Raw genomic sequence first — 288,358 nt, forward strand, 5'->3', positions numbered from 1 at the left:
GAGCTATGGAAAACCCTGCGTGATTTAGGGTGTCAATCATATGATTGCAGCAAGCATAACTTCATCTGGGTGCGGGCCAGCAAGCAGGATATCATCCATATAATGGACGATGTAAAGATCCGGCCATTGTTCCCTGACCGGGGCCAGAACACTCGCAACAAACTTCTGACACAAAGTGGGGCTGTTGGCCATTCCCTGAGGTAGCACCTTCCACTGAAACCGCTTCATCGGGCCTCTGAAATTTGTGACGGGAACACTGAAGGAAAATCGGGGGTGATCAGCAGGGTGGAGGGGGATGGAGAAAAAACAGTCCTTTAGGTCAATAACAATCTTGTGCCATAGGGCGGGGATGACTACGGGCAATGGTAAGCCAGGTTGTAATGCTCCAAAGACCACCATGGTCTTGTTTATTGCCCTCAGATCCTGGAGCAGATGCCACTTCCCCGATTTCTTCTTGATCACAAAAATGGGTGTATTCCAGGGGGAATTGGTCAGTTCTATGTGTCCAACAGCGAGCTGCTCCTGCACTAGCGCCTCCGCTGCGGCCAGTTTTTCTGAGGACAGGGTCCATTGATCTACCCACACAGCGTCATCTGATTGCCAGATAATCTTATCAGTGTGGGGTACAGGCAAGTCAACGGCCATTATGGTAAATTTCCCAGTACTTGTCGTCCTACAGAGGGGGAAGGCATCATGGGTTCAGTGAGGCCCTGGGAGTGCCTTCCCAGACCTTGACTAGGAAGATAGCCCTGCTGAAGTAAAAGATCTAGGCCTTTGGTATCTACTAGGATCGGGTCCATTTGGGACAAGACATCCCTCCCCCACAGATTAACAGGCAGGTCGGGGAGGACATAGGGGCGGACGTGGCCTTCCTCTCCTTTGGGGGTCCGCCACTTGAGTTCAGCTGAACTTAATATTGGGTTTTTTGAATGGCCAATCCCCTGCAGGTGTGTTAAAGAGGGGGAGAGTGGCCATTCGGGCGGCCAGTCCCTGGTAGTAATGATAGTATCAGCTCCAGTATCTATAAGGCCGGTAAAGGGCCTGCCTAAGATGGTGAGGGTCAGGAGTGGCTTACACTCCTTTATAGCCTGAGCCAAATGCACCCCCAGTGGCACGGGGCCGGTGGCACCAGGAGCAAGGCCAGGCGGGATGAGGAGCAATTTATCAATGTGGGTACCCAGATCTATACTTAGGAAGGAAGACATAGTCATGGCCATAATGCTAAGCTGGACAGTGAGAGTATTATCTATAGTGCCGGGAAGGACCTGGAATTCTTCCAGTATAAGATCCCCCCTCCCGATAATGAGGTCAACCATTCCGGCAGACAGAGGCCCCTGGAAATTAACTGGGATGGGCTGAGGTCCCTGTGCCTGGGTTAAGATTGTGGGGGAGGTGGTACGGAGGTCCAATTTGGAGCTTCCTGGGATGGCACACAGGAGGGAATCGAAGCCAGATGGGGAACAAGGGCCAGAGGTGGAAGAGTTTGGGGAGGAAGAAAGGGGGTGCCCCAGCTGCCTGCTGCATTACGGGGCCCTGGGGCCGGCCCTGCAACAAGTTTCCCGGGCGAGAGGTAACTCCAACCTGGCAGTCTGATGCCCAATGCTACCCGTCCTTACACTTGGGGCATAATGTATGGGGCATGCGCGCCCTCTCCCGCTCCGGGCAGTGGCGCCAGAAATGACCAGGCTTGTTGAAGCCAAAGGAGAATCTAGGGTCAATTGGAGCGGTCATGGGAGTATGGGTTAGAACTTTAAAGGACGCCCCAATGTCCAGTCCAATTTTGTGAGAGACGGGGTCTACATCGGCACACAGGCGGAGGTAGTCAGAGAGGGTCTTGCCTCCTTTATGAGGACAAAGGACGTCCTGGCAGACAGAATTAGCATTTTCATAGGCTAGGTGGCAAATAAAGTCATTATCAGTGTCTCCTCCCCCCAGGATGCTCTCAGCAGCCTCCAGCAGGTGGCCAACAAAGTCATTGTAGGGCTCGTTAGGGCCCTGGTGGACTTTGGAAAGAGAGGTGACAACGGAACTGTTGGTTGGGAGACCCTTCCAAGCCTTCAAGGCTGCCGCCTGAATCTGTGTGAGAAGGCCAGGAGGGAACTGAGCCTGAACCTCGTTAGAGGAGAAGGAATCATTACCCAGGAATTTGCTCAGTACCCAGGGGGAGGAGGACCCTCCCGCAGCGAGATTCCGCCGGGCCATATCCTGACAGCGATCATGATAATCCACCTTCCAGAGCAGATAGTCTCCTAGGCTTAAAACGGCACGGGTCAGGGAAAACCAATCATTAGGGGTGAGCCAGCTCTCGCTAAGGGATTCTAAAAGGCTCAGGGTAAAGGGGGCAGTTGGACCTCCTTTGGACCAAAGGAGGCAACAGCATCCTTAATGTCTTTAATATCACTAAACTTCAGTCTTTCATAGCGCTGTCGTCCATGGGCTCCCACGTGGGTCTCCCCTGGCTCTGAGTCCCTTGCATCCCTGCCTGGATTAGGAGCCTCCTCGATGCCCTCATGGTCATCTGGGAAGTCTGCCTCTTGGGATGCTCCCTCCCTTTCCTCCTCTGAGGGGGCTTGAGGTGAGAGGCATCTACCAGACCGGAGAGCAGGAAAGATCTGAGGGGCTTGCAGCCGAGCTTTAAGCGGCGGGCTTAGTGAGTCAGGTGGGGTATTTGGAGATAGATCAAGCTGCCTCATCTGCCCCAGGAGGTCCAGGAATTCCTGCTTTTGTTGTATAAAGGAGCGGAGCATTTGAGTATCCTGCGCCAAGCGGTGGGTAACAAGGCGAAGATCAGGACCCACAAGGGGTGGAGAAAGACAATCGCTCGCCCCGAAAGAGACCTCGGGATTGTACGGAGGGGGGCAGCGAGGGTGGGCGAGGGGGCCATTGGGGACCTCTCAGGTGCACGAAAGCATGTGGCTGCATCCCCAAGGTCAGCAACGTTCTCAGGGGAATGAGCATCAGAGTCCACAGAATGCGGAGGGGAGTGCTTTGGGGAGGGGATCCCTGATGACTGGATATAAGCGTGGCATCGAACATTCAGGGGGATCGTACTGAGAGCCTGCAGGAGGTTTCTCAGGTGGCTCCTCAGTGGGCATAGGGATTGACACAGAGGGACACGGGGACCGACAAGGTTCCTCTGTCTCTGCGGTGGGGGTGGGGAGAACAGAAGGCGGACAGGAAGGCGTGAGGGAGTGAGGGTTAGAAGGGCCATAATCTTTAAGGTCTCAGAGTCTTGAATTATCTGGTGGGCATCTGACTGATCATGTCGGACTCGAAGGACCTCATTAATGAGATTCCAATAAGAGAAAGTCGGAACGGGGATTCTCTTGGGGCCAAACGTCCTGTAATAGTCTTTAAGACAGTCTCCTACACAGCCCCAACATTTCTCATCGATGGTCCCTCCTTGAGGAACCAGGGACAGATCTTCTCAATAAGAAGAAAGAAATCTACGAGATCCTTTTTCTTGACCCGGATACCCCGGTGCTTAAGGGATGTCTTTAAACCATGAATAAACAATTCCTTCTTGCTTAAACTCTGACCCATTGTCAGAGGTCAGGAGAAACAGCGTTCAAAGATACAGATACACACGAATATACAGATTACGAAACAGAAAATGAGAAATATAGGAAGAAGAGAGGGAGTAAGACAGATGAAAGGAATAGAAGGCAGACAATATATAAAGATTGACGAGACAGGAGATGGGTCACTGGAAGGCTGTACCCCCGCGTGAATACCTGGGAAAAACAGACGCGAGACACGGGGGAGGCCCAACAAAGGGGCCCACTCAGGTGCTTGTCTGGCTGGTGGGAAACTTAGCCGTAGTGGATCAGCCAAAGGTGACTTGCGGTCAACGTCTAAGTCAGCACCACCATAGACCATATGTTTCCTGTGGAACCGCAGGCAGCCCAACCGGATTCCGTAGCCTTTTCGGTGATCTTAGGGGTGCCCAGCCGTGGAACAACAGACTCGAATCAGAGGCGAGGATGCCCCTGACTGCTCATTCACTCACGCACACATTCCACAAAGGACACGACAAAGGGGCATGGGGGGGCCTTATCCAACCCAGTGACCGTCTCATATACCTCATATGAGACTGAATACTTAATTCTCCCCTGTTGAGGCCCCGTCGACCTCTATAATGAGGCATGGGCTAGTACCCACTCAGCCTCAAACGAGATGGGGATCTACCCACTCGGCCTTGAACGAGACGGGGATTTTTGATTAGGCGTGCACTTACCTTTCCGTGCGTCTCGGTGGCCACCGCTTCCTGAAGGGGAGTTCGGCAGTCGTCTCCCAGACACCACCCCGTGTGGGCGCCAGTTGCGGGGGGCCCCGCTAGACCACTCTCCGGCCCACAGAGGTGGCCCTAGGATCCATAGGTGCAAGGAAAGACTGACCGAATGAACACAAGACACGAGAGAAAAAATGGAGCTTAGAAACAAAGAGAAAAAGGGACAGGCTTTATTGAGGGTGATGGGGGTATATATTAATGAGGCAGCTACACAAAGGGTCGTGCTCAAAATGTGATTAGGAAAGTTACAGAGTCTATAAGTTTAACCTACCATGCATTACAAAGCTTATACTAAGTTAATCATTGTCAGTTACAGCCATGACAATTGTTTTCTTGGGATAATCATGCATAGGACAGGCTTTAACTGCCAAAGGTCACATAGGTGAGGATTACCAAACCACAGGCTTCACCTGCTGAGGGTAACGTAGGTCAGGATTACCATACCACAGGCTTTACCTGCTGAGGGTCACGTAGGTCAGGATAGCCGTACCTAGCACAGGCACGTAGGCTCTTGGTCAGTTAAAGGGCCAGCTTCCCACAACATAGCTGTGTAAAAATTTTCCAACTGAAAAGAACAGACACTGTAAGTGGAAATAACACCCTCTGCAGAAAAGTGAAGCCTCAGTTTAAAGTGAAAATTAAAAGGGGGCTGAGATTGGGTTTGGTTCTAGCTGAGTTTGGAGCCCGGGCTTCACATGTGAAGGCAATGATGTATCCCTACACAGCCGAGATGGACCTTTGCAAACATCTCACCTGAAGCAGATTCTTCTGCAGGATCATTGAGTTTTTTTGTTATCTTGTTATATTTACTTAGGTGGGGAGAGAGTCACACCAAGCATTGCTCAAGGATTCCTGCTGCTGGGGCACTGGGGGCCATGTGGTGTGCTGGAATGGAACCATAGTTTTCTTCCTGGTGCCAAGCAAGTGTCCTTCCTAATGCAAAACCACTAGTGCTGAACCATTGAGTTCTTTTCAACACACTTGTCCTTGCTGTCTATCAAATGTAAAGTCACAGTATTTCCCCTGTAATAAAAATAATTTTGGGGGAGTCGGTGCCATAGTACAGGGGTAGGCATTTGCCTTGCACACAGTCAGCCCAGCTACAATCCCAGGCATCCCATATGCTCCCCCAAGTACCCCTAGGAATAATTCCTAAGCGGAAATCTAGGAGTAACCCCTGAGCATCAATGGATGTAACTCAAAAAGCAAAAATTTAATAATTTTTTTAGGTTTTATAATTTTAGTATATGTGCTGCCAAACGGTTGGAAGATACCATGTTGAGTGAAGTTAGCCATAAAAAGAAACAAAAACAGGATGATGTCACTCATCTGTGGAATACACAACACTGGATGTAGAAATTTACTCTAAAGGGGCTACTTAAATCATCCCTGACTCCAGTGTTTAGAGAGAAGCCGGTCAAAGAAGGAAAGAAATCTGGGGGCAGAAGAGAACCAGAATTTTACAGGGATCAGGGATTCATTTATGCCAGTGACATGAGTGAGGGGTGTAGCCATTTACCCAAAAATACAGATGCAACAGAACTGAAAACAAGAGATCTAAGCCGCAATCACTGAAACTTAGTCATGTGGTTGTCCAGAACAGGCGGGAGTGGAGTTGGGACTGGGGTGGGTATGGAATATGGGAACACGGGTGGAGGGAAGCTGACGTGGGTGCAGGGATTGGTGTTGAATTATTTTATGCCTAAGTACAACTACGAATAACTTTGAAAATCCTGGCACTTAAAAAAAAGCAATACAATAAAATAAATTTCCAGATTTCAGCACCCGCTGAAGTTAAAGACACTCTAGTCCCAGCATTAGGCTCTGAATTTTTTTTTTTTTTTTGCTTTTTGGGTCACACCCGGCAATACACAGGGATTACTCCTGGCTCATGCAATCAGGAATTACCCCGGAGGTGCCTGGGGGACCATATGTGATGCTGGGAATCGAACCCAAGTCGGCCGCGTGCAAGGAAAATGCCCTACCTGCTGTGCTATCACTCCAGCCCCAGGTTCTGATATTTTTCCTGTGGTGCTGAGACCATAGATGTGGTTGGGGGATGTAGCTGGACCACCTTTCAAGTCACATGCTTGGTTCACAAAGTATCCCCAATGGCATAATATTTAGTTTCAACAAGAGAATCTTACCAGCACACGTGTATGCAATATCCATGTTCCCAAATCAAATTGCTGCAATGCCACATCCAGAACCTGTGATTTGAATTCTCAAATCAAAAACAATACACAAGAATTAGTCCCATGTTGAATGCAACACCCCTGAATGGCTGAGCAGGTGAAAGACATCTCCATGATTCTCACAGTTCAAACAAGTGTATAGAAAGGAAAACTCTGCTGGAAGTGTCTCTGGGAGGAGCACGGCAATCCCATAAAAAACGTTTTGGGTTTTGTTTTTGATCAGACCCAGTGATCCTCAGGATACCATCGGGGATGCCAAACATCGAAGGGAGGCGGTGTCTGTAAGGCAAACCCCCTCTCTGATGCACTGCCATTCTGGTTCCAATTAGCTTCACTATAGGCTCACACTCACAGTTTCACATGCACGCAATAAAACATTTTTGGTTGGTCAAGAGTACAGCAGGTAGCCTTGCATGAGGCTGACAGGGGTTGATCCCTGAACACCACCGAAAGCAACTTCTGAGAACTACCAGGAATAACTGCTGGGAATCCCCAGGCCATGAAACCAAAGAAAACTACATTTCTTTCTATACTCAAAGCACCATGGCATGATCCAAAGGCAAAGATAAGCATGGTGTCTGATTAAAAGAGCGGGGTCCAGTGCTCCAGAAAGGGCACCCAACCCTGTATGTGTACAGTCAGGCTGGTTATACAGCCAGGGGAACAAGGACCTTGAAACTGATAAACTATTCCACATACCTGACAGATGAGGAAGAATAACAACAAAGTCAAGAAATCAAAGTGTAGGATTGCTCGGTAACAGACAGCTCAGGGGAGTGAAGGGCAGCATGAGCACAGCACAGACACCTGATCCTGGAGCCCAAGGATCTCGGGGTCAGCAGCATGTTTCACATGCTCTCAAGGCACCCACACAGTGCCCAGGGCCTCAGCCAGTGTCCTCAGACACTCAGTGGGACACACACCTCTCCTCCCTGGCTTTAGGGCTCCTTTTCCAACCAGGAGACTAACACTGGCTTCAGCCCAAAAAGCCCTGTCCCCACAGATATGGAAGCATGGATTAGTCACAAGGAAAAGACGACAAGTAATCCTCATGTGCCCCTGGTCTAACCGGCCATATTACTGAAAAGGCATGATCATAATATCCACTTTCAATATGCCAGAGATTGGTGGGGAGTGAGACATAAGATAAGGTTTCAATTTAATAGTTAAATAATGGGGCCACAGATAATACCACTAACACTCTAGGCTTGGCCAGGCATATGGCTGACTTAAGTGTCATCCCAGCACTGTATGTAGTTTTGTTTTGGGGTCACACTTGGCGATGCTCAAGGGTTAATCCTGTATCCACACTCAGGAATCACTTCTGATAGTATTGGCTCCATGGAAGGTCAGTGAGTGAACCCGGTTTTCTTCGAGTAAGGAAGAGCCCTCCGCACTTACACTCTCTCACCCCGGAACCAAATGGAGTTTCTGAGCCCCTCCCAGAGTGATCACTGAGTGCACAGTCAGGAGGAAATCCAAGCACCCAAGTGAGGACAAGGATGGCAAGACCTACAACTTTATTTTAAGCTAAAAACAAAGGGAAATAGAAGGCGGTGTAGGCAGATAGTACAGTAGGTGGGGCAAAGTACTTGCGCATATTCAAACCAAGTTTGTGCCCTACCAGCCAGCCATGATCCCTGAGTGCAGAGGCCAGGAGCAAACCCTGAGTCCGACTGGTTTGGTCCCAAACAAATTTTAAAATCCGTAGAAGAGTCCAATGGAGGCAGGGTGACAATGCACAGGATTGGGGAATATGCTTTGCATGTGGGACCCTCTGACTTGATTCCAGGCACCATCTGGTCTCCTGGGAACACTGGAAGTGACCCTAAGCACTGAACAGAACATCAGCTGAGGGGGTTAGGCACTAAGATATAAATGATCTTAGCGGACAGAGAGATGGCACAGCAGGGAGGGTGTGTGCCTTGCACACAGTCCAACTGGGTTTGATCCCATGTATCCCTTAAGGTCCCTGAGCACTGCCAAGAGTAATTCCTGAAGGCAGAGCCAGAGTAACCCCTAAACATCACTGATTGTGACCCAAAAGCCAAAAAGTAAATGAACGAAAATTTAAAAATTACAAGTAAAAGAACTAAACAAACTTAAGTCACACTTTTACAAATTATTATTCAAGTTAGAATCTTTGGGATTAGTGAGAAGATAATGAGCAGAGGGCGCTTACCTTGCCCTGGGCCGACACAGGAGGGAGCCCTGAGCAGAGATGGGTGTGGCCCACACTTCCCCTCTCAAATAAATAAAATGACATTTCAGATAATAAAATAGGGGCTGGAGAGACAGTACAGTGGGGACAGTGCTGCCTTGCTGTGGCTGATCTAGGTTCGAGTCCCCACGTCCCATATAGTCTCCAGAGCTCTTCCAGAAGTGATCCTTGAGTGCAGAAGCAGGAGTCACCCATGCGCATCACCAGGTGGGTCCCCAAACAAAGCAAACAAAGCAAAAAAATTAAGTTGGACTCATAGCAAATAAAGCAAGTGCTAAGGAGATACTCCAGAAGGTCGGGGCTCGCCTGTGCCCTACACACTCTTAGTGCTCTGAACCTGCATCCCATATGATTCCCTGAGCATCACCAGAAGGAACTCATGAGTGTACTATCAGCAGGAACCTCTGAACATCGCCAGGTGTGGCCCCAAAGAAAAACAAAGAAAAAATAAATGAAGTTGAAGGCCTGTCTAGGCGTGCACTCTGCAAACTCCTGACCAGATTGCAATCCACAGTACCCGAATTGTCCCCTGATCACTGCCAGGAGTGATCTTTTGGCACAGAACCCGAGAAAATGCTGGGTGTGGTCCCGGAACAATACCCAAAACAAAATAAAACATGAAAGTTAAGTGTGGTAATAGAAGTAAATTTACTTCGTATATTTTGGGGGTTGCACCCAGCAATGCACAAGATTTAATCCTGGATCTGGGCAGAGGAAATACTCTTGGCTGTGTCTTGGGATCGTATTGGATGCCGTGGATTGAACCTGGACTAGCAACAAAGAAAAAATGCCAGACTGATTATACTATTGTTCTGGCTGATAGTAATTCCATTTAGTAAAGGAAGAAAAAGCTCATAGGGTGCTTGAATACATTTAGCTGACCCGGGTTTGATACTGGGCATCCAATATGATTCTCCATGCCTACCAACAATGATTTCTGAGTATAGAATCAGTAAGAACCCCTCAAAATCAATAGTGTGCCCCAGAAAGAAAGTAAGAAAGAAAATATGACAGAAAGAAAGAAAGAAAGAAAGAAGGAAGGAAGGAAGGAAAAAATGAAAGGAAGTAGAGAAACAGCTATCTGCATGGCTGTCACACCTACCAGTCAATCAGAATCACAGTCTGGCGCAGCCCCTAGGAGCCCACATGGGTTTCTCTGGGCATTGAAAGCAGGCCCAGCAGCTCTCATCGACAGCCCACAGGTGCTGGTGGGGTCTCCAGCATCACATCCCTGTAGAGCTTCCTCTGAGAGGCATCCAGGCACGGCCACTCTTCCATGGTGAATTTCATGGCCAAATTGGGGATGATCACCATGTCCTAAGCTGGTACACACAGGGGGTGTGAGTGAGGCCATCACACATCACACCCTATACTATGGGGCCTGAGGATGAGACACCCTAGTGCCCTAGAGGAGTACAGGGCCTCCTCCTCTCTTCACTCCCATAGGGAGGAACCAGCCTCCACTGCATTTCAGGATGATGGGTGACAGGTCCTGGAAATCACTTGAGAGAAGCCAGATCTGCTACAATGACACTATACTACAAGGTTCCTGCAGGTACTAGACTAACACAGGGCCACCCCAGGGACAAAGCCAATGAATACTGCTCTGGTGAGCACTGCAGAATGTAACGCCCAAGTACATAACCAGCAGCACCAAACATAGAAGATACATTGAGTTGGACCAAACACCAGACAACCCTCCATGTCACACTTCCACACGCCCTTTTCTAGGGATGAGAAGGGGACAGTCAATGTACAGTGGCAAACTCAAAGCTCTGTGTGGACATATGTGCCTGTAGGACCCTGAAGTCACGGTTCAGGGCTGCCTCTAATCCCTGTTCAAGAGGCAAAAATGTCTTGATCTTTAACACCTCTACCAGATACAACATACTTTGCTTGTCTCCCAGGTACGGGTGCAAGCTCAGAACTGCATGCACAGCAGCATGTGAACGTGACACTGTGACTGAGCAGGCGAAGCCCTCCAGAGCTGGAAGGACAAGGCAGGGGAAACACATATTCTGGGGCCCGAGTCACTGTAGCTGCCAGGATACATATGGGGCCAACACACCAGGGGCCCCTAATGCCCCTCAGGTGTGAACCTAGAGCACAGAGCCAAGAGGAAGCCCTGAGCACTTCCACTGTGGCACAAAAATAAATATAAAAGAAAACAAAGCATCAAGCAGCATTGTAGGGGTAGGGCTGGCGATTCTTCAGTCACACCCAGTCCTTCATGCACTCTGAGGTGCTATCCTGCAGTGCAGAGTCAGGAGTAATTGTGAACATCACAAGGTCTGGTCCCACATCACATCCCAATATAAAATAACCAAAAATCCCAAAGTTAGCCTTGGACCCCGAGTACCCTGTAAGATCCCCAAGTTCTCAAAGAAATGACACTTGAGCACTGAGTTGGGAGTACTTCTGGAGCAACTCTGGGTGAGGACTCAATCCATATACAACAAAAGAAACAGGGACAAAATTTACCTCATACAGCATAGTTGGAAACCCTTTCCAGGAATCTCAGTCCAGGGCTCCTTCCTAAACCAACTGGAGACAGATGGGCCAGGAAGACAGCAAGTTCCTGGCACTGCACCATGTCATCTTGACACGTACCTCATTCCTGGCAACAGTGTGTCAGATGATGTGTCATCATCATCTCCAGCATCTGTTATTCCTGAAGATCGGCAGGAGGCCATGTGCAAAGACCTGGAGAAGTCAGAGCCATGAGCACCAAAGAGGAGCACACCCCACCCCTAAATCCGTACCAGAAGCCCCAGCTTTGGAGGCAGAAATACTCTCAATGGGGAAAATATTATCACCAGAACTCTGACCCACTCCAGGAAGACACTGCTAGAAGTTTCTTCCTCTCATGAGGATGTTAAAGTGGGTTGGAATCTGGGCTACATGTCCAAACAGAAGCTCTGGGTCCCAGATACAGGAGAGGAAACTGCAGCCCTGCCTGAGTCCCTGGACTCCACCCTAAAAACTACAGGAAGGTCCCACAGGTCCAGCAAGGGGCTGAATCTGAGCCCAGGTGCCCAAGCACATCAGCACCCCCTGCAGGCCGGCATCAATGCTGGCCCCAGTGACACTCAGCCTGAAAGTGGCACTGCCATGGGCTCAGCTAAAGGGCCTCAGCATGGGCAAACTATCAGGTGCCTTCTGGAACCTGGGCAGGAACATGCATTTGGGAGCTCTCTGCAGGGACCAGGATCACTTCTGGGCCCATATGAGCCCAAAGCACAGTCCTAGTTCCGTCCTGCTGAACCGGGCTCCTCTGGGTCCTGATCTACTCTACTCCCGAATCAGCATATCCACGTGAGCCTCTTCCAGTACTCGTTCCTGTCTTGCAGGAACAGATTGGAATACAACGCAAATGTGTGTTGTAGAGCATAATTATCCTATTATCCAGAGTGTTTACTAAAGATCATGATAGGAACTGTGTCTGACAGTCAGAACTTCTTGTGTAAGTCTACTTTCTAACTAGACATTTTCTATCTCATGTGCCACATCAATATTACCGCATACATTATCAGCTTGCAGTTGTCTGTCCCAAGGAAATACCCAAGCATACCTTATGGTGCCCTGACCCTGGCAGCAGTGAGCTCTGAGTTCAGTCAGGAGTTAGACCGACAAACTGTAGGATGTGGCCCAGAAGGTCAGCAACTTGGTAACTCTAACCAAGCAGGAGAGAAAAGAAAAGAGAAAACAATGTCATGTGCAATGACAAATTCTAGCCTGCTATAGTTAAAGAGTCAAACAGTGGGTGTTTATTTATTTATTTACTTATTTATTTTTTGCTTTTTGGGTCACACCTGGCAATGCTCAGGGGTTACTCCTGGCTCTGAACTCAGGAATTACTCCTGGTGGTACTTAGGGGACCTTATGAGATGCTGGGAATTGAACAGGGTTGGTTGCGTGCAAGGCGAACGCCCTCCCCGCTGTGTTCTCTATCTAGCCCCAAACAGTGGGTGTTTAAAGCCTCATTATATGCCTTTTACTCGGATGCAGGGGCTCAAACCTTGGTTGGCTTTGTGCAAGGCAAGTGCCCTTAGCACTGTACTTTGGTTCTGGCCATTTATCAGTTAATTGCTTCCCAGCACACGAGGAGTGATTCCTGAGCAAAGCTTCTTGTCTCCAAAAAAACCTGTTTCTTCAAAAAAGAAAAAAATACACGAAAAAACAAAATACAAAGATATGTCTATCCACTGTACTCACCCAATAACCAGTTACCAGGGTTCACTTGGTCAGGGAGAGATGAGGGTGAGAGGTGGTTTGCTGCTTGACTTAAGAGACTAGAAAATCCTGATCTGGAAATAAAACTATGTAGGGATAAGACAGACAATAAAACAGGTTGGATGCTTACCTTGTTGACTCCGATCAATCTTCTGCATCCCGTACAGCCCCCAGAGCACCGTCAGGAATAATTCCTGAGTACAGTGACAGAAATAAAACCTGAGCATCTACGGGTGGACCACCCACTCCAGAAAAAAAAGACCAAATAAAAATAGCTACAAAATAATTTTAATTGGCAAACCCAGCCACCTGCAAGCACCACGCCCCCGGTGGCCTCGCCCCATCGCAGCAGCCAATGACAAACAAGGATGAAAACCGGTTCCTTTGCCAGAAAGAGGCTGAAGTGATGCCCCTCATGTGAGTCTGGAGGTTCTAGGTTGACTCCTATGTCTGGCCCAAAGGTTCAAGGACAGGGCCCAGTGCAGTCTGTGCTGGGAGGCTCGGGACGGTGAAGCCCCCATCCTACGCAGATCCCGCTCCTCAGTGCCCAATCCCCTGCACCCAGCCTGCACCCACCCACTGCTACACCATCACAGAGCTGGAGGCAATTGCGCCTCAGGAACTACCTGGATATAGGGGAATAAGCGAAAAACAAGCACGAAAGAATCCCCCAAGCTGACGTGGTTCCACCGCTCACAGTGGAGAGATGGATGGTGTGGGGTGCTCATGGGAGGCCGCTCCCTTCCTGCCACAAAATCGGCCTTCAGAGTCCCTGTGCCATCCCAGAACGCCACTTCCTCCTTCCCCCCGGGTTCTCATGGGCAGCGTGACTGAAGCATCTGTGTCAGAAACAAAATGTGTACCCAGTAGCTTCTGCGCTGTGTCACTTCAGGCTCCGCAGGCAGCATATACAGGGCCAGGCTCCAGGTGTGGAGAGGTTGTTTTGGAAAAACCAGGTGAATCTGTGCTGTAACGCAGATGGGCTTATACGTAAGAGTAGAGAGGAAGCTCCTGGAGTGGTTGGTCACACAGTGTGGGGCTGGGAGTAAGGAGAAGTGCCCTGATGCTGTAATAGGGTGAACCAATGCTCTCACACTCAAGTCCATGGGGGGGAATGAAGCAGATTGTTTCAGTAACTGGCAGGTAGGCAGAATAACCATATTTCAATTTAAGATCGAAATGAGCCATGCTGAAGTGTCCCAAGAACCACTGGAAGTAATCCCAATAAACAATCCTGTGTCTGATGGGGTGGGACCCTAGAAAAAATGAACCTGTGGCTGGAGGGAAGGTCCAGGGGGAGGACACATGCCTGACACAGTTTTGATCTCTGACCTCCAGATGGCACCAGAGCACTGCCAGGAGAAATTACTGAATGTATTCCCAGGAGAAATCCAGAGCATTGCTGTGTGTAGCCCCCGAACAAAATCAAAACCAAAAAATAATGAAGTTGCAGGCCTGGTGCAGAGTGGATAAGACACCAGCCTCATAAGTTGTTTGACTGGGTTAATCCACATCATCTCCGTGGGTCCTGGAGCACTGCCAGGAATGATCCTTCATCACAGAGCCAGGAGGAATGGGCACTGTGGCCCAGAAACAAATCCCAAAATAACATACTGAAGACCCAGAGACTACAAAACCCAGATCCCAGAAGCCAATGCGGCTGAGCGACATTATTATTTCATGCTTACTTTGGACAAACTTGCAGGCTATCGAATGTAGCCTGCCCACAGGGCAGAGTCTGGCAAAATCCCCGTGGCGTACCAAATATGCCAAATACCAGTAACAATGATGGGTCTCATTCTCCTAAGTAGCCTTGTATATAATCTCAGGGCTAGGATGAAAGAGACGTTACTGGGGCCTGCTCAAGGCAATCGACGAATAACAGGATGATGAAAAAATGAAATGAAAACATACTGAATTGAAGTATAGCAAAATTAACTTATCAATGGAAGGAACTATTTATGCAGGAACCCGAGCAGGGCGTGTGCAGTCACCCCTACGTGTAGTCCTATACCTCAAACCCCTTCATTGCTCTGTAAGTATGCTAACAGCTTTGCATTCAATGGGTCATTCTGATCATCAGTCAGTGGTCCCCCATCTCTTTGTTTCTCTTTTGACTCCAGCAACACGTCCTTGTAGAGATTCCTCTGAGACACAACCAGGCATGTTCATCCTCTCAGGTAAAACTCTCTGCCATGTTGACATAGGTAACTGCATCTTGAACCAGCACACACAAGGGGAGGAGGAGGCCATCCCACTCCACACAATAGGGCCAAAGGATGATATACTGCAACACCATAGAGGAGCTCAGGGCCTCTCCCGTCTCCCCACTTCAGAAGGGAGAAACCGGCCTCCACCAATACTTTAGGGTGATGGGCCCCAGTAATCACAGTATGGAAGCCAGATCTCTTACAATGGAACTATACTGAAAGTTGATGGACTTGCACACAGCCACCCCAGGGACAAAGCCAATGAACACTGCTCCTGTGAGTACCAGACAGAGTAATACCTAAGTACAGACCCAGTAGGACCAAAAGAAAGCAACACTGGGTTGGACCGAACCACTAGACATTCCTCCCTCATGCCACACTCCCACATCACCTGTTCTAGGGATGAGAAGGAGACACTCAATTTCCAGTGAGCAACTCAAAGATGCTGTGGACTGGAGTACCCTTGGGTTGACCACATGCAAGGCAAGCACTGTACTCGCTGTACTATGGCTCTGGCCAATTCTAAAATGAATTTCTTCTCAGCACACTAGGAGTGACCCCTGAGCAAAGTTCCCCTTCCCCGATCATGATTACGACCATCCTTTTGTTCATCGATTACCTCGAGCAGGCCCCAGTGACATTTTCTTCATCCTAGCCCTGAGATTCAAGGCTATTTCAGGGTTAGTAGAATGAGACCCATCATTGTTACTGGTATTTGGCATATTGGGTATGCCACGGGGAGCTTGCCAGACTCTGCCATGCGGGCAAGTTACATTTGGTAGCCTGCCAGTTTGTCCAAAGTAAGCATGAAATAATAATATCGCTCAGCCGCATTCGCTTCTGGGATCTGGGTTTTGTAGTCTCTGGGTCTTGGCCGTTGATGGGATTACATGGCGCCAGGGGGCCAGTTGGTGGGTGTGACCCCTGCCTACTGGAATATGGAGGATCTGGGTGGAGGATGCTAAGCCCCGATCTGAGCAGGCTTGGAGATCTCAGCCCTGGAACCCACATGCCTTTGTTCCTCTGCCGGTGCCTTCAGGTGTGTGGAGAGTGGTCTCACCATGGTGGTGGCTGGTTCTGGAGGTCTTCGGCCGCCAGAGCCCTGGTCGGGGGGGGGGGAAGGGAAACTCAACCCACTCCACTACAAGGGTCCCCGGCGAGGACAGCCAGGCACGGGGCCAGGAGACTCTGCGCTGTTCTCTTCCGGGATCTGGGTTTTATAATCTCTGGGTCTTGGCCGTTGATGGGATTACACATTACACGGCACCAGGGGGCCAGTTGGTGGGTGTGACCCCTGCCTACTGGAATATGGAGGATCTGGGTGGAGGATGCTTCCCCATACTCACATATCTTCCTTTCAGAAAAACATAAAACAACAAGTTTACCGATGTAGCCACCCCAAGAACCAGTATCCCTGATATCCTTGTTAGGGAGTGATGAAGAGAAAGGGATTCTTTGCAACTGGCCATGTGGAAGTAGAAATTCTTTTTTTTCCCCTAGGAGTATTGCTGTTTATTCAGCCATTAAGTAGGCTGATTGAAATGGGCATGAACTACACCTTACTTTTTTCCCCTTTTTTCATAACTTTATTTATTGAATCACCGTGAGAGCAGTTACAAAACTTTTGGGATTAAATCTCGGTCATACAATGAAACACCCATCCCTTCACTGAGCCCATTTTTTACCACCAAAAACCCCAGTATACCCCCATTCCACATCCTCCACCTACCTGTGGGGCAGATGATTTCCACATTACTCTCTCTCTCTACTTTGATCACATTCAATATTTGACACTAGACCCACCATTACTATTTGGGATTTTACCCAAGCACTCAGATCTGCCGAAAAGGCAACAATAGACAATTTATTTTCTATTGCAGGTTATAAATAACGTATGATTTTTTAATTTTGAAAATTTAACAATATGGAGGGATTTCTGCCAAAATCTGCTGGGTTCTGATAGTTGTTCCTGAGTCTATGGAATCAAGGCCATTAAGCAGCTTTATCAGAAGAGAGGCGGTTTGTGGGTGCAACTTAGGGTCTCGGGGCAGGAGGAAAGGGCCACCTCCACACCCATACTGTGAGGCCCATTGTATCTTGTCACTATGGGCCCAAACCTGACTGTCCAATGGCCTCTGGAGGATGGTGGCCATGGATCCGCCAAGGGGAGCAGGCGGAGGCACAGAATCCTTTCCCCCTGTGTGACCTGGCGACAGTAACCTACTGCGTGGTCCCAACGCATTTCGGCCAAAAGCTGCTGGGTTTCTAGGTTTGTTTCTGAATCTCTGGTATCATGGCCATTAAGAAGCTTGATCATGAGCCACAGAGGTCATTCATGGGCACCAGGAAACTTGGGGGCTCTTTGGGATGGGGAGAAAAGGACCGGCTCCACCACCATCCCTTAGGTACTGCATGTCTCATCACTGCGGGACCAAACCTAATCGTCCAGAGGCCATTAGAGATGGCGTTCACCGAGCCACCAGGGGTAACAGGCCAAGGCACGAAACCTATTTCCACCTGGGGTGGCCCAGCACCGGTAACCTACTATGGGGAACAGATGCATTTCTGCTAAAAATCGCTGGGCTCTGAAATTTGTTTCTGAGTCTCTGGGATCATGGCCGTTAAGCAGCTTGATCCCAAGCAAGAGAGTCCATTGGTGGGAAGTGACACAGGGTCTCATTGGGGCAGGGAGGAAAGAGCCATGTCACCCCCATCTCATGAGGCCCTGCGTGTTTTGTCACAGCAGGCCCGAACATGACTGTCCAATGGCAAATGTCCAATGTCAGATGGCAGCCGTCAAGTCAAAGGGGGAGCAGGCAGAGGGACACACCCTTTCCCCCTTGCCGTTGTCTGGCACTGGTAGCACATTGCGGGGACTGAGTGCATCTCTGCAAAGGCTGCTGGGTTCCAAGATTTATCTCTGAGTCTATGGGATAATGTCCTTTAAGCAGTTTGATCAGGAACCAGAGAAGCCTTACCTCCATATATGTAGCTGAGCAAGAAATGGTTTCTTGGTGTGTCTCACACATTCCTAACTTTTGGCTGTTTACTTTCCTGGTAAACTTTGCCCCAGGTTTTTGGAGTCTGGCCAAAGGCACAGCAGCAATTTTGGGGTATCTGGAAGTCTGAGGGCGCCATCAGTCTGCTGATACACTCGCCTCACAGCCACAGATTGACCTGCTGGTGGCACCACACCGCCAGGAAGTAGAAATTCTTGATATGGAAAAAAACAATATTGGGGTTAGACTCACCGTAAATTGAGTAGGATGTTTGCCTTGCTGATCCAGGTCAAACCTTCCCATCCCATAGAAGCCCGGCAGCACCCCAGAATAATTACTGAGCTGCAGAGCCAGAAGTAAGCCTTGAACATCGAAGAATGTCTTTTCTTCCCTTCCAACTCCACTGAATATAAAGAGCTGCTAAAATTAATCCAAAGAGGGGCTGGAGTGACAGCAGAGAGGACAGGACATTTTCCTTCCACGCGACCAATACGGGTTTGATTTCCAACAACAATATGTCCCCTGAGCACTTCCAGGAGTAATTCCTGAGTGTATAAGCCAGGGGCAACCCCTGTGCATCGCTGGGTGTGACCCAAAAAAGCAATATATAATCCAAAGAGCAAATTTAAGAGGCAAATACCTCTCACTTGTAAAGACACACCCAGAAGGCCCCATCCCAGCATGGGAGCCAATAAAAATTACAGCGACATATCTAGAATTTTGATTAGTGTTATATCCAGTCCAAAGACTCCAAACAGGGCCACACGCTGTCCTGAGTAGGGAGGTATGAGATGTCTAAGACCTCCACTTTCTGCAGGTCCCTCAAACCAAGGCCCAAAGTCCATGTGCCCACCCTCCAGTACCATCTTGGACCTGGTTGCGATTGTGGCTGCAAGGGCTTTCAGGATAACGCACCCTCACCCAAGATACCTGCGCCACTGAACAGCCCCCAAGCACCCATCAAAAGCACCACATCCCCTAAAGCCTGGTTATCCAGAAAAAGTGAAAAAACTAAGGGTGAAAGTGCCCTACAAGCTGGCGTGATCCACGCTGAATTTCCCAAACCCGAGGCACAGGGTGCTCAAGCATCCCAAATCCTAACACAGAAAGGACTGAAGAATGAAAGTTAGCCTTATTTCCACTTTCAAAGGATTCAAATCAGCATCTTGGGTGATTTCTGCCATAATTACTACTAACCAGCACCTCTTGGCCAAGCCAGAAGCAGAGCAAACAATAACACAGTGGTGAGCCATGACAGCTATGAGCAGGGGGTATTTTTATACCTGTTTATTCAGTCAACTTTCTCCTAATTTTCATCACCAAGACCCATTATTTACAAATTAAATAAAAAAGCAAGCTCAGCACTAGTACACTGACATAGCTGAAGCCTGGGTGAAAATCAGCAGGTACCTTTCACTGACATGAGAAGGCCGTCACAAGCAGGCAGGCTTACTTCCCTCTAACTTCATTTTGTAGCACCCTTGACCATCTTGTCCAAAGGAAACTCGCTTTACTGAGCTGTTCTGTTCTGACCTTAGAGACTATTATTAAGGGATCAAATCATCCAGTATGAATTTTTCTATGTTGACTAAGGTGTGAGGATAATATGAAGCCATTCCCACATTCCTGACATATATGTGGTTTCTCTCCAGTATGAATTCTGATATACTGACTAAGAGAATAGCACCAAGTGATGGCCTTCCCACATGTCTGACGCTGATAAGTTTTCCCTCCACTGAATTTTACTGTGCTGAGCAAGGTATTCAGAATGGCAGGGCTCCCCACATTCATCACGTATATAAGGTTTTTTTCCAGTGTGAATGCTCCTATATAGACTAAGTCTTGAGGCTCCAGCAAAGGCCTTTCCATATTCCTTACATATATAAGGTTGCTCTCCAGTGTGAATTCTCCTATGTACATTAAGTATTGAGGCCACAGGAAAGGCCTTCACACATTTCTTACATATACAGTTTCTCGCCAGTGTGAATTTTCCTATGTACAGTATGTCTTAAGCATCCAGAAAAGGCCTTTCCACATTCCGTACATATATACAGTTTCTATCCTGTGTGAATTCTCCTATGTACACTAAGTTTTGAGGATCTAGTAAAAGCCTTCCCACAGTCCTTACATATATATATATATATATATATATATATATATATATATTCTCTCCGGTATGAATTCTCATGTGTATAGTAAGGGAAGTGAAATGTGTGAATGCCTTCCCACATGTCTGACACTGATGAGGTTTCTCTCTAAGATGAATTTTTTATGTGCATTAAGATAAGAGCACAGAGTAAAGGCTTTCCCACATGTCGGCCACTGATGAGATTTCTCTCCACTGTGAATTCTCCTATGATTCCTAAGGTACTGAGGTTGACAGAAGGCCTTCCCATATTCTTGGCAGATATATGGTTTCTCTCCAGTGTGAATTCTCCTATGTGCACTAAGTCTTGAGGCTCCAGCAAAGGCCTTCCCACATTCCTTACAAATATATGGTTTCTCCCCAGTGTGACTTTTCCTACGTGAAGTAAGTCTCAAGGCTCCAGCAAAAGCCTTTACACATTCCTTACATACATACAGTTTCTCTCCAGTGTGAATTGTCCTATGTACAATAAGACCTGAGGCTCCAGCAAAGGCCTTCCCACATTCTTTACATATATATGGTTTCTCTCCAGTGTGAACTCTCCTATGTACACTAAGTCTTGCAGCCCCAGCAAAGGCCTTTCTACATTCTTTACATCTATACGGTTTCTCTCCAGTGTGTATACTTGCATGTCTACTGAGGCTTGAGGATTGAATAAAGGCCTTGCCACCCTTCTGACATATATAAGGATTCTCTCCACTATGAGTTTGCATATGTCTATTAAGATGTGAGGTCTGAATAAAGGCATTCCCACAAGTCTGACATTTATGTGGTTTCTCTCCTGTATGAATTCTCCTATGCATAAAAAGATATGATGGTTTAGTGAAGGCCTTCCCACATTCTTCACCTGCATAAGGTTTTTCTCCTGCATTTATATTCATATGGTGACGATGGAGTAAACCTTGACTCACACTTTGTCGTTGGTGCCAACTTTTCCGGGGATTCTGTCCACTGTGGTTTTCTAAGGGAACACCACGTTGCTGAGAACATGGGGAGGATCCCCCACATTCCTTACACTTAGATGTGTTCTGCTCATGGTGACTTTGGTTGAGGGTACGTCGCTGTGAGGGTCCCACTGTAAACAGTGCTGCTATCCCTAGACGCTGCCCCACTGGGGGATTTTCTGCCCGTGAACTGAAAACAACACACACCAAGAAACTTTTTCCAGGTGAGGACTTCTTCAGAGTGAGGTCGCTCTCGCCATTCTGATCACTCTCAGATGACATCCCGCCTGTCTCGATGTCCCCAAGGCATGAAGGGCAGGACTGCTCACTCAAAACATTGTCACAGAGCGCAGGATCAGAGACATTCCTCTCAGGCTGGCTGCTTCCCTGTAGAACAGCAGAGAAGGATGCCAATTAACACTTATTCTCCGAGTCTCCTGTCAAAAACTTGAGTCTTTCAGATGTGTTTTCTCACATACGCATAATACAAATGCAATTACCGACATCACTTAATGACTTAACTTCCCGTTAGTTGTAAATTTGCTCGAACAGGCACCAGTAATGTCTCCATTTGTCCCTGTCACGTGCTAGTGTAGCCCAATGGCATCTGTTCGCTCTGGGAACATGAAGAGCCTCAAACCAATCATTCATGATCTTCACGAAGAAGTCTGACCATCTGGTAGGTGGGCGGCCATGCGGTCTTTTGACATCCTGTGGAATCCAGTCAGTAACAGCTCTAGACCAGCGGTCATCTTTAAATCTCATTACGTGGCCAGCCCATCTGATTTTTGACACCTTGGCAAATGAGACAGCGTCCCTGATTCTTGATCGTCGACGGATGTTGGAACTCCTGATTTTATCTCTCATTTGAGTGAAAAGTGATATTCCAATCATAGCTCTTTCTTTTCTTCTATGGGAGACCTGAATAGCGTTCTCATCCTGTTTTCGTAGGGCCCAGGTCTCTGAGGCATATGTTAATGTAGGAAGAACAGTGGAACCAAAGAGATGTGCCCAGAGCCGGAGGTTCTTCGTCCTCTTAGCTATTTCTTCGACGTTCTTGAAGGCGTTCCAAGCTGCTCTCTTCCTCCTGTGCAGCTCGGGTGCCAGGTTATTTGTCATGTTGACTTCTCGACCTAGGTACACATAGCTGTTGCATTCGGAGATGGTCGTTCCATTGAGAGCGAATGGGGCATCAGGAACGAGACTGTTTCTCATGAACATTGTCTTCATAAGATTCAGCTGTAGTCCTACCTTTCCACACTCACGTTCAAAGTCGGCCAGCATTTGTGCCGCTTGGCTGATATTTGGTGTTATTAAAACAATGACATCAGCAAAGCGGAGGTGGTTTAATTGCCGACCATCTATCTTCAGTCCCATTCCTTCCCATTCCAGTCGTCGCATGATGATCTCGAGGGTGGCACTGAAGAGTTTCGGTGAAATGGTATCACCCTGCCGAACCCCTCTCTTGACATCAACAATCACTTCTTTGTAGAATGGTGAGATCCTGGTAGTGAAACCGCAATATAGCTCACGGAGGATCTTGATGTATTGGGCTTGAATGCCCTGATTGGCTAGGGCTTCAATGACCGCTTCGGTCTCAACAGAATCAAAGGCCTTCTTTAAATCAATGAACGTTAAACAGAGTGGCATCTTGAACTCCCGAGAAACCTCAATGAGTTTGGTTATTGTGTGGATATGATCGATGTGTGGATATGGAACCCGGGACTGAGATCTCCAAGCCTGCACAGTTTGGGACTGGACCTGCCAGTAACTAGACAGTTACACCCACCAACTGCCGTGTAACTCCAACAATGGCCAGGATCCAGAGATTATCACACTCAGCTCCCGGGAGAGAACAAGGCAGAGTCTCCTACCCTGTGCCTGACTGTCTCCACCAGGGACCAACAGCTGAAGACCTCCGGGGCCCAGCCAAGGCCATGCTGGGACCACTCTCCACACACTTGGATGAGCCTCATGCATAAAAGAACTGGCAGAGGAACCCAGGTGTGTGGGACCTGGGGCTGAGATCTCCAAGCCTGCACGGTTTGGGACTGGACCTGCCAGTAACTAGACAGTTACACCCACCAACTGCCGTGTAACTCCAACAACGGCCAGGATCCAGAGATTATCACACTGAGATCCCGGAAGCGCACGGCCGCGAATGCGACATCTTATCATCTCATTCCTACTTTGGACAAACTGGCAGGCTACCAAATGTAACCTGCCCACACGGCAGAGTCTGGCAAACTGCCCGTGGTATACCCAATATGCCAAAAACAAGTAACAATGATGGGTCTCATTCTCCTAACCCTGAAAAAGCCTTGAATATGGCACTTTTAAAAAAATCTCAGGGCTAGGACGAAGATGTTACTGGCACCTGCTCGAGGCAATCGAAGTACAACAGGGTGGTCGTGATCGTGATGGTCGATGGTGCTGAATCCTTTGCGGAACCCGGCTTGCTCGCATGGTTGTCCTTCATCTAGTGTTCTGCCAATCCTATTTAGGATGATTCGAGTGAACAACTTGTAGATGACAGACAATAGGCAGATAGGGTTATAGTTGCCAATGTCATGGATGTCTCCCTTCTTGAACAGTAGTACGGTCCTGCTGGTTTTCCATTGGGACGAAACCTTGCATTCAGACAGGTAGTGAGTGAAGAGCCGAGCCAGTGTATTGATGAGTACTGATGGCAGGTTCTTCAGGTGTTCAGGTCTGACCTTGTATGGGACGGGTGCTGTTTGTTTCTTTACCCACAAAATGGTGTGTCGGATTTCGGAAGGGAGAACGTTGGGAATGACATATCCATCCTGTGGAATTTGGTATGTCGGCAAGTGGACATGGCTATCAAAGAGATTTGAGTAGAAGTCATGTATAATATTCTCCATTGCCATTCTGGAGGATGTGATGGATCCATCAGGACGTCGGAGGGCAGTCATCTTGGTCTTGTACTTGGTGAAGGACAGGCGGGCGTAACAAATACTTTTCCCAGCTTCTGCCGCATCTACCAGTACCTCTGCTCTTCTCTCTTTGAGGTCTTCCTTGATCGCATCTCTGCAATGCTTTGCAAACTCGGACGTTAGCTTGCGGTTGCCTGAGGCATGTGCCAAACCATGCTGGCGAATTAGCTCAAGAGTTTTCGAAGACAGGTGTTTTTTTGTGGCTATCTTTCTCTTGGCGTTCCTCGCACATTCATGGAGGTGCTGAACCAGTCGATCGTATTCTTCATCGATGTTGTCAACAATGGCATCTTCCCATGTTGCCGCAATAGTGCCAAAGAGTTCCCAGTTGGTGGTCGTTCTGGAAGTTCTCTTTTTGAACTTTTCAGCCCTTTCTCCCCACTCTGTTAAGTAGAATTTTGCATGAAGGAGATGGTGGTCCGATCCTGTTCGAAATTTTGGGACAATAGTGACATCGTTTAGGCAAAACCTTCGATTGACTATGATGTGCTCTATTTCGTTGTGGAATCGTCCACCGGGGGACTCCCATGTTCAACGTTTAGATTCTGCCTTCTGGAACTGTGAGTTACCATGGATGGTCTTGGTCGACATGATGAACTCAGAAAGTCTCTCACCCTGTTCCTTCCATTCTAGGCCATTGGTCCCGATCTGAAGTTCTTCAGCTGATCTTCTCGGTCCTATCTTGGCATTAAAATCACCCATGATGATCTTGTAGAAGGTGTGGTCTTCTTTATAGAACTTCTCCAGCTCCATGTAGAATTTCTCGATTTCTCTTTCATCAAAATGAGATGTTGGTGCGTAGACCAGAAAGATAGAAACTGCAGGCAGTGAGCCACATCTATTCAAATGTAAACGTCCGATTCGGGTTGTTAGGCATTCGAATGAATCAATGCTCTTGGCCAAGTTTGTGTTTACACGGACACCGACGCCTCCGACACCTCTTTTATCGCATGTTCCGAGGAACAATTCTTCTCCAGTGTCGAAAACAGCATGTGAGATTCATGCCTTCTTGTCTCGGTCAGACCAATGATGTCGTACTTGATTATCCGCGCTTGTACCATCAGGTCCTCGATGGATGTATCTGATGCTAGCGTACGTGCATTGAAAGTACAGACGATCATTTTTGTCTTCCTTCATTGTGGCAGCCTAGTCCGGCCTTGAGATTGTGACATATGGATTACCGACATATAATTCTTATTATAGAATATCTTCACGTTATTGTAAGTTGGACACACAAAATTGATGGACAGAGTCAGTAAATTCTGTGAATTCCCGCCCCCCCCCAACTTAATAAAGGAGTAAACTGGAAATAATTCCTCCTATAGAAAACTGACTCACCCTTTTAAAGACAAAATGAAATACATCACATGTGGGTTTGATTAATGCTCATTGCGGAACCTGTGATGCAGGAGTGACGGCAACGCTGCATCGTCACACAGCTGAGACAGACAAAGCGGCCATAAGTGATGGCTTTCAGGATCAAAGAATTTTTTTGGTTTTTTTTCTGTTTTGTAATTTCTATTTATTGGGGGTTGTGTGGATGGAGGGGCACACCATGCAGTGTCTAGTATCAGTTCTGTGGGTTTATGGAGACCATAAGGACTGCTGGGCATGGAATATCCATCCCTGTGCAAAGCAAGTATATCTTTCACTGCACTATCTCTAGGACCCACAAATTAGCATTGTAAACAACTACCAATGTCAAGCAAATGAAAACTCACAGTATTTTTATACATGGTTGATTTCAGTACCTAGTGAATCTAAGGGTCCTCTACTCCAAGCATCAGGCTTTGGAATTCCTCCCTGCCACGCCCAGCCCTCCACCTTAACAATCACATACTTGGTCCACTGAGCTATCCCGCTGGCATAATAATATTTATTCTGAATTAGCGAATCTTACCAACGCACTCGTACTTGCTGACCTCATTCCCAAATCAAAGTGCTGTAATGCCAAATCCTGAAGCCACGGTTTCAGTTCTGGAACTGAACACAACATGCAATTCAAGAACTTGTCAGAAAAAAAAAGTTGGAAAATGATGCCACGAATTTAGAGTACATCTCTGTAGTTCTCAAAGTCCAAAGAGTCCCACACTAAGGAAAAGATCTGGTTAGTGGATAATTGTGAGGATCTTGGAAAAACTACACTAGATTTTGTTTTTGTTTTTGAGCAGACCTGGTGACGTTCGGGGAACCATATGTGATGCTGGTTATTGAACAGGTCACCTTCAGGCAATGCAAGGCACTCCTCCATGTACTATAGTTCAGATCCAAACTAGCTCTGTTATGTGCTCACTTATTCGGATTTAAACAAAAAGGTCTAAAAATATTTTTACAGGTATAGTGACACCGTGGTTGTGAATCCAATCAGGTTAGTCATAGATAGGGGATGGGGTGGATCAGAAACGGTGAATCTCATTGACTGACAGAGAGCAAAAATAACAACAAAGACATGGGCGCAAATTACAGGATCATTCTGTGACAGAGAGTCCAGGAGAGTGAAGAGCTGCATGACTGTGTCACAGACCCATGGGTCCAGGAGTCCACCGGACTCAGCAGTGTGTTTCATACATGCTCAGGGCACCCATACACTGCACAGGGCCTGAGCTAGCAAAGGTCCTCAAACATTCACGTGCACACACGCCTCTCATCTCCGACCTCAGGGCTCCTCCTTCCAGTCAGGAAATGACCGCAGGCTTCATCCCAGAGTGCCCTGTCTCGACAGAGACAGAGGCATGGATAAGAGACAAGGAAAAGGTGACAGGTAAATCCCCGTGTTTTCCTGATATAACTTGGCAAATATCTGAAAGGCATCAGCAGAATGTCCATTTCCAAAATGCCACATATTTGTAGTTATTCGAGAGGTAAGACCCAGGTTTCAATTTAAGAGTGAAATAGGTGGACCCTGAATATACCACAATACTCTAGACCTGGCCTTGTATATGGCCAACAAGAGGTTGATCAGCACAATATGTTGTTGGTTTTTGTCTTGTTTCGGGCCTCACCTGCCAATGCTCAGGGGTGTCTCCTAACTCTGTATTCAGAAATCACCGCTGGTGGTGCTTGGGGATGACATGGATCAGGGATTGAACTCACGTGCGCTCCTTGCAAGACAATCACTTTCCTCCCTGTATTGTCTCTCTTGGACCAGCGCCACATGGAGTTTCCTGAGCCCCTCATGAACTCATCACGGATTTCAGTAATACTAAGTGCTTAATAAATCTGGAAATGGCCAAAGGTGGCAAGAGACCCTTATTTTAAGCTGAAAAATGTTTCCAGAAAGAGAGCACAGCAGGAGTTTCTCAAAGCCAACCCAGTTGCGATACCTGACATCCCCTAGGATCCCTCATACCATCCAGGAGTGATCTCTGAGTGCAGAGTCCAGGAGTAAACCCTGAGTCCTGCTGAAGTCTCACAAAAACCATTAGAAGTAAATCCAAGCACTGAAATAGGGCAGCAATTATGAGTTGAGAGACGAAATATCAAAGCCCCGATGGCGGGAGAGATAGTACAGCACATAGGACAGAAGCATTGCACACACATGTGGCTTTGATCCCAGGCAGCCCATATGGTCTTGGAGCAATGCCAGGTTTGGATCCTGAATACACAGGCAGGAATAATCCCTATCCATAAGGGAAAAAAAGAAAAAGAAAAAACCCTCTGACTTGAGAGCCTGGTTGAATAGTACTGGGGGTGAGGTACCAATGTTTTAAGTTGCCAAGAGGTTTCAATCCATGGTACCCCAGTTCCTGAGCACTCTTAGGAGTCATCCTTTAGCACAGAGCCAGGAGAACTGTGGACTGTGCTCCCAAATAAAGGCAACAGAAAAATCAATTAAACACAAAAAAGTTCATGTAGTACACAAGGTAAATTGATTCACCAGTGGATGCAACTATTTAAAGGGACCTGAGCGATAACTGGGCAGGTAGGGATTTTCCCATGGACACAGTAGAGACAGGTTGATCTGAATCACCCCACAGGGTCCTGCTACTCCACCAGAGTGATTCCTGAGGACAGAGTTGAGAGTAATCCCTGATTATCCATAGGTGAACCCTAAAAAAAACAGGGAGGGAACAGCTACCACACGGCTGTCCAACATCCCAGCCCATCAAAATGACAGCTACTGTTGTACACACAGCTGCGGCCCAACCCCAGGAAGCCCAAGTGGGTCTGTCCAGACACGGTTGGCCCCACACTGCTCTCACCGACAGCCTGCAGATGCTGGTAGATCTCCAACATCACGTCCCTGTAGAGCTTCTGCTGAGAGGCTGCCAGGCACGACCATTCCTCCGGGGTGAAGTTCACAGCCACGTCATGGAAGGTCACTGCGTCCTGAGTCAGCACACGGGGAGGATGGGAGTCAGAGTCTATCTTAGCCTCATTCCCACTACTATGAGGCCAGGACCCAGGGTCCTATATTGTCGCTGGGCCTCTCCCCTCCGAATGAACCAACCTCCACGCATGACTGACGGGCCCCAGAAATCACATAAGGCAGCTGGATCTGCTAAAGTGGGAGGACGTTATACAGAAGGCTCTTGGATGTATCTGCCTTTCCTGGTAACCCCAGGTCCAATTCGAGCACCACTGGTCCAGTGATCACTGTAGAGAGGATCACCTGAACACAGACTTGTACGATCCCAAAGACCATCCCTGGTTGCAGCAGAAACCACTGCCTGCCCACTGCTGTACCCCCACAGCTCATGACAACTAGGACTGAGAACTCAACAGTCCATATAGACCACTAGTCATAGCTGTGTACGGACATGTGTGCCTGTAGAAACTCACTGCTCAGGGCCGCCCCAAATTCCTCCCAAAAAAGTTAGAAGTTTCTTGACCCCAGCATCTCTACTAGCCTCAGAGATCCTTGGCTCTTTCTCCTTCAGATAAGTGCATGCCCAGAAATCGACATGTCTGGCAATGCCAGAGTGCAGCACATGGAATGATTGTGAGAATCCTTTGCTGTGCCACCCCAAATAAAACAGAAAACCTAAAATGAAACCCTTGGACCTCCAGCATCCTATTGGTCACCTAGACCTGTAAGGGACGATCATTGAGCACTGAGCTTCGAGTACTCCTCATGCACCACTGGGTCGGCCCCAAAGCCAAATAAAACAAAACAAACATACACAATAGCAGCTTTGAAGAGCAGAATGGGACGGTCTGATCGGAAGTCTCATCTTGGAATACGTCCAAAAGAAACTCAGAACAGATGGCCCTGGGGGCTGGAGCAATAGCACAGCAGGTAGGGCGTCTGCCTTGCACGCGACCGACCCGGGTTCGATTCCCATCCCATATGGTCCCCTGAGCACCACCAGGAGTGATTCCTGAGTGCAGAGCCAGGAGTAAGCCCTGTGTATCGCCGGGTGTGACCCAAAAGGCAAAAAAAAAAGAAAAAAAGAAAAGAAAAAAAAAAAGAAACAACCCCAAACAGATGGCCCAGGCAGCCCGGGCACTCCTGGCACTATCTCATGTCATTCTGTCCCTCTACTCCTACCTGGGGACGGTCTATCAGAGACCGTGTCACCATCTTCTCCCACCATTGTTGTTCTGAGGATCAGCAGGAGACTCCGTTTAAAGACCTTGAGAAGTCAGAATAGTGAGCACCAGAGAGGAGCACCTCCTCCCACCCCTGAGCTCGGACCAGCCAAACCCTTGGGTAGAGGCTCACAATCCCACCTCAGGGAGACAGTGGCAGAAGCTCCTGTCTCCGCTGGGGATACAAATTTTGCTGGCATCTGTGCTGAACTTCAGGATAGGAGCTAGGGCCCAGGCTGCAGGGGTGGAAACGGCAGCCTTCTCTGACTCTAAAATTCCTCCCTAGATACCACAGGAAAGTCCCTACAGGCCCAGGTAGGGGCTGACTCTGAGTCCAGCAGCTCCCGAAAACCAGCGCCTCTGCAGGCTCGCAGAAGTGCTGCCCCTTGAGAACTATAGCCTGGAATGTGTCTTTTCCACTGGGAAAGACACAGGGACTTATAGTGGACAAATGTTCAGCCACTCTCCTGCAGGGTGGACAGAACCTGAGCCTGAGCACTCTGTCCCAGGAACCGAGATCACTTCTGGGTACAGTTGGGTCAGAGACACAGCCCTGCTCTTTACCACTGGACCTGAGCCCTTATGGGTCCTGATTTACTCAAACCCTAAAACGGCACATCTGCATGAGCCTCAGCCAACACTTGCTCCTGTCCTGCAAGAATATATTAGAAAACCACGCAAATAGTCGGTTGTACAGCAAAATAATTCAAATAGCCCGGGCATTTACTAAGGACCATAATATGAACTGTCAGGAATTAAGACCTGAGCACTGTAGATTATGAACAAAAATACTGAAACAAAAAGGCAAATTAGAAGCACAAGAAACAAACAGAATTCATGTGCAAAATAAGAGGGAAGAACATTTAAATAGTCAAATAGCAGGACCTTAAAACTTTGTTTTTCTGCTCTTCCTCTTCACCCGCCAAGCTGTCCTGGTCTTCTTCCCCACCCAGTCTTTACTCCCCCCCCCACAACCGGTTCCGGTGGGGGCGTCGCCTCTTCTGAAGTGGGCGTGCCTTTGTTAGAAACGGGCGTGGCCTGATTTTAGGCAGGCGGCCCCTTAAGCAGCTGCAGGTATTTTAGACATACCAAGAAACCTAGTACCCATACCTACACAACAACATGAAGAAACAACGCAAATTCCCACTACATGCGGAGAACGATGAAAAGAGTCCAGAAGCCTCTGAAGGTGCGACACACCGAAGGGAACTCTCTGACAAAGAATTCAGATATGAAGTCATGAAGATGTTCAATGAACTCAATGAAACAGTCAGACATATATCCAGTAAATTAAAGGACATGAAAGAAACACTCGAGAAAATACAGGAAGAAATGAGAGTAGAAATTGGAAAGCTATGCACAGAAATGTAATGAATTAAAGATTCCATAGATTAAATAAAAAACACAGTCTGTTACCTCAATAGTAGAATAACCCACTGATTCTGAGGACAGAATCAGTGAGCTGGAAGATCAGCTGAACCAAGTCAACAGGCAACAACGAACAATGGCAAGGGACCTCAAAATAGCTCTAGAGTGAATCAGAGTCCTAGGAGACGATTCCAAGAGGAACAACATTAGAATTATTGGAGTATCAGAAGCTCAGGGAAACAATCCCAATGAAAAAGCCACGGTTAAACAAATCATTGCTGAAAAATTCCCAGAGCTCAACAATGCAGCCATCAGGTTCAAGGAGCCCGAAGGGTGCCAGCTAAAAGAGACCGTAACAAAAACACTACAAGACATATCATAGCCAGAATGATCAATGCTGCCAATAGAGACACAATACTGCAAGCAGCAAGGTCAAAGAAGGAAATCACATACAAAGGAGCATCCCTTAGATTCATGGCAGACCTATCAGAGGAAACCCTCCAAGCCCAAAGGCAATAAGGGGATATAGTGAAAAAACTCACTGAAATGCGTCACCAGGAATACTCTATCTGGCTAAACTCTCACTCAAAACTGAAGGAACGGTACACTATTTTCTAGATAAATAGCAGCTCCAGAACTTCGTAGACTCAAAACCAGACCTAAAAGAAGGGCTAAACGGTCTACTATAAGACAAGACAAACCCTATAAGCACAACAGACCCTTACAGAAAGATGATACAAAACCCCACAACAATAATATCTCTCAATATCAACAGTCTAAATTCACCAACTAAAAGACACAGAGTGGCAAAATGGATTCAGAGACAAAACCCAACATTCTGCTGCCTACAAGAAACTCATCTCAACAGTCATAGCAAACACAGACTCAAAGTGAAAGGATGGAAAACAATCCTGCAAGCAAACAGCTCCCTCAAAAAGCTGGGGTGATCATACAAGTATCCGACAACATTAATTTCAGGCTGAAAAAGATTAGAAAGGACAGCAAAAGCTATTTTCTCTTCATCAAGGGATATGTACAATAGTAAGAAATCACACTCTTAAATGTATATGCATCTAATGAGGGAACAGCTAAATATTTAAAACAACTGCTAATCGATTTTAAGGAGGACATTGCTAGCAACACAACAGTAGTTGGAGACTTCAACATTGCCTTATCACCTCTGGATGGATCAACAAGAACAAAACTCAGCAAGGAAACATTGGCTTTGAATGAAGAAATAGAAGAGAAAGGGCTTATAGACCTCTACAGGGCTTGACACCCCAAAAAGAAAGAATACACATTCTTCTCCAGTGTGCACGGAGCATTTTCCAAAACAGACCATGTGCTAGGCCACAAAACATACCTCAATAGAATCAGGAAGATAGAATTAGTATTAACAATCTTTTAAGACCACGATGAGCTGAGGATAGAAATGAATCACACACAGACACGGAGAACCAAATCAAACACCTGGAAATTAAACAACTCAATGCTGATCAATGAGTGGGTAAGGAAGGAAGTCAAGGACGAAATCAAAAAATACCTGGGAGTGGCTGGAGAGATAGCACAGCGGGTAGGGTGTTAACCTTGCATATGGTCGACCTGGTTTCGACTCCCAGCATCCCATATGGTCCCCTGAGCACTGACAGGAGAAAATCCTGAGTGCAGAGCCAGGAGTAACCCCTGTGGATCTCCAGGTGTGACCCAAAAAGCAAAAAAAAGGATACTTGGAAACAAATGAGAATGAAGACATGAGCTACCAGAACTCATGGGATACAGCTAAAGCTGTATTAAGATGGAAATTCATAGCTCTGAAAGCATATTTTTTTTAGAACAGAAGAAGGATGCACATAAACAACTTGATTTCACAGTTCAAGATCTTATAAAAGATCAACGGAATGAGCCCAAATCAGGCAGAAGGAAAGAGATCATAAAACTTAGAGCAGAAATCAACGACATGGAAACCAAAGAAACAATCCAAAAGATCAATGAAACCAAGCGCTGATTCTTCGAGAAAATAAACAAGATAGATAAACCACTAGCAACACTCACAAAGAAAGAGAGAGAACACGAATAAATCGAATCAGAAATAAGAATGGGCATATCACAACAGGAACCAAAGAAATTCATAAGATCATCAGAGACAACTTTGAAAGTCTATATGACACGAAACAAGAGAACCTAGAAGAAATGAATAAATTTCTGGATTCCTATAATCTCCCAAAGCAGAATCAAGAATATCTAGAGTACCTGAATAGACCTATGAACATCAAGGAAATTGAAACTGTAATCAAAAGTCTTCCCCAAAACAAAAGCCCAGGTCCAGATGGATTCACTAGCGACTTTTTCCAAACATTTAAAGAGGACCTATTTATTGCCAGTTCTTCTCAAGGTTTTCAGGAAATTGAAGAAAGAGAAACTCTCACAAACAGTTTCTATGAAGCCCATATCTCTCTCATACCAAAAGGAAACAAAGACAGCATAAGAAAACTACAGGCTTATATCACTGATGAACAAGGATGTGAAGATTCTCAACAAAATACTAGCAAATAGAGTTCAACAACTCATCAAAAAGATCATACACCATGACCAAGTGGGATTCATCCTGGGGATGCAAGGATAGTTTAACATTGGAAATCAATCAACATAATCTATCATAACAACAAAAGAAAAGATAAAAATCATATGATCATATCAATAGATCAGAGAAAGCATTTGACAAGATCCAGCAGCCGTTTATGATGAAAACCCTCACCAAAATGGGGATAGAGTGGACTTTCCTCAATATAGTTAAAGCCATCTACCACAAGCCTACAGCAAGCATCATCCTCAATGGGGAAAAACTGAGAGCCTTTCCTCTAAGATCAGGGATGAGACAAGGATGCCCACTCTCTCCACTATTGTTCAATATGTTACTGGAAGTACTTGCAATAGCGATTAGGGAAGAAAAAGATATGAAGGGCATTCAGGTAAGAAAGGAAGAAATCAAGCTCTCAGTATTTGCAGATGATATGATACTATACTTAGAGAACCCTAAAGCCTCTACTAAGAAATTCCTAGAAAAAGAAGACTTCGATAGTAAAGTTGCAGGCTATAAAATCAATACCCAAAAGTCCATGGCTTTCCTATACGCAAATAGTGAGCAAGAAGAAAGTGACATAAAGAAAACAATCCCGATCACAATTGTGCCCCAGAAAATCAAGTACCTAGGAATCAGTTTAACTAAGGAAGTAAAGGACCTGTAAAAAGAAAACTACAAAATGCTACTTCAGGAAATAAAAGAGGACACTAGGAAATGGAAAAATATCCTCTATTCATGGATCAGGAGAATTAATATTGTCAAAATGGCAATACTTCCCAAAGCACTTTACAAATTCAATGTGACCTCTATTACAATACCCATGCCATTCTTCAAAGAAATGGAGCAAACACTCCTAAAATTTATATGGAACGATAAGCCCCCACAGATAGCTAAAACGATTCTTGGGAAAAAGAAAATGGGAGGAATCAATCTCCCTAACTTCCAACTCTACTGCAAAGCAGTAATAATTAAAACAGCATGGTACTGGAACAAAGGCAGAGCTGCAGACCAATGGAAGAGGGTTGAATATACTGACATCTCCCCCCAAGCATATGATCATCTAATCTTTAATAAGGGCCAGGAAAAGTGAAGTGGAGCAAGGAAAGCATCTTTAACAAATTTTGCTGGCAAAACTGGACGCCTACATGCAAAAAAGTGGGCTCAGATCTCTGCCTAACACCATGTACAAAAGTAAGGTCAAGATGGATTAAAGATCTCAACATCAGACCGGAATCCATAAGGTACACTGAAGACAAAGTTGACAAAGCCCTCCATGACATTGAAGCTAATGGTATCTTCAAACGGTATCACAGCACTGGCCAAGAAAGTGAAAACAGAGATAGACAAATGGGACTATCTTAAACTAAGAAGCTTCTGCACCTCAAAGGAAACAGTGACCAAAGTACAAGACAGTCTACAGAATGGGAAAGGATATTTGCCAAATACACATCCCACAAGGGGTTGATATCAAGGATATACAAAGTACTGGTTAAACTCCACAAGAAGAAAACATCCAACCCCATCAAAAAATGGGGCAACAAAATGAACAGAAACTTTCTCAAAGAACAAATCCGAATGGCTAAAAGGCATATGAGAAAATGCTCCACATCATTAATCATCCAGGAGATGCAACAAAACAACAATGAGATTTCATTTCAATCATTTCACACCACAGAGACTGGCCCACATCCAAAACAACAAAGCAACCGGTGTTGGTGCGGACGTGGCGAGAAAGGGACTCTCCTTCACTGCTGGTGGGAATGCTGACTGGTTCAGCCCTTTTTGAAAACGGTATGGACGATTCTCAAAAATTTAGAAACTGAGCTCCCATTTGACACAGCAATACCACTCCTGAGGATATAGCCCAGAGAGGCAAAAAATTATAGTTGAGGGGCTGGAGCAATAGTACAGGTAGGGCGTTTGCCTTGCACGCGACCGACCAGGGTTCAATTCCCAGCATCCCATATGGTCCCCTGAGCACCGCCAGGAGTAATTCCTGAGTGAATGAGCCAGGAGTTGCTCTTGTGCATTGGCAGGTGTGACCCAAAAACCAATATATATATATATATATATATATATATATATATATAGTCGAAGTGACATCTTCACTTGTTTGTTCATTGCAGCATTGTTTACAAGACCTAGAATCTGGAAAACACCTGAGTGTCTGAGAACAGATGACTGGTTAAAGAAACCTTGGTACATCTACACAATGGAGTACTATGTAGCTGTTAGAAAGGAAGTGTCATGGTCCTCCTGTTATTTGTTAATTTGCTCGAGTGGGCCCAGTAACGTCTCCATTGTGAAACTTGTTGTTACTGTGTTTCGCATATCAAATACATCACGGGTAGTTTGCCAGGCTTTGCTGTGCGGGCAAGATACTCTCGGTAGTTTTCCAGGCTCTCCAAGAGGGGTGGAGAAATCGAACCTGAGTTGGCTGGGGTGGCTGCATGCAAGGCAAACGCCCTACTGTGGTGCTATCTCTCCAGCCCGTTAGAAAGGATGAAGTCATGAAATTTACATACAAGTGGTACTACATGGAAAGTATCATGCTAAGCAAAATTAGTCAGAAAGAGAGGGACAGACATAGAAAGATTGCATTCATTTGGGGAAAATAAAGTAACAAAATAGGAGACTAACACCCAAGAATAGCCAAGATAAATACCAGAAAGTTTACTCCATTGCGTGGAGGCCAGCCGCACACACTAGGTATAAAGGTAGCTCAGATAGAGATGGGAGCACCAAACAAAGGGTGTTGGGAAGATCCGCCAAGGATGGGAGATGCATGCTGAAAGTAGACTATAGGCTGAACATGATTGCCACTCAATGCCTATTTTGCAAACCACAGCACCCAAAAAGAGAGAGAACAAAAGGGAATGACCTGCTACAGAGGCAGGGTGGGATGGGGGGATGGGGGCATGAAAGGGATACTGGGATTAGTTGTGGTGGAGAATGGGCACTGGTGGAGGGATGGATACTCAATCACTGTATAACTGAAACCCCAAAATTTGTAAGTCTACAACTGTACATCATGGTGTTTCACTAATAAAAATTATAAAAAAATAACTTTGTATTTCTGCCATGGTTTTCCATGAATTATTATTCTCTTTTTCTGCGATCACACATTTTCTTTGTGCATGTGGGTGTGTCTGTCTGGGTGTGTGTGCATGTTTTTCTTCTTTGAGTCAGAACAAGCACTACTCAGGTAATATTCCTAGCTCTGCGCTCAGGTTTCACTCCCGGCAGGTTTGGGGACCAGTGGGATTCAAGATTCAGAACTTGGGTTGGCTGTGTGCAAGGCAAGCACTCTACCTGCCGTACTTTTGCTCCGCCCCTTTCTATGTAAGTTTCTTCCAAAAATACCAAGAGTCATGAACACAGCTCTCCCTCCCCACCCAAAAAAATCTTCTTTCAAAAAATAAACATTTAAAACTCCTTTACCTCAGGGAGAGATGAAGGGTGCTTTGCAGCCTGATGTGAGGGAGCTGAGGTTCCTGATCTGGAAAAAGAAACAACAGTGTTGAGTTTGGATAGGCAGTAATGTGAGTTGGACATTTGACTAGATGGACCGATCAATCCTCTGCATCCCATATGGTCCCCAACAGCGCCAGGGATAATACCTGATATTAGAGGCTAGAGTAAGTCCTGAGCATCTCCGGATGTGGCCCCTCCCCCTCAAAAAAAAAAAGAAGCAAAAATAGTTCCCCAAGTACATTTTCATTGGAAAACCCCCGGCACCTGAAGGTCCCCTCCCCCCATCCCCTTCATGACACTGGCTATCACAGCTGACAATGAAGATGACCAGCAACAAGTCTCCTGCCATTAGGTGGAGGGGCTTCAGATCTTCCCCTCAAATCTGGAGATTCTACGGAAGATTAGCGCCGACGGTTCAAATATGGAACTGCTGAGAGGGTTGGGATGGCCAAGCCCCCAGCTGAGTCCCGCATTCACCCGCTGTTGCTCCATCCCAGAGCTGGAGACGATGGCGACCATAGAGGCTCTCCAGCATCAAGCACTCACAGCTGCGAACCCTGATACAGCCCCCACTGCACCCCAAAAGCTCCATGTCCCCCTAAAGACTCCACCACACCTCAGAACCCGACTGAATACCGTAGAACAGTGAAAAAAACAGTGCAACAGTGCCCCCCAAGCTGGCTCGGCCCCTCCGCTCACAGTGTTGAAATGGGAAGCCGCGGGGTGCTCACAGGAGGCTGCTTGAGTCCTGCCACAAAATCCGCCTTCAGAGTCCCCCTTCCAGGATGGGGCACAATTTTACTTGTCCTTTGCCACGTGAGCAACAGCCCCAGTGCCTGTGTCAGGGACAGATAATGAGCCATGGCATCACTTATGACATCACTTCCGTTTTCATAAGGTGCCTTAAAGAGCCAGAGTCTAGGCACTGAGAACCTTTTTGGCACCCAAGTGAATCTGTGCTGCAAGGGGGATGGACTCAAAAAAAGGCGTGGAGAGGCAAATGCTGGAGTGGTCAGTCACACACTAAGGGGCTTGAGGGTAAGAAGTCCCCTGATCCTGCAGTTGTCACCAAACATTGAACCAATGATATCTAGACACACAATGATCCCTGAGCTCAGAGGCAATAGTGAACTCTGAACACCGTAGGCTGTGGTGAAAAATGTAACACAAAAAAGGCAAATTCTACCAAAGGGGGAAAATGATGTGCAAAGACAAATTCTAGAGTGAAGAGTCAAATTTCCGTTCCTTAAAATCCCCTATTCTTGATATTTCCCTGCTACAGAAACTCAGTTTCTCCTGAATCCCTATTTTTCTTTCTCCATTTTGCATCTTTCTTAACTGTACGTACATATATATGTGTCTTTCTGTGATTTTTGTTTGGAGGCCAAATCTGGCAGACTCAGGGCTTATTCCTAGCTATGTACTCAGGAATCACTCTTGTACGGACCATATGGGATGCAGGGATGCAGGGTACCTAGGTCGATTGCTTGGATGGTTAAGTGCTTACTCGCTGGCTCTGGCCCTAAGTAAATGTGCTCCTAGCACACCCAGGGTGATCCCTGAGAAAATGTCCTTATCCCTGAAAAAACAAAACTATCTTGCTTAAAAGAACACAGCCCTTTCCCTTGTTGGATTAGAGTTATAAACAATTTAGGTTTAACATTGATCCATCATTTCTCCTCTGCTACAAGGAGCTTAGGCTTATTGAGTAACATCCATCCCAATGCTTCTGAATCACTCCCATTTCCTTAGCATTCATTTTTATTTTTTTATTTTTATTTTTTTATAATTTATTTATTTATTGGATCACTATGGGAAAAGTTACAGAGCTTGCGGGTTTAGGTCTCAGTCATGTAAATATCAAACACATTTCCCTTTACCAATACTTATTTTTAACCCCAAACCCCAATAGACCCCCACCTCCCACCCCTCCCAATTCTTGTGAGGCAGATGAGTTCTAGTTAATACTCTATCTACTTTGACTAGATAGATTGTTTCGATAGAAGATGCACAATTATTGTTTAGAGTTTACGACCCATCCCCCACAATCAGATATGCTGAAACAGCGTTGTGAAATGATTTGCTTTCTACAACTTGGTTTAAGAATAAAATGGTTTTGAATTTCTGCTATTTTACTTATTGACCCTGGAAGAATTTCTATTAAAAGTTAGATAGTTAAGAGATTGGTTTCTGTGCCCTGGAGTCGTGGCCGTGCCGGAGAGCCGCTCGTGGGGGGCAGCTGGCAACCTCGGTGGGGCGTGGGGGACGGCCCACAAAGCCCCCCTTCCCATGAGGTCTCTGCCGCTCCCGCCGAGCCCGGCTCAAACCTGCTGTCCACAAGGCTCCCGTGCGGCCGCCATCTTTCTTTCCAGAGAGCAGCATTCATTTTTAATTCCCAGGTGCTTCTGCTTCCTCTATGCATTAATCACCCATTTCCCCTAACCAGAACCTGTGAATTGTAAAGTCAGATTCTTCAGAGAGATTTGGATTTTGTATCCGTAAGTGAAATTTTGACTTTACCTTTCCTTCATTTCCTCTGCAGTTTACTTTAGACAAATATCCTTTTTGCTCCTGGACAAGGACCAGTGCAGAGAAGATTGTGCTGGGAGGATCTTGCATAGACAAAGGAAGGCAATATTATGCTTTTGTGACTTCAGAGTTAATTGACTCCAGATACTATATACTCCTGGGCATTGTCATATTTATGAGACTTAAGCCTCAGCTGGCCTATGTTGCTAGCACATCAAAAGCAAGAGACTGGATGGAACCAGGATAGCTCTGAACTACCCTGGCATTGAAATGGGACAGGTAAGCACCATAACAAATTCTGTCATTGAGGTAGACAGGTAGATAGGGAAAGGCCTTTGACAATGAAACTTGGATTAACAAAATTTCATGGAAGAATTCTAGGACTGATCCACCTTGTGGATACAGAAAACAAAGACCTGATAAGACCATCAGCAGACCCTGAGGATATTGGCCCCCTCCCCATGAAGTTTCTCTTTTCAAAAACCTGGGCCCTCTTCCTTAATCTGATTAACTTTAGTGATTCAGCCCAAAGAAGACCATCACCACTCCCAACCTCCCTGGTAACCTCCTCGGTAACGGGACTTTTACCTAGGAAGAAGCCCCACATGGGGGAAGGTTGGAGAAACCCTATAAAGGCCACCTTGAACAAAGGAAGGGCGCGCATATGTTGCCGAGCCCATGTGCTTCTTCCGCCCACGTGGCCTAGCACATTTGTCACCCGCATATCCCCTCTTCAGATGTGTACTTTCATACTTTCGTGTCTAATGCTAGGATGTGTTTAGGGGCTCTCTCTGCTCTTGGAGAAGCCCGTGTTGTCTCTTGAGTATGTCACTCTCTCCCTCTCTCTCCCTCCACACCTAAAAATCCTCTAAATAAAATCTATTTATTTCACTGCTTGTCTATTACTGAAATTCCTTTCTGAGAGGTGAGATAAGAACCCAGTAACCCTGGGTCCCGGGTACCAGAGGCGGTTGGGGAGAAAGTGACCATCTTTCTCCTCCCCAATTCACATAAGTCACCCGTGGGGCCCACCAACATCATCATGGCCCAAACATAAGCAACTGGATAAGGATCATTCTGGGGTTAGGAAGGACTAAACTGTTCTGGGGAGTGTAGTCTGGGAGCTATAGGAAATATATAGAGACACCCTATAAACTTAATAGATCTTTTACTGTGTCCATTCAAAATGAATAGAAAGAGTAAGTATAAATTTAAGATGACTGTTTCAATGAATATGGACTATGCGAAGAAAAAAATATGTCCTTAAGAGAAAATTCTGCCCTTGAGCTGAACTCTCCTTCCAATTCAGATTTTTATGCTAGAAGTTTTCCCCTTCCTTTGATTGTACAACCACATCTCTGTCTATTTGATAACCCTCACTCTGTGGGATGGGTTGGAGTAAAAAGGCTGAGGGAGACGGGTGAGGAGAGGGAATGAGGAGCAGTGGGAGAGTGGTATAGGTGCACAGGAGAATGGTATAAAGAGCAATTGATCACTGTGAGTCCACAAAGTAAAATGTGGGGGTGTGGTGAGGTGCTGGTGGTCCAGCACTGCCTCCTCACCTCCTTAGCCCCTCTCAACAGAGACAGAGAGACAGGGAGACAGAAAACCACAGCCTGATGGTGAAAATTGCCCTTTCAATGCAGAACAGCTACCATATTTATAGAACTTCTGAGGGGGCATGAGGTATGGACATAGGAGTGACTGATCATTTACGCAGAAAAATATTTGGCAGAAGGAATTCTCAGGGAGAGATTCACTCAAAGAGACACTCTGTCTCCCAGGGACATCTGCATTGCTTTTATCTTTTTCTCTAGTTGTATAAGTTATCAATACTTGCAGTTGTATTGATAAACATAGTAAGAGACAAGGATCCCAACACTTACTTCTCTGGGCTCTGAGAGCAAGCAAGGCTTTTACTGTAAATCCCAGACTAAGTTCTCAGGCCAGTTCAACTTGTCCTTCCCCAAGAGGATCCTGTCTCTAAAGTTGTAACAGTTTGCATCAAGACCATGCATTTATGCTTTCTAGAATATTCATTTCGAAGCCAAGGTAGTTTTGCCACTTGCCCCAGGTCCATACCAGTCCCACGTCTGGTCTTCCCTTTTGGGGCATTAGGAACTACAGCGAATGTAGCCTGAGTCAAGTAATTATGACCAAGCAATTATGGCCAGGAGTAGATATACTTCAGAGTCCATCAACTCCCAAATATTAGGAGTATAGTATTGATGGCCTTTCTCTGTTTAACCAAAGAACATTCTGTATAGTCAAAACATAAAAAGCTATAGAGGAAATTGAAAAGCAGGTACAAATACACAGCACTTCAACTACAAAGCAGTACAAATACGAAGCTGAGAATTAACAGAAAGATATTGCTTATAAGTAATCATGACTGACTTGGGCAACTGCGACAATGTGAGGTAAAATACAAAGAAAAGGTTAAAGATAAACTTTAACTAAATTAGGGAGGTTAGCAAGAACAGCATAAGCTTCTCTGGGAAGAGCAAAAGGGGAAAATCACAGATGAAGCCTAAAACACTGTTAAGTTAATATCCAGCAGATCACCAACAGCCTGGCCCCTGTATCCTTCTTCGATCCTCTGTCTCCCTTCACCCACCAGGGTGGGGAGACCAATCATGGCCACCAAATGCATGCAGCACATGCCCAGACATTATTTGAACACAACTCTCAGTACTCAGTGTAACAGCCACGTTTTGCCCTGATCAGGGAGAGATAAAGAGTCGGGGTGCAATTTTCAACTTGATTTTAGGGTACAGAAATTCTACATGCTAGAAAAAACAACAAAGTGGAGTTAGAGATGGTAAGCTGGGAGGGGCGCTTCCCTCGCAGACACAGATTGATACTCTGCATCTCACGTGACCCCTAAAGATGAAAAAACCAATTGCAGAGTGCTGCTACTGAAGTTAAGCCCGGAGCTGCCACAGATGTCCCCAAAATACAATCAAAAATAGCCCAAAAGTATATTTTCATTTGCAAACCACAACCTCTACTAGTACCACGGCCCCAGGATGGCCCTGGACATCAAGGCTAATAATGACTAGTGACCGAGAGCTACAGTGTCATTTGCCATTAGGGAGCTGCCCCCCCGCCCCCGCCGCTCAAAAATGAACAGTCCTTTTATAGTTTTGGATGCACCACCGGCAATATGGACGAGAAACTTCTGACTCTGTGCTCAGGAACCCGTCCTGGTGGAGCTCGGAGATCGAACTTGGATGGGCCAGATGCAAAGCAAACGCCCTAACCGCTGTGCTATTTCTCTGGTCCGCTATGTGAATCTGCAGGTTTTGCAGCAGTGAGGTCGGGGCCAAAGCGTCCAGGACAGGGCCCAGCGCAGTCCCGTGATGGGAGGGTCAGGACGGCCCAGCCCGACGCTCTGCAGCCCCCGCACTCAGCCCCGTGCCCACCCGCCACTGCCCCACGGCGGAGCCAAAGGCGATTGTGGCTGTAGGGGATCCCGGAACCACGCACTTACACACCCGACCCCTGCGCCCAGGCATAGCACCCACTGCACTCACCAAAGCTCCACGTCCCCCACCAGACAAGCCTGAGCTTGAGAGTAGATGGTCTCCAGATAATATTACCTCCTGGACATCTGCTCTTTTGACTGAAGCCTCAGTTGCCCTTACTTCCTCGATCCCCAAAAGAAGGGTCCAATGAGGGACTAGATGGACCCAGGGCAAGTGGTGAGCTAGCTACCCTGGCATCGAAATGGGCCTGGACAAAGTACCATAATGCTTATTCATATGAGCCTGGTCATGGACAAATTCTGTCATGTATCAAAAAGTAATAACTAGAATTGGACGCTGCTGGGATTAGGAGTGATTGATCCAGCCTGAGCACTGTAATCTAATCTGTGGTGAGAAGTCCCCAGGAGAGTCACCCACAACCCTAAAAGTGTCTATTACTGTGTCCATACAGAATGTTAATCATTAGGAAGTAAAACTAAATATGTCAATTAAGTTCCTGGTCTAAGGAGATGAGTAACACACCTTAAGGGCTGCTTTTCCTTCGTGGGATGCAGGTGATGGGGAAGTCTGGAAAACCATTTTTCATTGCGCTTCCCATGGGGAGGCATGGATTGCGGTTGTGGTGAGAGAAGAAAAAGAGAAGCTTCAGGGAGACAGGGCGAATGAAGGAGACTGAGAAAAGGGATGGTCCTCCTCCACCCAGATCCCCTACTTCCAGTATGTAGGCGTTACAACCACCAACTGTCCCCGGCTCTGTGTATTCCCATCAATGGCAAAGACCCAAAGACTATAAAACCCTGCTCCTGAAAGAGAACAGCACAGTCTCCTGCCTCTGCATCTTGCTGTCTTAGTGGGGCCTCTTGGAGGAGGGTGTGTTGAGTTTCCCACCCCAATATGCAACAGGACATCGACTCACCCACTCCAGCACTGCTAAAAATGATACATGAACTCAGAACCAAAAGTAACCCCTGAGCATTGAATGCTGCTTTGGTCAAAAAAGTACACTAAATTAAATAATAAAGACATTTCTGGGGCCGGAACGATGGTACACCAGGTAGGGAGTTTGCCTTCCATGCGGCCAACCCGGGTCCGATTCTCAAAATCTAATTTCATCCCCCAGCACTGCCAGGAGTGATTCTTGAATGCAAAGCCTGAGTAAACCCTGAGCATCGCTGGGTGTGACCCTAAAAATGCAAAAAAGAGAAATTTCTGTGGAAAGAGATTGGAGACACAGTATAGCAGGTGAGGTGCTTGTCTTGCACTCGGCCAAACCAAGTTTGAATCCTGGAATCCCATACGGTGCCCTGAACCCCGCCAGGAGTGATCCCTGAGTGCAAAGGTAGGAGAAGTAACTGAGTCTTGCAGTTGTACTTCCTACAGACTGAATATTTAATTCATTCAAATGAATAAAGGTATGGTGGCCAATAGTAATCCTAAATTGCATTATTAGAGGGTTTAGGGCACACTCTGGAAGTGCCCAAGCTACTTCCTGCTAAGATTGCATATTTGGTTGCAAGACCCACTGTAGCACCACCCTGATGCACCCCACCAGACCGCAACCTGAGCCGGCTTAAAGCTCCACACCTTGGGGACTTGAGTGACAGAATAGGCAAATGAGCATTTCTTTTGAAGGTGGCCAACCTGGGTTTAATTCTGGGCATCCCTATGGTTCCGAGCACCACTAGGAGTGCTTGCTGAATTTAGAGCTAGGAGTAAGCATAATGCCTCGCTGGGTGTGACTCCAAATGCAAAATAAATAAATAAAAAGGAAAGAGAAGCTCCCCACGTCCCTGAACTCCCAGAACCCACTGAATGCACAAGAACCAGTGAAAATCAAAGGCTCTGCCAAATGCGTTTGAGCCCCAAGCACATAAAGAATATGCTGCGCCCCTCCCCCCATCCAGCCCGGCCACCCCCCAAGAATGACAGGACAGAGGAGAGGGTGTTTTTTCCTTCAGGCTGCTGACCCAGATATGGGGTACCCTGAGCAACCCCAGGTTTGACCCCTAACCACTGCCAGGTGGGGCTCAACACCCCCCACAAGGAAAAAGAATGCGCCCCAAGGTCCCTTTGATGAGGGAAACCCACGCTTTACCTACTCCACAAGCAGCCTAAGGAATGAAAGGGGGCCAGTAACGGGATGTCCTGGGGACACTGCTGGGATGATCCACCCACCCCTGTGACTGACCAGGCGGCGGAAGTCGCCCCAAAACTAAATTAACGCTGAGGATCCCTCACATGCCCCATCAGATCTGGGGGGAGACTGAGGCTCCCTCTAGCTCTGACTCTTTCTGCTTTGTGAGGGGCCCGAGCGATGTGTCAGCAGGGAGGGCGCTGGCCTCGCATCCCGACACCCCAAAGGGTCCTCAGATCCCCAGGGAGCGAGTCCTGAGCGACACCAGGTAGGGGTCTAAAACACATTAAAAAATTAAAACTTTTTTCCCTCTTTTATTTGTTTCGTTATTGTCCTTGTTTCTGGAACTTTCAGAAAGAACTTAGCGCTTCAAATTCATTTTTCTCCTTGACCACGTGCTTCCTCTACCCACCCATATTTTTGGGGGGTCTGGGGGGCTTTGCCCAGGGTTTACTCTGGACTCTGGGCTCACTCCAGGCTGGTACTGGGACGATGCATTGTGCCGGGATTGAACCCGGCCGGCCGCGTTCCCCCATTATGCATCTTCCTAAATAAGTTCTACTTAGGAAAAATGACCCTGTGTCCCTCAAAATCAATTTATAAACAAGATAAAACTTTCAGCAGGAGCGCTCTGTGTGCCCCGGGTGAGGGGCCGCTACCCTGGGCCACTGCCACGGAGCGACCCCGCTGCCCACAAGGTGGAGAAGGCGGAGGTTCAGGCGCTCAGAGCGACCACCCGGGCGGGTGGCGGGGGCACTGACCTTCGGGGACCCCCTGCCTCCCAGGGTGCCCCCTCACCCGTTTCTCACCTTCCATAACCAGGTGACCCGCTGGTACCTCCCCACAGAATGCCAAGCCCTGGCGGATAAAGGTCGTGGATTCTGTGATGTCACCTGCACGTTCGCCCAGAGCCTTAAAGGGCCAGGCTTCAAATATCCCTGACCAGGTACTTGCCTGCTCAGGAAGGTTCATTTTTCCTCATTTCCGGGATAGCATCAGGTGATCCAGATAGCTGGGGGTCGCCAGGTCTGGGATAGATAGAGAGGGATGAGCTGAGCAGATAACATGTCGAGCAGAGAGTCTTTGTATTTACGAAGGAAATAAAATTCACAAAAGTACTTTGCAAACAGCCACCAAGACCATCTCTGTGAGTCCCGATGTTCATTTATATATTCATTTACAACCCTCAGCCACATGCTAAAAATAGGTCCCCAGGAATCTTTATTTTTTAAGTAAATAGATTTCATTTGGAGGATTTTTAAGCTGTGGAGTGGGGGGAAACAAAGAAAGAAAAAGAGAGAGAGAGAGAGTACAGTTAGACATGAAAGCATGAATGTACACATCCCAAGAGGGGAGATGCGGGCAACACATGTGCTCGGGAACCACATGTCCTCGGCCATGTGGGTGTAAGCAGCACATGGGCTCCGGCAGCATATGCGCCCCCCGGGAATCTTTCTGGCAGGTGCCAATAAAAAAGACGGGCTTCAATAAGGTCCCTCACCATTGGGGGCTGAGGAGCTGCCCCTCAAAGTGATCTGGCAGTTTTACACACACATGTTTACACTGAAAGCTGCGGGACAGGGCCCGGTACAACCCCTGCTTGAGAAGGCTGGGATGGTCAAGACTTCTTCCATCAGCAGGTCGGGCATCCTCGAGACCCACAGCCCCCCATGTTCAACTCCGCACACGGGCCATGCTGCCCCATCGCAAACCTGGAGACGAATATGCCCCCAAGCTCACACCCGAAACCCACGTGCCGTGTTAAATCCTACCAATGCAACCAGCAAAGCTCTACATTCTTGTAAAGCCTCTGGAGCAAGGCAGACCCCAGGAACCCACTGGATATGGATGAGGGGGACTGATAAACAACCACAAAATTGTCCTGAAAGCTGGAACGATCCCATTGGTCACATTACAGGCACTGAAGGTGAGAGGTCCTCATGTCCTGCCACTGATTGGCCTTCAGTTCCCCCTTTCACCTGAAGTATCAGTTTGTCCTATAAACGTTTGTCTGTATGAGGCCTGATCCACTTGACATCATTAGGAAGTAAAGGTGCACATGGAAGACTCCCGTCTGTGACATCATCCATTTCACGAAGAGCCTTAAAGTGCTAGGTTCCAAGTGCAGAGAGACCATTATGGCAGCCCAGGTGAACCATTGCAAGGGGGATGAGCTCGAATAAAAAAAGAGGAGAGGCAAGTGCTGAAGGGGCTGTGCCTGATAGTCTTCTCGTCAACAAAATTCTAGACCTGCAGGTTGGTTTCTAACATTTACCCAACTCGGTTGCAATTCTGACATATGGATGGATTTTTCCAGGCAACGACCTAACGTTTCAGCAAGATGGACAAGCAAAATAGACGGACGGCAGGTCACATAGCTGTGTGATTTTTTTCCAACTCAAAGAACAGACACAGTAAGTGGAAATAAGTCCCTCTGCAGAAAATTGAAGCACCAGTTTAGAGTGAAAATAAAAGGGGCCCGAGACTAGGTTTGTTACTAGCTTAGTATGAAGCTTAGTGGGATAGCTTAGTGGGATACACGTGCTAAGGCAATGATGCATCCCCACACAGCCGAGACAGACCTTTGAAAACATCTCACCTGAAGCAGATTCCTCTCGAGGATCAATAAGTTTTCTGTTATCTTGTTCTCTTTACTTAGGTGGGGAGAGGGTCACACCAGCAGTGCTCAGGGATTCCTGCTGCTGGGACTCTCGGGGCCAAGAGAGATAACCATGAAAAACCCGCCTTTCTTCGAACACTCTTGAACTTATTCGCCAACGTGGCTTGGCACATGCCTCAGGAAACAGCAAGCGATCGTTCAAGCTCGCAAAACAATGCAGAGAAGCCATCAAGGATGACCTCAAAGACAGGAGAACAGCGATGCTGGTAGATACGGCAGAAGCCATGAAAAGCCTTCGTAATGCCTGCCTGTCCATCACCAACTACAAGACCAAGATGACTACCCTCCAACATCCTGATGGATCTATCACATCTTCCAGAAGGGCAATGGAGAAGATTATTCATGACTTCTACTCAGATCTCTTTAATAGCCACGTCCACTTAATCACATACCACATTCTGCACGATTGACATATTGTTCCCAATGTTCTCCCTTTCAAATTTCAACACGCCATCTCTTCAGTAAAGAAACAAAGAGCAGCTGGCCCAGACAAGATCAGACCTGAACACCTGAAGAACTTACCATCAGTACTCATCAATACACTGGCTTGGCTCTTCACACGCTACCTGTCTGAATGCAAAGTTCCATCCCAATGGAAAACCAGCAAGACTGTACTACTATACAAGAAGGGAGACATCTATGACATTGGCAACTATCGCCCAAACTGCCTATTGTCTGTCATCTGCAAACTGTTCACTCGAGTCATCTTGAATAGGATTAGCAGAACACTAGATGAAGAACAACCATGTGAACAAGCCACGTCCCGAAAAGGATTCAGTGCCATGTACAATATCCACACGATTACTAAGCTCATTGAGGTTTCTCAGGAGTTCAACATGCCGCTCTGTCTAACGTTCATTGATTTAAAGAAGGCCTTTTTTTCTGTTGAGATGGAAGTCGTCATAGAAGCCCTAGCCAATCAGGGTGTACAAACTCAATACATCAGGATCCTCCGTGAGCTGTATTGCGGATTCACTACCAGGATCTCACCATTCTACAAAGAAGTAATTATCCATGTCAGAGAGGGGTTGGGCAGGGTGATACAATTTCACCAAAACTCTTCAGTGCCACCCTTGAGAACATCATGCGATGACGGGAATGGGAAGGAATGGGAGTGAAGATAGATGGTCGGCAACTACACCACCTCCACTTTGCTGATGACATCGTTCTAATAACAATAAACATCAGCCAAGCGGAACAAATGCTGACTGACTTCGACCGTGAGTGTCGAAAGGTCGGATTACAACTAAATCTCACAAAGACAATGTTCATGAGAAACAGTCTTGTTTCTGATGTTCCATTCACTCTCAACAGAATCACCATCTCTGAATGCAACATTCAGCACCCACTGAGGTTCAGGACCCTCTAGTCCCAGCATTAGGCTCCAATATTTTTCCTGTGATGCTGAGACCATAGATGTGGTTGTGGGGATGTAGCCGGACCCCACCTTTCATGTCGCATGCTCGGTCCACTGAGCACTCCAATGGGATAATAGTTTCAACAAGAGAAGCTTACAGCACACTTGTATGCAATACCCCTGTTCCTAAAGAAATTGCTGTAATGCCACATTCTAAAACTGTGATTTCAGTTCTGAAATCAAACAAAATGCACAATGAGAAGTAGTCCAATGTTGAATGGAATGCAGTTGAATGACCAAGCAGGTGGAGGACAACTCTATATTTCTCACAGTCCAAGCAAGTCTACAGAAAGGGAAAATCTGCGGGAAGTGTTGCTAGGAGGATCTCGGCAATCCCTAAAAAAGCCTTTTGGGTTTTGTTTTTAATCAGACCCAGTGATGCTTGGGATACCATAGGGGATGCTGGACATCGATGGTAGGCGGCATCTGTAAGGCGAGAACCCACCGTGATGCACTGCTGTTCTCGTCCTAATTAACTTCACTATGGACTCACAGTAACAATTTAACACACACAATAGAACAATTTTTGGTGCGTACAAGCATACAGCAGGTAGGCATTTGCCTTGCATGAGGCTGACAGTGGTTGATCCTTGAACACTGTCAAAAGCAACTTACGAGAACCACCAGGAATAACTGCTGAGCATCCCCAGGCCCCAAAACAAAAGAAAACTAAATTTCTTCCTATATTCAAAAAAACATGGCAATAATCCAAAGGCAAAGATATGCATGGTGTCAGATTGACTGAGAGGAGTCCAGAAAGGGCACCCGACCCTTTAGGTGTACAGTCAGGCTAGTTATATAGCCGGGGACACAAGGGCCTTGAAACACATGGACTACTCGACATACCTTAGAGATAAGGAAGTATGACAACAAAGTCAAGAAAGCAAAGCACATGATCTATCCGTAATGAACAGCTCCGGGGAGAAGACACCCCTACCCCACGCCACGCCTCCACATAACATGGTCTAGCAATGAGAAGGGGATACTCAATGTCCAATGAGAAACTCAAAGATGTTGTGGATTGGAGGACTCCTGGGTTGACCACATGCAAGGCAAGCATCCTACTTGCCCTACTATTTCTCTGGCCATTTCTAAATAAATGGGAGAAAACGGGAAAAAAATGGGAGAGCAATTAAAAAGCTTTCAGGTTTAATTCTCGGTCATACAATGAAACACCCGTCCCTTCACCGTCCCCTTTCCCACCACTAAAAACCCAAGTATACCGCCATTCCACAGCCTCCCACTAACTGTGGGGTAGAAAATTTCCACATTCTTCTCTCTACTTTGATTACATTCAATATTTTCTCACGAGACCACCAGTATTATTTGGAATTTTACCCCAGCACTCAGATCTGGCCAAAACACAACAATTGACAATTCTTTCTCGATTGCTGGTTATAAATAACATATGATTTTGGAATTCTGAAATTGTAACAACTAAATCTGGAGGGATTTCTGTCAAAACCTGCTGGGTTCCGAGATTTGTTCCACAGTCTCTGGAGTTATGGCCATTAAACAGCTTTACCACGAGCCAGAGAGGCGGTTCGTGGGAATGACATAGGTTCTTGTTGGGGAGGGGAGGAATTGGCCGGCTCCACCCCATCCTGAGACGCCCCACGTATCTTCCTGAGTGAGGGCCCAAACCTGACTTTCCAAAGGCCTTTGGAGAATGGAGGCCACCGAGCCGCCAAGTGGGAGCAGTTGGGGGGACAGCACCAATTTCCCCTGGGGTGGACCAGGAACAGTAACCTACTGCAGGGTCCAGATGCATTTCTGCTAAAAGGCACTGGGTTTCAAGATTTGTCTCTGAATCTCTGCGATCATGGCCATTAGGTACCTTGATCATGAGCCACAGAGGTCAATCATAGGTGCCAGACAATTCGGGGTTCCGTTGGGGTGGGGAGAAAAGGGCCGGCTCCACCACCATCCAATTAGGCCCTGCATGTCTCCTCACAGCAGTCCCAAACCTAACCGTCCAGAAGTCATTAGAGATGGCGGCCACTGAGCCGCCAGGCACGAAACCTATTGCCACCTGAAATACCCAGCTTTGGTAACATACTGTGGGGACCCGACACATTTCTGCTAAGAGCCGCTGGGTTCCGAAGATTTGTTATTGAGACTCTGGGATCATTGCCAAGTGATCAAGAGCCAGACAGTCCGTACATGGGTAGCAACTTGGGGTCTCATTGAGGGGGGGAGGAAAGGGGAAAGTCCGCCCCAATCCCATGAGGCCCCACATGTCTTGTCACTGCAGGCCCAAACCTGTCTGTCCAATGGCCTCTGGAAGATGGTTGCCACTGAGCCACCAAGTGGGATCAGGCGGAGATACACACCCTTTCCCCCTTGTGGTGGTCTGTAACTAGCAGCTCATTGCGGGTACCGGGCACATCTCTGCAAAATGCCGCTGGGTTCTGAGATTTGTCTCTGAGTCTCTGGGATCATAGCCTTTAAGCAGTTTTATCAGGAACCAGAGAGACCTTGCCTCCAATTATATAGCTGAGCCGGAAATGGTTTGTTGGTGTGTCTTGCACATACCTAACTTTTGGCCGTTTACTTTCTTGAAAGACTTTGCCCAAAGTTTTTGTTGTCTGCCCAAAGGCACAGCATCTATTTCGGAGTATCTGGAAGACTGATGGTGCCATCATTCTGCTAATGCACTTTCCTTACAGGCACAGATTGACCTGCTGGTGGTACTAGACACCCGGGAAATAGAAATTCTATATATGGAAAAAAAACACCAATATTGGGGTTGGACTCACTATAAAGTGAGTAGGATGCTTGCCTTGCTGATCCAGGTCAAACTTCCCCATCCCATAGGAACCCAGCAGCACTGCAGAATAACTCCTGAGCTGCAGAACCAGAAGTAAACTTTTAACATCAAAGAATCCCTTCCAACTCCCCTGAATTAAAAAAAGCTATTAAAATTAATCCAAAGTGGGGCTGAAGTGATAGCAGAACAGGTAGGACGTTTGACTTGCACATGACCAACCCGGTTTTGAATCCCAGCAAAAATATGGTCCCCTGAGCTTTACCAAGAGTAATTCCTGAGTGCATAAGCCAGGAGAAACCCATGTGAAACGCTGGGTGTGACCCAAAAAGCAATAAATAAATAAATAAATAAATAATAATAATCCAAAGAGTAAATTTTCAGAGGCAAATATCTCTCACTTTTCCAAACACGCCCCAAAGTCCCAAACCCAGCACGGTAACCAATGAAAATGACTGACGCCAAAAGTGTCCCTTTCCTTTGGGGGCTGCCCGTGAACATATCTGGAGTTTCGATAAGTGTTATGTCCAGTCCAAAGGCTCCAAACATGGTACTGCGCAGTCTCGATTAGGGAGGAATGAGATGGCCAAGACCCCCGCTCTCTGCAGGCTCCTCACACCAAGGCCTGAAGTCCATGTGCCCACCCTCCAGTGCCATCTGGGACATGGTTGCGATCGTGGCTGCAGGAGCCCTCAGAATAACGCACCCTCACCCAAGGCACTTGATCCAAAGAACAGCCCCCAATGCACCCCTCAAAAGCTCTACATCCTCTAAAGCCTGGACATCCATATCAAGTAAAAAAGCATGAAAGTGCCCTACAAGCTGGTGTGATCTGCCGCTCAAGTTCCCAAACCGGGATTTTCAGGGTGCTCAAGCATTCCAAATTCTAACACAGGAAAGACTGAAGAATGAAGGTTTACCTGTTTTTCCATTTTCAAAGAATTCAGTGCTGCATCTTGGTTGATTTCTGCCATAATTCCCACCAAACAGCCCCTCTGGGCCAAGCCAGAAGCATAGCAAACAATAAGAGAGTAGTGAGCCGTGACAGCTCTAAGCAGGGGGGTGTTTCTATACCTGTTCATTCAGTCACCTTCCTCCTTATTTTCGTCACCAGGACCCATTATTTACAAGATAACACACAAGCAATTCTAAGCCCTAGAGTACTGGCATAGGTGCAGCCCGGGTGAAAATCAGCAGGTACATTTCAATGACAAGAGAAGCCTGTTCCGAGCAGGCAGGCTTACTTCCCTCTTAACTGCACTTTTTTAACACACTTGACCATTGTGTCCAAAGGAAACTTGTTTGTCTGACTTGTCCTGTTCTGTCCTTAGAGACCATTATTAAGGATCAAATCATCCGGTATGAATTTTTATATGTTTATTACGGCGTGAGGGGTACATGAAGCCATTCCCACATTACTGACATATATGCAGTTTGTCTCCAGTATGAATTCTCACATACTGAGTAAGAGAATAGCACCAAATGAAGGTCTTCCCACAAGTCGGACACTAATAAGGTTTCCCTCCACTGTGAATTTTCCCGTGCTTAGCAAGGATTTAGAATGGCAGAAGGCCTTGCCACATTTCTCACATATATAAGGTTTTTCTCTGGCATGCTCGAACACACACACAAAGCAGTGCAGCACGCACTTTGTCCGAGCTCGCAAAGCAGTGCAGAGATGCGATCAAGGAAGACCTCAAAGAGAGAAGAGCATAAGTACTGGTAGATGCGGCAGAAGCCGTGAAAAGTATTCGTAACGCCCGCCTGTCCTTCACCAACTACAAGACTAAGATGACTGCCCTCCAACGTCCTGATGGATCCATCAAATCCTCCAGAATGGCAATGGAGAAGATTATCCATGACTTCTACTCAAATCTCTTCGATAGCCATGTCCACTTGCCAACATACCAAATTCCACAGGATGGATATGTCATTCCTAACGTTCTCCCTTCCAAAATCCGACACGCTATTTCGTCAGTAAAGAAACAAACAGCACCCGGCCCAGACAAGGTCAGACCTGAACACCTGAAGAACCTGCCCTCAGTACTTATCAATACACTGGCTCGCCTCTTCACTCGCTACCTATCTGAATGCAAGATTCTGTCCCAGTGGAAAACCAGCAGGACCGTACTACTGTTCAAGAAGGAAGACATCCATGACATTGGCAACTATCGCCCGATCTGCCTATTGTCTGTCATGTACAAGTTGTACACTCGAGTCATCCTAAATAGGATTGGCAGAACACTAGATGAAGGAAAACCATGCAAGCAAGCTGGGTTCCGCAAAGGATTCAGCACCATCGACCATATCCACATGATAACCAAGCTCATTGAGGTTTCTCGGGAGTTCAAGATGCTGCTCTGTTTAACGTTCATTGATTTAAAGAAGGCCTTTGATTCTGTTGAGATGGAAGCAGTCATTGAAGCCCTAGCCAATCAGGGCATTCAAGCCCAATACATCAGGATCCTCCGTGAGCTGTATTGCGGATTCACTACGAGGATCTCACCATTCTACAAGGAAGTGGTCGTTGATGTAAAGAGAGGGGTGCAGCAGGGTGATGCCATTTCACCGAAACTCTTCAGTGCCAACCTCAAGAACATCATGCGACGACTGGAATGGGAAGGAATGGGAGTGAAGATAGATGGTCGGCAACTACACCACCTCCGCTTTGCTGATGACATTGTTTTAATAACACCAAACATCAGCCAAGCGGCATAAATGCTGGCCGACTTTGACCGTGAGTGTGGAAAGGTAGGACTACAGCTGAATCTTACAAAGACAATGTTCATGAGAAACAGCCTCGTTCCTGACACCCCATTCGCTCTCAACGGAACGACCATCTCCGAATGCAACAGCCATGTGTACCTAGGTCGAGAAGTCAACATGACAAATGACCCGAGCTGCGCAGGAGGAAGAGAGCAGCTTGGAACGCCTTCAAGAACGTCGAAGAAATAGCTAAGAGGACGAAGAACCTCCGGCTCCGGGCACATCTGTTTGATTCCACTGTTCTTACTGCATTAACATATGCCTCAGAGACCTGGGCCCTACGCAAAAAAGATGAGAACGCTATTCAGGTCTCCCAAAGAAGAATAGAAAGAGCTATGCTTGGAATATCACGTTTCACTCAAATGAGAGAAAGAATCCGGAGTTCTGACATGCGTCGATGATCAAGAATCAGGGACTCTGTCTCGTTTGCCAAGGTATCAAAAATCAGATGGGCTGGTCACGTAATGAGATTTAAAGACGACCGCTGGACTAGAGCTGTTACTGACTGGATTCCACGGATGTCAAAAGACCGCGTGGCCGCCCACCAACCAGATGGTCAGACTTCTTCGTGAAGATCATGAACGATCGGTCTGAGGCTCTTCATGTTCCCAGAGCGAACAGATGCCATTGGGCTACACTAGCACGCGACAGGGACAAATGGAGACGTTATTTGCGCCCGCTAGAGCAAATCGACGACTAACAGGAAGTGAAGTTATTCTCTGGCGTGAATGCTACTCTGTACACTAAATCTCAGGCTTCTCAAAATGCCTTTCCACATTTCTTACATGTATATGATTTCTCTCCTATGAGTATTCTCCTATGTACATTAAGTATTGAGGACAAACAAAGGCCTTCCCACATTCCTTACATATAAAGTTTCTCTCCAGTGTGAATTTTCCTATGTACACTAATATTTGAGGTTGTAGCAAATCCTTCCCATATTCCTTACATATATATGGTTTCTCGCCACTATGAATACTCCTATGTACAGTCAATTGTGAGGAAGAAGTAAAGGCCTTTTCACACTCCATACATATCTAAGACTTCTCTCCAGTATGAATTCTCATGTGCAGAGTAAGGGAAGAGAACCGTGTGAATGCCTTTCCAAATGTCAGACACTGATAAGGTTTCTCTCCAGTGTGAACATTCCTATGTTCACTAAGAGTTGAGGCTACAGCAAAGGCCTTCCCACATTCCTTACATATATACGGTTTCTCTCCAGTGTGAATTCTCCTATGTTCAGTAAGTTTTGAGGCTCTAGCAAAGGCCTTTCCACATTCCTTATATATATGTGGTTTCTCTCCAGTGTGAATTCTCCTATGTACACTAAGATATGAGGCTACGGCAAAGATCTTCCCACATTCCTTACATATATACGGTTTCTCTGCAGTGTGAATTCTCCTATGTAAACTAAGTCTTGCGGCCCAAACAAAGGCCTTTCCACATTCTTTACATCTATACAGTTTCTCTCCAGTGTGAATAATTGCATGTCTACTGAGGCTTGACAACTGAGTAAAGGCCTTGCCACACTCCTCACATATATAAGGCTTCTCTCCACTATGAGTTTTCATGTGTCTATTAAGATGTGAGGTCTGAATAAAGGCCTTCCCACAAGTCTGACATTTATATGGTTTCTCTCCTGTATGAATTCTCCTATGCAAAATAAGATTTGCTGATCTACTGAAGGTCTTTCCACATTCTTCACATATATAAGGATTCACTCTTATATTAATATTCATATGGTCATGATGGGGTAACCCTTGACTCACACTTTGCTCTTGGGGCTGACTTTTCTGGGGATTCTGTTCACTGTGGTTTTCTAAGGGAAAAACACAGTGCTGGGAACATGGGGAGGCTCCCCCACCTTCCTTACACCTAGATGGGTTCTGCTCACGGTGATTTGGTTGAGGGTATGTTGCTGTCAGGGACTCACTATAAACAGTGATCCTCTCCCTAGCAGGTGCCCCATTGGGAAATTTTTTGCCTGTGAACTGAGAATAACGCACTCCAAGGAACTTTTTCCACGAGAGGACTTCTTCAGAGTGAGGTAGCTCTCACCATTCTGATCACCCTCAGAAGACATCACGCCTGTCTCGGCGTCCTCATGGGGCTGAGTGTAGGATTGCTCACTAGAGACATTGTCACACAGTGTAGGAGCAGAGACATTCCACTTGGGGTGGCAGTTTTCCTGTACAACAACAGAGGATTCTAATTATTGACTTATTCACTGAGTCTTCCTGACAAAAACTGAGCCCTTCAGCTGTGGTTTCACACATATGCACCACACAAATGCAATTTCCAACATACGAATTGTCTTACAATAGAATAATTTCATGTAACTGTAAGTTGAACACACAAAATTGATGGATGCAGAGTCAGTAAATTCTGAGGCTTTCTCCCCTTTAAATTAATGAAGGAATACAACTGGAAATAATTCCTTCTATAGAAAATGGAAGCATCTATTTCAAGAGAAAATGAAATAGATCCACATGCGGGTTTATTTAAAGTTCCGTGTGGAACCTGTAATGCAGGGGTGAAAACAACGCTGCATTGTCACGCAGCTGAGACAGACCACGTGTCTATTGCAAAGCTCTCACCACAAGTGATGGCTTTCAGGATCAATGAAGTTTTTTGTACTTTCTGTTTTGTAGTTTCTATTTATTGGGGGTGGGGTTGGTGGAGGGGCACACCATGCAGTGTCTAGGATCATTTCTGTGAGTCTATGCTGTCTATAAGGTGTGCTGGGTAAGGAATATCCGTCCATGTGCAAAGCAATTATATTTCTCACTGCACCATCTCTAGGGCGCAGAAATTAGCTTTCTAAACAACTACCACTTTCAAGCAAATAAAAACTCACAGTATTTTTAAACATGGTTGATTTCAGCACCTAGTGAAGCTAAGGGTCCTCTACTTCAAGCATCAGGCTTTGGAATTCCTCCCTGCCATTCCCAGCCTTCCACCTTAACAATCACATACTTGGTCCACTCCTGCTGGCATAATAATATTTATTCTGAATTAGCGAATCTTACCAACACACTTGTACTTGCTGACCCCATTCCCAAATCAAAGTGCGGTAATGCCAAATCCTGAAGTCGCGGTTTCCGTTCTGAAACTGAACAAAACATGCAAGTCAAGCACATGTCAAAAAATGTAGCATAATGATGCCATGTAGTTAACAGTACATCTCTGTGGTTCTCAAAGTCCAAAGAGTCCCACACTAAAGAAAAGATTCGGATAGTGGAAAGCTGTGAGGATCTTGGCAATTCTACACTAGGTTTTGTTTTTGTTTTTGAGTAGACCTGGTAATGTTCAGGGAACCAGGTTATTGAACAAATTATAGAACAGGTCACCTTCAGGCACTGCAAGGCACTCCCTGCTGTACTATCGTTCAGATCCAAACTAGCTCTGTTATGGTCTTACTTATTCAAAAGCCATGGAAGCAAATTACAGGATTATTCTGTGACTGACAGTCCAGGGAAATGAAGAGCAGCATAAGTGCGGCACAGACCCAAGGATCCAGGAGACCAAGGCCCCAGTCTCAGTAGCGTGTTTCCTACATGTTCATTGCACGCATATACTGAAAAGGGTCTGAGCCAGGAAGGGTCCTCAGACACTCACCCGCACATACGCCTCTCCTCCCCGACATCAGGGCTCCTCCTTCCAGCCAGGAGATCACCGCAGGCTTTATCCCGGAGTGCCCTGCCCCAACAGAGACAGAGGCATGGATAAGTGATAGGGAGATGGTTACAGGTAAATCCCCATATTTTCCTGATACAAGTGGGCATATATCTGAAAAGCATGAACAGAATGTCCATTTCCAAAATGCCACATATTTCTAGTTATTCGAGAGATAAGACCCAAGAAAATACCACAAATACTCTAGACCTGACCTTGTGTATGGCCGACAGGGGGTTGATCAGCACAGTATGTTGTTGGTTTTTGTGTTCTTTGGGGTCTCACCTGGCCATGCTGAGGGGTGACTCCTGACTCTGTATTCAGAAATCACTGCTGCTGGTACTTGGGGATGACATGGGATGCCTGGGATTTAACCCACGTGCGCTGCTTGCAAACATCTACCGCCCAACCGCAGGGAGCCCACGCGGGTCTGTTTAGACAAGGTTGGCTCCACACTGCTCTCACCGACAGCCTGCAGATGCTGGTAGGTCTCCAGCATCACGTCACTGTAGAGCTTCCGCTGAGAGGCCTCCAGGCATGACCATTCCTCCTGGGTGATGTTCACAGCCACGTCATGGAAGCTCATTGCATCCTGAGTCAGCACACAAAAAGTGTGGGAGTCAGAGTCTATCTTAACCTCATTCCCACTACTCTGAGGCTAGGTACCAGGGTCCTATATTGTCGCAGGGCCTCTCCATTCCAAATGAACCAGGCTCCATGCACACGCATGACTGACGGGCCCCAAAAATCACATAAGGCAACTGGATCTGCTAAAGTGGGAGGAAGTTTTACAGAAGGTTCTTGGATGTATCTGCCTTTCCTGGTAACGCCCCGGCCAATTCGAGCACCACTGGTCCAGTGAGCACTGTAGAGAGGATCACCTGAACACAGACTTGTACAATCCAAAAGACTATCCCTGGGTGTAGCAAAAAACACTGCACACTCACCGCTGCAACCCCGCAGCACATGACCACTAGGATTGAGATCTCGACAGTCCATATAGAAAATTACTCAGAGCAGTGCATGGCATGTGTGCCTGTAGGAACTAACTGCTCAGGACTGCCCCAAATCCTGCTCAAACAAGGTAGAAGTTTTGTGACCCCAACATCTCTACTGGCCTCAGAGATCCTTGGCTCTTTCTCCTTGGGATCGGAGCATGCCCAGAAATCCATACACAAGATTATGTGAACGCAAGACTGTATGACCGAGCAGGTAGTCTCTCCAAAGTAGGAAGGACATAATAGGAGAAAAGCAAGTCTGGGGGCCCAAGTCACTGTAGTTGCCAGGACGCAAACGAGGCCATCACACCCCAGGGTGCTCTGAGGCCAGTCAGTTGTGAATCCAGAGCAAAGAGTCAAGAGGAAAGCTGATGACAAAAACAATGCAAAAGAAACCAAAGAAGCAGGTTGGCGTAACACGACAGCTATTCCGGGGACAGCATGTAGGACTGGCGATCCCGGACATCCCATATGGTCCCACAAGCACTGCCAGGGGCAATGCCAGAGTGCAGCACAGGGAATGATTGCGAGAATCCTTGCTCTGCCACCCCTAATAAAACAGAAAACCCAAGATGAAACCTTTGGACCTCCAGCATCCCATTGATCACCTAGACCTTTCAGGAAAGAGCATTGAACACAGAGCTTTGAGTACTCCTCATGCACCACTGGGTTGGCCCCAAAGCCAAATAAAACAAAACAAACATACACAAAAGCAGCTTCAAACACCAGAATGGGACAGTCCAATCATAAGTCTCATCTTGGAATCCGTCCAAAAGAAACTCAAAACAGAAGGCCCAGGAAACCTGGGCACTCCTGATACTACCTTATATCATTCTATCCGTCTACTTATACCTGCGGACGGTTTATCAGAAGCCGTGTCACCATCTTCTACTGTCACTATTGTTCTGAGTATCAGCAGGAGGCTCCATGCAAAGACCTGGAGAAATCAGAACAGTGAGCACCAGAGAGGAGCACCTCCTCCCAATTCTGAGCCAGACCAGCCATACCCTCGGGTACAGCCTCACAAATCCACCTCTGGGAGACAATGGAAGAAGCTCCTGTCTCCGCTGGGGATGCAAATTTTGTTGGCATCTGTGCTGTACTTCAAGGAGAGGAGCCTGGGCCCACGCTACAGGGGAGGAAAAGACAGGCTTCTCTGATTCCCGGTTTCTTCTCTGGCTCCCACAGGAAAGTGCCAATAGGCCCTGCCAGGGGCCGACTCTCAGTCCAGGAGCTCCCTAATACTAGCGCCCCCCTTCAGGCTGGCAGCATTGCTGCCCCCAGGGAACTGTAGCCTGCAATGTGGCTCCACCATGTGACTTAGAGTGGACAAATCTTTGACACTCGCTTACAGGGCTAACAAGGACATGAACCTGGGCACTCTGTCCCGGGGACCTCAGTATTTACCACAATGGCCTGTGCCGTCTGCTCAGGGAGAGATAAAGAGTCAGGGGTACTTTGCAGCTTGATGTGAGGGAGCTGAAATTCATGAGCCTAAAAAAGATATACAAGTATTGTGGTTAGATGGCAATAATGTGAATTGGGCCCTTGACTAGATGAACCGATCAATCCTCTGCATCCCATATGGCCAGGGACAATACCTGAGCTTAGAGACTCGAGTAAGTCATGAGCATCTCCGGGTATGTGCCCTCTCTCCCCCCTTAAATATAAAGAACCAATATAGCCCCGCCCAAATACATTTTCATTGGCAAACCTCAGCCACCTGCAGGCCACCTTCCCCCTCACATACCCCGCATGATCGCGGCTCTCATGGCAGACAATGAAAATGACCAGCAACAAGTCTCCTGCCATTAGGTGCAGGGGCTGAAGCTCTGCCCCTCAAATCTGGAGATTCCACAGAAGCGAGCTTAGGGCCGATGGTTCAACCATGGGACTGCTGGGACGGTTGGAACAGCCAAGCCCTCGGATGATTCCCGCATTCAGCCACCGTTGCCCAATCCCAGAGCTGGAGACGATCGTGGCCAAAGAGGCACCCTAGAATCACGAACTCAAAACTGTCACTCCTGAACCCAAAGACAGCCCCCCCTGCACTCCCAAAGCTCTGCGTCCCCCTAAATCCTCCACCACACCTCACGATCCACCTGGATGTTGGCGAACAAGTGCAAAACCAGTGAAAAAGTATCCCCCAAGTTGGCTCGGCCCCTTGTCTCAGACTTTGGAAACGGGAAGTCACGGGGTGCACACAGGAGGTTGCTTGAGTCCTGCAACTAAATCCTTCTTCAGACTCCCCCTTCCAGGATGGGGCACAAATTTACTTGTCCCTTGCCAAGTGAGCAACAGTCCCAGTGTCTGATTCAGGGATGGAAAATGAACCATGACATTTATGACATCACTTATGACAGCACTTCCGTTTCCATTAGGTACCTTAAAGAGCCAGAGTCTAGGCACGGAGAACCTTTTTGCCACCCAGGTGAATCTGTGCTGCAAGGGGGATGGACTCGAATAAAGGAGTGGAGAGGCAAATGCTGGACAGGTCAGTCACACAATGGGGGCCTGGGGGTAAGGAGAAGTCCCCTGATCCTGCATTGTCACCTAACATTGAAACAATGATATCTAAACACAGAATGTTACCCTGACTTTTGTCAAATGATCCCTGAGCTCATAGACAACAGTAAACACTGAGCACTGTAGGCTGTGGTGAAAAATTTAACAAGAAAAAAGGCAAATTCTACCGAAGGGGGGGGGGATGATGTACAAAGACAAATTTGAGAGTGAAACATTAAAAGAGTCAAATTTCTGGTCCTTAAAAATCCCCTATTCTTGGGGATGGAGAGATAGAACAGTGGGTAGGGCGTTTGCCTTGCACGCGGCCAACCCGGATTTGATTCCCAGCATCCCATATGGTACCCTTAGCATTGCCAGGAGTAACTCCTGAGTGCAAAGCCAGGAGTAATCCCTGTGCATCGCCAAGTGTGAGCTAAAAAAGAAAAATAATCCCATATTTTTGATCTGTCCGTGCTACAGAAAGTCACAGTTTCTCCTGAATCCCTGTTGTTCTTTCACCATTGTGCATATATATGTGTATATATAAGTGTGACTTTGTGTGATTTTTGTTTCGAGGCCACAACCGGAAGATTCAGGGCTTACTCCTAGCTCTTCACGCAGGAATCACTCTGGTACAGACCATATGGGATGCAGGGGATAGAACCTGGGTCGATTGCTTGGATGGTTAAGTCCTTACCCACTGTACTATGGCTCCGGGCCTAAGTAAACGTGCTCCTAGCACACCCAGTGGGATTCCTGAGCAAATGTCCTTACTCCTGGAAAACCAAAACTTTCTTGCTTAAAAAAAACAAAATCCTTTACCCTGGTTGGATTCTAGTTCTAAACAATTTAGGTTTAACATTGGTTCATCATTTCTCCTCTGCTACAAGGAGCTGAGGCTTACTGAGTAACACCCATCCCAATCACACCCATTTCCATACTATTCATCTTTAATTCCCTGTGCTCTGCTTCCCCTATACATTATTCACCCATTTTCCCTAATCACAACCTGTGAATTGTAAAGTCAGATTCTCCAGAGATCTCTGGCTTTTGTATTTGTAAATAAAATGTTGACTTCCTCTTTCCTTTATATCCTCTACAGTTTACTATAGAAAAATATCCTTTTTTGCTCCTGAACAAGAACCAGTGCAGTCCCAAGTTGGGAAGATTTTACTGGGAGGATTGGGATGGCCATGCCCCCAGCCCTCAGCTTTGTCTAGACAAAGGAAGGCAATATTATGCTTCTGTAACTTCAGAGTTAATTAACTGCAGATACTATATACTCCTGGGCATTGTCATGTATATGAGACTTAAGCCTCATCTGTCCTTTATTCTTAGCACCCCAAAAGCAAGAGACTGGATGGACCCAGGAGAGCTGTGAGCTACCCTGGCATCAAAAAGGGACAGGTAAGCACCATACCAGAGGGGTGACTGATCATTTATGCATATAAACATTTGGCAGAGTAAATTCTCATGGGGAGATTTACCCAAGGAGACACTCTGTCTCCCAGGGACATCTACGTTGCTTTTATCTTTTCCTCTAGTTGTATAAGTTATCAATATTTGTAGTTGTTTGGATAAACACAGTAAGAGACAAATATCCCAACACTTAGTTCTCTGGGCTTTGACAGCAAATAAGGCTTTTTTTTCCTTTTTGCTTTTTTGGGTCACACCCGGTGATACAAGGGGATACTCCTGGCTCTGCGCTCAGGAGTTACTCCTGACATTGCTCAAGGGACCATATGGGATGCTGGGAATCGAATCCAGGTTGGCCGTGTGCAAGCCAAACACCCTACCTGCTATGCTATATCTCCAGCCCCCAGTGCAAATAAGGCTTTTAACACTTACTTCTCTGGGTTCTGAGAACAAGCAAGGCATTTACTGTAAATCCCAGACTAAGTCTTGAGGCCAGTTCACCTTGTCCTTCCCCATGGGGATCCTGTGTCTAATGTTGTAACTGTTTGCATCAAGACCATGCACATGTGCTTTCTAGAATGTTCCATTTCGAAGCTGGGGTAGTTTTCCCACTTGCCCCTGGTCCATACAAGTTCCACGGCATAACCTCCCTTTTGGGGTGTTAGGAACTACAGTAACTGAAGCCCGAGTCAAGTAATTATGTCCAAGCAATTATGCCCAGGAGTAGGTATACTTGAGTCCATCTACTCCGAAATACTAGGAGTATAAGCATTGATGGTCTCTCTGTGTTTAACCAAAGAACAGTGCTGTAGAGTGAAAAAATAAAAATGCTATAGGGGAAACAGGAAAGCAGGTACAAATACACAGCCACTTCAACTACAAAGCAGTACAAATACAAAGTTGAGAATAACCAGAAAGTTATGGCATATAAGTAATCAAGACTGGCCTGGGGAACTGAGACAACGCGAAGAAAAATACAAAGTAAATGTTAAAGATAAACTTTAACTAAATCAGGGATGTTAGCAAGGACATGATAAGCTTCTCTGGGAGGAGCAAAATGGGCAATTCACAGATGAAGCCTAAGACACTTTGGGTTAATATCCAGCAGATCACCAACAGTCTGGCCCCTGTTTCCTTCTTTGATCCTCTGTTACCCTTCACTGGCCAGGGAGGGGAGACCAATCACAGCCACCAAAGGCATGCGGCGCATGTCTAGACATTATTTGAACACAACTCTCAGTGTAATAGTCGGGTTTTGCCTAATCAGGGAGAGATGAAGAGTCGGGGTGCAATTTTCAAATTGATTTTAGGATACAGAAATTCTACGTTAGAAAAAACAACAATGTGGTGTCAGAGATATTAAGCTGGGAGGGGCGCTTCCCATGCTGACCCTGATTGATAATCAGCATCTCACATGAAACCTAAAGAACTTAAAATAAAAAGAATTCCAGAGTGCTGCTCCTTAAGGAAGCCCCGAGATTACATATTTGTGCCCAAATACAACTAAAAGTAGCCCCAAAGTAAATTTTCAGTTGCAAACTGCAACCACCCCTAGAACCCCACCCAAGGGATGGTCTGGAAATCAAGGCTACTAATGAATAGTGACTGAGGGCTACAGTGTCATTTGTCATTAGGGAGCTGCCCCTCAAAAATGAACAGTCCTTTTATACTTTTGGAGGCACCACCGGCGATATGGACGAGAAACTTCTAACTGCGCTCAGGCACCCGTCCTGATCGAGCTTGGAGATGGATCTTTGGTGGGCCAGATGCAAAGCAAACGCCCTAACCGCTGTACTATCTCTCAGGTCCTCTAAGTGAACCTGCAGTTTCTACAGCAGTGAGGTTGGGGCCAAAGCGTCCAAGACAGGGCCCAGTGCAGTCCCAAGCTGGGAGCGTAGGGACGGCCCAGCGCCCGCCCCACCCACTCGGCCCCGCGCCCACCTGCCACCATCCCACAGCAGAGCTGCAGGGGATCCCCAGAATCACACACTCACACCCGCGACCGCTGCGCCCCAGCACAGCCCTCCCTGCACTCACCAAAGCTCCGAGTTCCCCACAAAACCCCACCGGGCGGCAGGAACCACGTGGATATCAGTTGAAATAGCTTAAAAGTGTCCTTAGAACTGGCTTGGCTCCACCCGTCAGTGCAGAAACTGGGAGGCGCGGTGCGGGGTGCTCACGGGAGGCCGCTAGTGTCCTGCTACGAAACCGGCCTTCACAGACCCCTTCTACGACGGACAGACAGCCTCTTCTCCCTTCACCTGCTTAACAAATGGAGACCTGATCCAGCATCTTGCATGCAAACATATAAATGCCCTGCTGTGACGTCACTTCCACTTCTGCAAGCAGCCTTAAAGGGCCAGACACCAGCTGCGTAGAGAACAACTAGGAAAATGTAGGTAAATGTGTAAGGCTGGTTGGCTGGAGCGAAAGCACAGTGGATAGGGTGTTTGCCTTGTACGCAGCTGACTCAGGTTCAATCATCTGGATTCTAAATGGTCCCATTTTGGTGTATAAGAGATTGTTAGGATTTTACTGCTTACAAAGTGTAAGTCTCAAAATATTTACCCTCAATGTTTGTTTAAATCAAATGGAAAACTGAATACAATGAGTGCAGATATGCTACAGCGAATGAAGTGCTTCCTTGCATGTGGCTCTACCTGGACACAAATTATGGACAGCACTGCTGGATGTGACTCCCAGAACATAACACAAAAGGGCCTGAAGAATAGAGGTTTGGCTGTCTATACAAAGTCAAAAAAGGCGAACCACAGCATCCTGATTGATCTCTGCCATGATCTATGCAAAGCAGGGCCTCTGAGCCAAGTCAGAGTCACAGCCAAGAATGAAAACATGGTGAGTCATGACAGTACCCAGCAAAATGCAATGTTTGTACCTATTTACTTCTTATTTAATTCCTTCCACCTTGCCTTATCACTAAGATCCATTATTTACCAGTTAACATACTGGGAAGTCCACATGCCAGGACATTGTCATAACCATGGTGCAGGGGATAATCAGCAAGTACCTTTCACTTACGGTACTAGTATCACAGGAAGCTTTTACATATAAGAGGATTATTTCCTTCCTTACTGTACTTTTGTATCTATCCCCCACCTACTTGTTGAAACTAAAATTGTTTTACTTAAGGGACCTGTTCTGACGCCGGCCATTGTTATCATGGAAGTGATTGAACCGACATAACTTTTATATTTACTAAAGCTTGAGGGAACATGCAAGCTTTCCTATATTCCTTATGTACAGGATTTTCTCCAGGATTGTCTTTAAAGTTGCAGGTGAGAATGATTCCCTTTCCACGTTCTTACATAAATATATATATTCTTACATATATAAATATGTATATTTATATATAGCTTCTCTCCAGTGTGAATTCTCCTATGCATAAGGCCCGAGGATCCAGGAAAGTCCTCCCCACAGTCCTGACAGATGTAGTTTTTCACTGCAAAATGACTTTTCACATGTGCAGTAAGGGCTGGAGACAAACTGAACCCCTTTCCACATTCCTTACACTTATGAGATTTCTCTCCACTGTGAATTTTCCTGTTCAGAAAGCTATGCCAATTGCATCAAAATCTTCCTGCATTCATTTCATATATAAGGCCTCAATCCAGGAAAAATTTTTCTCACACAGCAAAGCTTGAGGATTGAGTAAAGATCTTCCCACATCCCTACATATGTCTTCTTCGAGAATAAATTTTCCTATGTTTAATAAGGAGTTAGGGGAAACTGAAGGCTTTGCAAAAGTCATAACAAACATAAGGTTTGTCTCCTATATGAAAATTTCAGTGTCACAAAAGGATTATGAAATAAGCAAAGGCCTTGCCACACTCCTTACATATATACATGGATTCACTGCAATGTGCGTTTTCTTATGGACAAAAAAGTTTGAATAGTAAGTGAAGACCCTGGCACAGTAGTGACACGAATAGTGTTTCATTCACCTGTATGAACATTCCTATGCTCAGAAAGACCTGAGATGAAAGGACTTTCCACCAACCTCACATATATAAGTGTTTTCTACAAAACAGAATTTATGAAAACTAAGACTTCAGGAAGAAGCAAAGGCCTTCCTACATTGCTCCCAAATATAAGTTATCTCTCCAGTGTTCCAGTGTAAGTTTTTCTGTGTACTAAGGCTTGTGGAATAAGCAAAGACTTTCACTCTGTATATGCATATGGTTTCTTTCCAGTGTGACGTTTTCCGTGCATACTAAGATGTATGAGTCAGAGAAAGGTCACAGCACATTCCTTACATGCATACGGACGCTCCAGTAGGAAATCTCCCATGTGTAAGGTATGAGGATCCATCAAAGTCCTTCCCACAGTCCTTAAACAGTTTCTCTCCTGTGTGGATGTTCAAATAGTCCCACACGGGTGATGCTGGACTGAAAACTTTGTCCTCAGTGCTTACATTTCTGGGGATTCTGTCCAATATGGGCTTCTATGGGAAAGTGATGGTGCTGAGGACATGGGAAGAGTGATCTTCTGATCACCCACAGAACACATCCCACCTGTCTCAGCATCCCTGTGGGGATGAGGGCCAAATTGCTCACTTGAGCCTTTATCACAGTGTACAGGAAGAGACATTCCACCAGGGCTGGCTACTGCCATGTAGAAGAACAGAGGATTGCACTCATTAGTCTATGCCATGAGAGTTTTCCTGTCAAAAGAAATTAAGCTCTGTAGGTAGGTAGCTGGTAGGGTACGGGACAATGAGTTTCTTGGGGAAATAATAAATGCAGATGGGGATGAAAGCAGTGACTCCGAAGCCAACCCTGGGGATTCAGAGAGGAACTGGCTTAGTAGAAACCCAGAGAGCTGGAGACATGGAAGAGGAACAAAGGCTGGTAAGAACATCAGAGAGCAAGGTCTGGCCAACGCTCTACCCCTTGACGACACGCGAGCAGTGGACTCTCAGCTTCAAAGAAAACCCCAGGAGGCAGTTTCAGAAACATGATTTCAAACTGAGAGTATCATGCTAGTAGAGCGCGCTGCATGCAGTCAATCTAGGTACAATGTCCAGAATTCCAAAGGGTCCTCTGAGCACGATCTGACAAATAGATGGATGGAATTTTCCTTTATCCAATCGTAAATGTTTCCTTTTTTACCTCTATTATTAGTAAAATAACATGGGTGGGATCCAGGAATGTGACCATCCTTGTGAGAAATCACAGGTAAACGGAATGGTCTCCTGGGATGTGGAGAGCTTGGGACCTGACCCATATTCCCACTTATAAAAGATTTCATCAAGGCGCCCCTTCTATCCTTTCAAACAACATTCTGTGCACAGTTACATGTATCTAAACTCTCCAACTGAGACCAGAGCAACTGTAGATTTGGGTAGGGCGTTGTTTGCACATGGCCAACCTAGATTCAATCCCCAGGATCCTGTAGTTTCCAGGAACACCATCAGAAATAATACCTGGGTGCAGAGCCAAGGGAAACCATTGAGGATCACCAGGTATTGTAGTATAATAGTGGTCTGCCCTTGCTCCCTGGCAGGTGAGATCTTATGTTTCTTGATTGCCCATAACCTTTCAATTACCTTTGTCAACTGATCAGACTTTGACTTGTAAATATTGTCTTTCTCTACTCCTTAATGTCTTTTGCATGGGTAGCTATTTCAGAGCAATTGCTTTTTGTATGGATACAGGAAGACAGTTACAAAGAAAAGCCTGAGCTTGAGAGTTGGTCTCCAGATAATATTACCTCCTGGACATCTGCTCTCTAGACTGAAGCCTCAGCTGCCCTTACTTCCTCAATCTCATAAAGAAGGGTCTGATGCGGGCAAGTGGTGAGCTAGCTACGCTGGCATCGAAATGGGCCTGGCCAAAGTACCATAATGCTTATCTATAAGAGCCTGGTCATGGAAAAATTTTGTCACGAATCAAAAAGTAATAACTAGACTTGGATGCTACTGGGATTGGGAGTGATTGATGCGGCCTGAGTCTGAATCTGTGGTGAGAAGTCCCCAGGAGAGTCACCAACAAGTCTAAAAGTTTCTATTACTATGTCCATACAGAATAGGAATCATTAGGAAGTAAAACTAAATATGTCAATTAAGTTGCTGGTCGAAGTGGAGGAGTAATACACCTTTAGGGCTGCTTTTTCTTCATGGGCTGCAGGTAATGGGGAAGTCTAGAAAATCATTTTTCATTGTGGGGAGGCGAGGATTGTGGTCGTGGTGAGAGAAGAAAAAAAGCAGCTTCAGGGAGACAGGGGGAATGAAGGAGACTGAGAAAAGGGATGGTCCTCCTCCACATAGATCCCCTATCTTCCAGTATATAGGCGTTACACCCACCAACTGCCCCCGGTGCTGTGTAATCCCATCAATGGCCAAGACCCAGAGACTATAAAACCCTGCTCCTGAAAGAAAACACGCAGTCTCCTGCCTCCGTGTCTGGCTTTCTCACTGGTGCTTTTTGGAGGAGGGTGTGTTGAGTTTCCCTCCCAACCCCGAGTAGAGCCCCAGCATCTCAAGACCTCTGGTTCGAGCCACAGCCTTGCTTAAGACCACTCTCCACAAATTCGGACAAGCCTCACGCATGAAGGAACCAGCAGAGGAACACCAAGTGTGCAGGACCTGGGGCTGAGATCTCCAAGTTGCATTGGGATTGGGCCTCCTACACCCAGATCTCCCATCTTCCAGTATGTAGGCGTGACACCCACCAACTGTCCCTGGTGCCGTGTAATCCCATCAATGGCCAAGACCCAAAGACTATAAAACTGTGCTCTGGGAAGTGTACGGCCACACGAAATTTTTTTTTATCTAGTCTTAATCTGGAAAAACTGGCAGGCTACCAGAAGTATCCTGCCCACTCCGCAGAGTCTGGCAAACTCCCCATGGTGTATTCAATATGCCAAAAACCAGTAACAATCATGGTGATCTTTCTCCTGACCCTGAAAGAGCCTCAAATGTGGCACTTCTTAAAATCTCAGGGATAGGAAGAAGGAGACATTACTGGGGCCTGCTTGAGTCAATCCATGAACAACAGGATGACGAGAGAGTGAGAGAAGAAGAGACACAGAGTTAGAGGACACGGTTGCGACATAAAGAGAAGGCTGAGAGCTGAGAGTAAGAGTGGCTGGGGAGATTGGAGAGGAGTCACAAAGAGCATTGGAGAGTGAGTTAGAGAGAGGGTTGGATAGAGCTGGGAGACAAGAGACTGAATAAACTGCAAGTAATCAGCAACCAGCCTGGTCCTCATTCTACTTTCATCGGTCCAAAGCAACAACCGTCCAGGGTGGAGAAGTGGCTTAAGAGCACCAAATGTGGACAGTGAGAGAGAGCTACCAGGAGAGACCTGTTAACGTGTAAATCCTGCTCAAACTCCCACTTCTCATAGGTTCCCCCAAGCCCCCCTGGAGTGACTCCTGAGTGCAGAGTCAGGAGTAAGCCCAGAGCACTTCTGGCTGTGATCCGAAAACAAAAACACAAAAAAGTGTTCTGGGGGGGGGGGGGCGGGAGCGATAGCACAGTGGGGAGGGTGTTTACCTTGGACACGACTAACCCAGCTTTGATTCCCAGCATCCCCAATGGTCCCCCAAGAACCGCCAGGAGTAATTCCTGAATGAATAGCCAAGAATGACCCTTGTGCATCACTGGGGGTGATCCAAAAAGAAAAAAAAAATGAAAGTGAATTGTGTAGTTAATCAGAAAAAAGAACACAACTATCTCGACTTAGCAAAGAAGCATTTTTATGATGGCTACAGAGAAAGCACAGACCACGAGTTGCTTGTCTGGCACATAGCTGACCGAGGTTCAATCTCTACCACCTCACAGGGTCCCCAAACCTACCATTATCAATGAGAACAGAGCCGAGGTAAACTCTAATCTCCATTGGGTGTAGTCAACCAAAAAGAAATCAATAAATTTAGGTGCCACAGCTATAGTCTGGTAGGGTACTGGCCTTGTACACGGCTGACCTGTATACCCCGGCACAACACTGAGTACCATTTGTTACCTTTTAGCAGCAACCACAGTGTATGACCATATATATATATATATATATATATATATATATATATGTATATATATATACATATATATATATATACACGCAGCCAACATGGCCGACCCGAGTTCGATTCCTCCACCCCTCTCGGAGAGCTCGACAAGCTACCGAGAGTATTCGATATGCCAGACACAGTAACAACAAAGTCTCCAATGGAGACATTACTGGGCCCGCTCGAGCAAATCGATGATCAACGGGAGGGCTTTTACTTTACCTTTACACATATATATGTATACATATACACATATATATGTATATATACACATATATGTGTGTGTTTGTGTATGTGCGTATATCTATATCTACATATGTATATATATATATATATATATATATATATATATGTAATTTGTTCACTAGTCAACCTCCACCAACCAGTTTTGTAGAATGCAGGTTTGGATTTTGCTAAAGGTGGCAGAACTTTGAGCTTACCTGAGAGGTGCTTGGAAGAATCCTGCTTTGTACAGGAGACTGTATTATGGTAGACTCCTTGCAAGGACAGGTCTTGCATTCCTGGCCTATCTCTGACTGCAGGAATTCAAATTCTATATAAATAATGTGAACCTTGTGAGAAAGTTACAGCAGGGTGCAGGGCTGAGGCCCAGCTGGCAGATAGAGGTCAGGACAGGGTTGCTGGCACCTGGGGCCTCCTGGTGCAAACTTGAAGCAGAAGTACAGGCTGCAATTTCAAAGGCTATCAGCGGCACGAAAGAGCTGACAGTGAGTGGCAGGGCATTTGTCATGAACGCAAAAGACTTAACTTTACAACCTGAATTGCCAAGGAGTGATCCCGGAGAGTTGCTGGGTTTGGCAAAATCCCACATAGCCAATCCTCCTGCCCAAATAAAGGCAATGAGGAGTTAACTGCCAACAGAAGAGGTGCAAAATCTAGTAGTATGTTCTGAATGGTCAGTCCTCTGGGTTTGCTGTTTCAGTTTTGAGACCACATCCAGAAATGCTCAGAGCTTACAGGCCCGGTTTTCAGGCTATGATTTACCTATGGGTACATGATTTTATAAAAGAAAAAGAGGATGAAAAATTATACTTGGAGCCAGAGTGATAATACAGTTGGCAGGGCATATGTTCGGTCCCCGGCATCACATACAGTCCCCCAAGCACTCACAGGAGTGACACTGATATTTGTGATTGAGGGGTGGTTTTTGTACCGTTTTACTTAGTTCCTATTTAATCAGATTTCCCCTGGATTCCATCATCAAGACGCATTATTTACAGGGACTAGAGCAATAGCACAGAGGGTAGGGCGTTTTCCTTGCATGTGGCTGACCCAGGTTCGATTCCCAGCATCCCATATGGTCCCCCGAGCACAGCCAGGAGTGATTCCTGAGTGCAAAGCCAGGAGTATACCCTGAGCATCTCTGGGTGTGACCAAAAAAAAGGACCAATTTTTTACAGGTTAACATACAAATCAAGTCCAAGTGCTGGGACACTGGCATAGGAAATAGTAAGTAAGTAAAGTAAGTAAAGGCCCTCCCGTTGATCATCGATTTGCTCGAGCGGGCCCAGTAACATCTCCATTGGAGACTTTGTTGTTACTGGGTCTGGCATATCGAATACTCTCAGTAGCTTGCCGGGCTCTCCGAGAGGGGCGGAGGAATTGAACTCGGGTCGGCCATGTTGGCCGCTTGTAAGGCGAATGCCCTACCGCTGTGCTATCGCTCCAGCCCAGGAAATAGTAATCATTACTATTATTATTATGGTTTTCTATATATAAGGAAACTCAGGAGGTCAATTCAGGTTCACCAGGAGCTCAGACCTTAGTAGGCGTATGAAAATACACAGTGGCAAGAACTCTTAAGAGTTTACAGAATGGGAAGATCTTTGTGTTTCCTTGAATTGCAATCATCAGCAATTCCCTTTCCCTCATAGTACTGAAGACACCAGTTTAATTTGAACTTGAGAACTGTAACGTAAAGAATGAACTAGGAGTGTATATTTAAGACATCAAAAGGTTGAAGCAGAGTGTTTGCCACAAGATCCCCCAAGCACCAAACTTCAAGAGTAATTCCTGAGTGCATATTCAGGAGAAACCCCAGAGCATCACCCAGGTGGGACACAAAAATGAAAAAAATGGTCAAAGGGCAAGCCATGAGGAACCCAGAGATAATGGAGGCATTGTGTATCCCACCCAAAGGCTGGGGGAGATTGAATGATGCATTCAAGGTAAATTGAAATTCAGATTTTAGGGACTGCTGGGAGTTTGTCTTGCAGGGGATGACAGGATATAATCCCTTTCCCTCCCAGGCCCACCTGGAGTTATCCTGCCTGGGGAGCCAGAAGTAACTCCATTTCTGGTTGTGCCTTATCCCCACCCCTACAAAAAAGTACTTGTTTTGTGTATTGAAAAAAAGCGCTATGTCAGGGGGATCAGGTTTATAAATTTCAGATGTGAGCGATTTCAGTGATCCCTGTGATCACGGCTTTCTCTGCCTGTAGATGGTTTTTCTGGTCTCACCTCCAGTATCACATGGTCCCCTGGTACCAGATGGAGTAATCAGCTACCTGGGAAGCACCAGGAACCTTAGGATTCGCATCTTTGGGGAGGGAGACATAGTCAACAGTGCTCAGGAATTATTTATTCCTGCCTCTGCACTCAGGAGTCACTCCTCTGGGGCCAGGGTTGAGGGCTCCTAACGTCCTGAGGTCCAGCAACTCCTAATGGTTTGGAGGGAATTGATGTAGGCATGCAGGCAGATAGGGATGGCTCCCCCTCCCAAGGTAAAGGCAGTGAATTTCCCGGGAATAGCTCTGAAGTTGTGAAGGCCAACTTTGAAGAAAACAGAAACTTAGGCCTGATCACACCCTCTCCTATGGCCAGTAACAGACCCAGAGAAGCTCCTGCAGAAACAAAAGGCCAGGAAAGGAATTTCAAAGAAGATCATCACCACTCTCAACCTGCCTAGGCAACCTCCTTAGCAATGGGACTTTGACCTAGGTAAAAGCCTAGATTGGATTCCCTTCTGTTCCAGGGAGACTTCTCATTGGCTTTCCCAGACATTTGCGGTAGCAGGGCAAGTGGAGGTTCCCTGAGTGTGGGAACCAAAGTCGAACTCCAGAAGGATGTGGGGCCCCCCAACACTGCTTCCGACCCCCTCACTCAAATAATAGTCATATCAGGAGGTGTGGACCAGGTGGGGTGAGGTGGGGGTTGGGGGATGACCCCAGACCTCAATGGTGCTGCTTCATTCTCGTGGGGTCCGTGTGCCAATAGCCACCTCTGATGGATTCAACTCTCTTACACCCGCAAAGTAAGAGAGGGGGTGAGAGAGTCCAGCATCTTCCGGCCCTGGCCACGTCTGACTGGGCCTAGGGTCAGGGAATAAACTGGGGATGTGTCCGGGTGTCCCTGCTGCCTGGGGCTTGCCCCACTCACTCTATGTGTGGAAGGATACCCAGTTAGCAGTGCTCCAGAGCCAGCTACCCTAGAGCGAACAGGGTGACACAGGAGAGGCTTGCCTTCCTGCAGTACGATGTGTCCAACCAACTCAGTTCTAAAGGTCTCCAGACCCCACTTCCACATATCACAGCACCCCACATTGCTGAGAGTGCCATCTTCTGTCCTGAGTTTTGAGGTTCTTATACACATGAGAAGTCCCATTTCTTTTGTTCTCCATGGAGGAGAAGCCAGATTCAACTCCAGCATCTCCAGATGTCGGGGGTGAAGGTAACAGCAATCAGAGAAAGTAGGGTGTGTTAAGGAGAATTTTAATTAACATACGTGGGGAGAGGGTCACACCAGCATTGCTCAGATATTCCTGCTGCTGGGACTCTCGGGGCCGAGAGAAATAACCACAAAAAAACTGCCTTTCTTCGAACACTCTTGAACTTATTTGCCAACGTGGCTTGGCACATGCCTCAGGCAACCGCAAGCGAACGTCCAAGCTGGCAAAACAATGCAGAGAAGCCATAAAGGATGACCTCAAAGACAGGAGAACAGCGATGCTGGTAGATGCGGCAGAAGCCGGGAAAAGGTTTCGTAATGCCCGTCTGTCCTTCACCAACTACAAGACCAAGATGACTCCCCTTCGACATCCTGATGGATCTATCACATCATCCAGAAGGGAATGGAGAAGATTATTCATGACTTCTACTCAGATCTCTTTAATAGCCACGTCCACTTGCCCACATACCACATTCTGCACCATGGATATACCATTCTGAATGTTCTCCCTTCAAAATTCAACATGCTATCTCGTCGGTAAAGAAACAAAGAGCACCTGGCCCAGACAACATCAGACCTGAACACTTGAAGAACTTACCATCAGTACTCATCAATACACTGGCTCGGCTCTTCACACGCTGTCTGAATGCAAGGTTCCATCCCAATGGAAAACCAGCAAGACCATACTACTATACAAGAAGGAAGGCATCCACGCATTGGCAACTATCACCCAATCTACCTATTGTCTCTCATCTACAATCTGTACACTCGATTCATCCTGAATAGGATTAGCAGAATACTAGTTGAAGAACAACCATGGGAACAAGGTGGGTTCCGAAAAGGATTCAGTACCATCTACAATATCCACATGATTACTAAGCTCATTGAGGTTTCTCAGGAGTTCAAGATGCCGCTCTGTCTAACGTTCATTGATTTAAAGAAGGCCTTTGCTTCTATGGAGACGGAAGCGGTCATAGAAGCCCTAGCCAATCAGGGTGTACAAACTCAATACATCAGGATCCTCCGTGAGGTCTACTATGGATTCACTACAAGGATCTGAACACTCTACAAAGAAGTAATTATCCATGTCAAGAGAGGGGTTCGGCAGGGTGATACCATTTCACCAAAACTCTTCAGTGCCACCCTTGAGAACATCATGCGACGACTGGAATGGGAAGGAATGGGAGTAAAGATAGATGGTCAGCAACTATACCACCTCTGCTTTGCTGATGACATCGTTCTAATAACACCCAACATCAGTCAAGAGGCAGAAATGATGACCGACTTCGACCGTGATTGTGGAAAGGTCGGACTACAGCTGAATTACGAAGCATCACAAATACGAAGACAATGTTTATGAGAAACAACCTCGTTTCTGATCCTCCATTCGCTTTCAATGGAACCACCATCTCCGAATGCAAGTTATATATACCTAGTTCGAGAAAGAAACATGATGAATGACCTGGCACCTGAGTTGCGCAGGAGGATGAGAGCATCTTGGAATGCCTTCAAGAGCGTTGAAGAAATAACTAAGAGGACAAAGAACCTCCAGCTTTGAGCACATGTCTTCAATTCCACTGTTCTTCCTGCATTGACATATGCCTTAAAGACCTGGGCCCTATGAAAACAGGATGAGAACGCTACTTGAGTCTCTCAAAGAGGAATCGAAAGAGCTATGCTTGGAATATCACGCATCATTCAAATGAGAGATAGAATCCGGAGTTCTGATCTCCATCAACGGTCAAGAATCAGGTACACTGTCTGATCTTCTAAGGTATCAAAAATCAGATGGGCTGGACACGAAATGAGGTTTACAGACAACCACTGGCCTAGACCCATTACTGACTGAATTCCACGGGACGTCAAAAGACTGCATGGACGCCCACCTACAAGATGTTCAGATTTCTTCCTCAAGACCCTGAAAAATCGTTTTGAGGCTCTCCATGTTCCTAGAACAAACAGATGCCATTGGGCTACACTAGCACACAACAGGCATGCATGGAGACGTTACTGACACCCACTCGAATAAATTGATGAATAAAGGGAGATAAATTGATATATTTCTTAGGTTTTAGAATTACTGCTTTTATGCACCAACATGGTTGGAACTGGAAGATACTGTCTTGAGTGAAGTTAGCCAGAAAAAGAAACAAAAACAGGATGCTGTTCACTCATCTGTGGCATACCGAACACTGGATGTGGAAATGTAATGTAAAGGGGCTGCTTAAATCATCCCTGATTCCAGTGTTTAGAGAGAAGCCGGAAAAAGAAGGAAAGAAATTTGGGGCGGAAGAGACACGGAAGTTTACAGGGATCAGGGATTCATTTATGCCAGTGACATGAGTGAGGGGTGTAGCCATTTACCCAAAACACAGATGCAACAGAACTGAAAACAAGAGATCTAAGCTGTAACCACTGAAACCTAGTCATGTGCTTGTCCAGATGACAGGTGGGGGCAGAGTGGGCACCTGGTTGGGGAGGGAATACGGGAACACGGGTGGAGGGAAGTTGATGCAGGAATTGGTGGTCAATGATTGTACGCCTAAATACAACTATCAATAACATTAAAAATACTGGCATTTTAATGAAGACTTTAAAAAACAATACAATAAAATAAATTTCCAGATTTCAGCACCCACTGAGGTTAAAGACCCTCTAGTCCAGTCATTAGGCTCCGATACTTTTCCTGTGATGCTGAGACCATAGATGTGGTTGTGGGGACGGTGCCGGACCCCACCTTTGAAGTCGCATGCTCGGTCCACTGAGCACTCCAATGGCATAATAGTTTCAACAAGAGAATCTTACAGCACACTTGTATGCAATACCCCTGTTCCCTAAAGAAATTGCTGTATTGTCACATCCTAAACCTGTGATTTGAGTTCTGAAATCAAACAAAATGCACAATGAGAATTAGTCCAATGTTGAATGGAATGCAGTTGAATAACCAAGCAGGTGGAGGACAACTCTATATTTCTCACAATCCAAGCAAGCCTACAGAAAGGGAAAATCTGCGGGAAGTGTTGCTGGGAGGAGCTCAGCAATCCCCCAAAAAATCCTTTTGGGTTTTGTTTTTAATCAGACCCAGTGATGCTTGGGATACCATAGGGGATGCTGGACATCGAAGGTAGGCGGCATCTGTAAGGCGAGAACCCACCGTGATGCACTGCTGTTCTCGTCCTAATTAACTTCACTATGGGCTCACAGTCACAATTTAACATACACACAATAAAACAGTTTTTGGTGCATACAAGCATACAGTAGGTAGGCATTTGCCTAGCATGAGGCTGACAGGGTTTGGTCCTTACACACTGCTAAAAGCAACTTACGAGAACCACCAGAAATAACTGCTGAGCATCCCCAGGCCCCATAACAAAAGAAAACTCAATTTCTTCCCATATTCAAAAAACCATGGCAATGATCAAAAGGCAAAGATATGCATGGTGTCACATTGACTGAGAGGAATCCAGAAAGGGCACCCGACCCTTTAGGTGTACAGTCTGACCAGTTATACAACTGGGAAAACAAGACCCTTGAAACACATGGACTACTTGACATACCTGACAGATAGGGAAGAATCACAACAAAGTCAAGAAAGGAAAGCACTGGATCTGTCCGTAATGAACAGCTCCAGGGAGAAGACACCCCTATCCATGCCACACCCCCACATTACATGTTCTAGGGATGAGAAGGGGACACCCAATGTCCAATGAGCAATGAAAAGATGTTGTGGACTGGAGGACTCCTGGGTTGGCCACATGCAAATTAAGCATCCTACTTGCTCTACTATTACTCTGGCCATTTCTAAATAAATGGGAGAAAACGGGGGAAAATGGGAGAGCACTTAGAAAGCTTTCAGGTTAAATTCTCGGTCATACAATGAAACACCCGTCCCTTCACCCTGCCCATTTTCCATCACTAAAAACCCAAGTATAACGCCATTCCACAGCCTTCCTCTACCTGTGGGGCAGATAATTTCCAATTATTCTCTCTACTTTGATTACATTCAATATTTTGACACAAGACCCACCATTATTATTAGGGATTTTATTCTGGCACTTAGATCTGGTGAAAACGCAACAGTAGACAATTTTTTTCGATTGCTGGTTATAAATAACATATGATTTTGGGATTATGAAATTTTAACAACTAAATCTGGAGGAATTTCTGCAAAAACCTGCTGGGTTGGGAGATTTGTTCCTGAGTCTCTGGGATTATGGCCATTAAACAGCTTTATCACGAGCCAGAGAGGTGGTTCGTGGGAATGACTTAGGCGCTTGTTGGGGTGGGGAGGAATTGGCTAGCTCCACACCCATCCTGCGAGGCCCCACATATCTTCGTGAGTGTGGGCCCAAACCTGACTTTCCAAAGGCCTTTGGCGGATGGAGGCCACTGAGCCACCAAGGAGGAGCAGTTGGGGGGACAGCACCAATTCCCCTTGGGGTGGATCTGGGACAGTAACCTACTACAGGGTCCAGATGCTTTTCTGCTAAAAGGCACTGGGTTTCGAGATTTGTCTCTGAATCTCTGGGATCATGGCCATTACTAACCTTGATCACGAGCCACACAGGTCAATCGTAGACGCCAAACAACTCGGGGTTTCGTTGGGGCAGGGGGAAAAGGGCCGGCTCCACCACCATCCCATTAGGCCCTGCTTGTCTCCTCACTGCAGTCCCAAACCTAACCGTCCAGAAGACCTAAGAGATGGCGGCCACTGAACCGCCAGGCACAAAACCTATTTCCACCTGAAATACCCAGCTTTGGTAACCTACTGTGGGGACAGAACACATTTCTTCTGAAAGCCACTGGGTTCTGAAATTAGTTTCTGAGACTCTGGGATCATGGCCATTAAACAGAGTGATCAAGAGCCAGAGAGTCTGTACATGGGCAGCGACTCGGGGTCTCATTGAAGTGGGGAGGAAAGTGCAGAGTCCAGCCCAATCCCATGAGGCCTTGCATGTCTTGTCACTGCAGGCCCAAACCTGTCTGTCCAATGGTCTCTGGAAGATGGTGGCCACCGAGCCACCAAGTGGGATCAGGCAGAGACACACACCCTTCCCCCTTGTGGTGGTCTGTCGCCGGTAGCTCATTGCGGGTATCGGGCACATCTCTGCAAAAAGCCGCTGGGTTCTGAGATTTATCTCTGAGTCTCTGGGATCATAGCCTTTAAGAGGTTTGATCAGGAACCAGAGAGACCTTGCCTCCAATTATATAGCTGAGCAGGAAATGCTTTGTTGTTGTGTCTTGCACATACCTAACTTTGGCTGTTTAATTTCTTGGAAAACTTTGCCCAAATTTTTTGTTGTCTGGCCAAAGGCACAACATCTATTTCGGAGTATCTGGAAGTCTGATGGTGCCATCAGGCTGCTGATGCAGTCGCCATACAGGCACAGATTGACCTGCTGGCGGTACCATAATCCCGTGTTGTAGAAATTCTATATATGGGAAAAAACACCAATAGTGGGGTTGGAATCACCTTGAAGCGACTAGGATGGTAGCCTCCCCATCCGCTAGGTACCCAGCAGCACCACAGAATAATTCCTGAGATGCAAAACCAGAAGTAAACCTTGTGCATCAAAGAATCCCTTCTAACACCCCTGAATAAAAGCAGCTATTAAAATTAATCCAAAGAGGGGCTGAAGTGATAGCAGAGCGGGTAAGAGGTTTGACTTGCATGTGACCAACCCGGGTTTGAATCCCAGAAACAATATGGTCACCTGAGCTTTACCAGGAGTAATTCCTGAGTGCATAAGTCAGGAGAAACCCATGCGAAACACTGAGTGTGACACAAAAAGCAAAAAAAAAAAAAATTATAATCCAAAGAGTAAATTTTCAAGGCATATACCTCTCACTTGTCTAAACACACCCCAAAGTGCCAAACCCAGCACTGAAGCCAATGAAAATGACTGACGGCAAAAGTGTCCCTTTCCTTTGGGGGCTGCCCGTGAACATATCTGGAGTTTTGATAAGTGTTATTTCCAGTGTAAAGGCTCCAAACAGGGTCCTTCACAGTCTCCAGTAGGGAGGTACAAGATGATCAAGACCCCCACTCTTTGCAGGCTCCTCACACCAAGGCCTGAAGTCCATGTGCCCAACCTCCAGTGCCGTCTTGGACCTGGATCGATGGTGGCTGCAGGGGCCCTCAGGATAACTCACCTTCACCCATGACGCCTGAGCGACATAACAGCACCCAATGCACCCCTCAAAAGCTCCACATCCACTAAAGCCTGGATATCCAGAACAAGTAAGAAACAAGCTTGAAGGCACCATACAAGCTGGCTAGACCTGGCGCTCAAGTTGCCAAACCAGGGCGCTCAAGCATCCCAAATCCTAACACAGGAAATACTGAAGAATGAAGGATTACCTATTTTTCCATTTTCAAAGTATTCAATGCTGCATCTTGGTTGATTTCTGCCATAATTCCTGCTAACCAGCCCCACTGGGCCAAGCCAGAAGCATAGCAAACAATAATAGAGTAGTGAGCCATGACAGCTCTGAGCAGGAGGATGTTTCTGTACCTGTTTATTCAGACAACTTCCTCCTTATTTTCATCACCATGACCCATTAATTACAAGTTAACACACAAGCAATTCCAAGCACAAGAATAATGGAATAGGTGCAGCCTGGGTGAAAATCAGCAGGCTTCAGCAAAGTACTTCCCACATTCCTTACATATATACGGTTTCTCTCCACTGTGAATTCTCCTATGTATAGTCAATTGCGAGGATGAAGTAAAGGCCTTTCCGCATTCCTGACATATATATGGTTTCTCTCCAGTGTGAATTCTCCTATGTACACAAAGGTTTGAGGCTTCAGCAAAGGACTTCCCACATTCCTTACATATATTATGGTTTATCTCCAGTGTGAATTCTCCTATGTACACTAAGTCTTGAGGCTCCAGCAAAGGCCTTTCCACATTCCTTACATGTATACAGTTTCTCTCCAGTGTGAATTCTCCTATGTATAGTAAGGCTTGAGGATTGAGCAAAGGCCTTTCCACATTCCTTACATATATATGGTTTCTCTCCAGTGTGAATTCTCCTATGTACACTAAGTCTTGAGGCCAAAGCAAAGGCCTTTCCACATTCATTACATATATACGGTTTCTCTCCAGTGTGAATTCTCCTATGTACATTAAGGCTTGAGGCTGTAGCAAAGGCCTTTCCACATTCCTTACATATATACGGTTTCTCTCCAGTGTGAATTCTCCTATGTACATTAAGGCTTGAGGCTGTAGCAAAGGCATTCCCACATTCCTTACATATATACGGTTTCTCTCCAGTGTGAATTCTCCTATGTACACTAAGGTTCGAGGCTTCAGTAAAGGACTTCCCACATTCCTTACATATATACGGTTTCTCCCCAGTGTGAATTCTCCTATGGGACACGAAGGCTTGAGGCTTCAGCAAAGGACTTCCCACATTCCTTACATATATACGGTTTCTCTCCAGTGTGAATTCTCCTATGTACACTAAGTTTTGAGGCCTTTCCACATTCCTGACAAACATAGAGTCTCTCTCCAGTGTGAATTTTCCAATGTTCACTAAGTCTTGAGGCCAAAGCAAAGGTATTTCCATATTCCTTACATATATACAGTTTCACTCCAGTGTGAATTCTCCTATGTTCACTAAGTTTTGAGGATTGAGCAAAGGCCTTTCCACATTCCTTATATATATACGGTTTCTCTCAAGTGTGAATTCTCCTATGTACACTAAGGCTTGAGGATTGAGCAAAGGCCTTCCCACATTTCTTATATATATATGGTTTCTCTCCTGTGTGAATTCTCCTATGTACACTAAGATTTGAGGCTTTTGCAAAGGCCTTCCCACATTCCTTACATATATACGGTTTCTCTCCAGTGTGAACACTTCTATGCATACTGAGGCCTGAGGATCGAGTAAAGGCATTAGCACACTCCTGACATATATAAGGCTTCTCTCCACTATGCGTTTTCATAGGTCTATTAAGACTAGAGGTCTGAATAAAGGCCTTCCCACATGTCTGACATTCATGAGGTTTCTCTCCTGTATGAATTCTCCTATGCATAATAAGATGTGATGACTGATCGAAGGCCTTCCCACATGCTTCACATGAAAAAGGTTTCGCTCCTGAATTTATATTCATATGGTCATGATGGAGAAATGCTTGACTCACACTTTGTTCTTGGGGCTGACATTTCTGGGGATTCTGTCTACTGTGGTTTTCTAAGGGAACACCACAGTGCTGAGAACATGGGGATGCTCCACCACATTCCTTACACCTATATGGGTTCTGCTCACGGTGACTGTGGTTGAGGTATGTTGCTGTGAGGGACTCACTATAAACAGTGCTTCTCTCCATAGCAGGTGCCCAATTGGGGAATTTTGTGTCTATGAACTGAGAATAACACACTCCAAGGAACTTTTTCCAGGAGAGGGCTTCTTCAGAGTGAGGTAGCTCTCACCATTCTGATCACCCTCTGACGACATCCCGCCTGTCTCGGCGTCCCACGGGGCTGAGGGCAGGATTGATCACTAGAGACATTATCATACAGTGCAGGATCAGAGACATTCCACTCAGGGTGGCAGCTTTCCTGTAGAACAACAGATGATTCTAATTATTGACTTATTCACTGAGTCTTCCTGTCAAAAAAATAGAGCCCTTCAGATGTAGTTTCACACATATGCACCGCAAAATGCAATTACTGACATATGAATTGTCTTACTATTGAATAACTTCATGTTACCGTAAGTTGGACGCACAACATTGATGGATAGAGAGTAAATTCTGTGACTTTCCCCCTTTTAAATTAATGAAGGAATACAACTAGAAATAATTCCTTCTATAGAAAACGGACACATCCATTTCAGGAGAAAATGAATAGATCCACATGTCGGTTTGGTTAAAGTTCCGTGTGGAACCTGTGATGCAGTGGTGAAGACTATGCTGCATCGTAACACAGCTGAAGCAGACCACGTGGCCATTGCAATGCTCTCACCACAAGTGATGCCTTTCAGGATCAATGAAGTTTTTTTTTTCTTTCTGTTTTGTTGTTTCTATTTACTTGTGGTTGTGTGGGTGGAGGGGCACACCATGCAGTGCCTAGGATCAGTTCTGTGTGTCTATGCTGTCTATAAGGCGTGCTGGGTAAGGACCATCCATCCCTATGCAAAACAAGTATATTTATCACTGCACCATCTCTAGGGCGCACAAATTAGCTTTCTAAACAACTACCACTGTCAAGCCAATCAAAACTCACAGTATTTTTTATACATGGTTGATTTCAGCACCTAGCAAAGCTAAGAGTCCTCTACTCCAAGCATCAGGTTTTGGAATTTCTCCCTGACAATCCCAGTCTTCCACCTTTACAATCACATACTTGGTCCACTCCTGCTGGCATAATAATATTTATTCTGTATTCCTGAATCTTACCAACTCACTCGTACTTGCTGACCCCATTCCCAAATCAAAGTGCTGTACTGCCAAATCCTGAAGTCGCGGTTTCAGTTCTGAAACTGAAGAGAACATGCAATTCACACATGTCACACATGCCACAATATGTAGCAAAATGATGCCATGTAGTTAAGAGTACATCTCTGTGGTTCTCAAAGTCCAAATATTCCCACACTAAACAAAAGATTCGGATAGTGGAAAACTGTGAGGATCTTGGCAATTCTATACTAGGTTATGTTTTTTTTTTTTGAGCAGACCTGGTGATGTTCGGGGAACCAGGTTACTGAGCAGATTATTGAACAGGTCACATTCAGGCACTGCAAGGCGCTCCCAGCTGTACTATCGTTTAGATCCAAACAATCTCTGTTATGGTCTTACTTATTCGAAAGACATGGAAGCAAATTACAGGATCATTCTGTGACTGACAGTCCAGGGAAATGAAGAGCAGCTTGAGTGCGGCACAGACCCAAGGATCCAGGACACCAAGGCCCCGGCCTCAGCAGCATGTTTCACACATGCTCAGGGCACCCATACACTGCACAGGGCCTGAGCCAGGAAGGGTCCTCAGACACTCACCCGCACACACGCCTCTCCAACCCGACCTCAGAGCTCCTCCTTCCAGCCAGGAGATCACTGCAGGCTTCATTCCAGTGTGCCCTGCCCCAACAGAGACAGAGGCATGGATATGTCACAGGGAAAAGGTGACAGGTAAATGCCCATGTTTTCCTGATATAAGTGGGCATATATCTGAAAAGCATGAACAGAATGTCCATTTCCAAAATTCCACATATTTCTAGTTATTCGAGAGTTAAGACCCAAGAAAATATCACAAATACTCTAGACCTGGCCTTGTGTATGGCCGACAGGGGGTTGATTAGCACAGTATGTTTTTGTTTTTTGTCTTGTTTTGGGTCTCACCTGGAAATGATCAGGGGAGACTCCTGACTCTGTATTCAGAAATCACTTCTGCTGGTGCTCGGGGATGACATGGGTTGCCGGGAATTTAACCCACGTGCGCCGCTTGCAAGAAAATCACTTTCCTCCCTGTACTGTCTCTCTAGGCCCAGCAGCACATGGGGTTTCCTGGGCCCCTCATGAACTTTTCACGGATTTCAGTAAAACTAAGTGCATAATAAATCTGGAAATGGCCAAGGGTGACAAGAGACCCTTATTTTTTAAGCTAAAAATGTATCCAGAAAGAGAGCACAGCAGGAGTTTCTCACGGACAATCCAGTTGCGATACCCGATATCTCCTAGGGTCCCTCATGCCAGCCAGGAGCGATCCCTGAGTGCAGAGTCCAGAAGCAAAACCTAAGTCTTGCTGAAGTCTCACAAGAACCATTAGAAGTAAATAAAAGCACTGAAATAGGGCAGCGTCTAATGAGTTGAGAGACCAGATATCAAATACTCTATAATGGGAAAGAGATAGTACAGCAGATAAGACAGAAGCGCTGCACACACATGTGGGTTTGATCCCAGGCAGCCCATATGGTCTTGGAGCAAGGCCAGGTGTGGATCCTGAATACAAAGGCAGGAATAATCCCTAATCCCTAAGGAAAAAAGAAAATGCAAAAACCGTCTGACTTGAGTGACTGGTGCAAAAATACGGGGGGTGAGGCACCGACAGTTTAACTTGCCAAGAGGTTTCAATATACGGTTCCATATGGCCCCTGAACACTCTTAGGAGTCATCCTTTAGCACAGAGCTAAGAGAACTGTGGACTGTACCCCCAAAGAAGGCAACAGCAAAACCAATTAAACACACAAAATTTCGTGTAGTACACAAAGTAAATTGTTGCACCAATGGATGGAAGTATTTAAAGGGACCTGAGTGATAACTGGGCAGATAGGGATCTTCCCATGGACACAGTCGAAAACGGTTGATCTGAATCACCCCATACAGTCCGGCTACTCCACAAGAGTAATTCCTGAAGACAAAGCTGAGAGTAAGCCCTGAGTATCCACAGGTGAACCCTAAAAAAACGAGGGAGGGAAGAGCTACTGCACGCCCGTCACAGAGCTACTGTTGGACACACAGCTGCCGCCCAACCCCAGGGAGCCAACGCAGGTCTGTTCAGACACGGTTGGCTCCACACTGCTCTCACCGACAGCCTGCAGATTCTGGTAGGTCTCCAGCATCACGTCCCTGTAGAGCTTCCGCTGAGAGGCCTCCAGGCATGACCATTCCTCTGGGGTGAAGTTCACAGCCACATCATGGAAGGTCACTGCGTCCTGAGTCAGCACACGAAGAGGGTGGGAGTCAGAGTCTATCTTAGCCTCATTCCCACTACTCTGAGGCCAGGTCCCAGGGTCCTATATTGTCGCTGGGCCTCTCCACTTCGAATGAACCAGCCTCCATGCTCACGCATGACTGATGGGCCCCAAAAATCACATAAGGCAACTGGATCTGCTAAAGTGGGAGGACGTTATACAGAAGGTTCTTGGATGTATCTGCCTTTCCTGGTAACCACCCGGCCAATTCGAGCACCACTGGTCCAGTGAGCACTGTAGAGAGGATCACCTGAACACAGACTTGTACGATCCAAAAGACTATCCCTGGGTGTAGCAAAAAACACTGCACGCTCACCGCTGCACGCCCACAGCTCATGACCTCTAGGATTTAGAACTCGACAGTCCGTATAGACAACTACTCAGAGCAGTGCATGGCATGTGTGCCTGTAGGAACTCACTGCACTGTACCGCCCCAAATCCCGCTCAAATAAGGTAGAAGTTTCTTGACCCCAACATCTCTACTGGCCGCAGAGATCCTTGGCTCTTTCTCCTTGGAATCAGCGCATGCCCAGAAATCCACACACAAGATTATGTGAACGTAAGACTATATGACCGAGCAGGTAGTCTCTCTAAAGTAGGAAGGACAAAACAGGAGAAAAGCAAGTCTGGGGGCCCAAGTCACTGTAGTTGCCAGGGTGCAAACGGGGCCAGCACACCCCAGGGTGCTTTGAGGCCAGTCAGTTGTGAATCCAGAGCACAGATTCCAGAGGAAAGCTGATGACAAAAACAATGCAAAAGAAGCCGAAGCAGTAGGTTGGCGTAACAGGATAGCAGTTCCAGGGACAGCATGTAGGACTGGCGGTCCCCAACATCCCATATGGTCCACAATCACTGCCAGGGGCAATGCCAGATTGTAGCACAAGAAATGATTGCAAGAATCCTTGCTCTGCCACCCCAAAGAAAACAGAAAACCCAAGATGAAACCTTTGGACCTCCAGCATCCCATTCGTCACCTAGACCTTTTAGGAATGAGCATTGAGCACTGAGATTTGAGTACTCCTCATGCACCACTGGGTCGGCCCCAAGGCTAAATAAAACAAAATAAACATACACAAAAGCAGCTTCAAACAGCAGAATGGTACGGTCTGATCGGAAGTCTCATCTTGGAATCCGTCCAAAAGAAACTCAAAACAGATGGTCCAGGAAGCCTGGGCACTCCTGGTACTACCTCATGTCATTCTATCCCTCTACTCCTACCTGAGGACAGTTTATCAGAAGCCGCATCACCATCTTCTCCTGTCACTGTTGTTCTGAGGATCAGCAGGAGGCTCCATGCAAAAACCTGGAGAAGTAGGAACATTGAGCACCAGACAGGAGCACCTTCTCCCACTCCTGAGCTCAGACCAGCCACACCCTCGGGCACAGCCTCACAATTCTGCCTCTGGGAGACAATGGCAGAAGCTCCTGTCTCCGCTGGGGATGCAAATTTTCCTGGCATCTGTGCTGCACTTTCAGGAGAGGAGCCTGGGCCTAGGATACAGGGGAAGAAAAAAGAGCCTTCTCTGATCCCCAGATTCCTCTCTGGGTCCCACAGGAAAGTCCCTGTAGGCCTTTTCAGGGGCCGACTCTCAGCACAGGAGCTCCCGAATACTAGCGCCCCCCTGCAGCTGGCAGTAGTGCTGCCCCGTGGCAACCGTAGCCTGGAATGTGGCTACACCATGTGACTTAGAGTGAACAAATCTTCGACACTCTCTTGCAGGGTAGACAAGGACATGCACGTGGGCACTCTGTTCTGGGGACCTCAGTATTTACCACAATGGCAGGTGTCGTCTGCTCAGGGTGATATGAAGAGTCAGGGGTGTTTTGCAGCTTGATGTGAGGGACCTGAAATTCATGAACCAGAAAAAGATACACTGGTATTGCGGTTAGAAGGCAATAATGTGAACTGGGTGCTTGACTAGATGAACCAACCAATCCTCTGTTTCCGATATGACCCCCAGCAGCACCAGGGATAATACCTGAGCTTAGAGACTCGAGTAACTCATGAGCATCTCCGCATATGTGCTCTCTCTCCCCTTAAAATATAAAGAACCAAAAATAGCCCCTGAAATACATTTTCATTGGCAAACCTCTGCCACCTGCAGGCCCCCTTCCCCGCCATATACCCTGCATGATCGCGGCTATCACAGCAGAAAATGAAGATGACGAGCAAGAGGTCTCCTGCCATTAGGTGGAGGTGCTGAAGCTCTGCACCTTAAATCTGGGGATTCTACAGAAGCGAGCTTAGGGCCGATGGTTCAAACATGGGACTGCTGGGACGATTGGAATAGTCAAGCCCTCGGATGATTCCCGCATTCTCCCACTGTTGCCCCATTCCGGAGCTGGAGACGATCGTGGGAAAAGAGTCACACCAGAATCACGAACTCACAACTGTCACACCTGAACCCGGAGACAGCCCCCACTGCACCCCAAAGGTCTGCGTCGCCCTAAAACCTCCATCACACCTCACGATCCACCTGGATGTTGGCAAACAAGTGAAAAACCATCGCAAAAGTGCCCCCCAAGTTGGCTCGGCCGCTCGGCTCAGAGTGTGGAAACGGGAAGGCGCAGGGTGCTTACAGGAGGTTGCTCGAATCCTGCAAATAAATCCTACTTCAGAGTCCCCCTTACAGGTTGGGGAGCAAATTTACTTGTCCTTTGCCAAGTGAGCAACAGCCCCAGTGTCTGAGTGAGGGATGGAAAATGAACCATGACATTTATGACATCACTTATGACATCACTTCCTTTTCCATTAGGTACCGTAAAGAGCCAGAGTCTAGGCACAGAGGACCTTTTTGCCACCCAGGTGAATATGTGCTGCAAGGGGGATGGACTCGAATAAAGGAGTGGAGAGGCAAATGCTGGACAGGTCGGTCACACACTAGGGGACTGGGGGTAAGGAGAAGTCCTCTGATCCTGCATTGTCACCTAACATAGGAACAATGATATCTAAACACAGAATGTTACCCTGACTCTTTTCAAATGATCTTTGAGCTCAGAGACAAGAGTAAACACTGAGCACTGTAGGCTGTGGTGAAAAATATAACAAGAAAAAAGGCAAATTCTACGGAAGGGGGGAAAATGATGTACAAAGACAAATTTGAGAGTGAAGCATTAAAAGAGTCAAATTTCTGGTCCTTAAAAATCCCCTATTCTTGGGGCTGGAGAGACAGCACAGCGGGTAGGGCGTATGCCTTGCACACGGCTGACCTGGGTTCGATTCCCAGCATCCCATATTGTCTCCTGAGTATTTCCAGGAGTAACTCCTGAGTGCAAAGCCAGGAGTAATCCCTGTGCATCGCCAAGTGTGACCCAAAAAAGAAAAAATAATCCCATATTTTTGATCTATCCGTGCTACAGAAAGTCACAGTTTCTCCTGAATCCCTGTTGTTCTTTCACCATTGTGCATATATATGTGTATATATAAGTGTGACTTTGTGTGATTTTTGTTTCGAGGCCACAACCGGAAGATTCAGGGCTTACTCCTAGCTCTACACGCAGGAATCACTCTGGTACAGACCATATCGGATGCAGGGCATAGAACCTGGGTCGATTGCTTGGATGGTTCCTTACCCACTGTACTATGGCTCCGGGTCTGAGTAAACGTGTTCCTAGCACACCCAGTGGGATTCCTGAGCAAATGTCCTTACTACTGGAAAACCAAAACTTTCTTGCTTAAAAAAAACAAAATCCTTTACCCTGGTTGGATTCTAGTTCTAAACAATTTAGGTTTAACATTGGTTCATCATTTCTCCTCTGCTACAAGGAGCTGAGGCTTACTGAGTAACACCCATCCCAATCACACCCATTTCCATACTATTCATCTTTAATTCCCTGTGCTCTGCTTCCCCTATACATTATTCACCCATTTTCCCTAATCACAACCTGTGAATTGTAAAGTCAGATTCTCCAGAGATCTCTGGATTTTGTATTTGTAAATAAAATGTTGACTTTCTCTTTCCTTTATATCCTCTACAGTTTACTATAGAAAAATATCCTTTTTTGCTCCTGAACAAGGACCAGTACAGTACCAAGTTGGGAAGATTGTGCTGGGAGGATTGGGATGGCCATGCCCCCAGCCCTCAGCTTTGTCTAGACAAAGGAAGGCAATATTATGCTTCTGTAACTTCAGAGTTAATTAACTGCAGATACTATATACTCCTGGGCATTGCCATGTATATGAGACTTAAGCCTCATCTGCCCTTTGTTCTTAGCACCCCAAAAGCAAGAGACTGGATGGACCCAGGAGAGCTGTGAGCTACCCTGGCATCAAAAAGGGACAGGTAAGCACCATACCAGAGGGGTGACTGATCATTTACGCAGATAAACATTTGGCAGAGTAAATTCTCATGGGGAGATTAACCCAAGGAGACACTCTGTCTCCCAGGGACATCTACGTTGCTTTTATCTTTTCCTCTAGTTGTATAAGTTATCAAAACTTGTAGTTGTTTGGATAAACACAGTAAGAGACAAATATCCCAACACTTAGTTCTCTGGGCTTTGACAGCAAATAAGGCTTTTTTTTTCCTTTTTGCTTTTTTGGGTCACACCCGGTGATACAAGGGGATACTCCGGGGCTCTGCGCTCAGGAGTTACTCCTGGCATTGCTCAAGGGACCATATGGGATGCTGGGAATCGAACCCAGGTTGGCCGTGTGCAAGCCAAACACCCTACCTGCTGTGCTATCTCTCCAGCCCCCAGAGCAAATAAGGCTTTTAACACTTACTTCTCTGGGCTCTGAGAGCAAGCAAGGCTTTTACTGTAAATCCCAGACTAAGTCTTCAGGCCAGTTCACCTTCTCCTTCCCCATGGGGATCCTGTGTCTAATGTTGTAACTGTTTGCATTAATACCATGCACACGTGCTTTCTAGAATGTTCCATTTCGAAGCTGGGGTAGTTTTCCCACTTGCCCCTGGTCCATACAAGTTCCATGGCATAACCTCCCTTTTGGGGTGTTAGGAACTACAGTAACTGAAGCCCGAGTCAAGTAATTATGACCAAGCAATTATGCCCAGGAGTAGATATACTTGAGTCCATCTACTCCGAAATACTAGGAGTATAAGCATTGATGGTCTTTCTGTGTTTAACCAAAGAACAGTACTGTAGAATGAAAACATAAAAATGCTATAGGGGAAACAGGAAAGCAGGTACAAATACACAGCCACTTCAACTACAAAGCAGTACAAATACAAAGTTGAGAATAACCAGAAAGTTATGGTATATAAGTAATCAAGACTGGCCTGGGGAACTGAGACAACGCGAAGAAAAATACAAAGGAAATGTTAAAGATAAACTTTAACTAAATCAGGGATGTTAGCAAGGACATGATAAGCTTCTCTGGAAGGAGCAAAAGGGGCAATTCACAGATGAAGACTAAGACACTTTGGGTTAATATCCAGCAGATCACCAACAGCCTGGCCCGTTTCCTTCTTTGATCCTCTGTTACCCTTCACCGGCCAGGGTGGGGAGACCAATCATAGCCACCAAAGGCATGCAGCGCATGTCCAGACATTATTTGAACACAAATCTCAGTGTAATAGTCGGGTTTTGCCTAATCAGGGAGAGATGAAGAGTCGGGGTGCAATTTTCAAATTGATTTTAGGATACAGAAATTCTACGGTAGAAAAAACAACAATGTGGAGTCAGAGATATTAAGCTGGGAGGGGCGCTTCCCTTGCTGACCCTGATTGATAATCAGCATCTCACATGAAACCTAAAGCACTTAAAATAAAAAGAATTCCAGAGTGCTGCTCCTTAAGGAAGCCCCGAGATTACATATTTGTGCCCAAATACAACTAAAAGTAGCCCCAAAGTAAATTTTCAGTTGCAAACTGCAACCACCCCTAGAACCCCACCCAAGGGATGGTCTGGAAATCAAGGCTGCTAATGAATAGTGACTGAGGGCTAAGAGTGTCATTTGCCATTAGGGAGCTGCCCCTCAAAAATGAACAGTCCGTTTATAGTTTTGGAGGCACCACCGGTGATATGGATGAGAAACTTCTAACTGCGCTCAGGCACCCGTCCTGGTCGAGCTTGGAGATTGATCTTGGGTGGGCCATATGCAAAGCAAACGCCCTAACCGCTGTGCTATCTCTCAGGTCCTCTAAGTGAACCTGCAGCTTCTACAGCAGTGAGGTTGGGGCCAAAGTGTCCAAGACAGGGCCCAGCACAGTCCCGAGCTGGGAGGGTAGGGCGGCCCAGCGCCCACCTGCCACCATCCCACGGCAGAGCTGCAGGGGATTCTCAGAATCACACACTCACACCGCGACCCCTGCGCCCCAGCACAGCCCCCACTGCACGCACCAAAGCTCCGAGTCCCCCACAAAACCCCGCCGGGCAGCAGGAACCCGTGGATATCAGTTGAAAAAGCTTAAAAGTGTCCTTAGAGCTGGCTTGGCTCCACCCCTCAGTGCAGAAACTGGGAGGCCCAGTGCGGGGTGCTCACGGGAGGCCGCCAGTGTCCTGCCACAAAACCAGCCTACACAGACCCCTTCCACGACGGACAGACAGCCTCTTCTCCCTTCACCTGCTTAACAAATGGAGACCTGATCCAGCATCTTGCATGCAAACATGTAAATACCCTGCTATGACGTCACTTCCGCTTCTGCAAGCAGCCTTAAAGGGCCAGACACCAGCTGCGCAGAGAACAACTAGGAAAATGCAGGGAAATGTGTAAGGCTGGTTGGCTGGAGCGAAAGCACAGTGGATAGGGTGTTTGCCTTGTACGCAGCTGACTCAGGTTCAATTATCTGGATTCTATATGGTCCCATTTTGGTGTATAAAAGATTGTCAGGACTTTACTGCTTCCAAAGTGTAAGTCTCAAAACATTTACCCTCAATTTTGTGTAAATCAAATGGAAAACTGAATACAATGAGTGCAGATATGCTACAGCGAATGAAGTGCTCCTTGCATGTGGCTCTACCTGGACACAAATTATGGACAGCACTGCGGGATGTGATTCCCAGAACATAATACAGAAGGGCCTGAAGAATAGAGGTTTGGCTGTCTATACAACATCAAAAAAGGCGAACCACAGCATCCTGATTGATCTATGCCATGATCTATGCAAAGCAGGGCCTCTGAGCCAAGTCAGAGTCACAGCCAAGAATGAAACCATGTGAGTCGTGACAGTACCCAGCAAAATGCAATGTTTGTACCTATTTACTTCTTATTTAATTCCTTCCACCTTGCCTTATCACTAAGAACCATTATTTACCAGTTAACATACTGGGAAGTCCACATGCCAGGACATTGTCATAACCATGGTGCAGGGGATAATCAGCAAGTACCTTTCACTTATGGTACTAGTATCACAGGAAGCTTTCGCATATAACAGGATTATTTCCTTCCTTACTGTACTTTTGTATCTATCCCCCACCTACTTGTTGAAACTAAAATTGTATTACCTAAGGACCCTGTTCTGACGCCGGCCATTGTTATCATGGAAGTGATTTATCCAACATAACTTTTATATTCACTAAAGCTTGAGGGAACATGAAAGCTTTCCTATATTCCTTACCTATAGGATTTCCTCCAGGATTGTCTTTAAAGTTGCAGGTGAGAATAATTCACTTTCCACGTTCTTACATAAATATATATATTCTTACATATATAAATATGTATATTTATATACAGCTTCTCTCCAGTGTGAATTCTCCTATGCATATGGCCCGAGGATCCAGGAAAGTCCTTCCCACACTCCTGACAGATGTAATTTTTCACTGCAAAATGACTTTTCACATGTGCAGTCAGGGCTGGAGACAAACTGAACAACTTTCCACATTCCTTACACTTATGAGATTTCTCTCCACTGTGAATTTTCCTGTTCAGAAAGCTGTGCCAATTGCATCAAAATCTTCCTGCAGTCATTTCATATATAAGGCCTCAATCCAGGATATATTTTTCTCACACAGAAAAGCTTGAGGATTGAGTAAAAATCTTCCCACACCCCTACATATGTCCTCTTCGAGAATGCATTTTCCTATGTTTAATAAGGAGTTAGGGGAAAGTGAAGGCTTTGCAAAAGTCATAACAAACATAAGGTTTGTCTCCTATATGAAAATTTCAGTGTCACAAAAGGATTGTGAAATAAGCAAAGGCCTTGCCACACTCCTTACATATATACATGGATTCACTGCAATGTGCGTTTTCTTATGGACAAAAAAGTTTGAATAGTAAGTGAAGACCCTCCCACAGTAGTGACACGAATAGTGTTTCATTCACCTGTATGAACATTCCTATGCTCAGAAAGACCTGAGATGAAAGGACTTTCCACCAACCTCACATATATAAGGGTTTTCTGCAAAACAGAATTTATGAAAACTAAGACTTCAGGAAGAAGCAAAGGCCTTCCTACATTGCTCCCAAATATAAGTTATCTCTCCAGTGTTCCAGTGTGAGTTTTTCTGTGTACTAAGGCTTGTGGAATAAGCAAAGACTTTCACTCTGTATATGCATATGGTTTCTTTCCAGTGTGACTTTTTCTGTGCATACTAAGATCTATGAGTCAGAGAAAGGCCAAAGCACATTCCTTACATGCATACGGACTCTCCAGTAGGAAATCTCCTATGTATAAGGTATGAGGATCCATCAAAGGCCTTCCCACAGTCCTTAAACAGTTTCTCTCCTGTGTGGATGTTCACATAGTCCCACCGGGGTCATGCTGGACTCAAAAGTTTGTCCTCAGTGCTTACATTTCTGGGAATTCTGTCCAATATGGGCTTCTATGGGAAAGTGATGGTGCTGAGGACATGGGAAGAGTGATCTTCTGATCACCCTCAGAACACATCCCACCTGTCTCGGCATCCCTGTGGGGATGAGGGCCAAATTGCTCACTTGAGCCTTTATCACAGTGTGCAGGAAGAGACATTCCACCAGGGCTGGCTACTGCCATGTAGAAGAACAGAGGATTGCACTCATTAGTCTATGCCATGAGAGTTTTCATGTCAAAAGAAATTAAGCTCTGTAGGTAGGTAGCTGGTAGGGTACGGGACAATGAGTTTCTTGGGGAAATAATAAATGCAGATGGGGATGAAAGCAGTGACTCCGAAGCCAACCCTGGGGATTCAGAGAGGAACTGGCTTAGTAGAAACCCAAAGAGCTGGAGACATGGAAGAGGAACAAAGGCTGGTAAGAACATCAGAGAGCAAGGTCTGGCCAACGCTCTACCCCTTGACGACAAGCAAGCAGTGGACTCTCAGCTTCAAACAAAACCCCAGGAGGCAGTTTCAGAAACATGATTTCAAACTGAGAGTATCATGCTAGTAGAGTGCGCTGCATGCAGTCAATCTAGATAAAATGTCCAGAATTCCATAGGGTCCCCTGAGCACCCTCTGACTAATAGATGGATTGAATTTTCCTTTATCCAATCGTAAATGTTTCCTTTTTTTACCTCTATTATTAGTAAAGTAACATGGGTGGGATCCAGGAAGGTGAACATCCTTGTGAGAAATCACAGGTAAACGGAATGGTTCCTGGGATGTGGAGAGCTTGGGACCTGACCCATATTCCCACTTATAAAAGATTTCATCAAGGTGCCCCTTCTTTCCTTTCAAACAACATTCTGTGCACAGTTACATGTATCTAAACTCTCCAACTGAGACCAGAGCAACTGTAGATCTGGGTAGGGTGTTGTTTGCACATGGCCAACCTAGGTTGAATCCCCAGGATCCTGTAGTTTTCAGGAACAACATCAGAAATAATACCTGAGTGCAGAGCCAAGAGAAACCACTGAGGATCACCAGGTATTGTAGTATAATAGTGGTCTACCCTTGCTCCCTGGCAGGTGAGATCTTATGTTTCTTGATTGCCCATAACCTTTCAATTACCTTTGTCTCCTGATCAGATTTTGACTTTTAAATATTGTCTTTCTCTTCTCCTTAATGTCTTTTGCATGGTTAGCTATTTCAGAGCAATTGCTTTTTGTATGGATACAGGAAGACTGTTACAAAGAAAAGCCTGAGCTTGAGAGTTGGTCTCCAGATAATATTACCTCCTGGACATCTGCTCTCTTGACTGAAGCCTCAGCTGCCCTTACTTCCTCAATCTCATAAAGAAGGGTCCGATGAGGGACTAGATGGACCCAGGGCAAGTGGTGAGCTAGCTACGCTGGCATCGAAATGGGCCTGGCCAAAGTACCATAATGCTTATCTATAAGAGCCTGGTCATGGACAAATTTTGTCACGAATCAAAAAGTAATAACTAGACTTGGACGCTGCTGGGATTGGGAGTGATTGATGCGGCCTGAGTCTGAATCTGTGGTGAGAAGTCCCCAAGAGAGTCACCAACAAGTCTAAAAGTGTCTATTACTATGTCCATACAGAATGGTAATCATTAGGAAGTAAAACTAAATATGTCAATTAAGTTGCTGGTCGAAGGAGAGGAGTAACACACCTTTAGGGCTGCGTTATCTTCATGGGCTGCAGGTGATGGGGAAGTCTAGATAATCATTTTTCATTGCGCTTCCCGTGGGGAGGCTGGATTGTGGTCGTGGTGAGAGAAGAAAAAGAGCAGCTTCAGGGAGACAGGGGGAATGAAGGAGACTGAGAAAAGAGATGGTCCTCCGCCACCCAGATCCCCTATCTTCCCACCAACTGCCCCCGGTGCTGTGTAATCCCATCAATGGCCAAGACCCAGGGACTATAAAACCCTGCTCCTGAAAGAAAACACCCAGTCTCCTGCCTCCGTGTCTTGCTTTCTCACTGGTGCCTTTTGGAGGAGGGTGTGTTGGGTTTCCCTCCCAACCCCGAGTAGAGCCCCGGCAGCTCAAGTCCTCTGGTTCGAGCCACAGCCATGTTTAAGACCACTCTCCACAAGTTCGGACAAGCCTCACGCATGAAGGAACCGGCAGAGGAACTCAAGTGTGCAGGACCTGGGGCTGAGATCTCCAACCTGCTCGTATTGGGACTGGGCCTCCTCCACTCAGATCTCCCATCTTCCAGTATGTAGGCGTGACACCCACCAACTGTCCCTGGTGCCGTGTAATCCCATCAATGGCCAAGATACAAAGACTATAAAACCGTGCTCTGGGAAGTGCACGGGCACACAAAATTTTATTATCTAGTCTTAATCTGGAAAAACTGGCAGGCTACCAGAAGTATCCTGCCCACTCCGCAGAGTCTGGCAAACTCCCCATGGTGTATTCAATATGCCAAAAACCAGTAACAATCATGGTGATCTTTCTCCTGACCCTGAAAGAGCCTCAAATGTGGCACTTCTTAAAATCTCAGGGATAGGAAGAAGGAGACATTACTGGGGCCTGCTTGAGTCAATCGATGAAGAACAGGATGACAACGAGATAGTGAGAGAAGAGAGACAGATTTAGAGGACACGGCTGCAACTTAAAGAGAAGGCTGAGAGCTGAGAGTAAGAGTGGCTGGGGAGATTGGAGAGGAGTCACAGAGAGCATTGGGGAGCGAGTTAGAGAGAGGGTTGGATAGAGCTGGGAGACAAGAGACTGAATAAACTGCAAGTAATCAACAAGCAGCCTGGTCCTCATTCTACTTTCATCGGACCAAAGCAACAACTGTCAAGGGTGGAGAAGTGGCCCAAGAGCACCAAATGTGGACAGTGAGAGAGAGCTACCAGGAGAGACCGGGAACAACTGTTAACGTGTAAATCCTGATCAAACTCCCACTTCTCATAAGTTTCCCCAGGCCCCCCTGGAGTGACTCCTGAGTGCAGAGTCAGGAGTAATTTGAGAGCACTTCTGGCTGTGATCCGAAAACAAAAACACAAAAAAGTAAACTGGGGGGGGCTGGAGCGATAACACAGTGGGGAGGGTGTTTACCTTGAACACGATTAACCCAGCTTTGATTCCCAGCATCCCCAATGGTCCCCCAAGAGCCACCAGGAGTAATTTCTGAATGCATGAGCTAAGAATGACCCTTGTGCATCACTGGGGGTGATCCAAAAAGAAAAAAAAAATGAAAGTGAATTGTGTAGTTAATCAGAAAAAAGAACACAACTATCTCGACTTAGCAAAGAAGCATTTTTATGATGGCTACAAAGAAAGCACAGACCACGAGTTGCTTGTCTGGCACATAGCTGACCGAGGTTCAATCTCTACCACCTCACAGGGTCCCCAAACCTACCATTATCAATGAGAACAGAGCCGAGGTAAACTCTAATCTCCATTGGGTGTAGTCAACCAAAAAAGAAATCAATAAATTTAGGTGCCACAGCTATAGTCTGGTAGGGTACTGGCCTTGTACATGGCTGACCTGTATACCCCGGCACAACACTGAGTATCATTTGTTACCTTTAGGCAGCAACCACAGGGTATGACCATATATATATATATGTGTATATATATATATATATATACACACATATATATACACATATATATGTATATATACACATATATGTGTGTGTTTGTGTATGTGTGTATATCTATATCTACATATATATTTATATATATATGTAATTTGTTCACTAGTCAACCTCCACCAACCAGTGTTGTAGAATGCAGGTTTGGATTTTGCTAAAGGTGGCAGAACTTTGAGCTTACCTGAGAGGTGCTTGGAGGAATCCTGCTTTGTACAGGAGACTGTATCATGATAGACTGCTTGCAAGGACAGGTCTTGCATTCCTGGCCTATCTCTGACTGCAGGAATTCAAATTCTATATAAATAATGTGAACCTTGTGAGAAAGTTACAGCAGGGGGCAGGGCTGAGGCCCAGCTGGTAGTTAGAGTTCAGGACAGGGTTGCTGGCATCTGGGGCCTCCTGGTGCAAACTTGAGGCAGAAGTACAGGCTGCAATTTCAAAGGCTATCAGCGGCACGAAAGAGCTGACAGTGAGTGGCAGGGCATTTGTCATGAACGCAAAAGACTTCACAACCTGAATTGCCAAGGAGTGATCCCGGAGAGTTGCTGGGTTTGGCAAAATCCCACATAGCCAATCCTCCTGCCCAAATAAAGGCAATGAGGAGTTAACTGCCAACAGAAGAGGTGCAAAATCTAGTAATATGTTCTGAACGGTCAGTCCTCTGGGTTTGTTGTTTCAGTTTTGGGACCACATCCAGAAATGCTCAGAGTTTACAGGTCAGGTTTTCAGGCTATGATTTACCTATGGGTACGTGAATTTATAAAAGAAAAAGAGGATGAAAAATTAGAGGATGAAAAATTATACTTGGAGCCAGAGTGATAGTACAGTTGGCAGGGCATATGTTCGGTACCCGGCATCACATACAGTCCGCCAAGCACTCCCAGGAGTGACGCTGATATTTGTGATTGAGGGGTGGTTTTTGTACCCTTTTACTTAGTTCATAATTAACCAGATTTCCCCTGGATTTCATCATCAAGACCCATTATTCCCAGGGACTAGAGCAATATCACAGAGGGTAGGGCGTTTTCCTTGCATGTGGCTGACCGAGGTTCGATTCCCAGCATCCCATATGGTCCCCCGAGCACAGCCAGGAGTGATTCCTGAGTGCAAAGCCAGGAGTATCCCCTGAGCATCTCTGGATGTGATAAAAAAGGACAAATTTTTTACAGGTTAACATACAGGTTCGCCTTACAAGCCGCCAAAATGGCCGACCCGAGTTCGATTCCTCCGCCCCTCTCGGAGAGCCCGGCAAGCTACCGAGAGTATTCGCTATGCCAGACACACTAACAACAAAGTCTCCAATGGAGATGTTACTGGGCCCGCTCGAGCAAATCGACGATCAATGGGAGGGCCAACATACAAATCAAGTCCAAGTGCTGGGACACTGGCATAGGAAATAGTAATCATTACTATTATTATTATGGTTTGCTACATAAGGAAACTCAGGAGGTTAATTCAGGTTCACCAGGAGCCCAGACCTTAGTAGGCATATGAAAATATACAGTGGCAAGAAATCTTAAGAGTTTAAAGAATGGGAAGTTCTTTGTGTTTCCTTGCATTGCAATCAGCAATTCCCTTTCCCTCATAGTACTGAAGACACCAGTTTAATTTGAACTTGAGAACTGTAACTTAAAGAATGAACTAGGAGTGCATATTTAAGACATCAAAAGGTTGAAGCAGAGTGTTTGCCACAAGATCCCCCAAGCACCACACTTCAAGAATAATTTCTGAGTGCATATTCAGGAGAAACCCCTGAGCATCACCCAGGTGGGACACAAAAATGAAAAAAAAATGGTCAAAGGGCAAGCCATGAGGAATCCAGGGATAATGGAGGCATTGTGTATCCCACCCAAGGGCTGGGGGAGATTGAATGATGCATTCAAGGAAATTGAAATTCAAATTTTAGGGACTGCTGGGAGTTTGTCTTGCAGGGGATGACAGGATATAATCCCTTTCCCTCCCAGGCCCACCTGGAGTTATCCTGCCTGGGGAGCTAGAAGTAACTCCATTTTTGGTTGTGCCTTATCCCCACCCCTACAAAAAAGTACTTGTTTTGTGTATTGAACAGAAAGCGCTATGTCAGGGGGATAAGGTTTATAAATTACAGATGTGAGCGATTTCAGTGATCCCTGTGATCAAGGCTTTCTCTGCCTGTAAATGGTTTTTCTGGGCTCACCTCCAGTATCACATGGTCCCCTGGTACCACAGGGAGTAATCAGCTACCTGGAAAGCACCGGGAACCTTAGGATTTGCATCTTTGGGGAGGGAGACATAGTCAACAGTGCTCAGGGATTATTTATTCCTGCCTCTGCACTCAGGAGTCACTCCTCTGGGGCCAGGGTTGAGGGCTCCTAACGTCCTAAGGTCCAGTAACTCCTAATGGTTTGGAGGGAATTAATGTAGGCATGCAGGCAGATAGGGAAGGCTCCCCCTCCCAAGGCAAAGGCAGTAAATTTCCCGGGAATAGCTCTGAAGTTGTGAAGGCCAACCTTGAAGAAAACAGAAACTAAGGCCTTATCACACCCTCACCTATGGCCAGTAACAGACCCAGAGAAGCTCCTGCAGAAACAAAAGGCCAGGAAAAGAATTTCAAAGAAGATCATCACCACTCTCAACCTGACTAGGCAACCTCCTTAGCAACGGGACTTTGACCTAGGTAAAAGCCTAGATTGGATTCCCTTCTGTTCGAGGGAGACAGCTCATTGGATTTCCCAGACATTTGTGGGAGCAGGGCAAGTGGAGGTTCCCCGAGTGTGGGAACCAAAGTCGAACTCCAGAATGATGTGGGGCCCCCCAACACTGCTTCCGACCCCCTCAAATAATATAGTCAGATCAGGAGGTGTGGACCAGGTGGGGTGGGGTGAGGGTTGGGGGATGACCCCAGACCTCAATGGTGCTGCTTCATTCTCGAGGGGTCCGTGTACCAAGAGGAGTCACCTCTGATGGATTCAACTCTCTTACACCCGCAAAGTAAGAGAGGGAATGAGAGAGTCCAGCATCTCCCGGCCCTGGCCGCGTCTGACTGGGCCTTGGTCAGGGAGTAAACTGGGGATCTGTGTCCGGGTGTCCCTGCTGACTGGGGCTTGCCCACTCACTCTATGTGTGGAAGGATACCCAGTTAGCAGTGCTCCAGAGCCAGCTACCCGAGAGCGAACAGGGTGACACAGGAGAGGCTTGCCTTCCTGCAGTACGATGTATCCAACCAACTCAGTTCTAAAGGTCTCCAGACCCCACTTCCACATATCACAGCACCCCGCATTGCTGAGGGTGCCATCTTCCATCCTGAGTTTTGAGGTTCTTATACACATGAGAAGTACCATTTCTTCTGTTCTCCGTGGAGGAGGGTGGCAGAAGCCAGATTCAACTCCAGCATCTCCAGATGTCTGGGGTGAAGGCAACAGCAATCGAGAAAGTAGGGTGTGTTAAGGAGAATTTTAATTAACATACGTGGAGAGAGGGTCACACCAGCATTGCTCAGGGATTCCTGCTGCTGGGACTCTTGGGGCCGAGAGATATAACCATGAAAAAACTGCCTTTCTTTGAACACTCTTGAACTTATTCGCCAATGTGGCTTGGCACATGCCTCAGGCAACCGGAAGTGAACGTCCAAGCTGGCAAAACAATGCAGAGAAGCCATCAAGGATGACCTCAGAGACAGGAGAACAGCGATGCTGGTAGATGCGGCAGAAGCCGGGAAAAGGTTTTGTAATGCCCGCCTGTCCTTCACCAACTACAAGACCAAGCTCACTCCCCCCCGACATCCTGATGGATCTATCACATCATCCAGAAGGGAAATGGAGAAGATTATTCATGACTTCTACTCAGATCTCTTTAATAGCCATGTCCACTTGCCCACATACCACATTCTGCACCATGGATATATCATTCCGAATGTTCTCCCTTCAAAATTCAACATGCCATCTCATCGGTAAAGAAACAAAGAACACCTGGCACAGACGAGATCAGAGCTGAACACTTGAAGAACTTACCATCAGTACTCATCAATACACTGGCTCGGCTCTTCACACACTGTCTGAATGCAAGGTTCCATCCCAATGGAAAACCAGCAAGACCGTACTACTATACAAGAAGGAAGGCATCCACGACATTGGCAACTATCGCCCAATCTGCCTATTGTCTCTCATCTACAATCTGTTCACTCGAGTCATCCTGAATAGGATTAGCAGAATACTAGATTAAGAACAACCATGTGAATAAGGTGGTTTCCGAAAAGGATTCAGTACCATCTACAATATCCACACGATTACTAAGCTCATTGAGGTTTCTCAGGAGTTCAAGATGCCGCTCTGTCTAACGTTCATTGATTTAACGAAGGCCTTTGCTTCTATGGAGACGGAAGCGGTCATAGAAGCCCTAGCCAATCAGGGTGTACAAACTCAATACATCAGGATCCTCCGTGAGCTCTATTACAGATTCACTATAAGGATCTGACCACTCTACAAAGAAGTAATTATCCATGTCAAGAGAGGGGTTTGGCAGGGTGACACCGTTTCACCAAAATTCTTCAGTGCCACCGTTAAGAACATCATGCGACGACTGGAATGGGAAGGAATGGGAGAGAAGATAGATGGTCAGCAACTATACCACCTCTGCTTTGCTGATGACATCGTTCTAATAACACCCAACATCAGCCAAGAGGCAGAAATGATGACCGACTTCGACCGTGAGTGTGGAAATGTCGGACTACAGCTGAATTACGAAGCATCACAATTACAAAGACAATGTTTTATTAGAAACAGCCTCGTTTCTGATCCTCCATTCGCTTTCAATGGAACCACCATCTCCGAATGCAAGTTATATATACCTAGTTCGAGAAAGAAACATGATGAATGACCTGGCACCTGAGTTTCGCAGGAGGATGAGAGTGTCTTGTAATGCCTTCAAGAGCATTTAAGAAATAACTAAGAGGACAAAGAACCTCCAGCTTTGAGCACATGTCTTCAATTCCACTGTTCTTCCTGCATTGACATATGCCTTAAAGACCTGGGCCCTATGAAAACAGGATGAGAACGCTACTTGAGTCTCTCAAAGAGGAATCGAAAGAGCTATGCTTGGAATATCACGCATCACTCAAATGAGAGATAGAATCCGGAGTTCTGATCTCCATCAACGGTCAAGAATCAGGGATGCTGTCTGATCTTCCAAGGCATCAAAAATCAGATGGGCTGGACACGAAATGAGGTTTACAGACAACCACTGGCCTAGACCCATTACTGACTGAATTCCGCGGGACGTCAAAAGACTGCGTGGACGCCCGCCTACAAGATGTTCAGACTTCTTCCTCAAGACCCTGAAAAATCAGTTTGAGGCTCTCCATGTTCCTAGAACAAAGAGATGCCATTGGGCTACAATAGCACCCAACAGGCATGCATGGAGACGTTACTGACACCCACTCGAATAAATCGATGAAAAAAGGGAGATCAATTGATCAATTGATATATTTTTTTAGGTTTTAGAATTACTGCTTTTATGCAGCAACATGGTTGGAACTGGAAGATACTGTCTTCAGTGAAGTTAGCCAGAAAAAGAAACAAAAACAGGATGCTGTTCACTCATCTGTGGAGTACTGAACACTGGATGTGGAAATGTAATGTAAAGGGGCTGCTTAAATCATCCCTGATTCCAGTGTTTAGAGAGAAGCCGGACAAAGAAGGAAAGAAATTTGGGGCGGAAGAGACCCAGATGTTTACAGGGATCAGGGATCCATTTATGCCAGTGACTTGAGTGAGGGGTGTAGCCATTTACCCAAAACACAGATGCAACAGAACTGAAAACAAGAGATCTAAGCTGTAACCACTGAAACCTAGTCAAGTGCTTCTCCAGATGACAGGTGGGGGCAGAGTGGGCACCTGGGTGGGGAGGGAATACGGGAACACGGGTGGAGGGAAGCTGATGCAGGAATTGGTGTTCAATGATTGTACGCCTAAACACAACTATCAATAACATTGAAAATACTGGCATTTTAATGAAGACTTTAAAAAACAATACAATAAAATAAATTTCCAGATTTCAGCACCCACTGAGGTTAAAGACCCTCTACTCCCAGCATTAGACTCCGATATTTTTCCTGTGATGCTGAGACCATAGATGTGGTTGTGGGGATGGAGCCGGACCCCACCTTTCAAGTCGCATGCTCGGTCCACTGAGCACTCCAATGGCGTAATAGTTTCAACAAGAGAATCTTACAGCACACTTGTATGCAATACCCCTGTTCCCTAAAGAAATTGCTGTAATGTCACATCCTAAACCTGTGATTTGAGTTCTGAAATCAAACAAAATGTACAATGAGAATTAGTCCAATGTTGAATGGAGCGCAGCTGAATGACCAAACAGGTGGAGGGCATCTCCATAGTTCTCACAGTCCAAGCAAGCCTACAGAAAGGGAAAATCTGCGGGAAGTGTTGCTGGGAGGAGCTCGGCAATCCCCCAAAAAATCCTTTTGGGTTTTGTTTTTAATCAGACCCAGTGATGCTTGGGATACCATAGGGGGTGCTGGACATCGAAGGTAGGCGGCATCTGTAAGGCAAGCACCGTCCGTGATTCACTGCTGTTCTGGTCCTAATTAACTTCACTATGGGCTCACAGTCACATTTTAACATACACACAATAAAATATTTTTTGGTGCGTACAAGCGTACAGTAGGTAGGCATTTGCCAGCATGAGGCTGACAGGGTTTGGTCCTTACACACTGCTAAAAGCAACTTACGGGAAACACCAGAGATAACTGCTGAGCATCCCCAGGCCCCATAACAAAAGAAAACTCAATTTCTTCCCATTTTCAAAAACCCATGATAATGATTCAAAGGCAAATATATGCATGGTGTCAGATTGACCGAGCAGGGCCCAGAGAGGGGACCCGACCCTTTAGTTGTACAGTCTGGCCAGTTATACAACTGGGAAAACAAGAGCCTTGAAACACATGGACTACTTGACATACCTGACAGATAGGGAAGAATCACAACAAAGTCAAGAAAGCAAAGCACTGGATCTCTCCGTAATGAACAGCTCCGGGGAGAAGACACCCCTACCCCATGCCACACCCCCACATTACATATTCTAGGAATGAGAAGGGGACGCTCAATGTTCAATGAGCAATGAAAAGATGTTGTGGACTGGAGGACTCCTGGGTTGGCCACATGCAAGGTAAGCATCCTACTTGCTCTACAATTACTCTGGCCATTTCTAAATAAATGGGAGAAAACGGGGGAAAATGGGAGAGCACTTAGAAAACTTTCAGGTTTAAGTCTCAGTCATACAATGAAACACCCGTCCCTTCACCATGCCCATTTTCCATCACTAAAAACCCAAGTATAACGCTATTCCACAGCCTTCCTCTACCTGTGGGGCAGATAATTTCCAATTCTTCTCTCAACTTTGATTACATTCAATATTTTTACACAAGACCCACCATTATTATTTGGGATTTTATTCCGGCACTTAGATCTGGTGAAAACAACAGTAGACAATTCTTTTTCAATTGCTGGTTATAAATAACATATAATTTTGGGATTCTGAAATTTTAACAACTAAATCTGGAGGAATTTCTGCAAAAACCTACTGGGTTCCGAGATTTGTTCCTGAGTCTCTGGGATTATGGCCATTAAACAGCTTAATCACGAGCCAGAGAGGCGGTTCGTGGGAATGACTTAGGCTCTTGTTGGGGTGGGGAGGAATTGGCCAGCTCCACACTCATCCTGCAAGGTCCCACGTATCTTCCTGAGTGTGGGCCCAAACTTGATGTTCCAAAGGCCTTTGGCGGATGGAGGCCACAAAGCCGCCAAGGAAGAGCAGTTGGTGGGACAGCACCAATTCCCCCTGGGGTGGACCTGGGACAGTAACCTACAACAGGGTCCAGATGCTTTTCTGCTAAAAGGCACTGGGTTTTGAGATTTGTCTCTGAATCTCTGGGATCATGGCCATTACTCACCTTGATCAAGAGCCATAGAGGTCAATCGTAGGCGCCAGACAACTCGGGGTTTCGTTGGGCAGGGGGAAAAGGGCCGGCTCCACCACCATCGCATTAGGCCCTGCATGACTCCTTACTGCAGTCCCAAACCTAACCGTCCAGAAGCCCTAAGAGATGGCGGCCACTGAACCGCCAGGCACGAAACCTATTCCCACCTGAAATACCCAGCTTAGGTAACCTACAGTGAGGACAGAACACATTTCTTCTGAAAGCCACTGGGTTCCGAAATTAGTTTCTGAGACTTTGGGATCATGGCCGTTAAACAGAGTGATCAAGAGCCAGAGAGTTCATACATGGGCAGCGACTCGGGATCTCATTGAGGTGGGGAGGAAAGTGCAGAGTCCAGCCCAATCCCATGAGGCCTTGCATGTCTTGTCACTGCAGGCCCAAACCTGTCTGTCCAATGGCCTCTGGAAGATGGTGGCCACCGAGCCACCAAGTGGGATCAGGCGGAGACACACACCCTTTGCCCCTTGTGGTGGTCTGTCGCCGGTAGCTCATTGCGGGTATCGGGCACATCTCTGCAAAAAGCCGCTGGGTTCTGAGATTTATCTCTGAGTCTCTGGGATCATAGCCTTTAAGAGGTTTGATTAGGAACCAGAGAGACCTTGCCTCCAATTATATAGCTGAGCAGGAAATGGTTTGTTGGTGTGTCTTGCACATACCTAACTTTGGCTGTTTACTTTCTTGGAAGACTTTGCCCAAAGTTTTTGGAGTCTGTCCAAAGGCACAGCATCAATTTTGGAGTATCTGTAAGTCTGATGGTGCCATCAGGCTGCTGATGCAATCGCCTTACAGGCACAGGTTGACCTGCTGGCGGTACCATAATCCCGGGTTGTAGAAATTCTATATATGGGAAAAAACACCAATAGTGGGGTTGGAATCACTGTGAAGCGACTAGGATGCTAGCCTCCCCATCCGATAAGTACCCAGCAGCACCACAGAATAATTCTTGATATGCACAACCAGAAGTAAACCTTGTGTATCAAAGAATCCCTTCCAACTCCGCTGAATAAAAGCAGCTATTAAAATTAATCCAAAGAGGGGCTGAAGTGATAGCAGAGCGGGTAAGAGGTTTGACTTGCACGTGACCAACCCGGGTTCGAATCCCAGAAACAATATGGTCCCCTGAGCTTTACCAGGAGTAATTCCTGAGTGCATAAGTCAGGAGAAACCCATGTGAAACGCTGAATGTGACACAAAAAGTAGGAATGAGATGACATCTTATCATCTCATTCCTACTTTGGACAAACTGGCAGGCTACCGAATGTAACCAGCTCACACGGCAGAGTCTGGCAAACTCCCCGTGCGCATACCCAATATGCCAAATACCAGTAACAATGAAGGGTCTCATTCTCCTAACTCTATAAGAGCCTTTAATATGGAACTTTTAAAAAAAAATCTCAGGGCTAGGATGAAGGAGATGTTACTGGGGCCTGCTTGATGCAATCGACGAATAACAGCATAGTTGTGATTGTGATTATAATATTGATTCCAAACTTGCAAATCTTACCAGCTCACTCATACTCGCCGACTGAGTTCCCAAATCCTGAAGCCATGCTTTGAGTTCTGAAACCAAACACAATATACAATGTAAGAACTCTTCGAATGAAACATCCTTAACCAGGCAGTACAGCTTCAGGATATCTCTATGGTACTCACAGTCCAAAGTATCCCACAGAACAGGGAAGGTCCCAGGGAGGATTGCTGTGAAAAGTTTGGCAATCCCACAAGATGTATTTTTTTTAATTTGTTGAACATATGCAGTGATGCTCAGAGAACTATATGGGCTGCTGGTTATTGAACCAGGTGGACAGTGTGAAGGACAAGCGTATTTCCTGCATTACTATCACTCAGAGCCAAAACAGCTTTATTATGGCCTCACTTATTAACTAAAGAAAAAGGCAAAAATTTTTTTGAAAATACAGCGACATTATAGGCTGTACAGACAGGCTGGTAGGGGAAAGACAGGGGGACTAAGGAGTGAGAATTTCATGGACTGCCAGAAGAGAAAAAAAAATGTCAAAGCCAAGAAATTAAAGCACAAGATTATTCCGTGACAATTTGTGGGAGCGAAGGGCAGCGTGAATGCAGCACAGATGCCTGGATCCAAGAACCCAAGGATATCAGGGTCAGCAGTGATTTTCACATGTTCTCAGGGCACCCACACACTGCCCAGGGCCTGAGCCATGAAGGGTTCTCAGACACTCACCTGCACACATGCCTCTCCTCCCCGGCTTCAGGGTTCCTCCTTCCAGCCAGGAGATCACCGCAGGCTTCACCCCAGAATACCCTGAACCTCACAGAGATGGAGCATGGATTAGGGACAAGGAAAACGTGACAAGAAAAAGCCATGTGTCCCTATAAAAATTGAGTCAATTACTGGAAAGGCATGAACAGAATCTGCACTTCTAAAATGCTCCAGATTTGGAGTTATCCAAGAGCTAAGATTCACGACTTAATTTAAGAGTGATATATAGGGCCCCAGAAAACACGACAAATAGTATAAGCCGGGTCTTAAAGGGCCAACAAGGATTTGTTCACAGCACGATATGTAGTATTTTTTTCTCTAGTTTTTCTCTAGTTCGGGATCCTCAGCTGGGGATGTTCAAGGCCTCTCCCTCATTGTGTACTCAGAAATCACCTTTGATGTTGCTTGAGGATCACATGGGATGGTGAGAATAGAACACATGTCCAGAACTTGCAAGACAAGCAACTGTCACTCTCGGCTTGGCATCACATGCAATGTACTGAGCCTGCGTGAACTGATGCCTCAGTGCAGTAAGCCCCAAAGCTTAACAAATCCAAACATGGCCAAAGATGACGAAAGCCCCAAATTGGTTTTAAAAATAAACATATAAAAGGAAGCAGACAGACGGCACAGCAGGTCAGGAATGGGCCTTCCGCAAGGTCAATTAAAGTTCGATCCTCACATTCAGTAGGGTCTCTCAAGCCATCAAATGTGATCCCTGACTGCATAATCCAGAGGCAAATCCTGACTCCTGATGAACTAAGAACCACCGGAAGTGACCACAAGCACTGAAATAGAGCAACATCAGATGGGGTGAGACCCTAAGAAATAAACGAGCTATGTTGGGAGCAATATTACAGCAGGCAGGAAACAGACAATGCACACACGTTCAGGATTGATCCCCAGCAGCACACAATGTCCCGGACAACAACCAGGATGAATAACTGAATACTCAGCCAGAAATGATCCCTAAGTATTTTTAAGTATAACCCCTAACCAAATCATAACAAAATAAAAGGGAATGCCCTGCCACAGAGGCAGGTTGGGCAGGGGGTGGGGGGTGGGAGGGACACTGGGATTAGGGGTGGTGAAGAAGGGGCACTGGTGGAGGGATGGGTACTCGATCACTGTATAACTGAAAGCTAAGCACAATTTTTTTTTCCCTTTATTTTATTTTATTTTTTTTAAAGTTGTAGATTTACAATTTTTTGTGCTTTGGTTTCAATTATACAATGATCAGATACCCATCCCTCCACCAGTGCCCATTTTCCACCACCATGGATAATATCCCTCCCACCCCCATCCCCCCATCCCCCCTGTCTCTGTGGCAGGGCAATCCCCTGTGTTCTCTCTCTCCTTTTGGGTGTTGTGGTCTGCAAAAGAGGCATTGAGTGGCAAACATGTTCAGTCCATAGTCTACTTTCGACATGCATCTCCCCTCCTGGGAGGATCCTCCAAACATCCTTTATTTGGTGCTCCCTTCTCTATCTGAACTGCCCTTTCCTCTAGGATACCCGGCTGGCCTCTAAGTTATGGAGTAGTCCTCCTGGTTAAGCACAATTTTTTTAAGTCTACAACTGTTCCTCATGGTGCTTCACTAATAAAAATTTTAAAAAAATAAAAAAATAAAAATAAAATAATACAAATAAAAATAAATTAACTGAAATTGTGGGCCTGATGCAATAGTACCGGGATTAAGACAACAACCTTTTAAGCTGCCAATCATGTTCAATCCTCAGAATCCCATGGCCCCTGAGCACCCCGGGAAGTGATCCCTCAGCACAGAGACAAGAGGATTTAGGTTATGCCCCAAATAAAAACAAAACCAAAACAAATACTAGAAATTATATGTAGTACAAGAAGTGATCAGAGAACTCAGCATTAGCAGGAACCAGGAAGTTTTTAGAGAGACCTGAGCGATGGTACAGCATGTGGGGAGCTTGCCATGCACAGGGCTAACCTAGGTTGAACGCCAGCACTGCAGATTCATGCAAACCCACAGAGAGTGATTCATATGGAAGAGCTTAGAGTAAGCTCTGAGCATTGCCAGGTGAGCACCAACAAGAAAACCAGGGAAGGAGCTAGAGAAACAGCTACTGCATGGCTGTCCTCGCCAGGACAGTCACAGCTACTGTTGGACACACAGTCAAGGCCCGGCACAGGGAGCCCACATGGGTTTGTCCAGACAAGGTCGGCCCTGCACTGCTCTCACCAATAGCGCACAGGTGCTGGTAGGTCTCCAGCATCACATCCTTGTAGAGCTTTCTTTGAGAGGCATCCAAGCACGTCCACTCCTCTGGGGTGAAGATCATGGCCACTTCGGGGAAGGTCACCGTGCCCTAAACCGGCATACAAATGGGGAAGGAGTTAGGGTCTGACACCACCCTGTTCCCTGGGCTGTGAGATCAGGACCCCAGGGCCCTAGATGGGCTCAGGGTCTGTCCCATCGGGAGGAACCAGCCTCCACCTGAACTCCTGGCAAACGGGTCCCAACTTCTAAGACAGCTGCATCTATGAAAATGTGAGGATGCTCTACTAGAAGGTTCCTGAAAGTGGCAGACTTGCTCCTGACGCCAGGGAATTTCACCACTGCTCCTTTGAGCACTGCAGCGAGTAAAATCTGAGCACACAATCAGCGGGAACCAAAAGAGTGACCCTGCTTTCAGTTGAAAACTAAACATATACCCCTTGTATCTCACAGTCACTTGAGCTGCAAGGGCAAAAACAGGTGTAGCACACCCAAGGACCCATGATGCACATCAGGCACAGAGCCAAGAGGAAGCCCTGAGCATCTCCCCCGTTGGCACAAAAATAAATATGAAAAGAAACAAAGCAGCATGACTGTGTAACAGGACAGTGGGCTGGGGATAGTTGGTAGGGCTGGTGATACCCGCCATCCCATAGGGTCCCCTAAGCAGCGCCAGGTACAATGCCAGAGTGCAGAGCCAAGAGTATAATCACCAGAATCACTGCGCGTGGCTCCGAAAACAAAACAAAATACCCAAACACCAGCCTTTGATGCCCAGCACCCCATATGGTCCCTGAGACATGTCAGAAGTCATCCTTGAGCACCAGTAATCTTTGAGCTGTTGTGGTCCAAAAGCCAAATACAACAAAACTGACACAAATGTGGCCTCATACTGCAGAGAGCCAGGTGCTCTGACAAGGCGGCAGGATCCTTCCTGAGCAAGTCAGAGACAGACAGCCTGGGAAGCCTGACACTCCTATCACTGCATCACCTCATTGTGTCACTCCTACCTGGCGTCGGTGTGTCCGATGGCACCTCACCATCTTCTCCTGCCTGTTTTTTCCAGAGGATCAGAGACCTGGAGGAGAAGTCAGAATTGTGAGAACTGGACAGGAGCAAAATCCCCAAGTTCTGACCAGCTACACCCTTGGGCACTGGCTCACAGACCCGCCTGGGGGACACTGCCTGATGTTTCTTTCTCCCCAGGTGAAGCAAAATGGGTTGGCATCTGTGCTGCCTTTCGCGACACAAGTTCTGGGCTTGGCTACAAGAGAGAAAAGTCGGCCCTGCCTTGGTCTGGGGACTCCTCCCGGATCCCACAGAAGCATCTCACAGGCCCAGCCAGGGACAGACTCTGCGGCCAGGAAATCCTGTGCATCAGCGCCCCCTTCTGGCCAGCAGAATGGCTGACCCCCTGATAGAGCCACATTCTGCACTATGGTTGCCTGAGCAAGCCCTCTCTTAAAAAAAGGGGGGGATGGAGAAGTAGAACAGTGGGTAGGGCGTTCGCTTTGCAAGTGGCCGACCTGGGTTCGATTCCCAGCATCCCATATGGTCCCCTGAGCACCGCAGGAGTAATTCTTGAGAGCAGAACCAGGAGTAACTCCTTGCATCGCCGGTTGGGACCCAAAAAGCAAATAAATAAATTTTTAAAAAAAAATTTCTACAGACATACATTTTTTACCAGCAGTACACGAACACACAAGCGCACACAGAGACAACCTTTACCACCAATACTCACCTCGATAGCCAGCAGTCTGGGCAGGACTTTGCAACTTGATGTGAGGAAGCAGATATTCCTATTCCAACATACAGTAAACCTGTTAGGAAGCTTGCATTGCTGACACTAATCAATCCTCTGCATCCCCAGGCCCCCAGAGCACTGCCTGGAATAATATCTGAGGACAGAGCCAGAGCAAGCCCTCAGGTTATCTCCGGGAATGCAAAGCCCCCCATTCCCCACACCAAAAGTAACCCCAAAATAAAATTATCATTGGCAAACCCCGGCCACCTGCAGATCCACCGCCCTGGCCTGATCCACGAGGGCAGTCAGTGAAAAAGCTGGACGGCAACAGAGTCTCAAGCCTTTTGGGTGGGGGGGGGGCGAGGCTCTGCGCCTCAAAGTGAATCTGGAGATTCTACAGCAATGAAACTGGTGCAAGATCCCAACATGGGTCAGCTGGGAGGTTCGGTAAGGCTAAAGCCCCACTCTCGGCAGCTCCTGCACTCCAAGGCCCGCAACTCCCATGCTCAGCCCCGCACCCACCCGCGGCTGCCCCAACACGGAGCTGAAGGTGACCTTGGCCACTGCAGCCCCCAGTATAACGCACTCACACCTGCAACCCCTGCCTCCCACTACAGCCCTTACGAACCTCCCAACGCTCCGCGCCCCCAAAAAGACCCCATCATACCTTTGAACCACTGGATATCGGGGAACACAAGAAAAACAAGCGCAAGAAGCACCTAGAGCTGGCGTGGTCCCGCGGCTCAGTGTGGAGATGTGGAAGCATGGGACGCTCACGGGAGGCCACCCCTGACCTGCAGTAAGACAAAATTGGCCTTCAGAGTCTCGCTGGGGCCCTACTTCATCCTTTACCCACGTGAACAATGACTCTCTGACCCCGTTTCCAGGAAGAGAAGCACCAAACAGGCCCCACTCTGATGTCACTTCCGGTCCTGCAAGCAACCTTAAAGGGCCAGACAGCATATGTGCAGAGAAACATTATCCTGTGATGTCACTTTAGGTCCTGCAAGCAGCCTTAAAGGGCCAGACTAAGTCCTCAGGGCAGTTCAGCTTATCCTTCCCCATGGGGGTCCTATCTTTTAAGCTGTAACAGTTTGCATCGAGACCATGCATTTCTGCTTTGTAGAATGTCTCATTTGGATGCCAGGGTAGTTTTGAGACTTGCTCCTGGTCCATCCAAGTCCCACGACAGGACCCCCTCTTGGGGCATTAGGAACTACAGTAACTGAAGCCTAAGTCAAGTAATTATGACAAAGAAATTATGCCCAGCAGTAGATATATTTCAGAGTCAATGAACTCCCAAAACCTTGGACTGATGTCTTTCTGTGTTTAACCGAAGAACACTGATCTATAGTAAAATATAAAAAGGCTACAGGGGAAATAGAAAAGCAGGTACAAATACACAGCACTTCAACTACAAAGCAGTACAAATACAAAGTTGAGAATTACCACAAAGTTATGGCTTATCAGTAATCAAGAGTGACTTTGGGAACTGAGACATTGAGAGGTAAAATATAGAAAAAAGGTAAACTTGAACTAAATTAGGCATGTTAACAAGGAAGGATGTAAGCTTCTCTGGAAGGAGGAAAACCAGCAATTCACAGATGAAGCCTAAAACACTTTGGCTTAAAATTCAACAGATCACAACAGCCTGAACCCCATTTCCTTCTTTGATCCTCTGTCACCCTTCATCGACCAGGGTGGGGAGATGAATGATGGCCATCAAATGCACTCCGCACATGCTGCATTACTTGACTCTCAGTACCTCAGCATAACAGTCAGGGGTTGCCTGATCAGGGAGAGGTAAAGAGTCAGGTTGCATCCCAACTTGATTTTAGGGTACAGAAATTCTAATGTTAGAAAAACAAATGTGGAGTCAGAAAGGCAGTAAACTGGGAGGGGCACTTCCCTTGCTGAACCAAATCAATCCTCGGCATCTCATATCACCCCTAAAGCACTGTATCACTGTAGCACTGTCATCCCATTGTTCATCTATTTGCTCTAGCAGGCGCCAGTAACATCCCCATTCATCCCTTGAGATTTTTGCAGTCTCTCCTTACTCATCCTTCCCAATGGTGCCATATTGGAGGCTCTTTCAGGGTCAGGGGAATGAGACCCATTATTGTTACTGTTTTTGGCATATCGAGTATGCCATGGGAAGCTTGCCAGGCTCTGTCGTGCAGGCAGGATACTCTCTTTAGCTTGCCGAGCTCTCCGAGAGGGATAGAAAATGTATATTTTACTTATATTAAACATTTAAAATATATCATTTTATTTATATCAAATATATGAAATATATTAAATAAACATATGAAATATATTAACCCTAAAGAACCAACCGAAATAATTTCACAGTGCTGTTCCTGGAGTAAGCCTCGCTCTTCCACAGATTTGCCCAAAATACAACCAAAATTAGCCCAAAAGCAAATTTTTATTTGCAAGCCACAACCATTTGCAAGCTGCATCCCCAGGATGGCCTTGGACATCAAGGCTACTACTGAACAGTGACCCAGGGCTACAGGGTCGATTGCCTTTGGGGAGCTGCCACCCTGTCCCTCAAAAATGAACAGGTCTTGTACTTTTTTGGAGCCTCCACCGGGGATACGGAGGAGAAACTTCTGACTCTGCGCTCAGGAATCCGTCCTGGTGGAGCTTGGAGATCGGACTTGGGTGGGCCACATGCAAAGCAAACGCCCCAACCGTGGTGCTATCGCTCCGGTCCTCTAAGTGAATCTGGAAGTTCTACAGCAACGATGTCGAACCAAAGGATCCAGGACAGGGCCCAGCGAAGCCCAGTGTTGGGAGGTTCAAGACCGCCCCCGCTTCCCCTCCTCTGTGACCACTATGCTCATCCCCACGCCCATCTGCTACTGCCCATTTCCGGAGCTTGAGGAGACTGTGGTCACAGTGGATCCCCAGGATCACGCACTCACACCCTCGACCCCTGTGCCCCGGTACAGCTCCTGCTATAACTCATCAAAGCTCCACGTCCCCAAAACGTCACCGCTGCACCACAGGAATGACTGGAAGAAAGCGCGAAAGTGCCCTCAAGCTGGCATTGCCCCTCCTCTCACAGTGAAGAGATCGAGAGGTGCCAGGCGCTAATGGGAGGCCGCTTGTGCTCTGCCACAAAAGCAGCCCTCACAGACCCCCTTCAACGCAGGACAGCCACTGCTCCCTTCACCCATGTGACAAATAGAGACCTGATCCAGTGTCTGAAGCAAGAACCTTAAAACTCTGCTGTGACGTCACTTGCACCTCTGCGAGTGGCCTTAAAGGACCAGACACCAGGTGCACAGGAAACCACTAGAACAATGCAGGTAAATATGTATTGCTGGCTGGGCCAATGCAATAGCACAGTGGACAGGACATTACTCTTGCATGCAGCTGACCCAGGTTCAATCCCCCGCATCCTTTATGGTCCCCCCAACCACTGCCAGTAGTAATTCATAGTGCAGAGCCAGGAATAAACCCTGAGCATCGCTGGGTGTGACCCAAAAAGAAAAGAAAAAAAGTGTACTGAAGGTCAAATGAACTCACATAAAGGAGTGGAGAGGTGGTGGCTAGAGTGATTGGTAACAAAGTGGGGGTCTGGAAGGAGAAGCCCCCCAATCCTGTATTAGCAGTGACTCTGTAGCCAGCCCTGCAGACGCAGAGAGGAGCTGATCTAGTAACAACCCTGAGAGCCAGAGAGACGCTGGAACAGGAGCAAAGGCTTCTACCCCTTAACAACACAAGAGCAGTGGACAGTTGCCTACAAGGAAAAGCCTAGGAGGCCGTTTCAGAAACAAGATTTCAAACCAAGAGTATGTGGCCAGTGGCTGGAGTGAGAGCACAGTAGGTAGCGCGTTTGCCTTGTATGCAGCTGACATGAGTTCAATTCCGAGAATCCTATATGGTCCCCTGAGCACCACCAGAAGTAATTCCTGATTGCAGAGCCAGGAGAAACCCCTATAAATCACAGGTCTGACCCAAAAAAATAAAAAAAGAGTACATGGCCAGAAGGGAAGTGCAGTGTGTTGGGCACCTGCCTTGAACTCGGTAAACCTGAGTTCATTCCCTGACATTCCCCAATGGTGGCATGGGAACCACCAGGAGTAACTCTTAAGAACTGTCAGGTTTTGCCCAAAACAAAAGTATATAAAACAGAGCGTATAGACCAACCCCCAGAAAGGAGGGGCTAACAGGCAGCAAACCACACTGGTCACTCTGCAGCGTGGCTTGGCCTTTTGCACTTATCTACATGGTGTTTACCAATCTGGGGAATATTAGATTGTTAGGATTTTACTGCTTCCAGAGAAAAAATCTCAAAGCATTTATCCACAATGTTTGTGTAAATCGAATGGAAACCTGAATACAAGGAGTGCAGATATGCTACAGCAAGTAAAGTGCTTCCTTGCACGCGGCTGACCGACACCAAATATGGACAGCAAAGCGGGATGTGGCTCCCCAAAATATAACACAGAAGGGCCTGAAGAATGAAGGTTTGGCTGTCTATCTGAGTCGAAAAGTTCGCCGCAGCATCCTGGTTAATCTCTGCCATGATCCCCCGCAAACCAGGACGTCTGAGCCAAGCCAGAGACACAGCGACAAATGAAACTATGGTGTACCTTGACAATACCCAGCAAAATGCAATTTTTGTACCTATTTATTTAATATTTTTATTGCTTTTTGGGTCACACCTGACATTGCACAGGGGTTACTCCTGGCATTGCACTCAGGAATTACCCTTGGTGGTGCTCAGGGCACCATATGGGATGCTGGGAATTGAAACCGGGCCGGCCATGTGCAAGAAAAACACCCTACCACTGTGCTATTACTCCAGCCCCGACCTATTTTTTTTTAATTTTTATTAGTAAAACACCATGCAGTACAGTTGTAGAATTACAAATTTTTGTGCCTGGGTTTCAGTTATACAATGATCGAGTACCCATCCTTCCACAAGTGCCCATTCTCGACCACCACTAATCCCAGTATCCCTCCCACCCCCCCAAGCCCCCATCCCATCCTGCCTCTGTGGCAGGGAATTCCCTTATGTTCTCTCTCTCCTTTTGGGTGCTGTGGTTTGCAACAGAGGCACTGAGTGGCAATCATGTTTGGTCTAGAGTCTACTTTCAGCATGCATCTCCCATCCTATAGACCCCACCTATTTACATTTTATTTAATTCATTCCATCTTGCTTTATCCCTAAGACTCATTATTTACCAGTTAACAGAATGTGAAATCCAAATGCCAGGACACTGTCATAGACATGGTCTAGGTGATAATCAGCAAGTACCTTTCCCTTATGGTACTAATGTCACAGGAATCTTTCACACGCACCAGGATTATTTCCTTCCGGACTGTAGTTTTGTAGCAACCCCCCACCCACTTGTCGAAACTAAAACTGTTTTACCTAAGGGCCATGTTCTGACCCTGGCCATTGTTATTAGGGAATTGACTGATACAACATAACTTTTATATTTAATAAGGCTTGAGGGGAACACGAAAGCCTTCCTATATTCCTTACCCACAGATTATTTTGCAGTATTAATTCTCTTATGCCTTAAAAGGCTGCAGGTGCCTTTAAATGATAGATGATGAACTTCCCATGTTCTTACATAAGTGTGTGTGAATATATATATATATATAGTTTCTATATATATATATATAGAAACTATAAAGGTAAAGGTAAAGGTAAAGGCCCTCCCGTTGATCGTCGATTTGCTCGAGCGGGTCCAGTAACGTCTCCATTGGAGACTTTGTTGTTACTGTGTCTGGCATACCAAATACTCTCGGTAGCTTGCCGGGCTCTCCGAGAGGGGCGGAGGAATCGAACTCGGGTCGGCCATGTTGGCCGCTTGTAAGGCGAACGCCCTACCTGCTGTGCTATCGCTCCAGCCCTATATATATATATATATATATATATATATATATATATATATATATATAGTTTCTCCCCAGTGTGAATTCTCCTATGCATAGTAATGCCTACAGATCCAGTAAAGGCCTTTCCTTTCCGCACCCCTGGCATACATAAGGTTTCACTCTAAAATGACTTTTCATATGCGTAGAAAGGGCTGAGGACAAACTGAAGACCTTCCCGCATTCCTTACACTTATGAGGTTTCTCTCCAATGTGAATTTTCCTGTTCAAAAAGTTATGCTAATTGATTGAAAATTATCCTGCAGACCTTACATATGAAAGGTCTCAATCCTGGATAAATGTCTTTTACACAAAGCAAAGCTTGTGGATTGATTTAAGATCCTCCCACCCTAATATATGCTTTTTCAAGTATGAATTTACCTATGTTCAATAAGGAGTTAAGGGGAAGTGAAGGCATTGCCAAAGTCTTTACAAACATAAGGTTTGTCTCCAGTACGAAATTTTCTGTGGCTCAAAAGGCTTGCAGAATAAGCAAAGGCCTTGCCACATTCCTTATATGTGTATATATATATATATATATATATATATATATATATATGCATTCACTGTAGAGTGGGTTTTCTTGTGGACTAAAAAGTTTGAGTATAAAGTGAAGACCCGGGCTGGAGAGAAAGCACAGTGGGTATGGTGTTTGCCTTGCATGTAGCTGACCCGTGTACGACTCCCAGCATCCCATATGGTCCCCTGAAAACCACCAGGAGTAACTCCTGAGGAGAGAGCCAGGAATAACCCAAAAAGGAAAAAAAAAAGAAAGTGAAGACCCTCCCACAGTTGTGACATGAATAAAGTTTCATTCCTGTATGAACTTCCCTATACTCAGAAAGAAACTGAGAAGAAATGAAAGGTCTTCCCAACTACCTCACATATATAAGGGTTTTCTCCGATATGAATTTAGTGAAAACTAAGACTTTAGGGATAAGCAAAGGCCTTCCCACATTGCTCGCACATATAAGTTATCTCTCCAGTGTAAGTTTTCCTGTACACTCAGGCTTGTTGAACAAGCAAAGACTTCCCACTCCATACAAGCATATGGTTTCTCTCCAGTGTGACTTTTCCTGTGCATACTAAGGTGTATGAGTCAGATAAAGGCCTCGACATATTCCTTACAGGCATACGAACTCCCCAGTATGAAATCTCCTGTGAATAAGGTATGAGACTCCATCGAAGGTCTTCCCACAGTCCTTACACTTAAGTGGTTTCTCTCCTGTGTGGATACTCACATAGCCCTGCCGAGGTGACACTAGACTCAAGAGTTTGTCCTCAGTGCTGAAACATTCCTGGGAATTCTGAGCACTGTGGGTTTCTAAAGGAATGTGATGGTGCTGAGAACACGTGAAGGCTCCCCCACATTCCTTACATGTGGACAGGTTCAGTTCACAATGACTTCCTGTGGACCTGTCAGTGTGAGAGACACATTATAAACAGTATTCCTCTCCCAGAAGCTGCCCCACTATGGAGGGGTTGTGTCCGCTGACTGAGCTGAACATGCAAGGATCTTTTCCTAGGGGAAGACTTTGTCAGAACGAGGATACTCTTGCCATTTTCATCACCCTCAGAAGACAATGGACCTGTCTGAGCATCCCCATGGAGACCAGGGCAAAACTGCTCACTTAAGCCTTTATCACAGTGTGCAGAAAGAGACATCCCACCAGGGCTGGCTGCTTCCACGTAGAACACCAGAGAAGGATTCAAATTATTGTTCTATGCCATGAGAGTTCTCATGTCAAAAGAAATCAAACTGCAGGTAGGTAGCTGGTGGGGTATGAGACAATGAGTATCTTGGGGAAGTAATTAATCAAGTTGGGGCTAAAAGCAACGACTCTGAAGCCAGCCTTGGGGATTCAAAGATGAACTGACCTAGTAGAAACCCAGAGAGCTGGAGACACTGGAACAGGAGCAAATGCTGGTAAGAATATCAGAGAGCACAGTCCGGCCAACGCTCTACCCCTTGACAACACACGAAAAGTGGACTCTCAGCTACAAGGAAAACCCCAGGAGGCAGTTTCAGAAACATGATGTTAAACTGAGAGTATCAGGCTAGTGGTTTGGGTGCTTGCCTTGCACGCCGCAAACATGGCATTTCATACCTCGCACCACTCATACTTCAAGAGTAGAGTACCAAATTTGAAGTGGTTTTAAAGTAGAAGGCAACCAATCTTAGAGGGAAATATATTTTTACAGATGTGTGTGTGTGTGTGTGTGTGTGTATATATATATATATATATATATAGAGAGAGAGAGAGAGAGAGAGAGAAGCACACAAGACTCAAGCCTTAACAACATATTAGTACCAGCTTATAAAAAGGCTTAATGGCCTCTGGGTGAAATACACCAATCTTTACACACTCTCCTCTAACGAAAGTTTTTTTTTGTGCATTTTCAGTGGTTTATTCATAAGAAACAATACAAAATAAATTATTTTGTTTCTGCTTTGGGGCAGGGGTTGTGGTACAGGATGGAAACATCCAAAATATGGTGGTGGGAAGGTGTAATGGTGGTGGGATTGGGGCTGGAATATTAAATGTAATCAAATATTGTGAACTACTTTTTAAAAATAATGTAATTCTTAAAAAAGCAATGATGGGCTTGGACGAAAACACTGAACACAAAAACCCGACCCCCAGGGCCCATAATCACTAGGGATGAGAAGGGGACACTCAATGTCCAGTGAGCAACTCAAGGTTGTGTGTAGACATTCGTGCCTAGAGGACTATGAACTCAAGTTCAGGGCTGCCCCAAATTCCTCTCAAAGCAGGCAAAAGTGACCTGACTCCCAACACTTCTGCCAGACCCAAAGATCCTCTGGGCCATCTCCCTGGTACTGGCACATGCCCAGAACTGCACACAAAGCAGCGAGTGAACATGAGACTGTATGACTGAGCAGGTGAGGCTCTCCAGAGCGGAAAGGATGAAACAGAGGAAATGCATGTCCGGGTTCCTGAATCACTGTGGCTGATAGGGCACATATGGGGCCATGTGGCCCAGGGGCTCCAATGCCTGTTAGGGGTGAATCCAGAGCAGAGAGCAAGAGGAAGCCCTGAGCACCTCCACTGTAGCACAAAAATAAATCTGAAAGAAGAGCGATTAGGGCTAGTAAACCTTGCGTCCCATATGGTCCCCCAAGCACTGCCAGGGAAATGCTGGAGCGCAGAACAAGAAGAAACCCCAAGATCACTAGGTGTGGTCCCCAACCTTCCCAAACAGAAGAAAGCTAAAGAAGTCAGCCTTGGATCTGAGGTACCACACAAAGTACGAGACCTGGCAGGAGTGAATCTTGAGCACTGAGCTGGGACTACTCCTCAGTGGAGTATGATCTAAACCCAAATACAACAAAACAAATAAACAAGGACAAAAGCAGTCTTAAAAAAATTAGAGCCTGGGGCTGGAGCAATAGCACAGCGGGTGGGGCATTTGCCTTGCATGTAGCCGACCCATATGGTCCCCCGAGCACCGCCAGGAGTAATTCCTGCGTGCATGAACCAGAAGTAACTCCTGTGCATCGCAGAGTGTGACCCAAAAAGCAAAAAAAAAAAAAAAGAACAAAAAAACAGTAGTGTAGGATGACATTGCTTTGTCCTTCTTCCACAAAAAGCTTAGCTTTATCTGGTTACACCCATCACAGTGCTCCTGAGGCACTTCCATTCCCTTGTGCTTATCTGTAAACAGTCTTCCCTATGCTCTCCTCTCCACCCAGTTAATCAGCTTTCCTCCTAATCAGACTCTGTTAATTTGTAAGGTCAGATTCCTCAGAAATCTATGATTTTATGAGTGAAATGTTGCCTTTCTCATCTCCTTATGCCTTATGAACAGTTTACTTTAAAGCAATGCCCTTTTTGTATAGATACAGGAAGACCGTTAATATTATGCTTTGTAACTTAGGATTTGATTGGCTTTGAATATTATTCACTCCCGGGCATCTGCTTTCTCGACTTAAGCCTCAGTTGCCCTTAGTTCCTAACACCCCAAAAGCAGGGTCCTGACGAGGGACTGAATGGACCCAGGGCAAGTGGTGAGCTACCCTGGCATGGAAATGGGCCAGGCCAAAGTGCCACGATTCTTAAGAGTTTGATCATATGCATATGCCATCATGATCCAAAACTGGCAGGCTACTGAATGTAACCTGCCCACACGGCAGAATCTGGCAAACTCCCCGTGGCATACCCAATATGCCAAATACCAGTAACAATGAAAGGTCTCATTCTCCTAACTCTGAAAGAACCTTGAATATGGCACTTTTTTCAAAAATCTCAGGGCTAGGATAAAGGAGACGTTACTGGGGCCTGCTCCAGGCAATCGACGAATAACAGGATGGTTGTAATTGTTGTGATTGTGATTGATCCAAAAGTAATGATGAGCCTAGGATCCTGCTAGGGGTGGGAAAGACTATCTGGCCTGAGCACTGCAGTCCGAGATCGAGATGCCACTAGGAGGGCAATTCTATAAGTTTAAGATATTTTTTTACTGTATCCATACAAAATGATTTATATTATACATGCATATATGTTTGCTAGACAAGGAGAGGAGAAACACACCCAGGAGAATCTACTCTAGGGTGGATTGATCTGATAATGAGGATCTGTCCTAGGAGTGGATGTCCCCAGGGAAAGAGGGAAAGAATTCTACCCCTACTGATTGTGATTAAACCTATGTGTAATGATTACCCCAACCCCTCATGCTTTGGGATTTAACTGTACTGGAAGAGTGGGCTGGGGGATCAGAAGGAAGGAGAAGGAGAGCAGAAAGAAGAGAAAGAGGGATCAGAATCCAGACTCCAGAGAAGGAGGATGAAGGGGGATGGAGAAGGAGAATGAAGTAGCACGGGGGAGGAAGAAGCGGAGGCAGAGGCGGAGAAGAGAGACTGATGTGGATGGAGAGAGGATTGGAATAAATTGTGACTAAGACCAACCAGTCTAGACCTCGTTTCTTCCTTTGCCTGCCCATTGCCATCGACCTCCCAGGGGTGGGGGAAGAAGGGTGAGACTACCAAATGCCAGCGGTGGAAGAGATTGAGCCACCATTGCAGTGTGCAGTGCCGCTTTCATGAGTTTACACAAGTAGAGCCAGTGCTCCTTCCTGAAACAACTCTAGAGACAGTCAGCCCTGAAGGCCTAGGCGCTCCTCCCTGCATCGTATCATTTGTCACTTTCCTCCTCCCTGTGGACGGTGTGTCAGACGGCACAACATCATCTTCTCCCACCTATAATTCCCGAGAATCAGCAGGAAGCTCCATGCAAAGATCAGTGAGCATGAGAGGTGCACAAACCCCAGGGCCCTGACCAGAAGTTTCTGCTTTGGAATCTGAAATTGCTCTCAGGGAGGGCAGGGCAAGCAGCTGACCTGCTCTCCTATCTCACGGGTCGTAGTTCCACTTTAACTGAAAATGTTATGATATCTAAACAAATAGTGCAACAGAGAAGAATTAGGCCCCAGGCCAGAGCAACAGCATACTGGGGAGGGCACTTGCCTTGAAGGCAGCTGACTCTGGTTTAATCCCCCACATCCCATAGGATCCCCCAAGCCCACCTGGAGTGACTCCTGAGTGCAGAGTGAGGTTACTCCAGTACCCAGAGTACTGCTGCCTGTGGCCCCAAAACAAAAACACACAAGTAAAAAGTGAATTGTGTAGTTAATTGGAAAAAAGAACACAACTCTCTTTACTTTACCGAGCATAAAAGCATTTTAATGATGGCTACAGAGATAGCACAGATCACAAGGTGATTGTCTGACACACAGGTAACAAGGGTTCAATCCCCATCACCCCACAGGATCCCCAAACCTAGAGCGATCAATGACAACAGAGCCAACGGTAAACTCTGCCGGGTGTGGCCGACCAAAAATAAATTTAGGTGCCAGAAATACATTCTGGTAGGGTATGGGCCTTGTAAACAGCTGACCTGGGTTCAGTCCCTGGCACCACACAGGGTACCAAAAGCAGCAACTACAGGTTATGACCAGAAAAAAATGTTTTTCTTCATGAGTCAACCTCCACCAGTCAGTTTTGGAGAATGCAGGTCAGACTTGGGTTTTGGAGCCAAAGGTGGCAGATCTTTGGGCTCACCCACGTGGTGCCTGAGGACTCCTGCGTTGTGCAGGAGATTGTACCGTGTCGCAGGCTGCTTGCAAGGCCTGGGCCTGCACTCCTGGCCTATCACTGACCCCACTAATTCAAAGTCTATGTAACTACTGTGAACCTTATGAGAAGGATACAGACAGAAAACAGGGATGAGGCCCAGCTGGTAGAGGTCCAGTCAGGGCTGCTGCCACCTGGGGCCTCCCGGTGCACAGCTGAGCCAGAAGTACTAACTGCAATTTCAAAGGCTTACAGGGGCCAGAAAGAGCACACAGTGAATGGCAGGCACTTGTCATGCAGGCGACAGACTCAACTTCACATTCTGAATCACCAAGGAGTGATCCCAGAGCACTGCTGGGTTTGACAAAAGCCTGCACAGCCAATCCCCCTCCTGCCCAAATAAAGACAATGAGGAATTTATCTCCCAACAGCAGAGGTGTGAAATCTAATAATATATTCGCAAGGGTCAGTCCTTTCAGTTTTTTGTTTTGTTTTGGGACCACACCCAGAAGTGCTCAGAGCTTACAGGCCAGGTTTTCAGACTATATTTTTTGTTAGTTTTTTTGCTTTTGTGTTTTGATTTTAGGCCACACCTGGCTATGTGCAGGGGTTACTCCTGGCTCTGCACTCAGGAATTACCCCTGGTGGTGCTCAGGGGACCATATGGTATGCTGGAAATCGAACCCAAGTTGGTTGCATGCAATGCAAACGCCGTACCCACTGTGCTATTGCTCCAGTACCATGGTTTTCAGACTGTATGATTTTACTCCTATGGGTACGTGATTTTATAAAATAAGAAAGGGATGAAAAATTACACTTGGGGCTGGAGTGACAGTACAGCGGTCAGGGCATTTGATTTGCACATGACTGACCTGGGTTTGGTCCCTGGCATCCCATATGGTTCCCCGAGCACCGCCAGGAGTGATTCCTGACTGCAGAGGCTTAGTGCAGAGCCAGGATAACAACCCTTGAGTATCACCAGTGTGACCCAAAAAGCGGAAAAAAAAGAAGAAAAATTGCATTTATCCCAAATGAAATTTTAAAGTCTATAATTTCGCTCAGAGCCTCCAACTCCTTCCTTTCCTCCTAACAGCCTCTTGTTCAAAGGACTCAAGAATGTTCATATCTAAGAACTTCCAATTAAGGTATGAACAGAGGAGTAAGAGGGAACACAGCAGACGGAAGCAGACACTGTCCAACTGAAAGCCCAGAGGGCCTTCCCTGGTACCCCTTATCCACCAGTCCCCTGGCAGGGCACAGAACTCAAGCACTGCCAGGTATGGTCCAAAATCTCACCTCATCTGCTCCCCAAGTAGTGAGATAGACCCAGGGAGGGGAGCTCAGCGAGCAAAGCACCTGCTTTACCTTTGGGGGACATGGCATGGCTCCCCCTGCATCCCAGACACACAGAGATCGGGGGGCAGACTCTGACTATCTCCAAGTTTGTAGCAAACAGGGGAGGAAAAGACAGGAGAAATACCCCAACACCCAAAAAGAAGTTCAAAGAATGCTCGTGTGTCAAGTCAAATTCTGGAGTGGGAGGGTTGCGGCCATACCTAGTGATGCTCAGGGGACTCTATGGCATGTCGGGGATAACCTGGTCACTGCAAGAAAGACAAACGCCCTCCTGACTATACTACTGACCAGCACCTAAGAGTGAGACATTTAAAACCTATTGCAGCTGGTCCCTGGAAAACCCCTTTCTGCAAGTACTCACTTCAAGAGCAGGGCACGCCCCTGGTGTGGGAGAGATGGACAGTGAGGGATGCTTGGAATCTTGACTGGTGAGGCAGAAATTCTTTTTTGAGGAAATATAATCATACAGGGTTAGCAAAGATAGTAAGTTGATAGGGTGCTTTTCTTTCAAGCAGCTAAACCAGGGTCAATATGCAACAGTGCATACGCTCACCCACCCCAGCACTGTTAAAAATGATACCTGAGCTGAGAATCAAGAGTAATCCCTGAGCACTGAGTGGTGTTGTGGCCCAAAAACTACAATAAAATAAATTATAAAGGGATTGGAGAGATCGTATAGCAGGTGAGGTGCTTGTCTTGCATTCGGTCAAACCAAGTTTGAATCCTGGCATCCCATATGGTTCCCTGAGCCCAGCCAGAAATGACCCCTGAGTGCAGAGGGAGGAGAAGTAACTGAGTCTTGCAGTTCTACTCCTCCAGACCAAATAATTAGTTCATTTAAATGAATAAAGTGGTGTGCCCGATATTGATGCGAACTTTCATTACTAGAGGGGTTAGGGCACACTCTACAAATCTCCGAGCTACTTCCTGCTGAGATTGCACACTTGCTTACAAGACCCGCTATGGCACAGCACAGTCCTGATGCACCCCCTGCTCATCCCCCTCCTCTGAGCCCTGAGTTGCCTTAAATCTCTGCACCTCGTGGCCTGAGTGACAGCATAAACAAAAGAGCATTTGTTTCAAGGGCAGGAAACCTGGGTTTAATTCTGGGCATTTCTCATGGTTCCTGGCACCACTAGGAGTGCTTGCTGAACGGAGAGCCAGGAGGAACCCACGTGCATCGCTGGGTGTGATCCAAAAAGCAAAAATTAAAAAAAAGAAAAAGTAAAGAGAAGCTCCCCACCTCCCTGTACTCCCAGAACCCACTGAATGCACAAGGAACAAGTGAAAAGCAAAGGATCTGCCAAATGCTTTTGAGCCCCAAGCACAGAAATGTGCCCTGCCCCTCCCCCCACCCACCCCATCTCTGGCCCCTGCTCTGGGCTCACTCCAGGCTGGTACCGGGACGCTGTGGGAGGCCGGGATCCTCCCCTACGCATCTTTCTAAGTAAGTCCTCCTCAGTAACAACGCCCTTGTTTCCCTCAAAATCAATTTTTAATACGATTTAAAAGCTGCTGCTTTCGGCAGCAGCTCTCGGTGCGTCCCGGGTGAGGGGCCGCCACCCCGGGCCACCGCCACGGAGCGACCCCGCCGCCCACAAGGCGGAGACCCAGGACGTTCAGGCGCTCAGAGCGACCACCGGGCGGCCGGCTGGAAACCGACCTTCCCAGACCCCGCTGCCCCCCTGGGTGCCCCCTCACCCGCTCCTCACCTGCCGCACCAAAGCCGGCCGCCAGCACTTCCGCCAGACTTCCAAGACGCGCAGGGAAAGAGGGTCCGGACACTGTGACGTCATCGGAAGTGCGCCCAGAGCCTTAAAGGGCCAGGCTTCAAATATTCCTGACCAGGTACTTGCCTGGTCAGAAGATTCATTTTTCCCGTTTTTTTGGGATAGGATCAGGTGATCAGGACATCTGTTGTTTGCCAGGTCTGCGATAAATGGAGATTGACCAACTGAACAGATAGTCTGTCGATCAGAAGTCTTTTTTTTTTGACAAAGGGAATAAAATTCACAAAGATACTTTGCAAACAGCCACCCAGACCATCTCTTTGAGTCCCCACGTTCATTTCTATCGCACTGAAAGTCCAGGTCTGGGGTAGCTTCAACTGTTTATTTTCACAATGATAGGAGAGAGCTAGAAACTAAGTGAATCGCGTGACTCAGAAAGGGGTCAGGGGTAGCCCAGAAGGGGAATCGGGGATTGGTGATGACTGGGAAGATATTTGTGTAAGCAAAAATTCCTTTGTGTGTATTTGTGTGTGTTCAGAGCAAAGGGTGCTCTCCAGTTATTCCTTGAGATCTGTGCGTAGCAACTCTTCAAACAGTGCTCAATGGCCGTGATTCTACATGGATCAGAAAAATGAACGGAAAGTCCCTTAATTGCTGTGCAGCTAAATAGTCTTTAATATTTTAGTACTTGATGATTTATTAAGCTGTAATTCTTCAAAATTTGAACCAGTAAGCAAGAACAACTATATAGCTGTTGTGCAGGAGAAGAAAACCTTTTTTTCAGACATGTAGATCTATTGTTTGGCTATGATGATTTGGTATTTGTTACAGTAAAAATATGAAATTTAGTTTACAAGTTTGCTTCTTAGCAGAATTATTCCATAAACATACTCAATTTCTTATAACCACTCCACTAGGGTGTCAGATCATCACAGTGTGCAAACAGGAACAATAGGTAAGGGTCCCCCCAAAGTGAGGTAGTAAACATCAATAGATGATTTATTTCTGCATTAGCTTTTCTTTGCTTCGGTAACTGTGCTTGCCTCCCTATGCTTATATAAATTTATGGGGTACCAGGATGTGGGTCTGGTGAAGTTAATTTTGTGGGTGCTTATGAAAAGGACAGGTGCATCAGGATGTGCTTTTTTCTAACCAACAGACTGTGCTTCTATTGGGAGGCTGCTGCTTTGGCTAGCAGAAAAGCCTGCAAGCTGGTGTGAACAAACACTCCAAATTTTGGAGTTCATTCAAGATTTGCCCCTATCTTCCCACTACCACACTGTCCTCCCATTGTTCATCGATTTGCTCGAGCAGGCCCAATAATGTCTCCATCCTGAGACTTTTTGTTACTGTGTTTGGCATATCTAATACACCACGGGGAGCTTGCCAGACTTTGCCGTGCGGACAAGATACTCTTGGTAGCTTGCCAGACTCTCCGAGAGGGGCAGAGGAATCGAACTCAGGGCAGCCTCAAGGGCCACGTGCAAGGCAAACGCCCTACCCACTGTGCTATCGCTCCAGCCCAACTACTACACTATTCTGTTGGAAATATAACTCTAAACATTCTAGGTTTAACATTGGGATGTCCATTCTCCCTTGTCACAGGGAGTTTAGGTTTATTGGATTACACCCATCACAATGCTCCTGAGGCACTCCCATCCATCTGTTTCTTGGAATATAGCTCTAAACACTTTAGGTTTAACATTGGTATGTCCTTCCTCCCTTGCCACAGGGATCTTAGGTTTACCACAGTGCTCCTGAGGCACTCCCATTCTTCTGTGTTTCTCTGTAACTTCCTTCTCTGTGATTTGCTTTCCCAACTGGCCTGTCACCTTTTTCTCCTAACCAGACTCTGTTAATTTGTAAGGTCTGAATCCTCAGAAATCTGAGTGAAAAACTGATTTTCTCTTCTCCTTATGTCCTTTGCATAGTTACTTTAGAGCAATGTCCTTTTTGTATAGACTAGGAAGATAGTTAATACTCTGACTTTGTAACTTGGGAGTTAATTGACTCCAAATAATACCTCATACCTGGGCATCTGCTTTCTCAATCTAAGCCTCAATTGCCCTTAGTTCCTAGCACCCCAAAGGCAGTGTCACGATGAGGGACTGGATGGACCCAGGGATAGCTGTGAGGTACACTGTCATTGAAATGGGCCAGACCAAAGCGCCATATAAATTAAGAGCATAGTCATGGACAAATTCTGTCATGATCCAAAGAATAACAACTAGATTATGACCATGCTAGTGTTAAGAAAGACTAATCTTGCCTGAGCCCCGTAGTCTGAGATCTATAGTAAGATGTCCCCAACTTTATGTATCTATTACTGTGTCCATACAGAATGACTAATATTATTAAAGAGTAGAATTAAGATGAATGTTTATATGGTTGCTGGACTAAGGGAAGGAAAAACACACCCAAAGATGGCATTTCTCCTTTAGGTTGGTCTTTTTGCTGAAAAAGTTTGTCCTAGAAGAAGCTTCCCCCAAGAGAGGGACCATACATCCATTGATTGTATGACCTCAGCTATATGTAATTGCTATCCCAAACCCCTGATGATTTGGGAGATAACTAAGGTTGTAAGAGTGGACAAAGGAACAATCAAGAGAGAATTTGAGACGGAGAGTCCAAGAGAAATGAAGGAGATTCACGGAAAGAGAATCAGAGGAGAATTGAGATAAGCTTGGAAGAAACTGATGACAATGATATTCATTTTAGAATGTGTGAATCTTCCCAGCTCAGGCCTATTCAGTGTCTCTCTTCCCAAGTCAGATTACAGCTATGCCAAATCCTGAAGTTGTGGTTTGAGTTCTGAAATAAATCACAGCATGTCAGGTAAAAATTAGTCAAATGACCCCTGCGTGAACAGACGGAGCAGGTGGATGACATCTCTGTGGTTCTCACAGTCCAACAGACACAGAGCAAAAGGAAGATCCTTTGGGAGTGTCGCCGGGAGGAGCTTGGCAATCACACACTACCCTTTTGGCTTTTCTATTTGACTAGACCCAGGGATATCTGGGGATCATATAGCATACTGCGAATCAAACCCAGTGCAAGGCAAGCATCCTCCCCACTATACTATGACTTCAGAACAATCTAGCGTTATTAAGGGCTCACTCATTGACTTTTTAACATAAAAGCAAAAGAACATTTCGTAATGGGTCAGAGAGAGAATAGAAGGTAGGGCATCTGCCTTGCATAAGGCTGACAGGGGCAGGATTCTGAGCACTGCCGAAAGGAACGCCTGAGGACCGCCAGGAATAAACCCTTCGGGAACATCAGACCCCAAACCAAAACAAAACAAAATGTCTCCGTATACTCAAAAAAATGCAAATGATCTGAGGGTAAAGATAAACTTAGTGACAGAGAGGGCGGTTGCAAGGTGGTTCTGCTGCTCCTGAAAAGGGCACCCCAGCAATACAGGCTGTGCAGCCAGGCTTATTAAGAGAAAGGGGTACAAAGGACCCACATGACTAATGAAGAAGAATGGAACAAGCCAAGAAAGCAAAGCACCGGATCACCCCAGGGAATCGAAGAGCCGTGTGAGTACAGCACAGATGCCTGCATCTAGGAGCCCGAGGCCCCCTGGGGTCAGCAACATGTTTCACACACACTCAGGGCACACCCACGATGCCTGGGGCTCCAGCCTGGGAGGGTCCTCAGACACTCAGCTGCAAACACACCTCTCCTCCCCGGCCTCATGGCTCCTCCTACCAGCCAGGGGATTACAGCTGGCTTCACCCTAGAATACTCTGCCCCCACAGAATCAATGTAGAGACTAGTGACAATGAAAAGGCGAGAGGTCTAGCCCATATGTCCCTGATATAGCCAGCCAAGTTACTGAAAGTACGCAAACAACACAATCTTCACTTTTGTTGCCTTGCACACAACAGGTCCAATTCAATCCCCGGATCCCATATGATACCCCAAGCAAACACCAAGTGTGATATGTGAATGCAGAACCCAGAGTCACCCCTAATATCACGGCATGGCCGAAAAATGAAACAAAACAAAACAAAATTGGATGCATAAAAATATAAAGTTAGGCGTTAAAAGATAGTAAAGCAGGTAGAGCAGATTCTTCAACCACACATACCGGGGGTAGGTTCTGAAATTAAACAAAAAAATGCAATGTAAGAATTCATTGAATGCGGGGCTAGAGCGATAGCACAGTGGGTTGGGTATTTGCCTTGTAAGCGGCCAACACGTATTTGATTCCCAGCATCACATATGATCTCCTGAGCACTACCAGGAGTAATTCCTGAGTGCAGAGCCAGGAGTAACCCCTGTGCATTGCCAAGTGTGAATCAAAAAGAAAAAAAGAATTTATTAAATGGAGCATAATTAGATGAGGTTGAGCAGGTGGAGAACATCTCCATGGTTCTCGCAGTCCACAGAGGCCCACAGCAAAGGGAGGTCCATTGAGGGAATCGCCGTGAGCAGCTTGACAATCCCCAAATTAGCTTTCTGAGTTTTCATTTTTGACCAGACACAGTGATGACTGGGGGAACATATGTGATGTCCAGATTCAACCTGGGTTGGCTCTGTGCAAGGGAAGCACACTTGTGTGTACTATCTCTCAGATCCATTTAGCTTTGTTATGTGCCCCCTCATTCAATATTTAAACATAAATTCAAAAATATTCCTTAGTGGGTAGAAGAAAACAGCAGTTAGGGCATTTTCCTTCTAAGAGGCTGACAGGGGCTGATCCCTGAGCACCACCAAAATTAACCTCTGTGAACAACCAGGAAAAACAGCTGAGTATTTCATGCCCAAAACAAAAACAAAATCATTTTTTGATATTATGAAAAGCCATGCTAATTATCCGATGGCAAAGATAACATGACAGGGCTGGACTGATACCACAGTGGGTAAGTCTTTTGTCTTGCACGTGACTGACCCGGGTTTGATTCCCAGCATCCATTATTGTTCCCTGAACACTGACAGGAACAATTCCCGAGTGCAGAGCTGGGACTAACCCTAAAGCATGGCCAGGTGTGACCCAAAAAGAAAAAAAAAGATAAGCATGACAGTGAGGGCAGAGCATCCAGCTGTGCCTAGAAAGAGACCTGACATTGCAGGCTGTACAGCCAGGCTGATAATGCAGGGGGACTGAACACCGAGAAACCATTGCGTGATTCTGCACTCCTGACACATGAGGTGACAAAGCCAAGAAAGCAAAGTGAGGATCATTCTGTGATTGAGAGTCCTGGGGAGAGAATGGCAGCATGAGGCAGCACAGACGCCTGGATCCAGGAGCCTGAGGCTCCCGGGATCAGCAGCACGTTTCACACACACACTCGGCACCCACACGGTGCCCAGGGCTCGAGCCAGGGATTGTTCTCAGACACACACCCACACACACGCTTCTCCTCCCCGACTTCAGGGCTCCTCCTTCCAGCCAGAAGATCACCCAGAGTCCACCTCAGAATGCCCTGCTTCCACAGAGACAATGTCTGGATTAGTGACAAGGAAAAAAGTGACAATTTACTAGGACAACTCCATGTGTCCTAATAAAAGAAGTGAAATTACAGAAAAGGCATGAACAGAATCTCCACTTTCCATATGCCTCTGATTGGTGGATATCAGGGACATAAGACCCAAGTTTCATTTCAAGAGTGAAATTTGGGTCCTTCTGAAGTCTCCCATGAACTAATGGAAGTGACTCCAAGTAGTGAAATAGAGCAAAGACTGATGGGGTGAGGCTCTAAGAAAGAAATGAACTAGTTTCTGGAGTGATAGTCCAGCCTGGTGGGCAAGTGCCTGATACACACATACAGTTTTTATCCCTGGCATCCATATGGATTCCAGAGAACTGTCGGGAGAAATTCCTCAATAATAACCAGGCATAATCTCTGAGCATTACCGGGTTTAGCACGCAAACCAAGTCAAAACAAAAAAAAGTAATAAATGAAGTTGCAGGTCTGGGGCAGTAGTACAAAGATTAAGGTACCAGCCTCGTAAGCTGCTGACCAGGTAAATCCACAGCACAGCCAAGGGCCCCTGAGCACTGCTATGAGCGATCCTTCATCACAGAGCCAGAAGGAATGTGGACTGTGGCCCCAAAACAAAACCAAAGCAAACGCATTGAAGTGAAGGGTAGTACAAGAAGTTAATTTAGCAATGGAAGGACCCTTTTACAGGAGCTTGAGCGACAGTACAATGTGGAGGATGCTTCGCTGGCATGTGGTTGATCTGGTTCAATGCCCTGTATCTCAGTTTGACCCCAAAGCCCACCTAAAGTCATCCCTGAGTAAAGGGCCTTGGTAACCCCTGAGCATCATGAGGTGTTGCCCAATAACAAAAACAGAGAAAAGGAAAGGACGTAGAGAAACAGCGAAATGCACAGCTGTCAAATATCCTGGCTGTCAGAGTAATGGCAACACAGCCCCTGTCCAGTCCTCAAGATGCCTTACAGGTCTCTCCTGGCACACACTCCCACGCAGCTCTCACTGATGGCCCGCAGATGTTCATAGGTCTCCAGTATCACGTCCCTATACAGCTTTCTCTCATATACGGCCAGGCACATCCACTCCTGGGGTGAGGGTTATGGCCACATGAGTGAAGGTCACCGCATCCTCAGTCAGGAGACATACAGGAGCAGGAGTCAGGGTCCATCCCCAGCCCATTCCCTTGGCAGTGAGGAGGGAACCATGAGGAATCTAGAAGGGTTCAGCTCAGGGTGTCTCCCCTTGAGAAGAACAAGCCTCCACTGAAAATTCCTCTGTAATAGGCCCCAGAAATCATTCTAAGGAAGCTGGATCTGATAAAATGTGAGAAATTTATAGTACAAAGTTCCTATTAGGTGTCAGCCTTACACACAGACACCCCAGGGCCAAACACAGCACCACTAGTCCAGTGAGCACTAAAGAGTAACAACTGAACACAGACCCAGAGAGACCAATAAAGTGATCCTAGATGTGGCCCAAAATACTAAGCATCCCCCCATAAACAAAACTCTTGTCCTAGGAATGAAAAGGGAAACTCAATGTTCAGCGAGGTACTCAAAGCTCTGTGTAACATATGTGCCCTTAGGACTCAGAAATCCTGGTTCAGGGTTGCCACAAATCTGTCTCGGAAAGTAGTGACTCAGTCCCAAAAATCCTCTGCTCCATCTCCCTGGGACCGGAGCATTCCAGGAATTGTGCACAGCATCGTGTGAATGTGACTGTGTGACACAGCAGGCAAGGCTCTCCAGAGCAGAAAAGACAAAAGAAGGGAAACACACGTCCTGGGTCTGAGTCACTGTAGCTGCCAGGGCACTTATGGGGCCCACACATCCCGGGGGCCCTGATGACATCAGTTGTGAACCCAGAGGACTGAGCCAAGATGAAGCCCTGAGCGCCTCCAATGTGGCACACAAATAAATACGGAAGAAAACAAAGCAGCATAATGGAGGAACAGGAAGGACATCAGGCCAGGGACAATGGGTAGGGCTGGTGGCCGCAGCCATTTCATAGGTCTCCCAAGCAATACCAGGTGCAATGCTGGAGTGCAGAGCTAGGAGTAACCCTTGAGAATCACGAGTTGTGGTTCATCCTCTTCAAAATCACCCAAAACAAATCAAAAAACCAAGATCAGCAGTGGGCCCCTGGCACCCCATAGGGTCATTACCCACTGTACTACTGCTCCCACCCCAAAATAAATAGTTATTTTGAAACAATTTTCCAGGTTCAATCAAATGAAATATCAAGTTTTTGATTCAGGAAAAAAATAGAAATTTCTTTAGGTTTTGAGCAGTGATTTCACCACCAAGTGAAGCTAAGGGCCTCAACCCCAAGCATTAGGCTCTAGATTTCCTCTCTGTAGTGCCCAGCCCTACACTTTAAAAATCACACGCTTGGTCCACCGAGTATCCTGTCAGCATAATATCTGTTCCAAATTTTACCAGCTCACTCATACTCAATGACACCATTCCCATATCAAATTGCTGCAGTGTCAAATCCTGAATCTGCGGTTTGAGTTCTGAAATCAAATGCAATACGCAGTATAAGAATTCATTGAAAGAAATGTAGTTGAATAAGACAGTGTGGGTGGAGGACATCTCCTTGGTTCTCACAATCCAAACAGGCCCGCAGCAAAGAGAAGACCTGATTAGACGATGGGTGTGAGCAGCATAATGATTAGACGATGGGTGTGAGCAGCATGGCATCCACACAAGATGTTCAGGTTTTAGTTTTTGACCAGACCCTGTGATGTTTGGGACACATATGGGATGCAAGTTATTGAACAAGGTCGGCCGAGTGCACGGTAAGCACAGTCCCGACTATACTATTACTCAGGCCCAAACTAGTTTTGTTACGGGATCACTCATTCACTATTTACAGAAAGAGGCAAAAGATATTTTGCAGGCACCCGACCAATGTAGGCTGTGCAGCCAGGCTGCTAATGTAAAGACTGGGGGGGGGGGGGCGGGACACCAAGGGCTGTGAATCGTATGCACTAACACATCAGGATAAATAATAACAACGCCAAGAAACTAAAGTGCAGGATCATAATTGAGGGAGAGTCCAGACAAGTGAAGAGCAGTGTGAGCACAGCACAGAGGCCTGGATCCAGGAGTTCGAGGCTCCCGGGTTCAGCAGCGTTTTTCACTTGCACTCAGGGCACCCCCACACTGCCCAGAGCTCCACCAGGGAGGGTCCTCAGACATTCACCTGCACACATGCCTCTCTTCCCTGGTCTCAGAGTTCCTCCTTCCAGTCAGGAGATCACTGAAGCCTTCACCAAGGGAATGCCCTACCCCCACAGAGCTCGAATCACAAATTAGTGACAAATAATCTGTTGCCATAATTCATAACACCCAACAAAGGGGGGGGGTCCCACCTAGGGTCTTAGATGGACCAGGGGAAAGCGGCAAAGCTATCCAGCATCAAAAAGGGACAGTCTAGAAAGCATAAAAGCACAGTCTTCATGAAAGTCTTGTAACTTAAGGAAAAGGACTTCCAAGGGGTAGGAAAAGCTGAACCAGCCTGAAAACTTACAGTAGTACCCTTGCTTGCCCTCAGGGCTAAGGTTGTAACTAATCCAAATAACTGCAAGTGTTCATAAATAAACTTATTTGTTGAATATGTACAACTACAAGGAAAAAATAAAACCCACAGAGATGTCAGACAGAATGTCTTCTTGAGTTAATCCCCCCAAAAGAATTACCTCCATTGCAACATTTTATGTCTGCAAATGACCCTCACAGCTAAATGCAGTCCTGTATCCCACCCCCCTCAGTTGGTTTGTAAGTATGCTTTCAGCTCTGCATGAAATGGGCCATTTTGATCATCAATCTGTGGTTCCCATCTCTTTGTTCCTCCACTATCAGGGAACAAGTGAAAAAAAAAAGGTGTGAAAGCGCCCCCCCCCAAGCTGGTGCAACTACCCCCCTTATAGTGCAGAGACAGGGAAATGTGGGGTGCTCAGAGGAGGCCTTGTCTCCTGCCACAAAATTGGCCGTCACAGTCAGCTTTCCAAGAAGTGACCCTACTTTGTCCTTTATCCCCGAGAACAATGACTGCTGGGCCCTGTGGCCAGGATACCAGCAACTGGAGGCCCTGAGTTCACTCTCACTGAGTGCAGAGTCAGGAGTAAACCCAAGCATCCAAGCAAGGACAAGGATGGAAAGCCACCCCAAATTTATATTAAGCTAAAAACAAAGGGGACCACAGCAGAGGGTAGCTGGTATTACAGCAGGTGGGGCAATGGTCTTGCCAATGGTCAATCCAGGTTTGATCCCTGACAACCCCATACTGTCCACCACCAGCCAGGCATGATACCTGAGTGCAGAGACCAGGAGCAAACCCTGAGTCCTGCTGGTTTAGCCCAAATCAAATTTTAAAAAACCTAAAAGAGTCCAATGAAGGCAGGGCGACAATGCACAGGATTCGGAAACATGCTTTGCATGCAGGAACTTCTGATTTGATGCTGGGTGCCATCTGATTGAGGGTGACAATGCACAGGATTCGGAAACATGCTTTGCATGCAGGAACTTCTGATTTGATGCTGGGTGCCACCTGATTGCCTAAGATCACTTGAAGTGACCCCAAGCACTGATGGGATGCTGGGATGAGGGGGTGAGACTCTAAGAAATGAATGATGTTAGGGGCTGTAATGACAGCATAGCGGACAGGGCTTGCAGGCAAACCACCGGAGTTCGAATCTCAGCATCCCATATGGTCCCTGAGCACTGCCACGAGTAAATACTGAGGGAAAAGCCAGGAGTAACCCCTGAACACCACTGACTGTGGCCCAACAGCCAAAAATAAATTAATGGAATTCAAAGGTTAGAAATGAAAAAAATCCAAGTGTGTCCTCGAAACAATACCAAGAACAAAAGCAAGACAAGTTATGTATGGAAAGAGAAGTAAATTTATTTGGTTTGTTTTGAGTCAGACACAGCAATGTATAGTGTTTATTCATGGCCCTGGGCTGAGCAAATACTCCTGGTCATGCCTGGGGACCATATTGGATGTCGAGGATCAAACCAGCAGTGATTCCTGAGTACAGAACATGGAGTCACCATGTGAATAGCCAGCTGGACCCCAAAATGAAACAAACAAAGCAAAAAAATAGGTTGGACTAATAATAAACTCACAGTTGTGAGTATCTCACAACTGGGGAGATACTCCAGCAAGTCGGGGTTCACCTGTACCCTGCACACACTTTGCCATCCCACCCCATATTATGCTGCAGGGCTTACCACAGCTCACTGAGGCATAAGACAGGAAGGCACGAAGAATCAAGATTTGCCTGATTTTTGATTTACAATGATTCTCGGCAATATTATGGTTGATCTCTGCCTTAAACTCCTTTAAAACAGGGCCTCTGGGCCAAGTCAGAATATAAGCAAAGACTGAGACAATGGTGAAACTTGGCAGTCCAGAGTGAGGGGTGGTTATGTATGTATGTATTTAATTTACTAAAGAGAAAAATCCCCAACTGCTAATAAAATTTTAGTATTAAAATTGTTGAGAATTTCTACAGTGCTTTGGGAAGTATTGCCATTTCGACAATATTAATTCTCCCGATCCATGAACAGGAGATACTTTTCCATTTCCTCACATCCTCTATTATTTCCAGAAGCAGCGTTTTATAGTTTTCTTCATACAGGTCTTTTACTTCCTTAGTTAAACTAATTCCTATAAAGTTCATTGTCTGGTGTACACTTAATGTGATCTTCATTGAGTTGAGAAAAAAATGGACACACATTTAATGACAACACTTTTATCAATTTTGAATGTCCTTCTTACAAAACTATTTGGTCATTCCAGGAAAAGCCATATATGTGTCAATAATTGTATTTGCATGGTGGAAATGTTAGACATCAATCCTGCAGGGTTCGAAATTTTATTTTGACATGGAGATTCTCAAGAAATCAAGAAAAATTCGGAATTCTCCTCTGCTCTTCTCCAGGGAAGCAACCAGCCTCAGTGGAATGTCTCTGATCCTGGGCACTGTGACAGTCTCGAGTGAACAGTGGTGCTTGCATCACTGTGGGGATTTTGAGACAGGCAGGAAGTCTTCAGATGGGAATAGTCCCAGAGCTGTTAGCAGCACGAACATAATTTGAGTCAGCCGCCACACAAGTGTGATCATCTGAATATTCACATAGGAGAGAAACTGTAGAAATGCAAAGAATGTGAGAAGCCTTAGATGGATCCTCACACCTGATTATATATAGGAGAATTCATACAGGAGAGAAACGCTATTCATCCAAGGAATATGGGAAGACCTCAAGACTTAGTATGCATACGAAAATTCATTTAGAGAAAACTTATTCATGTGAGGATAAGGAATGTATGAAGACCTTTATTTCCTTCTCAGGGCTTTCTGTACATAGGAAAATTTATGCAGGAGAGAAACCTTACTCATGTAAGGACTGTGGGAAGACCTTTACTTTGTACTCAGAAGTTACTAAGCACAGGAAAATGCACAATGAGGAGAATGCTTATATATTTAAGGACTGTTGGAAGGCACATACTTAACTCTCAATCCTTATTACATATAAGAATATTCATAGTGAAAAGAAACCTTATGTATGTAAGGCACACAGGAAGGCCTGCATTATGACCTCAAGCCTTAGTGATCACAGAAAAATTCATATGGCAGACAGTTTACATATGGAAGGACTGTGGGAAGGCCTTCATTCAAAGTTGATGTCTTACTAAACAGAAAATTTCATACCAGAGAGAAACCCCATACATGTTTAAAAAGGCCGTTGCTCTACATTCAAGCCTTAGTATGCATAGGAAAATTCATAGTGGAGAGAAGTCTTACATATGTCAGGAATGTGCAAAAGTCTTCACTCAACCCTCAACTCTTATGATACATAGGAAAATACAAACCGGAGGGAAAACTCATGTTTGTCAATGTAGGAAGGCCTTTGTGTGCCTCTCTAGCCTTTGTAGTCATTGTAAAATGCACATGGGATGAGTTGACCACGAAGAACTATACCCAAGTTCAGAATAATCCCCCCTAGGGAAGACACGTTTTATTTAGGCCAGGAAGGTTAGGAGGGGGCTACAAAAGTGCAGACAAGAAGCTGAGAATCCAGCATGACAAGATTCCCGTGACATCAACCTATAAGGAAAAAGTAGTCGATGATTATCACCAGGGCAGAGTTATAGTTATACCAGTGTCCCTGCATTTGAACTTCACATGTATGTTAACTTGTAAATAACAGTCTTGGTGATGGAAACCAGGAGGAAAGTGACTAAATAAGTACCAAAAATAAATAGGAAAACCTCTTGAAGATACAAAAGCTTTTAAAAATAAATGAGACAATCTTACCAACCCTACAACCAGATATAACAATGTTCACATGAATTTGTTGTCTTCACCTATTGATATTAATATTGCAAATTTGGTATCTCATAAATTTTATTTATTGTTTTGGACTTTTGGGTCACATCTGGCAATGCACAGAGGATACTCCTGGCTATGCACTGAGGAATTATTCCTTGTGGTGTTTGGGCGACCATATGGGATGCTGGGATTCCAACCTTCATAGACCGCATGAAAATCAATTGCCCTACCCACTGCACTATCGATCCAGCCCTGTTTCATCATTTTTAATACAGAATTGTATCAACAATTGGTGTTTTAATTTTCTTTAGTAAATTAAACAAATAACCATCACTCACTCTGGACCGTCAAGGTTCACCGCTGGACCATTCTTTGCTCTGATCCTGGCATGACCCAAAACCCTGTTTTCTGGAGGGTTTTGGCAGAGACCAACCACAGTGCTGCAGGGAATCATCTTCAATCAAAAATCAGCCAAACCTTCATTCTTCAGGCCTTTCTGTGATATATTGTAGGGCGCTGTGCTCAGGCCCTACGTCTGGCACTAAGCTCAGAGCTACATACCTGGGGGAATTCTCATATGTTGTGGAGCACTGAGGTTGGAATACAGGTCTGTATATCTTACAAGCACATTTTCCACTGTTGCATCTTTGCATATCTCGCATTCTGGGATTTTTCTTTTTTGAAGACTCAAATCAGTATTGAGAATGTTATTTCCAAAAACTGTCATCTTAAGAAAATGTTCCTGGAAATCATTCATAGGGAGGATGGAAGACAGTTTAAATTCATTTTATTGTGCATAGAAGAACTTGTGCAAGTTTTTTAAAGGGTGAAAGGGGTCCCTGGAGTGAAATATTTAACAAATGGTGGGGCCATGGGAGGGACCTCAAGCTTCCTCCATTTCAGCAGGTAATTCCATTCAGCTGTGCTTACTGATATACAGGTGGTCACATTCCTGGATAACACTCCTTTCTCATTTCAGTACTATTAGAGATAAGGAAATCAGAAACATTTACTTTTGCTTTTTTTTTGGGGCGGGGGGTTCACCTGCGATGCACAGGGGTTACTCCTGGCTCTGCACTCAGGAATTACCGCTGGCGGTGCTCAGGTGACCATATGGGATGCTGGGAATCGAACCCGGGTTGGACGCGTGCAAGGCAAATGCACTACACACTGTGCTATCACTCCAGACCCAGAAACATTTACTTTTGGAAGCACTAAAATCCCAATAATCTAGTGGCCACTCAAATGCTAAAAGCCACTTAAATAGCAAAGCTATAAAATGATCAGTTAGATTTGCTAACTCTGAACTCTTTGTATAACTCCATTCCCGAATTGGTCCTTATGCTAGGTTTTATTTTTTTAGATAATATTTTTATTTGGGGACAACACCTGGCACTCATTAGGGGTAACTCTTTCACTCATTTGCGATGCCAGCGATGGAGATCAAGTTAACCAAGTCCAGTGCAATGCACTGTTTCCACCTGATCCTTACTTTGCGTTTGAAAATGTGTGTTTCTGAAGCCTCCTCGTGGAACATTCCTTGTAGGTAGGTTTCCATTGCTGGCGTGTTGTCAGAGGGTAGAGCGTTGAATCTATAGTGTTCTAGATACTCTTAGCAGCCTTTTTCTCCAGTCCCAGTTTCTCTCCAACTCTCTGGTGCCTGCTCTCAGGGTTATTCTGTTCCTCTCCAACACTGGCTTTGGAGTCACCGTTTTCACTCCCATCTGGATTATTACTTCCCTGAGAAACTCGCTTTCCCCTCCTGTTACCTACCTTCCAGTTAGTGAATCAAACTGCTTCATTTATCTTGATAGACACGTGCGTGAGTGCATTGGTTCGATGTTTGACTGACTAGTGCAGGATCAGGGCACTTCTTACTCCCCAGAGACTCATGGTGTGACTGGCCTCCCCAGCAGTTGCCTCCCCCTCCTTTTTGTGACCCTGCCCCTTGCAGCACGGGATCCCCTGGGTGTCCCAAAAGGAACTCTCTGCACCTGGAGCCTGGTCCTTTAAGGCTGCGGGTGGAAACGGAAGTGACGTCACAGACAGGGCCTTCCTGGTACCTGTGTTCTTGCTGACAGATGGTTCAGTCAGTCCCACTATTGTTACGTGGGTGAAGGGTGGCCCTGAACTGGCTGGAGGTGGTTCTTGAAGGCTGATTTTGGGGCAGGATGGGGGCAACTTTCCGTCTCTGGACTATGACTAGCATGGGGGACGCTTTCACCCTGGTTTATCACTTGTTCCCCGACATCCAGGTTTTCCTGAGGCGTGGCGGAGGCTTTAGGGGGACGTGGAGATTTGGGGGTGCTGTGGAGGCTATACTTGTGCGCAATGTTGTGGGTGTGAATGCGTGGTCTTGGGGGGCCGCTGAGGCCACAATGGCCTCTAGCTCCGTGATGGGGCAGTGGGGGGGCTGTATGAGCTTGGGGTTGAGCACGGGGGTGCGGTACCTACACAGGGCGAGGGGCTTGGCTGTTCCTACCCTCCCGGCAGTCCCATATTGAAGTTTTGGCCCTAATCTCATAGCTGTAGTACCTCCAGACTTGAAGGGCAGAGCCGCAGGCCACCCTCACCCTTCTCACCCCATGGCAAGGGTCACCTTGCTGTTCATCATTTTCATGGCCACCGTGTTGGTCCGTGACATTTGGGGGCAGTGGACCTCAGGTGGCTGGGGTTTACCAGTGAATACGTTCTCTTGGGGCTATTTTTGGTTTGGGGGTTCTTTGGGGGGGGGGCTGTGGGGGGAGGGGGCCTTCCCAGAGATGCTCAGGGCTACCTCTGGCTCTGGGCTCAGGTATGATTCCTGCTGGTGTTGCTGCGGGACATCGGTTTGGGAGAATTTACCGGGTCAAGGCAAGTGCCCTACAGAATTCATTGCCTGTCCAACCACAATATTGTTTTTTTTTTTTTCAGATCACGAGTTTCATCTCCCTCATGTCAAGTTGCAAAGTACCCTCCACTCTTCATCTCTTCCTGAGCGGGTGACCTGTAGCTATTGGGATAAATACTGAGGGAAAAGATTTTTGTTATTTTTTTAAAAAAATATTTTCCAGGGGCTGGAGCAATAGCACAGCGGGTAGGGCGTTTGCCTTGCAAGCGGCCAACTTGGGTTCGATTCCCAGCATCCCATATGGTCCCCTGAGCACCGCCAGGAGTAATTCCTGAGTGTAGAGCCAGGAGTAACCCCTGTGCATTGCCAGGTGTGACCCAAAAAAGCCAAATAAAAATTTTTTTTCCATTTTTTTGAAGGAAGATACGTGTGTGTGTGTGTGTGTGTGTGTGTGACTTTGTACAGGACTCCTGGTATTTTTGGAAGAAATTTATATAGGAAGGGGCAGAGAGAAAGTACAGCAAATACTTGTCTTGCAGACAGTCAACTTGGGTTCGGTCCCCTGCATCCTCGTGACCCCAAAGCTTCCAGGAGTGAAACCCTGACTGCAGAGTTAGGAATACCCCCTGAACAATGCTTGTTTTGGCTCAAAGAAGAAAAAAAACACACACACATACACACTTGTACACAGAAGAAACGTGTGATTGCAAGAAAAGAGTATAATAAGGATTCTGGGAAACTATGGAAATACCAGAAAACAGAGTTTTCAGAACCCACTCTTTTACTCTTTAAATGTTCCTCACTAATTTGTCCTTGCACATTATTTTTTGTTTGTTTTGTTTTGCTTCCTTACAGTTGTCCTGTTGGTGCTGTGGTTTTGGTCACTTCCTGTAGTGCTCTGCCTTACTTCTGACTCAGCTCAGGGATCACTGCAGCTGTTGCCCAGGGTGGTCAAGTATTGTACTTGGGTCAGCTGAGTGTAAGACCACTCCGCCCACAAAGTGGAATATTTACAGTATAAGTAGTCTTGAGACGTTCCAAAGGTCAGGCACAGTTCATATTATTGTCCTTAGTAAAGAAATGCCTTGGTTATTTGGATTTTCTATAAACCTGGGTGATTGCACCATTTTCATATATATTCCTGCACAACAGGAGCGAGCATAGGATGAGACTCACGCAGATGTGCTGATGCGGGATTAGAGTAAATCAGGACTCAGATGGGCCCAGATCCCGCGGGACAGAGCTCGGCTGTGCCTCAGGCTCATCTGGACCCAGAAGTGACCTTGTTCCCCAGGACAGAGTGCACAGGCGCATGTCCTTGTCCACCTTGCAAGAGAGTGGCTGAAGGTTTGTCCACCCTAAGTCTTAGTGACTTTCCCCATGGCAGAGCCACATTCCAGGCTGTAATTCCCAGGGGCAGCACTGCTGCCTGCCTGCAGGGGGTGCTGGTACTCAGGAACTCCTGAGGCCCCTGGCTGGGCCTCTAGGGAATTTTTTGTGCTCCTTGGAGGAATCTGAGGATCATAGGAAGCTGCCATTTCCACTGCTTTCACCCCATCTTGATGGCTTCCTGACACAACTCAATGTCAGGTGCCTTGTACCAACCTGCCTGTTTGACCTTGAATCAACCCACATGTGTTTTTCCTGATGGACTGTGTGTGAGAGCATTGCTTTAATGTTTGACTGACCAGTACAGTATCAGGGGTCTTCTGCTTATCCCCAGGCCCCCACTGTGTAAGCAAACACTCTAGCAGCTGCCTCTCCACTCCTTTATCCAGTCCATCCCACTTGGAGCACGGATTCACCTGGTGGGCAAAGAGGGTATCTGCATCTGGACCATGGCCCTTTAAGGCTCCTGGCAGAAGCAGAAATGATGTCATAGATGGGCCCTTCAGAAATTCTATTCTACTGGCGGTTGCCTGTTTCTGGCCGCCATTGGTCTCGTGGGTAGAGGAGGAACTTGCACCCGGCTTGACAGGGCAACTGTGAAGCCTATTTTGTGGCAGAACGCAAGTGGCCTCAGGTGAGCGCCCCGCATCTTGGCACTTTGAGTGGTGGGGCTGCGCCAGCTTGGGGGACAGTTTTACGCTTGTTTTCCACTGTTCAGGATTTCCAGGTGGTTCCTTAGGTGAGGTAAAGTGAACGCTTTCAGGGGATCCAGAGGCTTTGGGCGATGGGTGCTGTGCCAGGCGCAGGGGTCGCAGGTGTGAACAAGTGATCCTGGTGGGTCCCCTTGGCCAGGATCTCCTCCAGCACCTGAAAGGTTCAGAGTTCGGTGGACCTGGTGCTGCGGGACCTACAGAGGGCGGGGCTTGGCACTCTCGAACCTGGCACCACCAGACTGTGCTTGACCCTCTCTGGAGCCTTTGGCTCTGGCATCCTTAGTGTGGCACCTTCAGATTCACTTGAAAGGGCAGGGCCTCAGCCACACTGCAGCAGGAGACCCAGATGTCCTCTGTCCTTTGATTGACTACCCTGATGGGTCGGTGCCACCCGGTGATAGAGAGGGGCCACCAAGTGTCTCTGTCCTTGCAGGTGGGTGGGGTTTACAAATGAAACTTTTTCATAAATATCATTTTGGTTTGGCTCTTGTACCACATGTAGAGGTTGTCAGTGTTTACTTTTGGCTGTGCAGTCAGGAATTCTGCTTGTGGTACTCAGGGAAAATAAGGGATGCTGGGAATTGATCTCGGTTGGCTGCATGCAAGGCAAGTTTCCTACCCACTTTTCTCTAGTCCCAACTTTTGTATATTTACCCTAAGTCCAGAATTGTTCCATCCTAAGGTCCAGTTGCAAAGCACCCCACACATGTAATCTCTCCCTGACCAGAAGACCCCCAGCTGTTGTGAGTACTGGGGGTATAGTTTTGTTTTTCTTTTTTAAGAGAAATAGTTGATTTCCAGGGAGGGTGGTCGTGTTGGGGAAGCTTTTCTCAGGGTCACTCATGATGTGGTGGAAATAATTCATTTAGAAAGGGCCAGATCAATAGTACAGCAAGTAGGGTACTTTCCTTGCAAGCATCCAACCCAGGTCTTTCTATGCCTAGTAATCCATATATTCCCTGAGCCCCATTAGGAATGAACCCTGAACCCAGAGCTGCAATAATCCCTGAGCACTGCCAGTTGTGGTCTTAAAGTGAAATGTATGTGCATGCACACACACACATACACACACGGAGGATGTGAGAGCAATGAGAGAGAGGAGTAGTATTCACGAGAAAACATGAATTTCTGCAGTATAGAAAAATACAGAAAAAGGGGACGGGGATGCGCAGCTAGCTTGATCCCCTAGAATAGCCGGTTTTCCCCCTGGATCTGCGCGGGACGGGGAACTCGGGCACATCTCGCGGAAACAAAGCTGAACGGCTCCGGGAACTCTCTCCTCATTTGAACAGGTACTGCCCAGTGCCCAGCGCATGGGACCCTTTCTGGAGACGTGGCCGCTAATGCAGCCGCGATTTATTCTCCCACTACATATCCCATAGGAACCATAAGTTACCCTCTTAGAAGAAACCTTCTCTAGGTTAGCTCAACCACTAGAAACACATTAGCCAATAACTCGTTAAGCCTATCTCAACTCACTCTGCACATCAAGCAGAATAGTAACATTGAACGAGAAGGACTAAACCACACTGGTCACAATGGTAAAGCAACGGAAAAGCCCGCCAAACTTTCTTATTGAAGAGGCTATTCCAGAATACACCAACAGTACTGTAGTGTTAGACAACCTCTCTGACAAGGAATTCAGAAGGGAGCTACTTAGGATGGTTAGCGAACTAAAAGAAACAATGGAAAGCAATGCCAATAAAAGACAAGAGGATTTGAAGGCAGAAATGAGGAAAATGCAAACGGAAATGTCAGACCTGAAAAACCTGGTAGGCGAATTGAAAAACTCAGTGGAAGGCCTCAGCAGCAGAGTAACAGCTGCTGAGAACAGAATCAGTGAGCTCGAAGATAAAGTTCAAAGACTCTCCAGAAAAGAGCAGAAAATGGAAAAGAGACTCATAATTTGGGAACAGATGGCAAGAGAAGATCGTGATGAAGCCAAGAGGGGTAACATAAGAATTATTGGAGTTCCAGAGGGACAGGAAGAAAACCTTGATGAAGAAGAAACTGACAAAGACATCATTGCTACAACGTTTCCAGAGCTGAAGAAAACTTGTGACCACATTCAGGAAGCCCGAAGGGTACCAGCTAGAAGAAATCCGAATAAAAATACCCCAAGATACATCCTGATCAAAATGACCAAAACCTTAGATAGAGACAAAATTCTGAAAGCAGCAAGATCAAAGAAAGAAATCTCCTACAAAGGAGCATCCTTAAAATTCACAGCTGATTTTTCTGATGAAACCCTCATGGCCCGAAAACAATGGTGGGATATAGTGAAAAAACTCAATGAAATAAATGCCTCTCCAAAAATACTTTACCCAGTGAGACTCTCATTCATAACAGAAGGAACAACACACAGTTTCACAGACAAACAACAGCTCAGGAACTTCATAGACTCAAAACCATGGTTACAAGAACAACTAAATGGGCTACTTTAAGGCAAGACAGGACCCTCAAATACACCAAATTTCAAAAGAACAATGGGACTAAACCCCATAACAATAATCTCTCTCAATGTCAATGGGCTAAACGCACCAATTAAAAGACACAGAGTGGCAGGATGGATTAGAAAATTGAACCCAACATTCTGCTGCCTGCAATAAACACATCTCAATAGTCAAAGCAAACACAGACTTAGAGTCAAAGGCTGGAAAACAACCCTACAGGCCAATAGCTCCCATAAAAAAGTTGGGGTAGCCATTCTAATATCAGACGATATTGATTTCAGAGTGAAGAAGGTCACGAGAGACAGTGAAGGCCATTTCTTACTGATCAAAGGTTCTGTACAACAGAGTTGCAGACCAATGGAACAGGGTTGAATACACTGATATCTTCCCTCAATCATATGATCATCTCATCTTTGATAAAGATGCAAGAAATGTGGAGTAAGGAAAGCCTTTCTAACAAATGGTGCTGGCAAAATTGGATGGCTACATGCAAAAAAAAAAGGCTCAGAACTCTGTCTAACACCATATACAAAAGTAAGATCAAAATGGATTAAAGACTTCAACATCAGACCGGAAACCATAAGGTACATTGAGGACAAAGCTGGCAAAACCCTCCATGACGTTGAAGCTAATGGTATCTTCAAAGATGTCACACCACTAGCCAAGCAAGTGAAAACAGAGATAGATAAATAGGACTATCTTAAACTAAGAAGCTTCTACACCTCCAAAGAAACAGTGACCAAAATACAAAGACAGTCTACAGAATGGGAAAGGATATTCGCTGAATACACATCTGACAAGGGGTTGATATCAAGGATATATAAAGTACTGGTAGAACTCCACAAGAAGAAAATACCCAACCCCATAAAAAATGGGGCAATGAAATGAACAGAAACTATCTCAAAGAAGAAATCCGAATGGCAAAAAAGCACATAAGAAAATGCTCTACATCATTAATCATCAGGGAGATGCAGATCAAAACCACAATGAGATACCATCTCACACCTCAGAGACTAGTCCACATCCAAAAGAACAAAAGCAACTGGTGCTGGCGCGGATGTGGCGAGAAAGGAACACTCCTTCACTGTTGGTGGGAATGCTGACTGGTTCAGCCCTTTTGGAAAACAGTATGGACCATTCTCAAGAAATTAGAAATTGAGCTCCCATTTGACCCAGCAATACCACTCCTGGGAATATATCCCAGAGAGGTAAAAATGTATAGTCGAAGTGACATCTGAATTTGTTTGTTCATTGCAGCACTCTTTACAATAGCTTGAATCTGGAAAAAACCCGAGTGCCCAAGAACAGATGACTGATTAAAGAAGCTTTGGTACATCTACACAATGGAGTACTATGTAACTGTTAGAAAAGATGAAGGCATGAATTTTACATACAAGTGGTAGCATGTGGAAGGTATCATGCTAAGCGAAATGAGTCAGAAAGAGAGGGATAGACATAAAAAGATTGCTTTCATCTGGGGGACATAAAGTAACAAAATAGGAGATTAATACCCAAGAATAGCCAAGATCAGTACCAGGAGGATTACTCCATGTCTTAGAGGCCAGTCGGGCACTCTAGGGGAAAGAGCAGCTCAGATAGAAAAGGGAGCACCAAATAAAGGGTGTTTGGAGGATCCTTCCAGGAGGGGAGATACATGTTGAAAGTAGACTATGGACTGAACATGATTGACACTCAATGCCTTTTTTCCAGACCGTAACACCCAAAAGGAGAGAGAACAAAAGGGAGTGCCCTGCCATAGAGGCAGGGTGGGATGGGGGATGGGGGGTGAGAGTGATACTGGAATTTGTCGGGGTGGAGAATGGGCACTGGTGGTGGGATGGGTACTCGATCATTGTATAACTGAAACCCAAGCACAACAACTTTTAAGTCTACAACTGTACCTCATGGTGTTTCACTAATAAAACAAAAACAAAAAAATTGATGAGAAAACAAACTTGCAATAACAATAGATATAGAAAATAAATTTATGTGAACATTGTTATATTTGATTGCAGCATTTTTAAGACTCTAAGAATCTTTGAAGCTTTTTGTTGCTTCAAGAGGTGTTTACGTATTTTTAATTTTTATTTAGTCATGTTCTTCTTAACTTTCATCACCAAAACCCATTATTTACAAGTTAACATACACATGAGTCCAAATGCTGTGACACTGTTAAAGCTGGAGCTCAGGTGATAATCAGCAAGTACCTTTACTTATAGTAATGAAATCACCGGAAGCTTGTCACATGCTACCTGGATTACTTCCTTCTTGGCTGCACTCCTGCAGCCCCCTAACACTCCCAGTCCAAACAAAACTTATCTTCCCTAGGGGCATTTGTCTGAATGTGGGGATAGTTATTAGGGATTGACTCATCCAGTGTGCATTTTATGATGTCTAAAAGGCTTGAGAGGTTTGCAAAGGCCTTCCCACATTAACGAACTTAAGATTTCTCTCCAGTATATGTTTTCGTATGGCTAGTAAGGGTTATGGGTTTAGTGACGATCTTGCATTTTTCTTACATATTTAAGACTTCTCTCCACTATGACTTTTAAAATGCATAGTAAGGCTACAGTGTAGAGTGAAGACCTTCCCACATGTCAGACATTTATGTGGTTTCTTTCCAATGTGATTTTTCTTCTGTGCTTAGTAAAACAACAAGTTTGATTGAAAGCCTTCTCACGGTCCTTCTATATATAGAGAGAATTTGTCTCCAAGACCAATTTTCCTATGATTCTAAGGCTTGAGAGGTTAATGTAGGCCTTTTCGCATTGCTGATACATGTAAGTATTCTTTCCATTATGAATATTAATATGTGTAATGAGGAGGAGTAAGTGAACGCATTCCCACAGTCCTTACATATATAAGTGATGTCCCGAATTCATCTCAAAGATGGTAAAAGTGATTTGATCCTAAGGTTCTCTGCTCCAAATCTCTGGGACAGGCACATGCCCAGAACTGCACACAGAACATTGTCTGAACATGAGACTGTGTGACTGAGCAGGCGAGGCTCTAAGAGCAGGAAGGACAAAATAGGAAAAACACATGTCCTGGGGCCTGAGACATTTGTAGCCATCAGGGTACATACATAAGTAGCACATCCGGGTTCCTCTGATGCCTGTCAGGGGTGAATCTGGAGCACAGAGCCAAGAGGAATCCCTGAGTACCTCCACTGTAGCACGAAAATAAACATGAAAGAAAACAAAGCAGCAGGATGGAGTAACAGGACTGTGGGTCTGTGGACAGCGGTTAGGGCTGGCAATACCGCCATCCCTTATAGTTCCTCAAGAACTGTCAGATGGAAATCCTTCGTACAGAATCAGAAATAACCTGAGAATAACTGGGTTTGACCGCTCTCCTTCAACATCTTTCAAAAAAAAAACCCAAACAAACAAACAAGTCTAATCAGCATTGGACCCCTGGCACCCTGTATGGCCGGTTCCCCAGTCCTGAGAGGAATGATCCTTGAGCACCACTAATATGGCCCATTCAAATCAACAACAACAACAAAAAAACAACAGTGGCCTCAAACAGAGAGCTGATCAATCAGGCTAGGAACCGGATACCCCGTCTCCTTCCTGAAACAATCAGAGATTATCGGCCTTGGAAGCCTGTGCTACATGTCACTGCACTGCGTCATCTTGTCACTCTCCTGCCTGAAGGTGGTGTGGCAGAGGCCATCTCACCATCTCCTGCCTGTTTTTCCTGTGGACCAACAGGAGGCTCCGTACAAGGACCTGAGCCGTGGGCACCAGAGAGGGGCACAACCAGACCTGGGCCCCACCTGACCAGAAGTCCCTGCATTGGAGCCAGAAAGGTAGTGACCAGCCGGATGTTTGGACACTGGCTCACAGAACCATCCATGGGGAGACACTGATAGATGTTCCTCTCTCTCAGGGGACAGAGAAGTGTGTTGTGACCCTGCTGCTGTCAGGACAGGTGCGGTTGAGGCCTACCAGGGAGGAAAACGCTGCACTGCCCAAGCCTGGGACTCTACCCTGGGAACCACACAGGAAGGTCCCTAAGACCAGAGACTAACTCTGAGGCCAGGAGCTCCCATGCAGCTGCAACCCCTGCAGGCCCCAGTGACCACAGCACCATTATTCGCTCTGCCGTGGGGCCAGCAACAGGGACAAACCTTCAGCTGCCCTCTTGGAAAGGGGAAAGGACACAGGTCTGGGCGCTCTCTTCCAGCGACCAAGGTCACTTCTGGGCTCGGGTAGGCCCCAGGTAGTCCCAGCACTGACCCTCTGGACCTGGACCCATCCTGGTCGTGATTTACTGAAATCCCACAATCAGCACATGAGCCTCATCCAGCACTTGCTCCTATTTTGCAGGGATACCTCTGAGAATGCCAAGAGAGAGCTAGTCACAAAAAAACGCCTGTCTTCAAAAACTCTAGAACTTATTCGCCAACGTGGTTTGGCACATGCCTCAGGCAACCGCAAGCGAACATTCAAGCTCGCAAAGCAGTGCAGAGATGCGATCAAAGAAGGCCTCAAAGAGAGAGGAGCAGAAGTACTGGTAGATGCAGCAGAAGCTGGAAAAAGTTTGTAATGCCCGCCTGTCCTTCGCCAACTACAAGACCAAAATGACTGCGCTCCGACGTCCTGATGGATCTATCACATCTTCCAGAAAGGCAATGGAGAAGATTATCCATGACTTCTACTCACATCTCTTTGATAGACATGTCCACCTGACAACATACCAAATTCCACAGGATGAATATGTCATTCCCAATGTTCTCCCTTCTGAAATCTGACATGCCATTTCGTCAGTAAAGAAACGAACAGCACCCGGCCCAGACAAGGTCAGACTTGAACACCTGAAGAACCTGCCATCAGTACTCATCAATACACTGGCTCGTCTCTTCACACGCTACCTGTCTGAATGCAAGGTTCCGTCCCAATGGAAAACCAGCAGGACTGTACTACTGTACAAGAAGGGAGACATCCATGACATTGGTAACTATCACCCGATCTGCCTATTGTCTGTCATCTACAAGTTGTTCACTCAAGTCGTCCTGAATAGGATTGACAGAACACTAGATTAAGGAAAACCATGCGAGCAAGCCGTGTTCCGAAAAGGATTCAGCACCATTGACCACATCCACATGATAATTAAGCTCATTGAGCTCATGATAACTAAGCTCAGGAGTTCAAGATGTCGCACTGTCTAACATTCATTACTTTAAAGAAGGCCTTTTATTCTGTTGAGACAGAAGTGGTCACTGAAGCCCTAGTCAATCAGGGCAGTCAAACTCAATACATCAAGATCCCTGTAAGTTGTATTACGGATTCACTACCAAGATCTCACCATTCCAAAAAGAAATAATCATTGATGTCAAGAAAGGGGTTCGGCAGGGTGATACAATTTCACCGAAACTCTTCACTGCCACACTCAAGAACATCATGTGATGACTAGAATGGGAGGAATGGGAGTGAAGATAGATAATCGGCAACTACACCACCTCCGCTTTACTGATGACATCGTTCTAATAACAACAAACATTAGCCAAGCAGCACAAATGCTGGTCGACTGTGACCATGAGTGTGGAAAGGTCGGACTACAACTGAATCTTACGAAGACAATGTTTATGAGAAACAGCCTCATCCCTTGATGCCCCATTCGCTCTCAACGGAACAACCATCTTCGAATGCAATAGCTATATGTACCTAGGTCAAGAAGTCAACACGACAAATGACCTGGCACCCGAGCTGATCAGGAGGAAGAGAGTGGCTTGGAACGCCTTCAAGAGCCTCGAAGAAATAGCTAAGAGGATGAAGAACCTCCGGCTCCAGGCACATCTCTTTGATTCCACTGTTCTTCTTTGCATTAATATACGCCTCAGAGACCTGGGCCCTATGCAAACAGGATGAGAATGCTGTTCGGGTCTCCCAAAGAGGAATTGAAAGAGCTATGCTTGGAATGTCATGTTTCACTCAAATGAGAGAAAGAATCCGGAATTCCGACATTGGTCGACAATCAAGAATCAGGGACACTGTCTCATTTGCCAAGGCATCAAAAATCACATGGGCTGGTCACGTAATGAGATTTAAAGACGACTGCTGGACTAGAGCTGTTACCGACTGGATTCCACGGGATGTCAAAAGACCAAGTGGCCACCCACCTACCAGATGGTCAAACTTCTTCATCAAGATCATGAAAGATCGATTTGAGGCTCTTTGTGTTCCTAGAGTGAACAGACACCATTGGGCTACACTAGCACGCGACAGGGACAAATAGAGACGTCACTGGCGCGCGCTCGAGCAAACGATGATTAACGGGAAGTCAAGTGATCAGGTGAGCTCTGAGAACCATGTAATCAGTGTGTTGTATCACAAATCTATCCAAATAAACAGGGTGTTTACTACGAACCATGATGTTATGTGTATCTAACAACTGGAATTTCTGGAGTGAGTCTACTTTGAAACCATGAATATTTTATCTTGGGGCCTAAAGTGGTAATATATTGGGTAAAACCTTACACTTGGCAGACCTAGATTCAATATATTAGAACATATATACTCTTCCAGGAGCTGGAGGAGATCCTGGCCAAGGGGACCCCCCAGGATCAGTTGTTCACACCTCTGACCCCTGCGCCTGGCACATCCCCCGCTGAACCGCCATAATCCTCTTGGTCCCCTGAAAGCTTTCGCCTTACCTCACCTCAGCAACCGTCTGGAAATGCTGAACAGTGGAAAACAAGCGTGAAAGCGCCCCCCCCCCAAAATTGGCGCAGCCCCACCACTCAAAGTGCCAAGATGCGGGGCGCTCACCTGAGGCCACTTGCGTTCTGCCACAAAATCAGCCTCGCAGCTACCCTGTCAAGCTGGGCGCAAGTTCCTCCTTTACCCATGAGACCAATGGCGGCCAGAGCCAGGCAACCACCACTAGAATAGAAAGGATCTCTGAAGGGCCCGTTTATGACATCATTTCTGCTTCTGCCAGGAGCCTTAAAGGGCCATGATCCAGATGCAGATACCCTCTTTGCCCACCAGGTGAATCCGTGCTCCAAGTGGGATGGACTGGATAAAGGAGTGGAGAGGCAGCTGCTAGAGTGTTTGCTCACACAGTGGGGGCCTGGGGATAAGCAGAAGACCCCTGATCCTGTACTGGTCAGTCAAACATTAAAGCAATGCTCTCACACACAGTCCATCAGGAAAAACACATGTGGGTTGATTCAAGGTCAAACAGGCAGGTTGGTACAAGGCACCTGACATTGAGTTGTGTCAGGAAGCCATCAAGATGGGGTGAAAGCAGTGGAAATGGCAGCTTCCTATGATCCTCAGATTCCTCCAAGGAGCACAAAAAATTCCCTAGAGGCCCAGCCAGGGCCCTCAGGAGTTCCTGAGTACCAGCACCCCCTGCAGGCAGGCAGCAGTGCTGCCCCTGGGAATTACAGCCTGAAATGTGGCTCTGCCATGGGGAAAGACTGGGACTTGGGTAGACAAACCTTCAGCCACTCTCTTTCAGGGTGGACAAGGACATGCGCCTGTGCACTCTCTTCAGGGGAACAAGGTCACGTCTGGGTCCAGATGAGCCTGAGGCACAGCCAAGCTCTGTCTCGCTGGACCTGGGCCCATCTGAGTCCTAATTTACTCTAATCTGCATCAGCACATCTGCGTGAGTCTCATCCTATACTCACTCTTGTTGTGCAGGAATATATTTGAAAATGATGAAATCACCCAGGTTTATAGAAAATAAATCCAAATAACCAAGGCATTTCTTTACTAAGGACCATAATATGAACTGTGCCTGACCTTTGGAACTTCTCAAGACTACTTATACTGTAAATATTCCACTTTGTGGGCGGAGTGGTCTTACACTCAGCTGACCCAAGTACCATACTTGACCACCCTGGGCAACAGCTGCAGTGATCCCTGAGCTGAGTCAGAAGTAAGGCAGAGCACTACAGGAAGGGACCAAAACCAAAGCACTAACAGGACAACTGTAAGGAAGCAAAACAAAACAAACAAAAAATAATGTGCAAGGACAAATTAGTGAGGAACATTTAAAGAGTAAAAGAGTGGGTTCTGAAAACTCTGTTTTCTGGTATTTCCATAGTTTCCCAGAATCCTTATTATTCTCTTTTCTTGCAATCACACATTTCTTCTGTGTACAAGTGTGTATGTGTGTGTGTGTGTGTGTGTGTTTTTTTCTTTGAGCCAAAACAAGCATTGTTCAGGGGGTATTCCTAACTCTGCAGTCAGGGTTTCACTCCTGGAAGCTTTGGGGTCACGAGGATGCAGGGGACCGAACCCAAGTTGACTGTCTGCAAGGCAAGTATTTGCTGTACTTTCTCTCTGACCCTTCCTACATAAATTTCTTCCGAAAATACCAGGAGTCCTGTACAAAGTCACACAAACACACACACACACACACACACGTATCTTCCTTCAAAAAAATGGAAAAAAATTTTTATTTGGCGTTTTTGGGTCACACCTGGCAATGCACAGGGGTTACTCCTGGCTCTACACTCAGGAATTACTCCTGGCGGTGCTCAGGGGACCATATGGGATGCTGGGAATCGAACCCAAGTTGGCCGCTTGCAAGGCAAACGCCCTACCCGCTGTGCTATTGCTCCAGCCCCTGGAAAAATTTTTTAAATAATAACAAAAATCTTTTCCCTCAGTATTTATACCAATAGCTATGGGTCACGCGCTCAGGAAGAGATGAAGAGTGGAGGGTACTTTGCAACTTGACATGAGGGAGATGAAACTCGTGATCTGGAAAAAAAAAACAATATTGTGGTTGGACAGACAATGAAGTCTGTAGGGCATTTGCCTTGACCCGGTAAATTCTCCCAAACCGATGTCCCGCAGCAACACCAGCAGGAATCATACCTGAGCCCAGAGCCAGAGGTAGCCCTGAGCATCTCTGGGAATGCCCCCTCCCCCCACACACCCCCGAAAGAACCCCCAAACCAAAAATAGCCCCAAGAGAACGTATTCACTGGTAAACCCCAGCCACCTGCAGGTCCACTGCCCCCGAATGTCATGGACCAACACGGTGGCCATGAAAATGATGAACAGCAAGGTGACCCTTGCCATTGGGCGAGAAGGGTGAGGGTAGCCTGCGGCTCTGCCCTTCAAGTTTGGAGGTACTACAGCTATGAGATTAGGGCCAAAACTTCAATATGGGACTGCCGGGAGGGTAGGAACAGCCAAGCCCCCCGCCCTGTGCAGGTCCCGCACCCCCTTGCTCAACCCCAAGCTCATACAGCCCCCCACAGCCCCATCACGAGCTAGAGGCCATTGTGGCCTCAGCGGCCCCCCAAGACCACGCACTCACACCCACAACATTGTGCACCAGTATAGCCTCCACAGCACCCCCAAATCTCCACGTCCTCCTAAAACCTCCGCCACAACTTAGGAAAACCTGGATGTCGGGGAACAAGTGATAAACTAGAGTGAAAGCATCCCCCATGCTAGTCATAGTCCAGAGACGGAGAGTCAACCCCCACCCCCCTCAACCCCCCAACCCCCCCCGTCCTGCCCCAAAATCAGCCTCCAAGAACCGCCTCCAGCCAGTTCAGGGCCACCTTTCACCCACGTAACAATAGTGGGACTGACTGAACCATCTGTCAGCTAGAACACAGGTACCAGGAAGGCCCTGCCTGTGACATCACTTCCGTTTCCACCCGCAGCCTTAAAGGACCAGGCTCCAGGTGCAGAGAGTTCCTTTTGGGACACCCAGGGGATCCCGTGCTGCAAGGTGCAGGGTCACAAAAAGGAGGGGGAGGCAACTGCTGGGGAGGCCAGTCACACCATGAGTCTCTGGGGAGTAAGAAGTGCCCTGATCCTGCACTAGTCAGTCAAACATCGAACCAATGCACTCACGCACGTGTCTATCAAGATAAATGAAGCAGTTTGATTCACTAACTGGAAGGTAGGTAACAGGAGGAGAAAGCGAGTTTCTCAGGGAAGTAATAATCCAGATGGGAGTGAAAACGGTGACTCCAAAGCCAGTGTTGGAGAGGAACAGAATAACCCTGAGAGCAGGCACCAGAGAGTTGGAGAGAAACTGGGACTGGAGAAAAAGGCTGCTAAGAGTATCTAGAACACAATAGATTCAACGCTCTACCCTCTGACAACACGCCAGCAGTGGAAACCTACCTACAAGGAATGTTCCACGAGGAGGCTTCGAAACACACATTTTCAAACGCAAAGTAAGGATCAGGTGGAAACAGTGCATTGCACTGGACTTGGTTAACTTGATCTCCATCGCTGGCATCACAAATGAGTGAAAGAGTTACCCCTAATGAGTGCCAGGTGTTGTCCCCAAATAAAAATATTATCTAAAAAAATAAAACCTAGCATAAGGACCAATTCGGGAATGGAGTTATACAAAGAGTTCAGAGTTAGCAAATCTAACTGATCATTTTATAGCTTTGCTATCTAAGTGGCTTTTAGCATTTGAGTGGCCACTAGATTATTGGGATTTTAGTGCTTCCAAAAGTAAATGTTTCTGGGTCTGGAGTGATAGCACAGTGTGTAGTGCATTTGCCTTGCACGCGTCCAACCCGGGTTCGATTCCCAGCATCCCATATGGTCACCTGAGCACCGCCAGCGGTAATTCCTGAGTGCTGATCCAGGAGCAACCCCTGCGCATCGCAGGTGAACCCCCCCAAAAAAGCAAAAGTAAGTGTTTCTGGTTTCCTTATCTCTAATAGTACTGAAATGAGAAAGGAGTGTTATCCAGGAATGTGACCACCTGTATATCAGTAAGCACAACTGAATGGAATTACCTGCTGAAATGGAGAAAGCTTGAGGTCCCTCCCATGGCCCCACCATTTGTAAAATATTTCATTCCAGGGACCCATTTCACCCTTTAAAAAACTTGCACAAGTTCTTCTATGCACAATAAAATGAATTTAAACTGTCTTCCATCCTCCCTATGAATGATTTCCAGGAACATTTTCTTAAGATGACAGTTTTTGGAAATAACATTCTCAATACTGATTTGAGTCTTCAAAAAAGAAAAATCCCAGAATGCGAGATATGCAAAGATGCAACAGTGGAAAATGTGCTTGTAAGATATACAGACCTGTATTCCAACCTCAGTGCTCCACAACATATGAGAATTCCCCCAGGTATGTAGCTCTGAGCTTAGTGCCAGACGTAGGGCCTGAGCACAGCGCCCTACAATATATCACAGAAAGGCCTGAAGAATGAAGGTTTGGCTGATTTTTGATTGAAGACGATTCCCTGCAGCACTGTGGTTGGTCTCTGCCAAAACCCTCCAGAAAACAGGGTTTTGGGTCATGCCAGGATCAGAGCAAAGAATGGTCCAGCGGTGAACCTTGACGGTCCAGAGTGAGGGATGGTTATTTGTTTAATTTACTAAAGAAAATTAAAACACCAATTGTTGATACAATTATGTATTAAAAATGATGAAACAGGGCTGGAACGATAGTTAAGTGGGTAGGGCAATTGATTTTCATGCGGCCTATGAAGGTTGGAATCCCAGCATCCCATATGGTCGCCCAAACACCACAAGGAATAATTCCTCAGTGCATAGCCAGGAGTATCCTCTGTGCATTGCCAGATGTGACCCAAAAGTCCAAAACAATAAATAAAATTTATGAGATACCAAATTTGCAATATTAATATCAATAGGTGAAGACAACAAATTCATGTGAACATTGTTATATCTGGTTGTAGGGTTGGTAAGATTGTCTCATTTATTTTTAAAAACTTTTGTAGCTTCAAGAGGTTTTCCTATTTATTTTTGGTACTTATTTAGTCACTTTCCTCCTGGTTTCCATAACCAAGACTGTTATTTACAAGTTAACATACATGTGAAGTTCAAATGCAGGGACACTGGTATAACTATAACTCTGCCCTGGTGATAATCATCGACTACTTTTTCCTTATAGGTTGATGTCACAGGAATCTTGTCATGCTGGATTCTCAGCTTCTTGTCTGCACTTTTGTAGCCCCCTCCTAACCTTCCTGGCCTAAATAAAACGTGTCTTCCCTAGGGGGGATTATTCTGAACTTGGGTATAGTTCTTCGTGGTCAACTCATCCCATGTGCATTTTACAATGACTACAAAGGCTAGAGAGGCACACAAAGGCCTTCCTACATTGACAAACATGAGTTTTCCCTCCGGTTTGTATTTTCATATGTATCATAAGAGTTGAGGGTTGAGTGAAGACTTTTGCACATTCCTGACATATGTAAGACTTCTCTCCACTATGAATTTTCCTATGCATACTAAGGCTTGAATGTAGAGCAACGGCCTTTTTAAACATGTATGGGGTTTCTCTCTGGTATGAAATTTTCTGTTTAGTAAGACATCAACTTTGAATGAAGGCCTTCCCACAGTCCTTCCATATGTAAGCTGTCTGCCATATGAATTTTTCTGTGATCACTAAGGCTTGAGGTCATAATGCAGGCCTTCCTGTGTGCCTTACATACATAAGGTTTCTTTTCAGTATGAATATTCTTATATGTAATAAGGATTGAGAGTTAAGTATGTGCCTTCCAACAGTCCTTAAATATATAAGCATTCTCCTCATTGTGCATTTTCCTGTGCTTAGTAATTTCTGAGTACAAAGTAAAGGTCTTCCCACAGTCCTTACATGAGTAAGGTTTCTCTCCTGCATAAATTTTCCTATGTACAGAAAGCCCTGAGAAGGAAATAAAGGTCTTCAAACATTCCTTATCCTCACATGAATAAGTTTTCTCTAAATGAATTTTCGTATGCATACTAAGTCTTGAGGTCTTCCCATATTCCTTGGATGAATAGCGTTTCTATCCTGTATGAATTCTCCTATGCATAATCAGGTATGAGGATCGATCTAAGCCTTCCCACTTTCTTTACATGTCTACAGTTTCTCTCCTGTGTGGATATTCAGATGATCACACTTGTGTGGCGGCTGACTCAAATTGTGTCCATGCTGCTATCAGCCCTGGGACTTTTCCCATCTAAAGACTTCCTTCCTATCTCAGAATCCCCACGGTGATGCAGGCACCACTGCTCACTCGAGACTGTCACAGTGCACAGTATCAGAGACATTCCACTGAGGCTGGTTGCTTCCCTGTAGAAAAGCAGAGGAGGATTCTGATTATTTCTTGATTTCTTGAGAGTCTTCATGTCAAAAAAATATGTCGAACCCTGCAGGTTTGATGTCTAACGTTTCCACCATGCAAATACATTTATTGACACATATATAGCCTTTCCTGGAATGACCAAATATTTTTGCAAGAAGGATATGCAAAATTGACAGAAGTGTCATTAACATGTGTCCATTTTTTCTCAACTCAATGAAGAACACTTGAGTTGAAATGATTTCTATACAGAAAAAGGAATCACCAGTTTCAAGCAAATAAAAATACACCCAAGTCTGGGTTCAGTTGTAGCTCAGTATGGAGCTTGTTGTGCATGTATGAAGGCAAGGATGAGTCCCCACAAAGCTGAGAAGGCAAGGGCCATTGAAGGCATCTAACCTAATTGGATCATTGTAAGGATCAATGAGTTTTTTTTTTTCGTTTGTTTGTATTTATATGTTGGGACAGTGTTGCACGAAACACTGCTCATAGATCACTCCTACTGGGGCTGTGCGGACCATATTGTGTGCTGGGTATAGAATCTGGTTTCCATCCCTGGAAAAAGCAGTGTACTTCCCACTACACTATTTCTAGGACCAACAAACCAGTTCTTTTCAACAATGTCCACCTGTACTTACATTCTATAAAAAAAAACCTTAGTATTATTTTGGTATTTAAAAAAACAATGTCTTTAAATATTACAACTACTGAGTTTAGCCCCCACTGAGGCTAAGAGCCTATGACTCTTGACATAAGTCTGTGGATTTCCTCCCTGCCGTGTCCAGAGTCTGGAGATCTGCTTACAGCAAAGGATGCCAGGTGGCCCCATTCAAGTCACATGCTTAGTCCAATGAAAATCCCACCGGCATAGTAATATTTATTCTGAACATGAAAATCTTTCCAGCTCACTTGTAATAGATGACCCTGTTGTACTGTATCAAAATGTGGTAATACTGAATCACAAATTTGGGGTTTGAGTTCTGAAATCAAACAAAACAGAATGTATGATTTACTCAGTGGATAGTAGAATGAGGCCCAGCAGATAGCGGACATCTTGATAGTTCTCACAGTCCAAACAGGCCCACAAAAAAGGGTATATCTTTTGGGTGATCACTGTGAGGAGCTTGACATTATGCAAGTAGCTTTTGGGTTTTGTATTTTGACCAGACCAGATAATGGGACCATATGGAATGCAGGGGATCAAAAATCAGTCAGCGGCCTAAAATGCAAGTGTGCTCCCTGCTATAGATGTCCTCATCCAAACTAATTTTGATATGGACTCATTATTCATTTAAAAAGAAAGGCAAATATATGACTAAGAGGAGCACGAGAGAACAGCAGAGAGACCATGTGCTTATCTTGAGGCAGACAGGCTCAGGTGTCAGATCACTGAACACCTCAGGTACATTTGCTGAGCGCATGGCCAGAAGTTAAAGGTGAGACCCACGAGGAATCCCGTATTACTATGACTGGGCCCAAAACTTAAACAAGGATAAACTTCTTAGATACTCAAAAACATAATGATCCGAGGGCAAATATAACCATGGTGTTAGAGAAGGCAGAATAGGTCCGGCTGCTCCAGAAAAGGGGATCTGGAGTTGCAGGCTGCACAGCTACCGTGCTGAGGCACATACAGGAAGACCAAAGGCTGAGATTCCCATGGACTATTCTACACACCTGACAGATAAGGAAGATTAACTACAAAGCCAGGGAATTAAAGCACACATCATTCCATGATGGACAGTCCAGGAGCAGGAAGGACAGCATGACCTTTGCACAGATTTCTGGATCCAGGAGCTTGAAGCCCTTGGGCCTCAAACAGCAGAGAGCCGGGCACTCAGGCTTGGAGCCACATCTCACGTCTCCTTCCTGAAACAACCCAAGACGTGAGAAGCCTGTGCGCTCCTGTCACTGCACTGTGAAACCTTGTCGCTCTCATGCCTGAGGATGGTGTGGCAGATATGCATCACCACCTCCTGCCTTTGATTTTCCTGCGGATCAGCAGGAGGCTCCATGGAAAGACCTGAGCCATGAGCACCAGAGGAGCACAGCCAGCCGCCCTCCCCCACCTGACCAGAAGTCCCTGAATTGGAGCCAGAAATGTACTTTTCTTGCCTGACGCTTGGACACTGGCTCACAAACCCATCGGCAGGGACACACTGCCAGATGCAACTGTCTCTCTAGGGTATATAGAAGTAGGCTGTGACCAGGCTGCCTGTTGGGACAGGAAGGCTAGTCTCACCCTACAGGGGAGGAAATTACAGCCCTGCCCGAGCCCCGGGAATCCACTTGGGGCCCTACAGGAAGGTCCTGATGGCCAGGGAATAACTCTGTGGTCAGGAGCTCCCGTGCAGAGACGGCCCCTTCAGGTGACAGTGACAATAGGCCCATTAGTGGCTCTGCTGTGGGGGCAGCCACAGGGATTCAGGGTGGATAAACCTTCAGCTACCCTCTTGCAGAATGGTCAGTGACATGGGCCTGCAAGCTCTTTTCCAGAACATGATCACTTCTGCGCTTGGATGAGCCCCAGGCAGCCCCATGTCTGATCTGCAGGACCTAGGCCATCCTGGTCATGATTTACTGTAATCCCAAATCAGCACATGAGCCTCCTTGAGATCTTGCTCCTGTTTTGCAGGAATAGCTCTGAAAACCATGTAAACAGAGTCTTGCATCACAAAATTATCCAAATATCCAGGGTGTTCACTATGAACCATGATTTTACGTGTGTCTGACAACTGGAATTTCTGGAGTGAGTCTACTTTTAAATCATGAATATTTTTATCTTGTGAATTGGGGTGGTAATACAGCAGGTAAAACATTCACCTTCCACTTGACTGACCCAGGTTCAATACACTAGGACATATATGGGCCCCTGACCCCTGCAGAAGTGATGCCTGAGCTCAGAGGCAGAAATAAGGCACAGTCAAAGCAGGGTGTTTACCAAAAATACTTCAACTTCAAAAGGTAACTCTAATGAAATGAAACAACAACAAATACTCAAGTGTGAATTCTGAGGCGCCCTTCCCAGGTTGCCTGATATTAAGAATAGTGAGTCGGTAGATCCCATGGTATGAGGCGTTTGGTGTTCCATCTCTCCAGATAAACAAAGACACAGGAACCACAACAATTGATGGCCAATGCACAGTGGACCTTTAATTCAGAACCGAATAGCATACTTATAGAACATCTGAGGGTGATCAAGGTACAGGACTGCATGTATTGTGATTTACCATTTACACAGGTCAAGCTTTTCAACAGAGACAATTCTTTGGGGGGAGGGGATTAACTCAAGAAGACATTCTGTCTGAGAAATTCACTCAGGGGTTATAAGATCTGTGTTGCTTTACTTTTCCCTCAGCCCTACATCCACCCATTTCTAACCCTTCCTGGAGCTGGAAGTGATCCTGGCAAAGGGGACCCTCCCACGATCACTTGCTCACACATGCAAACCTTGTACCCCGGCACAGCCCCCAGTCCACTGCCCAAAGACTCTGGGTTCCCCTAAAGCCTTTGCCATACCTCAGGAACAACCTGGATATCAGGAACAAGTGAAAAACAAGCACAAAAGCGCCCTCCAAGTTGGCCCAGTTCTGCCACTCACAGTGCAGGAGACTGGGAGGCCGCATGTGTCCTGCCACAAAATTGGCACCCACAGTCCCCGTCAAATGAGCCGCCAATTCTTCTTCTACCCACGAGACCAATGGTGGCCTGAGCCAGGAAACCACGACTAGAATAGAAAGGATGCTGAAAGTAACAGTTCTGTGACATCACTTCCACACCCCCCAGGATCCTTAAAGGGCCATGGTCTAGATGAAGAGACCCTCTGTGCCCATCCAGGTGAATCGGTACTTTAAGGGGGATGGACTGGATAAAGTAGTGGAGAGGCAGCTGCTGGAGTGGTGGGTCATACAGTGGGGGGCTGGGGGTAAGGACAAGAGCCCTGATCCTGTACTGGTTAGTCAACCATTGAAACAATGCTCTCACACACAGTCCATCAGGAAAAACACATGTGGGTTGATTCAAGGTCAAACAGGCAAGTTGGTACAAGGCACCTGACAATGAGTTTCGTGAGGAAGTAACCAATAATGGGTGAATCAGTGACTCTGAAGCCAGCCCTGGAGATGCAGCAAGCCATATTGGTCACCTTGGAGCCTTTTTGTCCTTTAAGCAGATCTGAATCCTTTTTATCATTCTGGTGATTACTACATTGAGGGGACTTTGCTAATTCTACATACAATATTTACTTTTTTCTGTAATATTATTGAACTTGGGAGAGGGGGATCCAGGAACATGACCAAATTTGTGAGTAATCATAGGTAAATGGAACAGCCTGCTTGGATGTGGGAAGCTGACCCATATTCCCGGCATTTGTCAGACATTTGATTCAAGGGGCCCCTTCCACAGTAATTTTCATTTAAACTGTTTCCAATAGGGACCATAGAGTAGGTACGACAGGACTTTTTCCTTGCACCAGGTTTAACAGGGTTCCCGGAGCACCACCCGGAGTAATGCCTGAGTATTTCAGGGTATGACCCAAAAAGACGGGAAAAACAAAGTTTAAAATTCAAGAAACAAAGTGTCTTCACGGCACCCCATTAAAGAACCTTGCCAGGGCCATTTAACTAAGATTACACTTTCTGAAACATTTATCTTTTATACTTACATAACGCTAAGCAGTACCTGAACACATGGCAGGCAGAGACGGCATGGGAGAAGGAGCTGGTCACACACAGCCCACCTAGATTCCAACCACAGTACCCCATAATGATCCTGAGTCCCCCAGGTATGGATGACTGAGCTGAGAGTGAGGAGTGGGACTTAGCTGGGTCTAGCTCCAAAGAACATGAATAAAGAGGCCCTGAAGAGTTAAGGTGTGGCTGGTTTTCTGCCACAATCCCCCAAACCCAGGGCCTCAAAGCTAAGTCACAGGGGCTGGAGCAATAGTCCAGAGGGGAGGGCTTTTTCCTTGCACGGGGCAGCCCAGTTCCAATCCCTGCAATCCCATATGGTCCCCAGGCACCGACAGGAGTAATTACTGATTATGGAGGAAGAAGTAACTCCTGGGTGTGAACCAAAAAGGAAAAAAATGTCAAGACAGAGTCACAACAAAGAATAAGACAATGGTGATCCTTGACAGCCCTGAGCGAAGAGGATTTTTCTTTCGCCTTTTAATTCCCATTCCTCCTGGCTTTCACCAGAAAATCCAAAAAGTATATGTTAACATATACATTAAGTTTAAATGCCAGGACCCTGCATAGATTTTCCCTTATAGACTGACATCACAGAGAGTTTGTTACACATTAAGGGATTATATCCTTGCTGGCTGCCATTTTGTAGCACAGCATCCCATGGTCCAAACACAGCAGACTTTACCAAAGGGTCCTATTTTGACACTGAAAATTGTTATTACGGGATTGAGTTATCCAATATGAATTTTATGATGTTTCCTAAGACGCAAAAGACACACGATGGCCTTCCCACATTCATGACATATAAAAGATTTCACTCCTGTGTGAACTGCCCTATGTTCAGTAAGGCCTGAGGATTCAACAAAGGCCTTCCCACATTCCTTACAAACAAAAGGTCTCTCTCCAGTGTGAATTCTCATATGTTCAGTAAGGTGTGAGGACATAGTGAAGGCCTTCCCACATTCCTTACATACATAAGGCCTCTCTTCAGTGTGATTTCTCATATGAACAGTAAGCTGTGAGGAATAAACAAAGGCCTTTCTGCATTCCTTATATATATATAAGGCTTCTCTCCAATGTAAATTTTCATATGATAAGTAAAGTCTGAGGACATAGTGAAGGCCTTCCCACATTCCTTACAAACATAAGGTTTCTCTCCAGTGTTATTTCTCATATGACAAGTAAAGCTTGAGGATTCCACAAAGGTCTTTCCACATACCTTACATCCATAAGGCTTCTCTCCATTGTGAATTCTCAAATGCCGAGTAAGGCCAGATGATTCAACAAAGGCCTTCCCACATTCCTTACAAACTGGTCTCTCTCCAGTGTGAATTTTCATATGGCAGGTAAGTCTTGAGAAATTAACAAAGGCCTTTCCACAAACCTTGCATCCATAAGGCTTCTCTCCACTGTGAATTCTCATATGCCCAGTAAGGATTGAGGAATAAGTAAAGGCCTTCCCACATCCCTTACATATATAAGGCCTCTCGTCAGTATGAGTTTTCATATTCCCAGTAAGGGTTGAAGATCGAGTGAAGCCCTTTGCATGTGCCTTATATTTATGAGGTTTCTCTCCAGTATGACTTTTCCTGTGTCTAGAAAGGTGTGAAGAGTAAGCAAAGACGTTCCCACAGTGCTCACACAAATATGCTTTCTGTCCAGTATGAATTCTCCGATGTTTTAAGGGGTCTGACGTTCGAGTGAAGGCCTTCACACAGTCCTTACATGTATGTGGTCTCCCTCCAGTGTCGATGTTCATATCATCACAAAGAGTGACGCTGGATTCGAACCATGCCCTTGCTGCTGACACTTCTGTGGATTCTGTCCACTGTGGAGTTCTAAGGGAACATCACAGTCCTGGGAACAAGGGGACGCTCCCCTCATTCCTTACTCTTGGACAGGGTCAATCCACGATGACTTTGCTTGTGGACCTTTCGGTGTGAAGGACTCACTATAAACAGTGCTCCTCTCCCACATTCTAGGGTCTGCCCCAATGTTGGGGTTTGTGTCCGTGGACCATGAACAACAGACTGTGTGAACCTTTTCCCAGTGGAGGGCTTCTTCAGAGTGAGGTCGCTCTCTCCATTCTCATCACCCTCAGAGGCCATCCTGCGCGTCTTGGTATCCCCATGGGGCTGAGGGCACAAATGATCACTCGAGACTTTTTCACAGTGCAAAGGGTCAGAGACATTACACTCAGGCTTGATGCTTCCCTGTAGAACAGCAGAGGATTCAATTATCGTTCTATGCCTTAAGAGTCTCCATGTCAAAAGAAACTGATACCTGCAGATTGATTTCCATTTGCACCACACCAATGCAAGCCCCGACAGGTGGATGGCATTACCATGGACTAACCTAATGTTTCTGTAAGACACACATGCACAACTGAGGAATGAGGGACCATTATTTGTTTAAATATTTTTTCAACTCAATGAACAGGTACAAATAATTCCCTCCGCAGAAAACTGATGCACCAGTTTCAAGAGAATATAAAACACACTAAACTCTGGGTTCAGTTCTAGTTCAATGTGCAGTGGAGGCTGGGACGCATCTGTGAAGAAAAGGTGAATCCCACACTGCTGAGACTGACCACAGAGGCCATTGAAAACATCTCACCACAAGCAGATTCCTTTCAAGATCAATGACTTTTTCTGTTCTGTAGTTTGTTTCCATTTGGGGGCGGGGGTACACCATGCAGTGCTCAAGGATTATTCCTGGTAGGTCTTGGGAAACATATGGAGTAATTTGGATGGACCAGTTTAAAAGAAAAGGTCTTTTCATGATTACCATTTGTAGATACTTTCAATCAAATGAAAAAAACACGGTATTTGCATGAAACATATTATAATTTTCTTTAGGTTTTGAGCAGAGATGTCAGCACCCAGTGAAGATAAGGGTCCTCTACCTCAAGCATTATACTCTGAATTTCCTCCCGGCCATGCACAGCCCTGCACTTTAAAAATAACATGCTGGTATTTTTAAATACACTGACATTTTTCTTTAGAATTTGATACTGATTCCAAACTTGCAAATCTTTCCAGCTCACTCATACTCCGTGACTGAGTTCCCAAATCAAATTACTGAAAGGCCAAATCCTGAAGCCATGCTTTGAGTTCTGAAAACAAACACAGTATAAAATTTAAGAATTCCTCGAATGGAACATCCTTAAAAAGGCAGTACAGCCTGAGGACATCTCTATGGTTTTTACAGTCTAATGTATTCCACAGAAAAGGGAAGATCCCTGGGCAGGATCGCTGTGCGAAGACTGGCAATTCTACTAGACATCTTTTGGGTTTTTATCTGTTGAACCTACGCAGTGATGCTCAAGGATCTATATGGGATGCTGGTTATTGATCCAGGTGGACAGTGCGCAGGACAAGGGCATTTCCTGCATTACTATCACTGAGAGCCAAAATAGCATTGTTATGGCCTCAGTTATTAACTGGAAAAGGCACAAAATATTTTGAAAGTACAGCGACATTATAGGCTGTACAGACAGGCGGGTAAGGCAAAGACAGGGGGGAATAAGGAGCGAGAATTCATGGACTGGCAGATGAGGAAGAATAATGTCAAGAAGGTAAAGCGCAAGATTGTTCCGTGACAGACAATCCATGGGAGCAGAGGGCAGCGTGAATGCAGCACAGATGCCGGGATCCAGGATCCCAAGGATATCAGGGTCAGCAGGGAGTTTCACATGTGCTTAGGGCACCCACACACTGCCCAGGGCCTGAGCCATGGAGGGTTCTCAGAAACTCACCTGCATGCATGCCTCTCCTCCCCAGCCTCAGGGTTCCTCCTTCCAGCCAGGAGATCACCGCAGGTTTCACCCTAGAATGCCCTGAACCTCACAGAGATGGAGCATGGATTAGTGACAAGGAAAACGTGACAAGTAAACCCCATGTGTCCCTATAAAAATGGAGTCAATTACTGGAAAGTCATGAACAGATTCTGCACTTCTAAAATGCTCCAGATTTGGAGTTATCCAAGAGCTAAGATTCAGGTCGTAATTTAAGAGTGAAATATGGGGCCCAAGAAAACACCACAAATAGTATAGCCCTGGCCTCGCAAAGGGCCAACAGGGGTTTGATCACATTGCAGTATGTATTATTTTTTCCCTCTAGTTTGGGATCCTCACCTGGGGATGCTCAAGGCTTCTTCCTGACTGTGTACTCAGAAATCACCATTGGTGTTGCTTGAGGACCACATGGGATGGTGAACTTCAAGAAAAGTATCATATCCTCTGTACTATCACTCAAGGCTCGGCATAACATGCAATGAACTGAGCTGCGTGAACTGATGCCTAAGTGCAGTAAACCCCAAAGCTCAACAAATCCAAAGATGGCCAAACACGACCAAAGTCCCAAATTGGTTTTTAAAATAAACATAAAAGGATGCAGACAGACAGCACAGCAGGTCAGGCACCGGCCTTTCTCAAGGTCAGTTAAAGTTCGATCCTGATATTCACCAGGTTTTTTCAAGCCACCAGCTGTGATCCCTGACTGCATAATCGAGAGGCAAATCCTGAGTCCTGATGAACCAAGACCACTGGAAGTGACCAGGAGCACTGAAATAGAGCAACATCTGATGGGGTGAGGCCCTAAGAAATAAATGAGCTATGTTGGGAGCAATATTACTGCAGGGAGGACACAGACACTGCAAACACATACAGAATTGATGCCCACCAGCACACAATGTCCAGGATCACAACCAGGATGAAGAACTGAATACTCAGCCAGAAATAATCCCTAAGTATTTGTAAATATAACCCCCAAACCAAATCAAAACAAAAGGGACTGCCCTTCACAGAGACAGGTTGGGCAGGATGTAGGGGTGGGAGGGATACTGGGATTAGTGGTGGTGCAGAATGGGCACTGGTGGAGGGATGGGTACTTGCTCACTGTATTACTGAAATCCAAGCACAAAAATTTTTTAAGTCTGCACTGTCCCTCATGGTGTTTCACTAATAAAAATTAAAAAAAAATAAACAAAATAAAGATAAATTAACTGAAGTTGTGGGCCTGGTGCAATATCACCAGGATTAAGACAGCAACCTTTTAAGCTGCCAAACGTGTTCAATCCTCAGAACTCCATGGCCCCTGAGCACCCCCGGGAGTGATCCCTCATCACAGAGACAAAGAATTCAGGTTGTGCCCCAAATACAAGCAAAACCAAAATAAATACACATAAACTATGTGTAGAACAAGAAGTGATCAGAGAATTCATCATTGGCAGGAACCAGGAACTTTTTAGAGACCTGAGCGATGGTACATCATGTGGGGAGTTTGCCATGCACGGGGCTAACCTGGGTCAATCACCAACACTCAAGATTCATGCAAACCCCTAGAGAGTGATTCCTATGGACAGAGCTTAGAGTAAGCCCCGAGCATCGCCAGGTGAGCACCAACAAGAAAACCAGGGAAGGAGCTAGAGAAACAGCTACTGCATGGCTGTCCTCGCAAGGACAGTCACAGCTACTGCTGGACACACAGTTATGGCCCGGCACAGGGCGCCAACACGGGTCTGTCCAGACAAGGTCGGCCAGTGTGGGGCCGACCCCACTGCTCTCACCAATGGCCCACAGGTGCTCATAGGTCACCAGCATCACATCCTTGTAGAGCTTTTTTCGAGAGGCATCCAAGCACGTCCACTCCTCTGGGGTGCAGCTCACAGCCACGTCGGGGAAGGTTCACGGTGTCCTGAGCCGGCATACAAAGAGGGTAGGAGTCAGGGTCTGTTCTCACCCTGTTCCCTGGGCTATGAAGCCCGGCCCCTAGGCCCTAGAGGCGCTCAGTGTCTGTCCCCTCGGGAGGAACCAGCCTCCACCTGAACTCCTGGTAGAGGGGTCCCAACTTCTCTGTAAGACAGTGCATCTACAAAAATATGAGGATGCTCTACCAGAAGGTTCCTGAAGGTGGCAGACTTGCTCCTGACCCCAGGGCATTCCACCACTGCTCCTATGAGCATTGCATAGAGAGACAAATGAGCACACAATCAGTGGGACCCAAATGAGTGACCTTGCTTTTGCTCAAAACACTAAACATACACCCCCTGCATCCCATAGCCCATGCTCTAGGGAGAAGGGGACATTCAATGTCCAGCCACCAACTGAAGGCTGTGCATGCACATATGTGCCTGTAGGACTCTGATCATGGTTCAGGGCCACCCCAAATGCTTCTCAAAGTGTCTTAAGCCCAACAGCTCTGCTGGCCCCAGAGACCCTTTGCTCTGTCTCCCTGGGACCAGCACATGCCGAGAACTGCAAAAGGAGCAGCGAGTGAATACTAGACTATGTGAGATAGCAGGCCAAGCTCTCCAGAGTGAGAAGGACAAAATAGGGGAAAAACATGTTCTGGGGCCGGAGTCACTGTAGCTGCAAGGGCACAAACAAGGCCAGCACACCTGGGGACCCATGATGTACATCAGGTGGAAATCCGGAGCACAGAGCCAAGAGGAAGCCCTGAGCATCTCCCCTGTTGCACAAAAATAAATACGAAAAGAAAAAAGCAGCATGATTGTGTAACAGGACTGTATGTTGGGGATATTGGGTAGGGCTGGTGATCCCTGCCATCCCATAGGGTCCTCTAAGCACTGTCAGGTACAACGCCAGAGTGCAGAGCCAAGAGTATAATCCCCGAAATCACTGCATGTGGCTCCAAAAACAAAACAGAATACTCAGACACCAGCCTTTGACGCCCAGCACCCCATATGGTCCCTGAGTCATGCTTGAGCACCAGTAATATTTTTTTTCAAAATTTTTATTAGTGAAACACCATGAGGTACAGTTGTAGATTTACAAATTTTTTTGTGCTTGAATTTCAATTATACAATGATCAAATACCCATCCCTCCACCAGTGCCCATTTTCCAACACCACGGGTCCCAGTATCCCTCACATCCCCCATCCCCACCTGCCTCTGTGGCAGGGCATTCCCCTTTGATCTCTCTCTCCTTTTGGGTGTTGTGGTTTGTCGAAGAGGATTGAGTGGCAATCATGTTTGGTTTATAGTCTACATTCAGCCTGCATCTCCCATCCTGGGAGGATCCTCCCAACACCCTTTATTTTGTGCTCCATTTTCTATCTGAGTTTCCTTTTCCCCTAGGATACGTGGCTGACCTCCGAGCCATGGAGCAAACCTCCTGATACTAATCCCGGCCACTCTTGGGTGTTAGTCTCCTATTTTGTTACTTTATGTTCCCCAGATGAATGCAATCTTTCTATGTTTATCCCTCTCTTTCTGACTTATTTCACTTAGCATGATACTTTCCATGTAGTACCACTTGTATGTAAATTTCATGACTTCATCTTTTCTAACAGTTACATAGTACTACATTGTGTAGTTGTACCAAAGTTTCTTTAACCGCTCATCTGTTCCCGGGCACTCAGGTTTTATCCAGATTCTGGCTATTGTAAAGAGGAGCACCAGTAATCTATGAGGTGGGAGTGGTCCAAAAGCCAAATACAACGGAATTGACACGTGGCCTCATGCAGCAGAGAGCCGGATGCTCCCACAAGGCAGCAGGATCCTTCCTGAAGCAACTCAGAGACAGACAGCCCAGGAAGCCTGATGCACCTGTCACTGCATCACCTCATTTTGTCACTCTCCTCCTACCTGGGGTCTGTGTGTCCGATGGCACCTCACCACTATCTTCTCCTGCCTGTTTTTCCAGAGGATCAGCAACCTGGAGGAGAAGTCAGAATTGTGAGCACTGGACAGGAACAAAACCCCAAGTTCTGAACAGCCATGCCCTCGGACACTGGCTCACAGACCCGCCTGGGAGACACTGCCTAAAGCTTCTGTCTCCCCAGGAGAAGCAAAATGGGTTGGCATCTAAAGTTTCTGTCTCCCCAGGAGAAGCAAAATGGGTTGGCATCTGTGCTGTCTTTCACAACACAAGTTCTAGGCTTGGCATCAAGAGAGAAAAGTCGGCCCTGCCTTGATCTGGGGACTCCTCCCGGATCCTACAGAAGGTTCTCACAGGCCCAACCAGTTAGGATATCCCATGCATCAGCACCCCCTTCTGTCCTCCTGAGAGAGCCACATTCTGGGATATAATTGCCTGGGGAAGCCCCTTTCTTCTTAAAAAAAAAAAAAAACAGTGGCTGGAGTGCTAGAACAGTGGGTAGGGAGTTTGCTTTGCAAGTGACCAACCTGGGTTCAATTTCCTGGATCCCATATGGTCCCCTGAGCACCTCAGGAGTAATTGTTGAGAGCAGAACCAGGAGTAACCCCTTGCATCCTGGGTGTGACCCAAAAACCAAATAAATAAATAAACAATTTAAAAAAAATCATCAAACCCTTTTACCCTAGTACACACACACACACACACACACACACACCACCACCACCACCACCACCACCACCTTTACCCCCAGTACTCACCTTGATAGCCAGGGGTCTGGGCAGGACTTTGCAACTTGATGTGAGGAAGCAGATATTCCTATTCCAACATACAGTAAACCTGTTAGGATGCTTGCGTTGCTGACATTAATCAATCCTCTGCATCCCCATGGCCCTCAGAGCACTGCCAGGAATGACAACTGAGGCCAGGGCCAGAGTAAGCCCTCAGGGTATCTCCGGGAATGCAGAGCCCCCCATTCCCCACACCAGAAATAGCTCCAAAAGGAAAGTATCACTGGCAAGCCCCGGTCACCTGCAGATCCACTGCCCCGGCCCGAACCACAAGGGCAGCCAGTGAAAAAGCTGGACGGCAACAGGGTCTCTTGCCATTGTGGGGGGGCTGTGGCTCTGCCCCTCAAAGTGACTCTGAAGGTTCTACAGCAGCAAAACTTGGGCAAGGTCCCATGAGTCAGCTGGTGCGTCCGGACTGCCATGCCCCCGACCACGGCCGGTCCTGTATCTCAAGGCCCGCAAGCCCCGTGCTCAGCCCCGCACCCACCCGCGGCTGCCCCAATGTGGAGCTGAAGGTGCCTGTGGCTACAGCGGCCCCCCAAGATCACGCACTCACAACTGCGACCCCCACATCCCACTACAGCCCCCGACGAACTTCCAAAAGCTCCGTGCCCCCAAAAAGACTCCATCATACCTTAGCAACCGCCTGGATATCGGGGAACACAAGAAAAACGAGCTCGAGAGACCCTTTGAGCTAGCGCAGACCCGCGGCTCAGTGTGGGGACGGGGAGGCACAGGGAGCTCACGGGAGGCCACCCCCGTGCTGCAGCAAGACAAAATCGCCCTTCAGAGTCCCGCTTCCTCGTTGGGGCCCCACTTTGTCCTTCACCCACCTGAACTAGGACTCTCTGACCCCGTTTCCAGGAAGAGAAGCACCAGGAAGTCCCTGCTGTGATGTCACTTCCTGTCCTGCAAGCAGCTTTAAAAGTCCAGACTCCAGATGTGCAGAAAACCATTATCCCCAACCAGATGAATCAGTGGCTTGAGGGGGATGGATTCTCATAAGAGAGTGGAGAGGCAGTTGCTGGATTGGGAGCTCAGGTAAAAAGAAGTCCCCTGATGCTTTACTGGTCAGTCAAGTGTAGAGTCAAAGCTCTAGTCAAAGTCACAAGGCCATCAGGAAAACTAAAAAAGTGTTGATCCAGGTAAAACAGGCAGGCAGGGAGTGGGTGGGGCATAGGACAGTGAGTTTCTCAGGGAAGTAATAAATCAAGATGGGGGTAAAAGCCAGCCCTGGAGAGGAACTAGCACAGCCATAACAGAGAGCAGCCACCTGAGGGATGGACATAAACTGGAAGAGGAAGAAAGGCTGCGAAGGACATCTGAGAGCACTTTACGCGTTAATGCTCTACCTCTGACAACACAGGAGCAATGGAAAGTCACCGGCAAGGAAAGTTCGATGGGGGGATTCAGAAATACATTTCAAACCCAGAGTACGGACCAGGAGTGATGAGTGACAGTGGGTTAGCACTTGCACTGAACTTGGTCTACTTGAGTTCCATCCCTGGCATCCCAAATGGTTGTCGTAGCCCCACCAGAAGTGTCAGGTGTGCTTCCAAAATCAAAAGTATTACTGAAAGAGCATAAGGACCCATCCTAGAATGGAGGTATATACTGATTCACAGTTAGCAAACTTCCCTGGTAAAAAGGCCTTACTTAGCCTTTTCAACAACCTAAATGATTTATAGTATCATATGACTACTAGATTATTGGGATTTTTACTACTTCCCAAAACAAAAAGTTTCAGGCTTTTTTTCCTCTCTAATATTCGTGTGAAGTGCTCTTCTTTAACTTTTTTTTTTTTGCTTTTTGGGTCACACATGGCAATGCACAGGGGTTACTCCTGGTTCATGCAGTCAGGAGTTACTCCTGGAGGTGCTCAAGGGGCCATGTGGGATGCTAGGAATCGAACCCAAGTCAGCCGCATGCAAGGCAAACGCCCTACCCACTGTTCTATCACTCCAGCCCCTATTTCATTTTTAGTTTTTTTTTTTTTTTAAGGAAGAATAAAGACAGCGTTAAGAAAGCAAATCACAGGGTCATTCCATGACTAACTCCCAAGAGGCCAGGGAGGAGAGCCGTGTGTGCAGGTGAGTGTCAGGAACCCTCACTGGCTCGAGCCCTGGACAGTGTATGGGTGCCCTGAGCTCATGTGAAATGTGCTGCTGACCCTTGGGGCCTCGGGCGCCTGGATCCAGTCATCTGTGCCGTGCTCTCTCTGCCTTTCACTACCTTGGACAGTCCATCATGGAATGACCCTTTGATTTGCTCTCTTGACTCTGTTGTTATTCTTCCTCAACTGTCAGTCCTCAAGGCTCCTCCTTCCAGCCAGGAGATTACCACAGGCTTCAACCGGGAATGCCCTGCTCCCAGAGACAGAGACATGGATTGGTGACAAGGAAAAGGTGACAAGAGAACCCCGTGTGTCCCTGAAATAATGGGTCAAATTACTGAAAGAGCATGAACAGAATATCCACGCACAGCCTGTGTCGCTGAATTGGCAAGGCACCCCAGATCAAGGACAGAAAAAAAAAAACGGAAACACATGACTTGTGTCTGAATCATGGTAGCTGCCAGGGTGCGTATAGGGCTACCACACCCTGGTGGTCCTGATGCCTGTCAGGGGTGAATCCGCAGCACAGAGCCAAGAGGACATCCTAAACACTCCACTACGGCACAAAAAATACGAAAGAAAACAAAACAGCAGGCTGGAATAACAGGACAGTGGATGCAAGGACAGTGGGTAGGTCTGGTAATCCCCAACGTCCCATATGGCCTCCCAGGCACTGCCAGGTGCAATGCAGGAGTGTAGACTCAGGAGTAACCCCTGAGAATCACTGGGTGTGGCCCCTCCCCATCAGCACCCTCCAAAACAAAACAAGGCAAGATCAGCCTGGGATTGCTGGCAGACCACTGGGTTCCCCAGGCCTGGCAGGAGTGATCCTTGAGTATGTACCTGGGAGTAACCCTTGAGCACCACTACTGTGGCCCAAACACAAATTAACAAAGTTTGGCATCTAACAGCCCAGGTGACCTCCAGCACCTCATCCCCAAGACCTTGCAATGAACTGCCACCCAATTGGCCAGGAATTGCCAGTGGGGACCCGCCTCGATTTCTTGAGCACTGCTGTTGCCCTCCCAACAGAAAGCATCATGGTTGCCCCCTCTCCTCCACTCGGGTGCTTGTGAGGGAGGCAAAGGATAAAACATCATCAAAAAAACAGCTTTGCCAAGGAGTTTGGTGGTTTCCAGCCCCTTGGCGCTCTCCCACTTTATTATTTTTTTAATTAATTTTTTTTTGCTTTTTGGGCCACATCCAGCAATGCACAGGAGTTACTCCTGGCTTCAACCTCAGGAATTACTCCTGACAGTGCTCGAGGGACCATATGGGATGCTTGGAATTGAATCTGGGTTGGCTGCATGCAAGGCAAACACCCTGCCTGCTGTGCTATGGCTCCATCCCCAAAAGTTCTGCCTTGAGGATCAGAGAGATAGGTTAGAGGGTAGGGTACCATCCCTAGCACCCAGAGGATCCTTGAGACTCGCCAGTAGGCCAGTAGTGATCCCCGAGCACAGAAACAGAGGGAATCTCTGAGTACCACTGCATGTGGCTTGAAACCAAATAATAGTAAGATAAAAGTATGGGTCTGAGTAGCCTAAGACCATGGATCAAACACTGAAAATGGAACTGGTAGGGCACTTGCCTTGCATGTGCGATCCAGGTTCTATCCCTGCACCCCATACGTTCTCCATGAGCACCGTCAGGAGTGATTCTTCAATGCAGGGGAAGGGATGACCCCAAAATGTCGCAGAATGTGGTTCCCGAAACACAAACAAAAGCCTTTCACGGAGGATTCCTTCATGCCAAAGTTGGGGATGCCGAGCTGAGTCTTGCTTCCACCACCTTCCTCCACGGAAGACGGGAAGACCGCGAAGGTGTGGGGAAGCCCAGGACAGGAACCGTTTGGGAAATGGGGCTTAGAGGGAGAGATTCTACTGCGGGCAAATCACTTGCCAAGCTGCTGGGTTCAATCCAGACACCCAGGTTGCCCTATGCGAGGCAAGAGCCCTGAATGCTCCGCTACCACTCCATGCCCTGAGGCGGACTGCTGGATCCTAGTGACCCGCAGGGTAACATGAAAGCGCCCCCAAGGGCTGGAAATCTTTAGGCAGGAGAGGGCGGGCCACAACTCTTCCCCAATCCGCCGTGAGAGGACGCTGTGGGGCGTCTCTGTCCTTACTCTGCGATTTTTCTCTAAGAAATGTATATTCCTGTTCCTGACCTGCCTTCAGGACCTGCTATAGCTCCCCAGGAACCTCAGAATTTCTGCAGGAAAAAAAAATTATTTCTGTACAGAGGAGCCATATCCATAGCCACTAGAGCTGACTTGATATGTTAGTGACTCTGGCTTAATTATTTTGGGGCGTGGGCTGTGGATGGCCGCAACATTTTTCAGGGAAGCTCAGGTGACCCTATATGGTGCCTGAGTCGGAACCCAGAGTGAGCACAGAAGACTACTGTGCCTTCCCACAGCACGATCTCTTCAAACCGACCAGTACTTAGAGGTCTCCAGCCCCATCATCCCATCCCTCAGCCCCCACAATTCTGACAGTATATCTTCCTCCCTCCCTAAGAGATCCTTGGGGTTCATATACAAATGGAAAGTCCCAAGTCCTCTGTTTTCCATAAGGAGGGTGGCAGAGGCCAGGTCCAACTCCAACATCTCCAGAAGTTTGGGGTGAAGGTACCTGCCGTCAGAGGAACTTGGGGTGGGGTGGGAAGAACTTTATTTAAGATGGTAATAATGAGCCTCAGCAGTCAATTTCCTTCCCTGGAAATTCTAAACACAACAAATCTTCTGAGATTTTTTTTTTTTTTGCTTTTTGGGTCACACGCAGCGATGTACAGGGGTTACTCCTGACTTTGCACTCAGGAATTACTTCTGGCGGTGCTCAGGAAACCATATAGGATGCTGAAAATTGAATCCAGGTCGGCCAGGTGCAAGGCAAACACCCTAACCGCTGTGCATTCGCTCCAGCCCCACTGCGGAGGATTTTTCATTTTTATGGGGGTTTGGTGTGGGCCTGCGAGGTTCTGGGGATCATCAGAAATGCCTAGGATTGAACCTCATCTGCCACAAGAAGGCAAGCTTTCATTTTTAAAAAAAAATTAAATAAGCCTCTTCCTCTTTGTACCCAATGCTGTGATGGTCTTCTTCCCCACCCAGGTCAGTTTATGCGCCAGTACTCGAATCTGGGATTTGGCTTTCTCTGTGCAAGTGCCCCAGGCGTCCTCTAGGACCCTAGAAAAAAAGCAGCCCTGAGCCTCTTCCTCTTCCTCTTTCTCCCCAACTCTGTGCCCGTCTTCTCCTCCACCGAACCTTTACCCCTCCCCACAGGTACCACATTCCCGTGGGGGAGTGGCCTCTTCAGAAGTGGGCGTCACTTTGGTAGGAGTGGTCCTGTTCTAATTTTAGGCAGGCCAATGCTCACACGGATGCAGGTAGTTACACATACCAAGGAATCTAGAGTAACATCACAATTCCCATACCCACTCACCAAAATGATGAATCAGGGCGATGAAAAGAGTACAGAAGCCTCAGTAGGTGGTACTCACCTAAGGAAACTTTCTGACAAAGAATTCAGATATGAAGTCATGAAGATGTTCAATGAACTCAATGAAACAGTCAGACAGATATCCAATAAATTGAAGGAGGACATGAAAAATACAATGGATGGGACAATCGAGAAAATCCAGGGAGAAATGTGAGCAGAAATTGGAAAGTTATGCACAGAAATGTCACGAATTAAAGATTCCGTTCGATGAAATAAAAAACTCAGCTGTGCCCTCAGCAGTAGAATGACCACAGCTGAAGACAGAATCAGTGAGCTGGAAGAACAGCTGCACCAAGCTAACTGGCAACAACAATGGCAAGAGACCTCAAAATAGCTCAAGAGCGAATCAGAGTCTTAGGAGATGATTCCAAGAGGAACAACATTAGAATCCTTGGAGTACCAGAAGCTGAGGGAAACAATGCCAATGAAAAACTCATGGTTAAACAAATCATTCCTGAAAAATTCCCAGAGCTCGACAATGCAGCTTTGCAGATTCAAGGAGCCCAAATGGTGCCAGCTAAAAGAGACCCTAACAAAAACACTCCAAGACATATCATAGTTAGAATGATCGATGCTGCCGATAGAGACACAATACTGCAAGCAGCAAGGTCAAAGAAGGAAATCACACACAAAGAAGCACCCCATAGCTTCACAGCAGACCTAACAGAGGAAACCCTCCAAGCGCGAAGGCAATGGCGGGATATAGTGAAAAAACTTACTGAAATGAATATTTCACCAAGAATACTCTATCCGGCTAAACTCTCACTCAAACTTGAAGGAATGGTACACTGTTTTCTAGATAAACAACAGCTCAGGAACTTCATAGATTCAAAACCAAATCTCAAAGAAGGCCTAAAGGGGCTACTATAAGACAAGACAAACCCTACAAGCACTACAGACCCCTACAAAAAGATGACACAATACCCCATAACAATAATCTCTCTCAACGTCAACCGTCTAAACTCACTAATTAAGAGACAGAGTGGCAAAATGGATTTAGAGACAGAACCCAACATTCTGCTGCTTACAAGAAACTCATCTCAACAGTCAGAGCAAATACATACTCGAAGTGAAAGGATAGAAAACAATCCTGCAAGCAAACAGCTCCCTCAAAAAGCTGGGGTGGCCATACGAGTATCCAACAACACTACTTTCAGGTTAAAAAATATTAGAAGGGACAGCGAAGGCTATATTCTCTTCATCAAGGGATACGTACAACAGGAAGAAATCACACACTTAAAATGTATACACACGTAATGAGGGAACAACTAAATATTTAAAACACCTGCTCACAGATTTTAAGGAGGGCATTTCTAGCAACACAATAGTAGAGAAACTTGGGTCTCTGCGCTCGGGAATCCGTCATGATGGAGCTTGGAGATTGGACTTGGGTGGGCCACATGCAAAGCAAACGCCCTAACCACGGTGCTATCGCTCCGGTCCTCTAAGTGAATCTGGAGGTTCTACAGCAACAACGTCGGGCCAAAGGATCCAGGACAGGGCCCAGTGAAGCCCAGTGCTGGGAGGGTCAAGACTGCCCCCGCTTCCCCTCCCCTCTCTGCAACCACCTCACTCATACCCACGCCCACCCGCCACTGCCCATTTGCGGAGCTGGAGAAGATTGTGGCCGCAGTGGATCCCCAGGATCACTCACTCACACCCTCCACCCCTGCGCCCCGGTACAGCCCCTGCTATACTCATCAAAGCTCCGCGTCCCAAAAAGTCACTGGTGGCCACAGGAATGACTAGAAGAGAAGTGTGAAAGTGCCCCCAAGCTGGCGTTGCCACTCTACTAACAGTGACGAGATGGGGAGGCGCCAGGCACTAATGGGAGGCCGCTTGTGCCCTGCCAGAAAAGCAGCCCTCAGAGATCCCTTTCAACGCAGGACAGCCACTGCTCCCTTCACCGGTGTGACAAATGGAGACCTGATCCAGTGTCTGAAGCATGCACCCTAAAAGACCTGCTGGGATATCACTTCCACTTCTGCAAGCAGCCTTAAAGGGCCAGACATCAGGTGCACAGAAAACCACTAGAACAACGCAGGTAAATGTGTACTGCTGGCTGGGCCAGAGCGATAGCACAGTGGACAGGACATTTGTCTTGCATGCAGCTGACCCAGGTTCAATCCCTGGCATCCTTTATGGCCCCCCAAGCACTGCCAGGAGTAATTCCTGAGTGCAGACCCAGGAGTAACCCCTGAACATCGCTGGGTGTGACCCAAAAAGAAAAGAAAAAAAAGTGTACTGCAAGTGGAATGGGCTCACATAAAGGAGTGGAGAGGTGGCGGCTAGAGTGATGGGTCACAAAGTGGAGATCTGGACGAAGGAGAAGTCCCCCAATCCTGTATTAGCAGTGACTCTGTAGCCAGCCCTGGAGATGCAGAGAGGAACTGATCTAGTAACAACCCTGAGAGCCAGAGAGACACTGGAACAGAAGCAAAAGCTTCTACCCCTTAACAACACAAGAGCAGTGGACACTTGCCTACAAGGAAAACCCTAGGAGGCAGTTTCAGACACAAGATTTCAAACCAAGAGTATGTGGCCAGGGCTAGAGTGACAACATAGTAGGTAGGGCGTTTGCCTTGCATGCGGCTGACTTGGGTTCAATTCCCAGCGTCCCATATGGTCCCCTGAGCACCACCAGGAGTAATTCCTGATTGCAGAGCCAGAAGTCACCCTTATGCATCACCGGGTATGACCCAAAAAGAAAAAAAGATAGTACGTGGCCAGAAGGGTAGAGCTGTGGGTTGGGCACCTGCCTTGAACTCCGTCAACCTGAATTCAGTCCCAGACATTCCCCAATGGTGGCAATGGGAACCATAAGGAGTAACTCTTAAGAACTGTCAGGTTTCCCCCAAAACAAAAGTATATAAAACACAGCATATAGACAAACCTCCAGAAAGGAGCGGCTAACAGGCAGCAAACCACACTGGTCACTCTGCAGCCTGAGTTGGCCTTTTGCACATATGTACATGGTGTTTAACATTCTGGTGAATATTGGATTGTTAGGATTTTATTGCTTTCAAAGTAAAAATCTCAAAACATTTATCCTCAACTTTTGTGTAAATCTAATGGAAACCTAAATACAAGGAGTACAGATATGCTACAGCAAGTAAAGTGCTTCCTTGCACACGGTTGACTTGGACACCATATATGGACAGCATAGCGGGATGTGGCTCCCTGAAATATAACACAGAAGGGCCTGAAGAATGAAGGTTTGGCTGTCTATCCGAGTCAAAATGTTCTCCGCAGCATCGTGGTTAATCTCTGCCATGATCCCCTGCAAACCAGGACGTCTGAGCCAAGCCAGAGTCACAGCGACGAATGAAACCATGGTGTGCCTTGACAATACCCAGCAAAATGCAATTTTTGTACCTATTTATTTAATATTTTTATTGCTTTTTGTGTCACACCTGACATTGCACAGGGGTTATTCCTGGCTTTGCACTCAGGAATTACCCTTGGTGTTGCTCAGGGCATCATATGTGATGCTGGGAATTGAACCCGGGTTGGCCACGTGCAAGGCAAACACCCTACCACTGTGCTATTACTCCAGCCCCCACCTATTTTTTTTTAATTTTTATTAGTGAAACACCATGAGGTACAGTTGTAGACTTACAAAGTTTTGTGCCTGGGTTTCAGTTATACAATGATCGAGTACCCATCCTTCCACCAGTGCCCTTTCTTGACCACCACTAATCCCAGTATCCCCCCCACCCCCCAAGCCCCCATCCCACCCTGCCTCTGTGGCAGGGCATTCCCTTTTGTTCGCTCTATCCTTTTGGGTGCTGTGGTTTGCAAAAGAGGCACTGAGTGGCAATTGTGTTCGGTCTAGAGTCTACTTTCAGCATGCATCTCCCATCCTATAACCCCCACCTACTTACGTTAAATTTAATTCCATCCACCTTGCTCTATCACTAAGACTCATTATTTACCAGTTAACAGAATGTGAAGTTCAACTGCCAGGACTCTGTCATAGCCATGGTCCACGTGATAATCAGCAAGTACCTTTCCCTTATTGTACTAATGTCTCAGGAAGTTTTCACACGCACCAGGATTATTTCCTTCCGGACTGTACTTTTGCAGCAATCCCCCACCCACTTGTCGAAACTAAAATTGTTTTACCGAAGGGCCATGTTCTGACCCTGGCCATTGTTATTAGGGAATTGATTGATCCAACATAACTGTTATATTTACTAAAGCTTGAGGGGAACACGACAGCCTTCCTATATTCCTTACCCACAGATTTTTTTGCAGTATTAATTCTCTTATGCCTTAAAAGGCTGCAAGTGCCTTTAAATGACAGATGATGGATTTCCCATGTTCTTACATATGTGTGTGCGTATATATATATGTAAATACATATGCATATAAATACATATACATATATATATATATATATATATGTAGTTTCTCCCCAGTTTCTCCTATGCATAGTAAGGCCTGCAGATCCAGTAAAGGCCTTTCCTTTCCACATATCTGGCATACATAAGGTTTTACTTTAAAATGACTTTTCATATGCGTAGGAAGGGCTGAGGACAAACTGAAGACCTTCCCGCATTCCTTACACTTATGAGGTTTCTCTCCAATGTGAATTTTCCTGTTCAGAAAGTTATACTAATTGATTGAAAATTATCCTGCAGACCTTACATATGAAAGGCCTCAATTCTGGATAAATGTCTTTTACACAAAGCAAAGCTTATGGATTGAGTTAAGATTTTCCCACACTAATATGTGCTTTTTCAAGTATGAATTTTCCTATGTTCAATAAGGAGTTAAGCAGAAGTGAAGGCATTGCCAAAGTCTTTACAAACATAAGGTCTGTCTCCACTACGAAATTTTCTGTGCCTCAAAAGGCTTGCAGAATAAGCAAAGGCCTTGCCACACTCCTTACATATATATGGATTCACTGTAGAGTGGGTTTTCTTATGGACTAAAAAGTTTGAGTATAAAGCGAAGACTCGGGCTGGAGCGATAGCACAGCGGGTACGGCATTTTCCTTGCAGGTAGCTGACCCGTGTTCGACTCCCAGCATCCCATATGGTCCCCTGAAAACCACCAGGAGTAAATCCTGAGCATAGAGACAGGAATGACCCAAAAAGGAAAAAAAAAGAAAGTGAAGACCCTCCCACAGTCGTGACATGAATAATGGAATAATGTTTCATTCCTGTATGAACTTCCCTATGCTCAGAAAGAAACTGAGAAGAAATGAAAGGTCTTCACAACTACCTCACATATATAAGGGTTTTCTCCGATACGAATTCTGTGAAAACTAAGACTTCAGGGATAAGCAAAGGCCTTCCCACATTGCTCGCACATATAAGTTATCTCTCCAGTGTACGTTTTCCTGTGCACTCAGGCTTGTGGAACAAGCGAAGACTTCCCACTCCATACAAGCATATGGTTTCTCTCCAGTGTGACTTTTCCTGTGCATACTAAGGTGTATGAGTCAGATAAAGGCCTCGACATGTTCCTTACAGGCATATGGACTCCCCAGTATGAAATCTCCTGTGAATAATAATAATAATAATAATAATAATAATCTTCCCACAGTCCTTACACTTAAGCGGTTTCTCTCATGTGTGGATATTCACATAATCCCACCGGGGTGACACTAGACTCCAGAGTTTGTCCTCAGTGCTGACATTCCTGGGAATTCTGAGCACTGTGGGTTTCTAAAGGGATGTGATGGTGCTGAGTACATGTGAAGGCTCCCCCACATTCCTTACACGTGGACAGGTTCAGTTCACAATGACTTCCTGTGGGCCTGTCAGTGTGAGAGACACATTATAAGCAGTATTCCTCTCCCACAGACCAGAGGCTGCCCCACTATGGAGGGGTTGTGTCCACTGACTGAACTGAACATCCAAGGATCTTTTCCTAGGGGAAGACTTTGTCAGAACGAGCACACTCTCGTCATTTTCATCACCCTCAGAAGACAATGGACCTATCTGAGCATTCCCATGGGGATGAGGGCAAAACTGCTCACTTAAGCCTTATCACAGTGTGCAGAAAGAGACATTCCACCAGGGCTGGCTGCTTCCACCTAGAACACCAGAGAAGATTCCAATTATTGCTCTATGCCATGAGAGTTCTCATGTCAAAAGAAATCAAACTCTGCAGGTAGGTAGCTGGTGGGGTATGAGACAATGAGTATCTTGGGGAAGTAATTAATCAAGCTGGGGCTGAGAGCAACGACTCTGAAGCTAGCCTTGGGGATTCAGAGACGAACTTGCCTAGTAGAAACCCAGAGAGCTGGAGTCATGAAACAGGAGCAAAGGCTGGTAAGAATATCAGAGAGCACAGTCCGGCCAACGCTCTACCCCTTGACAACACACAAAAAGTGGACTCTCAGCTACAAGGAAAACCCCAGGAGGCAGTTACAGAAACATGATGTTAAACTGAGAGTATCAGGCTAGTGGTTTGGGTGCTTGCCTTGCACGCCGCAAACACGACATTTCATACCTCACACCACTCATACTCCAAGAGTAGCGTACCAAATTTGAAGTGGTTTTAAAGTAGAAGGCAACCAATCTTAGAGGGAACTATAGTTTTACAGATATATATATGTGTGTGTGTGTGTGTGTGTGTGTGTGTGTGTGAGAGAGAGAGAGAGAGAAGCACACAAGACTCAAGTCTTAACAACATATTAGTAATAGCTTATAAAAAGGCTTAATGGCCTCTGGGGGAAATACAACAATCTTTACACACTCTCCTCTAATGAAAGGTTTTTTGTGCATTTTCAGTGGTTTATTCGTAAGAAACAATACAAAATAAATTATTTCTTTTCTGCTTTGGGGCAGGGCTTGGGGTACAGGATGGAAACTTCCAAAATATGGTGGTGGGAAGGTGTAATGGTGGTGGAATTGGGGCTGGAATATTAGATGTAATCAAATATTGTGAACTATTACTTTTTAAAAATAATGTAAAATTTAAAAAAATTCTTAAAAAAGCAATGATGGGCTTGGACCAAAACACTGAACACAAAAAAACCCGAACCCCAGGGCCCATAATCACTAGGGGTGAGAAGGGGACACTCAATGCCCAGCAAGCAACTCAAAGTTGTGTGTGGACATTTGTGCCTAGGGGACTATGAACTCAAGTTCAGGGCTGCCCCAAATTCCTCTCAAAGCAGGCAAAAGTGACCTGACCCCCAACACTTCTGCCAGACCCAAAGATCCTCTGTTCCATCTCCCTGGTACTGGCACATGCCCAGAACCTCACACAAAGCAGCGAGTGAACATGAGACTGTGTGACTGAGCAGATGAGGCTCTCCAGAGCGGAAAGGACAAAACAGAGGAAACGCATGTCCCGGTTCCTTAATCACTGTGGCTGATAGGGCACATATGGGGCCATGTGGCCCGGGGGCTCCAATGCCTCTTAGGGATGAATCCAGAGCAGAGAGCAAGAGGAAGCCCTGAGCACCTCCACTGTGGCACAAAAATAAATCAGAAAGAAGAGCGATTAGGGCTGGTCCTAAACCTTGCGTCCCATATGGTCCCTAAAGCACTGCCAGGGAAATGCTGGAGCACAGAGCAAGAAGAAACCCCAAGATCAATAGGTGTGGTCCCCAACCTTGCCAAACAGAACAAAGCTAAAGAAGTCAGTCTTGGATCTGAGGTACCACACAGAGTATGAGCCCTGGCAGGGGTGAATCTTGAGCACTGAGCTGGACTACTCCTCAGTGGAGTATGATCCAAACCCAAATACAACAAAACAAATAAACAAGGACAAAAGCAGTCTTAAAAACAGTACAGCCTGGGGCTGGAGCAATAGCACAGCGGGTGGGGCATTTGCCTTGCATGCAGCCGACCTAGGTTGATTCCCAGCGACCCATATGGTCCCCTGAGCACCGCCAGGAGTAATTCCTGCGAGTATGAATCAGGAGTAACTCCTGTGTGACCCAAAAAGAAAAAAAAAACCGTAGTGTAGGATGACTTTGCTTTGTCCTTCTTCCACAAAAAGCTTAGGTTTATCTGGTTACACCCATCACAGTGCTCCTGAGGCACTTCCATTCCATTGTGTTTATCTGTAAACAGTCTTCCCTATGCTCTCCTCCCCACCCAATCAATCAGCTTTCCCCCTAATCAGACTCTGTTAATTTGTAAGGTCAGATTCCTCAGAAATCCATGATTTTATGAGTGAAATATTGCCTTTCTCCTCTCCTTATGCCTTATGAACAGTTTATTTTAAAGTAATGCCCTTTTTGTATAGATACAGGAAGACCATTAACATTATGCTTTGTAACTTAGGATTTGATTGGCTTTGAATATTATTCACTCCCGGGCATCTGCTTCCTCGACTTAAGCCTCAGTTGCCCTTAGTTCCTAACACCCCAAAAACAGGGTCCCGACGAGGGACTGAATGGACCCAGTGCAAGCCGTGAGCTACCCTGGCATCGAAATGGGCCAGGCCAAAGTGCCACAATTCTTTTTTTTTTTCTTTTTTATTTATTTATTTATTGAATCACCGTGGAAAAGGTTACAAAGCTTTCAGGTTTAGGTCTCAGTCATGCAAATATCAAACACATTTCCCTTTACCAATACTCATTTTTTACCATGAAGAACCCCAATAAAACCCCACCCCCCATCCCTCCCAGTCCCTGTGGGGCAGATGAATTCTAGTTAACACTCTATCTGCCCTGATTAGATTCATTGTTTCAATAAAAGATTCACCACTATTATTTAGAGTTTATCCTCCCACCCAAATCAGACATGCTGAAAAAGCATTGTGAAGTGATTTGCTTTCTACAGCTGGATTCAAGAATTAAATGTTGGTTTTGGATTTCTGCTATTTTACTTATTGACCCTGGAAGTATTTCTACTGAAAGTCAGATAGTTTAGAAATTGGATTCTGTGCTCTGGAGTCGTGGCCGTGCTGGAGAGCCGCTAGTGGGGGGCAACTGGTGGCCTCGGTAGGGCATGAAGGGCGGACCGAAACGCCCCCCTTCCCATGAGGTTTTAGTCACCCCCACTCCCCCGGCTCATACCTGCTGTCCACAAGGCTCCCATGCGGCTGCCATCTTTCTAACCAGAGAGGAGAAGGCGACTGCGGCAACACCCTTTCCCCTCTGGACAGACATGATGGCCCGGATTAACGCATAGTCCGTTCACTTTTCTGCTCCAAGCTGCAGGGTTCTGCATTAAGTCCTTGTGCTTCTGGGGCCGTGGCCATGCTGGAGAGCCGCTTGCGGGGGTCAACTGGTGACCTCGGTAGGGTGTGAAGGACGGACCGGAACGCCACCCTTCTCATGAGGTTTTAGTCGCCCCCACACCCCCGGCTCATACCTGCTGTCCACAAGGCTCCCATGTGGCCGCCATCTTTCTTTCCAGAGGGAGGAGGGCTGAAGGGACCAACACCCTTTCCCCTCCGGGCAGACATGATGGCCTGGATTAACGCATAGTCCTTTCACTTTTCTGCTCCAAGCTTCTGGGTTCTGCATTAAGTTCTTGTGCTTCTGGGGCTGTGGCCGTGCTGGAGAGCCGCTCGTGGGGGGCAACTGTTGACCTCGGTAGGGCGTGAAGGACGAACTGGAACACCCCCCTTCCCATGAGGTTTTAGTCGCCCCCACACCCCCGGCTCATACCTGCTGTCCACAAGGCTCCCATGTGGCCGCCATCTTTCTTTCCAGAGGGAGGAGGGCGGAAGGGACCAACACCCTTTCCCCTCCGGACAGACATGATGGCCTGGATTAACACATAGCCCGATCACTTTTCTGCTCCAAGCTGCTGGGTTATGCATTAAGTCCTTGTGTTTCTGGGGCTGTGGCCATGCTCCAAACTTAACTATGATTTTCAGAGAGAAACGTTGGGTGGTTTACTTCCCATGGTTCACTTTGTATATAGAGAGATGTCGCGCGGCCGTTTTGAGGAAAAGTCCTAGTTCCTGCATACTCGAGCTGTGCTTGTAGAGGCTTCTGGTCACCGGGGTTCCATCTGGGGGAGGCGGGATGCGGTACCTACCCCATCTGGGACTTCCCAATGATCTCGGCTCTTTTTGGAACCTGTTGTTTTTTTTTCCTTCGGGATCTGTAGATCCCGCCCTCCATTTAGTCCTTCTCTTCAGCTGAATGCTGTAAAGATGGCGCTGGGGGGTGGGCTGTGGGCGTGACTTCCGGAATCTGAGGTTACCTGGGAGTTGTAGTCCCGGCAGATTTGAGGAAAAGTCCTGGTTCCCGCATACTCGAGCTGTGCTTGTAGAGGCTTCTGGTCACCGGGGTTCCATCTGGGGGAGGCGGGATGCGGTACCTACCCCATCTGGGACTTCCTGATGATCTCTGCTCTTTTTGGAACCTGTTTTTTTTTTTTTCCTTTGGGATCTGTGGATCCCGCCCTCCATGTAGTCCTTCTCTTCGGCTGAATGCTCGTGCCACGATTCTTAACTATAAGAGTTCGATCATAGGCAAATGCCGTCATGATCCAAAACTGGCAGGCTACTGAATGTAACCTGCCCACACGGCAGAGTCTGGCAAACTCCCTGTGGCGTACCCAATATGCCAAATACCAGTAACAATGAAGGGTCTCATTCTCCTAACTCTGAAAGAGCCTTGAATAGGGCACTTTTTTCAAAAATCTCAGGGCTAGGACGAAGGAGACATTACTGGGGACTGCTCGAGGCAATCAACAAAAAATAGGATGGTTGTGATTGTTCTGATTGTGATTGATCCAAAAGTAATGGTGAGCCTAGGATCCTGCTAGGGGTGGGAAAGACTATCTGGCCTGAGCACAGCAGTCCGAGATCGAGATGGCCCTAGGAAGGCAATTCTATAAGTTTAAGATATTTCTTACTGTATCCATACAAAATGATTTATATTATATATGCTTATATGTTTGCTAGACAAGGAGAGGAGAAACACACCCAGGAGAATCTGTTCTAGGGTGGATTGATCTGATAATGAGGATCTGTCCTAGGAGTGGATGTCCCCAGGGAAAGAGGGAAAAAATTCTACCCCTATTGATTGTGATTACACCTATGTGTAATGATTACCCCAACCCCTCATGCTTTGGGATTTAACTGTACTGGAAGAGTGGGTTTGGGGGTCAGAAGGAAGGAGAAGGGGAGCAGAAGGAAGAGAAAGAGGGATCAGAATCCAGACTCCAGAGAAGGAGGATGAAGGGGGATGGAGAAGGAGAATGAAGTAGCATGGAGGAGGAAGAAGCGGAGGCAGAGGTGGAGAAGAGAGACTGGTGTGGATGGACAGAGGATTGGAATAAACTGTGACTAAGACCAACCAGTCTGGCCCTCGTTCCTTCCTTTGCCTGCCCATCGCCATCGACCTCCCAAGGGTGGGGGAAGAAGGGTGAGACTACTGAACGCCAGCGGCGGGAGAGATTGAGCCACCGCCACAGTGTGGAATGCCCCTTTCATGAGTTTACACAAGTAGAGCCAGTGCTCCTTCCTGAAACAACTCTAGAGACAGTCAGCCCTGAAAGCCTATGCACTCCAGTAACTGCATCATATCATTTGTCACTTTCCTCCTTCCTGTGGACGGTGGGTCAGATGGCACAGCATCATCATCTCCCACCTCTAATTCCCAACAATCAGCAGGAAGCTCCATGCAAAGATCAGTGAGCATGAGAGAGGCGCACAAACCCCAGAGTCCTGACCAGAAGTTTCTGCTTTGGAGTCTGAAATTGCTCTCAGGGAGGGCAGGGCAAGCAGCTGACCTGTTCTCCTATCTCACGGGTCATAGTTCCCCTTGAACTGAAAATGTTATGATATCTAAAAATATACTGCAACAGAGAAGAATTAGCCCCCGGGCCAGAGCAACAGCATATTCGGGAGGGCACTTGCCTTGAATGCAGCTGACTCTGGTTTAATTCCCCACATCCCATTGGATGCCCCAAGCCCACCTGGACGGACTCCTGAGTGCAGAGTCAGGTTACTCCAGTACCCAGAGTACTGCTGGCGGTGGCCGCAAAATAAAAACACACAAATAAAAAGTGAATTGTGTAATTAATCAGAATAAAGAACACAATTTTCTGGACTTTACCCAGCAAAGAAGCATTTTTATGATGGCTACAGAGATAGCACAGATCACAAGGTGCTTGTCTGGCACACAGCTGAGGAGGGTTCAATCCCCATCATCCCACAGGATCCCCAAACCTAAAGCGATCAATGACAACAGAGCCAGGGGTAAACTCCGCCAGGTGTGGCCAACCAAAAATAAATTTAGGTGCCAGAACTACAGTCTGGTAGGGTATGGGCCTTGTACACAGCTGACCTGGGCTCAGTCCCTGGCACCACACTGGGTACCAAAATCAGCAACCACAGGATATGACCAGAAAAAAAAAGTTTTTGTTCATGAGTGAACCTCCACCAGCCAGTTTTGGTGAATGCAGGTCAGACTTGGGTTTTGGAGCCAAAGGTGGCAGATCTTTGGGCTAACCCAGGTGGTGCCTAAGGAATCCTGCGTTGTGCAGTACATTGTACCGTGTCGTAGGCTGCTTGCAAGGCCAGGGCCTGCACTCCTGGCTTATCACTGACCCCAGGAATTTAAAGTTTCTATAAGTACTGTGAACCTTATAAGAAGGATACAGACAGGAAACGGAGATGAAGCCCAGCTGGTAGAGGTCCAGGTAGGGCTGCTGGCACCTGGGTCCTCCTGGTGCAAACCTGAGCCAGAAGTACAAATTGCAATTTCAAAGGTTTGCAGGGGCCAGAAAGAGCACACAGTGAATGGCAGGGCACTTGTCATGCATGCGGCAGACTCAACTTCACATCCTGCACAACCAATCCCCGTCCTGCCCAAATAAAGTTAATGAGGAATTTATCTGCCAACAGCAGAGATGTGAAATCTAGTAAGATATTCGCAAGGGTCAGTCATTTGAGTTTTTTGTTTTGTTTTGGGACCACACCCAGAAGTGCTCAGAGCTTACAGGCCAGGTTTTCAGACTATATATTTTTGTTAGTTTTTTTGCGTTTGTTTTTTGATTTTTGGGTCACACCTGGCTAAGCGCAGGGCTTAATCCTGGCTCTGCACTCAGGACTTACCCCTGTTGGTGCTCAGGGGACCATATGGGATGGTGGAAATCGAACCCAGGTTGGCTGCGTGCAATGCAAATGCCCTACCCACTGTGCTATTGCTTCAGCCCCACGGTTTTCAGACTGTATGATTTTACTCCTATGCATACGTGATTTTATAAAAGAAGAAGAGGATGAAAAATTACACTTGGGGCTGGAGTGACAGTACAGCGGGGAGGGAATTTGATTTGCACATGGCTGACCTGGGTTTGGTCCCTGGCATCCCATATGGATCCCCGAGCACCGCCAGGAGTGATTCCTGAGTGCAGAGGCTGAGAGCAGAGCCAGGAATAACAACCCTTGAGTATCGCCAGTGTGACCCAAAATGCGGAAAAAAAAAGAAAAATTGCATTTATCCCAAATGAAATTAAAGTACATAATTTTGCTCAGAGCCTGCAAATACTTACTTTCTTCCTAACAACCTCTTGTTCAAAGGACTCAAGAATGTTCATATCTAAGAACTTCCAATTAAGGTATGAACAGAGGGTTAGGAGAGAACACACCAGACTGAAGCAGATGCTGGCCAACTGAAATTCCAGAGGGCCTTCCCTGATACCTCTTATCCACTAGTCTCCTGAGCAGGGCACAGACCTCAAGCACTGCCAGGTATGGTCCTAAATCTCACCTCATCTGTTCCCCAAGTAGTGAGGTAGACCCAGGGAGAGGAGCTCAGGGCTAAGCACCTGCTTTACCTTTGGGGGACATGGCATGCCCCCCCCCTGCATCCCAGACACACGGACGTGGAGGGGGAGAGTCTCTGATTATCTCCAAGTTTGTAGCAAACAGGGGGGAAAAGACAGGAGAAATACCCCAACACCCAAAAAGAAGTTCAAAGAATGCTCATGTGTCAAGTCAAATTCTGAAGTGGGAGTGTTGCGGCTATACCTAGTGATTCTCAGGGGACCCTATGGCATGTCGGGGATAACCCTGGTCACTGTAAGAAAGACAAACGCCCTCCTGACTATACTACTGACCACCCTGAAGAGTGAGACATACATTTAAAATCTATTGCATCTGGCATAGCACAGCCCTGATGCACCCCCTGCTGATCCCCCTCCTTCCAGCCCTGAGTTGTCTTAAATCTCTGCATTTTGGAGGCTGAGTGATAGCATAGACAAATGAGCATTTGTTTTGAAGGCAGACAACCTGGGTTTAATTCTAGGCATCCCTCATGGTTCCTGGCACCACTAGGAGTGCTTGTTGAAGGGAGAGCCAGGAGAAACCCACGTGCATCGCTGGGCGTGAACCCAAAAAGCAAAATTTAAAAAAGAAAGAAAAAGTAAAGAGAAGATCCCCACCTCCCTGTACTCCCAGAAGCCACTGAATGCAAAAGGAACAAGTGAAAAGCAAAGGCTCTGTCAAATGCTTTTGAGCCCCAAGCACATACATGTGCCCTGCCCTTCCCCCCACCCACCCCATCACTGGCACCAGGCTCTGGGCTCACTCCAGGCTGGTCCCTGGACGCTGTGGGGGGCCGGGATTGGCTGCGTTCCCCCCTTGTGCATCTTTCTAAGTTCTCCTCAGTAAAAACAACCTTCTTTCCCTCAAAATCAATTTTTAAATAAGATTTAAAAGCTGCTGCTTTCGGCAGCAGCTCTCGGTGCATCCCGGGTGAGGGGCCGCGACCCCGGGCCACAGCCACGGAGCGACCCCCGCCTCCCACAAGGCGGAGAACGGGGAAGTTCAGGCACTCAGAGCGACCACTCCGGCAGCCGGCGGGAAACCGACCTTCCCGGACCCCCCTGCCCCCCTGGGTGCCCCCTCACCAGCTCCCCACCTTCCGCACCAAAGCCGGCCGCCAGCACTTACACCCCCACTTCCAAGACAGGAAGGGAAAGAGGATCGCGATGCTGTGACATCAAGGAAAGTGCGCTCAGAGCCTTAAAGGGCCAGGCTTCAAATATTCCTGACCAGGTACTTGCCTGGTCAGATAAAGGTAAAGGTAAATGCCCTCCCGTTGATCGTCGATTTGCTCGAGCGGGCCCAGTAACATCTCCATTGGACACTTTGTTGTTACTGTGTCTGGCATATCGAATACTCTCGGTAGCTTGCTGGGCGGGCTCTCCGAGAGGGGCGAATGCCCTACCCGCTGTGCTATCGCTCCAGCCCGCCTGGGCAGAAAGGTTCATTTTTCCCCGTTTCTGGAATAGGATCAGGTGATCAGGACATCTGATGTTTGCCAGGTCTGGGATAGATGGAGATTGAAGGACTGGACAGGTAGCATGTCGATCAGAAGTCGTTTTGACGAAGGAAACAAAATTCACACTTTGCAAACAGCCACCCAGACCTTCTTTCTGAGTCCCCATGTTTATATCGCACTGAAAGTCCAGGTCTTGAGTAGCTTCAATTGTTTTTTTTCACAATGATAGGAGAGAACTAGAAACTAAGTGAATCACGTGGCTCAGAAAGGGGCAGGGGTAGCCCAGAAGGGGACTCAGGGACTGGTGATGACTGGGAAGACATTTGTGTGTGCAAAGATTCCTGTGTCTGTATTTGTGTGTGTTCAGAGCAAAGGGAGCTCTCCAGTTATTCCTTGAGAGCTATACGCAGCAACTCTTCAAACAGTGCTTAAAGTCTACATAGCAGTGATTCTAAATGCATCAGGCAAATGAACAGAAAGTCCCTTAACTGCTGTGCAGCTAAATAGTCTTTTAATATTTTAGTACTTGATGATTTATTAAGCTATCACTTAATCACTTAACTTCCGGATAGTCGTCGATTTGCTCGAGTGGGCGCCATTAACATCTCCATTTGTCCCTGTCGCGTGCTAGTGTAGCCCAATGGCATCTGTTCGCTCTGGGAACATGAAGAACCTCAAACTGATCGTTCATGATCTTGATGAAGAAGTCTGACCATCTGGTAGGTGGGTGGCCACGCAGTCTCTTGATATCCCGTGGGATCCAGTCGGTAATAGCTCTAGTCCAGCGGTCGTCTTTAAATCTCATTACGTGACCAGCCCATCTGATTTTTGACACCTTGGCAAATGAGACAGCATCCCTGATTCTTGATCGTCGATGGATGTCAGAACTCCAGATTCTTTCTCTCATTTGAGTGAAACGTGATATTCCAAGCATAGCTCTTTCAATTCTTCTTTGAGAGACCTGAATAGCATTCTCATCTTGTTTGCTTAGGGCCTAGGTCTCTGAGGCATATGTTAATGCAGGAAGAACAGTGGAATCAAAGAGATGTGCCCGGAGCCGGAGGTTCTTCGTCCTCTTAGCTATTTCTTCGACGTTCTTGAAGGCATTCCAAGCTGCTCTCTTCCTCCTGCGCAGCTCGGGTGCCAGGTCATTTGTCATGTTGACATCTCGACCTAGGTACACATAGCTGTTGCATTCGGAGATGGTTGTTCCGTTGAGAGCAAATGGGGCATCAGGAACGAGGCTGTTTCTTATAAACATTGTCTTCGTAAGATTCAGCTGTAGTCCTACCTTTCCACACTCACAGTCAAAGTCGGCCAGCATTTGTGCCAATTGGCTGATGTTTGATGTTATTAAAACAATGTCATCAGCAAAGCGGAGTTCGTGTAGTTGCCGACCATCTATCTTCACTCCCATTCCTTCCCATTCCAGTCATCGCATGATGTTCTCAAGGGTGGCACTGAAGAGTTTCGGTGAAATGGTATCACCCTGCCGAACCCCTCTCTTGACATCAATGATCACTTCTTTGTAGAATGGTTAGATCCTGGTAGTGAATCTGCAATACAGCTCGCGGAGGATATTTATGTATTGGGTTTGAATGCCCTGATTGGCTTGGGCTTCAATGACCGCTTCTGTCTCAAAAGAATCAAAGGCCTTCTTTAAATCAATGAACGTTAAACAGAGCGGCATCTTGAACTCCCGAGAAACCTCAATGAGCTTGGTTATCGTGTGGATATGGTCAATGGTGCTGAATCCTTTGCGGATCCCGGCTTGCTCACATGGTTGTCCTTCGTCTAGTGTTCTGCCAATCCTATTTAGGATGACTCAAGTGAACAAATTGTAGATGACAGACAATAGGCACATCGGGCGATGGTTGCCAATGTCATGGATGTCTCCCTTCTTGAACAGTAGTACGGTCCTGCAGGTTTTCCATTGGGACGGAAGCTTGCATTCAGACAAGTAGCGTGTGAAGAGCCGAGGCAGTGTATTGATGAGTACTGACGGCAGGTTCTTCAGGTGTTCAGGTCTGACCTTGTCTGGGCCGGGTGCTGTTCGTTTCTTTACCGATGAAATGGCATGTCAGATTTCGGAAGGGAGAACGTTGGGAACGACATATCCATCCTGTGGAATTTGGTATGTTGGCAAGTGGACATGGCTATCGAAGAGATTTGAGTAGAAGTCATGGATAATCTTCTCCATTGCCCTTCTGGGGGATGTGATGGATACATCAGGACGTCGGAGGGCAGTCATCTTGGTATTGTAGTTGGCAAAGGACAGGCGGGCGTTACGAATACTTTTCCCGGCTTCTGCTGCATCTACCAGCACTTCTGCTCTTCTCTCTTTGAGGTCTTCCTTGATCGCATCTCTGCACTGTTTTGCGAGCTCGGACGTTAACTTGCAGTTGCCTGAGGCATGTGCCAAACCACGCAGGCGAATAAGCTTAAGAGTTTTTGAAGACAGGCTTTTTTTTTGTGGCTATCTCTCTCTTGGTGTTCCTCGCACATTCATGGAGATGCTGTACCAGTCGATCGTATTCCTTGTCAATGTTGTCAACAATGTCATCTTCCCAAGTTGCCGCAGTAGTGCCAATGAGCTCCCAGTTGATGGTCATTCTGGGAGTTCTCTTTTTAAACTTTGCAGCCCTTTCTCCCTGCTCTGTGAAGTAGAATTTTGCATGAAGGAGACGGTGGTCCGATCCCTTTTGGAATTTTGGGACAACAGAGACATCGGTCAGGCAAAACCGTCGATTGAATATGATGTGGTCTATTTTGTTGTGGAATCATCCACCGGGAGACTGCCGTGTCCAACATTTAGATTCTGCCTTCTGGAACTGTGAGTTACCATGGATGGTCTTGGTCGACATGATGAACTCAGACAGTCTCTGACCCTGTTCGTTCCATTCTAGGCCATGGGTCCCGATGTGAAATTCTTCAGCTGATCTTCTCGGTCCTATCTTGGCATTAAAATCACCCACAATGATCTTGTAAGAAGGTGTGGTCTTCTTTATAGAACTTCTCCAGCTCCATGTAGAACTTCTCAATAGCACAGCGGTAGGGCGTTTGCCTTGTGTGCAGCCAACATGGCCGGCCCGAGTTCGATTCCTCTGCCCCTCTCGGAAAGCCCGGCAAGCTACCGAGAGTATCTCGCCCGCACGGCAGAGCCTGGCAAGCTCCCCGTGACGTATTCTATATGCCAAACACAGTAACAACAAAGTCTCCAATGGAGACGTTACTGGGCCCGCTCGAGCAAATCAATGAACAACGGGAGGGCCTTTACCTTTACCTTTACCATAATGAGATGTTGGTGCATAGACAACGAAGATATAAACTGCCGGCAGCGAGCCACATCTATTCAAATGTAAACGTCCGATTCGGATTGTTAGACATTCGAATAAATCAATGCTCACGGTCAAGTTTGTGTTGACAAGGACACCGATGCCTCCGACACCTCTTTTATCGCATGTTCCGAGGAAAAATTCTTCTCCAGTGTCGAAAACAGCATGGTGAGATTCGTGCCTTCTTGTCTCGGTCAGACCAATGATGCCACACTTGATCATTCACGCTTGTACCATCAGGTCCTTGATGGATGCATCTGATGCTAGTGTACGTGTATTGAAAGTACAGACGATCATTTTTTTCTTCCTTCGTTGTGGCAGCTTAGTACGGCCTTGAGATTTTATCGGCCTCTCCTTTCTCATCCTTCTCAGTGCTGCCATATCGGTGAAGCCTTCAGGGTCAGGTGAATGAGACCAGTTGTAGTTACTGGTTTTGGCATATCGAATACACAACAGATAGCTTGCCAGGCTCTTCCGTGCGGGCGGAATACTCTTGGTAGCATGCCAGTCTTTCCGAGAGGGATAGAGGCTTTTGGAGCGACCTCTAATCGCCCTTGTAGGTGTAACCATATTTGAACCTTATAAAATATGGTACGACAATTCCGTAAGATGGGTATTTAGTGTCTTATGATGTGTCGCGCGGCCGCTTTGCGGCTGTGAGCGTCCGAAAACCGTCGTGGAATGTGGCGGCGGCTGGGTAGTGGACGTAGTGTCCGTAATGTCTGCCAGTGGGATATTTATCTGGTCACAGTAGGGGTAGGGTGGGTCTTCTGTGTGCAATCCGATCCCTGGGTTGTTGGTGGAGCAGACAGGGAGCTCCTGATTAGAATCCCTTTGTCACCTGTGGTTGGTAGGAGCAAGCAGAGAAACTCTGTCCCTGGGTCCGCCGAGCCTGGAGTCCAAGGTCTCAGAGAATTCCGCTATTATTAAGTATTATCAAGCTATAATACTTCAAAATTTGAACCAGTGATCAAGAATAACTGTACAGTAGTTGTGCAGGAGAAAGCCTCTTTTTCAGACATGCTGATCTATTGATCTATTGTTTGGCTATGATGATTTGGTGCTTGTTACAGTAAGAATATAATTTTTTTTTTAGTTTACAAGTTTACATTTTAGCGGAGTTATTCTATAAACATACTCAATTTCTTGTAACCATTCCACTAGAGTGCCAGATCATCACAGAATGCAAATAGGCACAATAGGTTAGGGTCCCCCCAAAGTGAGATGCTAAACATCAATAGCTGATTTCTTTGTGTATTCGCTTTTCTTTGTTTCAGTAACTATGCTTGCCTCACTATGCTTATATAAATTTACAGGGTACCAGGATGTGGGTCTGGTGAATTTAATTTTGTGGGTGCTTATGAAAAGGACAGATGCATCAGGATGTGCTTTTTTCTAACCAACAGACTGTGCTTCTCTTGAGAAGCTGCTGCTTTGCCTAGCAGAACAGCCTGCAAGCTGGTGTGAACAAACACACCAAATTTTGGAGTTCATTCGAGATTTGATGGTGTAGGGACCCAACATCCCAAGTCCCTGGGATGTCTGTGAAGGGCCTTCAAAGGACCTGTTAGTGCTGGCGATCTTCTCTTTGGTTCCGAGAGTCAGCTCTGGGATGGTATAGAAGGCTGGACGCAGCACAACCTCCCCTATCTTCAACTTCCCCTATCTTCCCACTACCACACTGTTTTCCCATTGTTCATCGATTTGCTCAAGAATACCCAATAATGTCTCCATCGTGCGACTTGTTGTTACTGTGTTTGGCATATCTAATATGCCACGGGGAGCTTGCCAGGCTTTGCCGTGCGGGCAAGATACTCTCAGTAGCTTGCCAGGCTCTCCGAGAGGGGCAGAGGAATCGAACTAGGAGCAGCCTCAAGGGACACGTGCAAGGCAAACGCCCTACCCACTGTGCTATCGCTCCAGCCCAACTACTACACTATTCTGTTGGAAATATAGTTCTAAACATTTTAGGTTTAACACTGGTATGTCCATTCTCCCTTGTCGCAGGGAGTTTAAGGTTAATTGGATTACACCAATCACAATGCTCCTGAGGCACTCCCATTCCTCTGCTTATTGGAATAAAGCTCTAAACACTTTAGGTTTAACATTGATATGTCCTTCTTCCCATGCCACAGGGAGCTTAGGTTTACCACAGTGCTCCTGAGGCAATCCCATTCTTCTGTGTTTCTCTGTAACTTCCTTCTCTGTGATTTGCTTTCCCATCTGGCCTGTCACCTTTTTCTTCTAATCAGACTCTGTTAAATTGTAAGGTCTGAATCCTCAGAAATCTGAGTGAAAAAATGCTTTTCTCTTCTCCTTATGTCCTTTGCATAGTTGATTTAGAGCAATGTCCTTTTCATATACACATAGGAAGATAGTTAATACTCTGTAACTTTGGAGTTAACTGACTCCAAATAATGCTTCATACCTTGGCATCTGCTTTCTTAATATAAGCCTCCTAGCACCCCAAAGGCAGTGTTACAATGAGGGACCGGATGGACCCAGGGCTAGCTGTGAGGTACCCTGGCATTGAAATGGGCTAGAACAAAGCGCCATATAAGTTAAGAGCATGGTCATGGATAAACTCTGTCATGATCCAAAGAGTAATAACTAGATTGGTACCATGCTAGGGTTAAGAAAGACTAATCTGGCCTGAGCACTGCTGAATCCTTTGCGGAACTCTGCTTGCTTGCATGACTGTCCGCCATCTAGTGTTCTGCCAATCCTATTCAGGATGACTCGAGTGAACAACTTGTAGATTACAGACAATAGGCAGATCGGGTGATAGTTGCCAATGTCATGAATGTCTCCCTTCTTTTACAGTAGTACAGTCCTGCTGGTTTTCCATTGGGACAGAACCTTGCATTCAGACAGGTAGCATGTGAAGAGCTGAGCCAGTGTACTGATGAGTACTGATGGCAGCGACATTGGTCAGGCAAAACCATTACAACTCCCACAGAACAAGATAAGCAGAACTCTGAGACCTTGGACCCCAGGCTCAATGGACCCGGGGACAGAGATTCTCTGCTTGCTCCCCCCAACCACAGGTGATGAAGGGATTAAAATCAGGAGCCTCACCCTACCCTGCCCTGTCTGCTTCCACCAATCACCAGAGACCCAGGGATGGTATTGAGCACAGAAGACCCACCCTACCCCTAGCGGTGCCAGATAAATACCCCACCGTCAGACCTCTACTATATCTACTACCTCCACTACCCAGCCGCCGCCAAACTCCAGGACGCTTTCCGGACCGCGCGGCCTCGTGACACATCATAAGACACTAAATACTCATCTTCCAGAATTGCCATACCATATTTGATAAGGTTCAAATATGGTTTGAACCATGGGAACACCCACAAGGGTGATTAGAGGCTGCCCCAAAAGCCTCTATCCCTCTTGGAGAGCCTGGCAAGCTAAAGAGAGTATTCCGCCCGCAGAGCAGAGCCTCGCAAGCTATCCGTTCTGTATTTGATATGCCAAAACCAATAATTACAAAAGGTCTCATTCCCCAGACCCTGAAGGCATCATCAATGTGGCAGCATTGAGACGGATGCGAAAGGAGATGCCGATAAAATCTCAAGGCCGATCTAGGCTGCCACAACGAAGGAAGACAAAAATGATTGTCTGTACCTTCAATGCACGTATGCTAGCAACAGATGCATCCATCGAGGAGCTGATGGTACAATCGCGAAAGATCCAAGTACAACATCATTGGTCTGACCAAGACAAGAAGGCACCAATCTCATCATGCCGTTTTCGACACTGGAGAAGAAATTTTCCTTGGAACATGTGATAAAAGTGTGGAAAGAGAAGTAAAACACAGCAATGTATAGGGTTTATTCATGGTGCTGGGCTGAGGAAATACTCCTGGCCATGTCTGGGGACCATATTGGATGTCAAAGATGAAACCAGCAGTGATTCCTGAGTGCAGAACCTAGAGTCACCATGTGCATCACCAGCTGCACCCCAAAATGAAACAATGCAAAAAAATTAAGTTGGACTCATTATAAATAAGGCCCACAACTGGGGAGATACTCCGGCAAATTGGGGCTCACTTGTAACCTTATTTAGCATTCTGACTCCCATCCATTCCTCCAGGGTGAAGCTCACGGCCACATCGGGGAAGGTCACCAAGTCCTGAACTGACATACACAGGGGACAGGAGTAAGGCAATTCCATCTCATACTATGGTGTAGGGCCTGACCACAGCTCCGTCAGGCATAAGACAGAAAAGTGGGAAGAATGAAGAATTGCCTGATTTTTGATTTGCAATGATTCTCGGCAACACTATGGTTGATCTCTGCCATAAACCCCTCCAAAATAGGGCCTCTGGGCCAAGCCAGAATCAGAGCAACGACTGAGACAATGGTGAACCTTGGCAGTCCAGAGTGAGGGGTGGTTATGTATGTATGTATGTATGTATGTATGTATGTATGTATTTAATTTACTAAAGAGAAAAATCCCCAACTGCTAATAAAACTTTATGATTAAAATTGATGAGCAAACAAACTTGCAATATCAATAGATGTAGAAAATGCTGCTGTCCCTTATGGTTCCTCGAGCACTGGCATATGAAAATCCTTTTTACAGAACCAGAAATAACCTGAGAATCACTGGGTATGGCCCCTCCCCTTCAACATCTTTCAAAAAAAACAAACAAATAAGTCTAATGGCGTTGGACCCCTGGTACTCCATATGGTCAGTCCCCCAGTCCTGTAAGGAGTGATCCTTGAGCACCATTAATGTGGCCCATTCAAATCAACAACAACAACAAAAAAACAGAACTGTGGCTTCAAATAGAGAGCTGATCAATTAGGCCAGGAGCCGGATCCCTCGGCTCCTTCCTGAAACAATGAGAGTCTATCAGCCTGGGAAGCTTGTGCTACATGTCACTGCACTGCGTCATCTTCTCACTCTCCTGCTTGAAGATGGTGTGGCAGAGGCCATCTCACCATCTCCTGCCTGTTTTTCCTGTGGAACAACAGGAGGCTCCTTGCAAGGATCTGAGTCGTAGGCACCAGAGAGGAGCACAACCAGCCCTGGCCCCAACCTGACCAGAAATCCCTACATTGGAGCCAGAAAGGTAGTGACCAGACGGATGTTTGGACACTGGCTCACAAAACCATCCATGGGGAGACACTGCCAGATGTTCCTGTCTCTCAGGGGACAGAGAAGTGGGTTGTGACCCTGCTGCCTGTCTGGACAAGAGCAGTTGAGGTCTCCAGGGGAGGAAACCGCAGCGCTGCCCGAGCCCCGGGACTCTACCCTGGGAACGACACAGGAAGGTCCCTAAGGCCAGAGACTAACTCTGAGGCCAGGAGCTCCCGCACAGAAGCAGCTCCTGCATGCCCCAGTGACCACGGCACCGTTATTGGCTCTGCTGTGGGAGCAGCCACAGGGAATCAGGGTGAACAAAACTTCAGCTGCCCTCTTGCAGAGTGAATGGGACATGGGCCTAGGCACTCGCTTCCAGGGACCAAGGTTACTTCTGGGCACCTGTAGGCCCCAGACTGTCCCAGCTCTGACCCTCTGTACCTGGACCCATCCTGGTAGTGATTTACTCTAATCCCCAAATCAGCGCATGAGCCTCATCCAGCACTTGCTCCTATTTTGCAAGAATCACACTGAAAACCATGTAAACAGTGTGTTGTATCACAAAACTATCCAAATAACCAGGGTATTTTCTATGAACCATGATGTTACGTGTGTCTAACAAATGAAATTTCTAGAGTGAATCTACTTTTAAACCATGAATATTATATCTTGGGGCCTGGAGTGGTAATATAGCGGGTAAGACATTCACCTGGCACTTGGCTCACCCAGGTTCAATATAATAGAATATATATGGGCCCCTGACCCTTATAGGAAATGATCCCTGAGTTCACAGGCAGGAATAAGCCAAGGACAATGAAAGGTGTTTACCAAAAATACTTCAACTTCAAAAGGTAACTAATGAAACAAAACAACAACAATGAAAATTACTCAAGTGTGAATTCTGAGGTGCCCAGACCAGGTCACCAGATGTAAAGAATAGTGAGTTGGTAGGTCAGATGGTAACATGTTGGGTGTTCTTCTCTCCAAAGAAACAAAGACACAGGGACCAAAACAACTGATGGCCAATTGATAGTGCATAGTCAACCATTAATTCAGAACCGAATAGCATACTTGTAGAACATCTGAGGGTGTCTGAGGTACACAGAACTGCATGTATTGTGATTTAACATTGACAGAGGTCAAGCGTTTCAACAGAGACAATTCTTTGGAGGAATTAACTCAAGGACACATTCTGTCTGAGACTATACTGAGAAACTCGTTCAGGGGCCATATGCATCTGTGTTGCTTTTCTCTTTCCCTGCTCGTACATATTAAACAATTAAGTTTACTTCTTATTAATAATTGAAATTATCGATACACAGAGTAGAGAAACATTCCAAAACTTACTTCTCTGGGGTCCAGGAGCTAAGTTTAAAACTGGCTGGGATCCAGCTTTCTGGAGCTAGAGACTATGGGAACTGAAGCCTGAGTCAAGTAATTATGACGGATGGTCAGAAATAACTATATTTTAGAGTCAATTAATTCACAAATATTAAGAGTTTAGCATGAACGGTTTTTCTGTTTTGAAGCAAAGAACATTGCTCTATAGTGATAGATTATTGATTATATTGGTTACAGTGGAAAGAGAAATGCAAATAAATGACTACAGATACAAAGTCCAGAGTCACCTGAAGGTTTGCCTTTATGATTTAAGGATAGATTAGGAGTGCTCATCAGAGCACTATAACCTTCTCTGGGGGGAGCAAAAGTGGAAATTTACTGATCAAGCCTAAAACACTTAGGGTAAAGACAAATTCTAGAGTGAAACATTTAAAGTAGATCATTAAGCCACCTTTTCTGTATTTTTCTATTCTGCAGAAATTCATGTTTTCTCATGAATACTACTCCTCTCTGTCATTGCTCTCACATCCTCTTTGTGTGTATATGTGTGTGTGCATGAACATGTTTCAATTTTGGACCACAACTGGCAGTGCTCAGGGATTATTGCAGCTCTGGGATCAGGGTTCAGTCCTAGTGGGGCTCAGGGACTATATGGATTACTGGACATAGAAAGACCTGGGTTGGCTGCTTGCAAGAAAAGTACCCTACTTGCTGTACTATTGCTCTGGCCCTTTCTAAGTGAATTATACACATCAGGAGTCACCCTGAACAAAGTTTCCCCAACAATACCCCCTCCCCGGAAATCAACTATTTTTCTTAAAAAAGGAAAACATAACTTTACCCCCAGTACTCACAACAGCTGGGGGTTGTCTAGTCAGGGAAAATTTACATGTGTGGGGTGCTTTATAAGTGGACCTTAAGATGGAGAAATTCTTGACCTAGGGGAAAAAAAAACACAAAAGCTGGGACCAGAGACAGTAAGTGAGTAGGGAACTTGCCTTGCATGCAGCCAACCGAGATCAATTCCCGCCATCCCTTATGGTCCCCGAGTACCAGGAGCAGGAATTCCAGACTACAGAGCCGAAAGTAAACCCTGACCACCTCCGGATGTGGTAGGTACATGAGCCGAACAGAAATAATAATGAAAAAGTTTCATTTGCAAACCCCACCCACCTGCAAGAACAGAGACACTGGGTGGCCTCACCCCATCAGGGTAGTAAAACAAAGGACAGAGGACAACTGGGTCTCCTGCTGCAGTGGGGCTGGGGCCCTGCCCTTCTAAGTGAATCTGAATGTGCCACACTAAGGATGCCAGGGCCAAAGTCTCCGGAGAGGGTCAAGCACAGTCCAGTGCTGGCAGGTTCAGGAGGGCTAAGCCCCGCCCTCTGCAGGTCCCACAGCCCCAGGCCCACCGGCCTATGACCCTTCCAGGAGCTGGAGGAGATCCTGGCCAAGGGGACCCCCCAGGATCACTTGTTCACACCTGCGACCCCTGCGCCTGGCACAGCCCCCACTGCACCATCCAAAGCCTCTGGGTCCCCTGAAAGGTTTCGCCTTACTTCACCTCAGAAACCACCTGGACATCCTGAACAGTGCAAAACAAGCGTAAAAGCACTCCCCAAGTTGGCACAGACCCACCACTCACAGTGCCAAGACGCAGGGCGCTCACCTGAGGCCACTTGCGTTCTGCCACAAAATCGGCCTCACAGTTTCCCTGTCATGCAAGGTGCCAGTTTCTCCTCTACCCAGGAGACCAATGGCAGCCAGAGCCAGGCAACCACAACTAGAACAGAAAGGATTTCTGAAGGTCCCATCTATGAAATCATTTCTGCTTCCACCAGGAGCCTTAAAGGGCCATGGTCCAGATGCAGAGACCCTCTGTGCCTACCCAGGTGAATCCGTGGTGCAAGGGGGATGGACTGGATAAAGGAGTGGAGAGGCAGCTGCTAGAGTGTTTGCTCACACAGTGGGGGCCTGGGGATAAGCAGAAGACCCCTGATCCTGTACTGGTGAGTCAAACATTGAAACAATGCTCTCACACACCGTCCATCAGGAAAAACACATGTGTGTTGATTCAAGGTCAAACAGGCAGGTTGGTGCAAGGCACCAGACATTGAGTTGCGTGAGGAAGTAATCAAAATGGGGTGAAAGCAGTGGAAATGGCAGCCTTCTATGATCCTCAGATTCCTTCATGGAGGAAGGAATTCCCTAGAGGGAAAATTCCCTAGAGGCCCAGCCAGGGTCCTCAGGATTCCTGAGTACCAGCACCCCTGCAGGCAGGCAGCAGTGCTGCCCCTGGGAACTACAACCTGGAATGTGGCTCTGCCATGTGGAAAGACTGGGACTTAGGGTAGACAAATCTTCCGCCACTGTCTTGCAGGGTGGACAAGGACATGCGACTGTGCACTCTGTCCAGGGAAACAAGGTCACTTCTGGGTCCAGATGAGTCTGAGGCACAGCCGTGCTCTGTCTCACTGGACCTGGGCCCATCTGAGTCCTGATTTACTCTAATCCTGCATCAGCACATCTGCATGAATCTCATCCTATGCTCGCTCCTGTTGTGCAGGAATATATTTGAAAATGGTACAATCACCCAGGTTTATAGAAAATAAATCCAAATAACCAAGGCATTTATTTACAAAGAACCATAATATGAACTGTGCCTCATATTTGGAAGTTCTCAAGACTACTTATACTGTAAATATTCTATTTTGGGGGTAGAGTGGTCTTACACTCAGTTTACCCAAGTATGATACTTGGCCACCCTGGGCCCTGGCTGCAGTGATCCCTGAGCTGAGTCAGAAGTAAGGGCAGATCCCTACAAGGAGTGGTCAAAACTACAACAACAACAGGACAACTCTAAGGAAGCAAAGCAAACAAACTAACAAAAAATCATGTGCAAAGACAAACTAGCGAGGAACATTTAAATAGTAAAATAGTGGGTTCTTAAAACTCTGTTTTCTGGTATTTCCATAGTTTCCCAGAATCCTTATTATTCTCTTTTCTTGCAATCTCAAGTTTCCTGTGTGTACAAGTGTGTATGTGTGTGTGTTTTCTTTGAGCCAGAACAAGCATTGCTCAGGGGGTATTCCTAACTCTGCACTCAGGGTTTCACTTCTGGAAGCTTTGGGGATCACTAGGATGCAGGGGACTGAACCCAAGTTGACTGTGTGCAACGCAAGTATTTGCTGTACTTTTGCTCCGCTCCGTCCTACATAAATCTCTTCCAAAAATACCGGGAGTCCTGTACAAAGTCCGCCCCACCCCCGCCCACACACAAATAAACAAGTATCTTCGTTAAAAAAAAAAGTAAAAATTTAAAAAACAACAACAAAAATCTTTAACCTCAGTATTTATCCTAATAGCCACGAGTCACATGCTCAGTAAGAGATGAAGAGTGGAGGGTGCTTTGCAACTTGACATGAGGGAGATGAAACTCGTAATCTGAAAAAAAAAAAAAACAAAAACAAAAAACAATATTGTGGTTGGACAGACAATGAAGTCTGTAGGGCACTTGCCTTGACCCGGTAAACTCTCCGCGTACCTATGTCCCGCAGCAACACCAGCAGGAATCATACCTGAGCCCAGAGCCAGAGGTAGCCTTGAGCATCTCTGGGGATGCCCCCTCCCTCCAACCCCCCCAACCAACGCCCAAACCAAAAACTGCCCCAAGATAACATGTTCTCTGGCAAACCCCAGCCACCTGCAGGTCCATTGCCCCCCAATGACCTGGACCAACACGGGGGCAATGAAAATGATGAACAACAAGGGGACCCTTGCCAATGGGTGGGGTGAGGGGGGCTTTGGCTCTGCCCTTCAAATCTGGAGGTTCTACAGCTACGAGATAAGGGCCAAAGACTTCAACATGGAACTGTTGGGAGGGTCGGGACAGCCAAGCCCCCCCCCGCCCTGTGCAGGTCCCGCACCCCCGAGCTCAGCCCCAAGCTCAGCCCCTCCCCCCGCCCGCCCACTCGCCGCTACCCCATCATGGAGCTAGAGGCCATCGTGGCCTCAGCGGCCCCCCGGGACCACGTACTCACACCCGCAACATTGCGCCTCAGTACAGCGCCCACCATGCCCCCCAAACTGCCGCATCTCCCTAAAGCCTCGCCACGCCTCAGGAACGCCTGGATGTTGGGGAACAAATGATAAACAGCGCGAAAGTGTTCCCCACACTAGCATGTCGCTCACAGAGCAGAGACGGAGAGTTGCCCCTGTTCTGCCCCAAAATCGGCCTTCAAGAACTGCTTCCAGCAAGTTCCAAGCCGTCCGTCCTTCACCCAGGAAACAATAGTGGGACTGACTGAACCATCTGTCAGCCAGAAAGCAGGTACCCGGAAGGCCCTGTCTGTGACTCACTTCCGTTCCCACCAGCACCCTTAAAGGGCCAGGCCACAGGTGCGGAGAGATCCTTTCAGGACACCCAGGGGATCCTGTGCTGCAAGGGGCAGGGCTCACAAAAAGGAGGGGGAGGCAACTGCTGGGAAGGCGAAAATGGTGCCTCATTAATTTTAAAAGCTTTTGTTGCTTCAAGAGGACTTCCCTTTTATATTTAGAACTTATTTAGTCATTTTCCTCCTGGCTTCCATCACCAAGACTGTTATTTGCAAATTAACATACATGTGAAGTTCAAATGCCAGGACACTGGCATAACTTTAGCCCTGGTGATAATCACCAAGTACCTTTCCCTTAAAGGATGATGTCACAGGAAGCTTGTCATGCTGGATTCTTAGCTTCTGGGCTGTACTTTTGTAGCCCCCTCCTAACCTTCCTGGTCTAAATAAAACTTGTGTTCCCTACGGGGATTTTTCTGAACTTGGGGAAAGGTCTCCGGGGTCAACTCATCCCATGTGCATTTTACAATGACTACAAAGGCTAGAGAGTCACAAAAAGGCCTTCCTACATTGACAAAAACGAGCTTTCCCTCCAGTATGTATTTTCCTATGGATCGTAAGAGTTGAGGGTTGAGTGAAGGCCTTCGCCCATTCCTGACATAAGTAAGACTTTTCTCCACTATGAATTTTCCTATGCATACTAAGGCTTGAATGTAGAGCAAAGGTCTTTTTAACATGCATGGGGTTTCACTCTGGTATGAAATTTTCTGTTTAATAAGACATCAACTTTGAATGAAGGTGTTCCCACAGTCCTTCCATATGTAAACTGTCTGCCATATGAATTTTTCTGTGATCACTAAGGCTTGAGGACATAATGCAGGCCTTCCTGTGTGCCTTACATACATAAGGTTTCTTTCCAGTATGAATGTTCTTATATGTAATAAGGAGTGAGAGGTAAGTGAATGCCTTCCAACAGTCCTTATATATATAAGGATTCTCTTCAGTGTGCGTTTTCCTGTGCTTAGTAAGTTCTGAGTACAAAGTAAAGGTCTTCCCACAGTCCTTACATGAGTAAGGTTTCTCTCCTGCATGAATTTTATATGCACAGAAACCCCTGAGAAGGAAATAAAGGTCTTCAAAGCATTCCTTATCCTTACACGAATAAGGTTTCTCTAAATGAATTTTTCTATGCATACTAAGTCTTGAGGTCTTCCCATATTCCTTGGATGAATAGCGTTTCTCTTCTGTATGAATTCTCCTATGCATAATCAGGTATGAGGATCGATCTAAGCCTTCCCACATTCTTTACATGTCTACATTTTCTCACCTGTGTGGATATTCAGATGATCACACTTGTGTGGTGGGTGACTCAAATTGTGTCCATGCTGCTAACAGCCCTGGGACATTGCCTGTCTCACAATCCCCACGGTGATGCAGACACCACTGCTCACTCAAGAGTGTCACAATGCACAGGATCAGAGACATTCCACTGAGGCTGGTTGCTTCCCTGAACAACAGCAGAGGAGGATTCCAATTATTTCTTGATTTCTTGAGTCTCCCTCCCGTTGATCGTCGATTTGCTCGAGCGGGCCCAGTAACGTCTCCATTGGAGACTTTGTTGTTACTGTGTCTGGCATATCTTGAGTCTCCATGTCAAAAAAAAGTCGAACCATGCAGGTTTGATGTCTAACATTTCCACCATGCAAATAAAATTATCGACACATATATGGCTTTTCATGGAATGACCAAATAGTTTTGCAAGAAGGACATGCAAAATTGACAAAAGTGTTGTCATTACCTTGTGTCCATTTTTCTCTCAATGAAGAACACATTAAGTGGAAATAATTTCCATATAGAAAAATAAGCACCAGTTTCAAGCAAATAAAAATACACCCAAGTCTGGGTTCGGTTGTAGTTCAATATGGAGCTTGGGATGCATGTACGAAGGCAAGGTTGCGTCCCCACAAAGCTGAGAATGCAGGGGCCATTGAAATCATCTAACCTAATTGAATCAATGTCAGGATCAATGAGAATTTTTTTTATGTTTATATGTTGGAACAGTGTCACACGAAACAGTGCTCATAGTGCTTTGCAACTGGCCCTTAGGAAGAAGAAATTCTTGACCTAGAAAAAAAAAGACATAAAGGTTGGGAGGAGAGACAGTAAAGCGGGTAAGGGAATTTGCCTTGCACGTTGCCAACCCAGATCAATCCCTGGCATCCCATATGATCCCCGAGTACCATCAACAGGAATACCCAACAGCAGAGCCAAAAGTAAACCCTGAGCATCTCCAGATATGGTACACAAGCCAAACCAAAAAAATAATGAAGGGGCTAGAGCAATAGCAGAGCCAGCACAGCATTGGCCTTGCATGCGGCCGACCCAGATTTAATTTCCAGCATCCCATCTGGTCCCCTGCCCCTGGCGGCCCGCTGGCTCTGGACTCCTGCCCGGGCACCCGCCATTCTCCTACGTTGACGTAGATGGCGCCCGGTGAGCAGAGTGCAGCTGACTTTCCTGCCCCTCTGAGCCCAGCGCCCCGTGGACCTTCCCCTGCCTGTGCCAGAACTTGGCTTCCTGGCTGGACGCGGCTGCGGGGGGCCAGGACCACGTGCTGTGCTTGGGGGGCTGTGGGCCAGGAGCTGGGCCCCAACCAGATGGCTGTGGCTGCGCTCCAGGCCCCCAGGACGGCTGCTTGGGTCCCCAGAGCGGGAAGGGGGTCCCCATGCTACCGCGCCGGGCCCCTGGCCCTCCCTGTCCACACCCCTGCAGTTCCGGAAGGGCCAGGCTTAGACCCTCCTGGAATTCAGCGCCCCCAGAGACGGGTCCTGCCGCTTCTGAATGTGGCAGGCTCCGGACAGCCCGACCAAAACTTCGGCTTCCAGCTGGGGCCCGTCTGCTTCAGTAGCTGACAATCTCGTGGGTAGCAGAAGGAGGGCACACATGGGACGCACCCCCACCCCCCAGAGGCAATAATGGTGCTGAGGCCTCGAACTGCCCTATTTATCTTCTCCTGCAACTGCCTCAGGGTCAGAAAAGATAAATCTCCTCCCTTCTTCAGCCCACGTGGGGACCCCAAACCTCTCCCCTCCTCACTTGGGGGCTCAGGGGAAGTTTAGCTGTAAGTTTAGCACCGCTGCACCCCATACAAAGGACTTCCAGCTCGGAGCTGATACAGACACCCCAAATCTGCCTCCCGTCCTGTCCCCCCAAAATCTTGTGCTTCCGGACATCCTTGTTGACCACTGGATTCCCTCCAGTTCAAGGTAGACTGCCCGTTGGCTTCCCGATACATTTGCAGGAGCCGGGCAGATGTGATGTGGGGACCTGGGGTCTGGAGATCTGGCAGATGGGCGGATTGTGGGAACCAAAATTGGACTCCAGAAGGAAGTGCAGCCCCCTGGAGGAGCTGTGTGCCCCCCACCTCAGCCAAACTCCAGACGCTACCCCACCCCTGCCTCCAACCCTCTCCCCTGAATCATGTAGCCAGATCAGGAGGTGGAGTGGAGTGGGGTGGAGTGGGGGTGGGGGATGACCCGGGACCCCAGTGGTGCTGCCTTCATTCTCGGGGATCCGTGTGTCAACAGGAGGTCGCCCCTGGTGAATTCAATTCACTTACACCCGCCAAGTTCTGGAGGGAATGAGAGAACCCAGCATCTTCCGGCCCTGCCCACGCCCTACTGGGCCTTGAGCAGAGAATAAACTGGTGAACTGTGTCCGGGTGTCCATGCTGCCTGGGGCCCGCCCCACTCTCTGTGTGGAGGCACACCCAGACACTGCTCCAGAGCCAGCTGCCTGAGAGGAAACAGGATGACACAAGAGAGGCTGTGCCTTCCCGCAGTACGATGTCTCCAACCAACTTGGTTCTAAAGATCTCCAGACCCCAGGTCCTCACATCACAGCACTCCACGTTGCTGAGGGTGCCACCTTCTGTCCTGAGTTTTGGGGTTCCTTTACAAATGAGAAGTCCCATGTCTTTTGTTCTCCGTGGAGGAGGGTGGCAGGGGCCAGATTCAACTCCAGCATCTCCAGATGTCTGGGGTGAAGGAAACAGTCATCAGACAGACTGGATTTAGGTTAAGGAGAATTTTAATTAACACAGGAATAATGAGCCTAAGACCAGACAATCTCCTTCCCTGGAAATTCTAAATGAATCACTTCTTCCAAGCAATTTTTTCTTTGCTTTTTGGGTCACACCCAGCAATGCTCAGGGGTTTACTCCAGGCTCTGCACTCAGAAATTACTCCTGGCAGTACTTGGGGGATCATATGGGATGTTAGGGATTGGACCCAGGTCGGCTCCATGCAAGGCAAACACCTCACCTGCTGTACTATAACTCTGGCTCCAAGGATTCTTTTGGGGGGCCTGCTTTGGTGTGGGTGCACCAAGTTCTGGGGACCATTAAGTGCCTGGTCGGCTACAGGCAGGGTGAGATTATTTTGTTGTTATTCTGTTCACTTTGACAAGAAAAGTTCTGAGCCCACGTTGCTCTACCTGTGGCCCAGCTCTTCGGAAAGGTTTCCAGTTATACTCAATCCCACGTGCCATCATGCCATCACCCCACATTCTGAGGGTGGCCCAACCCTCTTCTACAAGGAAGAGGGGTCAGGGATACAGCAAGATACAGCTCAGAACCCACCAAGTTGGGGCGAGGGAATCCTCCAATAAGGGACTGAGGCTGTTTTGGTTTTATTTGGTTCGTTCATGGTTTGGGGGCCACAAGTCCAGCAATGCTCAGAGATTCTTCTGGTGCTGCACTCAGGACCCACTCCTGCATGATGGTGGGACTGTATGGAGAGCCAAAGAAAGACCCAGGGGCCTGTGACTGCAAGTCAAGAGCTTGTGTCAGTGCTTAGGAACGTCCTGTTTTTTAGGGCAGTCCTGGGTTTTGCAACATGGGTCTTGTGAGAGACATCCGGTTATCTGGTCTGACACCCACCCTTCGAGTACCTGTATCTGAATTCCTTGCTCATCGGCAGAAAAACCAGTTATTCTGCAATACTGGTTCCTGTAAAGCGAAGCTAAATTAATTCTGGTGGTGGTCCATTATGGGCCTCTCCCTCACAATACTCAGGCCACGTGATGTTACAGAGGTCAACAAGACACTCCTTATTTAAACTATCTAGCTGGAGGTTCTTCCTATGTTTCAATAAGCAACCCAAAGTAGAATATTTGGGAATCGATGTAGAATTTCCCGTGTCTCCTAAGTGCCAGCAATAACCTATGAGAAGGAAGGAAAAATCCTAAAATAGGATGATTCCTTGGCAAACTTTTCTTCTGGTAATTTCTCCCAAGGGGCTTTGTCCCCATCTGCCTGAATTGCTGTGGTTCTAACGAGTTCCAGCGTGGACATGACCACAACTGCACGCTGGCCTATCCTGGTTCAGAAAATCACAAGTAAGGACATCTCCATCAGTGATATGCCCAATAGTCCACACGACCACGGCTGGCATGTGGAGCTGTAATTAGAGTGCCATGGGTTTCTGAGAAACCTTGCTACTTTGAGGAGAGAAGAGAAAAAGCTCTGTTTGTTCTTAGCTTGCTACAGGTTCCCTTGCTTCCAGCTGGCTGGCTTTCTTCCTCAAACTTCTTACCTGCCTTTTACAGTTTTTTTTTCCCTTGAATTGCCTAGAGCTAAGCTTGCTGGCTGTCTCCATTAGCATTTGAATTGACTCTAGTTGATCTTCAGTTTAGACTAAACCAGGTGGGGAAAGGATTTTCTGCCTAGGATTTGGTCTCTTGCCCTCCATTTTCCAGAACCTTCTTACTAGTGTGTTTTCCTCCCTTTCCTCCCATACTGAAGGGTGCCTATGTGAAGTGTTTAGTATGGGGCAATTAAGGATCAAGCAAGCTGCTTCCACAGCTGCAGCGGTAGGAGAGCCTGTGGGTGCTTGTCTTTCACTTCAGTAAGCTGGGTTCGATTCCAGCCTTCAGATCTTTGTGGGATACACTGCTAAATCTCCTTGGACGGTCAGTGGTTTGACCTAACTTTGTTTATGAACCTCAAGGGGAGCAGACAATTAAACCTGGCCTGGAACGAGCAAGGCCACATAATTTTCTTACATTTGTTTTTCTCTTCGTTCTGAGCAAGAGATTTGAACCCCCACTGCAATGTCTGTGATGATCGAGCCCTTTGAATATTTCCTGTTATAGGCTACCCAAACAACCCAACCCCCAATTTGGGTTGTTATGGGCAACCCAAATTTTCTAAGAGTAAAAAATCCTTAGAGATACGGGCCTGGAAGGGCCAGAAACTCCCCACAGCGCCATCTTGTGGCGATTCGGCAGAAATGCCGTAGCCTGACTTTCCCACGCTTAAGAATTCCAGCCCTTTTCTTTGTGTGAATGTTAAGTAAGGGGTCATTAAGGATCAAGCACACAACCTAGGGCCATGGATCGAAAACTGAACACTGAACCAGGAGGGAACTTGCCTTGTATTTGCGATCCGGGCTCTATCTCTGCACACCAAACGTTCCCCTGAGCACCATCAGGAGTGATTCCTGAATGCAGGGTTAGGGATGATCCCGACTATCGCTAGTGTGGTCCCGAAACACAAACAAAAGCCTTTCACGGAGGATTCCTTCACGCCAAAGTTGGGGTTGCCGAGCTGAGTCTTGCTTCCACCACCTTCCCCCGTGGAAAGCCGTGAAGTTGTGTGGATGACCGGGACAGGAACCATTAGCAAAAAGGGGCTTAGAGGGAGAGATTCTACTGCAGGCAAAGCACTTGCCATGCTGCTGGCTTCAGTCCTGACACCCGGGTCGCCCCATGCGAAGCAAGCGCCCTGGATGCTCGGCTACCGCTGCACGGCCTGAGGCGGCCTGCTGGATCCTAGTGACCCGCAGGGTAACATGAAAGCGAACCCAAGGGCTGGAAATCTTTTGGCAGGAAAAGGTGCACAGCTTTTCCGCCAATGCACCGCGAGAGGGCGCTGTGGGGCGTCTCCGTCCCTCCCCTGGGACGTTTCTCTAAGAAATGTCATCCCTGGTCCTGATCTGCCACTAGAACCCACTATAGCTCCCCAGGACCCTCAGAATTTCTGCAGGAGAAAACTATTTCTGTACAGAGGAGCTGTATCCATAGCCTCCAGAGCTGACTGGCCAAATTAGTGGCTATGGCTTACTTTAGAGTGTGGGCTGTACACGGCCGCAAATTTTTTCAGGGCAGCTCAGGTGACGCTATATGGTGCCTGAAACGGAACCCAGGGTGAGCACAGAAGACGACTGTGCCTTCCCCCAGTACCATCTCTTCAAACCGACCTGTTCTTACAGGTCTCCAGCCCTGTCATCCCACACGTCAGCACCCCACATGTCCGACAGTGTATCTTCCTCCCTCCTAGGAGAACTTTGGGATTCATATACAAATGGAAAGCCCCAAATCCTCTGTTTTCCATAATGAGAATGGCAGAAGCCAGATTCAACTCCAACATCTCCAGACGTTTGGGGTGAAGGTACCTGCCGTCAGAGGAACTTGGGGTGGGTTAGGAAAAACTTTTATTTAAAATGGTAATAATGAGCCTCAGCAGCCAATCTCCTTCCCTGGAAATTCTAAATACACCAAATCTGCTGAGGATTTTTTTTTCTTTTTGGATCATATCCAGCGATGTACAGGGGTTACTCCTGGCTCTGCACTCAGGAATTACTTCTGGCAGTGCTCAGGGGACCATATGGGCTGCTGGGAATTGAACCCGGGTCAGCCAGGTGCAAGGCAAATGTCCTAACCGCTATGCCATTGCTCAAGCCCCACTGCTGAGGATTTTTAATTTTTTATCCGGGTTTGGTGTGGGCCCGAGAGGTTCTGGGGACCATTAGAAATGCCTAGGGTTGGACCTCCTCTGCCACAAGGAAGACAAGTTTTCATTTTTTTAAATTTAAATAAAGGGCTAGACAGATAGCACAGCAGGTAGGGCATTTGCTTTGCACGCGGTCAACCCAGGTTCTATTCCCAGCATCCCATATGGTTCCCTGAGCACTGTCAGGAGTACTCCTGAGTGCAGAGCCAGGAGTAACCCCTGTGCATCGCCGGGTATGACCCAAAAAGCAAAAATAAATAAATAAATAAAAATGTTATTGTTCTCTCTCTGAGTAAGTCAAGTTCTAAACCCCCTCTGTTTATTCTCTGGCTGAACTACTTCATAAAAGTTTCCTGTAATTGTATACCCCACTACCTGACCCCCCAAATTTCTGACGGTGTTCTCCTCCCATTCTGTGATAATGAGGGATGTGGAAGCAAGATTCATCTCGGTATTCCACTAAGGTTGCATCTGAAGGAATCTGCCAAATCATCAAATTGAGGCTGTTCTGATTTCTTTCCTTTTTTATGTTTTGGGGGTCACAGTTGATGATGCTCAGGGGTGACTACTGGCTCTGTACTCAGGAATGACTCTTGGCATAATTGGGGGATCTTATAGGATACTGGCGAAGGTACTGAAGTCTGAAGAATGTAAGGCAAGTGCCCTAAGGGCTCTGCAACTGCTCCACGATCCAGGCTGCATGCTTAATTCTTAATTACCCCACACTTAACATTGAAGCAAATCCAGGGTGGAAATTTCTTACAGAAACAGGCCTAGGGAGGGACAGAAACGCCCCCACAGCGCCATCTCGTGGCGGTTAGGCGGAACTGCCATTGCCCTTGTTCCCCACCCTTAAGATTTCCAGCCCTCTGGTTTGCTTCAATGCTGGGGGTCATTAAGAATCAAGCATACACCCTGTGACCATAGTGGGATAACAGTGGGTAAGGCCTTGCATCGGTTTGGAGCTCTTGCAGCCCATATAGACCCCTGCACACCGACAGGAATATTTAACAATTTGCAGGACCAACCCCTGAGCATTGCTCTGTGTGCCCCCCACAACCAGATGTTTGCCGCCGTCCAGAGCCCCCCCCCCCCACACACACACACACTGACTGATCCCACAGAGTCTCTGGCTTCTTCAATGAGTGTTCAGAATTTGCTATTCCTAGTGGGGTATGAAGGAACATAAGGAAACATGATCTTCGTCCCCTCCCCACCCACCATACTGACAATGGGCAAGTGACACTGGATTCTTTATTGGAGAGAGTGGTCGGTGACCACAGAACTGAAATAAACATAGCCTCATAAAGTATTGGGCCCTCCGATAAGGAGGCATAATACAGGATCCTTCCTGAAACAACTCAGAGACATTTGGCCCAAGAAGACTGAGAGCTCCTGTCACTGCATCACCTTCTCTTGCCGCTCTCCTCCTACCTAGGGATGGGGTGCCCGATGGCATGTCACCATATTCTCCTGACTCTGATTTTCCCGAGTAACAGAGACCTGGAGGAGGAGTCAGAGCAGTGAGCACTGGAGAGGAGCACAACCCCAGCCCTGACCAGCCACACCGTCAGGCACTAGCTCTCAGATCCGCCTGGGCAACAATGCCTAATGCTTCTGTCTCCCCAGGAGAAGCAAAATGGGTTGGCATCTGTGTTGCCTTTCACAACACAAGCTTTGGGCTTGGTTACAAAGGAGAAGACTCATTCCTGCCTTGGCCTGAGGACTCCTCCCTGGGTCCCACAGAAGGCTCTCACAGGCACAGCCAGGCACTGATTCAGAGGCCAGATCACGGGCATCAGCGCCCCCTGCCGGCTGGCAGCAGGGCTCCCCCCGACAACCACACCCCAGAATGTGGCTCTATCATGGGGACAGCCCCTCTCTTAAAATAACACACTTTTTAACACACACACATACACACTCACATACACCCTTTACCCCCAGTACTAACCTCGAAAAACAGAGGTCTAGACAGGGCTTTGCAACTTAATGTGAAGAAGCAGAAAATCCTGTTCCGACACAAATTCCTCTAAAACTAATAAGATGCTTGGCCTGTTGACACCAGTCAATCCCCTGCATCCCTATGGCCCACAGAGCACTCTAGGTAAAACACTTGATCCAGGAGCCAGAGTAAGCCCTCATGGTTTCTTCGGGCATGCAGAGCCCCCCATTCCCCACACCAAAAATACGCCCAAAAGTAAACTAAAACCCCAGTCACCTATGGATCCACTGCTCCGGATGGCCCTGTCATACCAGAGGAGGCTTTGAAAAAGCCGGATGGTAAAAGGGTCTCTTGGCATTGCGGGAGCTGCGACTCTGCCCAAAGAGAATCTGGAGATTTTACAGCAACGAGACTGGGGCCAAGGTCCCAACATAGGTCAGCTGGAGGTCAGGATGGCCAAGCCCCTGTCCTCGGCAGGTCCCTCTACCCCAAGGCCCACAGCCCCCTTGCTCAGCCTCGTACACACCTGCCGCTCCTCCATTGCAGAGCTGGAAGCGATTGTGGCCGCAGGAGGCCCCCAGGATCACTCACTCATCACTCACTCACATCCTCCTCCCTTGACCCCGTCAAAGATGCACCGCACCTCAGGAACCACCTGATATCAGGTAACAAGTGAAAAACAAGTGCAAAAGTGGCCCTTAAGCTGGCGAGGACCCGTAGCTCAGTGCAGACATGGGGAACTGCCAGGTGCTCACGGGAAATTGTACCCATCTGCCACAAAGTTGGCCTTAAGAGTCCCACTTTCTCACAGGTACCCTACTCTGTCCATTACCCACGTGAACAAGGACACTGACCCAGTTTCCAGGAATAGAAGCAACAGGAAGGGCTCCCTGTGATGTCCTCTGTTTCAGCAAGCAGCCTTAAAGAGCCAGACTCCAGATGTGTAGAGAACCATTGTGCCAAACCAGGAGAATCTGTCATGCAAGGGGGATGGACTCACACAAAGTGGTGGAGAGGCAGCTGCTGTACTGGCCGTTCACACAGTGGAGGGCTAGCGACGGGTAAGAATCCCCTGGTCTTGTACTGGGCAAACAATGAGCCAATGCTCTCACATACAGTCCATCAGGATAATCGCAAAGTAAAACAGGCAATAGGGAGCTGGTGGGGCACGGGACAATGAGTTTCTCCAGGAAATCATCCATCAAGGTGGGGAGAAAGCAGTGACTCGAAGCCAGCACAAGAGCAGAGAGGAACTGGCCTAGAAGCAGCCCAGAGAGCTGGAGAGATGTTGGAACAGGAGCAAAGGGTCGTAAGAAGATCAGAGAACACTGTCCGGTCAACGCTATATGATTGACAACACACAAGCAGTGAACACTCATCTACAAGGAAAACCCAGGAGGTAGTTTCCGAACCCTGAGTGGGGCTGGAGAGATAACACAGCGAGTAGGACGTTTGCCTTGCATGCGGACTACCTAGGTTTGATTCCCAGCATCCCATAGGGTCCCACGAGCACTGCCAGGAGGAACTCCTGACTGCAGAGACAGAAGTAATCCCTTTTTATTGCCAGGTGTGACCCAAAAAGAAAAAAAAAAGTAGACACTGAGAAACTCTGGATGTGGTACACAAGCCAAATCAAAACAATGATACTTAGAAAGTGTCATTTGCAAAACTCAGCATCCGGCAGGGATCAAACCACCATGTGGCCCTGCCATATCATGACAGTCAAAGGACAGACAACAACAGAGGGGCTGGGGCCGTGCCCTTTGAAGTGAATCTGAAGGTTCTACACGAGTGAGTGATGCCAGGGACAAGTGCTCTGAAACAGGGCAGAGCAAAGTTCCATGCTGGGAGGGTAGGGACAGCCAAGCCCTGCCTTCTGCAGATCCCGCAGGTCCCGAGCTCAACTGACCCAGTGGAGGCCTGCGACAGCCTAGCATCTTCCATAGCCAGGCGAATATAGTGCACCTGTATGGGGTTGGCAGATAGAGAAGCTATCTGTTGTCTAACAAGAGCGATAATCCGGTTAAAATTGCAGGGGCCCACTGTAGCAATCAATAAAAGGACAGTCAGGAGACCCAAGAGTGGCAACAAGTAAGAAAGTAGAGTGTGCAGGGCCCAACCAGAGCTAGAAATCTCACTTTGCCAGTGTCTCCGCTCCAAACCTTCCCTTAGTTCTCGCATGGAGTTTTTAATCCCTCCATTGTGGTTAACATAAAAGCAACACTCCTCCCCCAAGGCAGCACACAATCCCCCCTCTTTCATAAAGAGCAAGCCCAGTCCTCAGTGGTTTTGAAGAGCAACCTCCAAAAGACGTTAGAGAATCCTCAAGGCGAGATGGATTGTTCAAGGCGCTCTAAATTGGCATCTACAGTGACAGGAAGTGTAGGTAAACTGGAGTGCTGTGAGGTCAGGGTGCCTGTAAGGCTGAGGGTGAACAGGGTGGCGAGGTGAGGGTGGTGACAGGCTCGTGGCAGAGTCTGCAGGGTGAATCATAAAGGGTGGAAGTTGGGTTGTACAAAATACAGGGACCACCAGAACAGTCATACAGAACTGTGAAGAGGAGTCGAAAACAGAGGCAGCGAGATGAGGAGTCAGGCCAGTCACTGAACAGAGCCACCAGGCATCCTCGGTCAGGGTCAAAGGAGGCAACCACTAGGGCCCAGAGGCCGACTGCAGAGCCAGACTGGAGAGGAGGCAGAATGGTGCTGACCTTATCTTAATTTCACTTAACAAAAACTGTACTCTGCAATGCTTCCACAGATATTCAAAAAGCCTTAAAAATGCTCAATTAAAGCTCTTACAAGGTATATACACTGGGCAAAAGATCACTTTACATTAGAAATCAACCAGTAGACATCTTAAAATTCTGATTTCCAGGAAAACAAATACAAAAGATTAAAGCACTCATACATTATTATGAAACATTAAGTATTTCACACTTGTGTACAAAGCTTTCTGAAAAACAGGGCCAGGTTGATACCTGGTGACAAGGCTTTGCATGAAATAAAGTTATCAAAATAATAGCATGTACTGTCAAGTGAAAGAATCCATATTAGGGCATCAAATTTTTGTGTACTTTAGCTAACTTGCAACATTGCTTTCTGTAAAACTGCTTGGCTGCTTTGCACCTGGGGGAGAGGGGACTTGGAAAGTGAACAGGACATAACTTCTTTTCTAAACCAAGTGTGACAGGATTCAGGTGTATTTACTGTTCCTGAAATGTATTGTCTCAGTAAAGCACCCTGCAGATTTGGGTAAAGGATAACTCAGGATGCGGGTGGTTGGGGGAAATTGCCCTTTCCTGGAATGTATTGTCTCACTAAAGCACCCTGCAGTCTTGGGTAACTCAAAACGAGGATGGTCAAGGGAGATTACCTAAGGCTTAATGATTCCAGCTATAACCTTGCTTGTGCTGACAATCAATGTACGTAAATGCTGATCTTTGAATCTATAGGCTAAGGAGTGAGGTACTTTTAAATGGATTGGTTAAGAAAGTATATGTTGTTACAAATCTATTGGCTATGAAATGCGCGGGCTTTGCTGTAACGGCCAGTGAAGGCCTATATAAGATCCCCTTTGAAGAAGTTCGGGGCTCTCAGCCACTGCCCGTTTTTGGGGTATGCTGCGGAGTCCCAGCATGCTGGTCTAAATAAACCCCGTTTTTACTCCTGCAGGAATTGTGTCTATCTGGTCTCTCTGCGCCTCCCAGGGCTAGGGAACTCCCGATCCCAACACAAGCACTGGACAGGTTGATTAACAATGTAGTTAGTAAAATTTCCCATATTTTCCATGAAATTCTCCATTCTCAGATAGAGACCATACAGAAGGCTGACATCTGAGATTATTCCACTTTATAACTCTTAGAAGTTCTAGAAATTTTAGTTACGAAGAGTCTCAGAGATCAGATAGAGCACTGGTAAGACAAATTTTGCAACCAATTTTATAACTCTAGAAACTCATGTTTAAACTAAACCATTACCTTTTTGAACCTGTTTTCATGTGTCATAGTTATTTTAACACCTTCTAGATCAAATATTCTAATCCAAGGCAGATACAAACATGTACATTAACATAACATAAGACCTATGATCAATTTTTATAAAACATGATAAAAACTTCTTTGGCTTAATTTCAATAGTTCTTGTACCTTAATTATTTAAAATAATGAGCTTTCTATACCAGATATTTTTGACAATTCCACAAAAATACAAACATGCTTTCAGACACAGAAAAAACCCTTGGATTTTTAACCAAACTTTGATATTAGCATAAGAAAATATTTGAATTGCTGTGTGAACACAAAAAGGATGGCAGCAATCTATCTTTCCCACCGCCCGCATTCAGTAGTTTCCCCAACTCCAGGGAGGTGGGTGGCGATGGGCAGGAAAAGGAAGGAAACCTTATGGCCAGGCTGCTTGATCTTAGTTGCAGTTTAATCCAATCCTCTCTCCATTCACTCTCGAATCTCTTCTGCCTCTCACAGCCCATTCTTACAGTCTCATTATATCCTATAAAAGAAACTCAGGTTCTCTCAAGCATGTTTTCCCCTGTTCTCTCAGACCTCCTAGTAGAAAGCCCTGAAATCTCATATAGATCATGGTACCCCTAAAGGGGCAATACAGTGATGCCATCAAAAGGAGAAAGAACATTGAGGCTGCAAAATATACATTGCTTCTTTACATCTGCTGGAGCTGGGCTGGAGCGATAGCACAGCGGGTAAGGCGTTCGCCTTACAAGCGGCCAACATGGCCGACCCGAGTTCGATTCCTCCGCCCCTCTCGGAGAGCCCGGCAAGCTACCGAGAGTATTCGATATGCCAGGCACAGTAACAACAAAGTCTCCAATGGAGACGTTACTGGGCCCACTCGAGCAAATCGACGATCAACGGGAGGACCTTTACATCTGCAGGCCAGTAATTATGTCCTCACCTTTACAAGTTATAAGCACTTGGATTAGCACATCAAAGACCAATCTACATCTCAAAGATCAGCCTTCCTGGAGCCTGGCATCTATATCCCAAAGATCAGGCCTGGCTAGCACCTGAGATCTGCTCTGTGACATAAGAAAAGCTGCCTCTAACAGCAAGGTTTCTGTGAGATAAGGGAAGCTGCCTCTTGCAGTATACTGAAATTATTTTCTGAAGTCAGTTTGAAAGGGAAAAAATGTTTAGCCTCATCCAAACTAGTCAGGACATTCTTCTAGGACAGATTCTCACTTAGCAGATCAACTCACAATTTACATTGTGCATTCTTCTAGGACAGATTCTCACTTAGCAGATCAACTCACAATTTACAATGTAAGTTCAGTGTCCTAGAAGGATCTGATCTTACAAATTAACAAATTCTGTCTAGGGGAAAAGCTGATTAAGTGGTTGGGGAGGAGAGCATATAGAAGTGGTTATGGAAGAACAAAGGAATGGAAGTGACTCAGGAGCACTGTGATGGGTGTAACCTGATAAACCTTAGCTCCTTGTGTCAAGGGAGAATGGACAAATCCAATTTTTATCCTATAAATTGCCACCGTTTAGGAAAATAAGGAAACTTCATTTTAATGGCTTCTGTACCTCTGTAGTTTGTAAAAACGGCCTAATTTTTCATTAAAGTTAGCTGAGGATAGTAAGATAAGGTCTTGCTTTCTCTGAACTTTTATTTCACTTTAGTTTCAGGCTCTAGTTCCATAGCTCTTCTAGATAGTACAAGATTCTTAAGTTCAAAAGAATTTCAACTATTAATCACATAATCATTAATGTTATTCTACCAAGAAATTTAGATTGAGAATTCTCCTTTCTCTATAGGCTCAACCTTCTGATAAGGATTCACCCTTGTATAACAGGTTCGAAAAACAATTGCATTTCTTAAATCACTGGGTAGCGTATCACTAACTTCTCTAAAGTTTCTACTTCTGATTTCAGCCTGGTTCCAACACTCGAGTGTTCCACATAGACAGACAGACAGACAGACAGACAATGAACTGACTAAAACACCAAACATACATATGCACACATCTGCAGTTGATCGATCAATCTGACCCTTCAAAAGATGACAGGGAGAAACTGATGGTCTGAGAAAGGAAGGAACAGTCCCCATGGCGAAGAAACCTTCTCAGGCGATTGGGACCACTGCTCCCCATTTCCCAGCCTAAACAGCCAGTCTCCTGCTGTTAAAAATGGGTCAGGAAAGCGCTTGTTGGTATAAGCTGGTAAAATAAATTATCCCAAAGATGTTACCATTTTTTGGCCAAGACTAATTCTGAGGCAGGGAGCTAGTATCTTCTTATCAGACATGGGGATAGGCTTCTTTGTTAATCATGAGATCTTGCATTTTCCTGCCTCCTCTGCTCTGATACTCTCCTATTTCTTTTGTTACCTGCAAAGATCTGACTGCAAAACGATCTGGTAATGCAAACTGCCATTCACTGGCTATCTTTCCCCACTATACTCAGGTCACATGGTCAACAAGATAATCTTTATCTAAACTACCTAGCTGAAAGCTCCTAGGATGTTTTTCTAATTACAAGCAATAATCTATATATAAAAAAAGGATGGTTCCTTGGCAAAACTTTTTTCCAGGTCTGTCACTTTGACCACTCCAAGGGGATTCTAACCCCCTGTAAACTGGCCTTTACTTTGGCCTTTTACCCTTTTTTTTCTGAACTGCCTTCATTAGCATTTCAATTGACCTCTATCTTCTAGTTAGACCTGGGTGGGGAAAAGGATCTTATGCCTGGAAATTGGCCTGCCTTAGTTTCCCAGAGTCTTTCTCACTAGTGGGCTTCCTCCTAGTGGAGGGTGACGCAAAACAGACAAAGGAGGGGTGCCTCTTTGCAGAGACCATTCACACAGAGGTTATCACATTCCTTCCCCATGCCCCCTAGAGATTTCCAGGGGAGTATACCTTCACAGCAGATTTTCTACAGATTACCTCTTTTACTGGAGCCACATGGTTTTTTGAGAAGGAATCTTGTGGGGGCCAATCCACACCAAAGGAAGGTCATTCTGATGAACAATAAATGCCAAACTTACCTTTCTTGACCCTCAAGCCCAGGTCCTGAGCTTTCCTGTGGATCTCAGAGAAGTGATTAAGAATTAAAGCCTTGGGGGTCGATCGATTCTGACCCATGTGAAACAATCTTAACAAGCAGAACTAGGAGAAAGATATTAAGACAATACACACACTAGGAACACACGCACAGATCACACTCCTACACTCGCTCGGACTGGTCCTCCACTTACACGGGTGCGCACCACACTCACAAGTCACACAGAGATATCCGAATTTGCCCAAAGGGCGTGTACGTGATTTTCACCTTCGGGGTTTCAGTTCTTTCACGTTTTCTCCTGGCGCCAGGTTTTCTAGATCAAGTTACTAATTAGCAGTACATAACTCTGGAATTCTGCAGCCAAAGAGAGGTCAATTTTCTCTTGCAAATACATTTTAGGGTTGTAAGGGGGAGGTCAGGAAGAAAAGGTAGGGAAGTGTGGGGGCCATTTGGGCTCTTGATATTGGGCAGCCTCCTGCTGGAGGTCTGCCTCATCCTCTGGGGATAGGACAGAAGGAGAGTCATGGTGGGGAGCAGAGGGTGGATCTGTGGGATTGTCCTTAAGAACTGTGTATAAGCGAGGAACATTAGCCTCAGAAACCTGCATGAGGATAGTAACTGAGGGGCACTGGGACATGGGCTTCTTCACGGGACAGGAGGCCCTTGAGGCTTTTCTCTCGTAAGAAGACCTCTGAATCTTTCACAGCATACTCTACATCTGATTCAAAATGCCCTACAATCCACAAGGCTCCGGGGACCTCTCCTGGGCCGAGGGTCAGATAGAAATCATTCAGGCACTCCCAAGTTTTATTTCCCCAATCTCATTTAACATGACAAAGCTACTCTGTAGTGCTAGAAACTGGAACTGGGAGAGAGTCCTTAAGACTCACAACAAAGAGTTCCCTTTTGCTAAGCGAATTTCCCAAGGTCCTAAGAAAGGAGGGTGGAGAGAGAGGGAAAGAGAAAGGCGAGTGGGATCTGGGGAGTGGATGTGCTTAACTGACGAGTACCTAAATCTGGGGAATGAATGTGCTTAACTGACGAATACCTAATGTTGCACAGTTTTTTCTTCTGCGGGAGATGCGATTTTATTCTGGGAATCGCGGCTGTGACTCCCTCATCCTGTCACGGGAGTCTTCTAGTGGCGAGTGCCCTAGTGGCCTTTAAGTGCTTGACCCGTGCCCGCAGGGAGGAAACGCCGGGAAATGAGAGAGTGAGAGGGAGAGAGATCGGCCCACTAACCGGGCCACCCAAAACAAGATTGGGCTGATAAAGAGGGAGGGGATAGAGGGAGGCCCTTCTCAGGGACTGTGAAACAGAAGGGCAGTAACCCTTTAAGAAGGTCTCTAAGTTTCATTGACAGTAGGAAAAGGCCGGGAAGGGGATTTAAGACAGTCATGGCCCCTGCGTTTATAATATACGCATTTTCAAGAAGAAAGAAATTGACAAGGTCCCTTTTCTTTACCTAGATTCCTCGGTGCTTAAGGGAGGTCTTTAAACCACGAACAAACAATTCCTTCTTGCTTAGATCAGAGATACAGATACACATGAATAAAGAAAATGAGAAATATAGGAAGGAGAGAGGGAGTAAGACAGATGAAAGAAATAGAAGGCAGACAGGACATAAAAGAGAGACGAGAAAGGAGATGGGTCACTGGAAGGCAGTCCCCTGCGTGAATACCTGGGAGAAACAGACGCAAGACACAGGGGAGGCCCGACAAAGGGGCCCACTCAGGTGCTTGTCTGGCCAGTGGGAAACTTAGCCGTAATGGATCAGCCAAAGGTGACTTATGGCTGACGTCTAAGTCAGCACCACCTTAGACCATATATTTCCCGTGGAACCACAGACAGCCCAACCGGATTCCGTAGCCTTTTCGGGGACCTTAAGGGTGCCCAGCCGTGGAACCACAGACTCGAATCAGAGGCGAGGATGCCTCTGACCGCTCATTCACTTGCACACATATTCCACAAAGGACACGACAAAGGGTCACGAGGGGGGGCCTTATCCAACCCAATGACTGTCTCATATACCTCATGTGAGACTGAACACTCAATTGTGACACAGACAGAAGGACTAGAAGGCAGAAAAGAAAAAACATGAATAGAGACGAGACAGGAGATGGGACACTAGAAGGCTGATGCCCCGCGTGAATACCTGGGAAAAACAAACGCAAGACACGGGGGAGGCCCGAGAAAAGGGCCCACTCAGGTGCTTGTCTGGCCAGTGGGAAACTTAGACATAGGGAAAGAGAAAGGTGGATGCTTCCCGTGGAACCACAGACAGCCCAACTGGATTCCGTAGCCTTTTCAGGAACCTTAAGGGTGCCCAGCCTTGGAACCACAGACTCGAATCAGAAACGAGGAAGCCTCTGACCGCTCATTCACTCACACACACATTCCACAAAGGACACAACAAAGGGGCGTGGGTGGGCCTTATCCAACCCAGTGAATGTCTCATATACCTCATATGAGACTGAACACTCAATTCTCCCCTGATGCTGCCCCCTCGGCCTCCATCACGAAGTGGGGATTTTGATTAGCCACGCACTCACCTTTCTGTGTGTCCTGGCGGCCGCCGCTTCCTGCTTCCTGGAGGGGAGTTTGGAGGTCGTCTCCTAGACACCACCCCGCTTGGGCGCCAGTTGCAGGGGGCCCCGGTAACCACTCTCCGGCCCGCGGAGGTGGCCCAAGGATTGATCCAATGGTGCAAGGAGGGACCAACCGAATGAACACGAGACACCAGAGACAGAGTACAGTTTAGAAACAGAGAGAAAAAGGGACAGGCTTTATTGAGGGATACAGGCTGTTTATATAGGGTCCGGGCAGCTCAGTCAGGAGCAGAAGCAATATAACCATATATGGTAAGGTCAGCAACAAGAGCTTTACCTAACATTCAAGGTAGACATTTGTACATCAAAGGGTCTTGTGGCAGTAGGTGCATCCTGAGCTTTACATTTGTATATCAAAGGGTCTTAGGGAGTAGATGCATCCTGGAGGTTACTATAGATAAGGCCAGATAAGCTGTCAGTCTGATGTCTGGCTATAGATCAGGTATCCGCTGAGATCAGGAAGTCCTGGGAGACTTGTCACCAATGTCTGTCCCAAGCAGTTCCTAACATGGGAATCACGGCCAGGGTCTATGAGAGGGCTCTTGGCCGCCCACAAGTTATCTACTATGAATTTTCTGATGTTTTCTAAGACCAGAAAGAAACAGAAAGGCCTTCCCACATTCTTGACATATATAAGATTTCACCCCAGTTTGAACTGCCCTATGTATATATAGGCCGGAGTCCTGACGGAAGGCCTTCCCACATTCCTTACAAACAGAAGGTTTCTCTCCAGTGTGAATTCTCACATGATCAGTAAGGGTTGAGGAACAAACAAAGGCCTTCCCACACTCCTTCCAAACATAACGTCTCTCTCCAGTGTGAATTCTCATATGGCAGGTAAGACTTGAGGATACAACAAAGGCCTTTCCACATACCTTACATCCATAAGGCTTCTCTCCACTGTGAATCCTCATATGCTGAGTAGGGTCAGAAGAATAAATAAAGGTCTTCCCACGTTACTTACATATATGAGGCCTCTCTTCAGTATGAGTTTTCATATGCCCAGTAAGGGTTGAGGATCGAGAGAAGTCCTTTCCATGTGCCTTATATTTATGACGTTTCTCTCCAGTACGAATTTTCCTGTGTCTAGAAAGGTGTGAGGAGTAAACAAAGTCCTTCCCACATTGCTCACACACATATGCTTTCTCTCCAGTATGAATTCTCCTATGTTTTAAGAGGCCTGAGGGTCGAGTGAAGGCCTTCACACAGTCCTTACATGTATGTAGTTTCCCTCCAGTGTGGATGTTCATGTCATCACAAAGGGGTGACACTGGATTCAAACCACACCCTTGCTCCTGACACTCCTTGGGATTCTGTCCACTGTGGGTTTCTAAGGGAACATCACAGTCCTGGTAACATGGGAAAGCTCCCCCACATTCCTTACTCTTGGACATGGTCAATACATGGTGACTTTGCTTGTGGGCCTTTTGGTGTGAAGGACTCACTCTAAATAGTGCTCCTCTCCCACTTTCTATGGTATGCCCCAGTGTTGGGGCTTGTATCTGTGGACTGAGAACAACAGACTGTGTGAACATTTTCCCAGTGGAGGGAATCTTTAGAGTAAGGTCGCTCCATCCATTCTGATCACCCTCAGAGGTCATCCTGCCTGTCTTGGCATCCCCATGGGGCTGAGGGCACAAACGTTCACTCGTGACTTTTTCACAGTGCGAAGGGTCGGAGACATTCTACTCGGGCTGGCTGCTTCCCTGTAGAACAGCAGACGATTTCAATTATCACTCTATGTTTTATGAGTCTCCATGCCAAAAGAAACTGATACCTGCAGATTGGTTTCTAACATTTGCACCACACCAATGCAATTCCTGACAGGTGGATGGCATTAACATGGACTAACCTAATGTTACTGTAAGACACACATGGAAAATTGATGAATGAGGGGCCATTAATTTGTTAAATATTTTTTCAACTCAATGAACAGGCAAAATTACCTCCCTCCACAGAAACCTGATGTACCAGATTCAAGAGAAAAATAAAACACACTAAACTCTGAGTTCAGTTCTAGCTCATTGTGGAGTAGAGCCCGGAAAGCATTTGTGAAGAAATGCTGCTTCCCACACTGCTGAGACTGACCACAGGGGCCATTGAAAACATCTCACCACAGGCAGATTCTTTTCAGGATCAATGACTTTTTCTGTTCTGTATTTTGTTTTCATTTGGGGGCGGGGGTACACCAGGCAGTGTCAGGGATTAATCCCAGCCGGTCTCTGGGAAACACATGGAGCAATGTGGATGGATCAGTTTAAAAGACCAGCTCTTTTCATGATTACCATTTGTAGATACTTTCAATCAAATGAAAAACCACGGCATTTACATGAAACATATTACAATTTTCTTTAGGTTTTGAGCAGAGATGTCAGCACCCAGTGAAGATAAGGGTCCTCAACCTCAAGCACCATACTCTGAATTTCCTTCCGGCCATTCCCGGCCCTGCACTTAAAAAATAACATGCTGGTCCACTGAAATTTCCCATTAGTACTATAATATTGATTTCCAAACTTGCAAATCTTACCGGCTCACTCATACTTGTTGGCTGAGTTCCCAAATCCTGAAGCCATGCTTTGAGTTCTGAAACCAAACACAATATACAATGTAAGAATTCTTCGAATGAAACATCTTTAACCAGGCAGTACAGCTTGAGGACATCTCTATGGTCCTCACAGTCCAAAGTATCCCACAGAAAAAGGAAGGTCCCTGTGGAGCATTGTTGTGAAAAGCTTGGCAATCCTACAAGACATGTTTTTCTTTTTTGTATGCTAAACATACACAGTGATGCTCAGGGAACTATATGGGATGCTGGTTATTGAACCAGGTAGACAGTGTGCAGGACAAGCACATTTCCTGCATTACTATCACTCAGAGCCAAAATAGCTTTATTATGGCCTCACTTATTAACTAAACAAAAGAGGCAAAAATTTTTTTGAAGGTACAGCAACATTACAGGCTGTACAAAAAGGCTGGTAAGGAAAAGACAGCGGGACCAAGGAGCGAGAATTTCATGGAAATTCTGGCAGAAGAGGAAAACTAATGTCAAAGCCAAGAAATTAAAGCGCAAGATTATTCCATGACAGACAATCCGTGGGAGCAAATAGAGCACAGATGCCTAGATCCAAGAACCCAAGGATATCAGGGTCAGCAGCACACATTTCACATGTGCTTAGGGCACCCCCATACTGCCCAGGGCCTGAGCCAGGGAGGGTTCTCAGACACTCACCTGTAGGCATGACTCTCCTCCTCGGCCTCAGGGTTCCTCCTTCCAGCCAGGAGATAACCACAGGCTTGACCCCAGAATGCCCTGTACCTGTCAGCGATGGAGCATGGATTAGTGACAAGGAAATCGTGACAAGCAAACCCCATGTCTTCCTATAAAAATGGAGTCAATTACGGGAAAGGCATGAATAGAATCTGTACTTCTAAAATGCTCCGGATTTAGAGTTATCCAAGAGCTAAGATTCAAGTCTTAATTTAAGAGAGTACGGGGCCCCAGAAAACATCACAAATAGTATAGCGCTGGCACTGCAAAGGAACAACAGGGTTTTTTTTTCAACGGGGGTTTTATCACAGCACACTATGTAGTATTTTTTTCTCTAATTTGGGATCCTCTCCTGGGGATGCTCAAGGCTTCTCCCTGACTGTGAACTCAGAAATCACCTTTGGTGGTGCTTGAGCATCACATGGGATGGTAAGGATAGAACGCATGTCCAGATCTTGCAAGACAAGCACCGTGCCCACTGTTACCGTCACTCAAGGTTCAGCATCACATGCAATGTACTGAGCCTGCATGAACTGATGTCTGAGTGCAGTAAACCCCAAAGCTTAACAAATCCAAAGATGGCCAAAGACGAACAAAGCCCCAAATTGGTTATAAAAATAAACATAAAAGGATGCAGACAGGCAGCACAGAAGGTCAGGCACTGGCCTTGCTCAAGGTCAATAAAAGTACGATCCTGACATTCAGTAGGGTCTCTCAAGTCATCAGCTTGATCCCTGACTGTATAGTTCAGAAGCAAAGCCTGAGTCCTGATGAACCAAGAACCACTGGAAGTGACCACGAGCACTGAAATAGAGCAGCATCTTATGGGGTGAGGCCCTAAGAAATAAACTGTGTTGGGAGCTATATTACAGCAGGCAGGACACTAACACTACACACATACAGAATTGATCCCCAGCAGCATACAATGTCCTGGACCACAACCAGGATGAATAACTGAATACTCAGCCAGAAATAACCCCTAAGTATTTGTAAGTATAACCCCAAAACCAAATCAAAACAAAATAAAAGGGAATGCCCTGCCACAGAGGCAGGGTGGACTGGGGGCTGGGGGGTGGGAGGGATACTGGGATTAGTGGTGGTGGAGAATGGGCACTGGTGGAGGGATGGGCACTCGATCACTGTGTAACTGAAACTCAAGCACAAAAATTTGTAAGTATACAACAGTACCTCATGGTGATTCACTAATAAAAATGAAAAAAAATTAAACCAAAATAAAATGAATAAAAATAAATTAGCTGAAGTTGTGGGCCTGGTGCAATAGTACCAGGATGAAGATAGCAACCTTTATGGCTGCCAAGCGTGTTCAATCCTCAGCACCCCATGGCCCCTGAGCACGCCCTGGAGTGATCCCTCAGCACAGAGACAAGAATATTCAAGTTGTGTCCCAAATAAAAGCAAAACCAAAGTTCATAAAAATTATGTGTAGTATAAGAAGTAATCAGAGAACTCAGCAATGGCAGGAACTAGGAACTATTTAGAGGGACCTAAGTGTTGGTTTAGCGCATAAGGAGCTTGTCAAGCACGAGGCCAAGCTGGCTCGATCCCTAACACTCCAGATTCATGAAAACCCGCAGACAGTGATTCCTATGGACAGAGCTTACAGTAAGCCCCGAGCATCGCCAGGTGAGCACCAACAAAACAACCAGGGAAGGAACTACAGGAACAGCTACTGCATGGCTGTTCTCACCAGGACATTCACAGCTACTTTTGGACACACAGTCACAGCCCGGCACAATGAGACCACACGGGTCTGTCCCTACAAGGTTGGCCCTGCACTGCTCTCACCAATGGCCGACAGGTGCTGGTAGCATCATGTCCCTGTAGAGCTTTCTCTGAGAGGTATCCAGGCATGTCCACTCCTCTGGGGTGAAGCTCACGGCCATGTCGGGGAAGGTCACAGTGTCCTGAGTCGGCTTACAAAGAGGGGCAGGAGTCAGGGTCTGTCCCCACGCTGTTCCCTGGGCTGTGATGCCAGGACCCCAGGGCCCTAGAGGGGCTCAGGGTCTGTCCCCTCGGGAGGAACCAGTCTCCACCTGAACTCCTGGCAGACGGGTCCCAACTTCTCTCTAACACAGCTGCGTCTATGAAAATGTGAGGATGCTCTACTAGAAGGTTCCTGAAGGTGGCAGACTATCTCCTGACCCCAGGGAATTCAACCACTGCTCCTATGAGCACTCCAGAGAGTACAAACTGAGCATACGATCATTGTGACCCAAATGAGTGACCCTGCTTTCAGCTCAAAACACGAAACAAACACCCCCTGCATCCCACAGCCCATGCTCTAGGGAGAAGGGGGCACTCAATGTCCAGCCACCGACTGAAAGCTGTGCCTGTAGGATTCTTATCATGGTTCAGGGACACCCCAAATGCCTCTCAAAGTGTCTTAAGCCGAACAGCTCTGTTGGCCCCAGACATCCTTTGCTCTGTCTCCCTGGGACCAGCACATGCTCAGAACCGCAAACCGAGCAGCCAATGAATGCTGGACTGTGTGATAGAGCAGGAGAAACTATACAAAGCAATAAGGACAAACTAGTGTAAACACATATCCAGGGACCGAGTTCCTGTAGCTGCCAGGTCACAAACAGGGCCAGCGCACCTGGGGACCCATGATGCACATCAGGTGGAAATCTGGAGCATAGAGCCAAGAAGAAGCCCTGAGCATCTCCCCTGTGGCACCAAAATAAATACGAAAAGAAACAAAATAGCATGACTGTGTAACAGGACAGTAGGATGGGGAGAGTGGGTAGGGCTGGTGATTCCCGCCATCCCATAGGGTCTCCTAAGCAGTGCCAGGTACAATGACAGAGTGCAGAGCCAAGAGTATAATACCCAGAATCACTGCGTGTGGCTCTGAAAACAAAACAAAATACCCAGACACAAGCCTTTGATGCCCAGCACCCCATATGGTCCCTGAGACATGTCAGGAGTCATTCCTGAGCACCATTAATCTTTGAGCTGTTGTTGTCCAAAAGTCAAATACAACAAAACTGACACAAACGTGGCCTCGTACTGCAGAGAGCCAAGTGCTCCGACAAGGCGGCAGGATCCTTCCTGAAGCAACTAAGACAGACAACCCTGGAAGCATGCCACTCCTGTCACTGCATCACCTCATTTTGTCACTCCTACCTGGGGTTGGTGTGCTCGATGGCATCTCACCATCTTCTCCTGCCTCTGTTTTTCCCGAGGATCAGAGACCTGCAGAAGTCAGAATTGTGAGCACTGTACAGGAGCAAAACCCCCAAGTTTTGCCCAGCGACAACCTCGGGCACTGGCTCACATATCCGCCTGAGGGACACTTGTCAGATGTTTCTTTCTCCCCAGCAGAAGCAAAATTGGTTGGCATCTGTGCTGCCTTTTGCGACACAAGTTCTGGGCTTGGCTACAAAAGGGAAAAGTCTGCCCTGCCTTGGTCTGGGGGCTCCTCCCAGATCCCACAGAAGCTTCTCAAAGGCCCAGCCAGGAAGGACTCTGAGGCCAGGAAATCCCGTGCATCAGCGCCCCCTTCTGGCCCGTGAGAGAGCCAAAGTTTGGGCTATGATTGCATGGGGGAGCCCCTCTCTTCTTAAAAAAAAAAAAACAGGGGCTGGAGTGGTCGAACAGTGGGTAAGGCAGTTTGCTTTGCAAGTGGTTGAGTTAGGTTCGATTCCCAGCAACCCATAGGGTCCCCTGAGCACCACAGGAGTAATTCTTGAGACAGAACCAGGAGTAACCCCTTGCATCGCCGGGTGTTACCCAAAAAGCAAATAAATAAAATTGTTTAAAAACTCTACAAGGGGATATGGTGCCGCCAGCAGGTTTATCTGTACCTGTGAGGCGAGTTTATCAGCAGCCTGATGGCGCCTTCAGACTTCCAGATACCCCAAAATTGCTGCTGTGCCTTTGGCTAGACCCCAAAAACTTGGGGCAAAGTTTACCAAGAAAGTAAATGGCCAAAAGCTAGGTACGTGGGAAACACACCCACAAACCACCTCCAGCTCAGCTATATAATTGGAGTTATGGCCTCTCTGGTTCCTGATTGAACTTCTTAACGGCCATGATCCCAGACACTCAGTAACAAATCTTGAAACCCAACAGTTTTTGGCAGAAATGCGTCTGGTCCCTGCAGTAGGTGACCAGTGCTGGGACGACCCAGGTGTGCATAGGTTTCGTGCCTTGGCCTGGTCCCCCTGCTGGACCACTAGCCGCCATCCTTCAGAGGCCACTGGACAGTTAGGTTTGGGCCCCCAGTGATGAGACACACAGGGATGGTGGTGGAACCGGTTCTGTCCACCCCACCCCAACGAGACCCTAAGTTGTTGCCCACAAACGGCCTCTCTGGCTCCTGATCAAGCTGTTTCTCGGCCATGATGCCAGAGACTCATAAATCTCGAAACCAGTGGCTTTTGGTAGAAATACGCCCGGACCCCACAGAACGTTACTGTCGCTGGGCCACCCCAGGGGGAAAGGGTGTTGTCACTCCGCCTGCTCCCCCTTGGTGGCTCGGTGGCCATCATCCTCCAGAGGCCATTGGACAGTCAGGCTTGGACTCACACTGACGGAATATGTTGGGCCTCGTGGGATGGGGGGGGAGCCGGGTCTGTCCTCCCCACCCCAATGAGACCCCAAGTCATCATCCACGAACAGCCTCTCTGGTTCCTTATCAAGCTGCTTAATGGCCTTGATCCCAGAGACTCAGAAACAAATTTCAAAACCCAGCGGTTTTTGGCAGAAATGCGTCCGGACCACACAGTAGGTTACTGTCGCCAGGCCACCCCAGTGGGAAAAGGGTGCTGTCCCTCTGCCTGCTTCCCCCTGGCGGCTCGGTGGCCGTCATCCTCCAGAGGCCACTGGACAGTCAGGCTTGGCCCACAGTGATGAAACTTGTTGGGCCTCACGGGATGGGGATGGAGCCGGGCCTGTCCTCCCCACCCCAACGAGACCCCAAGTCATCGCCCATGAACAGCCTCTCTGGCTCCTGATCAAGCTGCTCAACGGCCGCGATCCCAGAGACTCAGGAGCAAATCGCAAAACCCAGAGGCTTTTGGCAGAAATCCCTGCAGATTTAAGTGTTAAAATTTTGGAATTTCAAAATCACATGGCCCTACTGCAGCCACGCGGCATCATAAGTTATTCATGACCAGCAATAGAACACAAATTGTCTACTGTTGCCTTTTTAGCAGATCCTAGTGTTGGGGTAAAATCTCAAATAATAATGGTGGGTCTGGTGTCAAAATATTGAATGTGTTCAAAGTAGAGAGAGAGTAATGTGGAAATCATCTGCCCCACAGGTAGGGGGAAGGTGTGGGTTGGGGGTATTCTGGGGTTTTTGGTGGTTGAGAATGGGCACTGGTGAAGGTACGGGTGTTTCATTGTATGACCGAGACTTAGACCCAAAAGCTTTGTAACTGCTCTCATGGTGATTCAATAAATAAAATTATAAAAAATGAAAAAAAGTAAGGTGGAGTTCATGCACAATTCAATCAGCTAATCTGTGGCTGAATAAATAGCAGTACTCCTACATTAAAAAATAAATAAATAAATAAAATAAAAACTTTCTACAGGGGCTGGAGCAATACCGCAGTGGGTAGGGTGTTTGCCTTGCATGCGGCCAAAAAGGATTCAATTCCCAGCATCCCACATGGTCCCCGAAGCACCGCCAGGAATAATTCCTGAGTGCAGAGCCAGGAGTAACCCCTGAGCATCGGCTGGGTGAAAACCAAAAAGCAAAAAAAATGAATAAATAAATAAATAAAAACTTTCTACAGTCATACACTTTTATCAGCAGTACACAAACACACGAACACACAAGCGCGCACACGCACACCCTTTACCCCCCATACTCACCTCGATAGCCAGCGGTCAGGGCAGGACTTTGCAACTTGATGTGAGGAAGCAGATATTCCTATTCCAACACACAGTAAACCTGTTAGGATGCTTGTGTTGCTGACACTAATCAATCCTCTGCATCCCCAAGGCCTCCAGAGCACTGCCAGGAATAATATCTGAGGCCAGAGCCAGAGAAAGCCCTCAGGGTATTTCCGGGAATGCAGAGCCCCCCCATCCCCCATGCCAAAAATAGTCCCAAAAGGAAATTATCATCGGTAAACCCAGACACCTGCAGATCCACCATCCCAGCCTGACCCACAAGGGCAGCCAGTGAAAAAGCTGGACAGCAACAGGGTCTCAAGCCGTGCGGGGCGGGGGGCGGGGGGGGGGGAGGGGGCTGCGTTTCGGTGCTTCAAAGTGAATCTGAAGATTCTACAGCAGTGAAACTTGGGCAAGGTCCCAACATGAGTCAGCTGGAGGGTCCAGACAGCCAAGCCTTGGACCTCGGCCGGTCCTGCATCCCAAAGCCCGCAACCTCCGCGCTCAGCCCCGCACCCACCCGCGGGTGCTCAAACGCGGAGCTGAACGTGACCATGGCCACAGCGGCCCCCCTGTATCACTCACTCAGACCCGCGACCCCCACATCCCACTAGTTCCCCCTACGAACCTCCCAAAGATCCGCGCCCCCCAAAAGACTTCATCATACCTCAGGAACCAACTGGATATCAGGGAACACAAGAAAAACAAGCGTGAGAGTGTTCCGTGAGCTGGCCCCCGTCCCGCGGGTCACAGCATGGAGACGGGGAGGCCACCCCAGTCCTGCAACAAGACAAAGTCGGCCTTAACAGTCCTGGATTCTCCTGGGGCCCTACTTAGTCCTTCACCCACGTGAACAACGACTCTCCGACCTGTTTCCAGGAAGAGAAGCACCAGGAAGGCCCGGCTGTGATGTCACTTCCAGTCCTGCAAGCAGCCTTAAAGGGCCAGACTCAAGATGTGCAGAGAACCATTATCCCCACCCAGGTGAATCAGTGGCGGGAGGGGGATGGATTTGAATAAGGGAGTGGAGAGGCAGCTGCTGGAGTAGCTGGTCAGCGTGGGAGCTCCAGTAAGAAGAAGTCCACTGGGGGGCTGGAGAGATAGCACAGTGGGTAGGGCATTTGCCTTGCACGCGGCCAACCCGGATTCGATTCCCAGCATCCCATATCGTCCCCTGAGCACTGCCAGGAGTAACTCCTGAGTGCAGAGCCAGGAGTAACCCCTGCGCATCGCCAGGTGTGACCCAAAAAGCAAAAAAAGAAAAAAAGAAAAGAAAAAGAATAAGTCCCCTGATGCTTTACTGGCCACTCAAGTGTGGAGTCAATGCTCTCACACACAAGGCCCCATCAGGAAAACTGCAACAGAGTAGATCCAGGTAAAACAGGCAGGTAGGGAGTGGGTGGGGCACAGACAGTGTGTTTCTCAGGGAAGTAACAAATCAAGATGGGGTGAAAGCAGTGACTAGGAAGCCAGCCCTGGAGAGGAACTGGAACAACCCAGACAGAGAGCAGCCACCTGAGAGCTGGGCAGAAACTGGGACAGGAAGAAAGGCTGCTGAGGACATCTGAGAGCCCTTTATGTGCTAATGCTCTAATCCTGACAACACACGAGCAATGGAAAGTCACTGGCAAGGAAAGTTCATGGGGAGGCTTCAGAAATACATTTTCAAACCCAGAGTAAGGATCAGGAGTGATGAGTACAGTGGGTTAGCACTTGCTCTGAACTTGGACAACTTGAGTTCCATCCCTGGCATCCCAAATGGTTGCCTGAGCACCACCAGAAGTGTCAGGTGTGGTTCCAAAATCAAAGACATTATTGAAAGAGCATAAGGACCCATCCTAGAATGGAGGTATATACTGAGCTTACAGTTAGCAAACTTTCCTGGTAAAAAGGCCTTACTTAGCCTTTTCGACAACCTAAATGATTTATAGCATCCTAGTGACTACAAGATATTGGGATTTTTACGACTTCCAAAAGCAGAAAGTTTCACGCTTTTCCACCCTCGAATATTAGTGAAGTGAGAAGTGCTCTTCTTTTCTTTCCTTTTTTTTTCTTTTTGCGTCAGACGTGGCAATGTACAGGGGTTACTCCTGGCTCATGCAGTCAGGAATTACCCCCATTCACTGAAGCACTGGTTACAATAGCTAGAATCTGGAAAAAACCTGAGTGCCCGAGAACAGATGACTGGTTAAAGAAACTTTGGTACATCTACACAATGGAGTACTATGTAGCTGTTAGAAAAGATGAAATTTACATACAAGTAGTACTACATGGAAAGTATCATGCCAAGCGAAATGAGTCAGAAAGAGAGGGACAGACATAGAAAGATTGCATTCATCTGGGGAACATAAAGTAACAAAATAGGAGACTAACACCCAAGAATAGCTGAGATAAGGACCAGGAGGTTTACTCAATGGCTTGGAGGCCAGCCGCACATGCTAGGACTAAAGGCAGCTCAGAAAGAAAAGTTGAGCACCAAATAAAGCCCATTTCAACATTTTCCAATTCACCCTATAAAGAGCCTGGCCAGGGCCAACCACGTTTTGTGAATATTAATGTCTAGTGCATACGTATATTTAACAAAAATATGGATACAAGGTATGTAGAAATGATACAGCAGATCAATTACTTGCTTGCACATGGCTGACCAGAATTCCAAGCCCCTGTGAGGATACCTGTGCCTGCCCAGGTATGGATCCCTAAGCTCAGAGCCAGCAGTGACGCCTAAGCCCTGTGGGGCACTGCTCAACAAACCTAACACAGGAAATTCTGAAGAATGAACGTATACACTTTCATAAGGATTCACTGCAGTCATCTGGTTAATTTCTGCCATAATTCCCGCAGACCAGGGCCTCTGGACCAAGCCAGAGTAAGAGCAAATAATAACACAATGGTGAGCCGTGAGAGCGTGGAGATGGGGAGGCTGCTCGTGTCCTGCCACAAAATCTGCATTCAGGGTCCCCCTTCCATGACGCGGCGCAAATTTACTTGTCCTTTGTCAAGTGAGGAACAGCGCCCTGATCCCACCCAGGGTCTATGTCAGGGATGGAAAATGAATCAGGAATACCAGTTTTATGACATCACATCTGTTTCCATAAGGTGCCCAAAAAGGCACTGAGAATCTTTTTGCCACCCAGCTGAATCTGTGCTGCGAGGGGGATGGACTCGGATAAAGGAGTGGAGAGGGAGCTGCTCAAGTGGTCGGTCATAGAGTGGGGGGTCTGGGATTAAGGAGAAGCCCCCTGATCCTGTAGTCGTCACCAAACATTGAACCAAGGATATCTAGACACCCAATGTTACCCTGACTCTTGCCAAGTGATCCCTAACCTCACAGCCAAGAGTAAACTCTGAGTACTGTCAGATGTGGTGACAAATATAACAAAAATCCTACCAAAAGGGGGAAAAAAAGACATGCAAAGACAAATTCTAGAGTGAAACATTAAAATTTCAAGCAGCTGGTCCTTAAAAATCCCCCATTCTTGATCTTTCTCTGCTACAGAAACTGTTTGTCCTGAATCCTTATTGTTCTTTCTCTGCTTTTGCACCTTTCTTGTGTGTGCATATGTGTGCATGTGTGTATACGTGTGTCTTTGTGTGATTTTTATTTTGAAGTCACAACTGGCAGATTCAGGGCTTACTCCTAGCCTGGCACTCAGGGATCACTCTGGTGGGGATCATATAGGATGCAGGGGATGGAACCTGGGTTGATGGCATGAATGCTTAAGTGCTTACTCGCAGTACTATGGCTCTGGCCCTAATAAAATGTGCTCCTAGCACACCCAGGATGATCCCTGTGCAAATGTCCTTATACCTAAAAAAACAAAACTATCTGGCTTAAAACAAACAAACAAACAAACAAACACTACAACCCTTTCCCTTGTTGGATTATAGTTCTGAACAATTTAGGTTTAACAATGATTCATCATTTTTCCTCTGCTGCAAGTTGCTTAGGCTTACTGAGTAACAGCCATCCCAATGCACCTGAATCACTCCCATTTCCTTAGTATTCATCTTTAGCTTCCAGGTGCTCTGCTTCCCCTATGCATTAATCACCCATTTCCCCTCACCAGAACCTGTGAATTGTAAAATCAGATTCTTCAGAGATCTCTGGATTTTGTATTTGTAAGTGAAATTTTTACTTTCTCTTTTCTTCATGTCCTCTGCAGTTTACTTGAAACAAACATCCATTTTGCTCCTGGACAAGGACCAGTGAAGTCCCATGCAGGGAAGACTGTGCTGGGAAGACTGGGATGGCCATGTCCCCAACCCTCAGCTTTGTAGAGCAAAGGAAAACAATGTTGCACTTTTGTAACTTCAGAGTTAACTGACCCCAGATACTATTTACTCCTAGGCATTGTCATATTTATAAGACTTAAGTCTCAGCTGCCCATTGTTCCTAGCACCCCAAAAACAAGAGACTGGATGAACCCAGGAGAGCTGTGAGCTACTCTGGCATTGAAAAACACTAAAACAAATTCTGTCAGGACCCAAACATAAGCAACTGGATAAGGGTCCTGCTGGGATTAGGAAGGACTAACTTGTCAAGAGGAGTATAGTCTGGGAAATATCCCCAATAGAGCCACCCTATAAGTTTAATAGATCTCTTACTGTGTCCATTCAAAAAGAACACAAAGATTAAGTCGTCAAGATTGTTTAGATGAATATGAACTAAGCAAAGGAAAATACGTCCTTAGATGAAATTCTACCCTTGAGCTGATCTTGCAGGGTGAGATTTTTGTCCAAAAATAAGTTTCCACTGAGGGAAGGGTTTTACATCCATTGATTGTACAACTACAACTCGGTGTATTTGCTACCCCCACTCCTGGGGAATGGGCTGGAGAAATAAAGGCTGTGCGAGAAGGGCAAAGAGAGGAAATGAGGGGCAGTGGGTGACTGGTATAGAAATGCAGGAGAATGGGAATGAAGAGCAACTGATCACTGTGAGTTCACGAAGTAAAATGGGAGGGTGCTGTGAAGAGTTGGTGGTCCAAAGCCGCCTCCTCACTTCCCCAGGCTTTACCAACAGAGAGAAAGACAGAGAGACAGGGAACCACAGACTGATAGTGAAAACGACCCATTTCATGCAGAGCAGCTACCATACTTACAGAACGTCTGAAGAGGGGGGTTGAGGTAAGGACATAGATGTGATTGATCATGTACATAGATAAACATTTGGCAGAGGAAATTCTCTTGGGGAGATTCACGCAAGGAGACACTCTGTCTCCCAGGGACATCTACATTGCTTTTACCTTTCCCTCTAGTTGTATACATTATCAACACATGCAGTTGTTTGGATAAACACAGTAAGAGACAAAGATCCCAACACTTAATTCTCTGGGCTCTGAACGCAAGTAAAGTTTTTACCATAAATCCCAGACTAAGTCCTCAGGCCAGTTCAGCTTGTCCTTCCCCATGGGGGTCCTGTCTCTTAAGCTGTAACAGTTTGCATCAAGACCATGCATATTTCTGCTTTCTAGAATGTCCCTTTTGGATGCCAGGGTAGTTTTGCCACTTGCTCCGGGTCCATCCCAGTTCCACGATAGGACCCCCCTCTCGGGGTGTTAGGAACTACAGCAACTGAAGCCTAAGTCAAGAAATTATGACCAAGCAATTATGCCCAGGAGTTGATATATTTCAGATTCAATCAACTAGCAAAACCTTGGACTGATGGTCTCTCTGTGTTTAACTGAAGAACACTGATCTATAGTAAAATAGAAAAAGGCTGCAGAAGAAATAGAAAAGCAGGTACAAATATACAGCACTTCAACTACAAAGCAGTACAAATACAAAGTTGAGAATTACCAGAAAGTTATGGCTTATCAGTAATCAAGAGTTATTTGGGGAACTGAGACAACGAGAGATAAAATATAGAGAAAAGGTAAACTTGAACTAAATTAGCGATGTTAGCAAGGAAGGATGTAAGCTTCTCTGGAAAGAAGAAAACCAGCAATTCACAGATGAAGCCTAAAACACTTTGGGTTAAAATTCAACAGATCACAACAGCCTGAACCCCGTTTCCTTCTTCGATCCTCTGTCACCCTTCATCGGCCAGGGTGGGGAGATGAATCATGGCCATCAAATGCACTCCGCGCATGCTACATTACTTGAACACAACTCTCAGTACTCAGCATAACAGTCGGGGGTAGCCTGATTAGGGAGAGGTGAAGAGTCGCGGTGCATCCCAAATTGATTTTAGGGTACAGAAATTCTACATGTTAGAAAAAAATGTGGATTTAGAGAGGCAGTCACCTGGGAGGGGCACTTCCCTTACTGAACCAAATCAATCCTCGGCATCTCATAAAGTGTTTTACCCCTAAAGCACTGTATCACTGTAGCACCTGTCATTCCATTGTTCATCTATTTGCTCTAGCAGGCGCCAGTAACGTCGCCATTCATCTCAGCCTTGAGATTTTAGAAGCTTCTCCTTACTCATCCTTCCCAACAGTGCCATATTGGAGGCTCTTTCAGGGTCAGGGGAATTAGACCCATTATTATTACTGTTTTTGGCATATCGAATATGACATGGGGAGTTTGCCAGGCTCTGTCGTGCAGGCAGGATACTCTCTGTAGCTTGCCGGGCTCTCCGAGAGGGATGGAAAATATATATTTTACTTATATTAAACATTTTAAATATATCATTTTATTTATATCAAATATATAAAATGTATTAAGTAAACATATGAAATATATTAACCCTAAAGCACCGACAGAAATAATTCTACAGTGCCGTTCCTGGAGTAAGCCTCGATCTTCCACAGATTTGCCCAAAATACAACCAAAAATAGCCCAAAAGCAAATTTTCATTTGCAAGTCGGAACCATCCCTAGGACTGCAAGTCCAGGATGACCCTGGACATCAAGGCTACTACTGAACTGTGACCCAGGGCTACAGGGTCGTTTGCCTTTGGGGAGCTGCCACCCTGTCCCTCAAAAATGAATAGGCCTTTTATTTTTTTGGAGGCTCCACCGGGGATATGGAGGAGAAACTTCTGGCTCTGCGCTCAGGAATCCGTCCTGGTGGAGCTTGGAGATCGGACTTGGTTGGGCCACATGCAAAGCAAACGCCCTAACTGTGGTGCTATAGCTCCGGTCCTCTGAGTGAATGTGGAGCTTCTACAACAACAATGTCATGTCGGGCCAAAGGATCCAGGACAGGGCCCAGCAAAGCCCAGTGTTGGGAGGGTCGAGACCACGCCCACTTCCCCTCCCTCTCTGTAACCACCGTGCTCATCCCCACGCCCACCCTCCAGTGCCCATTTCCGGAGTTAGAGGATATTGTGGCTGCAGTGGATCCCCAGGATCACGCACTCACACCCTTGATCCCTGCGACCCGGTACAGCCCCTGCGATACTCATCAAAGCTCCGTGTCCCCAAAAAGTCACCGCCGCACCACAGGAATGTCTGGAAGAGAAGCGTCAAAGTACCCCCAAGCTGGTGTCGCCTCTCCACTCACAGAATGAGATGGGGAGGCCGGTTGTGCCCTGCCACAAAAGCAGCCCTCACAGGACCCCTTCAACGCAGGACAGCCACTGCTCCCTTCATCACTGTGACAAATGGAGACCTGAAGCAAGCACCCTAAAAGCCCTGTTGTGACATCACTTCCACTTCTGCAAGCAGCCTTAAAGGGCCAGACACCAGGTGTACAGGAAACCACTAGAACAATGCAGGTAAATATGTACTGCTGGCTGGGCCAGAGCGATAGCACAGTGGACAGGACATTTGTCTTGTCCTGATCAGCTGACCCAGATTCAATCCCCGGCATCATTTAGGGTGCCCAAGCACTACCAAGAGTAATTCCTGAGTGCAGAGCCAGAAGTAAACCCTGAGCATTGCTGGGTGTGACACAGAAAGAAAAAAAAAGTACTGCAAGTGAAATGGGCTCACATAAAGGAGTGGAGAGGTGGTGGCTAGAGTGATCGGTCACAAAGTGGGGGTCTGGAAGAAGGAGAAATCCCCCAATCCTATATTAGCAGTGACTCTGTAGCCAGCCCTGGAGATGCAGAGAGGAACTGATCTAGTAACAACCCTGAGAGCCGGAGAGACACTGGAACAGGGGCAAAGACTTCTACCCCTTAACAACACAAGAGCAGTGGACACTTGCCTACAAGGAAAACCTTAGGAGGCAGTTTCAGAAATGCAGGGGGCCCCGCCAAACCACTCTCCGGTCAGCGGAGGTGGACCTAGGGTCCGTAGGTGCAAGAAGGGACCAACCGAATAAACACAAGACACAAAAGACAGAGTGCAGTTTAGAAACAGAGAGAAAAGGGACAGACTTTATTGAGGGCTACAGGCTGTTTATATAGGGTCCGGTGGGGGAGGGGGGCCAGTCATGAGCAGAAGCTATATAACCATACATGGTAAGGTCAGCAACAAGAGCTTTACATAGCATTCAAGGTAAACATCTGTACATCAAAGGGTCTTATTGAAAGACTCCATATTAGGGCATCAAATTTTTGTGTACTTCAGCTAACTTGCAACATTGCTTTCTGTAAAACTGCTTGGCTGCTTTGCACCTGGGAGAGAGGGGACTTGGAAAGTGAACAGGGCATAACTTCTTTCTTTTTTTTTTTTTTTCTTTTTTTTTTCTTTTTTATTTATTTATTTTTTTTTCTTTTTTATTAGTGAAACGACATGAGGTACAGTTGTAGATTTACAAATTTTTGTGCTTGGATCTCGGTCATACCCCGATCAAATACCCATCCCTCCACCAGTGCCCATTTTCCACCACCAGGATAATATCCCTCCCCCCCCATCCTCCCATCCCCCCATCCCCCCCTGCCACTGTGGCAGGGCATTCCCCCCTGTTCTCTCTCTCCTCCTGGGTGCTGTGATCAGCCAAAGAGGCATTGAGTGGCGAACATGTTCAGCCCAGTCTACTTTCAACCTGCATCTCCCCTCCTGGGAGGATCCTCCAAACACCCTCCACTTGGTGTTCCCCTTTCTATCTGAATTGTCCTTTCCCCTAGAATACCCAGTTGGCCTCTAAGTTATGGAGTAATTCTCCTGGTGTTGCTCTCAGCTATTCTTGGGTATTAATCTCATATTTTATTATTTTATATCCCCCAGATGAATGCTATCTTTCTATGTCTATCCCTCTCTTTCTGACTCATTTCGCTTAGCATGATACTTTCCATATTGTACCACTTGTATGTAAAGTTCATGACTTCATTTTTTCTAAGAGCCACATAGTACTCCATTGTGTAGATGTACCAAAGTTTCTTTAACCATAACTTCTTTCTAAACCAAGTGTGACAGGATTCAGGTGTATTTACTGTTCCTGAAATGTATTGTCTCAGTAAAGCACCCTGCAGACTTGGGTAAAGGATAACTCAGAATGCTGGTGGTTGGGGGAAATTGCCCTTTCCTGGAGTGTATTGTCTCACTAAAGCACCCTGCAGACTTGGGTAACTCAAAATGTGGATGGTCAAGGGAGATTACCTAAGGCTTAATGATTCCGGCTATAACCTTGCTTGTGCTGACAATCGATGGATGTACGTAAATGCTGATCTTTGAATCTATAGGCTAAGGAGTGAGGTACTTTTAAATGGATTGGTTAAGTAAGTATATGTTACAAATCTATTGGCTATGAAATGTGCGGGCCTTGCTGTAACGGCCAGTGAAGGCCTACATAAGATCCCCTTTGAAGAAGCTCGGGACTCTCAGTCACTGCCCTCTCTGGGGTATGCTGTGGAGCCCCAGCATGCTGGTCTAAATAAACCCCGTTTTTACTCCTTCAGGAATTGTGTCTATCTGGTCTCTGCGCCTCCCAGGGCTAGGGAACTCCAGATCCCAACATTATGGCAGAAGATGCATCCTGAGGATATTCTATAGATAAGTCCGGATTTACGCAAGTATGTGCCTGCCTGTTCATGTTCACTGGGCAAACATCCGTCAGGGACAGAGGGTCCTGGGAGGACTCTAAGAAGGAAGTTCTCAGGGTCTGTGTGGGCCCCGCAAAGGAGTCTCAGTAATTCAAGGTCTCATAAAGCAGTCTTGGCTCCCGACACAGAAACAAGATTTCAAACCAAGAGTATGTGGCCAGGGAGGAAGTGATAGCATAGTAGGTAGGGCGTTTGCCTTGCACACGGCTGAATTGGGTTCGATTCCCAGCATCCCAAATGGTCCCCTGAGCACCACCAGGAATAATTCCTGATTACAGAACCAGAAGTAACCCCTATGCATCACCGTGTATGACCCCCCCCCAAAAAAAAGAGCACATGGCCAGAAGGTTAGTGCAGTGGGTTGGGCAATTGCCTTGAACTCGGTCAACCTGAATTCAGTCCCTGACATTCCCCAATGGTTGCCTGGGAACCATCAGGAGTAACTCTTAAGAACTGTCAGGTTTTCCCCAAAACAAAAGTATATAAAACACAGCACTGCAGTCTAAGTTTGAGATGGCCGTGGGAGAGCAATTCTATAAGCTTAATGTATTTCTTACCGTGCCCATACAAAACGATTTATATTACGTATGCTTATATGTTGGTCGGACAAGGAGAGGAGAAACACACCCAGGGAATTCTGTTCTAGGGTGAGTCGATCTGCTAAGTGAGAGTCTGCCCTAGAAACTGCTTTCCCATGTATCCTGACTAGCTTGGATGAGACTGAACTCTTCTCCCCCTCAAACTGTCTTCAGTAAATGATTTCAGTATATTGAGGCAGTTTCCCTTATCTCACCTATCTCACCGGAACCTAGCTGGTCTTAGATATGCAGATCTCAGGTGCTAGCCAGGCCTGATCTTTGGGATGTAGATTCCCAGCTCTAGTCAGGCTAGTCTTTGGCATGCAAAGCTCAGATACTTGTCTTTGGGATGTAGATTTCAAGCTCTAGCAGACTGGTCTTTGGGATACAAATCCAAGTGTGTGTAGCTTGTAAAAGGGGAGGCCAGGATTACTGGCCTGTGGATGTAAAGAAACAATGTATGTTTTGCCTCAATGTTCTTTCTGAAACTCCTTTTGATGACACCACTATATTGTGCCCTTTAGGGTTACTATGATCTATATAAGGGAGATTTCACGGCTCTCTGGGGGACAGGTGCGTCAGAGAACCTGGGAATATGGGGCTGAGGACAGAAGCTGAGAGGACAAAGGAGCACGTGCTCGAGAGATCCTGGGGCCTCCATGACATACATCTCTTCCATATAATAAATTGCAACTAAGACCAACCAGCCTGGCCCTCTTTCCTTCCTTCGCCTGACCATCGCTATCCACCTCCCTGGAGTGGGGAAAGGGCCTGAGACTACGAAATTCGGGCTGGAGAGATAGGTTGCCACCCCCTTACCCGCCTTTTTTGTGTGTTTACACACCACCCTGCCTCTGTGGCAGGGCATTCCCTTTTGTTCTCTCTCCTTTTGGGTGCTATGGTTTGCAAAAGAGGCACTGAGTGGTAATCATGTTCGGTCTGGAGTCTACTCTCAGCATGCATCTCCCAACCTATAGCCCCCACCTATTTACATTTTATTTAATTCCTTCCACCTTGCTTTATCAGTAAGACTCATTATTTACCAGTTAGCATTAATGTGAAGTCCAAATGCCAGGACATTGCCATAGCCATGGTCCAGGTGATAATCAGCAAGTACCTTTCCTTTATGGTACTAATGTCACAGGAAGCTTTCACACGCACCAGGATTAATTCCTTCCAGACTGTACTTTTGTAGCAACCCCTCACCCACTTGTCGAAAATAAAATTGTTTTATCTAAGGGCCATGCAGGCGAGATACTCTCGGTAGCTTGCCGGGCTCTCCGAGAGGGGCGGAGGAATTGAACTCGGGTCGGTCATGTTGGCTACGTGCAAGGCAAATGCCCTACCGCTGTGCTATCTCGCCTGCACGGCAGAGCCTGGCAAGCTCCTTGTGAAGTATTCGATATGCCAAACACAGTAACAACAAAGTCTCCAATGGAGACGTTACTGGGCCAGCTCGAGCAAATCGACGAACAACGGGAGGGCCTTTACCTTTACCTTTACCTAAGGGCCATGTTCTGGCCCAGGCCATTGTTATTAGGGAATTGATTGATCCAACATAACTTTTATATTTACCAGGGCTTGAAGGGAACAGGAAAGTCTTCCTATATTCCTTACCCACAGAATTTTTTCCAGTATTAATTCTCTTATGCCTTTAAAGGCTGCATTGTGCCTTTAAATGATGGACTTCACATGTTCTTGAGTGTGTGTGTGTATAGTTCCTCCCCGGTGTGAATTCTGCTATGAATAGTAAGGGCTGCAGATTCAGTAAAGGCCTTTCCTTTCTGCACTCCTGGCATATATAAGGTTTCACTCTAAAGTGACTTTTCATATGCGTAGTAAGGGGTAAGAACAAACAAAGCAAAGACTTCCCACTCCATACAAGCATATGGTTTCTCTCCAGTGTGACTTTTCCTGTGCATACTAAAGTATATGAGTCATATAAAGGCCACGACACATTACTTACAGGCATACGGACTCTCCAGTATGAAATCTACTGTGTATAAGGTATGAGGATCCATCGAAGGCCTTCTCACAGTCCTTACACTTAAGCGGTTTCTCTCCTGTGTACATATTCACAGAGTCCCGCCGGGGTGACACTAGACTCCAGAGTTTGTCCTCAGTGCTGACATTCCTGGGAATTCTGAGCACTGTGGGTTTCTAAGAGAACGTGATGATGCTGAGAACATGTGAAGGCTCCCCCACATTCCTTACACGTGGACAGGTTCAGTTCACAATGACTTCCTGTGGGCCTGTCAGTGTGAGAGACACATTATAAACAGTATTCCTCTCCCACAGACCAGAGGCTGCCCCACTATGGAGGGGTTGTGTCCGCTGACTGAACTGAACATCCAAGGATCTATTCCTAGGGGAAGACTTTGTCAGAACGAGCATACTCTTGCCATTTTCATCACCCTCAGAAGACAATGGACCTGTCTGAGCATCCCCATGGAGACCAGGGCAAAACTGCTCACTTAAGCCTTTATCACAGTGTGCAGAAAGAGACATCCCACCAGGGCTGGCTGCTTCCACGTAGAACACCAGAGAAGGATTCAAATTATTGTTCTATGCCATGAGAGTTCTCATGTCAAAAGAAATCAAACTGCAGGTAGGTAGCTGGTGGGGTATGAGACAATGAGTATCTTGGGGAAGTAATTAATCAAGTTGGGGCTAAAAGCAACGACTCTGAAGCCAGCCTTGGGGATTCAAAGATGAACTGACCTAGTAGAAACCCAGAGAGCTGGAGACACTGGAACAGGAGCAAATGCTGGTAAGAATATCAGAGAGCACAGTCCGGCCAACGCTCTACCCCTTGACAACACACGAAAAGTGGACTCTCAGCTACAAGGAAAACCCCAGGAAGCACTTTCAGAAACACAATTTAAAACTGAGAGTGGGCTAGTGGGTTGGGTGCTTGCCTTGCAAGTAGTCAATCTGGGTTCAATGTCCAGAATCCCAAATGGTTCCCTGAGCACCATCTAATAGACAGAAGGAATTTTGCTCCATCCAAAAATAAATGTTTCCTTTTTTCCTTCTAAGATTAATGAAGTGACATGGGTGGGATCCAGGAATGTGACCAACCAACCTTTTGAGTAATGACAGGTAAATGGAATGGCCTGCCGGTATGTGGGGAGCTTGGGAGCTGACCCGTATTCCCACTTGTAAAAGATTTCATCATAGATCCCCTTCCATCCTTTCAAGTAACATTCTATGCACAGTAAAGTTCATCTAAACTGTCTCCAATTAACACCAGAGCAACTTTACATTGGGGAAGGGTGTTGCTTGCACACAGCCAACCTGGGTTCAATCCCCAGGATCCTACAGAGTCTCCTGGAGCACCAACAGAAATAATCCCTGCGTGCAGAGCCAGGAGCAACGCCAGAGTATTATTAGGAAGGATCCAAATAGTCAAATAAAATTTAAATAAAAAATAAAGTATCCCCCATTCCACGCCATTAAGAAACTTTGCCAGGGCCATTTTCCTAAGATGACACTTTGGAAAATATTTATCCAATATAGCACAGCGGTAGGGCGTTTGCCTTGCATGCAGCCAACATGGCCGACCCGAGTTTGATTCCTCGGCCCTTCTCGGAGAGCCCAGCAAGCTACCGAGAGTATCTTGCCCGCACGGCAGAGCTTGGCAAGCCACCCATGATGTATTCGATATGCCAAACACAATAACAACAAAATCTCCAATGGAGACGTTCTGGGCCCGTTCAAGCAAATCGATGAACAACAGGAGGGCCTTTACCTTTACCTTTACCTATGCATACACAAACATAACAATAACAGAGATGATACAGGGGATAAGGAGCTAGTCACACACAGCTGACCTGGATACTAAACACAGTATACCCCATAATGATCCACAATCCCCCAGGTATGGATGCCTGAACTCAGATCCAGGAGTAGGGCCAGAGAACACCAGTTTCTCTCCAGTATGCTTTCTCTTATGACTAGTAAGGTCTGAGAAATGAAGGCCTCCCACAGGTAAACCTATCCCTGGATCGGGCAGCCGCGAACACGACATTTCATACCTCACACCACTCATACTCCAAGAGTAGCGTACCACATTTGAAGTGGTTTTAAAGCAGAAGGCAACCAATCTTAGAGAGAAATATATTTTTACATATATATATATATATATATATATATATAGAGAGAGAGAGAGAGAGAGAGAGAAGCACACAAGACTCAAGCCTTAACAACATATTAATAATCGCTTATAAAAAGGCTCAATGGCCTCTGGGTGAAATACAACAATCTTTACACACTCTCCTCTAACAAAAGTTTTTTCGTGCATTTTCAGTTGTTTATTCATAAGAAACAATACAAAATAAATTATTTCGGTTCTGCTTTGGGGCACAGCTTGAAGAATAGGATGGAAACATCTAAAATATGGTGGTAGGAAGGTGTAATGGTGGTGTGATTGGGGCTGGAATATAAAATGTAATCAAATATTGTGAACTACTTTATAAAAATAATATAAAATTAAAAAATTCTTAAAAAAGCAATGATGGCCTTGGACCAAAACACTGAACACAAAAAATCCCACACTCAGGGCCCATAATCACTATGGATGAGAAGGGGGACACTCAATGTCCAGCAAGCAACTCAAAGTTGTGTGTGGACATTTGTGCCTAGAGGACTCTAAACTCAACTTCAGGGCTGCCCTAAATTCCTCTCAAAGCAGGCAAAAGTGACCTGACCTCCATCACTTCTGCCTGACCCAAAGATCCTCTGCTCCATCTCCCTGGTACTAGGACATGCCCAGAACTGCACACAAATCAGTGAGTGAACGTGAGAATGTGACTGTGTAGGTGAGGCTCTCCAGAGCCGAAAGGACGAAACAGAGGAAACTCATGTCCGGGTTCCTGAATCACTGTGGTTGATAGGGCACATATGGGGCCATGTGACCCAGGAGCTCCAATGCCGGTTAGGGGTGAATCCAGAGCAGAGAGCAAGAGGAAGCCCTGAGTACCTCCACTGTGACACAAAAATAGATCTGAAAGAAAAGCGGATAGGGCTGCTAAACCTTGTGTCCCATATGGTCCTCCAAGCACTGCCAGGGGCAATGCTGGAGCACAGAGCAAGAAGAAACCCCAAGATGACTAACTGTAGTTCCCAACCTTCCCAAACAGAACTAAGTCAAAGATGTCAGTCTTGGATCTGCGGCACCACACAGAGTACGAGACCTGGCAGGCGTGAATCTTGAGCACTGACCTGGGACTACTCCTCAGTTGAGTATGATCCAAACCCAAATACAACAAAACAAATACACAAGGACAAAAGCAGCCTCAAAAACAGTACAGCCAGTGTTTCCTCCTGAAACAACTCTAGAGTCAGCCCTGAAGGCCTATGCACTCCTGTAATTGCATCATATCATTTGTCACTTTCCTCCTCCGTGTGGATGGTGTGTCAGACAGTGCAACATCATCTTTTCCTACCTATAATTCCCGAGAATCAGCAGGAAATTCCATGCAAAGATCTGTGAGCATGAGAGAGGTGCACAAACCCCAGAGTCCTGATCAGAAGTTTCTGCTTTGGAGTCTGAAATTGCTCTCAGGGAGGACAGGGGAAGCAGCTGACCTGCTCTCCTATCTCACGGGTCGTAGATCTATTTGAACTGAAAATGTTATGATATCTAAACATATAGTGCAACATAGAAGAATTAGGCCCCGGGCCAGAGCAATAGCATGTTGTGGAGGGCACTTGCCTTGAACACAGCTGACTCTGGTTGAATCCCCCACATCCCACTGGATCCCCCAAGCCCACCTGGAGGGACCTCTGAGTGCAGAGTCAGGTTACTCCAGTACCAAGAGTACTGCTGGCTGTGGCCCCAAAACAAAAACACACAAATAAAAAGTGAACTGTGTAATTAATCAGAATAAAGAACACAACTTTCTAGACTTTACCCAGCATAAAAGCATTTTTATGATGGCTACAGAGATAGCACAGATCACAAGGTGCTTGTCTGGCACACAGCTGACAAGAGTTCAATCCCCATCACCCCACAGGATCCCAAAACCTAGAGCAATCAATGACAACAGACCCAGGGATAAACTCCGCCGGGTGTGGCCAACCACAAATAAATTTAGGCGTCAGAACTTTAGTCTGGTAGGGTATGCGCCTTGTACACAGTTGACCAGGGTTCAGTCCCTGGCACCACACTGGGTACCAAAAGCAGCAACCACAGGGTATGAGCAGAAAAAAAAAGCTTTTGTTCATGAGTGAACCTCCACCAGCCAGTTTTGGAGAATGCAGGTCAGATTTGGGTTTTGGAGCCAAAGCTGGCAGATCTTTGGGCTCACCCAGGTGGTGCTTGAGGAATCCTGCATTGTGCAGGAGATTGTACCATGTGGGAGGCTGCTTGCAAGGCCAGGGCCTGCACTCCTGGCCTATCACTGACCCCAGGAATTCAAAGTCTATATAAGTACTGTGAACCATATGAGAAGGATACAGACAGGAAACAGGGATGAGGCCCAGCTGGTAGATGTCCAGGCAGGGCTGCTGGCACCTGGGTCCTCCCGGTGCAAACCTGAGCCAGAAGTACAAACTCCAATTTCAAAGGTTTGCAGGGGCCAGAATGAGAATACAGTTTATGGCAGGGGACTTGTCATGTATGTGGCAGACTCAACTTCACATTCTGAATCACCAAGGAGTGATCCTAGAGCAAAAGCCTGCACAGCCAATCCCCCTCCTGCCCAAATAAAGGCAATGAGGAATTTATCTGCCAACAGCAGAGTTGTGAAATCTAGTAATATCCTTTGGGTTTTTTTGCTCTGTTTTGGGACCACACTCAGAAGTGCTCAGAGCTTATAGGCCAGGTTTTCAGACTGTATGATTTTACTCCTATGGGTACATGATTTTATAAAAGAAAAAGGGGATGAAAAATTACACTTGGGGCCAGAGTGACAGTACAGCAGACAGGGAGTTTGACTTGCACACAGCTGACCTGGGTTTGGTCCCTGGCACTCCATATGGTTCCCCGAGCACTGCCAGGAGTGATTCCTGAGTACAGAGGGTGAGTGCAGAGCCAGGAATAAGCCCTGAACATTGCCAGTGTGACCCAAAAAGCAGGAAAAAAATGCACTTATCCCAAATGAAAGTTTAAAGTCCATAATTAGCTCAGAGTCTCCAAGTCCTTCCTTTCCTCCTAACAGCCTCTTGTTCAAAGGACTCGAGAATGTTCATATCTAAGAACTTCCAATTAAGGTATGAACAGAGGGGTAAGAGGGAACACAGCATACTGAAGCAGACCCTGTCCATCTGAAAGCCCAGAGGGCCTTCCCTAGTACGCCTTATCCACTAGTCCCCTGGCAGGGCACAGACCTGCCAGGTATGGTCCCAAATCCCACCTCATCTTGTCCCCAAGTAGTGAGATAGACCCAGGGAGAGGAACTCATAGGCAAAGCACCTGCTTTACCTTTGGGGGACATGGCACGGCACCCCCTGCATCCCAGACACACAGACGTCGAGGGGGAGAGTCTCTGACTATCTCCAAGTTTGTAGCAAACAGGGGGGAAAGACAGGAAAAATACCCCAAAACACAAAAAGAAGTTCAAATAATGCCCGTGTGTCAAGTCAAATAATGGAGTGGGAGTGTTGCGGCCATATCTAGTGATGCTCAGGGGACCCTCTGGTGTGTCAGTGATAACCCTGGTCACTGCAAGAAAGACAAACGCCCTCCTGACTATACTACTGACCAGTCCCTAAGAGTGAGACATTTAACACCTATTGCAGATGGTCCACGGAAAACCCCTTTCTGCAAGTATTCACTTCAACAGAAGGGCACACCCCAGGTCTGGGAGAGATGGACAGTGAGGGATGCTTGGAATATTGACAGGTGAGGCAGAAATTCTTTTTTCTGAGGAAATATAATCATATAGGGTTAGCAAAGATAATAAGTTGATAGGATGCTTTTATTTCAAGCAGTTATGCCAGGGTCAATATGCAACAGTACATACACTCACCCACCCCATTCACTGCTAAAAATGATGCCTGATTTCAGAACCAAGAATAAGCCCTGAGCGATAAGTGGTGCTGTGGCCCAAAAAAGTACGATAAAATGAATTATAAACGGACTGGAGTGGTAGTATAGCTGAGGTGCTTGTCTTGCACTCGGCCAAACCAAGTTTGAATCCTGGCATACCATATGGTTCCCTGAACCCAGCCAGGAGTGATCCCTGAATGCAGAGGCAAGAGAAGTAACTGAGACTTGCAGTTGTACTTCCTACAGACTAAATAATTAATTCATTTAAATGAATAAAGTTGTGGTGGCCAATAGTGATCCTAAATTGCATTACTAGAGGGGTTAGGGCACACTCTAGAATTCTTCGAGCTACTTCCTGCTGAGAATGCACATTTGGTTGCAAGACCCACTGTGGTATGGCACAACCCTGATGCAGCCCCTGCCGATCCCCCTCCTCCCAGCCCTGAGTTGTCTTAAATCTCTGCACCTTGAGGCCAAAATGGTAACATAGACAAATGAGCATTTGTTTCGAAGGCAGCCAACCTGGGTTTAATTCTGGGCATCCCTCGTGGTTCCTGGCACCACTAGGAGTGCTTGCTGAATGGAGTGCCAGGAGTAACCCGCGTGCATTGCTGGGTGTGACCCAAAAGGCAAAATAAAAAAAAAGAAAGAAAAAGTAAAGAGAAGCTTCCCACCTCCCTATACTCCCAGAACCCACTGAATGCACAAGGAACAAGTGTAAAGCAAAGGCTCTGCCAAATGCTTTTGAGCCCCAAGCACAGAAATGTGCCCTGCCCCTCCCTCCACCCACCCCATCACTGGACCCAGGCTCTGGGTTCACTCCAGGCTGGTACCGGGACGCTGTGGGGTGCCGGGATCGAACCCAGCCGGCCGCATTCCCCACTTATGCATCGTTCTAAATAAGTTCTCCTCAGTAAAAACAACCTTGTTTCCCTCAAAATCAATTTATATGCAAGATAAAGCTTTCGGCAGCAGGAGCGCTCCGTGCATTCTGGGTGAGGGGCCGCCACCCCGGGCCACCGCACCGGAGCGACCCCACCGCCCACAAGGCGGAAAACGCGGAAGTTCAGGCGCTCAGAGCGACCACTCGGGAGGCTGGCGGGAAACCGACATTCCCGGATCCCCCTGCCCCCCTGGGTGCCCCCTCACCAGCTCCTCACCTTCCTCAGCAATGGCGGCCCGCCAGCACTTCTGCCCCGACTGCTGGGACCCCCAGTTAAATAGGATCCCGATTCCGTGATGTCATCTGCATGTTCCCGCAGAGCCTTAAAGGGCCAGGGTTCAAGTATTCCTGACCAGGTACTTGCCTGGTCAGAAAGGTTCATTTTTCCCCGTTTCTGGGATAGGATCAGGTGATCAGCAGATCTGATGTTTGCCAAGTCTGGGATAGATGGAGAGTGACGGACTAAACAGATAGCATGTCCATCAGAAATCTTTGTTTTGACAAAGGAAATAAAATTCACAAAGATACTTTGCCAACATCTCTTTGAGTCCCCACATTCATTTATATCGCACTGAAAGTCCAGGTCTTGAGTAGCTTCAACTGTTTATTTTTACAATTCTAGGAGAGAGCTAGAAATTAAGTGAATCATGTGGCTCAGAAAGGGGTCAGGGGTAGCCCAGAAGGGGACTCAGGGATTGGTGATGACTGGGAAGATATTTGTGTAAGCAAAAATTCTTGTGTCTGTATTTGTGTGTGTTCAGAGAAAAGGGTCCTCTCCAGTTATTCCTTGAGAGCTATGCGCAGCAACTCTTCAAACAGTGCTCAAGTTCTACATAGCTATGAATTCTACATGGATCAGACAAATGAACGGAAAGTCCCTTAACTGCTGTGCAGCTAAATAGTCTTTTAATATTTTAGTACTTGATGATTTATTAATCTATAATTCTTCAAAATTTGAACCAGTAAGCAAGAACAACTGTATAGCAATTGTGCATGAGAAGAAAGCCTCTTTTTCAGACATGTAGATCTATTGTTTGGCTATGATGATTTGGTGTTTGTTACAGTAAGAATATGAAATTTATTTTAGAAGTTTGCTTCTTAGCAGAATTATTCCATTAACATACTCAATTTCTTGTAACCACTCCACTAGGGTGCCAGATCATCACAGTGTACAAATAGGAACAATAGGTTAGGGTCCCCCCAAAGTGAGGTAGTAAACATCTATAGCTGATTTATTTGTGCATTCGCTTTTCTTTGCTTCGGTAACTATGCTTGCCTCACTATGCTTATATAAATTTATGGAGTACCAGGATGTGGGTCTAGTGACTTTAATTTTGTGGGTGCTTATGAAAAGGACAGGTGCATCAGGATATGCTTTTTTCTAACCAACAGACTGTGCTTCTCTTGGGAGACTGCTGCTTTGGCTAGCAGAACAGCCTGCAAGCTGGTGTGAACAAACACTCCAAATTTTGGAGTTCATTAGAAATTTGCCCCTACCTTCAACTTCCCCTATCTTACCACTACCACACTGTCCTCCCATTGCTCATCCATTTTCTCGAGCAGGCCCAATAATGTCTCCTTCCTGAGACTTATTGTTACTGTGTTTTCCATATCTAATATGCCATCGAGAGCTTGCCAGTCTTTGCCATGCGAGCGAGATACTCTCAGTGGCTTGCCAGGCTCTCCGAGAGGGACAGAGAAATTGAACTCGGGGCAGCCTCATGGGCCACGTGTAAGGCAAACACCCTACCCACTGTGCTATTGCTCCAGCCCAACTACTACACTATTCTGTTGGAAATATAGTTCTAAGCATTTTAGGTTTAACACTGGTATGTCCATTCTCCCTTGTCACAGGGAGTTTAAGGTTTATAGGATTACACCCATCACAATGCTCCTGAGGCACTCCCATTCCTATGTTTCTTGGCATATAGCTCTAAACACTTTAGGTTTAACATTGGTATGTCCTCCCTCCCTTGCCACAGGGAGCTTAGGTTTACCACAGTGCTCTCAAGGGACTTCCATACTTCTGTGTTTCTCTGTAACTTCCTTCTCTGTGCTTTACTTTCCCAACTGGCCTGTCACCTTTTTCTCCTAATCAGACTCTGTTAATTTGTAAGGTCTGAATCCTCAGAAATCTGAGTGAAAAACTGCTTTTCTCTTCTCCTTATGTCCTTTGCATAGTTGATTTAGAGCAATGTCCTTTTCATGTACACACGGGAAGATAGTTAATACTCTGACTTTGTAACTTGGGAGTTAATTGACTCCAAATAATACTTCATACCTGGGCATCTGCTTTCTCAATCTAAGCCTCAGTTGCCCTTAGTTCCTAGCACCCCAAAGGTATTGTCACAATGAGGAACTGGATGGACTCAGGGATAGCTGTAAGGTACTCTGTCATCAAAATGGGCCAGACCAAAGCGCCATATAAATTAAGAGCATGGTCATGGACAAATTCTGTCATGATCCAAAGAGTAACAACTAGATTAGGACCATGCTAGGGTTAAGAAAGACTAATCTGGCCTGAGCACTGTAGTCTGAGATCTATAGTAAGATGTCCCCAGCTTAATGTATCTATTACTGTGTCCATACAAAATGACTAATATTATTAAAGAGTAGAATTAAGATAAATGTTTATATGGTTGCTGGATTAAGGGAAGGAAAAACACACCCAAAGATGGCATTTCGCCTTTAGGTGGGTGTTTTTGCTGAAAAAGTTTGTCCTAGAAGAAGCATCCCCCAAAAGAGGGACCATACATCCATTGATTGTAGACCTCAGCTATGTGTAATTGCTACCCCAAACCTCTGATGATTTGGGAGATAACTAAGGCTGTAAGAGTGGACAAAGGAAAAATCAAGAGAGAATTTGAGAGGGAAAGTCCAAGAGGAATGAAGGAAATTCATGCAAAGAGAATCAGAGGAGAATTGAGATGAGCTTGGAAGAAACTGCAATCGATACCAACCAGCCTGGCCCTCATTCCCTCCTTCATACACCCATGGCCATCAGCTGTCCAAGGGTGATGGAAGTAGCCCAAGACCATCAATTTCAGGCCAGGGATGGGGGGGAGAGAGAGAGAATAGACAGAGGAGAGAGAGAGAGAGAGAGCTTCATATTGATTTTTTGAATACACAACATGAACAGAAAAACCAGTTCTTTGAAACTATTATCACTTGTGTTTGCTTTCAATAAAAAATCAAAGTACTTTATTGATATGAAAAATAATAGAATTTCTTTCAGTTTCAGTATCCAGTTAGGCTAAGTGCCTTTTACTCCCAGGATGAGACTCTGAATTTTCTCCTTGCAGTGTCCAGAGGTCACAGATGTGATGGCGGGGAGAGAGCCCGGACCCCCACCTTTCATGTCATATGCTTGCTCCATTGAGCTATCCCGCTTGGTATAATGATATTCATTTTTGAATGTGTGAATCTTCCCAGCTCACGCATATTCAGTGACTCTATTCCCAAGTCAGATTGCAGCTATGCCAAATCCTGAAGCTGTGGTTTGAGTTCTGAAATAAATCACAGCAAGTCAGGTAAGAATTAGTCGTATGACCCCTGGGTGAACAGGCCGAGCAGGTGGATGACATCTCTGTGGTTCTCACAGTCCAACAGACCCAGAGCAAAGAAAAGATCCTTTGGGAGTATCGCCGGGAGGAGCTGGGCAATCATACACTAGCCTTTTGGGTTTTCTATTTGACTAGACCCAGGAATATGTGGGGATCATATGGAATACTGCAAATCAAACCCAGTGCAAGGCAAGCACCCTCCCCACTATACTATGACTTCAGCACAATCTACCTTTATTAAGGGCTCACTCATTTACTTTTTAACATAAAAGCAAAAGAACATTTTGTAATGGGTCAGGGAGAGAATAGCCGGTAAGGCATCTGCCTTGCATAAGGCTGACAGGGGCAGGATTCGGAGCACTGCCCAAAGGAACCCCTGAGGAATGCTAGGAATAAACCCATCGGGAACATCAGACCCCAAACCAAAACAAAACAAAATGTCTTCGTATACTCAAAAAACATGCAAATGATCTAAGGGTAAAGACAAGCTTAGTGACAGAGAGGGTGGGGTGCAAGGTGGTTCTGCTGCTCCTGAAAAGGGCACCCCAACAATACAGGCTGTGCAGCCAGACTGGTAAGGGAAAGGGGTACAAAGGACCCTGAATCTCATGAACACATGACTAAAGAAGAAGCATGAAACAAGTCAAGAAAGCAAAGCACAGGATCATCCCAGGGGATCGAAGGGCCGTGTGAGAACAGCACAGATGCCTGCATCCAGGAGCCCGAGGCCCCCTGGGGTCAGCAGCATGTTTCACACACACTCAGGCCACAACCATGATGCCTGGGGCTCGCGCCTGGGAGGGTCCTCGGACACTCAGCTGCATACAAACCACACCTCCCCAGCCTCACGGCTCCTCCTACCAGTCAGGGGATTACAGCTGACTTCACCCTAGAATACCCTGCCCCCACAGAATCAATGTAGAGATTAGTGACAATGAAAAGGCGAGAGGCCTAGCCCATATGTCCCTGATATAGTCAGCCAAGTTACTGAAAGTACACAAACAACAGAATCTTCACTTTTGCTGCCTTGCACGCAACTGGTCCTATTCAATCCCCAGATCCCGTACGATCCCCCAAGCAAACACCAAGAGTGATAAGTGAGTGCAGAACCCAGAGTCACCCCTAAGTGTCATGGCGTGGCTGTAAGATGAAACTAAACAAAACAAAATTGGACACATACAAAATATAATGTTAGGTCCTTGAGAAAATTTTATTTGGGGGAGTTTGAATTATTGAATATAAAATGTATTATAAAGGTAACTTTAAATGTATTGTGTAACAATTCAATCAGCTAATCAGTGGCTGAATAAATAGCAGTACTCCTACATTTAAAAAAAAGTATTGTGTAAAAATACTTGCCATGATTTTGTTGTCTGTTGAATCTTGACTATCCTGCCTCCAAAGAGACAACCTCTTAAGGTGCCTGTAAGCAATACATGATGAAAAACATTTTTTGACTTTTTGGGTCACATCCGGTAATACACAGGCGTTACTCCTGGATCTGCACTCAGGAATTACCCCTGTCGGTGCTCGGGGACCATATGGGATACTGGGAAAAAAAAAACCCGGGTTGGCCGCTTGCAAGGCAAATGCCCTACCCGCTGTGCTATTACTCCAGCCCCTGCATGATGAAAATTCTTGTATTTTATTATGGAATTGCCATTGGATTAATCTGTATATCCATTGAGTCATGGCTATAAGTAGAGTTGCTTCCAAAACTACTTGTGACTTGTAGTTTAACTTAATCTCATATGTATTGTATAAATACTAAATAGGGGAATTAAATAATACCCCCATTGGACCCTGAGCACTGCTATGATTGATCCTTCAGCACAGAGCCAGAAGGAATGTGGACTGTGGCCCGAAAACAAAACCAAAGGAAACACATTGAAGTGAAGGGTAGTACAAGAAGTTAATTTAGCAATGAAAGGAACATTTTACAGGAGCCTGAGTGACAGTACAATGCGGAGGATGCTTTGCTTGCATGTGGTTGATCTGGTTCAATGGCCTGCATCTCAGATAGACCCTAAAGCCCACCTAAAGTGACCCCCGAGTAAAGGGCCATGATAACCCCTGAGCATCATGAGGTGTGGCCCAATAACAAAAACAGAGAAAATGAAAGGACGTAGAGGAACAGCAAAATACACAGCTGTCAAACATCTGGGTCTGTCAGAGTAATGACCACACAGCCCCTTTCCAGTCCCTAAGATTCCTAATGGGTCTGTCCTGGCACATGCTCCCACGCAGCTCTCACTGACAGCCCGCAGATGTTCATAGGTCTCCAGTATCACGTCCCTAGAGAGCTTTCTCTCATATACGGCCAGGCACATCCACTCCTGGGGGGAAGGTGATGGCCACATGAGTAAAGGTCACAGCATTCTGAGTCAGGACACATATAGGGGCAGGAGTCAGGGTCCATCCCCAGCCCATTCCCTTGGCAGTGAGGAGGAGACCACCAGGAATCTAGAAGGATTCAGCTCAGGGTGTCTCCCCTCAGGAAGAACGAGCCTCCACTCAAAATTCCTGGCTGACAGGCCCCAGAAATCATTCTAAGGAAGCTGGATCTGATAAAATGTGAGAAATCTATAGTACAAAGTTCTTGTTAGGTGTCAGCATTACACACAAATACCCAGGGCCAAACTCAGAGCCACTGGTCCAGTAAGCACTACAGAGTAACAACTGAACATAGACCCAAAGAAACCAATAAAGTGATTCTAGATGTGGCCCCCAAAACTAAGCATCCCCACCCATACACACAACTCTTTTTCTAGGAATGAAAAGGGGAAACTCAATCTTCAGCGAGGTACTCAAAGCTCTATGTAACATATGTGCCTGTAGGACTCAGAAATCCTGGTTCAGGGTTGCCACAAATCTGTCTTGGAAAGTAGTGACTCAGTCCCAAGGATCATTTGCTCAATCTCCCTGGGAACAGAGCATCCCTGGAGTTGTGCACAGCATCATGTGCTGAATATATGACTGTGTGACAGAGCAAGCAAGGCTCCCCAGAGCAGAAAGGACAAAAAAGGGATCCAGGAGTTCGAGGCCCCCAGGATCAGCAGCATTTTTCACCTGCACTCAGGGCACCCCCACACTTCCCAGACCTCAACCACGGAGGGTCCTCAGACACACCCCTGCACACACGCCTCTCCTCCCCTCCCTGTTCTCAAGAGCTCCTCCTTCCAGTCAGGAGATCACTGAGGGCTTCACACCACAGGAATGCCCTGCCCCAACAGAGATCGAATCAGAGATTAGTGATAAAGCTTCGATTGACATAGTTCCTAACACCCAACAGAGGGGGGTCCCTAGATGGGTCTTGGCTGGACCTGGGGAGAGCGGCAAAGCTACCCAGCATCAAAAAGGGACAGCCTAAAAAGCATAAAAGCACAGTCTTGATTAAAGTCTTATAACTTAAGGAAAAGGACCTCCAAGGGGTAGGTAGGAAAATCTGGACCAGTCTGAAGACTTACAGTAAAACCCTTGCTTGCCCTCAGGGCCGGGTAAAGGTAAAGGTAAAGGCCCTCCCGTTGATCGTCGATTTGCTCGAGCGGGCCCAGTAACGTCTCCAGTGGAGACTTTGTTGTTACTGTGTCTGGCATATCGAATACTCTCGGTAGCTTGCCGGGCTCTCCGAGAGGGGCGGAGGAATCGAACTCGGGTCGGCCATGTTGGCCGCGTGTAAGGCGAACACCCTACCCGCTGTGCTATCGCTCCAGCCCCTCAGGGCCGGGGTTGTAACTAATTCAAATAACTACAAGTATTCATAAGTAAACTTCTTTGCTGAATATGTAAAACTACAGGGAAAAAAGAAAAGCCACAGAGGTGTCAGACAGAATGTATTCTTGAGTTAATCTCCCCAAGAGAATTACCTCCATTACAACATTTTATGTCTGCAAATGACCCTCACACCTAAATGCAGTCATATATCCCACTCTCAGTTGTTCTGTAAGTATGCTTTCAGCTCTGCATGAAATGGGCCATTTGGATCATCAGTCTGTGGTTCCCCATCTCTTTCTTCATCTGCTAGGGACCCCCACGCATAAACTCACAGGGACCCCATGGGATGCCAGGTATAGAGCCCATGTCCACTGCTTGCAAGATAATCTCCTTCCCCCACTGTACTTTAGGCCCAGCACCACATGGACTTTCCTGAACCCCTCTCGTAGTGATCACTAAGGGCTGTAAACACAAGAGCTTAATAAATCCAAAAATGGCCAAAGGTGGCAAGATATTCCAATTGAAAAAAATAAAGTATCCATACAGACAGCACAGAAATGTTGCACTTGCCTTGCTCCTGGCTAATCCAGGTTCATTTCCTAACATTCCCTAGAGTCCCTAGAGCCATCCAGGAATGATCCCTGAGTGCAAAGCCCAGGAGAAAACCCTGAGTCCTGAGGAAGTCTCCCAAGATCCATTCATCTGACCCTGAGCATTGAAACAGGGCAGCATCTAATGGGGTGAGACCAAAAAAATAATGAACTGTGGTGGGAGAGATTACAACAGGGAAGACAAATGTGCTGCCCACACATACAGGTTGACCCCAGGCAGCCCATATGGTTCAAGGGCATGACCAGGCCATTTCCTAAATATATAGTCTTTGGAATCCATAACAAATTCTAGGAAGTAAGAGATTTCTGCGTACTGAAGTATATAAATCACAAAAAGTTGCTATTCTCCCACCTTACAGTTAATGATTAGAGATCATGTAAGGAAAAAATTATTTTCCAGAAAAAACTTTCTTTCAAAAGATTATTGAGGGGGCTGGAGTGATAGCACAGCGGGTAGGTCGTTTGCCTTGCACACAGCCAATACAGGTTCGATTCCCAGCATCCCATATGGTCCCCTGAGCACCGCCAGGAGTGATTCCTGAGTTCATGAGTCAGGAGTAACCCCTGAGCATCGCCGGGTGTGACCCAAAAAAAGCAAAAAATAAATAAATAAATAAAAACATTATTGATGACTCAGGTCAGAACCACTCTCAGGAATTTTCCAACAGGTGAGTCCTCAGCTCATGTTCTCAAAGCATCATGTTGGGATCTTGTGTACCCACTTCCCCCGAAGGCTTCTCACACTGGATTGTCTATGTGTTACTTTTTTATGTGTTACTGTTTTAAACTTTTTATTTACATTTATTTAATTTTTCAGGGTACCTTAAATATCCCACCCACACGGCAGAGCCTGCCAAGCTATCCATGGTCTATTCGATAGGCCAAATCCAGTAAAAAAAAATGGATCTCATTCCCCTGACCCTGAATACGGCAGAGTCTAAAAGGATGTGGAAGGAGAGGCTGATTAAATCCCAAGGCAGAAATAGGTTGCCAAAACGAAGAAAGACAAAAATGATTGTACTTTCAATGCACGTATGCTGGTATCTGATGCATCCATGGAGGACCAGATGCTACAAGCACAAAAGATCAGGTACGGCATCATTGGTCTGACCGAAACGAGAAGACATCAATCACATCACGCCATTTTCGACACAGGAGAAGAACTGTTCCTTGAAACACGTGACAAAAGAGGCGTCGGTGGTGTTGGTATCCTTGTCAACACAAACTTAGCCATGAGCATTGATTCATCCGAATGCCTAACAACCTGAATAGGACAATTACACTTGAAAAGATGAGGCTCACTGCTGGCAGTTTCTATCTTTGTTGTCTATGCACCAGCATCCAATTATGGTGAAAGAGAAATTGAGAAGTTCTACATGGAGCTGAGAAGTACTCTAAAGGAGATCACACCTTCTACTAGATCATTACCGGTGATTTTAATGCCAAGATAGGACCAAGAAGATCAGCCGATGAACTCCACATCGGGACCCATGACATAGAATGGAACGAACAGGGTGACAGACTGTCTGAGTTCATCAAGTCAACCAAGAACATCCATGGTAACTCACAGTTACAAAAGGCTGAATCTAAAAGTTGGACATGGGAGTCTCCCGGTGGACGGTTCCACAATGAAATATACCACATCATATTCAATTGGCGGTTTTGCCTAACCGATGTTGCTGTCATCCCAAAATTCCAAACGGGATTGGACCACGATTTACTTCGTTTAAAATTCTACCTCACAGAACGGGGAGAAAAGAATGCAAAGTTTAAGAAGAGAACTCCCAGAACGACCACCAACTGGGAGCTCTTTGGCTCTGTTGCGGCAACATGGGAAGATGCCGTCATTGACAACATTGATGAGGAATATGATAGAATGATTCAGCACCTCCATGATTGTGTGAGGAATGCCAAGAGAGAGATAACCACAAAAAACCACCTTTCTTCGAACACCCTTGAACTTATTTGCCAACGTGTCTTGGCACAGGCCTCAGGCAACCACAGGCGAACGTCCGAGCTGGCAAAACAATGCAGAGAAGCCATCAAGGATGACCTCAAAGACAGGAGAACAGCGATTCTGGTAGATGCGGCAGAAGTCGGGAAAAGCTTTTGTAATGTCCGTCTGGCCTTCACAAACTACAAGATCAATCAGGATGCCCTCTGACATCCTGATGGATCTATCACATCTTCCAGAAGGGCAATGGAGAAGATTTTCATGACTTCTACTCAGATCTCTTTAATAGCCATGTCCACTTGCTCACATACCACATTCCACATGATGGATATGTCGTTCCTAATGTTCTCCCTTCTGAAATTCAACACGCCATCTCATTGGTAAAGAAACAAAGAGCACCTGGCCCAGACAAGATCAGACCTGAACACCTGAAGAACTTACCATCAGTACTCATCAATACACTGGCTTGGCTCTTCACAGGCTACCTGTCTGAATGCAAAGTTCCATCCCAATGGAAAACCAGCAAGACTGTACTACTGTACAAGAAGGGAGACATCTACCACATTGGAAACTATCGCCCAATCTGCCTATTTTCTGTCATCTACAAACTGTTCACTCAAGTCATCCTGAATAGGATTAGCAAAACATTAGATGGACAACCATGTGAACAAGCCGAGTTCCAAAAAGGATTCAGTACCATCAGACATATTCACACGATTACTAAGTTCATTGAGGTTTCTCAGGAGTTCAAGATGCTGCTCTAACGTTCATTGATTTAAAGAAGGCCTTTGATTCTGTTGAGCCGGAAGTGGTCATAGAAGCCCTAACCAATCAGGGTGTACAAACGCAATACATCAGGATCCTTCGTCAGCTCTATTACGGATTCACTACCAGGATCTCACCATTCTACAAAGAAGTAATCATCCATGTCGAGAGGGGTTCGGCAGGGTGATACCATTTCACAAAACTCTTCAGTATCACCCTCGAGAACATCATGCGATGACCGGAATGGGAAGAAATGGGAGTAAAGATAGATCGTCGGCAACTACACCATCTCCTCTTTGCTGATGACATCGTTCAAATAACACCAAACATCAGCCAAGCGGCACAAATGCTACCTACTTCGACCGTGAGTGTGGAAAGTTCGGACTACAGCTGAATCTTACGAAGACAATGTTTATGTGAAACAGCCTCGTTCCTGACGCTACATTCACTCTCAATGGAACCACCATCTCTGAATGCAACAGTTATATATACCTAGTTCGAGAAATCAACATGATGAATGACCTGGCACCTGAGTTATGCAGGAGGAAGAGAGCGGCTTGGAATGCCTTCAAGAGCATTGAAGAAATAACTAAGAGGACAAGAACCTCCAGGTCTGAGCACATCTCTTCGATTCCACTGTTCTTCCTGCATTAACATATGCCTCAGAGACCTGGGCCCTATGAAAACAGGATGAGAATGTTATTCGGGTGTCTCAAAGAGGAATCGAAAGAGCTATGCTTGGAATATCATGCTTCACTCAAATGAGAGATAGAATCTGAAGTTCTGATCTCCGTCAACCCTCAAGAATCAGGGATGCTGTCTCATTTGCCAAGGTACCAAAAATCAGATGGGCTGGACACGTAATGAGGTTTACAGACAACCACTGGACTAGAGCCATTACTAACTGGATTCCACGGAGCGTCAAAAGATTGCGTGGATGCCCACCAACAAGATGGTCAGACGTCTTCGTCAAGACCCTGAATGATTGGTTTCAGGCTCTGCATGTTTCTAGAATGAACAAATGCCGTTGGGCTATGCTAGCATGCAACAGGGATGAATGGAGACGTTTTTGGCACCCGCTCGAGTAAACCAATGAATAACTGGGGATCAAGTGATCAAGTGACTGTATTAAATCAATGAGGCCCTTTTACTTTTAGAAAAGACAGTTTTTTTTTTTGGTTGGGGCCAGATAGGTTTTTTGCCTTGCACACGGCCAACCCTGGGTGGATTCCTCCACCCCTCTTGGAGAGCCCAACAAGCAACCAAGAGTATACTGCCCACACAGCCGAGCCTGGCAAGCTCCCCGTGGCATATTCGATATGCCAAAAACAGTAACAAGTCTCACAATGTAGACGTTACTGGAGCCCACTTCAGCAAATCGATAAACAACGGGAGGATAGTACTACAGTGCATAGTCAGGAATAAAACCTGAGCATTGCCGCATGCAATCCTGAAACCAAATCAAAAGGTAACAAAAAAATTCTTGAACTTGACCGCAGGGCGCAATTGTACTGGGGGTAAGACACCAACCGCTAAAGCTGCACTGGAACAGTTGTGTGTGGAGAATGGAATAAATGGCAACTGATCACCAATTATCCTGGCGGCCCTTTCCCTCCTTAATGCATCTGTTGGAGGTGGCTGCCGGTCGGGGTGGGAGTAGCAGCTCATGGCCACCGTAAGCATGTGGTGGACTAAAAACACCACGCCACTGCCAGTCTAGCTGACTTACTTATTCTGTGAACTTACAGAACTCATCTGCACAAATACCTCTCTTCTCTAGGCCTCAGGGATACTCCTTCCAGCCAGATCACCACAGGTTTCACCCAGGAATGCCCTAAACCACACAGATACATCTGCATGAACCTGATCTAGCACTCACTTTTGTTGTACAGAAATATACTTGAAAATTGTGCAAAACATTTGCTGTATAGAAAAATTATTCTAATATTCAGGGTGTTTACTATACACCAGAATGTGAACTGTGTTTCCCACTCCAAGAATCTGGAGTGACTCTACATTTTTTGGGAAGGTCATACTCGGTGATGCTCAGGGGTTACTCCTGGCTCTGCACTCAGGAATTACTCTTGGCAGTGCTCAGGGGACCATATGGGATGCTGAGAATCGAAGCCGGGTTGGCTGCATGCAAGGCAAATGCCCTACCCTCTGTGGTATCGCTCCAGTCCTGTTAGATCACTTTTTTACTTATTGTATGCTCAAGAAGTCCATGATTTATCCTGAATACTTAATTCTTTTTTCTCTTCTCTTACATCCTGTGTGTGTGTTTGCGTGTTTGTGTGTGTATTTGTATATGTTTAGTTTTGGGGCAATAACCAAAAGTGCTCGGGGATTATTCCTAGTCTGGGATGAGGGATAAGTCACGGTGCGCTTCAGGGACCAAAGGCAATGCCACACATACACAGAACCTGGGTTGGATGCTTGCAAGGCAAGCATACCTAGTATATGCTGTAGACTGGCCCTTTCTAAATAATTCCAGCACACCAGCAGTGAGTCTGAGGCGAAGCTCCTATTTACCAAAAAATCAAATATATTCCTTTAAATATCTTACTTTACCAGCACTACACAAAACAACAGCGAGGGTAGCCTGCTAATGGAGAGATGAAATGAGGAAGGTGCTTTGCTCCTAAATATATTCCTACATACTTTTTTTCTTTTTGAGTCACATCTGGCGATGCTCAGGGTTTCCTCCTGGTTCTGTACTCAGAAAATACTCCTGCAGTTGCTCAGGGGACCATAGGTTATGCCAGGGATCGAACCTGGGCTGGCAACGTGCAAGAAAAATGTCCTACTTGCTGTATTATCACTACTGCCCCCTGAAGGATTCTTTTTTTTTTTTGCTTTTTGTGTCACACCCAGTGATGCACAGAGGTTACTCCTGGCTCATGCACTCAGGAATTACTCCTGGCAGTGCTTGGGGGACCATATGGGATGCTGGGAATCAAACCCGGGTACGCTGCATGTAAGGCAAATGCCCTACCTGCTGTGCCCAATCAAAATAAATCAAAATAATCAATCTAAATCACTTGATCACTTGATCCCCCGTTATTCATCGATTTACTTGAGTGGGTGCCAGTAACATCTCCATTCATCCCTGTTGAGAGCTAGCATAGCGCAATGGCATCTGTTCGTTCAAGGAACATGCAGAGCCTCAAACCGATCATTCAGGGTCTTGACGAAGAAATCTGACCATCTTGTAGGTGGGTGTCCACGCGATCTTTTGACGTCCCATGGAATCCAGTCAGTAATGGCTCTAGTCCAGTAGTTGTCTGTAAACCTCATTACGTGTTCAGCCCATCTTTTTTTTGATACCTTGACAAATGAGACAGCGTCCATGATTCTTGAGGGTTGATGTAGATCAGAACTCCGAATTCTATCTCTCATTTGAGTGAATTGTGATATTCCAAGAATAGCTCTTTCGATTCCTCTTTGAGAGACCTGAATAGCGTTCTCATCCTGTTTTCATAGGGCCCAGGTCTCTGAGGCATATGTTAATGCAGGAAGAACAGTGAAATCGAAGAGATGTGCTCGGAGCTGGAGGTTCTTTGTCTTCTTAGTTATTTCTTCAACGCTCTTGAAGGCATTCCAAGCCGCTCTCTTCCTCCTGCATAACTCAGGTGCCAGGTCATTCATCATGTTGATTTCTCGACCTAGGTATATACAACAGTTGCATTCGGAGATGGTGGTTCCGTTGAGAGCGAATGTAGCATTAGGAATGAGGCTGTTTCTCATAAACATTTTCTTCATAAGATTCAGCTGTAGTCCGTCCTTTCCACACTCATGGTCAAAGTCGGCCAGCATTTGTGCCGCTTGGCTGATGTTTGGTGTTATTAGAACGATGTCATCAGCAAAGCGGTTGTGGTGTAGTTGCCGACCCTCTATCTTCACTCTCATACTTTCCCATTCCAGTCGTTGCATGATGTTCTCAAGGGTGGCACTGAAGAGTTTTGGTGAAAACCCCTCTTGGACAGAAGGGCAATGGAGATAGATGTGGCAGAAGCCAGATGGGCAGTCATCTTGGTCTTGTAGTTGGTGAAGTATAGGCGGGCATTAAGAATGCCTTTCCCGGCTTCTGCCGCATCTACCACATGGATGATTACTTCTTTGTAGAATGGTGAGATCCTGGTAGTGAATCCATAATAGAGCTCACAAAGGATCCTGATGTATTGAGTTTGTACGCCCTGATTGGCTAGGGCTTCTATGACCGCTTCTGTCTCAACAGAATCAAAGGCCTTCTTTAAATCAATGAACGTTAGACAGAACAGCATCTTGAACTCCTGAGAAACCTCAATGAGCTTAGTAATCGTGTGGATATGGTCAATGGTACTGAATCCTTTTCGGAACCCGGCTTGTTCCATGGTTGTCCTTCATCTAGTGTTCTGCTAATCCTATTCATGACGACTCGAGTGAACAGTTTGTAGATGACAAACAATAGACAGATTGGGCGATAGTTGCCAATGTCGTGGGTGTCTCCCTTCTTGTATAGTAGTACAGATCTGCTGGTTTTCATTGGGACAGAACCTTGCATTCAGACAGGTAGCGTGTGAAGAGCCAAGAAACTGTATTGATGAGTACTGATTGTAAGTTCTTCAGGTGTTCAGGTTTGCTCTTGTCTGGGCGAGGTGCTCTTTGTTTCTCTACCAAGGAGATGGCATGTTGGATTTTGGAAGGAAGAACATTGGGAACAACATATCCATCATGCAGAATGTGGTATGTGGGCAAGTGGACATGGCTATTAAAGAGATCTGAGTAGAAGTCATGAATAATTTTCTCCATTGCCCTTCTGGAAGATGTGATAGATCCATCAGGATGTCGGAGGGCAATCATCTTGGTCTTGTAGTTTGTGAAGGCCAGGCGGGCATTACGAATGCTTTTCCCAGCTTCTGCCGCATCTATCAGCACCGTTGCTCCCTGTCTTTGAGGTCATCCTTGATGGCTTCTCTGCATTGTTTTGCCAGCTCGGACGTTCGCTTGTGGTTGCCTGAGGCATGTGCCAAGCCACATTGGCGAATAAGTTCAAAAGTGTTCGAAGAAAGGCGGTTTTTTGTGGTTATCTCTCTCTTGGCATTCCTCGCACAATCATGGAGGTGCTGAATCATTTGATTGTATTCCTCATCAATGTTGTCAATGACGGCATCTTCCCATGTTGCCGCAACAGAGCCAAAGAGCTCCCAGTTGGTGGTCGTTCTGGGAGTTCTCTTCTTAAACTTTGCATTCTTTTTTCCTCTTTCTGTAAGGTAGAATTTTGCACAAAGGGGAACTGGAGTTTCAGGCTTAACAGCCACCCTGGTGAGACACATACAAGAAGACTAAAGGCCGAGATTCCCATGGACTATTCTACACACCTGATAGATAAGGAAGACTAACGACAAAGCCAGGAAATTAAACCGCAGACCATTCCATGATGTACAGTCCAGGGGGACGAAGGGCAGCATGAACTCGGCACAGATGCCTGGATCCAGGAGCTTGAAGCCCTACGGCCTCAAAGAGCAGAGATCCGGGCACTCAGGCTCGGAGCCACATCCCAAGTCTCCTTCCTGAAACAACCCAAAACCCGAGAAGCCTGTGCGCTCCTGTCATTGCACTGGGTCATCTTGTTCTCATGCCTGAGGATGGTGGGTATGGCAGATGGCACAACACCATCTCTTGCCTTTGTTTTTCCTGCGCATCAACAGGAGGCTCCATAGAAAACCTGAGCCGTGAGCACCAGAGAGGAGCACAACCAGCCCCACACCCCATCTGACCAGAAGGCCCTGCTTTGGAGCCAGCAATTTGGTGACTTGCCAGACACTTGGACACTGGATCACAGACCCATCCGAAGGAATACACTGCCAGATGCTCCTGCCTCTGTAGGGACAGAGAAGTGGGTTGTGACCAGTCTGCCTGTTGGGACAGGAGGGCTAGTCTCAGCCTACAGGGGAGGAAACTACAGCCCTGCCCGAGCCCCAAGAGTCCACTCTGGGCCCTACAGGAAGGTCCTTAAGGCCAGGGACTAAATCTGAGGCCAAGAGGTCCCAGGCAGAGACGGCCCCTGCAGGTGACATTGACAATAGGTCCATGAGTGGCTCTACTGTGGGGGCAGCCAGAAACTCAGCGTGGACAAACATTCAGCTGCCTCTTGCAGAATGGTCGGGGACATGTGCTTGTGAACTCTCTTCCAGGGAACAAGGTCACTTCTCTGCTTCGGTGAGCACCAGGCAGTCCATGTCTGATCTGCTGGACCTAGGCCATCCTGGTAATGATTTACTGTAATCCCAAATCTACACATGAGACTCATCCATCCCTTGCTCCTATTTTGCAGGAATAACTCTGAAAACCATTGTCTTGTATCACAAAATTATCCAGATATCCAGGGTGTTTACTATGAACCATGATTTTATATGTGTCTGACAACTGGAATTTCTGGAGTGAGTCTACTTTTAAACCATGAATATTATATCTTGTGGATTGGTATGGTAATACAGCGGTAAAACTTTCATCTTGCACTTGGCTGACCCAAGGTTAATACACGAGCATATATATATGGGCCCCTGATCCCTGCCAGAAGTGATACCTGAGCTCAGAGGCAGGAATAAGGTATAGACAAAGCAGGGTGTTTACCAAAAATACTGCAGCTTCAAAAGGTAACTCTAATGAAACGAAACAACAACAAATACTCAAGTGTGAATTCTGAGGCGCCCTTCCCAGGTTGCCTGATATTGAGAATAGTGAGTCGGTAGATCCCATGGTACGAGGCGTTTGGTGTTCCATCTGTCAAAAAAACAGACACAGGGACCACAACAATTGATGGCCAGTGCACAGTGAACCTTTAATTAAGAACCGAATAGCATTCTTATAGAACACATGAGGGTGATCAAGGCACACGGCTGCATGTATTGTGATTTACCATTTACAGAGGTCAAGCTTCTCAACAGAGGCAATTCTTTGAGGGGGAATTAACTCAAGAAGACGTTCTGTCTAAGAAATTCACTCAGGGGTTATAAGATCTGTATTGCTTTGCTCTTTCTCTGTTTGTACGTATTAAAGAATTAAGTTCACTTCTTATTAATATGTGCAGTTATCTGGATACACACAGTAAGAAACATTTCAAAACTTACTTCTCTAGGTTCAGGAACTAATGTTAAAAGATGACTGTGCCTTTTCCATAAATTCCACACGGAGTCCTTGGCCCAGTTACCTCATGGGGTCTGATCTTTTAGGTCACAAAGGCTTGGAAACAAGACCATGCGTTATGATTTCTAGACTGTCCCATATTGAAGCCAAATTAGCTTTCATGCTTGCCACAGGTCAAACCAGAGATTCTCAGTGGGATCCAGTTTTATGCAGTTAGAAAATACGGCAACTGAAGCCTGAGTCAAGTAATTATGATGGATGCCCAGGAGTAAATATATTTTAAAGTCAATTAACCCTTAAATATTCAGCACTTCATATTAACTTTTTTCCTTTTTGAAGCAAAGAACGTTGCTCTATAGTAATAGATTATAGATTATATAGGTGAGAGGGGAAAGAGAAATGCAAATAAATGACTACAGATACAAAACCATAGTCAATAGAATGTTTGACTTTATGAGTTAAAGATAAACTCGGGGGATTGGGGGTGCTCATAGGAGTACTGTAACCCTCTCTGAGGGGAAAAAAGTTGGCAATATACTGATCAACCCTAAAACACTTAGGGCTAATATCCAACACTCATGTGTAAAGACAAATTCTAGAGTGAAACATTTAAAGCAGGTCCTTAAGCCCCCTTTTCTGTTTTTTTCTATGCTGCAGAAATCCATATTTTCTCTTAAATACTAGTAATCTCTTTCATTGTTCTCACATCGTATGTGTGTGTATGTCTGTGTGTGTCCATGTGTTTCAATTTTGGACCACAACTGGCAGTGCTCAGGGGTTATTGCAGCTCTGGGATCAGGGCTCAGTCCTACTGGGGCTCAGGGACTATGTGAAATACTAGACGTAGATAGAAGCTAGGTTGGCCGCTTATAAGGCAAGCACCATGCTGGCTGTGCTATTGCTCTGGCCCTTTTTAAGTTAATTATTTCCACCGCATCAGGAGTGACCCTGAGCAACACCACAACAACACCACACACCCCAGAAGTCAACTATTTCTCTTTTTAAAAAGACACATAGGGGATGGAGAGATAGCACGGCGGGTAGGGCATTTGCCTTAGTCGGGGGCGACCCGGATTCGATTCCCAGCATCCCATATAGTCCCCTGAGCACCGCCAGCAGTAACTCCTGAGTGAAGAGCCAGGAGTAACCCCTGTGCATTGCCGGGTGTGACCCAAAAAGCAAAAAAAAAGTGTTTCACTTGCGAACTTTACCCACCCACAGGGAATGAGCCACTGGGTTTGACAACATGATTGACAACATGCGAGCAGTGGACAAACACAAAAGGGCCCGCCCCCCAAGCTGGAGCGGCCCCGGCTCTTTCAGGGCAGAGAATGGGAAGCATTGGGTTCTCACGAACCGTCACTCGCGTCCTGACAAAAAATAGGTCTTCACAGTCCACTTTCCAAGAAGGGCCGCCATTTCCTCCTCTACCATGAGACCAATGGCGGCCTGAGTCAGGCAACCACAATGGAAAGAGAAAAAATATCCGAAGGTGCCTGGCCTGGGACGACACATCCACTGCTGCCGGAACCTGAGCCTTAAAGGGCCATGGGCCAGATGCAGAGACCCTTTTTTCTCACCCAGGTGAATGTGTGCTTCAAGGGGGATGGACGGAACAAAGGTGTGGAGAGTCAGCTGTGGAGAGTAGTGGGCAACACAGTGGAGAGGCTGGGGATACGAAGACCCTTGATCCTGTACTGGTCAAACAATGACCCAATGCTCTGACACACAGTCCATCAGGGAAAACACAGCTGGGTTGATTCAAGATAAAACAGGAAAGTTGGTACAATTCACCGGATACTGAGTATCATGGGGAAGTAATCAAGATGCGGTGATAGCAGTGACTAATTGCTAATTCTAAATATAACACTTACATTTTTTCTGTATTATTATTGAACTCATGGGGAACATGACCAACCTTGTGAAAAATCACAAGTAAACAGATCGGCCTTTTGGGTTGTGGGGAGCTGACCCATATTCCCGGCATTTGTCAGACATTTGATTCAAGAGGCCCCTTTCATCCTTTCAGATGTCTTTCTAAACACAGTAATGTTGATTTAAACTGTTTCCAATAGGGGCCAAAGAAAAGGTACAACAGATAGGACTTTGGCTTGTACCAGGTTTAACAGGGTTCCCGGAGCACCACCAGGACTAATCCCTGAGTATTTCGGGTATGACCCCAAAAGATGGGAAAAACAAAGTTTAAATTAAAAAAAAAAACCTGCCTTCACGGCACTCCACTAAAGAACCTTGCCAGGGCCATTTAACTAACACTTTCTGAAACATTTATCCTTTATATTGACACAACGCTAACTAGTACCTGAATACCTGGGAGGCAGAGATGACATGGGGGAAGAAGCTGGTCACACAGCCCACCTGGATTCAAACCACAGTAGTCCATAATGATCCTGAGTCACCCAGGTATGGATGACTGAGCTGAGAGCGAGGAGTATGACTCAGCTGGGTGTGGCTTCAAAGAACATGAATCAAAAGGCCCTGAAGAACGAAGGCATGGCTGGTTTTCTGCCATAATCCCCCAAACCTAGGGCCTCAAAGCCAAGTCACAAGGTCTGGAGTAATATTCCAGAGGCGAGGGTTTTTTTCCTTGCACGGGGCAGCTCAGTTTCAATTCCTGCTATCCTATATGGTCATCAGGAACCGCCAGGAGTAACTACTGATTGTGGAGGTAGGAGTAACCCTAGAGCATCGCTGGGTGTGAACTAAAAAGCAAAAAAAATGTCAAGCCAGAGTCACAACAAAGAATAAGACAGTGGTGAGCCTTGACAGCCCTGAGCGAAGTGATTTTATTTTGCCTTTTTGATCATTCTTTTTTTTTAAATTTTAATTAGTGAGACACCATGAGGTACAGTTGGAGACTTACAAATTTTTGTGCTTGAGTTTCAAGTATACAATGACCAAATATCCATACCTCAACTAGTGCCAATTTCCCACCACCACGGATCCCTGTATTCCTCCCAACCCCCATCCCCTCATCCTACCCTGCCTCTGTGTATGGGAATTCCCCTTTGTTCTCTCTCTCCTTTTGGGTGTTGTGGTTTGCAAAAGACGCATTGAGTGGCAATCATGTTTTGTCTATAGTCTACTTTCAGCATGCTTCTCCCATCCTGGAAGGATCCTCCCAACACCCTTTATTTGGTGCTCCCTTATATACCTGGGCTGCCTTTTCCCCTAGCATGTGTGGCTGGCCTCCAAGCCATGCAGCAAAATTCCTGGTACTAATCTCGGCCACTCTTGACCTTGACAGCCCTGAGCAAAGGGGATATTTTTTGCATTTTTATTCACATTCCTCTTAGCTTTCACGAGAAATCTGAAAAGTACATGTTAACATACACATCAAGTTCAAATTTGGGGACCCTGGCACAGACTTTCCCTTATAGACTGACATCACAGAAAGTTTGTCACACATAGACAGGATTATTACCTCCCTGGCTTCACTTTTGTAGCACAGGATCCCATGGTACAAAGAAAACAGACTTTCCCAAAGGGGCCTGTTTTGACATTAAAAATTGTTATTACGGCATTGAATTATTTAATATGAATTATACGATGTTTCCTAAGACCAGAAAGAAACACAAAGGCCTTCCCACATTCTTTTTTTTAATAATTTATTTCTTTATTGAAACACTGTGGGAAAAGTTACAGAGCTTTCGGGTTTAGGTCTCAGTCATTTAAGTATCAAACACATTTCCCTTTACCAATACTTATTTTTAACCGTCAACCCCAATAGAACCCCACCTCCCACCCCTCCCAATTCCTGTGAAGCAGATGAGTTCTAGTTAATACTCTATCTACTTTGACAAGATACATTGTTTCGATAGAAGATGCACAATTATTGTTTAGAGTTTAACGACCCCCCCCAGTCAGATATGCTGAAACAGCGTTGTGAAATGATTTGCTTTCTACAGCTTGGTTTAAGAATAAAATGAGGTCGTGCGGCTGCAATAGCAGCCGTGTGGTTTTGGATTTCTGCTGTTATACTTATTAACCCTGGAAGTATTTCTATTAAAAGTTAGATAGTTAAGAGATTGGTTTCTGTGCTCTGGAGTCGTGGCCGTGCCGGAGAGCCACTCGTGGGGGGCAGCTGGTGACCTCGGTCGGGCGTGAAGGACGGCCCAGAACGCCCCCCTTCCCATGAGGCCCCTGCCGCCCCCCGCCCCCGGCTCAAACCTGCTGTCCACAAGGCTCCTGTGCGGCCGCCATCTTTCTTTCCAGAGAGGAGCGGGCGACATTCTTTACATATATAAGATTTCACCCCAGTGTGAACTGCCCTATGTACATATAAGCTGGAGGCCAGACGGAAGGCCCTCCCACATTCCTTACAAATAAATGGTCTCTCTCCAGTGTGAATTCTCACATGACAATTATGGTTTGAGGCAGAAACAAAGGCCTTCCCACACTCCTCACAAACATAAGGTCTCTCTCCAGTGTGCTTTCAAATATGCCGAATAAGGGTTGTGGATTCCACAAAGGTCTTTCCACATACCTTACATCCATAAGGCTTTTCTCCATTGTGAATTCTCATATGCATATTAAGCCTTGAGGAATAAACATATGCCTTTCCACATACCTTACATCCATAAGGCTTCTCTCCACTATGAATTCTCATATGTCGAGTAAGGCCTGAAGATACAACAAAGGCCTTCCCACATTCCTTACAAACATATGGTCTCTCTCCAGTGTGAATTCTCATATGGCAGGTAAGTCTTGAGGAATTAACAAAGGCCTTTCCACATACCTTACATCCATAAGGCTTCACTCCATTGTGAATTCTCCTATGCCGAGAAAGGGTTGAGGAATAACTAAAGGCCTTCCCACATTCCTTACATATATAAGGCCTCTCTTCAGTATGAGTTTTCATATGCCCAGTAAGGGTTGAGGGACGAGTGAAGGCCTTTCCACGGTGTCTTATATTTATGAGGTTTCTCTCCAGTATGAATTTTCGTGTGTCTAGAAAGATGTGAGGAATAACCAAAGACCTTCCCACATTGCTCACACACATATGCTTTCTTTCCAGTATGGATTCTACAATGTTTTAAGAGGTCTGAGGGTCGAGTGAAGGCCTTTGCACAGTCCTTACATGTATGTGGTTTCCCTCTTTTGTGGATGTTTATGTCATCACATTGGGGTGATGCCGGATTCAATCCACGACCTTGCTGCTGACACTCTTGGGGATTCTTTCCACTGTGGGTTTCTAAGGAACATCACGGTCCTGGGAACATGGTGAAGCTCCCCCACATTTCTTACTCTTGGACAGGGTGAACCCATGGTGACTTTGCTTGTGGGCCTTTCGGTGTGAAGGACTCACTGTAAACAGTGGTCCTCTCCCACATTCAAGGTTCTGCCCCAATGTTGGGGTTTGTGTCCATAGACTGAGAACAAGAGACTGTGTGAAACTTTTCCCCGGGGAGGGATTCGAAAGAGTGAGGTTGCTCTCTCCATTCTGATCACCCTCAGAGGCCATCCTGCTTGCCTTGGCATCCCCGTGTGGCTGAGGGCACAAATGCACACTCGAAACTTTTGCACAGTGTGAAGGGTCAGAGACATTCCACTCAGGCTGGCTGCTTTCCTGTATAAAAACAGAGGATTCCAATTATCATTCTATGCCTTAAGAGTCCCCACGTCAAAAGAAATTGATACCTGCAGATTGATTTCTAATATTTGCAACACACCAATGCAATTACCGACAGTTGGATGGCATTACCATGGACTAACCTAATGTTTCTGTAAGACACACATGGAAAATTGATGAATGAGGGGCCATTCATTTATTAAATATTTTTTTCAACTCAATGAATAGGCATAAATAGCTCCTCCACAGAAAACTGATGAACCAGATTCAAGAGAAAAATAAAACACACTAAACTCTGGGTTCAGTTCTAGCTCACTGTGGAGTAGAGCCCGGAAAGCATTTGTGAAGAAATGTTGCATCCCACACTGCTGAGACTGACCACTGGGGCCACTGAAAACAGCTCACCACAGGCAGATTCTTTTCAGGATCAATGATGTTTTCTGTTTTGTATTTTGTTTTCATTTGGGGGCGGGGATACACCATGCAGTGCTCAGGGATTATTCCAGGTAGGTCTCTGGGAAACACATGGAGCAATGTGGATGGACCAGTTTAAAAGACCAGCTCTTTTCACGATTGCCATTTGTAAATACTTTCAATCAAATGAAAAACCACGGCATTTACATGAAACATATTACAATTTACTTTAGGTTTTGAGCAGAGATGTCAGCACCCAGTGAAGATAAGGGTCCTCGACCTCAAGCATCATACTCTGAATTTCCTTCCAGCCATTCCCGGCCCTGCACTTTAAAAATAACATGCTGGTCCACTGACATTTTCCATTAGTATTATAATATTGATTCCAAACTTGCAAATCTTACTGGCTCACTCATACTTGGTGACTGAGTTCCAAAATCCTGAAGCCATGCTTTGAATTCTGAAACCAAACACAATACACAATGTAAGAATTCTTCGAATGTAACATCCTTAACCAGGCAGTACAGCTTGAGGACATCTCTATGGTCCTACAGTCCAAAGAATCTCAAAGAAAAGGGAAGGTCCCTGGGTTGGATTGCTGTGAAAAGCTTGACAAATCTAAAAGACATTTTTGGGGGTTTTGTCTTTTGAACATTCACAGTGATGCTCAGGGAACTATATGGGATGCTAGTTATTGAACTAGGTGGACAGTGTGCAGGACAAGCACATTTCCTGCATTATTATCACTTAGAGCCAAAATAGCTTTATTATTTACTCACTTATTAACTAAATAAAAAGGAAAAACATTTTTGAAGGTACAGCGACATTATAGGCTGTACAGACAGGCTGTAAAGGAAAAGACGGGGGACCAAGGAGTGAGAATTTCATGGTCTGGCAGAAGAGGAAAAATAATATCAAAGCCAAGAAAGTAAAGCGCAAGATTATTCCATGACAGATAATTCCGTGGGAGCGAAGGGCAGCGTAATACAGCACAGATGCCTAGATCCAGGAGCCCAATGGTATCAGGGTCAGCATGGCAACACGTACTCAGGGCCACTGAAACCTAGAACCACTGAAAGGGACCACGAGCACTGAAACAGAGCAGCATCTTATGGAGTGAGGCCCTAAGAAATAAATGAACTGTGTCATCCGCTTTGCTGATGACATTGTTTTAATAACACCAAACATCAGCCAAGCGGCACAAATGCTGGCCGACTTTGACCGTGAGTGTGGAAAGGTAGGACTACAGCTGAATCTTACGAAGACAATGTTTATGAGAAACAGCCTTGTTCCTGACGCCCCATTCGCTCTCAATGGAACGACCATCTCCGAATGCAACAGCTATGTGTACCTAGGTCGAGAAGTCAACATGAGAAATGACCTGGCACCCGAGCTGAGCAGGAGGAAGAGAGCGGCTTGGAACGCCTTCAAGAACGTCGAAGAAATAGCTAAGAGGACGAAGAACCTCCGGCTCCGGGCACATCTCTTTGATTCCACTGTTCTTTCTGCATTAACATATGCCTCAGAGACCTGGGCTCTACGCAAACAAGATGAGAATGCCATTCAGGTCTCCCAAAGAAGAATAGAAAGAGCTATGCTTGGAATATCACGTTTCACTCAAATGAGAGAACGAATCCGGAGTTCTGACATCCGTCGACGATCAAGGATCAGGGACGCTGTCTCATACGCCAAGGTGTCGAAAATCAGATGGGCTGGTCACGTAATGAGATTTAAAGACGACCGTTGGACTAGAGCTGTTACTGATTGGATTCCACGGGATGTCAAGAGACCGCGTGGCCGCCCACCTACCAGATGGTCAGACTTCTTCCTGAAGATCATGAACGATCGGTTTGAGGCCCTTCATGTTCCTGGAGTGAAGAGATACCATTGGGCTACACTAGCACGCGACAGGGACAAATGGAGATGTTACTGGCGCCCGCTCGAGCAAATCGACAACTAACGGGAAGTTAAGTGATTAAGTGATTAAGTGAAGTGTAGGAAGCGATATTACAGGAGGCAGGACACTAGCACTGCACACACATACAGAATTGATTCCCAGCCTCCCACTGCCCATGGCCTGAGCCAGGGAGGGTTCTCAGACACTCACATGCATGCATGGCTCTCCTCTCCGGTTCCTCCTTCCAGCCAGGAGATCACCGCAGGCTTCACACCAGAATGCCCTGAACCTAACAGAGATGGAGCATGGATTAGTGACAAGGAAAACGTGACAAGTAAACACCATGTGTCCCTATAAAAATGGAGTCAATTACTGGAAAGTCATGAACAGAATCTGCACTTCTAAAATGCTCCAGATTTGGAGTTATCCAAGAGCTAAGATTCAGGTCTTAATTTAAGAGTGAAATATGGGGCCCCAGAAAACACCACAAAAAGAATATCCCAGGTCTTAAAGGGCCAACAGGGATCTGATCACAGCACAGTACATAGTATTTTTTTCTCTAGTTTGGGATCTTCACCTGGGGATGCTCAAGGCTTCTCCCTGACTGTGTATTCAGAAATCATCTTTGGTGGTGCCTGAGGATCACATGTGATGGCGAGGACAGAACGCATGTCCATAACTTGCAAGACAATCACCATGCCCGCTGTACTGTCAATCTAGGCTCAGCATGTAATGTACTGAGCCTGTGTGAACTGATACCTGAGTGCAGTCAACCCCAAAGCTTAACAAATCCAAAGATAGCCAAAGATGATCAAAGCCCCCAGTTGGTTTTAAAAACGAACATAAAAGGATACAGACAGACAGCACAGGTCATGCAAGGGCCTTGCTCAGGGTCAATAAAAGTTTGATCCTGACATTCAGTAGGGTCTCTCAAGCCATCAGCTGTGATCCCTGACTGTATAGTCCAGAGGAAACCTGAGTCCTTATGAACCTAGAACCACTGAAAGGGACCACGAGCACTGATACAGAGCAGCATCTTATGGAGTGAGGCCCTAAGAAATAAATGAACTGTGTAGGGAGTGATATTTACAGGAGGCAGGACCCTAACACTGCACACACATACAGAATTGATTCCCAGCAGCACACAATGTCCCGGACCACAACCAGGATGAATAACTGAATACTCAGCCAGAAATAATCCCTGTATTTGTAAGTATAACCCAAAAACCAAATCAAAACAAAATAAAAGGGAATGCCCTGCCACAGAGGCAAGGTGGGCTGAGGGGATGGGGGGTGGGAGGGATATTGGGATTAGTGGTGGTGGAGAATGGGCACAGTGGAGGAATGGACACTCAATCACTGTATAACTGAAACCCAAGCACAAAAATTTGTAAGTCTACAACTGTACCTCATGGTGATTCACTAACAAAAATTTTAAAAAATAAAATAAAATAAATAAAAATAAATTAACTGAAATTGTGGGCCTGGTGCAATAGTACCAGGATTAAGACAGCAACTTTTTAAGCTGCCAAGTGTGTTCAATCCTCAGCACCCCATGGCTCATGAACACCCCTAGGAGTGATCCCTCAGCACAGAGACAAGAATATTCAGGTTGTGCCCCAAATAAAGGTAAAACCAAAACAAATACAAAGAAATTATATGTAGTACAAGAAGTAATCAGAGAACTCAGCAATGGCAGGGACCAGGAACTATTTAGAGGGACCTAAGTGATGGCTTAGCGCATGGGGAGCTTGCCATGCACGGGGCTAATCTGGGTCAATCCCCAACTCTCCAGATTCATGCAAACCCACAGAAAATGATTCCTATGGACAGAGCTTACAGTAAGCCCCGAGCATCGCCAGGTGAGCACCAACAAGAAAACCAGGGAAGGAACTAGAGAAACAGCTATTGAATCGCTGTTGTCACCACGACAGTCAAAGCTACTGTTGGACACACAGTCATGGCCCGGCACAGGGAACCCGCATGGCAAGGTTGACCCCGTACTGCTCTCACCAATGGCCCACAGGTGCTGGTAGGTCTCCAGCATAATGTCCTTGTAGAGCTTTCTTTGAGAGGCATCCAAGCACATCCACTCTTCTGGGGTGAAGCTCACGGCCACGTCGAGGAAGGTCACCGTGTCCTGAGCCGGTATACAAAGGGGGCAGGAGTCAGGGTCTGTCCCCACGCTGTTCCCTGGGCTGTGAGGTCAGGACCCCAGGGCCCTAGAGGGGCTCAGGGTCTGTCCCCTCGGGAGGAACCAGCTTTCACCTGAACTCCTGACAGTCGGGCCTCAACTTCTTTCTAAGACAGCTGCATCTATGAAAATGTGAGAATGCTCTACTAGAAGGTTCCTGAAGGTGGTGGTCTCGCTCCTGATCCCAGGGAATTCCACCACTGCTACTATTAGCACTGCAGAGAGTAACAACTGAGCACACAATCAGTGGGACCCAAATGAGTGACCCTGCTTTCAGCTCAAAACTCTAAACATACACCCCCTGCATTCCACAGCCCATGTTCTAGGGAGAAGGGGACACTCATTGTCCAGCCACCGACTGAAAGCTGTGTATGCACATATGAGGCTGTAGGAATCTGATCATGGTTCAGGGCCACCCCAAATGCCTCTCAAAGTGTCTTAAGCCCAACAGCTCTGTTGGCCCCAGAGATCCTTTGCTCTGTCTCCCTGGGACCAGCATATGCCCAGAACTGCAAACCGAGCAGCCAATGAATTCTGGACTGTGTGATAGAGCAGGAGAAGCTCTTTAGAGCGAGGAGGACAAAATAATGGAAACACATATCCTGGGGCCTGAGTTACTGTAGCTGCCAGAGCACAAACAGGGCCAGCGTACCCGGGGACCCATGATGCAGGATTTCCCTGATGGTGGAAATCCGGAGCACAGAGCCAGGAGGAAGCCCTGAGCATCTCCCCTATGGCACAAAAATAAAAAATACGAAAAGAAACAAAGCAGCATGACTGTGTAACATGACAGTGGGGTGGGGATAATGGGTAGGGCTGGTGATACCCGCTGTCCCATAGGGTCCTCTAAGCACTGCCAGGTGCAATGCCAGAGTGCAGAGCCAAGAGTATAATCCCCAGAATCACTGCGTGTGTCTCCGAAAACAAAACAAAATACCCAGACACCAGCCTTTGATGCCCAGAACCCCATATGGTCCCTGAGACATGTCAGGAGTCATCCCTGAGCATCAGTAATCTTTGAGCTGTTGTGATCCAAAAGCCAAATACAATGAAACTAACAGATGTGGCCTCAGAAAATAGAGAGATGGGCGCTTCAAGAAGGCGGCAAGATCTTTCCTGAAGGAAGTCAGAGACAGACAGCCTGAGAAACCTGAAGCTCCTGTCATTGCATCACCTCATTTTGTCACTCCTACCTGGGGTTGGTGTGTTCGACGGCATCTCACCATCTTTTCCTGCCTCTGTTTTTCCCGAGGATCAGAACTAGAGGAGAAGTCAGAATTGTGAGCACTGGACAGGAGCAAAACCCCCAAGTTCTGCCCAGCCACACCCTCGGGCACTGGCTCATAGACCTGCCTGGAGGACACTTGTCAGATGTTTTTTTCTCCCCAGCATAAGCAAAATGGGTTGGCATCTGTGCTGCCTTTTGCGACACAAGTTCTGGGCGTGGCTACAAGAAAGAAAAGTCGGCCCTCCCTTGGTCTGGGGACTCCTCCCGGATCCCACAGAAGGTGCTCACAGGCCCAGCCAGGAAGGCCTCTGAGGCCAGGAAATCCCGTGCATCAGCGCCCCCTTCTGGCCCCATGAGAGAGCCACAGTTTGGGCTATGATTGTATGGGGGAGCCCCTCTCTTCTTAAAAAAAATAAGAAAAATCAGGGGCTGGAGTGGTCGAACAGTGGGTAGGGCGATTTGCTTTGCAAGTGGTCGACTTGGGTTCGATTCCCAGCATCCCATAGGGTCCCCTGAGCACCACAGGATTAATTCTTGAGACAGAACCAGGAGTAATCCCTTGCATCGCCGGGTGTGAACCAAAAAGCAAATAAATAAAATTTTTTTTAAAATTTCTACAGGGGCTGGAGCAATAGCACAGTGGGTAGGGTGTTTGCCTTGCACGCAGCCAACCCGGATTCAATTCCCAGCATCCCACATGGTCCCCCAAGCACCGCCAGGAGTTCTTCCTGAGTACAAAGCCAGTAGTAACCCCTGAGCATCGGCTGGGTGAGACCCAAAAAGCAAAAAATAAATAAATAAAAACTTTGTACAGACATAGACTTTTACCAGCAGTACACAAACACACGAACACACACAGTCTTTACCCCCAGTACTCACCTCGATAGCCAGCAATCTGGGTAGAACTTTGCAACTTGATGTGAGGAGGCAGATATTCCTATTCCAACATACACTAAACCTGTTAGGATGCTTGCGTTTCTGACACGAATCAATCCTCTGCATCCCCACGGCCCTCAGAGCACTGCCAGGAATAATATCTGAGGCCAGAGCCAGAGAAAGCCCTCAGGGTATCTCCGGGAATGCAGAACCCCCATTCCCCACGCCAAAAGTAGCCCCAAAAGGAAATTATCATTGGCAAACCCCGGCCACCTGCAGATCCACCGTCCTGGCCTGACCCACGACTGCAGACGATGAAAAAGCTGGACTGCAACAGGGTCTCAAGCCTTTGGTGGGGGGCTGCGGCTGTGCCCCTCAAAGTGAATCTGGAGATACTGCAGCAGCGAAACTGGGGCAAGGACACAACATGGGTCAGCTCGGAGGGTCCAGACGCACAAGACCCTGTCCTCGGTAGGTCCTGCACCCCTAGGCCTGCAGCCCCCCGTGCTCAGACCCGCGCCAACCCACGGCTGCTCCAACGCGGAGCTGAAGGTGACTGTGGCCACAGCGGCCCCCCTGAATCACGCACTCACACTCGCGACCCCCGCATCCCACTACAGCCCCCAACGAACTTCCCAAAGCTCCGCGCCCCCCCCCCCCAAAGGCTCCATCATACCTCAGGAACCGCCTGGATATCGGGGAACACAAGAAAAACAAG

This window comes from Sorex fumeus, unplaced genomic scaffold (assembly GCF_029834395.1).
Source record: "Sorex fumeus unplaced genomic scaffold, SorFum_2.1 ptg000076l, whole genome shotgun sequence".
NCBI lineage: Eukaryota > Metazoa > Chordata > Mammalia > Eulipotyphla > Soricidae > Sorex > Sorex fumeus.